This window comes from Miniopterus schreibersii, assembly GCF_964146895.1.
Source record: "Miniopterus schreibersii genome assembly, chromosome: X".
Lineage (NCBI taxonomy): Eukaryota > Metazoa > Chordata > Mammalia > Chiroptera > Miniopteridae > Miniopterus > Miniopterus schreibersii.
The window spans coordinates 19,428,292-19,667,361 of NC_138104.1; the positions used below are offsets into that span (position 1 = coordinate 19,428,292).

The 239,070-nt window shown below is 36.8% G+C and overlaps 2 protein-coding genes and 2 pseudogenes across 6 annotated transcripts; 2 read left to right on the forward strand and 2 right to left on the reverse strand.

The window, feature by feature from the left end:
- The first annotated feature begins 19,858 nt into the window (after window positions 1-19,858).
- Window positions 19,859-21,158, forward strand: LOC308551217 (heterogeneous nuclear ribonucleoprotein A3 pseudogene; annotated as a pseudogene). The gene has a single exon. The product of its transcript is annotated as a heterogeneous nuclear ribonucleoprotein A3 pseudogene (transcript).
- Window positions 21,159-73,906: 52,748 nt separating this feature from the next.
- On the reverse strand, window positions 73,907-134,675 carry LUZP4 (leucine zipper protein 4). The gene is made up of 6 exons (XM_081125255.1): window positions 134,179-134,675; window positions 86,185-86,316; window positions 84,946-85,058; window positions 83,176-83,609; window positions 77,663-77,744; window positions 73,907-74,156 (listed from the first exon to the last, which is right to left on the reverse strand). The coding sequence occupies exons 1-6, from the start codon at window positions 134,225-134,227 to the stop codon at window positions 74,073-74,075; spliced, it is 894 nt and encodes a 297-aa protein (XP_080981381.1). The 5' UTR covers window positions 134,228-134,675; the 3' UTR covers window positions 73,907-74,072.
- Window positions 124,563-124,699, reverse strand: LOC308551206 (small EDRK-rich factor 2 pseudogene; annotated as a pseudogene). The gene has a single exon. The product of its transcript is annotated as a small EDRK-rich factor 2 pseudogene (transcript).
- LRCH2 (leucine rich repeats and calponin homology domain containing 2) lies at window positions 134,217-221,554 on the forward strand. 3 transcript variants are annotated; one of them, XM_081125252.1, is made up of 22 exons: window positions 134,217-134,571; window positions 159,402-159,546; window positions 163,087-163,213; window positions 171,162-171,267; window positions 171,351-171,487; window positions 176,678-176,811; window positions 181,487-181,574; window positions 181,878-181,989; window positions 182,181-182,278; window positions 182,375-182,433; window positions 184,240-184,341; window positions 190,352-190,429; window positions 192,240-192,305; window positions 199,052-199,100; window positions 199,176-199,292; window positions 206,912-206,956; window positions 209,006-209,056; window positions 211,575-211,632; window positions 212,389-212,501; window positions 212,694-212,831; window positions 212,966-213,043; window positions 218,914-221,554. In XM_081125252.1, exons 1-22 carry the CDS (start codon window positions 134,226-134,228, stop codon window positions 219,031-219,033), a joined length of 2,367 nt encoding a protein of 788 aa, XP_080981378.1. In that variant the 5' UTR covers window positions 134,217-134,225; the 3' UTR covers window positions 219,034-221,554. The 3 variants fall into 3 exon arrangements, with proteins under 3 accessions (XP_080981378.1, XP_080981376.1, XP_080981377.1); XM_081125250.1 differs by lacking the exon at window positions 190,352-190,429; XM_081125251.1 differs by lacking the exons at window positions 190,352-190,429; window positions 212,389-212,501; window positions 212,694-212,831; window positions 212,966-213,043; window positions 218,914-221,554 and adding an exon at window positions 211,824-211,971.
- Window positions 221,555-239,070: the final 17,516 nt, after the last annotated feature.

The window sequence follows — 239,070 nt, forward strand, 5'->3', positions numbered from 1 at the left end:
GCTTTTCCTTCAGCAGCCACTGATTAAGGAGAAGAGGAATTTTTTTAAAAAGCTAAAAGAATGCTGCTGTTGCTGTTTCTGACATGGCTGTCACACATAATGATGATTTTCAAAATGAACACTGAGATTTACATTCTTTTCATAAACAAGACCCATTCCCCAAACATTCTTGTTAAAGAACTGGAAGAGACTTCAGAGATTTTTAATGGAAGGAGATAGCTACTATGGGACTAAGAGACTAGAGTTAACAACAGCTCCCAATTCCCTTCACTGTCTGCACTATTTCCTCAGCTTCCCAAGGGAAGGAGAACTTGTGGTATCAAGAGAAGTCCCAGCTGTGCAAATGGAGTTAGTCAGACTCCATAGACTGCAATTATTTTTTTACCCCTACTTACTAGAGTAAACAAATATCTACTCAATAGGAGACATAGAAAGTATTTAAAACTGTTCAAATGAAGGGATAAAGCCATTGGCACTTCATCAGCTTGCTGAGTAGAATTTGATGTATTTTAGAGCTGGGAGAGGCACAGGCACTAGGGATCATGTCCAACCCTCATCTTTTTACAGATAAGGCCGGGGGGAATTTACTTGCCCAAGTTTACACAGTGAATGAATAGATAACTCTTGCTTACCTAAACTGTGCCATCATGGGGGTAAGGTGAGCAACCTATTGTCCATGTCCACATTTCCTCCTCTTCTTCAAACAGGCTCTCAAATTTCTCATCAATTACACATTCTCCTCCGCTATGGTTGCCCACACCACTCTCCCATCCACTATCCAGTCTTTGCTTAATATCTCTAGTTCCAACTCTGCTAGTCTTTCCACTACCATACTCACTGTCAATTTTTCTAAGAGGAAAGAGTCTTTTGCCCACTGGTGTTGCAGGTGTTTTGTTAGGCTCCCAAAGGCAAATTAAGAAACCTTATAGTTTGGAGTTTTGTCAAGCATGGAACCTGGGAGAACTTTCCTGAGACTGGGCCAGAAAGGAAGTGTCAGCAAACTACAACTTGCAGGCTGAGTCTTGCCTGCTGTCTGTTTCTGTATGGCACGTAATCTAAAATATTTTCGTTAATTTTTAATTGTGGTCAAAACACGTGACATAACATTTACCATCTTAATCATTTTTAAGTGCACAGTAGTGTTAAATATATTCACATTGTTGTGCCACAGATCCCCAGAAGTTACTCATCTCAAAAAAATGAATTATTTTTAAATGTTTTTATTGATTTTTAGAGAGAGAGGAAGAGAGATAGAGAGATAGAAACATCAATGAGAAAGAAACATCATCAATCAGCTGCCACCTGCTTGCCCCCTGAGCCCACAACTGGGGCATGTGCCCTGACTGGGAATCGAACTGATGACCTCTTGGTTCATAGGTCAATGCTCATCCACTAAGCCACACCAGCCGGGCATGAATTCTTTACTCATTAAACAACAACTCTCCATTTTCTAGCCCCTGGTAACCACCGTTCTACTTTCTGTTTGACTACTTTTCATACTTCATATAAATGGAATCATACATTATTTTTCTTTTTGTGACTGGCTTATTTCACTTAACATACTGTTCTCAAGATTCATCCATGTTGCAGCATGTGACAGGATTTCCTTCCTTTTTAAAGCTGAATAATAGTCTACTGTAGGTGTATACCACATTTCATTTATCCATTCATTTATCCATGGAGATTTGGGTTGCTTCCATTACTTGGCTATTGTGAATAATGCTGCTATGAACATGGGTGTGCAAATATCTCTTTGAGACTCTTCTGCTTTTAATTCTTTTGGGAATATACCCAGAAGTGGAATTACTAGATTATATGGTAGGTCTATTTTTAAAAAAACATGTTTTTATTGATTTTAGAGGACTGGAGAAGGAGAGAGAGATAGAAACATCGATGATGAGACAGTCGTTGATTGGCTGCCTCCAGCACACCCCCTACTGGGGATTGAACCCAAAACCCAGGCATGTGCCATGACCTCCTGTTTCATGGGTCAACACTCAACCACTGAGTCACACTGGCCTAGTGGTAGTTCTATTTTAAAATTTTTGAGGAACCACCATACTGTTTTCCATAGTAGCTGCACCATTTTACAATCTCGCCAACAGTGCACAAGGTTTCCAATTTCCCCACGTCCTCATCAACATTTGTTACTTATGTGGTTGTTGTTATTTTATAATAGCCATACTAGATGGTGTGAAGTAACATCTCAGTGTCGTTTTGATTTGCGTTTAACTAATGGTTAGTGATGTGCATGTTTTTATATGGTTGTTGGCCATTTGTATATCATCTTCAGAGAAATATCTACTCAAGTCTTTTGCCCATTTTTCAATTGGGTTGGTTTTTTGTTGTTGAGTTGTTGGAGTTATTTGCATATTAACCCCTTATCAAATGATTTGCAAATATTTTCTCCCATTCCATAGGCTTCCTTTTTACTCTGTTGTGTCCTTTGATACGCAGAATGGTTTTAGTTTGATATAGTCCCATTTGTTTATTTTTTCTTTTGCTCCCTCTGCTTTTGGTGTCACACCCAAGTAATCACTGTCAACTACAATATCATGAAGCTTTCCCATTGTTTTTTTCTAGTAAGGTTTTTAATATTTTTAAATGGGGGGGGGAATCAAAAGACAAACATAGAGTATTTCCTGCCATGTGAAAATCATGTGAAATTCAAACTTCAATGGCCATAAATTAAGTTTTATTAGAACATAGCTGCATTCATTTGTTCAGGTATCATCTCCAATTGCTTTTGAGCTATGATGGCAGAGTAGTTGAAACAGAGACTGAATGTGGTACTCTCATTTTCACATTGCTGTTTAGTGCACTATAAAATGCAGTGATGCATCTACAGCATATCCTCCATACCACAACCATTTAAAAAATTATTAGTGCATGCCTATCATGTCAAAACAAGAAAAAGAAAGTAGCCTTTGCATGCTATGCTTTTTAGGCTCACTAGAGTGTAGATTATTTGGTTATCTAATTAGATGGTGTATCAGTCACCTTAACCAAACATCATATACTGTGTGGCCTGAACAACAGAAATTAATGTCTCACAGTTCTGGAGGCTGGAAAGTCCAAAATCAAGGTGCCAGCAGGGTCAGTGTCTAGTGTGCACTCTCTTCTTAGGTTACAAATAGCCGCCTTCTTGCTATGTCCTCACATGGCCTTTCCTCTGTGCGTGCATGTGGGGAGAGAGAGAACTTGCTCTCTCTTCCTCTTCTTATAAGTCTATCAATCCTATAGAATTAAGACCTCACCTTTGTGAACTTTTTAAACCTTAATTGCCTCCTAAAAGTCCTATCTCTAAATACAATCTCATTAGGGGTTAGAGCTTTCAATATATGAATTTTGGGTCAACATAGTACAGTCCATAGCAGATAGCAAAATATTGTGTTTATTATGCATTGACAGTATAGCTGTGCTAATAGAATACAATACAAACCAACATTATCAGACTAAGCACTCATCACAATATTCCCAACTCAAAGGAAAGCAATGGTCAGAAAAATTGGAACATTTAAAGTGGAATATCTCATTACAACAGGTTTCCTTCACAAAAATAAAAAATAAAAATGAGGTTGCCACCAAATTAAGTTTCCAAGTGGTTCATTTCTTAGCCAAGCAAAGAGTCATTTACTGATGGTGGGTTAATTAAATCATGCTTGATTGTAACAACTTAAAAAATGTGTTTAAAGAAAATAAACTTGTTTAAAACTATTAGCCTTTTGGTGAGAACAGTTGCTCAAAGAATTGAGGACAGCGGGAACAACATTAATAGTCAATTTAAAAATAAGCAGACAATCTTAAGTGGTTTGCCTTGGGTCTTGATGAGTTGACAGTTGTTATCAATACTACTTGTTCATTTGAGGAGGCAATGCTAAGTTTGACGTGACTGAAGAATTAGCTTCTATGAATAGGCAGTCTGGGACAGCTATAGGAGAGATCTTTTCAAAGTTGAGAAAATCCTAACTCAGTATAATTTGAAGTAGAACATGCTAGATGTGTTACAACTGACGCTGAAAATATGTGTAGAACAGAAAAAGACTTAGTCAAACAAACATACAAAACTTTTTAACATGTAAAGTGTTTATTGCCTATGGCTGTTCATTGCATTATTCATCAGAAGATATTTTGAGGAAAATATTTATAACAAATATATGTTATTGAACCAGTAGTTTCAATAGTGAACTTCATATACCCTCCTGGACTTAGCCAATGACAGTTTTGTACATTTTTTTTTTCAAAAATAGAAACTGAATATCCCGACTTGTCCTATGATGTTGCAGTTTGATGGCTTAGCAGTGGTAGAGTTTTATCGAGATATGTTGAGGTCTAGGTCAAGATTTGAATTTTTCGGAATGAGAAGTTCCACCCTCGGTCACTATTATTGAATACTGTATGTGTGGAAATTTATTCTTGCACTTTTTAAAAAATATGTCTTTATTGACTTCAGAGAGAGGAAGGGAGAGCGAGAGAGAGAAACATCAATGATGAGAGAGTCATTGATCAGCTGCTTCCTGCATGCCCCCTACTGGGGATCAAGCCCACAACCCGGGCATGTGCCCTGACCGGAAATCTAACTGAGATCTCCTGGATCCTAGGTCGATGCTCAACACCTGAGCCTCCCCTGCCAGACTGTTCTCACTCTTGTTATCTAAACACCTGAATAATATCATCAATTTTACATCTTGGTACACAAAGCGTTAAATATTTATTATTTGTCCATTTAAAGAAAAAAAGCTGGCCAACCCCTACCATAAGCATTGGACAGATAGCCGCCTGGATCTTACTGGAAAACATTTACCCCTGCAGGCAAAACCCAATGTCTGTGACAAGGCTCCCCAATTCTATTCCGCTTTGGGGCTCCCTGATCATTCTCAGCACTACTCTTCATGTTCCCTTAGGTGAGAGTAACTATTGTCCCATTCCTTTATTTAAGAGTCTTAATCTCTGTCACAGGAGCCTACTGAAGGTCAAAAAGTCATTTTTTGTTTTATCCCCAAGAGTCCTGATGGGTACTAATTTAAATAAGCCAGAGAGCTTGCTACTACCTTCTACTGTCACTTTTTTATTCCTTTATCAAGTTGCATGATGTAAACAATCTCCATAAAGATCACGAAGAGATGAACTGGAATAGACAACTGTCTAGAGAGCTATTAGATTGTAGCCTCCAGTTATCTCTGTCTTTGTTTATAAGAGCAGTAATTTAGAAATTGCAGATGTGCTGAGCTACTAAATACTTTTGGGGGGAGTATAAACTTACTACTTCAGCAATATCTATTTCAGTAACTATGTTACTCTAAGACCGCTTTGGTGAAAGTGATTTTTAGTGGAACTAGAAAGGGCAAAGAACTTGCTTTTCTAAGCTTTAGTGGCTTGAAATGCCTTAAGCATTTGGCTGCATATGTAGCAAATTGCTTTACATCTTTACTGCTTATATAATGTTTATATAGGGTGTCCCCAAAAATGTATACACACACTTTGAATAATTATAAAGGCAGTGTTTATTAAAATACATTTCATTTTCAAAATTGAGCTCTCAGCTGTTAAAGTGTGTGTACATTTTTGGGGGATACCCTATATCCTTATTCTAATATTTGTATTCATGGCTAAAAGACATAAATAAGTGCTACAAAATCGATATTAGGATAAAGATGAAGCTTGGAATTAATTTGTAATTAGGAAATGAAAGGCAGATAATTAGTCTCCAGAATGTATATTATTGTTGTTGGAAAAACAAAAATCTTCCGAAATAAAAATTCACAGATACTTTTCCTCTTTTTGCAGAACATAGACTCACTGAGAATTTATGGCTTGGTACTTGCAGGAATAGTTGTTTATTTTTATTAGCCTTCTATAGTGGCCATGAAATTGACCCTTAATGGGGTCAGTCATTTTTGAATTACCCAAGGTTTTGAAAAATAAAAAGTTTCACTCCTCAGCCCAACCCCCACAACCCTAACCAAGGGAACACCTGTTTCATTAAAAGATGTTTTATTTTTGTCTTCTTAATTTGGACTCCCCCTTTTTTAATTACAGATAACCCACCGACATTCATGTTGACTGCTTGATAAACTGAGTTTATCTTCCAGAAAATTTAAGTGAAGCTGAATATGTGGCCAGTGCGTCATCCTGTCATTATCAGGACTTGAGCGCACTCTTATCTATCCAGATAGCACCTTTTGTGGGAAAAACCCCCAAATTCTTAATGGAATGGTTAATCTGATAATATTCTGAGTCATTGAAGTGTTGATAACCTATCTGATCTGTAAACATTTATAAGCACAGAACTGTTAGAAGATAAAATGAGGCATATTAACAATTTTAGGAGTTTATTTGAACAAACATTGATTCGAATCGAGTAGTGTCAAGCTGGAAGTGGGTAGAGCGTTCCACAGACAGGAGCCAGGGGAAAGACTTCTATAGAGAAAAGACGAAGCAAAGGAAGGAAGTGATTTGATTGGCTGTAGCTTAAGAGTTTGTCTTATTTGGAAAAGCCTATGTGGCTGTTAGTTGTCCTTAGGTTTTGATTGCTTAACCTTGAGGCATTTCCAGGCTTAGGTTTTGGTTGCTTACACTGACTACTAAGGTGTTAGAAATACCTCAATATAATGGACTTCTTGGATAATTAATTTAACACAACTGATAATCCATATATCATTTATTCCTTTCTAATTTTTTTATAAAGAGTTTCAAGTCAAAATTTAACTAGCATGTAAGGATTTTAGTCAGCTTTTCCAAAACATCCTTTAGAAAAAGAACACTTCCTGATGTAAACCACACAGATGGGATTGGTTTGGCACATCTCAGGCTGGGTGGACATTATCCAAAAATAGAGCCAAATTTCTTCAAAGGCTGTTCAATTAAAGTGGTTTTTACATTAGCAATAAGCTCAGTTTTCCATTGCATGCTGCATCAATTTAAAAACAAAGCAATAGGTTTGGTCAATATTTCCTTGGTTTTAAAGCGTGTGTCTATTTTTTAAGTGTAGTAATGGTCTATACCTAAAATCATGACCTTCATTTTTGTTGACAACGTCGAAGTGGTGAACAGGCCCATATTAATTTCCTTTTGGCAGCTGTAACAAATTATCACAAACTTGGTGACTTAAAACAACGCACATTTATTCTCTTACAGTTTTAGAAGCCAGAAGTCCAAAATCAGTTCCACTGGGCTGAAATTAAGGCATCAGCAGAGCCCCACTCCCTGGAAGCACTAGGAGGAAAATCAATGTTTTTGTTTTGTTTTGTTTTTTTACTTTTCCAGCTTCTAGAGCTGCATTCTTTGGCTCATGTCCCCTTCCTCTATCTACAATGACTGTAGCATAGCATAGCATCTTCATCTCTCTCTCTCTCTCTCTCTCTCTCTTCCTCCCTCTCTCCCTCCCTCCCTCTTTTCCTTCTTCCCTTTCTTCCTCTTTCCTCACCCTGCTAAGGTTGTCACATTGTCTTTTTTTTTCTGTCTGAAATCTCACTTTGCCTCCCTTTTATAAGGATACTTGTGATTGCATCTAGGGCTCAACTGCATAATCCAGGCTAATCTCCCCATTTCAAGATTCTTAATTTAATCACACTCACAGTCTCTTGTAGATAACATTCACAGGTTCCAAAGATTAGGACCTGGATATTTTAACGGCCATTATTCAGCCTATGACAGACTCCAAATTTACAGTTCAACGTTTAGTTTACAACCTGTAGGTCTCAGAATACTAACCAACTATGTTAGTGTTTCTAGGACACTAATTTTATTTAAATAAATAATAACTTATACGTATAACTACTTCCATTTACGAATTCATGTGCATGCCATTGTTATTAATAAAATATAAATTCATTTCATAAAGAGATCTAAGGGGTCTACTTCATACAAGTTATTTCTAAATAAAACACTTTTAGTACAACATTCATTCCTTTTCAACAAAAAGTATCCTTATAGAATGATAATTGATAAAGATACAAAGTATATGTTATGAATAATGTATATAAAGCAGAACATCTGCTATTTAATAAGAGTTTAATAAATGTCAGCAATTATTATTGTGTTGGGTGTTCTGCAAACTGAATGGAAGTATTCCAACACTAAAAATCTAATAGCAGTATACTTTTCTCACTTTGCAGGAAAAAGGAAGCAAAAAGATGGAATTCAATCATCTTTTCTTGGCTCATAATTTTTATTTAAAACTTTGAGACCAGTTACTGCCAGACTGTTAGTGAATGCTAACAGATGACAGAATAAGAAGCCAAAAAATATTAGGGGGAAATTGGGAATCAGTCAATCATGCTTAGTTCAAAAGCTTGTTTTGGTTACATGTACTCAGGGCTGTGCTTTTATATTTTATACTCAAATCACAGTAGTTTCTTTGGCACTGAAATTGTTCTTCATTTATATGAATCAATCAATATTTTATAGTGTCATTATTTTGGTCCACTCTCTTTTTTTCTTGATGAATCTGGTTAAAGATTTGTCAATCTTGTTTATCTTTTCAAAGAAGCAGTTGTTGGTTTCACTGATCTTTTGTATTTTTTTTTTTTTTAGACTTTTTCATTTATTTCTGCTCTGATCTTTATTATTTCCTTCTTTCTTCTCACTCTGGGCTTTTTTCCCCCCAATTTTTTATTTTTATTTTTTTTAGGGAGAGAGAGGAAGGAAGAGGGATAGAGAGATAGAAACATTGATGAGAAACATCACTGATCGGCTGCCTCCTGCATGCCCCTTACTGGGGATCGAGCCTGCAACCCAGGCATGTGCCCTGACTGGGAATCGAACCATGACCCCTTGGTTCCTGGGTAGATGCTCAACCACTGAGCCACACCGGCCAGCTCTGGGCTTTGTTGTTCTCTTTCTGGTTCCTTTAGGTGTTAGTTTAGATTGTTTATTTGAGATTTTTCTTTTTCCTTGAGGTAGGCCTGCATTGCTATAAATTTCCCTCATAGAACTGCTTTTGTTGTGTTGCATAGATTTTAGGTTATTTTTATTCATTTTCATTTGGCCCCATGAATCTTTTGGTTTCTTCCTTGATCTCATTGTTAACCCATTCATTGTTTAGTAACATGTTATTTAACCTTCATGTCTTTGTGTGTTATTTAGTTTTTTTCTCATAATTCATTTCTGGTTTCATACCATTATGGTCAGAGAAGATGCTTGATATGATTTCAATCTTCTTAAATTTATTGAGACATGTTTTGTGTCCTAATATGTGGCCTATTCTGGAAAGTGTTCTAGGTGCACTTGAAAAAAATGTATATTCTGCTGCTTTGGGGTAAAATGCTCTAAAAGAATAAATTACATCTATCTAGTCTATTGTGTCATTTAAGGCCACTACTTTATTGTTGACTTTCTCTCTGGAAATCTATCCATTGATGTCAATGGGCTGTTAAAGTCCTCAACTATGACTGTATTTTTCAAACCTCTTTGTTTATGTTCATCAAGATTTTTTTTATATATTTAGGTGCTCCTATGTTGGGTGCATAAATGTTTATAGGGATTATATCCTCTTGTTGGATTGATCCATTTATCATTATGTAGTGTCCTTTTATGTCTTTTACTATAGCCTTTGATTTAAAGTTTATTTTGTCTGATATAAGTATTGCTGCCCGAGCTTTTTTTTTTTTCCTGTTCCATTTGCATGAAATGTCTTTTTCCAATCCTTTTACATTTAGTTCATGTTTCTTTCAACCTGAAGTGGGTCTCTTGTAGACAGTATATATATGGGCCTTGTGTTCTTTTTTTTAAATCTTCACCCAAAGATATGTTTATTGATTTTAGAGAGAGAGGAAGGGGGGGAAAGAGAGAGAGAGAGATGTGAGAAACATTGATTTGTTGTGGTTGCCTCCTGCATGAGCCCCAACCGGGGATTGAACCCCAAACCCAGGCATGTGCCCTAACTGGGAATCAAACCCTCAACCTTTTTTGTATGTGCACGGGACAGTGCTCCAACCAACTGACTCACCTCGCCAGGGTAGGTCTTGTGTTTTATCCATTCAGCTATCCAATGTCTTTTGATTGGAACATTTAATCCATTTACATTTGAATTGATTATTGATAGGTACATAGTTGTTGACATTTTATTATTCATTTTTATGGTTTTTCCCTTCTGTTTTTTTTTGTTTGTTTGTTTGTTTGTTTTCCTTAAAGAAGTCCCTTTAACATTTTTTGTAATGCTAGTTTGGTGGTGATAATATTTTTTCCCTCTTTCTTGTCTGGAAAGCTCTTTATTTCTCCTTCAATTTTAAATTATAGTCTTTCTAGGTACAGTAGTATTGGTTGTAGGTCCTTGCTTTTCATCACTTTGAATATTTCGTGCCAATTTCTTCTGGCCTAAAATGTTTCTATTGAGAAATCAGCTGACAGATTTATGGGAGCCCCCTTGTAGGTAACTAACTGTCTTTCTCTTGCTGCTTTTAAGATTCTCCCTTTCTCCTTAACCTTTACTATTTAATTATCATTTACCTTGATGTGGGCTTCTTTCTGTTATCTTGTTTGGAATTCTGCACTTCCTAGTCTTGTATGTCTTTTTCCTTCACCAGGTTAGGGAATTTTTCAGTTATTATTTCTTTTTTAAAAATATGTCTTTATTGATTTCAGAGATAGGAAGACAGAGGGAGAGAGATAGAAATATCAATGATGAGAGAGTCATTGATCACCTGCCTCCTGCACACTCCTACTGGGGATGTAGCCTGCAACCTGGGCATGTGTCCTGACTGGGAATTGAACCTCAATCTCCTGGATCATAGGTTAATGCTCAACTGCTGAGCCACACTGGCTTAACATCAGTTATTATTTCTTTAAATAAATTCTCAATCACTTCCTCTCTCTCTCCTTCTTCTGGTACCCCTATGATGCAAATGTTGTTTCACTTGATATTTTCCCATATGTCTCTTAAATTATTCTTATTTTTTAAATCTTATTTTATTTTTGCTGTTCTGAATGTGTGTTTTCTGCTACCTTGTTTTTAAAATTGCTGACTCAATCCTCTGCTTCATTAGTGTGGTGTTAATTCCTTCTAGTGTATTCTTCATTTTAGTTATTGTATTTTTCTTTCCTGGCTGGTTCTCTTTTATTGTTTCTATGTCCTTTTTTATGTTTACTATCTCTTGGTTGAAGTTTTCGCTGAGTTCATTCATTCTTTCCCTAAGTTTCTTGAGCATCCGTATAACCATTGTTTTGAACTATGTGTCTATTAGATTGCTTGCCTCCATTTCATTTAGCTCTTTTTCTGGAGATTTTTCCTGTTCTTTCATTTGGAACATGTTTCTTTTTCCTCCCATTTTGGTGTCCTTGCTGTGTTTGTTTCTATATATTAGGTATATCTGCTACATCTCCCAGTCTTGGCAGGGTGGCCTTATGTAGTAGATGTCTGTTGGGGCTCAGTGGTATAGTCTCTCTGATCCCTTTAGCTGAGTTCTCCAGGAGTGTCCCTTGTGTGTGTTGTGTGTGCCCTCCTGCTGTAATTGAGCCTTGATTGCTGTTGGCATATCAATGGGAGGGCTTGACCCTCAAGCTAGCTGGCTGAAAATTTGTCAGGACCACAGGTTATGAGCTGCTGTTCAGGAGCTGACCCTTTGGGGCAAAGTTTGCTCCAGTGGAGTCTGGACCCTTTGGGGGAACGTTTGCTCCAGTGGGGTCTGGTACCTACCAAGACTTCCCTTTGGGCATGCTGCTTGTGGAACTAATTGAGTGGTGCTCTGTTGTGGTCTGAAGCTGAGGCCTCTTGGGAGGGACTCTGGTGAAGGTCAATGTCAGACACCGCCTCCAACCAACACAAGACTTTCTGTTAGGAGCTACAAAACAATTCATAGTTAGTAGCTGCCTGTGCTGTACCTGGATGCATGTGGGAAGGGCCACTTCTTGATCCAAGGCCAGCTGCCACCAGTACCTGACCTAGGGCCAGTCAGCAAAAGCCCCAAGGCCCATAAACCTGTCACCACTTGCTAGCTGACTTTAAGGCTCAAACCCTAAAAGCTCATCTGGCAGTATATGACTTGGATGATGCATGGTATCAGGGAGTCAGCAGGGTCGGGTAGGTGGTGTTCACCTTGTTAATACAGATTCAGAGTTGTCACTGGTGCTGAGCCTGAGACCACTCAACAAAAAGTCTCAGGATATACCTAGGCCAGCTACCACTCACCTGGAGCTGTGGAGCTTTTTGGTGGGGTAGGGTCTCAGGGAGTTGCCATGGTGAAGGCTTTTGTAGATTCAGATTTGGTCTTATGGGAAGATGACTCAACAGAGGGACAATAGTGGCTGTCCCTTTATTCATCACCTGACGCCACACAACTCAGTTTCTCCCTGGATGTCTCTGGTGCCACCCAAACTTGACTGGACTTTGTCAAGAGTTTTGTTTTTTTTTTAAAAAGATTACAATGCCATTCCAGACTGGTTGCTGCCAACAGAGCCTCAGGCTATGCACAAGTTGGCTGGAGAGGCTGTCTTAGGGAGTCACAGAGTAGAGCTAGTGGAGCTCAGCATGCTAATGTAGATTCAGATTTGGCCCTGTGGATAGATGGCTCAACAAGAAAAGATGATGCCAGTTGGCAGCAAGGGAAGAGGGTTCAATACAAGGACAATGGTGGCTGTCCCTTTGGACATAGCCCTGAAGCCACACAACTCAGTTTCTCCCAGTGTGTCTCTGACACTCCCTGAGGTTGACCAAAATTCCTCAAGAGTTTTTAAAAAAAGACTGCAATGCAAGCCCAGGCTGGTTGTCCCTGACAGAGCCTCAAGCCATGCACAAATTGGGTAGAGCAGGATCTCAAGGAGTCATTAGCATGGAGCCAGTGGAGCTCACCAGACTAATGGAGATTCATATTTCAACCTGTGGTTGGAGGGCTCCACCCAAGGAAGATGGCTATCTGCTGCATGGGAGGATGGCTCGACACAGGGACAATGGTGGTCATCCCTGCAGCCCATGCCTCGAAACCAAACAACTCAGTTCCTCCCTCCATGTCTCTGGCACCCCAAGCCACTGACCCTCCACCAGAGCTCAAGTTTAGTGCCTGTGAGTGAGAGTTTGTGTGTTGGCCCTTTAAGAGGATGCCTGGGTTTCCAGCAGCCTTACATCTCACCTGAACAGACAGAATCCCTTCTGATTTTCACAGCCAGATGTATGTGGGTTCCTCTCCCTGGCACCAGTGTTCTGGGCTGAGAAGCCCAGCCTGGGGCTGAGACTCCTCGCTCCTCATGGAGGACTTCTGTAGCTGAGATATCCCTCTGGATTCTCAACCTGGGTGTAAGGCTAATCCATTTTCAGTCTCTATCTTTCCTACCAGTCTCAATGTGGCTTCTTCTTTATATCCTTAGTTATAGGATTTCTGTTCAGCTAGTCTTCTGATGGTTATCCAGGGTGATTGTTTTATAATTTAGTTATAATTTTCATATAGTCATGGGACAAAATGAGTGCAGTGTCTACTTGCTCCACCATATTGACCAACTAGGAGTCATCTTTATTTAGAACTTCATCATTCTCAGGGTCAAAATGATGAATTCACAATGTTCAGTTTTGTTGAGAGATGGAATCTTTTTCAGTTTTTCAGATGTACCTTAAAAACATAAAATAGCTTGCCTGAGATAAATGGTAAAGCCAAGACTGGAGGTAATGAGGTGGCAGTAGAATTTTTTTTTTAATCACCTACCTAGATTGAATCCATACTCAGATTATAGCTGTGTGACCTTGGACAAGTACCCTAAGCTTCAAGCCCCAATGCCTCCATAGGTAAAATAGGGATAACACTACTACTGTACCAAATTCATAGGGTTATTAACAGAACTGAATGAGGTAAAGCATGTAAAAGCACTTTAGTATATTGCCTGGCTCATGGTAACAAAACAATAAGTGTTAGTAGTTCAGCATCATCACCCATAGCTTTTGTCCTTCCATTACATCTTATTGCACTAAGCAATGAGGGAAACATGAGGTCTTCAAAGAGCTTAGAATATTCTTCGTGACATAAGACAAATGATGTGAAAATCGTTACAAAAATACTTTTGTTAACAGTTTCATGTACGAAGTAAGTGCTGAATAAATGTTAGCTATTATTATTTGTATTGCTTTTCCACAAGCTTTCCCTGGATGAACGTGGATGGTATTTTGTGACAATTTTGGGGGAGTAGTATATCTTTATGAACCACCCATTTACACAAAACTTATGCCAGCAACAGTTCCCTAATTACTTCATCCTCCCTACGTAGGTTAATGGGACAACTAGAAGACCTAATTTAGAGGACCAATGCAGTGTGATTTCCAAAGATCCTGATGGGGCCTGAGTCTCCCAAATTCTTTTGCCACTTTGCCTCCTGGCTGGGGTATGAAATGACTCCTCACAACGTTTATGCTTTTTGAGTAAGTCTAAAGTGTGTTTAAAATATAAATTCAGCCTGGGATGGTACTAACACAACTTATGTCTTATTGAACACTCTCTGATTGCCAGACATTTTTAATATATAATCCCATTTATCTATATCTCACAAGAAATCTCCCAGAAGAAGGTATTTTAAACCCCATTTTCAAGTAAGAAAATGCAGAGTAAGAACTTGGGTATCGCCCGGCCGGGCGTGGCTCAGCAGTTGAGTGTCAACCTAGGATCCAGGCGATCGGGCTTCGATTCCCGGTCAGGGCACATGCCCAGGTTGCGGGCTTGATCCCCAGTCGGGGGCATGCAGGAGGCAGCAGATCAATGATTCTCTCATCATTGATGTTTCTATCTCTCTCCCCCTCTCCTTTTCTCTCTCTGAAATCAATAAAGATATATTAAAAAAAAAAGAACTTGGGTATCTTGTCTAAATTTAGGTTTTGTGATATTAAAGTCCTTTCTCTTTGTGCTATAATAGTTTCCTCCCACTTTCTGGGTGTTTTAAAAAAATATTTATTTCTAGTGGGAGTAAATCTGAACTGTAGACCATGTGAGAGCTAAGCTATAGATTAACGACAAGAATGCTTAATATGTCAACGTTATCAAAGTTCAATAGGCAGGTTGATCGCAAGTTTCTCATTGTTCAGGGAGAAATCCTCAGCTTTGGAGATCCAGGAACTCAGTTTATTTGGTACATACAAAGTAGTCAGATTCTGGTGGACTGCTTTACACTAACTACACTTGCAAAAGACTGACATATAAACAACGGAGCCACTTATTAATTTACAGCTGGATCTAGTGGAATAACACACATTTTTCATTTGCTCAGGGAATTGCCTCTGGATGGGCATGCCACTTAGAGGACCAACTTATACACAGGAAGATTTCTTTGTGAGCACGTTTGGACAAAGGACTGAGGTATTATTGAATTCTATAGTTTTATCTTCATCAAATAAACATAGCTAGATGAATATCTTTCTCAACTTGAGGCTGTTTTTACTCAGTAGCTAACTCATAGAAAGGGCCAGAGCTCACTTCTCTATGAAAGCTAACAAATTATTCCCATATTTTTATTCCCACTCCCCTCTTTTTTCATTCCCAGTTTTTTAATTACCATTCCCCTGTTATATTTTTTACTACAACCTCATGTCATGCCAGGGAAGTCCTAATGAAGTTGAATGGATTACAATTTCTCCACAGTTGTCACATTCCAGTCACTCTTGTTCCTTGACTGACCTCGAGGAAGGCTCAAGTCTTTTTGACAAGATTCCATTTATCTATGACACATTTATAAACCTTCTCCCAAAGAAAACCCCTTCCAAGGAGGCCAGGGTCACCTACTATGAATCAATTTTACTGAACTTCAATTTTCAAGGCTTATCTTTTTTTTATTGCCCCATCCATCCAACTTAGCAGAGAAGTGTGTTGATGTTGTTCTTTATGCACCAAAGGGAGAGGGAGTAAGTTTAAGACTAACACTGGACAATCAAGGGAAGTAAAGCAAGTTTCACCTATTTCTTAATCTGGCCTGAGCTCTAACAGTTTTTTTCACTTCAAAACCCTGATTAGCAGTTGTATTTATTTCTAAGAATGAATCCTGATTCTTTCCAAGCCCCTCCGATGCTAACCAAGAAAATGAAGACATTTAAAAATCATGTCTTTTTGACTGGTAAAATTAACGAATAGTTGGATTCAGACAATTCAGCACTTACTTTTGAGACACCGTGACAGACAAGAGGACACTGTACAAGGCATCCAATAAACACTTGTTGAATTATCCTGTACTATAAGTTTCCCCTAGGGATGAGAAAGGGAACTATAATTCTGATTCACTTGTCTTAGGTAATCAATAGCTTTAAAAAAAAAAAGTGCTATGTAGTTATCCCTATTCATCCTATAAAGAGAATGTTTATAGGATGAATAAATTAACTGTTCCCTATATTTATATCTCTTTTATTTCTATTTGAAGTCAAACCAAGTCTTAGCAAATTAAACCCAACAGGTCCAAGGAAATGTAGATGAAAGTCTGGATCTAATAAGGGCCAAGTATTTGGCTTTTTAACTGATGGAATTTCTTAGGGAAATAAAGGGTTTATAGGTCTGAGCAAATGGCTACATTGAAGTCAGCAGAGTTATGGGCATGCACAGACTTTTACCTTAAGATGGAAACACTGTTGGCACTCAGTCATTTCTCCTGGATGAGAGGAACTGGTCTTGGTTCCATTGCCCCCTGGGCTGCTTTTAGGGCTTATCTTAGAGTCCCTCAAAAGGTCTTCAACAGCCCAGCTGATGTCGCTCAGTGGTTGAGCATTGACCCATGAACCAGGAGCTCATGGTTGGATTCCTGGTCAGGGCACATGCTGGGGTTGCAAGCTCAATCCCCAGTGGGGGATGTGCAGGAGGCAGCTGATCAATTACTCTCTCATCATTGATGTTTCTATCTCTTTTTCCCTCTCCCTTCGTCTCTGAAATTAATAAAAAAAAAAAATTAAAAAACAAAAGGTCTTCAACAATCTTCTAGTTAGGAATTCCTCCATTTTCTTACTTTCAAAAAACTTAGTTCTGCATTCTTGTGTGTACATATGCGTGTATGAGTGTATGTGTATGTGTACATGTGAATGTGTTGTGGGGGGCGGCTGGTAGTGGTATGGAGGAGGCAAAGGAAGAGACTGAATTTATTGGAAGAGTTTTATTTGCTTTTTATTTCAAAATGAGAGAAATCCTCTAATTTCTCTAAGCCTATACTAATTTCCCACCTCCAGTGCTTGATTCTTTTCCTGTGATATCTGTTTGCCTCTACCTTGCCCTTTGTTCACCATCTACAGGCTTGAATCAGACTTCAATATATCCCAAATCAGAGGCCAAAAGGCTAACCCAAAGCATACCCACAAATACTTAGGCACTTGATAAAATCTTAATCTAGTCAGAGGTGACAAGCTTTCCTCAAAACCAGATGGAGACAGGGAGGGCCCCTCATCACCATAAAAACTCCTGCAGTCCAAGGGCTATGGAATTGCAACAGTGACATCTTGCTTGTCCCAGGTGCTGACAAAATCATTTGCTCTTGCTTGAGAGACTGAAAGGACAAGAACATGCCTGACTAGAGACATACACATGTATAGATAAATAATTCAGAATGATTTTATTTTTAAAGCTTTCATGCTGATGACGTATAGAGTATTATGATTTTAAAGTATCCTTTTTTAAATTGAAATTTGGTAAACTACTCTAAATTTTATTTGGAAGTGTAAATGGCCAAGAATATTTAGAATTTTTTTTCTTTCCCTCACTCCAGGTTTATTGAGATATAATTGACATATAAGATTGTGTAAGTTTAAGATGTTGATTTGATATACTTATTTGTGGCAAAATGATTACCACCACAGTGTTAGCTAACACATCCGTCATGTCACAAAATTACCATTTTTTTTTTTGGTGGTGAAGACGTTTATGATCTATTCTCTCAGCAACTCTCAAGTAAATAATACAGTACAGTATTAATAACTATAATCACTATGCTATATACTAGATCCCCAGAACTTACTCATTTTATAACTGAAAGTTTGTACCCTTTGACCAGCATCTCCCCATTTCCCCCAAACTTCATCCCTTGGTAATCAACACTCTACTCTGTTTCTAGGAGTTTGGCTTGTTTTATTCTAAAATTGCACTGGTTTTAACAAAACACTTAGGGGTGATGGCCTAGTGAAGTGACTGAGTAAAATAACTTAAATATTTCTTGAACTTATTTTCTGCAAAGCCTTCTGCCAGGTGTTCCCAACATCTTTGGCCCTGGCCTTCTGTTCTTTATATACAGGGTGGGGCAAAAGTAGGTTTACAGTTGTGAGTACACAAAACACAAAGTTTATTCTTGTATTATCATTTATTTATTATTGTATTATTTTCCATATGAACAACTGTAAACCTACTTTTGGCCCACCTGTATCTTTTCTTGAAATGTCATCCAGCTTTTTTTTTTTTTTAACTGATTTTTAGAGAGAGAGAGGGAGGGAGAGAGACATTGATTTGTTGTTCCACTTGTTTATGCATTCATTGGTTCATTCTTGTATGTGCCCTGATTGGAGGTCAAACCCACAACCTTGGTGTATCAGGTCGATGCACTAACCAACTGAACTATTTAGCCAGGGCTCCCAGCATTTTTTAAAATTAATCACCTAAAAAAAAAAAAAAAAGAATTAGGAGTTACATATATACTCTTTTGGATCCAGAAAACTTGCATTCTAATCCCAGGTCCACTATTTAATTAGTTGTTTGACCTTGGGAAAAATCACCTATGGTAGGCAAAATTTTAAAGTTGTTTCCCCAAGATTCCTGTCCCCTGGTTATTTAACCAAACATTAAAGCTGTGTAGGGACTTTGCAGATGTAACTAAGTTGCTAATCAGCTCACCTTAAAATAGGGAGATCTGGAGGAAACTTTGGGAGGTGGTTGATATATCTATGGCTTTGATGGTTTCACGAGTATATACTTACCCCCAAACTCATTGAATTGTATACATTAACTATGTACAGCTTTTTATGTGTTAATCATAGTACAGTAAAGTGGTTTAAAAAAGAAGAAAGCAGAGAAGAGATAAGGCAGAGGGGAGGTCAGAGAGATTCACAGTATGAGAATGACTCCACCCACCATTGCTGCCTTTAAATATGGAGGAAGGGCAGCCTTTAGAAGCTGAGAACAACCCTCAGCTGACAGCCAGCAAAGAAAATGGGACCTCAGTCCTACAACCAGAAGGAACGGAATTCTGCCAACATTCTGAATGAGCTTGGAAGCATATTCACTCCCATAGCCTCCAGAAATGAATACAGCCCAATTGACACCTTGATTTCAACCTTGTGGACTCTTAAGCAGATACCTAGGTGAGCCAACTGTCCCTGGTCTTCCAACCTACAGAACTGTGAGTTAATAAATTCATGATATTTTAAGCTACTAAATTTTTGCTAATATTTTATGGCAGCATTAGGAAAATAATACGTTACCTATTTCTTTCTGAATTTCACTTTCCTCATTTGCAAAATAGAGATAATACAGATTCAAAAGTTTTTTATGAAGATTACAGAGAATATATGTGATGTTACTTTAGCACACCACCTGACATATAGTAAGCTGTCAGTAAATGATAAATAGTTTTGCTTCCTACTGTCTCTGTACCACCTTGGCTGATGACTCCCAAATTGATATCTCCAGCTTAGCTCTTTCATTTGCAGTCTTTTTCTTAGGATTCCAAAGGGATTTTGTGTCAGGGAGACTATAGATAAGAGTCCTGGCAGGAGAAAAGTTACTTGGACCTTGGGTTTGACAGTGTACTGATCCTGCTGTGCTATGCAATATATCCATAGGAAGTGTCTGGAAGGATATATACTGAGACATAATAGTGATTATCTCTGGGAGGTAGAACTTCTGTTTTCTTTCTCATTTTAAAAATATTTCACTATTTTATATTTGATTTTTTATATTGAACTCGAGTTGGAAGAGGCGAGTCCGATCTCAAAATGGAAGTAAAACTGCTGCCTGGTCACCCCCAGCCCTACTACAGCCGTCGCCGCCACGGTGGGTGGGGGGCATGATCCTAAGGAACCAGAACAGTTGAGAAAAATGTTTATTGGTGGTCTGAGCTCTGAAACTACAGATGACAGTTTAAGAGAACATTTTGAGAAATAGGGCACACTCACAGATTGTGTAGTGATGAGAGACCCCCAAACAAAGCATTCCGCGCGTTTTGGTTTTGTGACTTATTCTTGTGTTGAAGAGGTGGATGCAGCAATGTGTGCCCCATAGCACAAGGTTGATGGGCATGTAGTAGAACTAAAGAGAGCTGTTTCTAGAGAGGATTCTGTAAAGCCTGGTGCCCATCTAACAGTGAAGAAAACTTTTGTTGGTGGTATTAAAGATACAGAAGAATATAATTTGAGGGACTACTTTGAAAAGTGTGGAAAGATTGAAACCATATAAGTCATGGAAGACCAGCAGAGTGGAAAAGAAAGAAGATTTGCTTTTATAACTTTTGATGATCATGATACAGTTGATAAAATTGTTGTTCAGAAATACCACACTGTTAATGGACATAATTGTGAAGTGAAAAAGGCCCTTTCTAAACAAGAAATGCAGTCTGCTAGATTGCAAGGAGGCCGTGGAGGTGGATCTGGTAACTTCATGGGATGTGGAGGAAACTTTGGAGGTGGCGGAGGTAACTGGCTGTGGTGGAAACTTTGGTGGAAGAGGAGGTTATGGTGGTGGAGGTGGCAGCAGAGGTGGTTATGGAGGAGGTGATGGTGGATATAATGGATTTGGAGGTGATGGCAACTATGGCAGTGGTCCTGGTTATAGTAGTAGAGGAGGCTATGATGGTGGTGGAGGATCAGGAAATGGAAACCAAGGTGGTGGATATGGTGGTGGTGGAGGATATTATGGTTACAATGAAGGGGGAAATTTTGGTAACTGTGGTGGTGGGAACTATAATGATTTTGGAAATTACAGCGGACAGCAGCAATCAAATTATGGACCCATGAAGGGGACAGTTTTGATGTAAGAAGCTCAAGCAGCCCCTATGGTGGTGGTTATGGATCTGGTGGTGGAAGTGGTGGATATGGTAGCAGAAGGTTCTAAAAACTTAGCAGAAAAGAGCTACAGTTCTTAGCAGGGGAGAGAGCAAGGAGTTGTCAGGAAAGCTGCAGGTTACTTTGAGACAGTGGTCTCAAATGCATTAGAGGAACTGTAAAAATCTGCCACAGAAGGAACGATAATCCATAGTCAGAAAAGTTACTGCAGCTTAAACAGGAAACCCTTCTTGTTCAGGACTGTCACAGCCACAGTTTGCAAAAAGTGCAGCTATTGATTAATGCAATGTAGTGTCAATAAGATGTACATTCTTGAGGTCTTTTATCTGTTGTAGCTTTTTCTTTTTCTTTTTCTTTTCATTACATCAGGTATATTGCCCTGTAAATTGTGGTAGTGGTATTAGGAATAAAAAATTAATGAATTTTTAACTTAAAAATAAATAAATAAATAAAACATTTCACTGATTTTTAATGGGAAAATGTGTTTTATATTAAAAATAAATTATTCTTAAATTTTAAAAAATACCATATGTAGCCTGAGAACTAACCTTATCCAGGATTTAAACAGACAGATCATGGCCCTGGAACTTTCCATTGCATCCTGGGGCAGCTAGTAATATTCTTATTACAAATCTAAGCTTACCTGAGACTAAAACCAGAAATCATTTTTGGATGAGCAATGGTGACTGTAAGAATTTTATTAAATTATTGAAGAGTGATGCCATGAAGTCAACTATTCCCCACTTGACCTACTGCTAGATTATAAAACAATTGCCAAGAGAAGAAACCCACTCCTAGTGAACCTCAGAACCTAAGCCTCAACATGCTATGGAACTTACCCAAATTGTCTCTTCTTTTCTTGGGAACCCACAGGTATTCTCTCTGAACTCTTTACTTGTAGCTGTTGAAGCGGTCCTCTTTCTGTCCTGAGGCCCTGAAGTACTGCAAAACTACTACTGTTACATATCCCCAGGGTCAATCTGCAGAATTTAGAAGTGCAACAAAGTTGGGGACCAGTAAATTCCAGATTCCATGTGTGATTTCCCTTGCTAGAACCCTCATTGACTGATCTAGCTTGCTGATCTAGCTCACTGACTGAACCTCTAGAATGCGGGAAACTGACTTCCCTTGGCCGGTGGGGAACTGGGTGTGTTGCCTTCTGAAAACTTACAGAACAACCTCATTGTCTACCTCAGAAGCCCAAGAGATGCTGTGAATTGAAGCAAAAGCTTTCTTAGCTGGTTCCCACTGAGAACCCTCCAAGACTGAGCAAGACAAAAGTTTCCTGCCTCATTGTGCTTACAGTCTTGCAAAAGAGATTGTCATGAAATAAATGTGCCTAGTAATGAATCGTGCAGTCAGTTGCATTTTCCTCTGATGCTTCATGAGAGCAGGGCCCTGTCTGTTGAGTTCACTATTATACCCATGCCTAGCACAGTGCATGGCTCAGAGTAGATGATCAATAAATATGTGCCAAATGAATGAATGTATGGGCTAATACAATAATTACACAAATACTTATTTAAATACAATTTTGATAGGTGCTTTGAATGAAACTTTAGGATGCAATGAGAACATGTAAGAGGGGACCTAAGCCTTTTTTGAGTGGTGAGGCAGTCATAGAAAATTGCCTTAAAGTGAACATGGGCCTCAGTAAAGGGAAGATATTTCAGTTTATATACTCCCTTGAAACTTGGAGCTGATAGAGGGGAGAGCTCACAGTAGTAGGAAGCGAACTGCCAAGAAATAAGTATGATATATTGGGAGGGGGGACAGAGGCAGCATTCTAAATGTAATTATCACACTGAGTGTTACTCGGTGATGCCCTGGGGCTGTTGAGGACTAACCAGCTGCTGTTCCTCTCCATAGTTACCTACTTGGATCCTGGATATATGCACATTTTCCTCTTCAACCATCAGCGTTCACTTTCATGCCTTCATGTATCCTTTCTAATCTTCAATTTTAGTCTAGAGTATTAAATATGAGCTTGGTCAGGATAAACCTGAAATGCCTGAGTGTCAAGCTGGGGCCTATGAAAGTAAGATGGTATGTGGTCTCTTAGGTTTGGAGACAGAAGGTACAGGCAAGGAGAGAGAGTGAGAATGATGCCTATATGTGTGTTTATATACTTTCCACATCGGGGGTTGTTCATATTTCCCAGAAATGAACAGACCTCTATTGACCAGGCTCCCACTGGAGTCCAATGTAAGTACATCTCCTTTCTTCTATATGTAGAGACTTTTTCTTCAGAGAACAAAGTGTGCACACAGCCTTATGGTAAAAGAGAAAGTTTATACCCACTTTCTTGTCTGGACAATTACTAAGCACCACATCCGCTTGAATCAATAACCAATCAAAAGCATTCTAAATTAGCCTTTCCCAATGCCCAGTGCTTTGGTTTTCATTCAATCTGCATTTGATGTTTTACAAAACATGAAAGATCAGACTTCGTAGAACTTTGAAGAAAAGGGCAATTGCATGAAAAGCTTTTCATTTCCCCTTCAATTAGGCTGCCATGTCCACCTAGGAGAGGCTTTTGTATTTCATTTTTGTGTGTGCTGCTTTCTGAATTTGCACAAAATTTTTTTATTGTTAAAGCCAGTCCAAGTTGAAATAAGAGTCTCCCAGGGTATTAACTATGGCTCTTTGACTTTATAGAATTCTAATTCCAGACTGAAGGGCATTCATCAGTAAATTGCAAGTTAAAATGTTTTGCTGTATACCAATTCTAACTAACTTTTCTTCATTTTCTGATTTTAAGTAACTTCCTTCCTCCTCTGCTTTCTCTTGCTTAGTTGCAGTGATGATTATACCTTTGTGCAACTCATTTCTTTATTAGATTCTTGGCCCTGTCTGTCTCCCGCCATCTCTATTTTCCTTTCTTTTAGCCCCAAATGGCAAACTGGCTCAGAAATGGAGTTCCAAGATGAAGGGTAGCAATGAATGGAAGTGAACTGCTGAACCTTTACTTCGTTCACTCTTGATTTATATGTTGTTTTTTTAAAAAAATCTTTGGGTTTTCAAAGAAGCAAATCTGGAAAGGCTGTTGAGGATAGTCTTTGGCACCAGCACAGTCTTCTAAGGCGGCGTTTGTGATGACTTCACCCCTTTAAAATGCGGCTCTTATGATAGCACTCACACATGCCTTAGGTCACTTGAAGGAAACGTCCTCTGATATTCAATAAACAATACAAGCTTTCTCCATCCTCCCATCTCCAGACACTTTTTGGTCAAAAGAGTATTTACAAAAATGAGCTCCAAGAAGAAGGGCTAAGTAGCTGGATTGTTGGAAGGAATAAGACAATTAGTATGTGTGTGGTTCTTTTTTTAATTTTTATTTTAGGAACACGCATTAGCAAACTAGACAGCTTCGTGAAAGCACATAGACTTGCTCCTTTAACTGCAGTATTATCGCAGTGTGTGAAGGTTCATTTGCCAGTTTTAAAGTCCGCCAAGCAATTCTGGATGTCTGCTTGGATAACTTACTTACTTTTCCATGTATTTCTAGTTTTCTAAGTGCCATTTAGGCAATTTTGCCAAGCAGTATGAAAAGAAAAAAAAAGAGTAAACATGTTAAAATGCAACAATAATTTTGTGCAAATCTTACTAAGTCAGCCACAAAGTGATCCATTTTGTGTGAGTCAGTTTCTGCATATGCTATTAAGAAGCACAGAATCTGGGCTAGCTTCAACTGCCTAACGAAGTAGAAATGGTAAAATAACATGAAACTACTACTAATAAATACATGTAAAAGTGTTTATTTTTCAGATCATAAAAAGTCCTTGCGGATGGAGATTAACTTATTTTATTTTCAATTACAGTTTACATTCAACATTACTTTGTATTAGTCTCAGGTATACAGCATAGTGGCTAGACAATCATATGCTTTACAAAGTGTTCCTCCTGATATTTCCAGTACCCAACTGGCACCATACATATTTATTACAATATTATTGGCTATATTCCCTATTCTGTACTTTACATCCTCAGGACTATGTTGTGACTGCCAATTTGTACTTTTTTTAAAAAAGATTTTTTAAATTGATTTTTAGAGAGAGGAAGGGAGAGGCAGAGAAAGAAACGTTGTGAGAGCAAAATATTGATTAGCTGCCTTCTGCACGCCCCCTACTGAGGACTGAGCCCACAACCAGTCATGTACCCTGACCGGAATTGGAACAGCGGCAACCTTTCAGTTCATGGGGAGATGCCCAACCCACTAAGCAATACTAACCAGGGCCAATTTGTACTTCTTAATCCCCTCACATTTTCCACACAGCCCCATAACCCACCTCCCCTCTATAAACCATCAGTCTGTTCTCTGTATCTATGAATCTGTTTCTATTTTGTTTGCTCATTTATTTTGCTCTTTAGATCCCACATAAGTGAAATCATATGATATTTGTCTTTCTCTGCCTGACTTATTTCACTTAGCATAATACCCTCTAGGTCTCTCCATGCTTGTTGCAAATGGTAAGACTTCATTCTTTTTTGTGGATGAGTAATATTCCATTGTATATATGTACTACCACTTTTTTATCCGCTCATCTATTGATGGGCATTTGGGTTGCTTCCATATCTTAGCTATTGTAAATAATGTTTCAATAAACATAAGGGTACACACATTCTTTCAAAAATGAGTGTTTTGAGATTCTCAGGATATATCCCCAGAAGTGGAATCACTGGGTCAAAAAGCAGTTTCATTTGTTCCATTTTTAATTTTTTGAAGGACCTCCTATATGGAGATTAATTTTAAGTAATAATTCTTAAGGAAAAGGAAAAGGGTACTGATATATATTGAGTTACTGCTATGTGCCAAATGCAGGACTAGGTGCTTTGCATATTTAAACTCATTAGAGGCCCCACGACAACCCTGTGAGAGGTATGGCTAGCTTCATTTTAAAGACAAGTAGACTAAGGCTCAGAGAGTTCAAGTATCTTAACCAGATTTACACAGCTGGGAAGCAGGAGAGTTGGGATCCCAACTGATACCTCTCTGTCTGTTTATACTTTTATCTTTTATATATTTTGACAACATAGCTCATGTGTCATTACACAGTAATTCATTGCATCACTATTTTAATTTTTTCATGTATAGAATTTCAAAAACAAGTACAAAATAAAAGATTGTATATGTCAGGACTCAAGTTCATGAACTGTCTAATGTGATCTCAGTCAACAAATTACCAAACTCTGCCCCAGTTGAACACTTCTGTTCTTAACCTTACTGATTTATTTAATGGCTTCTGTCTTCACTAAGGGCTTCTTAGCATATCAGAAGTGCTCCACTCCCCTCCCCACAACTGGCCAATAACCTTGAGAACAAAAAATAATGTTTCTCATGGGCCTTGAGTTTTTGATATGTGATTTTCTGTATATACATGCCAACTGAAATTATTGTTGCAAAGTGATTCTTCACTCCTTTTTCTTTTTAAAAAAAATATATCTTTATTGATTTCAGAGAGAGGAAGGGAGAGGGAGAGAGAGATAAAAACATTAATGATAAGAGAGTCATTGATCAGCTGACTCCTGAACGCTCCCTACTGGGGATCGAGCCTGCAACCCGGGCATGTGCCCTGACCGGGAATTGAACCACGATCTCCTGGATCCTAGACTGATGCTCAACCACTGAGCCACACTCCGCCAAGCTCTTTACTCCTTTTTCACATTCATAGGCTGTGCTGTCTAAATGGCACACAGAAAATAAGAGATGTATAATAATTACTCTGGTTCTTTCCCTTATTAGCTGTGTGACTTAGATTACTTAACATTGCTAGTCTCAGTTTCCTCATTTTATACAACGAGAATAATATTAGTAACTACTTCATAGGTTTTAACAATTAATGCAATAAGGAAGGCAAAGTCATTAGCACAGTAGTCGGTAGATAATAAACATTCAAGATAAGCTAGTAGTGGGTGGTTGTTTTTTTCTTTAGCTTCAGTTATTAGAAAGCAGTGTGCTCAGTTGTTAATAACCTGGACTTTGGAGTAAGGCTATACCAATTTGAGTCATAGTTTCACCATTTGATATCTGTGGAACCTTGGTGATTTTTTTAAAACATCTTTAAGATCAATTTCTTAAATGTGAAGTGGAACAGTATGATATTTTCCCTTTTTTTTTGGTATTGAGAGCATTAAGTGAGATAATGCCCATAAAGTATCCAGCATGTAGTCAATATTCAATTAGTGTTATTTTCCCCCAATCACATTTACAAACTCATTAAAGATTATTGCTAGTCTAACTTTTAGTGAGGACAACAACCATATCTTGAATTTTCACAATTAGATTCGAGAAATTCCAGCACAGATATAATATACTAATAATGCTCTGACATACAGTAATTTCCCATGAATATCAAGGAACAAGGACATTGTTAGCAGCATGATCCTTAAGACCAAAGGAGGATAATAAAATTGTTAGATATTTCATAATGATTTAGAAATTGTAAACATAATATCCATCAGTATAAAGCAATCCAATGTGCGTAGAATAAGATAAAAAGATTCCTAGGTCTTGTCTTTTTCATCATTTCACCATATATCTTTGAGTGGTCCTCTTAAACTCTCTTTGAGTTTTCTTTCTTACTAAATTAGGAAAATAAAATAAGTATTGCCTGCTTCACAGGGTTGTTGTTACATCCAATTAAAATAAAGCATGGGAGAGCCCTTGATGAAGTATGAATATGAGACAGAAGCATGAGTTCCTTGTCACACGTGATTCTGGTTACTTATTCATAGGGCAGCCTTACCCCCTTGTGCTGTTTCCTCACAGCCCAGCAACCCAGCTTTTTAAAAGGCAGTATTCAGAGGAGGATGCTCTTAACAGGAAAACTTATCCTTAAGCCATTTTAGCATAACTTTAAATGGATGGACTGAGATTTTGCCTCGCTGGGCGGAGAGTTTGTATGAAATTTCCTTATTCTTTGGATCAGAGTGGGGTTTTATTTCCTGTCAAACCAGCTGTCCAGGGGAACAGGCTATTATTTTCCCTTTAAACATATCACCTGCTCCAAATGCCCTATAGGATAACCAAAGTTCAGGGAAGCATTTATCTTGCTCTTGGGTGAAACCAAAATATCTTTGTGTGAAGAAATAGAAGCAAGAAATATTTCTGCTTTGGCTCAGATGTGGGTTTATAAACTAAGAAGGGGTCTAGGGGAAAGATTATGAAACGAATGCCCTCACTAGCCAGGCAACTGGGGACAAATCTGGGAGATAACTATTTTCTACAGTAACTGTCTTCTTTTGGAAATAATAGGCTAGTATGGGCTGGGAAAGGCTTATTTCTCAGTTCCAGTATTAGTCTGTCACTGAATAGGTATATGACTTTGAGCAAACTATTCCAATGTTTCTAAAGGCACAGTTTCCTCATCTGTAGAATGAAGGATAATATAAGACCCATAGGAGTAATGTGATTATATAATTTACATGAATAACTTAGCTCCATGGCCAGACACATAGCAATGTTTCAGAAAAATCTTAACTGATTTTAGCTGCTCTTAATTATCTTCATATCATTATTATTATATAATCACTAGGTTCTCAGTTTTGAATTTGGTTTTATACCTGATTAATTTACAGAGAAACAAAGATGTTATTAAATAAGACTTTTTCCTACATCCTACCTTTCAGCACACCCATCTCTTTAGAGTCCTTTTGGAGGTGTTCCATCTTTGGCACTCACAAATCACCCTTTTCATTTCACTATTAGTTATTTGGGGCATGAAGTAATTCACCATGCCTAGGCACTGCCTGGAGTCAACTAGTAAGGGGTTGGATTAGACGACCTCTCGGCTTCCTTCCATCCCTGAGAATCTATGATTCTATGAGTCAGTGTTCAGGAAAAAAATGAAGGGCTGTTTAGGGATGAGTGACAGTTCTGTCCTAAAAGAACAAAGAAGTTACTCACTATGCCAGAAGCCATGTTGAAGATCACAGGATCATGAATTATAACTCTACTACCCTCTGGCAGGCCAGGAAAGGAATCTCAGACAAATTGCACTGGAGAGATTATGGATTAAAGGCTCCAATATTTATGACTTCCAACCAGTCAGTACATAAGACCATAACAAGTGCCAAAGGCCACCCCTGTACATTTGAAAAAAAATAATGGAAATATTCCCAAAGAGAAGCAGAATGAAATTCTAGCCAAAACAGTGTTTCTGGATCTTTTTCTCTGGCTACAGCCATGATAAAGAACTTGAGAGACAACAGAAGCCATCATCTGTAAACTTGTGGCTTTCAAGAAAAAAGCATAATGATGGAATTTAAATGCTACCCTGCCTTATTACATTTACCATCAACTGGGGGTTGCCCAGCAGGAGAAATGAGATCATTTCCCTCTGAGTGGCTAGTCGAGCTTGCCCACATTCATTCTTCTTCCCACACCATGTTCCGCAGGCATCAGCATGCCAGCAGCTTCTGAAATGTGCCAGATCTAGGGAAGTGGGCATTGTCACCACTGCGCTAAAGAGCTCCCACCTCTGCAGTGGACTCACACCAGTCACATTTTCTCCTGTTTTCTTGTCAAATGGTGGGGGGAGGTTAAAGAGGCTCCTCTGGTTTACTGCCTGACACACTGCTTGGCTAACCTTTGAGAACTGTAGCTTACCAGCCAGTCTTCCTGAGGCCATTTGAAACACTCCATTTTTCCTTTGCATTCTTTGGAAATACCCTTCATCTTGATTCTGTTTCTTAGGTGGGTGTGAGCCTAGAGAACTTTTTAAGATTGGCTCCATTCCAGGCACTCTCCTGGTTGTCTTCCTGTGTTAACTCATTTATTCTCCTAACTCTGTGGTTCACGACACTTTTATGCCCATTTTACAGTTGGCTCTACTTTCGTGATTAAATGCATGGGCTCTAGAGTAAGGCTTCAGCTGGCATCTTGGCTCTGTCGCTTACTGGATGAATGATTTTGCAAAGGATGTATAACCTCTTCTGACCTCTGTCTCCTCATCTACACAATAGAGGGAATAATAGTACCCACTTCACTGTGATGTTGTGAAGATTATATTGTAAGATAACATACGTAAAGCACTGTTTGACACAGAAAATACTCAACAGTCACTATTAATCTTGTCTCTATTAGATATATTCTTTGCAGAAAGTGGCTACATTTCTTCTCTATCCCTCATCTCAACTAGCTCAGATGGGCCATATATAGTAAGTCTTCATGCAATATGTACTTATGGCCAACGATGTGGTGAGTACTCCCCAAAGCTGTTCCAAACACTTACACCTTTTTTCATCACTATCAGTGTACTCCTATTGACCATCTTTCTCAGTCAACCCAAGTTCAGCCTTCTCCCCCATCTTCCTTCTGTGAACTCTACTTTCATTGCTTTCTCTGACACAGGAAGTAGCTGATTATGATTAAATGGTCAATGTTTTTCTGCCTACTATTTTGAAGGTACAGAGATGCTTGTGCTTCTTTTCTCTAACCCCGGTCACTGATGAGAACATCTTCCCTGGCAACCTCAAGCTGCGAACCAGATTCTGTTATACAGATATCCTGCCACACTGCATACCTCTTGCATACTGAATCTCTGGTCACAGCTTATCGATCTCAAAGCATTTCCTCAGCTCACTGTTCACTTTGTCTGAGAAAGTTGCATGAAATAACCTAGCAAAGAGATAACTGTCTGTTGGAAAGCTTTTTAAGAGCCCTTTGATATCATTATCATTTTGGTTTATAAGCTTTACATGAAAGGAGTGGGGAGGGGGAGACTTTCCTTTTCAGCAAGAATAAATTGGTAGCTGTCCTAGAGAGCACGCTTCTGAAGCCAGGTGCCGCCACTTAGCTTAATGTATCATGATGTGTCACCCAGCATATTATGAGCTGTTTGAATTGATTTCCTCCAAACAGCTGAGCTACATCTTTTGTTCTATTGATGTTTGCCTCAATTCCTGAATGTGTGTTGCTTCCCGACAGAAAAAAAAATCACATTTTATAAAGAAATGTCATTAACTCACAGAGCCTTGTCTATAATTAGAATGTTTGAGGGTATGCTCATCCAGTGGAGCTACTGTTAATGGTTTAAATTCTTTTGCCAGTTCTTAACTCTTTTTCTACCTCCTTTGAATATAATGTAATATGCCATACCATTATCCTCATATCTGTAAAATCAGGTTATATAGCATTTAAAAAATAAGGATTTGTTTTTACATTTAAACATACAAATATTGACTGAGCACTTACTACGTGTCTCAGTCAAGCCCTTTAGGAAACAGAAGCAGCATGGATATTGGCCTGGCTTTCAACATAAACATTTATAAAACAATTAGATACCATCATATATTTTAATGTATGTATTACATTGAATATAATCAAATGTTTCCCATAATGTTGGCCTCTAGTGGCTGCTCACTCTGCTAGTGAATAGAGTAATGGAGTGAAGTGGGCTCTTTACATTCCATAAGTGCATAGGGACTGCTCTGAGCAAGCTGCGCCATCTCTCTTTCTTACAATTGTCAGTTCAGTTGCACGTGGCTAGGTAAGAGGAGCTACAAGGCATTCTCTTCTAGGAATTGTACACCAACCTCAACCCCCCACCATAAACACACACACACACACACACACACACTCCTATCTAGGCACTGGAGCTTATGAGTATGGGTTTTTCTATTATTTCATTGGCATGTTTGACTTTTTCTCAAATGGAGTGTTAAGATTTGGAATGGGTTATGGGATAGAAAGAGAAGTAAAATGGCCTTTTAACCCAGACTCCTTTTTTGATTTGTTTTCTCATAGAAAGGCAAGCTTTACTTCAAAGCAGCCTCAAAATGTAGCAGTCATTAGCACCACAACTACAAACCAGTAGAAGAGAACAAACACTTAGACATACATATTTGATAAGATACCAGCCGGAGTCACATCAATTCCTGTTATTCCTCCCACTCCCTGCTCAGCTTCCTTTCTGTTTGAAGACGAAAAGGTAGATTTGAAATTGCTCATGTCTTTTTTACTCAAACATGCACCAATTTCAAGAAAGGGGACATCTGCTGGTTACTGTTTTAGGGATCAGCTAAATTATTTAAACAAATTTCATCACTATGACAGTTAATTTAGTAGCATTCTTGATTCTTTTTTCACATTTAAAAACAGGCTACAGAAATTTCTAGTGTTGAAAATAATAGAGTTGAGAAAAACCCTCCTTCCATTACTTAGGACACATACTGTTAATAACTATTCACAAGAGCCACGTGGAGGGATCAATCCCCTGCTTTTGGAAGTACTGGCTGGGTGGGCATTTGTACTACAGACTAAGAAAGTAGAAATTCTGGGCAGCACATGCTAGTATTGGGAGCGCTGGGCAGCATGGACTTATTTTCTTACTTTAAGTCTCTTCCTACTCCACATAGAGATTAGCTAGATAGTCTCTGGATTGATTTCCACCTTGCCCTGAAACCACTCCTGCAGGAGTGCAGTTGTCATCTCCATTCGGCCTGGTGATTTAAGCATTACTGGATCCTCTTGCCAAATGCCATTTAACATCATATTAATCAATGCCAAATCCTCAACAGACAATGAGTCTTAGGGGATGTAAGGAAGAAATATCAATAAGGATTGGAATGAGTCAGCAAAGACTGCTTGGAAGAGAAGATGAGGCCATAAAACATCAGTAAGATTTGGCTAGAGAGAAGAGGTGGGCAGGGTAGTGTACAGATGTGCCAGAATGGGTCCATGTGTTTGGTTACATAAAAGCCCATGCTTATTGCTAGGATACTGCAGGAACTTGGAGCTCCTGTCCTTGTTCATATTGATGTTGAGCCAAGGAAACTCAAGACTGTATGTTTTCCACAGCTGAATTTTAACTTATTACTAAAGAAAAAGATGTGGATGGAAGTGACAGTGTTTGGAATAAAGATAGTAATGCCCAGGGTCTCTGCTTCAAGTTGTGCAGGCTGCACCCTGCACAAAGGTGTTGGGTGGATAGGCAGGAGATGAGGAAATCCTGCTAGCACAGGTGCTTCCGGAAGCTATGCTGTTTTGTAATTGATCCCCTAAAAGGAGACTGTTTTTTTCTCTCAATCTGCCTGCCTGCAGGAAGTACCATTTTGTAACTTGCCAGAAGCACTGTATGTGCCAGTAGTGGCCCTGGTAATGCTATAAACTTGTAGAAGATTGCTTTAGAAAAGATTCATCTGGCCTGCTGTCTTTAGGCAGGAAAATAAACCATCAGTAATTTTCTTCCCTATTAAAACTTTTCTGTAGAAGATTCTGTGGCTTTATTGGGCAACATATTTCAGCCTCTTAATATTTTTCTCCTTTCATTCTGTTTGGACTAATAATAACAATCATAATAATTAATAATTTATGCCATACTGGTAGAAAAATTAAAACCAAAGTGAAAACTAAGGAGCATCCAACTAGAGTCAATTATGTTCTCAGTAACTGGTTTCCTGCTTAGTAGTTAGACCCCTCTTACACAAAGAAGGAAAATTCAAATGGTACTACTTCTAGAAACTTGTCAGGTTATACAATGTCAAATCAAAGCAATGGAATATTTACTGCTGTAATGAGATTCAGAAGATTTGATTTCTAGTCTCAATATTCACTGAGTGTTGATTTGGGCAACTCACTTTCTTTTTCTTTGCCTCATTTTACATGCCTATAAAGTGACTGGGGCCCAGCCCGGCATGGCTCAGCCGTTGAGCTTCGACCTAGGATCCAGGCGATTGGGGTTCGATTCCCGGTCAGGGCACATGCCCGGTTGCGGGCTGCAACCGATCAATGACTATCTCAACATTGATGTTTCTATCTCTCTCTCTTTCTTTCTCTCTCTCTCTCTCTCTCTCTCTCTCTCTCTCTCTCTCTCTCTCTCTCTCTCTCTCCCCCTCTCCTTTCCTCTCTCTGAAATCAATAAAGATATATTAAAAAAAATAAAGTGACTGGGTTATTTCTCATGCTCCTTCCAGCTCCAGAACTCACCGATTCTATTTTATTACTACACTCAATTCACTTAATCCCATAAAATAGAACAGAAATAATAGTCATCTGATCTAAATATCCTTCAATGTACAAAATAAATATACCCTTGGATTTTTTTCTGGTGTGTGTGTGTGTGGAGGGGGAATAGAGCAACTTTGAAAGATCAAACAATTGTGCTTTACTACTGTCTTACATAATATAATTGAAGATGTATTTCTGGGACATGACTTTTTAACTTTTTAAAAAATTTATTTTTTATTGTTGACTCTATTACAGCTGTCCCCCATTCCACCCCACCCCCCTTTGCATCCCTCTTCCCTGCCCCCACCCCTCCTAGGCCTTCACCACATTATTGTCTTTGTCTGTGGGCCATGCATATATGCATATATATTCTTTGGTCGATCTCTTCTCAGTCCTCTTCCAATAAAATCAAGAAAGGAAGAAATAGAAGAAAGAATGAACGGAGGGAGAATATTTGCAAATATTTGTCCTGGGTTTCTCCTCTTTTTCCCCATAACTGCCCCCTCAGATCTCACCTGAGGACATATGAGCCATGTATTTCATGGCTATTCTGGAGCTTTTTAGCTATACTTTTGATGGTACCATTAGGCAGTGGGGCTTTGAAGTATTTTGAATGAGCAATTCTTCAATCAATGCATTTTACTTTTATTACTTACTTTATAAATTATGCTATGGAAAAAGTGGTACTGGAGTTTTCTTATAATGAGGCCTAATTGCACCATTTGGGGTAGAGTGATAGTACATGACTTGCTCAAGGTTGAGGAAGGTATGATTTATCCAAAGAGAAGCCAGAAATAGAACTGAGGTCTGCTAACTTTCAGTTTAGTTCAGCATCCAATAAACCACATTTTCTTTCCTCTGCACATTTTATCTTCAGTGGCTTTCCATGGGCACAGATATTAGACAGCCTACAAACCTAATCAGTCATAAAATCATCAGAGGTAGTAAAATAGGCTCCATGGGGAACAAAATGTATGTCTCATTATCAGTAACAGAACACAACTATCAAGATCACATTAGCAGTAGAGGCAGTCTACCTTCATCCTTCCTTGGGTGCCCTATTCTAACAGGGAGCATGATATTTTGTTTGTTTCAGTCAAAAACATATTTTGAATGAAAAAGTCATGTTGCCTTTATGTTTGTGCCTGCAATTGAGGTAATGAAGTATGGAGTTCATTTGTGAATGTTTTGAATGGCACCCTCTCCTTGAAATTATTTTTGCTGGGAACTCAAGTGGACATTCTTTCAATATAGTCACACTATTGTAATTGGCAAACCTCTGAGATGGTATCTCAGGAGAGAAACAACATGCAGCTGGAAAGGAATATAAAATTTATAGACTTGCAACCTGAATGATCCATTTCATCTATCATATTTTCATGTTAAAACCTTTTCATCTACAGATGAAAAGACAAGATCTTAAAATCTTTAACTGTGAGAATTTTCTACTAATGTTAGACACTGAGAGGACATTGAAATTTTATTACATCTTTTGTGTGTCTGTATCTTATTACCTGTTTATTCAAAGCATGTCTCATTATTTTTATCATAAGGCATACTTGACTATTTCTAAAGTTTCTTTAAAAGTCCTTTTGAGGAAATAATGGGTTTTGTCCTCCACAGGATCATGACATACCTCTTAGTTGTGGTGCAGATCTCAAGTCTACTTAGAGATGCTTGCAGTACTAAACTCTAAAACTGCTGCCTAACTCCTGATCAACTGTGGAAATTTTAAATAATTGATTTCAGGAACTAGTCTTATGCCTTATCTACTAATAACAAATGCAACCATCTGAGGACAATCTCTACTGATGATAGAGGGAAGCCTTTCTATTATGAGGGGTAGGGAAGGTGAGGTTTACTTCTCAGATGCACTGGCTATATACAGAAAGGTGAACTCTGAAAAGAAATTCATTATAAAGTGTTCAGTTTTTGCAAATGCTTTTATTAGTTCTCCCTCCCCCTTTTACAAAATGCCATCAATTCCTCATAAAGTGGCTTTCATCTAACCTCTTGAACTATGCCTTGCTGGGATGAATCCCAGGGGTGATTCACTGGGTCAGGCTAAGACAACTACAGGCCAAATGCTTCTGTGAGTTTTTCTAACCATGCAGAGCCATAGGAAGAGAGCATGATAACCTCCACTCAAAGTCAAGTAAGAGGGACACACAAAGCAAGTCCAATTTCATTGGAAAGTTAGAGAGAGTTTTTTTTTTCCAAATTAATTTTCCTCACACAGAGTACATGAATCAAAGTGGGATGTGATATTCCCACAATAACTAGTGTGTCAAAGGCCATGAGACTATTGTTTGCTCATGCTTCAGAGAAAACAGTATGTCTGTATTAAACTCAGAAAATAACATTCTCAGTAATGTGCTCGATTTTCTTCCTTGAAAACTGAATTCAGTAGATAAGCTTCTCTCTTTCAAATTTTATTTTTGATGGCTTGTATCTTCTTTTTCTAATAGTACACATTCATCCCAAAGCATCAAAATGTTTTCAGCCCTGCTGGCGTGGCTCAGTGGTTGAGCATGGACCCATGAACCAGAAGGTGAAGGTTCAATTCCCGGTCAGGGCACATGCCTGGGTTTCAGGCTTGACCCCCAGTAGGGGGCGTGCAGGAGGCAGCCGATCGATGATTCTCTCTCATCATTGATGTTTCTATCTCTCTCTCTCCCTCTCCCTTCCTCTCTCTGAAATCAATAAAACATATTTTTTAAAAAAATATTTTCAATCTGCGAGTCATCATAATGTTAACTATGTAAAGTAAGAAAAAGTACCAGGCTGATCAAATACTTTGTCCTGTTTCAATAACTTAAGAAAGGTTGATATAAGAAAAAGGTATACTACTTGGAAATATTTCTCAAAATTGTACTCATTTGGGACTGCTAGCAGATCAAAAGAAAATTTGTTGAACTTAGCAAATAATAATTGTGCTTAAGTTTACTCTCATTACCATGAACCAAATTTCAGTAGGGCTATCATATTTAAAGTTTCACTGATGAAAGAGCTTAATGACCAAGTTAAAGAGAGATGTGCCAACCAAACTAATACCAGACTGTTGATTGTCACTAGCTATTAGCTGATGGTTGCTGATGTTAGTTTTTTGCTATATATAATGGAATTGTATAACATATGTATTCTTCCCTTTTGATTTTTTCCTTATGTGTCACAATTACAACTCGATTTCATTATATATTTTCCTACTCTCTGTTCTCTGCCATTTTTTTTTTCTCTTTACTTTTTAAGAAAGTGAATCCTCATCTAAGGATGTTTTATCCATTGATTTTTTTTTTTTTTTTTTTTTTTTTTTTTAGAGAGAGTGGGAGGGAAGGAGAGAGACAGATAAAAAAAAAAAGAGAAAGAAACATTGATGTGAGAGAGACACATCGATTGGTTGCCTTCCGCATGCACCTGACTGGGGCCAAGGATTGAACCTGTAACCCAGGTACATGCCCTGGACCAGAAATAGAACCCATGACCCTTTGGTGTGCAGGCCGACTACACTCTAACCACTGGCCAGGCAAGTTTTGTTTTATTTTTATGTTTTTTTGTTCTTTTTTTGTTGTTGTTTAATAATATTTATTTTTCTATTACAGTTGATATACAATATTATATTAACTTCAGTTTTACAACATAGTGATTGACATTTATATAACTTACAAAGTGATGACCCCAATAAAACTAGTACCCATCTGACACCATACATATTTATTACAATATTATTGACAATATTCCCTATGGTGTACTTTACAACCCATGACTGTTCTGTAACTAACAATCTGTACTTCTTAATCCATTCTCCTTTCTACCCAGTCCCACAACCCCCTCTGCTCTGGCAACCATCAAAATGTTCTCTGTATCTATGAGTCTGTTTCTGTTCTGCTTATATTGTTTATAGATTCTACATATAAGTGAAATCATCTGGCATTTGTCTTTCTCTGTCTGACTTATTTCACTCAACCTAATACCCTCTAGGTCCATTCATGTTGCTGCAGATGGCAAGACTTCATTCTTTTTAATAGCTGAGTCATAGAGCCATAGTCCCTTGTATATATGTACCACTTTTTTATCCATTTATTTTTTTAATCCTCACCTGAGGATATGTTTATTGATTTAGAGAGAGATAGAGAGAAAGAGAGAGAGAGAGAGGGGAGAAACATGATCAATTGCCTCCTGCACATGCCCCGACCAGGGATTGAACCTGCAACCTAGGTATGTGCCCTGACCAGAAATTGAACCCACACCCTTTTGGTGTATGGGACGACACTCCGTCCAACTGAGCCACCCAGCCAGGGCTATCCATTTCTCCCTCCCTCCCTCCCTCCCTCCCTCCCTCCCTCCCTCCCTCCCTCCCTCCCTCCCTCCCTTCCCTCCCTCCCTCCCTCCCTCCCTCCCTCCCTCCCTCCCTCCCTCCCTCCCTCCCTCCCTCCCTCCTTCTTTCGTTTTGTTAAACCTCACATAAGAATATTTTTTCCATTGATTTCCAGAGAGAGTGGAAGGGAGGGAGAAGGGGGAAAGAGAAAGAGAATCATTGATGTGAGGGAGATACATTGATGTGAGAGAGACACATTGATTGTTTGCCTCCTGCACATGCTGGATGAGTTCTGGAATTGAACCTGCAACCCAGGTATATGCCCTTGACCCAGAATTGAACCTGTGACCCTTTGGTTCGAAGGCCGATGCTCTAACCACTGAGCCAAACAGGCCAGGAAAGCTTCTTGATGGACACTTAGGTTGCTCCCATATCTTGGCTATTGTAAATAATGCTAAAATGAATATGTGGGTTCATGTGTCTTTTCAATTTAGTGTTTTGGGTTTCTTCAGATAAATACTCAGAAGCGAAATTGCTGGGTCCTTCTTCATCTCTTGTTATAGACTTTGTTTTAAAATCTCTTTTGTCTGATATAAGGATTGCTATCACAACTTTTTTTGTTTCTATTTTCATAAAATATCTTTTACCATCCCTTTTCTTTCAGTCTGTGTGTATCTTTTGATTTGAAGTGGGTCTCTTGTAAACATCATACAAGGGTCTTGTATTGTTATCCATTCAGTCACCATATGTCTTAGATTGGGGCATTTAATCCCTTTGAAGGTAAAATAATTGATAGATATGTATTTATTGACATTTTATTCTTTTAACTATGTTTCTCTGGTTCTCCTCCTCCTCTTCCTCCTCCTCCTCCTCCTTCTTCTTAAAGAAGACCCTTTAACATTTCATGTAATTCTGGTTTGGTGGTGGTGAACTCCTTCAGCTTTTTCTTATCTGTGAAGCTCTTTATCTGACCTTCAGTTCTAAATGATAGCTTTGCTGGACAGAATAATCTTGGTTGTAGGGCCTGGCTTTTCATCACTTTAAATATTTCATGCCACTCCCTTCTGGCCTGAAGTGTTTCTGTTGAGAAATCAGCTTACAGTCATATGGGGGCTTCCCTGCAGGTAACTAACTGCTTTTCTCTTGCTGCTTTTAAAGTTCTCTCTTTGTCTTTAACCTTTGGCATTTTAATTATGATGTGTCTTGGTGTGGGCCTCTTTGGGTTTATCTTGTTTGGGACTCTGTGTGCTTCCCAGACTTGTATGTCTATTTTGCTAGGTTAGAAAAGTTTTCTGTCATTATTTTTTCAAATAGGTATTCAAATCTTTGCTCTCTCTCTTCTCCTTTCAGTACTCCCGTGATGTGAATGTTGGTTCACTTGAAATAGTTCAAGAGGCTCCTTAAATATCCTCATTTTTTGGATTCTATATTCTTTTTGCTGTTTTGATTGGGAGTTTTCTTCTTCCTTCTCTTCCAAATTGCTGATTTGATTGTCTGCTTCATCTACTCTGCTGTTGATTCCCTGTAATGTATTCTTCATTTCAGTTAATGTATCCTTCATTTCTGATTGGTTCTTTTTTATGTTTTCTATCTCCATTTTTATGTTTCCTATTTTTTTTTTTTTTAAAGTTTGGGAACCACTGATTTAGGCCCATAGACTTTATTTTTTATTTTTATTTTTTAAAAATATATCTTTATTGATTTCAGAGAGAGGAAAGGAGAGGGAGAGAGAGAGATAGAAACATCAATGATGAGAGAGTCATTGATCGGCTGCAGCCCACAACCCTGGCATGTGCTCTGACCGGGAATCGAAGCCCAATCGCCTGGATCCTAGGTCGATGCTCAACCGCTAAGCCACGCCCGGCCGGGCTATGTTTCCTATCTTTTTATTGAAGTTCTCACTGAGTTCATTCAACATCCTTATAACCACTGTTTTGAACTGTGCATTTGGTAGATTGCTTATCTCCAATTTGTTTAGCTCTTTTTCTAGTGTTTTGTTCAGTTCTTTCATTTAAGACATGTTTCGTTGTCTCCTTATTCTGGCTGCTTCCATGTGTTTGATTTTATGAATTAAGTAGAGCTGCTATATCTTTTGTTCTTGGTAGAGAGGCCTTATGTAGTGGGTGTCACAGTGACACAGCCTCCCCAGTACCTGATCTAGGTGCTTCAGGTATGACCCTTGTGGGCTGTATGCACCTTCCTGTTGTAGCAAGCCTCGATTGCTGTTGGTATGTCAATGGGAAGAATTTACCTTCAGGCTGATTTTCTTCTTTATTGAATTTATTGGGGTGACATTGGTTAATAAAATTATATAGGTTTCAGGTGTACAGTTGTGTAATATATCATCTGTATATTGCATTGTGTGTTTACTAACCCAAGTCAAGTCTCCTTTAATCACCTTTTATACCCCCTTTACCATCTTCTACCTCCCCCACCTCCTTTCCCTCTGGTAATCACCACACTGTTGTCTGTTTCTATGAGGGCTTTTTTTTCTTTTCTTAATTCTTTCACCTTTTTCACCCAGTCCTTCCAAGCTCTCTCCTCTCTTACAGCTGTCAGTCTGTCCACTGTATCTATGAGTCTTATTTGTTTATTTTGTTCATTAGATTCCACATATAAGTGAAATCACATGATACTTGTCTTTCTCTGTCTGGCTTATTTCACTTAGCATAATACTCTCTAGGTCCATTCATATTGTTGTAAAAGGTAACATTTCCTTCTTTTTCGTGCCCAAGTAGTATTCCATTGTGTAAATATACCAAAGCTTTTTTATCCACTAATCTACTAATGGGCATTTGGGCTGCTTCCATATCTTGACTACTGTAAATGAACATAGGGGTGCACATATTCTTTCCAATTAGTGTTTTAGGTTTCTTTGGATATATTCCCAGAAGTAGAATTGCTGGGTCATGAAGCAATTCCATTTTTAATTTTTTGAAGTAATTCCATATTGCTTTCCACAGTGCCATCCCCAATTTGCATTCTCACCAACAGTGCATGAGGGTTACCTTTTCTCAGTATCCTCATCAACAGTTGTTTATTGATTTATTGATGATAGCCATTCTGACAAGTGTGAGGTGATATTTCATTGTAGATTTAATTTGCATTTCTCTGAAGATTACTGACATTGAGCATCTTTTTATATGTCTATTAGCCTTCTGTATGTCCTATTTGAAGAATTGTATTTTCAGGTTCTTTGCCCATTTTTTAATTGAATTGTTTGCTTTTTTGGTGTTGAGTTTTATAGGTTCTTTATAAATTTTGGATATTAACCCCTTATCAGATGTATCATTGATACATCTGCAAAAGCAAAAGCTTTTCAGTTTCAAGTAGTCCCATTCATTTATTTTTTCTTATGCTTCCATTGCCCTAGGAGAGAGATCAGGAAAAAAAATATTGCTAAGAGAAATGATCAAGATTTTACTGCCTATGTTTTCTTCTCAGAGTTTCATGATTTTGTGTCTTACATGTATGTCTTTAATCCATTTTGAGTTTATTCTTGTATAAGGTGTAAGAAGATGTTCTAATTTCATTTTTTGCATGCATCTGTCCAATTTTCCCAGCAACATTTTTTGAATAGGCTGTTTTTACCCCATTGTATATTCTTGCCTCCTTTGTCAACTATTAATTGACTATGTAAGTATGGGTTTATTTCTCGGCTTTCTGTTCTGTTCCTTTGATCTATGTGTCTGTTTTCTATGCCAGTACCATGCTGTTTTGATTACTATGGCCTTATAGTATTGCTTGATATCAGGTAGCATGATTTGTTTGACCATGTTCTTCTTTCTCAAGACTGCTGTGTCTTTTCAGGGTCCTTTGTGGTACCATATAAATTTTGAGATTATTTGTTCTAGTTCTGTGAAATACATCATTGGTATTTTGAAAGTAATTGCACTGAATCTATAGATTGCTTTGGGTAGTATGGATATTTTAAAACTGTTAATTCTTTTTATCCATAACCATGATATATGCTTCCATTTATTTGTATCTTTTCAATTTTTTTCTTCAGTGTGTTATAATTTTTGGGATACCAGACTTTTACCTCCTTGATTAAATTTATTCTTAGGTATTTTTTTATGCATTGTAAATGGGATTGTTTTCTTAGTTTTCCTTTCCAATATTTCATTATTGGTTTATAAATATGCAACTGATTTCTGGATACATATTTTATATCCTGCTACTTTAGTGAATTTATCCATTTTATTAAATTTTTGGTGGAAATTTTGAGTTCTCCATATACAGTATCATGTCATCTGCAAATAATGACAATTTTATTTCTTCCTTTCCAATTTCTATGCTTTTATTTCTTGTCTGATGGCTATGGCTAAGACTTCCAGTACTATGTTGAATAAGAATGTTGAAAGCAAACATCCCCATCTTGTTCTTAACCTTAAGGAAAACACTTTTAGTATTTGCCTGTTGAGTATGATGTTGGCTGTGGTTTTGTCACATATGGCCTTTATTATGTTGAGGTATGTTCCCTTTGTTTCCATTTTGCTGAGAGTTTTTTATCATAAATGGGGGCTGGATTTTTTCAAATGCTTTTTTCCATGTATTGATATGATCATGTAGTTTTTATCCTTCATTTTGTTTATGTGGTGTGTCACGTTTATTGACTTGTGAATATTGTACCAACCTTGCATCCCCAGAATAAGTACCACTTGATCATGGTGTATTATCTCCTTAATGTATTCCTGGATTCAGTTTTCTAATACTTTGTTGAGAATTTTAGCATATATCAGGGATATTGGACTATAGTTGTGTTTCTTTGTAGTGTCTTTATCTGGTTTTGGAAACAGGATAATGCTGGCTTCCTTAAATGAGCTTTGGAGTCTTCCTTCCTCTTGGATTTTTTTGGAATATTCTAAATATAGGTGTTAGTTGTTTTTTGAATGTTTGGTAAAATTCACTTGTAAAGCCATCTGGTCCAAGACTTTTGTATGTTAAAAGTTTGTTGATTGCTGCTTCAATTTTATTAGTTGTAATTAATCTGTATAAATCCTCCATTTCTTTTTTATTCAGTTTTGGAAAACTATATGACTCTAGAAATTTATCTATGTCATCTGGGTTGTCCAATTTGTTAACATATAGTTGTTTGTGATATTTTCTTACAATCCTTTGTATTTCTTTGGTGTCAGTTGTTACTTCTCCTCTTTTATTTCTGATTTTATTTGAGTCCTCTTTCTTTTTTTCTTGATGTGTCTGGTTAAAGGTTGTTTAGTCTTGTTTATCTTTTCCAAGAACCAGCTCTTGGTTTCATTGATCCTTTGTATTGTTTTTCTAGCCTCTATTTTGTTTATTTCTGCTTTGATCTTTATTATTTTCTTTCTTCTATTCACTTTGGGCTTTGTTTGTTGTTCTTTTCTAGTACCTTCAAGTGTGAAGTTAGATTGTTTATTTGAGATTTTTCTTGTCTATTGAGGAAGGACTGTAATGCTCTGAATTTCCCTCTTAGGACTGCTTTCTCTGTGTCCCAGATTTTTGGGTTGTTGTGTTGTCATTTTCATTTGTTTCAAGGTATCTTTTGATTTCTTCCTTGATGTCATTGTTAACCCATTCATTGTTTAGTAACATGTTATTTAGCCTCCATGTGTTTGTGTGGTTTTCAACTTTTTTTCTTGTGGTTGATTTCTAGTTTCATACCATTATGGTCAGAGAATATGTGTCCTAACATGTGGTTTATCCTAGGAAATGTTCCATGTGCACTTGAAAAGAATGTATATTCAGCTGCTTTGGGTTGACATGCTCTGAAGATATCAATTAAATCCATCTGCTCCAGTGTATCATTTAAAGCTGCTGTTGCCTTTTTGATTTTCTGTCTGGAAGATCTATCCATTGATGTCAATGTGGTGTTAAAATCCCCTACTATGACTCTATTACTGTCGAACTCTCCCTTTATATCTGTGAAGATTTTCTTTATATGTTTAGTTGCTCCTATGTTGGGTGCATAAAGGTTTACAAGCATTTTATCCTCTTATTGGATTGATACCTTTATCATTATGTAGTGTCCTTTTATGTCTCTTATTATGACCTTTGTTTTAAAGTTTATTTTATCTGACATAACTATTGATACTCCAACTTTTTTTAAATTGCCATTTGTATGAAATATCTTTTTCTATCCCTTTACTGTTAGTCTGTGTGTGTCTTCCATTCTGAGATGGGTCTCTTGTAGATAGCATATATACGGGTCTTGTTTTCTTATCTATTAAGCTACCCTAGGTGTTTTGATTGGACCATTTAAGCCATTTACTTTTTAAATGATTATTAAAAGTATGTACTTATTATGATTTATTTTATTATATGTGTTACCCCAGTTGGTTTGAATCTGCTATAAGGCAGAGACTTCCACTTACTGTCTTAAAATTCCATTGTCCCAGCACAAACTTGGCAGTATTGCTCGTGTATTTTCATGTTCACAATAGGAAGTCCTTATTACATAGAATTGAAAATGGAAGACTTCATGAAGGTAAAAGATCATAAATGGGACTTGAACTTCCAGCACTGTAAAGTCCAGTACTGAGTGTAGAACAATCATTTGAACTGAATTTAATTATTGGTTTGGTAAAAAGATTAAAGTTCTGTTGGTTTTATTTCTAGCTCTACCTAGAAACAGTCATATGCCCTTGGGAAAATCATTTAACTTTTCTATATCTCCACATCCTATTGGCATTAAGGATATGTAATAATCCTTCTAACTCTCGCAGTCTATGAGTTTATTCTAAATTTTATTTAGTCACTCACCAAATCCTTTTCTGCACCTATGCTTCACTTCTAGCCCTTACATCACCCAGGACCAGGATCTGCAGTGATCTATCCAGACTGAATTTCCCTTCTATTGTTCCATATTCCAACATACTCTCTCCTCTCTCTTAATTTGGCATCATCTCTCATCCCTCCACCTCTTTAATCAAAACTCTTTTTTCCTCAGTGCTGATCTCAGGTAGGTGTTAAAAGCACAACAACTTGATCCAACAACTTTATACTAGGAAATTGAAAGACTGATCACCTAGAAGTTCCTCAAGGATTCTCAAACTTTACAAAAGAGATCTCATAATCCTGGGATTTCAGGCAAAATGACAGAATAAATAATGAAGTTTAGAAGACAGAGATTTATCAGGACAGGTCTGGATCATATTATACAAACCTGGCCCTGTCGTACAGATGGACTCAGATTCAAGAGTACAGATTTTCCCCATTTCTTTAATTGAGGTAACATAAGTTAATAACATATAAGTTTCAAGTGTACATTATAATTCAATATTTTTAGACATTATGGCATGCTCACCACAAAAATCTAGATTTCACCCATTACCATGTAACTGACCCCCTTTACCATTTCGCCCTCTCCTTACCCCCTTCTCTTTTGGTAACCACCAATTTGTATCTATGAGGGTTTTGTTTTGTTTTGTATGTTTATTTGTTTCTTTTTTTGTTTTATATCCCACATATGACTGAAATTATATGGTTCTTGTCCTTTTCCATCTGACTTATTTCACTTAGCATAATGCCCTCAAGATCCATCCTTGTTGTCGCAAATGGCAATATTTTTTTTTTACACAAATCATGGAAAGCAAAGTACAAAGTAGACCATATTTTTACTCTTCATTTTAGACCACTCCCCTGCTCAGTCTACATTTGTCCTACTCCCTGACTTTCATCAAACATATACCAAATATTTATTTAACACCTATTCTTTATCATTAAGCATGTTAGTGGTGTTTTAAATATGGGTAGAATATGGTCTCTGCCATCAAGGACCTTACAGTGCACTATGAATAACAGACATCTAAACAAATAAGTACTTAGAAGTAAATAAACACATAAGTACTTAGTAATATATCAGTGGACTTTTCACCCAACTTGGGGGAGGGTTCAGAGAAGGCTTTCCAGGGCTCAAGCCTCACCAACTTAAAAAAAAACTGTAAACCAGTGCCAGTGTGTATCTTCATAACTGGCCTAAAGTATGCAATCAGGATTTCTGAAATGTGCATCCTGGACACAAAACATAGATGATTTACTTTTTCAAACCATACTTGTACCTGTAACTTGCTGAAGATTGTCTGAACAAGGTATATATCACCAAAACCAATTACTTAATTAGTCTTACAATGAAGTGTGAAAGGATGTGCTTTTATTCTCTGTTTCATTGGGTATTTTTAAGATCCTGGCTCTGGATAAATAATTCTGTCCTATTCAGTTTGTCTCCAAAAGGCAAAACCATTAATTTCCATTACTTCTAGCTTTCTTTCCAACCTTCTATAAATCCTGGCTTTAGTTTACTCAAACTGTACATCCATCGAAGAATTAAGAGATTTTATAGTCTAGCAAGAAAAAAATCCTGAAAACCTTTTAATTTTGTGGTTGTCTTACAGTGAGGTGCAAAGTAATCAGAATGAAAACATATTTCATGATGTCCTCCTGTTTAAGTGATTAAAATAAACTTTGTCTGTATAAAAGCTTGTCAAAGTTCAACTGAACTGTGATTATAAGAAAAGCCTTGGGTGTTTTTGGAGACAGCAAAATTCATGGAAAAAAATCTTTCAAGTTCAATGTACTCTGCAAGGGACTATCCAATTCCAAGGGCAAAATGTGGGAGTTATATGTGCACAAAAGTTCAGTAGCCAACCTGCTCTTGTAGCCGCCATTGCCCTGTAGCCCAGCAGGCCTTGGGTCCAGGCCAAACAGACACTCATGAGGAAATAAATGGTCTGATCTGTGAACAGTTTGCACTATGTAACTGAATCTGTTGAAAGAGAAAGCCAGCAGTGGACTTATTCTTCTTATATCATTTTCATAAGAATCACCAGTTACTGAAAGATTTCTATGTGCAAGTGTGTTCTTTAGATGCACATATGCACATAATCAAAGACACAAGCCTTTGTACCTCTATATTGATATCCCTGCTCCTAGCCTCTTGAATTTTTTAAGTGCTAACTGGCTGTAATTGGTACCAGATACTCATGAATATAAGTATTTTATATTTGTCAGTGTTTCCTTTGCACTTCAACCTAGGCTACTTGCTGGTACTCTGACGCCTCGCTGGCTGGCTGGTGGTCACATGAGCAGCAAATGCACAGATGAATATACCATAAAATGGGTTGGGAACACTGAAGCAGATGTGCCTATGAGCATGAGTGACAGCACAGCCAGCAGGGAGCAAAGCTGCTCGTAGGTGGGCTGACTCAGACTGGAATAAAACTCTGCTTCCCCTTTGAGACATGATGTGCTCCAGAAGCTTCTCGGAGATTCTGGACACAGTGCTAGACCACTCCCTGTCTCCTACCACCCCTTTTCAAAAATTCTTTTCTCTTGTTTTTTACCCTTAATTCTCACTCTCACCCAACATGCATTCACATAATTGTTCTCTGCCTCTGTCTCTATCAACTTCTCTTTTTCTTTCTCTCTCCTCCAACTTCTCTCTCTCTCCATTTCTCCTCCCCCTCCCACCCACACATCTATATACTAGGTTCTGTAGACACCTAATATGTTTCCCATAAATCTACCAACAAAACCCTCCCCAAATCCCAAAATACTATCCATCAACGAATTTTGGGAAGCCAGTCCTTGGGTATAATTTCTATTACTTTCCACTATGTTATATGCCATAGTGTGCAAATGACTGAGGCCTGTGTCCCCATAGGCCTTTCTAATACTCTTAGAGGAGCCTTAGTGCCCTGGTATTTTCATTATTATCGTCGTCATCATCATCATCATCATCCTCTGTCATGTATGGAGCAGTCTTGAGCTGGAAAAGTTAAAGAGGAATAATAGCATTGCACCAGTGCTTTGAATGTGTACTTTGCTATTTAGTAACACTGACAATATTTTTGTTAAATTCCACTGAATAATTTTTTAAAGGATTTTTAATTGATTTTTAGAGAAAGAGGAAGGGAGAGGGAGAGAGAGAAACATCGATGTGCAAGCAAAACATCAATTGGCTGCCTCCTGCATGCCCCTCACTGGGGATTGAGCCTAAAATCTGGGCATGTGCCCTGACTGGGAATCTAACAGGCAACTTTTTGGTGCATGGGACCATGCCCAACCAACTGAGCCACACCTGCCAGGGCCCACTCAATATTTTTTAGGAGGAGTTAAATAGCACTGTGTTTGGTGGTCAATTGTCTCTTTGTCTTATGGTGCTGCCACAGAAAACACTTGAAGCCCCATATCTTGTTGGGATTTTTCTTTTAGTCTGGAAAAGAGACTTAGCAGACTGCCACAGCAGTGCCATCTATGGCTCTTCAGAGCACCTTTGTTTCATAGTTTACTGAATCAAAGGCATGCAAATCATTAAAATGACTGATTCTAGGCTTAAGCCATCCTTTATTGATTGCCACTCAGCAATGACTTGGAATTGTAACTAATAATAACACCATTACTGTTTACTAGATGCTAGCACTGTTCTAAATGGTGTATGTGCATTCTTTCATTTAATCCTTACAACAATCCTATGAAATATAGAGTAATTTTATTCCCATGTACGGTTGAGGAAACTGAGACATGGAAGGGTTAAGTGACTTGCCTAAGTTTACACAGCTAATAATTGGCAGAGGGAGGATTCAAATCCAGGCAATTTGGCTCCAGAGTAAAAAGACCCTACCAATTATTCTGAAAAAGACCTGAGGTTCAAGTATATTTACCTTACTAAACTAGAGCTGCCCACATGCCATGTTTGCAAAGTTCCTTTTTTTGGCTATTGACCATGTGTTCAGGAGCCAGTTTGCAAGACATCCTCATCTTCAGGGCTTCCTTTCATGTTCATTTGACTCCATCTTCATGTGAAAAAGAGATTTTGAAGGGAGGGAGTTGGGGAAGCAAGTGTCCTTTGTCAAAGACAACATCTATTCTCCTCTACTCCCTCATCTCATGGTTCTTTTAAGAATAAATAGCCCACTTAGTTTTCTTCCATTCCTGTGTGAACTTTTAATTTAAAGGATTATAGAGATTTACATAAAATCTCTGAACAGCTCAGGGCTTATGGATTTAGTTTCATTTGCTGTATGGTCCAAAGACCACTTGCATTAGAAGAATTTGGGGACCTTGTTTAACATGCAGATTCCATACACCTATTCTAGACCGACTTTATTTCTGAAGATACTGTCTGTAAGCCTACATTTGTAAAATGCTTCCCAGGTAATTCTGATGTAGCTGAAAATTTGAGAACTGGCCCTGCAATCAGCATGGTTTGGTGTAAAAGGAATAATGGCATCAGGAACTAATGACCTAGCAGACCTAGCTCTACAGTTAATTTCCCTTGTGACTTTGGGAAAATCAATGAATATCTCTGGACCTCAGTGTTCTCATCTGTAAAAAGGGAAAAATCTCGTTTCTATCCTTTCAAAGTTGTATAGATCAGATATAAAAGTGTGTAAAAGTTCTTTAGAGTTTTATAAAAATAGCACACATTATTATTATTATGGGTGGGGTCAGGGAGAACAGACTGGAGGAATGCTGTTGGCAAGGACTGAAAGGAGGAGAATCCAGTTTCTTTCACTTTCCCGTCAGAGTCCAGACAATGGATTATAGGATTGTGGAATTTCAAGGTTCTTTCCAAGTCACAACCTCCCCCCTCCTTCATGCATTCACAGTTTACTGTTAACAGTGAAAGAAGGCTCCACAGTATTCCTTTGGTTGAAAAATCTATCTGAACAGGTTGAGGTCAGCTCTAGATTCTGATCTGTGCCCATCAGGACACTGTCAGTCTATAAGACATTTCATCTTTCCCCTTACTTTTTAGGGCCAAATGTAATTAAACAATAGTTATCTGCATATTAGCAGAGATGGAGAAACAAAACAGATATTTTTGTTCTTGTTCATAATTAGGCTTAGGAATGGTACGTGTAGTCACAGGTAGTCAACTTAAAAGACACAGAAAATATTGTTCATTCTTCATGCTTGATGAGTCCAAACATTTGTTTCTGATATAAATGAGGGATCTCTTTATTTTCAAGACTCATTACCCTACTTAGGCCCTCTTCCTTACCCTCCACTCTCCGAAGTTTTAGTCAAAGGATTTCATGATGCATTTTAACATAAATAAGATTTAAACTGACTCTAGGGTTTTGTCCAGACATCTGGCTTTCAGCCTCTGAATACCTAGGTCATTTCTACCTTTCAGAAATGAATGTCTACCCATTCTTGTTGATTTCCTGAGCACTCCATCTCAGTGACCTTCTCCTCTGCTATTTTGACTTTCTGACCAGGAAATAGATTCCATTAGCTTTAGCTTGCAGAGCAGAGGCTGTACCTGAGGTGACCCCAAAATTTATTCAAATATTCCATCCAAAAGCAGACAAATGCTATATGGGAAATCACAAAGAGGAGGAAAAAAGAGAGAGAAGAGATGAAATCAAGCTTTGATGAGCAGTTCAGCCCAGCCAGCCCCTTGGAAGGGAGCCAGCGTTGGTAAAGCAGCAGCAGCTCTGGGTTTCACAGTCAGTCTGGAATGCACTTCAATACAGCCCAGCCTCCATCTCGTTAAAGGCCCAGCGTTTGATGATTCAGCTGCTTCCAGGCTGCCAGGAGAAATTTGGCCAACTGTTTGAAAAACACTGTCTGCCCCAGACCACACTTGTTTTTATTCTCTGCCTGTTGTCAGGGGCCTCTTCTGAAATGGAACACCTCAGGAAATCAGACCCAAACTCTGAGGAGTTTTGCTGCCTCTTGTGCCCCCTTTTCAAAGGCAATTATACCAAAATAGGGATTGTTTGCAGGAAAGTGGTTGGCCTAGGGATGTTGAAAGCAGACAATGTGTTATCAGGAAATGATCTCTCATTAGATCTCCTTTAGATCAGATGAAAAACATAGTGTACTAGCAGGCTCACCAGACATTAAAGGCACAGCTGAGATCTGCCGTTGCTGAATTCCCCATATATCAGTTTGTTCAAAGATGCAGGTTAAAGGGTAATGGAGATACACATTTTGGGAAGGAATTGAGCAAGAGCCTCGACCGTAGGCTGGACTCTTGAACTCTACTGTTTGCTTCTGAGAAGTCCCTTCGAGCTGCAGGCCCAAATTTCTAACAAAGAAAGCAGATCCTCAAAATGGACTGGGCTGCCTCATACAGAAATGAACATATTACCTTCAACATTGCTTAAGAGGTTAGGAAGATGGTCTTCGGAGTCAGACTGCCTGAATGTGTGGTCCAGCTACACCACTTATTTGTTCTGTGCACATAAGAAATTTAGTTCTCTGTGCCTCACTTTTCTTATCTTTAAAATCATTGTACCTTTTTTATAGCATTGTGAGATTTAGAGTATTATGAGTTAATACATGGAGAATGTTTAGAATAGGGCCTAGCATAGGATAAGCTCTCAATAATAGTGTTAATTATTAATATTAAGGCCCTGAGGTATTCTAGCCAACACCTCTTCTGTACTGTGTGGCACAGTGACTGAGAACACAACTATTTTAATAAGACAGTCTTGGGGTTGAATCCTACTTCCACCACTTATTTGCTCTTTGGACTTGAGTAAGTTATCTAACCTCCATAATCCTCAGTTTCTCCATCTGTAAAATGGGGAAAATGAAATATAGTAGGAAATGAAAAAAGGAACTTCTCTCTCCTTAACCCTTAGATGGTTTAATGGTCTCAATAGTCACTTGGGCCAGTCAGCTGAAAAGGGAACCAGCTGGCAGCAAAACCAGGGTAAATTGGCAATTACCAAATGAACTTCATTTTATGAAAATGTGGGTTATTTGTCAGACTTTTGGCCCACTCAGTGTCTCTCAATCTATCATTTATTCCTCTCGAATGGTGAAAACCTGGGTGGGAAGGATCATAAGGGAGAGAAACAAATCCCTGACCTCGAAAACCTCACCTGTGACCTGGCCTGGAAAGTGGGCTTCCCTTGCTGAGAAACAAAGCCAGTCCAAACAGTTGCAATGATTCTTTACATCTCTCATGCTCCAGCATGTTCCTTAGCTGGCAAACATCATGCTTTAGAATAAAAAAACACAATGCCTCCTTCTTTTTCCTGCACTTGCTCTGTGAGCATGCAGAAAAAAACATATTCTCCCCTGTTCTTCAAGCAATAAATATAGAGTTTGAGGAGGATGTCATTGGTTTAGCTCCATCTTGGTGCATGAAAAGAAACTAGATCCAAGTTGACAGATTTTCAAAGAATGATTTAATATATCACTGGAGAACTTGTCTCCACAGTATTGTGACCTGACTTTTTGTTTGAATCTACAGAATTACACATGTAAGTCCTGGGAAGAAACACCCTGGGATGTGACTGTGATTCTGCAAAGTCCAAACTAATTCTCTCCTTTCTCTTTCTTAATTTTTAGTGTGGTTTCAAAGCAGCTTCAAGAGCATTCCTGATGTCTGATTAACTTTGCTTTCCTCAGGCTATTCTCAACTCTCTTGTCCCTATCCCCTTCAGCTTTAGCATTTTCACCGGGTCTGAGAAGATAGAGACACAGTTAACGCCTTTTGGAAGCTCTGCCTTGTTTCCTATAGACATAGTCATTAAAAACCACTATATTTTAATTTTCAAGAAAGAAATAAATAAAAATATGTGTAGGATCCATTTTCTATTACTGCATAACAGTAAACTACTATAAAGTGGGTTCTCATCATTTTAACAGTTAAAATCTGAACAATACGTTAATTGTCACTGTAAATTAATGGACTATAATTCTTAATAGTTATTTATAGGGCACAACAGAATACAGAATAGACTATTCTGGTAGAGAGATTTCTATGAGTCAATTTCCAAAACCAACCTGGGGTGCAAAGTAAAGCTTGCTTGGCTGTGCTGGAAATAACAAAAGCAGGCCTGTTGGCACTGGTTTAAAGAAGAGCAAGGCATATCTGGACAGGGGCTTTAAGGATGGTCACATTTGTCCACATGCAGTGGAAGAAGAGGAGATTTATTCTTAGAAATAAAGTGTTTACCCTTTCATATCCGTGGGTCCAAAACCTTGAGAGTCAAGTTACTTAAGGATGATTGAGCTGCAAATAACTCTTATACCATCCAAATCTGAACTGGACCAAAATCCAAGCCTGAACTGCTGTTTTCTGCATAGGGTATCTCCTTGGTCAGAAAATTCAGAGAAACAACTTACTGTCTAGATTAAATATCACTGTATAATTTAATGATATAAAAATAGAAATGAAGAAACTAAGGTAACTCTAAGAGGTCTTTTCACCTCCTAATTGAATAACTTATACCACCTAAATATTTCTTGCCAGAGCTGTGTCCTTTCATCTAAAGTCAGAACATCCTCTCCCTGGCAAGTGCTAAAGATACTTAATATAAATAGACATAATAGTAACTGAGCAAAGAGGGGTCCCTTTTTGAAATTATACCTGAACTTGAGAAGTAGGCAAAGATGAAAGGACTAGTAAGACTTCTAAGAGAGCAGCAACTTTATAAGAGGAGCTGGAAGTGTCCAGCTCATCCAGTGCTGGGTAGGCAACAGGTCTTTCTTGGACTTTGGATGGACCGATCAATCAGTTGACTTACTAATTCCTTTTCTAACCACACATTATTCATCACTTCTTCTCACCCTCACTTCCTTCCTAAGGTATTTATTGGCAATAGTATTAGGTACTGTTACTTACTAATTTGTGAATCCAGAGGTCTGTAAACATCTTTTATTCATACTCTTTCCAACTCTGTTTATAGCTTTTTAAGCCCTTGCACACCCTAGGCTTGGACTGAGCTCTTTTCCAAGAGACATCATCAGTATTTTCACATCACAGAGGGATCTTTTCTTCAAAGATGATTTAAATAAACTCGCTTGTGCTATATTGCAGCTTCTCAAGATGTTTAACTTATTCTCCCAATGTTCCTCAGAATAGTTAGTATAGCTACTTCAATATTATGGAAATCTGAATGTCAAACCATTGGAGTATAAAGTTTATTACATGGAAACATCAAGACTTTAAAATATTATTATCAAATAAGGAGCCCAAATAAAATGATTAAATCAGGAAGACAAACATAATTTATGCAATTCACATGAGGGAGGAGCTAGGTTCTTCCTTTTAAGTAGCCAGATATGATGGAAGGAGGAGTAAAAGTAGAAAGCGGGAAAGAAAAGATACTTAAATATATAATTCATTATAAATCCATGTCATTTAATTTGATTTCCACATGAAGTCTGATATTTGGCTGTGTAGCAATTATGCATCAGTATAGCCAAGTCAATTGTTTTCAGCAGGTGTTGCTCTGATTGGTTGGTGCCTGTGATCTACCAGTTGTTAAATACTTGAAATATCACTTAAAACCACACCAAGCCTACAAAATAGATATTAATCCTACAAAGTGGCTAGTTTTGTCTACATTTCAAAGAAAGTCTCAGAGAAATTAAGTGCATCTAGAGCAAGCAGTGGAGCTTTATGTGAATTATCTCACTTACCCCTTTTTGAATGCTCCTTATGAGGTATTACCCCAATTTTACAGATAAGGGTATCAAATTAGATAATGATATCAAAGTAATATTTACATTATTTCCCTTTAAAAATACCTTACATTCAATATTTGACTCTTTAGAGAATTCCTTTAAAACCATAGAATTGTAGCATGGAAATGGGTCTTAGATATCTACTTCAGTGGTTAGAAAAATATTTTATAAATAAAACCCTTAGTTCAAGAGAAATCTTATTAGAAATAGCAATAAATAAAAGCTGGGAGCAAGATTTAGCTGAAACAAAGGCGGGTTCTCAATTTCCTGACAATTCTGCTCTTCTTTACCCTCATAAAGTCCCGTGTGCCCCCTGCTCAGAACCGTAAGTTCCCACAGAAACTCCATTTGAAAATCACTTATATAATCTACATCTTCATGTTCAGATGGGCCTGAGATCCACAGAAGGAAAGGGACTTGCCTAATGTCATCCACTTCATAGAGGGAGAGCTGGGACTAGAAAGTATGTACCACACATACAATACGGCAATGTATTTTTCTTATGTACTACTAATTTCAATCAGGAGACAGGTAATGATGTTGTCTTGGACATAAAATTTCTGAATTAGGATAAATATACTTTAAGTAGGTTGTTTTGATTCAGATATTTTGATGCAAAAATATCTTGGACATAAGAACAAATGAACAACAACAAAAACACCCTTTCAGCTTAAATAAAATATTGTCAAACAGACAATATCTTTTGCCCAATATGTTTTCCCATACTACGTTTCTCTTTCCAAGGCTTACCTCCCCTAAACTCTAGTTTTATCGAATGGTTGGTCAAAATGGAAATAGAAAGTGATAGGTTCTCATTTTCTGAAGTCAGTTTCATATTTTAATAACTCTTCTATAAACTTTCTCAAATAACAAATCAAGGCATGCAGAATAATTTGTGATGAAAAGCAACTTTCCCTTCTCATTCCCCAGTGCCACTTCTGCATGAAGCCAAGGCCAGTGTCAAATTACCTTGGATCACAACATTCATTATGCGCTGGAATAGAAGGACTTATAAACAACAGTTACCAGCTGTAGTTACTATAGTGTTCTTTCTGTTTACACTTGTCTGTAGTCCCCCAAGATTGAGATCCTTGAGGATAAAGCTAAGGTCCTCTATAATACCCAAAGAAGAGTCCCACCAGTTGAACTAGGACCTAAACTGCATTATTTATTCTTAGATTCTGAGGATTTAGCACATAGTAATCAATGTTTGTTCAGGAATTAATTAATTAGTTAACAAGCAAAAGTCTTCAGCCAGTACAGTACCACTTCACTAAATCATATGCCTCAGTTTTATGCCTGCAGCACTGTTGGCTATCACTAGGAGTGACTAAGACAACCTACTTAAATAATATTCCTATGACCCTAAGCAAGTACCCTGCAAGGAAAGACATAGAAACCCATGCATGGAGGTAGGTCCTGACACTGACCTTGGCTCAATGCAGGACTTCACCACACTATTGTCTATTACCATGGGTTACCATATATGCATATAAATTCTTTGATTAATCTCTCCTCCACCCCCACCTTCCCTCGGAAATTTGTCAGTCTGTTTCATGCTTCTATGTCTCTGGATCTATTTTGCTCATCGATTTATTTTGTTCATTAGATTCCACATATGAGTGAGATCATGATACTTGTCTTTCTCTGACTGGCTTATTTCGCTTAGCATAATACTCTCCAGGTCCATCCTTCTTATCTCAAAGAGTAAGAGGAGGTCCAGGCAGATTCTTGGACAAACTGGGTTATGTGGATCTAGGATGGGGGACATTTTTCCCTCGCAAAGCCCTCCCTTCATGTAACCAAATCTTGGTCTTTTGGGGCCTGATAACTACTGGCCTAGCCCTGAGATTCAGCTGTACCACAAAGATCTGAGAACACCTGGCCAGTGACAGCTGGCCTTGGTATACTCTGGAACTTTTGCTGAGTGGCCTCAGACCCAGAACTGGCACTGAGTTTGAACCTGTGTCAATCTGGTGAACACTACTTGCCCCTATCTGGTGACTCACTGAGAACCTACCTCATGCGACTCAAGTACCACTCAAGGTTCTTTCAGTAACTAAGCCTAACAGGCAGCTGACAGGCGAAGCAAGTAGAAACAGGTAGAAGCATATTTCAGAGTGCTTTGTACCTTTTGCTGACTTGCCCCTGGGCTTGGTGCTGGTGGAAGCCAGCCTTGGTGTGCATCTTGGTCCTGCCCATGCACACCAAGGCCCAGCAGAGGCAGCCACAAACTAGGGATCACTTTGTAACTCCAAACAGGTTACTCAGAGCCAGTCACAGGAAGCGTCTGACATTGACCTGTACAGAGTCCCTCCCAAGAGACCCCAGAGCCAACACACCCAGAAGAGAGCTTGAGAAAACATCAGAGCAGATGCAATTGACCCCAAAAGCAGAATATCCAAAGAATAATCTTGGCACGCACCAGACCCTGCTAAGGCAAATTCTGCTTTGTGTGGTCAGCACCTGCACAGCAGCTCATACACTGTGGTTGAGATTGATCCTTACAATCACCCAGGCTGATGGTTGACCCTGTGCAAAAATGAGTGGGCAACACCAATCAAGACTCAGTTACAAAAGGAGGTCCCACAGAACCCACACGAGAGACAAACCTGAAAAACCCAGCTCATGTGATCAGGGAGACTGTGCCACTGGGTCCCACAGGATACCTATTATAGAAGCCACCCTACCAAGACTGGGAGATGTAGAAGATCTACCTAATACATAAAAACAAACACAAAAATGCAGCCCAAATAGAGAGACAAAGAAACATGCCCCAAATGAAAGAACAAGAGAAATATCTAGAAAAAGGACTAAAAGGAATGGAGGCAAGCAATTTACCAGATACAGAGTTCAAAAAAAATAGTCATAGGATGCTCAAGAAACTTAGTGAGAACTTCAACAATATGAAAAATAACATAAAAACCATGAAAAAGAACCAGTCAGAAATAAAGAATACAATGTCTGAAATAAAGAATGCATGAAAAGGAATAAACAGTATATAGAATGAAACAGAGAATTGAATCAGCAATTTGGAAGACAAGGGAGCAGAAAACACCCAATTAGAGCAGCTAAAGGGAAAAAAGAATTTTTTAAAATGAGGATAGATTAATAGACCTTTGGGACAATATGAAGCACAGCATCCACATCGTAGGGGTACCACAAGGAGAAGAGAGAGTGCAAGAGATTGAGAATTTATTTAAAAAGATAATGGCTGAAAAATTTCCTAACCTGGGAAGGAAAAAGACACACAAGTCCAGGAAGTGCACAGAATCCCAAACAAGATGAACTCAAAAGAGGCCCACAACAAGACACAACACAATAAAAATGGCAAAGAATAAAGGCAAAGAGAGAAAATGGGCAAAGGACCTGAACAGACATTTCTCCAAAGAAGACATACAGATGGTCAACAGACATATTGAAAAGATGCTCAATGTCACTAATCATCAAAGAAATGCAAATTAAAACCACAGTGAGATGTCAGCTCACACCTGTCAGAATGGCGATCATCAATAAATCAACAAGTAACATGTTTTGGCGAGAATGTGGAGAAAATGGAACCCTCATTCACTGTTGGTGGGAATGCAGATTCGTGGAGCAACTGTGGAAAGCAGTATGGAGTAACCTGAAAAAGTTAAAAATGGGACTGCCTCATGACCCTGTGATTCCACTTCTGGGAATATATACAAAGAAACCCGAAACACTAATTCAAAAGAATATATGTACCCCTATTGCAGCATTATTTACAATAACCAAGATTATGAAGCTGCCAAATTCCCATCAGTAGATGAGTGGATAAAAAAGCTGTGATACATTTACACCATGGAATACTACTTGGCTGTAAAAAGAGGACATCTTACCTTTTACAACATCATGGATGGACCTGGAGAGTATTATGCTAAGTGAAATAAGCCAGTCAGAGAAAAACAAGTACCATATGATTTCACTTATGTGTGGAATCTAATGAACAAAATAATCTATCGAACATAATAGAAACAGACTCATAGATACAGAGAACACACTGACAGCTGTCAGAGGGAGGGATGTTGGAGGGGAGGGTGAAAAAGGTGAAGGGATTAAGCCAAAAAAAAAAAAAAAAGAAAGAAACTCATAGACACAGACAATAATATGGTGATTACTAGAGGGAATGGGGGTTGCTGGGAGGTAGAAGAAGGTGAAAGGGGGATAAATGGTGATGGGAGTAGACCTGACTTTGGGAGGTAAAAATGCTTGAAACCTATATAATTTTATTAACCAATGTGGATATTTAATAAAAATTTAAAAACCTGTAATAGCTGTCATATCAACACTCAGTTATTATAACACATATAAATCTGGGATAGGCACTTTACATGTGTTATTGTGTTTTATACACAACTCTATGAGATAAGTACTATTATTATCCTCATCATTGTTGAGGAAACTAGATGCAGTGAGAGAATGCATCCTGACCAAGGTAATACAGTTAGTATAAAGTGATGGAGGGTAAGGAGTGGTTAAAGTCTAGACAGTCTGACTCCAGAGCCTATGTTTTTTATGTTTTAAAAGAACATACATATTTTAAATGCACATATGATAGTGTATTTCACATAGTAGATGTAATATATGTTAATTATCTTCTGGTCTTACTGGAGACAGGAAATATTTGGAGAACCATAAGTCAGGGAGGTAAAGAAAGGAGAGGAACTCAAATACTTAAACACAGAATCAAATCATATTGAGGGCAAATGCAACATTAATATTACTAGTCTTAATCACCTTCCCTATTTCCCGCTCTCCTTGGCATGCCCCCTTCACCCTTGATCTTCAAGTCAATACCCTAGAGTTGGCTGTCTTCCTGCCTTAGGACTTTACCCAAAGCTACACCCACACAAGCCATGTGTCTACTCCCTCCTGTATTTTATTAAAGGCCATGTTGATGATCCAAACAGAATGGGAAAATTATGTTTGGAAAGAAGACTGTATGCCTGGATGCACTTGGCTAAGGCAGAACTTGCCTGTCTGTAGAAGTTTTCTGAGACTCCCTCTAGTTCAAGAGTGAATTCTGTTTCCTAGCCTCTCAGGATATGGTCTGTAATAAAATTGCATTTTGTTGCATTTTATACTCTCCAAAGAACTTTTTCAGGTATTATCTCATGTGATACTCAAGAAACTTGTGAGCAAGGCAGGACATTCATTCAGTAAGTATTTAATGCGTCCTACCATGTGCCAGGCCTTGTGTTAGGCCTTGGCTTAACCATATGAATATAATTAACTCCTTCTCATCCTCCCAATCTCAACACAAATGTCATTTTTTCCAGAAAGAACTTTGCTTCCCCCCCCCCATCATATCCTGCTTCTATTCATCATCATAGGGCTTATCACAATTTAATTACAGATTTATTTGTTTATTGTTTGGCTTCCCTACTTGTACTGTAAGCTTCAAGAAGGCTGAGACTGTGATGTTCCCCACTGAATCCCCACACATAGCACAGTGGAGAAGAGTTCACAGTCTGGTAAAGAGAAAGAGACAAGTACATACATAAACATAATAAATATTTGTTGGTGCCTTGAAAAATGTCTGTTTAGAGTAAAGGGCCCAAGAACAGGAGGAACAAATTCTATTTCTACATGTCAGAAAAAGATTCCCTGATGGGGCTACACTTCAGCTGAATGTTGAAAGATGATAAGGGAACAAAGATGGGAAATACTCCCCAAAAGAGAATGCAACATAGACAATAGCTTGGAGGCACAAAGCAGCACTCCACATTCTAGGAAATGTTAAATATTTTGGTCATTCCTGGAGCATGTAAGAATGAAGGGAAGGGTGTGAGCTGGTGAGAGATGAGCTTGAAAAACTAAGCAGGAGCTGGTTAGCAAGAGGCCCTTTAATGCTGTACCACTCAATTAGAACTCAACTCCATTCACAATAACAACAACTACTGTTTGTTGACTACTTCCATTTACAATAATAATGGCTCCTATTTACTGACTACTAATTTTTATCTGAGTACTATTATAAAGTACTCAGACAAAAATTAGGTGTTTTTTTGTGTGTTTTTTTAAAAAAAGTATAGAAAATTTTAGACATATATAAAAATAGACAGAATAATATAATAAACTTCCATGTACCTATTACCCAGCTGCAACAATGATCAACTCATGCCAATTGTTCCAGTTATATATTGCTGCATAAAAAACTACCCTCCAAACTTAGTGGTATAAAAAAACAACCATTTAATTATATCCCATAATTTGGGGAGGAGGTCAGGAATTTGGGCAGGGCAATTCTGTTCCTTGTAGTGGCAACTGAGTTCACTCAGTAATACTCACCTCGTGGATGTACTGGTATCAAGGATCCAAGGCAGCTTCATTCCCATGTTTGGTGGCTTAATGGGAATGGCTAGATGGCTAAAATAAGCTTGAACATGGACTGGAGTACAAAAATGTAGGGTCTCTGACATGGCAGTCTCAGGGTAGTTAGACTTCTTGCTGGTTTCTCCCTGCACAAGTGTCCCAAAAGAATGAGGTAGAAGCTTCATGACCTTTTCTCACCTTACCTTAAAAGTCACACAGCATAACTCCTGCCACATTGGTTATAAGTGAGTTATAAGGCTTACTAAGATTTAAAGGAAGCAGAATTAGATTCAATGGCTCAAAAGTTGCCTCTGGCAACCACCAATCTGCTTACTGTTTCTTTGGTTTTACCTATTCTAGATATTTCATGTAAATGGAATCATGTGGCCCTTTGCATTTGGCTTCTTTCACTTAGTATAGTGTTTTCAAGATTCATCCATCTTGTAGTGTATATCAGACCTCCATTCTTTTTTAGAGGTGAATAATATTCCATTGCATGGATATACCACATATCACATTTTGTTTATACATTCATCAGTTGATGGAAATTTGTGGAGATTTTTTTTCACTTTTTGGTTATTATGAATAATTCTTCTGTGAACATCCCTGTATGTTTTTTGTGACCTCTTGTGTCTGGCTTCTTTCACTTAGCATAATGTTTTCAATATTCAACAAGTATTTCTTCAGGCCCTCATTCCCCCCCCAATTCTATTTTGTATTTGTTTCAAGTGTACAGCTTAGAGGTTAGAGAATCATATATTTTACATGTTGTTGCCCCCAATGTTTCTAGTACCCACCTGGCACTATGCATAGTTACCGCAATATTATTGATTATATTCCATATGCTTTACTTTACAACCCTGTGACTATTCTGTAACTACCAATCTGTATTTCTCAATCCCTTCACCTCTTTCATCCAGTCCTCCAACACCCTTCCCTCTGATAACCATCAGTCCACATTCTGTGTAGATGCAGGCTCTCATCTTAAAGTGGGAGGGTGGCAGGGTCACACTGTAGAAGAGCATGTGACCAGAACCCAAACTTGCTGATTTCTTATCCTACTTACTTGACCACTCAAGGAAAGTCACATAACACAGCTACAAAACATTAGTGTTCCAAGTAAAATCAAGCTATCAAAATCTTTTACCTTGCATTACACACAAAATTTAGTTCACACTTGTTCCATCTTAAATTTATCTCTCTTTAAGTGATGTATTTAACTATATTAAGTTAAAATACAGAAGCATTGTATGGTATTTAGTTAAGAGTACTATGACATCAGGAGTTATGCTACTGAGTTACAGGGCACCTGTATCCTGAGTTTGATTGAGGAAAGACTTTACAGAGGGGGTGAGATTTGACCTGGATCTCACAGGATGGGAAAGATCTAGACAAGATGAAAGAATGTTCATGGTAGCTTAAATCATAATAGCCTAAAAGTGTAAAAAACCATTCAAATGTCCATTAACTGATGAATGGATAAACAAAATATGGTATGTGGTATATTCACACAAGGGAATATTATTCAGCCATGAAAAGGAATGAACTGCATATCACTGCCTGAACACTTAGTCCCTCCAAAGTCAGGAAGATCCTACTGTTTATGTCTTATGGTAGCCACATGCCACCACTTGAAGAAACGAGTACAGAAATGACTAACAACTCCAATGGGAAGAAGGTGAACCCCTAGAGGGCAAAAAATCAATAATATCTCAACTGTATTATTCCATCGCCTCTATGTCTACCTTCCTACTCACATTTATTATTATCTTACTTAATTCTCTCAACAATTTCATATCTGGGGAAATTGAGGACTAAAAGTAACCTAACCAAGGTCACATACAGCTAAGAAGTGTCAGAGATGGGATTTAAACTTAGGTCTACCAGAGTCTGTGCTCTAACATTCAAATGGAAGCCTACAGTTGCCGTGGGAGTAGCACATAGCCATGTTCCTTGGGTACCCCCAGGCCATGCGGAGACCTCTCCAGTGAGTATGGCTGCCTGCCAAATACTCTAGTCCCATTCAAGAACTGGTGGCCACTGGGCCTTCTCAGGAACTGTGGGGCCCGTAGGGCTACATAACTGTAAGAAATTATCTGGTCAAGACCATGGCATGGCACTTGCTCTGAGGCTTCCTTTGGCATCTTTTCAGAAAATTCAAAGAGGAATTTAAATATTTGGGGGCATTGCTGGTAGCTGAAATATGTATTGCTTGCAGGGACCTAAAAGACGATCTTTTCTAAAGACCTCACCGGGTGAAGCAACTGAAGTTTATAGAAGAAAAATGACTTGCCTAAGATCACACAGCTGGTTCAGTCAAGAATCAAGACTAGATTAGGAAGTAACTGGAAGAAATTTGTCCTTATCCCAAACTCTCCATTTTCCATTCTTCCTTTTCTTATGTTCTTTACTCAGTTCTCTGATCTGGATATGCTTTAATAAAAGAGTCTAGTACGCTTATTCAAAACAAGGTATAATAAGGTGTACTTTAAAAAACCTTTATTATAGAATTTGCATTTATATTACTTAGTTATTATAGTTATGTTTACTTATGTGTTTATTTATTGTTAGAACACTTTTAGGCAAATTTAGATAGCAAGGTATATATATATATTTTTAAATATGCTTTATTTTTAAGAACATTTTTAGATTTACAAAAAAACTGAGCAAATAGTACAGAGTTTCCAAAAACTTTATACCTAGTTTCTACTATTATTAGGGTATATATTCTTTTTTTTTTCTTTTAAAGTCTTAACATTCATGTTTGGTTTTTAAAAAATATATCTTTATTGATCTCAAAGAGAGGAAAGGAGAGGGAGAGAGAGAGATAGAAACATCAATGATGAGAGTTATTGATCAGCTGCAGCCCACAACCCGGGCATGTGCCCTGACGGGGAATCGAACCCCGATTGCCTGGATCTTAGGTCGACACTCAACCGCTGAGCCACACCCGGCTGGGCAGGGTATATATTCTTAAAGAAAACAATATGATAGAGCAAAACACAAACATAAAGCTTACACTGGGCTGAATGTAGGGAGTCTAGGCCTTGTTTCCTTAGCTCTGTCACTAACTAGATATATATGATCATGAGAACGTTGTTTAAACCTTTAGTCATAGATCTCTTTCCTTTAGAAAGAAAAAAAATAGATTTTATGACTTTATAACATTAAAATTCTGTGACTACTTAAATTTCTCTAAGGATAACTGAAATTTAAAAGGGGACAAGTGTTTAATGTGCCTCACTTATCTGGCAAATAAAAGTGGTTTGGGGGAACACTAAGAGCTGTGGGGATGGGAGAGTTATTGTTCAGAAGTCTTCAAGTTACTCTTTGAAGGCAGTTTCCACAAAAGACTGGTCTTGACTACAACTATTAAGTGTGGCTCTGGGAAACACAAAATTATGCCATCATTCCTCTTTACTACTGAAATTTTGGGATTAGTTGTTTAAATGGCCTGAAGATCCATCTGTCTGAATTAAACCGGGAAACTGCTGTCAGGATAAAATGTTTCCCAGCTTCAAACAAAGGTCCATTTCCTGAACTATCCAAACACTTCATAACGTGTTTAAGCATAAGGCTTTCTTCTTCCCTCCCTTTCTCACTTCCTCCAATTCTTCCCTTTCCTTCCCTTCTCTTCCTTCCTTCCCTCCCTTCCTCTCCTACTTCCTCCCTCCCTCCCTCCCTTCCTTCCTATGGGGTTTGCAGGGGTAGCAAAAGGTTTATTTTTTAGAAGTTGAATGCTGCCATCTGCTGGTTGACAAGCAGCAGTGACCTGAAGCAAGGAAATTTTTCTGTCAGGCCTGAAGGCAGAAAAACAAACACACAGAAAAAAACAAAAACCACAGAATTAAAGGCACTAGATGTACAAACCAAAAAACAATTTAAATCCTTTTTTTAAAAAACCTTTCAAACTGGAGAGAAACTGCCTCTCCAGGGCTAGCTAATTCTTTTTTTTAAAAAAATATGTTTTTATTGAGTTCAGAGAGAGAGGAAGGGAGAAGGAGAGAAAGAGAAAACCAATTAATTGTCTCCTGCACGCACCCTAACCAGGTGACCAAACCCGAAACCTGGGCATGTGCCCTGACCCAGAATTGAACCCGTTACCTTTCAGTGCAAAGAATGACGCTTGACCAACTGAGCCACACTGACCAGGGTGCAACTTACATACTTTTAGGAAATTATCTTGCTCACAACTTTATTTCTTCTGCTATAAGTCAAAAGTATTACTTCAGAAAATTTGTAAAATCTGAAAAATGGATGTGGAGAAACACCAATTTCCTGTAGTTCCCAAATTCTAACACATGATAATACATTGATGCCAATGTTTGTTTAATGCATTTTTTTGCGTGTCATACTTTGATTTTTATTTAAAATGCAATTTTTTTCATAACAAACACTGACTTTCAGTGAACAACTATTTCCATCTTCTGTTTAACAGGTATTTTGTTAGGCACTGGAGATAAAACAGAGAAAAAAGAATTAAGAAAGGCACAGCCCAGTCCCTTGTGCTTACATTCAGGGGTAGAGGTGACAATAAACAAATGCAGATATAATTAAATGTTAGATAATGATAAAAACTGTGAAGAAAAAAAAAGCATGATACGAGACAGAGTGATTGCAGTGCTATTTTAGATAAGGTGGTCATTGCAGGTCCCTCCCAGGTGGTGGAAGAAGTAACATTTGAGCAGAATCCTAAGTGACCAGAGGGAGGAAGCCAAGCAAATGTCTGGGCTGAGGCTTGAGAACGTACAAGTTCCCTGGTGATGCTGATATGATGGTTTGAGGACCTCGCTTCAAAAATTAATCTTATGATTTCTGCCGAATGAGGCAAAATGAAATATTCAATCATTTTGTTCCTTTGTTTATGTACTGACAAGTGGCTAGAGTGTTCACCTCTTGGCGTTGACCAAACTGGTTGTTTGTGCTCCTGTGCTTCTAATGTTATTCAAGGTAGAGAGGGAAAGAGTTGTGAGTTATGGCTGGTGTTTAATATAGAAAAGAGATCGTTGGGAGCTTGGAAAACATTGCTAGGTTCATTGACTTATGCTTTTTCTCTTTACTCATTATTATCCATCAGCAAACAAGACATTGAAAACAGCATTATCTATCCCATATTCTTTGCCAGTGAGGGTATGAGAAAAAAGCCTTTCATTTTCTGTACAGCAATCTATCAACATTTGTAACATTCTACATAGAATCCAACTTTTCCTATATTTCTAGAAGCAATTCTACTTCTGGAAAATGATCATATGGAATGAGCTGGAGAGGCCCTGCAAAGATATAGGTACATGGATGCTCATCTTGAAGCTGCAGCTTAACAAAAAGATTAAACTTTAAGTTAAAGATAGAAATGTAGAAGCATGAATATTAACTGTAGTTAAGCTTTATGGTTCCTAGAAATGAAATCTTAGTCAACAATCTGCTTTAGTAAGCAATAGCCAGGTCCCGAAAATGTAAGGCTAGATAACAAAGCTAAACTAGAGTGATTTAAAACTAGTGATTTTACTAAAGATAGAGTTATAGAGTCATAAGATTTTGATTTAGTTGTTCTGTGGGAATCAGGAGACTGACTGAATCTAGAGATAACACAGGGAAAAGACTGCTGACTCCAAGAAGTCTACAATAACAGGAGAAGGCTCCTTAGATACCATGGCAACACAGAATTGACGCAAGAGTCCTGCAAAAAAAACTGCCTTCCACCCCAAATCAATAACCCCCTTTATGAAGATTTAGAGTCACTTAGTTCCTCTCCTTTTGCATGTAAAGGTCTCTTTCTTTTTTAAAATATTTTTTTTTTATTGATTTCAGAGAGAGGGAAAGACAGGAACATCAATGATGAGAGAGAGTCATTGATCAGCTGCCTCGTGCATACCCTACACTGGTGATCGAGCCCACAACCCGGGCATTCCCAGGAATAGAACCCCGATCTCCTGGATCCTAGGTCGATGCTCAACCGCTGAGCCATGCCTGGCTGGGGTAGAGTATTTATTCTAATGAGGAAAGCTTTAACCCCACATTTCACGTATCTGTCAATTATGAACAATATTTAATAAAAATATATTTGACAGCCACTAATTAAATGAGCAGCAGTGGACGATTCAATTTAATTTCTCAAGATCTCATTACCACTAGCTATAAAGTGAAGAAGGTATATTCAAGAATCTTCAAGGTTCCTTTTAATATTAAGACCAAGTACTGAATCTGGACATGTCTGCATAGCATTCAAGAGGATCACATGCATGCATTAATCTAGCCTTTTTTTATATAGTCACTTCAAAACTACTAGATGAGCTGTTCTAGTGTTTAAATGCCAAAGCAGTTTTACTATTAGTTCAGTATGATCACACCTATAGGCACTTTGATACAAAAGTAGCCAGAGCCTCCATTTATAAGGAAAATGGATTTGGTAGTTAGTTGCCTTGGGCTGGGGTTTGGGGGGAAGAAAGGGAGTCAATGGGGAGTGACTGTTAATGGGTACCAGGAGTTTCTTTTGGGGATAATGAAAATGTTCTAAAATTAGATTATGGTGATGGTGACACAGCTCTGTTAGCATACTAAAAGCCATTGAATGGTATACTTTAGATGGGTGAACTTTATAATATAAATATTATATCTCAATAAAGTTGTTACCAAAAAAGTAGCTAGAAAACATGGATATGTTGGTGATGGCAGATTGGCACCAGGTGTTAGACCGGTGGGGCCACACTGGACCTGGGTTCAGCAGCCTCAGTACTTAAGTTCTGGCTAGGAAACAATTCAGAGCCAAGACTCAAATTATAAACAAATGTTTATTTTGAAAATCACAGAGGTGAAAGAAGTGAGTGGAAAAAGAAATGGTTTTAGGAAACAAGTTACAGAGACAAAAGAAGGGCCGTAGGAGCTTAGAAGTGAGGAAGGTAAAGGTGAGGTACCTGGGGGGGGGGGGGGGGGGAAGGCACAGGCATGTTCCAGGAAAGTAGAGTGTTCTGGGTCCTCCCTTCTAAGGGTTTTTTGTTTATAATCCACACAGTCTATGGTATTTTCTTATAGTTTCTCTTTGCTGATATTCTCATTTTGGTCACACATCATTTTCCTGATTTCATTTAGTTGTGTATCTGTGCTCTCTTTTAGCCCATTGAGCATTTTCATGACTATTATTTTAAATTCTTTGTCAGGCAGTTCTGCATTTTTTTGAGGTTTGTTTCTGTAGTTTTGATTAGACTAAGTTTCTGTTTCTCTGTATATCTTGTAAATTTTTGCTGAGATTTGGACATTTGTAAAAAACAACACCTTTCTCAATTTCTGCATTGTGGCTTCATGAAAGGGAAGATCACCAAATCTGCCCATCTAAGAAGTTCAAGTTCAAGGACCTCTCAAACCTTTTATGAACTCTTACTCCCCTTGGTGTCTGCCTGCAGAATTGCAGCTCTAATGTGCTGTTTGCCTCTGTGTTCAGTGGCTTCCAAACTCTGGCACCAGTCTCATCAATGCCTAGAATCTGAGAGACAGAAACCAGCCCTTCAGGCAGCACCCCCCCCCCCCCCCCCCCGCCCCGAGAAGATTTTAGGGGAGGTCCCAGGGTAAGATCTCAATAGAATATTCAACAGCTTTCCTGGTGTGTCCTTTCAGGGTCAGGATCTCCACTGATTGATTGGCCGGTGTCAGGGCTGGGGATCATTATTCAATGCAGCTGGGGTCAGCTGTGGCGTCACTTGTCTGGTTTTGCTGCTTTTCTGGGCCTGGAGCTGAAATACAACTGAGGCCTAGATGTTATCTTTAGGGAGGAAAAGTCAGGGGGTCTAAACTGCATGACCAGCGTAATGCTAGGGGAGGAAAGGTCAGCCTGGGGCTACCCTACAATTGTCTATTGCTAGGCACCCGGGCTTTCCACATTGGTGACCTTCTATACCTGGCCCATCGTCCTTGCTCTGTTCATGTCTGTCTAACTGCCTACCACAGGTACATAGGAAATAATACAAAAAGCAGCCTGGCTATCAAAAATTTTATCTGCTACATTGCAAGGGTATCCTCTGTATAAGGCCTCCTGAATGGCTGCTAGTGGATCTGGTTCTTGCTTTGCCTTAATGTAACAGCTCTTCATGTAAATAAACAGTACAAATTTTTAAAAATGGATAGCTAAATAGTTCAAGTGAAAATGTTTACCACACATACTGTCTTAGTCCATTTGGGGTATTCTATAACAAAATATGATAGACTGGATGGCTTATAAACAACAGAAACTTGTTTTTCAAAGTTCTGGAGGCTGGGAAGTCCAAGATCAAGGTGCTAGCATGGTCAGGTTTTGAAGGATGCCTGTCATCCCAGAAAGGGGTCAGTCACATGTTTGTGTCTTTCCACAATGCCAGGTTTATCAGGGGAGACCTCCCCAATAAGCCAAGTCACATGCAGGTTACACACAGAGAAGGGGCGCTTACACGATAGAAATGAGAAGAGCGAGTAACTGGCTTGAACCCCTGGTCACTGGAGGTGTCCAGAGGCGAGCGTGAGTCTCAAGCCAGGTGGCTGCAGTGGTAGAGTGGAAGTCTAGTACGGCTCTGAGTGTGCCCCGTGTTACAGCCAAGCTCAAGCATTCAGTGGTCGCATCTCTTAGTTCTTATAGCCCACAAGGGGTGAATGTCCCACTCATATCATTGTCCAGATGAGGTCCTTATCCAACTGGCCACAGTTGTGGTTTTTCCCCTTCTGAGCCTCTCCTAAGGGCATTCCCATTACACCCATTACCTCAGTCTTGACATAGCACTTGACATAACTGTCATGGCTGACAGTGACTCCATATTGGATTGTCAGAGGTGTCCAAAAAGTCTGCTTCACTCTTGCTCTATACAAGGCCCTCTTCCTAATTACAGACTTCCAGCTTCTGGCTGTGTCCTCTTATGGTGGAAGGGGTGAGGGAGCCTTTTTATAAAAGCTCTTATCTCATTGCTCCACCCTTATAACCTAGTCACCTCCCAAAGTCCTACCTCCTAACACCATCACATTGGGCACTAGGATTTCAACTATGAATTTGGGGGACACACAAACATTCAGGCCACAGCATGTGGTGACACTCCATCAGAGACAGAGAACAACAAAAGCCCAAATACTGTGTGGTTATCTTGATATTGTCAGTAAAGTTGTTGTAGTCAGTGGTTTTAAGTAAGTCAGGTATTATTTCAGGGTGTTTTTTTCTGGTTGATTTGAAAGAGAGAGAGACAGTGCACTGAGTGATTAAATAAATGTTGGTTTCCAAATTAACTTTTATTCATAATTTCTCTTTCCTTTATTTTCTTTGACAACATACCATAGAATATGTACAAGCTTTTGTATTTATTGAACGCATATATTATATTCTGATTTTAAAAGCAGATAAGTGTAACATTCTATATGTGGTAGGCAGAATTCTAAAAATGCCCCACAAAGAGTTCCCTCAGGACATGATGTTGCTCGTTTGAAGATGGAGGGGGCCACATGAAAGGGAATTCAGACCGCCTCTAGAAGGCAGCAAGGAAACAGGAACCTCATTCCCACACTCAAGGAACTGAATTTTCCCAATAACTAGAATGAGTTTAGAGGCTTCTTCTAGAGCATCCAGATAAAAGAGCAGCCCAGGGCCAGCACCTTGATTTCAACTCCATAAGACCCTAGGTAAAAAACCAGTCAAGCAAGCCTGGACATCTGAACTACCAATGGCAGCCCTAGTAATCTAATATGCCTAATTGAAATAGAGGTGGCATTTTCCACAGGGGGTACACCAAGGAGAAAAGGTCAAGACAAGTGAGCTGGGACCCCCTCCCATTTGGCAGTGCTGACCTCAGCTGGGAGCACAGCTGTGGGCAACCAAGGGCCATTACTCTCAGAAATCTCCTTGCTGTTTCATCAGCTCTGTTCCTCTAGGTACATGTAAACCCCAACACACTTTCCTTTGCTCTCTGCTTCTGGAGGCAGGTGGGTCTGGAGCTAGTCAGAAATGTTTCCTGTAGGACCACCTGCCCTAGGGTTGTTCCCAGCTCAATATAAGAAAGAACATTTAAAAACAGTTGGTAAAGGGAATTCTGACACATGGACCAACAAGGATGAACCTTGAGGACATTATGCTAAGGGCAATAAGCCAGACACAAAAGGACTAAGACTGTGTGATTCCACTTATAAGAGGTACCCAGAGTAGAAAGTAGAATGGTGGTTACCAGGCGCTGGGGGTGAGGGAAATGGGGAGGAGTTGTTTAACAGATACAGAGTTTCAGTTTGGGCAAATGAAAGGAGTTCTGGAGATAAATGGTGGTGATGGTTGCACAATAATGTAAATGTACTTAATGTAACTGAATTGCATGCCTAAAAGTGGTTAAAATGGTAAAATTTATTTTATGTATATTTTACTACAATTAAAAACAAAAACAAAACAAGTAGTGAGCTCACAGTCATTGGAAGGATATAAGCAGCAAAGAGACACTAGCACTCAACACTGCTATAGCAGGGGATTTCTGTACCAAGAGGGAAGGTAACCACTAAGGAATCTTCCTTCTGGCTCCCTGTGATTCTCATCATTAGCATGGCCTTGGATGCAAGATCCCAGACCCAAGGGTATGAATGTGTACACCATCCAAGAGATGCCACTAAATAGTTGCAAGAGGTGAGGCCCAGATGACTAGAATAATAGGGAAATAACTGAAAGAATCAAGCAATAGAATCTAATCCATCGATAAAGCCACCTGGATGGGGGAGGAGGATGACTTTGGGGTTGGAGGGGAATTGACTGGAGAAGAGGAAATGTAGCCTGTACCAGAGGATGTGGGCTGAGACCACCCATTAGAGGTGGCATTTGGAGTTCAGGACTCAAACAACCATATCCCTGGGTTCACTGGCTCTGAAGAGTAAAACTGCTTCCTTGGTGACAGTGTCCTTAACCCAGAAAGGGTTGAATTAAACCAGGATATATATATATATTTTAATATATCTTTATTGATTTCAGAGAGAGGAAAGCGGGGGGAGAGAGAGATAGAAACATCAATGATGAGAGTCTGATCGAGCCCACAACCCAGGCATGAGCCCTGACCGGGAATCGAACCCCAATCGCCTGGATCCTAGGTTGATGCTCAACCGCTGAGCCACGCCTGGCAGGGCTAAACCAGTAGATATTGAAGTAAATCAAACTCAGATAAATTCAGGAATGTATAAATCTGGTATCTCACACATCTGTAACATTTAAGAGAATTAGGTATATCAGAGTACCTACAGATTAGCCTTACAATTCCAATTTAAAGTGGGTAATTAAGTAATTGACTTTAGGCTTATGATTTTAAGCAGAATGTTGAAAGAGGATTTGGCTGAGTTTGTGACAGTTTTTTTAAAAAAAAAATATATCTTTATTGATTTCAGAGAGAGGAAGGGAGAGGGAGAGGGGGAGAGAGAGATTGAAACATCAATGATGAGTCATCATTGATTGGCTGCCTCCTGCACATACCCCCACTGGGGATCGAGGCCTCAACCCAGGCATGTGCCCTGACCAGGACTCGAACCGCGATCTCCTGCATCCTAGGTCGATGCTCAACAGCTAAGCCATGCTGGCCTGGCTGTGACAGTTTTGAAATGTTTAAGAGATCTTAATATTCACCCTGTTTATACGCTTAATTTGTTATATTTTAAGAACTGTTTAGGAACTTGGAATTTTAGGATGGCTATTTATAAACTTAAGAAAGCAGGATACATTAAATTTGTAAAAATCACTAGGATATTTAAGAAATGTAGTTAAAGAAGTTTTAAGCTGCCCATCCTTAAACACAATCATTTAAATCTACTATTCATAAACAGAATAATGAAATTTGTAGGTTAAACTTAAAATCTTAGGAAAACACTAGACTTCAAAATTCTACTTCATACCAACTATACTTAAAAAAATTCCACTTCAATAATAAGTGAGTGCTGTTTTAAGTTGCTCTTTGTGGTAATTTGTTTAAGCAGCAATAGAAAACTAATACAGCAGACTTTTAAAGAATTTAACCCCATCATTACTTGTATTTGTGAAGGGATAATTTAGTAGAGTAGAAAGCCCACAGGTTTTGTGGCCACACCAACCAAATTTGAATATATTATTCAAAATTTGAATTATACAGGATGGAGCAAAATAGGTTTACAGTTGTTCATATGAGAAATAACACAATAATTAATAAATAATACAAAAATAAACTCTTTCACATACTCACAAATGTAAACCCACTTTTGCCATACCCTATATTATTTGTTGTATGAATTTGAGGAAGTTACTATACTGTATTGAGTTTATGTTATTCATCTATAATATGGAAATGTTCATACCTACTTCACAGGATTGCTGGGAATTAAATTAAATTTTTTATTGATTTGAGAGAGAGGAAGGGAGAGAGAGAAACACTGATTTGCTGTTTCACCCATTCATGTCATTCATCGGTTGCCTCCTGTATGTGCCCTGACCAAGGACTGAACCTGCAATCTTGGCATATTGGGACGACGCTCCAACCAACTGAGCTACCCAGCCAGGACCTGCTGGGGATTAAATTAAATCACAAATGTCAAAGTGCTTAGCACAGGGCCTAGCACATAGTAGGCACTCAGTAAATGCTATTATTATTAATCTGCTTCTGTGTTCACAGCTCTTTTAACCCTTCCACAGATGCCTTTGTTTAAGCCCATTTTAAAGGGAGTGTAACAGCATTCTTCCCTTTCCAGCTGTAGTACTGAAAAGAATACACAGATGCTCCTGATAATCATCACTAGGCAAAGACCTCCATGATTGAAGCGAAAGGTCATTTAAAACACTGAAATTTACTTAGTATGTCCAGTACACATTATTATTAAAAAGCTGAGGTTTTAATCTTAAAGATTGAAAATGAGGAAAATCTTCATGGCCCCGAATTCTTCAGGGTGACAATTCCTGCATGCTTTAAGTAGAAAGGATATGACATCAAGACATGTATACTCACACCATAAGAAAATGATGCACAGAAAATGCAAACATAAGCAGAAAAGCAAACTAGGCAGTTTTATTTATGAATTTTCTAGTTTTACATTAAGATTGTTTACAGAAATTGTTATGGATTGCTCAGAATCAGATTCTAGAGGCCCCCTGCTGGAAGTTACATTTATTCATTTTTGTTTCATTTTCCCACTAATAACAATAAAATCTATATGTACAGACGTCTGTGATGAAAGTACCCTTCACCTCCTTCATAATCTTCATAGCCGTTGTGATTCTTTTCCAGTGACACCTACATGAGAAATGTTGAAACAAATCATGCAATAGCCTTTCTTACTCAGCACAAGGTGCTCATTTTCTGTATTTTAAACTGATTAACATTTTCAGTGACAATATTCTCTTTGCTTGATCCTCAGTCTAACATTCAATTTTGGGTTGTTCTCCCCTTTTCATAGATGCAAGAACGTCAAAGCCAGTGGACCCTTAGAGATCAAGCAGTCCAACCTCCTCACCTAACAAATAAGGAAATGGGGATTCAGAAAACTCAGATCACTTCCCCAGAGCCTTGTAGCTAGTAATGACTCAGAAGATCACTCTCAAGATCTAGATTGTGGCCCGGATCCACACACAACTTGCCTGAATCAAGGGGAAGATAATAACTGTAGAAAAAAAATCCACAAATGGTATCCCTATAATCTTTACATAACAGACTGGTGACCTTGAGTGTATTTTGAGACAGCTGAGATAAAGAGCTCTATTACCTTAATACAATGGTACCTCCGTTTTCGAATGTCTCCGTTGATGAAAATTTTGGTTTACAAATGCCGTAAACCCAGAAGTAAATGCTTCGGTTTTCGAACATGCCTCGGAAGTTGAACATGCCACACAGCTTCTGCTGAGTGCAAGATCCTGAGGCTCAGCTGTCGATCCCTCGGTTTTTGAACATTTCAGAACTTGAATGGTCTTCTGGAATGGATTACATTCGAAAACTGAGGTACCACTGTAACTTAATTTCAGAAAGTCTCACTTCTACCCCAATCAGACATTCATGTGAAGTTAGGATATTTTTCAATAATTAACTTAAATACCTTATTCCTGTAATTATTTTATAAGTGACAGCATAGGTTACACCTACATGTAGTCATTGAAACAAACCAAAGCATAAGCAAAACATTCCACTCCCCAAATGTTAATTGGCTCAGAGCACTGCAAAACTGAACTGGTTTCAGTGGATCCAGTTGTAAGTACAGTCAAACCTTGGTTCTCGAATGTCTCCCATCTCGAACAATTCGCTTCTCAACCTGACAACCCTTTCATGTTGATACCTGTATGATCAGTCATGAGTCTCTCAGGCAAGAAATAAAGAAAAGAATGCATGAATATGAGTCAGTGTACCACTAAACGTCACGTTGTTAACATCTCAGGAAGTTGTGCTGTGAATATTTTTGTGGGTTTTTTTTTTGCTTCTGTTGCTGCTTATTATTGTTAAATTATCATTTTTTACTTTACATTTCATTTCCTTTTTATTAAATTTTCATTTACATTTCATGTCCTTTTGTTTTTAAAGTGTTTATTTATAGATTAAACAATACATTAGACATGTACTGAATATAAGAAAGGTTAAAACAAGGAATCATTTGGCGGTCTGGAATGGATTGATTCAATTTACATTATTTCTAATGGGAAAAAATGATTTGGCTTTCAAACAGCCTTCCAGAATGAATTAAGTTCAAGAACTGAGGTTCCACTTGTAGCTGGTGTTTCCTGGTTCAGCTATTTTTATATAAAGTCCTAACCACAGTTATAGTTTGCAGGTGGATTTGGTATTAAGATTTACAAATAATATAATAGCAGCCAAGATGTCTGTAGAGTCAGTAGATTATAAAGCACAATAACACATGGAGGTATTCTCCAAAGTTAATGTTTACATATCAAATATTCTCTTATTGGAAAGTTCATGTTTAGGTTGGAAGTACATATTAGTGTTTACAAGTAAAGATGCTACTGAGGGAGCCTTCAATTCAAGATGAATGCATTTCTAATGGCAATGGCTTGATGAGTTGAACCAAGCCTCATTTACCCTCCTCACACTCTACTGGCAACACTAGTTAACAGGGTCCTCACCAAGAACTAAAGAAAAATAAGAATCCCACTAGAATGGAGGAATAGTTTATATGGAAACCAGTGGCAATCATGGCAGAAATACCAGGAGCTTAACTACATGGTAGAGAAGCTAAGTAGGAGAGATGAGAATAGGAGCAGTGGAAATAAGGGAACAAGGGCAGGAATTTGAACTGGACACTATCAGAAGAAAAGGATTTGAGCTAGCGTGATTATTTCTAAAATAAATTGGTCAATGTAATTTCTTTCCTTAAAGTCAATAGTTCTGTAATGTCCTCAATATAGAATCCATACTCTAGCATGGCACACAGGCCCTTTATGATTTGGCTCCTGACTTTCTACTTCTCCACAATCACCTATCAACACTTTTGCCCACATACTTTACACTTGAGTTCAGTGATTTTCAAACTATTATTAAAGTGGAATATTCTATTCCCTAGTTCTAATAAAATCTTAATTGGTATCCCAATATGAAAAAGATTGAAAAGAAAACTGCCTTCATTGGCTCCTGAGACACCTCTTCATAATGTCTAGAACTCTGCAGTACACAGCTGGAAAACCACCATAGTAGGACCAAACTAAGCTAATTGCAGTTTACCAAATATGCCATGTTTTTTTTTTTCATTTCTACACCTTTACATATGATGTTTTCCTGTAACTGGAAAGCCTTCTCCACCTTTCTGCTTTGCTTACTCCTTCTCAGCCTCTGGGACTCAACTCAAACACTATCTCCTCTAGGATGCCTTCCCTGCCCTTCTTAGCTGCCATGCTTACCATAGGCATACCTCTATCAAAGTATTTATGCTATGCTTCTTTCTCCCTCCCATCACTTTCCCTCCCCTCCCTTCCTCTACTCTTCCCTTCTGTTTCCTTTTCTTCCTTTTAAGGAGTAAAAATTCTTTCTCAAGTAGATAGCACATTTCTGGCATATAAGAGCTAAGTAAGTACTTAGTGAATAAATGAAATACTACAAAGAAGTAGGAGAAGAAGAAGGGGACTAAAAAAGGCCATTGAATTCCAGTGGGTGTGGCTCAGTTGGTTGAGCATCAGCCCATTCACCAGGAGGTGGCTGGTTCAATTCCCTGTCAGGGCAAATGCCTGGGTTTTGGTCCCTAGTAGGGAGCATGCAAGAGGCAATTGATAGATGTTTCTCTATCATAGATGTTTACTGCTCTCTCTCTTCTTCCTCTCTGAAATCAATAAAAACATATGTTGGGTTTTTATTTTTCCAAAAAAAGGACATTGAATTTGACAATAAGGAAGTAATAAAAAACTTTTGCTAGTAAAATTTAGTAGGATGGTAGGAAATGAAGTTGGAGTTAAAAAATGAATGGGCAAATAGAAACACCTATGAGGTTTTAACTGTATCTGGAATCTATTAGAGATTTTGTTCCTATTTTAAAAATATTCATATTTGCCCCTATATTCCCATGGGAATTTCTCAATTCACTTTGAAAATCCTTTGAACAATGAGTGTATATATATACACTAATATATATATATATATATATATATACTAATATATATATATATATATATATATATATATATATATATATACACACACACACTAATAATCTGAAAAAACTTGTCTGCAAAAAGAAAGTCTATTCAAATGAAATGATACATAAAACTACACAGATTCTGTGATATAAAGTTGAAAGTGCTAATACTTACATTTTGACTCATGTTCGTTTGGTCATTTCTTTGCTGCAGCTGCTCCTGGAGATAGTCATCCCTAGTTTTTATTATAAGAGACCTGACATGAATCACAAAAAGGCAATATTTTAAAAAACTATCTTTTATTTTGAAAGAAATTATTATTTAGAATATATGTCTTCAAGCAGTATTATTTCATTATACATATTGAAGCATCTGCTTTAAGACTGGACACTAGATGCAATTAAAATCCAGAGTAGTGTTCTGATAAGTAAGTTTCAGCTTAGGTGTGAATTATTACTTTCTGCATGCATAACAAAGATCAGAAGTTAATCAGGCATATGGTTGAATATTTTTGTTTAAATTTTTTTTCAGGAGTGATGTCAACAAGATGATTGTTGTGGACTGAATGTTTTTGTTCCCCACAAGTTCATATGTTGAAACCCCAACACCCAATGTAATGGTATCTGAAGGTGGGGCCTTAAAAATCCATGAGAGTGGCGCCCTTTGATGAGAGTAGTGTCCTTATAAGAAGAGGAAGAGACCAGAACTTGAGCTCTCTCTACTATGTGAAAATAGACAATAGGTGGCCCTCTACAAGCCAGGAAGAAAGCTTTCACCAGAACCCAACCATGCTGACACCCTGATCTCAGACTTCCAGCCTACAGAACTGTAAAAAAATTAAATACCTGTTATTTAAGCCACCCAGTCTGTCGTATTGTCTTATGGATGCCCAAGCCGACTAAGTCAAGACAATGACAGACTAGAAAGCTACAGGCTCTTCTTCCTTGATAGAGATACAGAGTTAGCAGCAATATATAGGGTGAGGCAAAAGTAGGTTTACAGTTGTGAGTACACAAAACAGAGTTTATTCTTATATCATTATTATTAATTATTGTATTATTCTTCATATGAACAACTGTAAACCTTCTTTTGCCCCACCCTGTGCAGACTACAATATCTCTGTAAGCACTCTAGAGACCAGCTGAGAAGCCACAGCATCCAGTCCATTGTAAAACCAAAAAGGTATTCCAATGAATGAGGTAGGAATATTCATGGCATTTAGTGCACCCATTTGTGTATCTCTCTCTAAACATCACAGCACAGAGCAACCAGAAGGAAACCCTTATATCAGGGCTCCTCCCTTGGAATGGAAAGTAAAGATTGGACCATGCAGTGAATGTTCTGGTTTCTCTGGGAGCTGTCTGAAGGGCTGGTTTCTGTCTCTCAGATTCTGGGCATTGATGAGACTGGTGCCAGAGTTTGGAAGCCACTGAACACAGAGACAAACAGCACATTAGAGCTGCAATTCTGCAGGTAGATACCAAGGGGAGTAAGAGTTCATAAAAGGTTTGAGAGGTCCTTGAACTTGAACTTCTTAGATGGGCAGATTTGGTGATCTCCCTTTTCATGAAGCCACAATGCAGAAATTGAGAAAGGTGTTGTTTTTTACAAATGTCCAAATCTCAGCAAAAATTTATAAGATATACAGAGAAACAGAAACTTAGTCTAATCAAAACTACAGAAACAAACCTCAAAAAAATGCAGAACTGCCTGACAAAGAATTTAAAATAATAGTCATGTTTGGCCGGGCGTGGCTCAGCGGTTGAGCATCGGCCTGGGATCCAGGAGATGGAGGTTCGATTCTTGGTCAGAGCACATACCCGGGTTGCAGGCTTGATGCCCAGTCAGGGACATGTAGGAGGCAGCCAATCAATGACAACTCTCTCATCATTGATGTTTCTCTCTCCCTCCCTTCCTCTCTCTGAAATCAATAAAGATATATTTTAAAAATAAAATAATAAAATAAAATAAAAAATGAAAGAATGCTTTTAAAAAATAAAATAATAAAATAATAGTCATGAAGATGCTCAATGGGCTAAAAGAGAGCACAGACATGCAATTAAATGAAATCAGGAAAATGATGTGTGACCAAAATGAGAATATCAGCAAACAGATAGAAACTATAAGAAAGTACCATAGACTGGGTGGATTATAAACAACAAAAACTTTTTTCTCACAGTGCTGGAGACTGGAAACTCCAAGTTCAAGGTGCCAACATGGTCAGGTTCTGATAGACAGCCTCTACATTTGATAACTTTAAATTTAACTGAGCTAATACTACTTATTTGTGTTGAGGATACAAAAAAATTATAATTGAAGATAAAGGAGAAAAAAACTGAACAAAATTGTTCATTATGTTTTAAATGTACTTGTAAAATGACAAAATATGTCATTGGAACATACAATGGGGTAAATACAGTCTATTTAATAAATGGTGCTGGGGAAATTGGATAGACACATGCAAAAAAATGAAACTAGACCACCTTCTTACACCATATACAAGAATAAGCTCAAAATAGATTAAAGGCTTAAATAAAAGACCTGAAACCATAAAAATCCTAAAAGAAAACACAGGTAGTAAAATCTGACATTTCCTTTAGCAATACTTTTTCCTGATATATCTCTTCAGGCAAGAGAAACAAAATAATAAACAAATGGGACTACATCAAACTAAAAAGTTTTTGCATAGCAAAGGAAACCACCAAGAAAACAAAGAGACAACCTACTAAATGGGAGAGCATATTCACCAATGACACATCCAAAATTTATAAAGAGTTCATACTATTCAACAGCAAAAAACCCACAAAAAATCCAATAAAAAAATGTGCAGAAGACCTGAATAGACACTTCTCCAAAGAGGATATACAGATGGCCAACAGAAATATTAAAATATGCCCAACATCACTAATTGTCAGAGAAATGAAAATTAAAATCACAATGAGGTATCACCTCACACCTGTCAGAATGGCTATCAATAAATCCACAAAAGACAAGTGTTGGCGAGGATGTGGAGAAAAGGGAATCCTGGTGCACTGTTGGTGGGAATGCAAATTGGTGCAACCACTATGGAAAACAGTATGGAGGTTTCTCAAAATATAAAAAATGGAACTGCCTTATGACTCACTAATTCCACTTCTGGGAATATATCCAAAGAAACTCAAAACACTAATTTGAAAAAATATATGTGCCCCTGTGTTCGCTGCATCATTAATTACAATAGCCAAGCTATAGAAGCAACCCAAGTGCCCATCAATAGATGAGTGGATAAAAAAGTGATGGTGGTGCATATATTCAATGGAATATTATTTGGCCATAAAAAAGAATAAAATCTTAACCATTTGCAACAACATGGAAGGACCTAGAGGGTATTGTGCTAAGTGAAATAAGTCAGACAGAGAAAGACAAATACCATATGATTTTACTTATATATAGAATCTAAAGAACAAAACAAACAAAACAAACAGACTCATAGATACAAAAAATAAACTGATGGTTGCCAGATGGTAGGGTGGTTTGAGGGACTGGGTGAAAAAGGTGAAGGTACCAAGAAGTACAAATTGGTAGCTACAAAATATTCAAGGGATATAAAGTACTGAATAGGGAATATAGTCAACAATACTGTAATATCTACATATGGGGCCTGGTGGGTACTAGAGTTATCAAGGGGAATCACCGTAAATTATATAAATGTCTGACCACTATGCTTTACACCTGAAACTAACATAAAATAATATTGAATGTCAATTGTAACTGGGGAAAAAACCTTACCCTGAACTCTGGGTGGGGGAGACAGATTTAAGCCTTGCCTTCTGTCTCCTGGCCAGTTGACTTCCCAATAAAAGCCTTTTCTGAATAGCCAATGTGATAGTATTAGATTCTATGCATTTTGGGCAGCAAGACATAGCTCAGTGTCAAATGCTTTAGTGGAAGTATTATACCACTTTACAAACAAAAACTAGGTGTAAAATGAAGTAAGACATGACAATCCCTGATAAATGTAGAAATGTGAATTTCTGTCATTAAACATTTTAATTTTTTATAACAAATTATTTGTATACTGCTGATATAAATAGTGTGGGACCTTTAGCATTAAAATGGTACCTACATCAGATATTGTCCATATGCACAATAACTCATGCGTACATTTTGGAAATAATTTTTTAGCTGAAATCAGTAATTCTGTGCAGTTGTTAATATAAGCTAAAATATTTCACTAGGTGTTTATAGGCAATGAGAACTGAGGACAATCACTGAGATTTTCAAGCTAAAAATAAATTTTTACTCAACTGCATAACCAATCACAATAAAAGTGTTCTGTGGTTTTTAAAACTTGAATAATCTGCAATACTATTAAATTTCTCTGGTTCTTTTGCTAGGGCAGACAGGGCTAGCCTAACAGTTTTATAAGGCAACAGTGTATATATACAAATACAATGTATATATATACAAATATATATATATTCAAAATATATTTAGGAGGTTAAGATTGCATGTATGCATAGAATAGCATCCTCTCCTATGGGCTGATTTGAGGAAAGCAGGAAAGTTCAGTTGCCCAAAGATGCACCTATCATTTGTCTGATGAGGACTCTCTGAAGATGCTTTTAGAAAGAAGATAGAGGAGAGAAATACAGACATTCATTATTAAAAATTATATACTATCAATCTATCATAGTTGATTTTTAGATTAGCTAACTTAGTAAGTTGGAAGGTTCAAAGGGAATGGGACCCCGAGTCCAAATATTTGTATTGTGGAGAAGGATCAGTAGGAAAGGGTGAGTACATGGGACTCTGCCTGGGAAAGCTGATCTAGATGGAACAACTTAATTAGGGTACATTAAGAAAATGGATGATAGCTACAGAACACCAGCAAGTTGAAAGAATATTGATCCTATGTATACAGGGTGTCCCAAAATAATATATATACACTATAACAGCTGATAGCTTAATTCTGAAAATGAAATGTATTTTAATAAACACTGCCTTTATAATTATTCAAAGTGTGTGTATACATTTTTTGGGATACCCTGTATATTATCTCTATCCTATTAATATCTTTGTCCCAATAAAAGCCTGTTATAACAAATACACACTTAGTGGTTAAAATATAGCTATATAAATTTGGTTTTGGAAAAAGGCTTTTAAGGCCATTTATATATATATATAACTTTCAGCAATGTTATATTTATTCTATTATTGATTGACTTTTAATTAATTTTTTCTATTTTTCAATTACAGTTGATATACAATATTATTTTATATTAGTTCCAGGTATATAGTGACTTTATAGTTTAAAAGTGTAAATTATTTTATTTTATTTTCTATTTTTAATTTTATTATTTTGAAATCAAGTCATTTTATTTAGTATTAACAGTAGTACTGTAGTAAATGCTACTACAGTAGCCGTTAACATTAACTGAGCTATAACTCAGACAAGCACTACACATGCTAAGCACTACACATACATTATCTCATTTAATTCCCCAAATAACCTAAGGATGGAGGTATAACTTACCCAACATTAAAGGACTCAAATGCAGATTAGTCTAGTAACATAATTAAGCTGATCAAGAAAATAAATTTAAAAATATACAGATATATAAAGTATGCCTTTACATTTCTACATCACTTAACCCATTGTACTAATGATTAATTATTCATTATGATTTTACCTGTCAAATTCATACCTAATTTTGGGTGAAGTTCTGAATCTTTCTACGGGTGAGTATCTTCTATATTTCCCTGATTGGTCATGAGAACTTCCTGATTGGCCATGAGATCTCTCTGATTGGCCATGAGATCTCTCTGATTGGCCATGAGATCTCTCAGAGTGGCCACGAGATCTCTCTGAGTGGCCACGAGATCTTTCTGAATGGCCACGAGATCTCTCAGAGTGGCCACGAGATCTCTTTGAGTGGCCATGAGATCTTTCTGAGGGGCTACGAGATCTCTCTAATTGGCCTCTAGATCTCTCTTGTTGACGACGATGGCCTCTAGATTTCTCTGAATAGTGTCGATGTTCTTCCAGTTGGCCTTGAGATCTTTCCAAATGATGTTTGTTCTCTTTCGATTGGCCTGGATCCCTCTTTGCTTGGGTCTTAGAATTATCACTGCACTTGTCCTGCAATGAACCATAATTTTACAAAATTAATATTTCATAAAGACCATTTCTATGGGCAACTTTTTATATGTAGAATTCCCCCCCACCACACACCTTTATAGACTAAACAATTTTCAGAATTAATTTGCAGAAAGCTCTGATGTCTCATGTCATTAGAAGAATATTATGCAAATAATACTTTAATGAAATGTTTATATATGGAAAATTAGTTGCTTTACAAATTTGAATATATTCCAAGGTCATGTTCTACCTACTGTTTGCTGGATCTGTTTTTTTTTTTTACCTAAAGAAACAACAGATTTTGTGACTTTATAGTTAAGGAGAGACAGAATATAATAGCACAAACCCTTAGAAACAAAGGAAAGTGTTCAAAATCATACTATTTATTGTTCACTGTTCAGGATCATTAAAAAGTTATATATCTCTTCAGTATAAATGAATATTTAATTCTAGTCAGAAAGACAAATAACTAAGGGGAAAGGTGGCTATAAAGAAAGCAAAAGTTTGGCCTAATACTGTTCAGGTAAACTGGCCTGGTAACAACTCAGCCTTTACCTTTTCATTTTTTAAACCAAAAGAGCAGTAGAGTGAACCAGCCAAGTGGAAATAATGAAAGCTTTGACAAAGTTCTACGATGCTACATAAATGTAAGAGGATAAAGTCATATGGACTGTATGGAGAAATCAAGCTTTCCACTAGTAAATATTGCCTAGCAAACAAATATGCCCTAGATCTGGCATTGTAACTTTCTAGTATAACACTACCAGAAGCTGGAAGCAATTGTTAAGAGGTACAAAAAATATTGTTCACATAAAACTTTAGTAAAATAAAAAATGACAAATTTGTTGCTTTGCTAAAGCATAAAGCCATAGCCCTTCTTCAACTTTTCTACTGCAAAGCATAAATAAGATTGGGTGAAATGCACTTGCACCTCCTATCTTTTTTAAGTGACTAGTGTTGGGAGCACAGTGGGTCAGCAGGCAGAACTGAGACCCATCTCCTAAAGATCCATATGCACTCAAGTACCCTTCCAAAGGGCTTGTAATATTTTTGAAAATGTTTAAATAAGAAATATTTTTATCAAATTGGATGTTACCAATTTCTACCTTTACAAAACAAATGCACGTTAGTTTTCTTTTGTTATAACAGAAACTCTATAAAAAAGAATTGTGTTGAATAAATACAACTGTATTCTAATAACATGAGGATTAAATCTTGTAAAGTACAAAACTAACTTATTAGAATTTTTGAAGCATGATTAGAAACTGTAATTTTTATTAAATTTATTGATGAAGTAATTATGCTTAAATTTTAATATTTCTTGGCATTTATTTACCTGCTTAGTTAAAGACTTCCTGTTTAACGGGCTTTGTCCAGACTTGAACCCAGATCCTTGGTGTGATTTTTTATCATTTCTTTCCTCAACGTTGTTTCTGGATACTGAGGATCCTTTGAAAAATAATTATTTTCTATATTTTCAGTCAGTAAATTCAAGATGTCTTTTAAAAGTATCATCTTTGATCTCATTGTTTTAAAGCTATGCACAGGGTTTTATAAAACTTCGCTATTTCATTAGTCTGATATCATTGGAGAGTCTCACTGAATTCTAGAACAGTCTTTGCCATACTATTTCTATTTGCATACCTTAATATGGTAGTCTTCTCTGTATATATAATATCTCAAATTTGGTTTCATATGCCACCAAAGTTGGTACATATTATCTGAAATTAATTGAAAAATACCCTGATAGGAAAAGGAGAGATGTGGAGAAACTGTGCTTTGTATTAATCATGTGAATGTTTGCTTCATCTGCTTTGCTTTGGGTGTAAAGAAAGCTTAAGAAATGATCAAAGGATATGGATCTCCAAAAAGCTCATAAAGATCAATTTTATGTTTAGTTAGAAAGATGAGAATGGGCTGCCTCACCATTCTTAGCAGCTTTACAACTATAATAACCACCATCCCTTACTTTTCTCAGAACCCACTAAGCCACTGAAGGAGTCAAATAAGGATTCTAATGAAGCTGGGCAGGCAACTGGCAGGGGCTTAGAGTATGCACAATATCAAGATGGTTCTTACCTGTTGACTACACCATGGAGATCCTTAATTGTTGAAAAGACTTCTCTACTATGGCAATCTATATCTCATTCATATTAAAATATGCCCACTGCACTGACTAATGTGATTAGGGATATGACTAACTTTCTTCATGTTCTTCTGCACTCTTCTTTGCCCTACATCATTCATTTTTTCAAAATGTGGATGCCATGGTGCCCAGATTATTAACTATTGCCTCCTAAAAGTGGAATTGGACCAACCAGCCAGGCAAGTGAACAAGTACAAAACATTTCTCATTCTATCCAGATCTCCTTTAAGGAAATAACTTATTAAAAATTTTGTTCATTTGTCATGGCATAAATTCTTACCAACACCGTATGCCTACATTTATAAGAAAAATGAAACTAGCAACGTAATGCAACTTTAGAACACATTCCAAATTTGTAAATTTGCTTATGTAGCTATTCACAAATATTTCAGACTCTTTATACCACATGTGATTATTAGTATATTTTACCTCTCTGCTGGCGATGCTCACCACCATTTGATTGCTGTACTGAAACTGAGTTCCTCTCTCTCTCCTTCTGTATCTCATTCTCATCTTCTTTAAAGCTTGGATATTCTATCTTTCTAAGGATTATAATGTCATCTGTATGAGAAAACACATAAAAATAAAGACAATGAAAATGCAAATTACAATGTGTCTCAAGCGAATAATCTATATTCTACCCTCACTGTATGTTAAAATATTATTTATTTATTTATTTATTTATTTATTTATTTATTTATTTATTTATTTATTTAAATATATCTTTATTGATTTCAGAGAGAGGAAAGGAGAGGGATAGAGAGATAGAAACATCAATGATAAGAGTCATTGATTGGCTGCAGCCTGCAACCCGGGCATGTGCTCTGACCGGGAATCGAACCCCGATCGCCTGGATCCTAGGTCAACACTCAATTGCTGAGCCACGCCCGGCTGGGCTAGAACATTTTTTAAAAATTAGTAGCCCTATAAAATAAAAAATGATAACAATATAATAATAATGAACTTGTGAAACCACAACAAAGATCAAACAATGCAGACGTTTTAAGATTAGTTTCATGGAACAAGAAAAAGAAAAATTCCTGTTAACAGATTCATAGTAACTTCATTCATGCAAAAATATAATACGTTCAGAGTAAACTAGCTTAAAGGGGAAATCAAATAAATAATTTTACCAAACATTATTTTAGTTTCAGAGAAACAGAGTGATGGTACCAATCCTGATTAAATGTAAGTGCTATAAAATTAGTTGTACTTATTTTCTTGAAAAGAAAGGAAACAATGGTTATGGATATTCACAGGAAATACCAAATAAGGTGAAGAACCAAGACTAGTGTAGTAGTAGGAAGCAATTAGACTACTCTGTAGTCAGGCATGTTCTTATGCACTCACGCAGAGATAGCACTTACATGGCATGATTTGAGGGATGAGAGGCAGGTACAACCTGCTCTAAAATAGTTTTCCTAACATCTGGGATGAAAAGCTCTAAAAGTAGGATGTTCTGTCAATAGATGGAAACTTACCTGGGTCAAGGTATCTTTAGAAATAAGCACAAACTAGGCATTTGGAAGGAGCTAGAGATACTAGAAAAAAGAAGGGAAGTTGAGAAGAGTGCAAAAGAGGAGGCAGTTGGATACTAAAGATTAACCACTCCTTTATTATTTTGCTTAGTATTAGTCCTGCCTCAAGTCTCTAAAACTCCAATTCTGATTTTCCTTGAAAAGGCTGTCAACTCCAAGGTAAAAGTCAACATAAAGCTCAATAATCAATTGAGTATCATTCCTTGGCAACTCCATTTTAAGCCTTTGTTCTGTCTGCCTCTCAGCAGTCATTGATTGTAACCTCTCCTATAGACATAGTCTTTCATTTTCTATTCCTTGTATTCCTTATGCATTCCTTTTTCTTCTCAATTTTCCCCTCTGTTGTTTCTCCTGCTTCTACATTTAAAGTATGTACAAATCTCTGTACAGGTTGTGTGTTTTTTTCATTAAAGTATAAGGGAGTATACTAACAGAACATCTTAGAAGACATCACAGAAATATTTTTAAATCTCTAATCCCTCCCCCTCATTGGCCCTGAAACAATCACTACCCAGTTTACAGGCACCCAATGAAATGGGTGATTTCCTAATAGGAGAGCAAAACTTCAGAGAGGAGAAAGTGAAGAGCAAGCTCCTTCCTAAGTCAGTACCTTTTGCAATGGCAGGAGGGGGTGCTGTGGGACCAGTTTGTCTTGTGGCACTCATACCCAATTTGCAGTGACTTTTAATTTTTCCTGTCCTCAGATTCACCAAAAATAATGGCAAGCTCTGTCTTAGAATCTTGTAAGGTTTAAATAAAATAGAAAATTTCTCATGCAGATCTACAGCTGCAGTTGAGAAACATTTATCTAAAGTTTTATGACAGGAGTGGCTGAATGGATAAACTATGTGGATTAATAAAACAGCTTTAAATTGATAGTACTTTAAAGTTCATAAAGCATTTCCACATAAAAGCTCTTGGCACAGTATCTGACATACATGAGATACTCGATAAGTGAGATAATAAATGAACAAACATTTATTGAGTGACTTATATATGCCAGGTACTGTGGCCCCACACTAAAAGGTCAGCAGATATTATCCTCACTTTATAGAGAAGGAAACAGATTCAGGAAGATTATATGACTTACTTGATGGCACAAAATTAATGTTACCAAGCTAAGACAGATTCTAAGTCCAAGATTCTTGCCACTACATTACACTTTCTCCTTCAAAAGTATAGTTATCCTACAAATTAAGACAGCAGCATCCAGGTTACCTACCATTCATTTGAATGTGACATTCCTATTAAAATAGCATTTTCCTTTCAACTGTGTTTGAAATTAATTGCACAAAGTCAAGTTTAACATTCAGGTAATATAACAGCAACCTCTACTCCAGTACTGCCCTGTCCCCTGGATTTCTTCAGCCTAAGATTTGGTATACAATCATTATCAGGCTTGTGCCAAACCATATAGTGCCATATAGGAAAGCTATGGCATGGCTTTAAATCCTGTCAGTAACCTCTTTTGCCCAAAAGGACTTAGGTCATTTGAACTTCCAATCAAACCACCCTGCAACTCACATGATCTTTTTAAACTCATGAGTAAAATATATAAAATGGCTGCAGAAATACCTAAAGTCCTCTTCCTGTATAATCAAATCCTTTTCAGTTTACATTTTTAGCTTATGCATAATGTTATAAAGACTTTGGTCTTAGTGTCATCCTGAAAGTACACCACATTAATCCCACAGGATTTTCTCAACCCTTTCTTCTGAATATATTACTGTATGGAAGCATTTTCCCCTATCAGTCTAACCCAATCCAAATATCATATAACTCCCTAGTACTATGAATGAACATTACAGAAGAGTAACAAATCGCAATAGTATTACAAAAAGCAAAACGTTGAACTTTTTATACAAGATGGACTTTTTATAAAAATTATATTCCCAGACAGGCTTTACAAAGATTGACTGTCATAGTTCACATTCAACAAATGGGTATAGCCTGGCCGTGTGTGACTCAGAGGTTGAGCATCAACCTAGGATCCAGGCAATCGGGGTTCGATTCCCAGTCAGGGCACATGCCCGGGTTGCGGGTTCGATCCCCAGTCGAGGGAGTGCAAGAGGCAGCCGATCAATGACTCTCTCATCATTGATGTTTCTCTCTCTCTCTCTCTCTCTCCCTCTCTCTCCTTTCCTTCCTCTGAAATCAATAAAGATATATTTTTAAAAAACCCCAAAAAACAAATGGGTATAATTTTCATATCTGCTACTTGGCCAACAGCACCAAGATATTTTGACTCAGTAATTGTTCTAGAAGAGAAAAGGTAGAAATATACTCTGGTATCCATACAAATCTACAATAACGAGATTCTCCGGGTCAATAATACATTATTTTCCCACTTATTTTGCCTTACTCGAAGGCTGTTCATCACCCTAGGCTACAAAGGATTTTGTTATGGTGTTGACATTTAAATTTTCTTAAAAATGGTCATTGTTTTCACCCAATTTAGACTCATAAGTGTTAAATAGAAACAGCCCTATAATATGGGTTCAAGTTGAATGACTACACCATAGCTGCTACATAAAATTCATTTAACTAATAGGAAATTCAATTTTCTCTTCAGATTTTTCATTTTTTTCTTATATTTATCCCATTATTGAATTTCACACCAAAGAAGTTCACTTGTGCAAGGGAAGATAAGCACACCAAAGCAGAGTACAAAAAAGCAGGCTACACAATAGACAGAAGGAATTTGTCCTGACAATCTGTAACACAGGCCTAGAATCACTCTAAATCTGGAATGGGAACATTAACCAAGAAAACACCTATCCTTCATTTTGCAAATGAGAAAACTGGGGCCTAGAGAGGATAAGTGATAGGCCAAAGGTTAGTGAATGGCAGAACTGGGCTTAGAACATAAATCTCCTAATGGAAGGTTTAGAAAGTCATACTAAGGTTTTTAAATGTTATCCTATAGGTTAATAGTTCTCTACTCTGCCTGTGCCTCAGAATCATCTGGATAAATTTATTTTAAAATAGAGAGGCCCTGCCCGGCTGGGCGTGGCTCAGCGGTTGAGCATCGACCTAGGATCCAGGAGATCAAGGTTAAATTCCCGGTCAGGGCACATGCCCAGGTTGCGGGCTCCCAGCCTATCAATGATGGCTCTCTCATCATTGATGTTTCAACTCTCTCTCTCCCTCTCCCTTCCTCTCTCTGAAATCAATAAAGATATATTTAAAAATAAAAAATATATAGAGAGAGCCCCTATCCAAGATTATGAGTTAGTAGGACTGAAGTGGGACTCAAGTATTTGTATTTTTTAAAGTCCTCCAAGTACTGTAACTTTGATGTTTAGCCAAGACTGCAAACAACTGCTGTGAGCAATGGAGAACCTTCAAAGAGCACAGAAGTGAAATTATGAAATTGATGGTTTGTAGAGTATCAATTTGTGATTGGCATTAAATTACAGAATAGAGACTACACAAAGGAAGACTAGTTACTTTGGGGTAGGCAGAGGGGTTGCAATAGTCCAAGCCTGAAGAGATCGTAGTTTATACTAAGATGGTATCAGGGAAAAAGAAAAAGAAAAACAAGAAGCCTTCTCCCTATCCACCTCAGATCCAATGGGAACATTGACTGCAGCGGCCTGCACAGCCTCACCCTCCTTCTACCCATCCCCTTGCAAGCACAAAGATTTTCCCTGAAAAAGAAAGGGTGTTTTAACTGCTTTAACTAAAAATCAGTAACCAAGAGAATACAGAGCCTTTCAAATTCCTTACCAGGCACATTCCGTGGGAATACTCACATATACTTTTCAACAGTTTCAACATTAAAGATAAATTATACAAAGCAGTGCCTGTTCTTTCTACATCCTGATAAAAAGTTTGCCTTGAAGAATAAGTGTTTCCAAACTCTATCCTCAGGCTCCCTGATGCCAAGGGGGCAAGATGACCCAAACTTATCTGTACATTCTCTCCATTTGATAGAAAACTCTTAATTATTGAAATGTATGTACCCTAATTGAAACTTCTAAAACACCAGATATATATTTGTCTCTCACTCTTCTACCTACATAAGCAGCTCTCACTCTTCTAAATCAGAGCACTGTTTCAGGGCTTCTTAGAGCTCTGCTCTTGAGCATTTCCTCAGTTTGGCCCAAGTGAAAAATGTCTTTCCTTAAATTTACAGAGATTCAGGTCTTCTTTTCATTGACACCAGAGTTCACAGCATTCTCACTGAACTACTAGTTATTCAAGACCTCCCCAGGTCACCAAGAAAATGAGGCTGAATTGGTAAGGAGGAAGAACCCATAGAAAGATGTTAGAATTATGGCATGAGAGATACCTTCCTAGAATTCTGTTTTACTCTGTACCACAGTATTGCATAAAATATTATTATAAATGATTGCTGTAATCCAAACATCAGTGCACCAAATAGACATTTGTGCATTGCCCTAAAAAACTGTTCACCCTTTATAATATTGTTTTAATGAGGGAAATTCTTTATGCACCCAACAGCTGGCATACGAATGAAGTATCAGAACATAACAACACATTTGCCAGCTGGGGATTGCCTGTATATGACTAAGTACCAACTGAGTAACATAGAACTAAATTATATGCCAGGACAGCAGAGAAAAGCCAAACTATTATGTATAGGAACAACGGCAAAATCCTTGTGGCGGAGGTAGATAAAATGAATAGAATTTGAATGAACGGAAAGATTCAGGTGCTCCAGGAAAGAAAAACAACACACACACAAAAAGGCTTGGAACCAGGAATTAATAAAGTATATTCATGGAAAAGATCAGCTTGGCTAGAATGGAGGATTAGTGCTGGAGAGTTCTAGTAGGAAAGGTTAAATAAGGTAGATGATGAAAAGCCTTGAGTGTCTCAATATATAGTAAGGCATAGGAACTAGGGCATAAGTAGTAAGGATTATGGACAGAGAGTGAGGGGAGAATCCCCTACAACATCTGGCACAATGCCATATCAACCTACCAAATAACAAGCACTTACTGAGAGCATTTCTATGTGCTTGGCAGTATGCTAGGTATCACATGAAATCAGGAAATTAATTTTTAAAAAATTTTCAATTACAGTTGACATGCAATATGATATTAATTTCAGGTGTATAGCATAGTGGTTAGACATTTATATAACTTATGAAAAAATTATGAAATTAATCAATGCTTTTAAAATAGAGAGATAAAATAGAGAGATAATTTATATTATCACTGCACAGTGATATTTGAAAGGAAACCATCATCTTTTCTGTTATCTAATAATTTCTCATTTGACTATCTTTAGAAAGTAAGTCCACGCACACCCAAATCAGAGCTAATAAACAAGTTCAGAAAGATTATAAAAGATCCATACACAAAAATAAATTCTATTTCTCTACACTAGCAATGAACTATCTAGAAATAAAGTTAAGAAAGCAATTCTGACAAGAAGACCATTCATTAGAGGAAAGAACAGTCTTTTTAAACAAATGATTTTGGAACAACTGAATATCCACATGCAAAAGAATGAAGTTGGATCTCACACTATACTCAAAAAATTAACTAAAAATAGATCAAGGTTGTAAATGTAAAAGCTAAAACTAAAAAACTCTTAGGAGGAAATATAGGGGTAAATCTTCATAATTTCTTAGATATGATACTAAAGCATGAACAAAAGAACAAAATAAATTGTACTTCATAAAAAATTTAAAAATTACTGCTTAAAGGACAATATTAAGAAAGTGAAAACACAACTCACAGAAGAAAATATTTGTAAATTGTATATCTGAGATGAATCTAGTATCCACAAAGATAAAGAACTTTTTTAAACTGTTATTTCTAATTGAAAAAGATAAGTGTTTCCGACATTAATTTGAAAATAAAGTATTGACCTTTGAGTAGGAGAGAAAAAAAAGAACTCTTACAACTCAGCAATAAAAAGACAATCCCTTCATTTCAAAAGTCCACCCTCACTGCTCTTCTCCCTCACCCTCATTTCTAAGGCCTACTCTGCTGCTCCCTGTTGCTAAGGTCCTCCCTGGCTGCAATGCTCTGCCCATTTCTGAAGTCTACCCTCCCTATTTGTTATTTCCACTTTCATTTTTAAGGTCCACTCTCCCTCTTCCTCCTCTTGCTAATTCTAATGATTGTCCTTACTGCTGCTCCCTGTCTCATATTTTAGGTCTGAACCCCTGCTCCTTCCTCCTTATTTCTATAGTCCATCCTTCCTCTCCTTCCCCATTTATAAAGTCAACCCTCCCTGCTCTGTGTCCACCCATTTCTAAGTTCTGCCCTCACTACTCCTTCCTCATTTCTAAGATCTTCCATCCCTACCCTACTCCTTCCATTTCTAAGGTCTTTCACCTTTGCTCTTATTCACACCCTTTTCTTTCCTTTAAAAAAACCACTTTTTATTTATTTGAGAGAGAGGAAGGAAGAGGGAGAGAGAGAAACATCAATGAGAGAGAAACCTCAACATTGATTGGCTGCCTCCTGCACGACTCCTGCTGGGGATCCCCAAAACCCAGGCATGTGCCGGGACCAGGAAAGGAGCCAGAAATCTCCTGGTGCATAGGTCCAGGCTCAACCACTGAACCACACCGCCTGGGCCCACCCCCTTTTCTAATGTCTGCTTTCCTCACTCCTCCCTCCTCACTACTAAGGTCCACCTTCTTTGCTCTGCTTTTCCCTCTCATTTTTTAAAAAAATCTTTACCTGAGGATATGTTTTTTACTAATTTTTAGAAAGAGAGAGAGGAAGGGAGAGAGAGAAACATTGATTGGTTGCCTCCTGAAACCTGAAACCCAGGTATGTGTCCTTGACGGGGTAGAACCCAGGACCCTCTAGCCCACGCTCTAACCACGGAGCCACACTGGCCTAGGTCCCCTCTCATTTTTAAAGTCTGCTTCCCTGCTCTCCTACTCTACCCCTTCATTTTTATTTAAGTTCTTTATTATTTTTAAATGTATCTTTATTGCTGAAAATATTACAAATGTCCCCTTTTTATCTCCCATTGATCCCTCCCACCCCACACCCACTCCCCTCCCCAGGCCTTCACCACATTATTGTCTGTGTCCATGGGTTGTGCATATATGCATGTAAATTTTTTTGTTAATCCCATCCCCCCCCCCCTTTCCCTCTGATATACGTCTGTTGCGTAGTTCAATGTCTCTGGATCTATTTTGTTCTTTAGTTTATTTTGTTTATTAGATTCCACCTGTGAGTGAGATCATGTGATACTTCTCTTTCTCTGAATGGCTTATTTCACTTAGCATAATGCTCTCCAGGTCCCTTCGTACTGTCTCTAAAGGTACTCCATTTTTAAATGCGCCTATCCCCGAGTGCTCTGCCTGTACCATTTCCAACGCCTCTATTTCCTACTCATCTCCTCCACCCTCCCAGCTCTCCCCTCTATTTCCCTTCCATTTCTAAGGTACGCCCTCCCTACCTCTCCCCACCTAATTTCTATAGCTCTCCCCCGCCACTTTCTATAGCTCCACCACTTCTAAGTTGGGCCCTCTCTGCTCAGCTCTCCCACACTCATCGCTAAGGCGAAACCTCTTTACACTTCTAATTTCCAAGTTCGGCCCTCCGAGCTCCTTCCCTCCATATCGAAGGTCTGCCCTCACACCTCTCTTCCTCCCTCCCTCTCATTTCTAAAGTTGACCTTCCAGTTTGCTCCTTTACCCATTGCTAAATTTTCCACTTTTCCAGTTCTGCTGTCCACCCCCCCCCGCCCCCCCGCCCCCCCCCCCCCGCCCAGCCGGACCTCCGCCGCCGGCTCCCCTCCAGCTCCTCCCTCGTCGCCGGCGCTTCCCCCCAGGCTCCCCTGCCACTGCCAGCCCCTCCCTCGCCACTGCTCCTCTGCCGCCCTCACCCCCGGGGTTTTCCCCACACCATTTCTAAAGTGCAGGATGGCCTGTAGAGGTCTGAGGTACGAGAGACTAGAAAGCACTAATGGAGGGGAAAGGTGGTCTGGAGTAAATAAGCACCAAGGAAATAAATCACCGCTTTGCCCCAGCAGCAGGCATGCCGCCCACTACCACCCCTGCCACCCAATCATTTATGCCATTCTCTCGGACTCCGGAGAGCGAGTGGCAGCACTTGTGTGGAGGGAGGGGGTAGCTTACTGACATTCCTCAGGAAAGGAAAAAATAATGGAGGTAGCCAGCTTTTCACTATCCCCGCCCGCCCCCTCCCAGCAATCCTTACTCCCCACACCACTGTGGTGGCCAGTTTCCCGCCTAGCAGGGGAGAGCTGGACAGCCGGGAAAATGGGAGCTGAGAGGAGAGACAGGGGCTGGACTGCCATCCTCATCGGCTTTGGGGTGATGACTAGCCTCCCAGCTGAGGGGAGCGCCTCACAGCGCTCCGGCCTGGCTCCCTGACGCGAGGTCTCCTGCCCTAAGCCTGCAGCCCAGATTAGCGGGGTCTCAGGGCCGAACCTACATACCTAGAGACATATCTAGAAATGACATCTTCCCCAAATTCTTAGGGTCTGTCACCGCTTTTCCAGAAAGGGCTATCTTGGAAAGCGAAGCCATCTCCTCAGGACTGCACCGCAGGCTGACGGGGCAGGGCACCAGTGGTGCCCTCTCAAGGCTGGCTGTGGTCTTGTACTAGACTCGTCAGCCAATCAGTCTTTACCTTTGGTTGCTAGGGGCCTCAGGGGGTGGAGCTTGGCGTATTCCCCTTCCCAAGTCTCCAATCAGGAGCTCGGCTCCCACCCCCACCCCCACCCCACCCCCACAGAAAGACCCGCCCATTTCTTTCCCGCTCTTTCTAAAAGTCTCTTCTCAGATGCATCCACCACTCAGTCAGCCACAACTTTTTTTTTTTTCTGACAGTAAATCAAGTTTGTGTTCACAGAATATACAGGGCGACCCCACAACTGCCCTCTGACAGCCTCCACCCTCACCCCGCAGCCACCCGTTGGGGGGCAACTTCAAGGAGATAGAAGGCCAAACACCTTATTGCCAACTGTCCGCCGAAGCCTCACAGAGTAAACTCAGGGTTGAGATGCTGGAGGACGGAAAGTGTCACCCCTTAAACATACAATCCACCACTGTCCTTGACCCCTAGCCGGGTCACCCTCTAGACCCGTCCTCTCCATTCCTTCCCATCTCCCTCGGTTCTAGGTACCTCCACCAATCCCATCAAACTCAATAAGCGAGCACGTCTCGCCCCTTCACATACACCCCTCTATCACCTAGGGGACATATATAAATACATATAAATATTAATTAAGAGCAATGAGACACAAATGAACGCCACCCTCCTTCCTGGCCCGGCCTGGCAGGTCCGCGCAAGTTTCATCTGGGCAGTGGCCGGCGGCACCCCTGTAGTGTTGAGTGAGAGTTGCCTCATGAGTCCCAGTTTGGGATACGCTCTGGCACACCAGATACACCTGGTGTTTGTCATACTCTGTTGGAGTTGTGGGGAGTCACGGTTAGAAGGTGGCTGGGTGTTCCTGGAGAAAAGCACTGAGGTCCGGAGTGTAGTTTGAGGGCTCCACCATCAGATTAAGGGGCTCGAGGGCTGGGAGTAAGGGGATGGGCACGGGGGACACAACACTGGGGGCATCCTCTGGAGCCAGGGCACCCGCATACTTCCTTCGGCCACCAGGATCTGGCAGAAGACGATGGCGAGCAGGAGGAAGAGGAGCCTTTTGTCAGCGTTCGGATCCTGGGCAGGCAGCTGGTGCCAGACCACTCGTGTGTAGAGGGCCCTATGGCTGGGTTTGGTGTCAGCGGGGGGGAGGCGCTGGGGTATGAGGCAGGGGCTGCCACCTGCTATGGGAGGATGGAATGTGAAGATCTCAGTGCCAGTACCGAAGGGCAGTTATGATGAGGAGGGAGCTGCAAGAGTGACACATGGTAGCTGAGTGGAGAGGAAGGATGAGTGCCTTCCAAGAGTCTTTCAGAGCTCTTAGAAGAACCCATTTCTACTCTTTGCTATTGGCATTCCTGGCAAATAAAACCTTATGTTCCTGACATGATGGACAGGTTCTCTGCTTTTCTCAAATTCAAAGAGCTACCACAAATCTAGCAGTGAGGGTCCATGCACAGGCTTGCAGTACCACATAGTTTTTGATGACTTCCCTAAAGATGTGTCCATGATATTTCTTAAGAAACATATATGTAACTATTCCTCATATCACCCAAATACTGCTCAGTACATACTATTGTTAAATGTTAGAGGAATCCTATTTGTCACTTTAGAGGTTCTTCAGAGGAAATGAAAGTAAAATTAATAAAATTTGAGAGCTAAAAACTTGTCCAAGTTGTTACAGAAATCACAACATAAATGTCTGAAGAAATTTTAAAATGGAAATTATTTAACTATTTGTTGTATTTAAGTCATTGTTTAGCACCAAAGATCTAAAGATTAATAAATAAATCTTTTTCTCAAGGCATATACAGTTACCTGGAAACAATAAATAGATGCAAAATATAGGTGCTATAATTCAGTCTGTCAACAAATACTGACTGAGCTCCTTAAACCTTAGGCCCTGGTATCTACAAAATATATATGAGATGTAAAGCAGAAGACTCGTCTAAGGTATCAAGAAAAATTCATTTAAGACTTGAAAAATTAGGGAATATTTGTAAGAGTAGAAGGGTATTTCCTGGCCAAGGAAGTAGCACTACCAAAACACTCTGGAAAGATAAAGCCACTCCATGTGATGGGGCACTGAAAGATGAAACTGAAGAGATCAACAAGAGATTAAATTATGGAGGGACTTTTAAATTATGAGAATTATTTGAAGAATTTTTTTCTATCAGATTTATTGAGTTATAGAGTGAGAAGGGAAGAGGACCAAAGACAGAAACTGAAGGAAATTACAAAAGAAAATTAATAGAAAATATCGGAAAGATATGGGAAGAACCAGGAAAGTTGACCAGGTCGACTGTGTCAAGTGTTGCTGGAAGGTCAAATTAGCTAAGAACTTAAGAATTCATTAAATTTAATAAGAGGGTTTTTTGACCTTCAATAGAGTTCTATCTAATAAGCCATAAGTTGAGGATTAATTAATTTTTACATAACCAACACATATAGCATTTACTATCTGCCAAGAGCTGTTCTAAGAGCTTTACAAATATCCACTCATCTAATCCTCACAATAACCCATAAAGTAAAAACTAGTATTGCTTCCCCTTTTTATAGGTAAGGAAATGAAGGTACAGAGGCTTAAATTTTTTTCCCAAGGACACATAGCTGGCAAATAGTGGAGCTACATTCAAGCCCAGGCAGTCTGACTCTAGAGTCCATTCTTTAAACCACTACTTACGGAAGGTAGAATAGAGTGGTTGTTGTTTTTTGGGTTGTTTTTTTTTTTTAAATGGAGTAGTTAGTAAGGAAACTTAGTAGTGTAGTGTCCTAGGAGTCAAGTGAAGAAAGCATTTCAAGGAGGAAAGAGTGATCAACTGCACCAAATACTACTAGTATTCCCAAAACTTGGGAATAATGTCAACACTGAAAACTTGGAGTGTTATACACAAGTAGGGCTCTCTACGAGTTCTCAACTGGCACGATTATGTGACACAACTTTATAGCCCAAGTTTGTAATTTGGCTAGCATTTAAGATAGAGTATCTGGTGATAGAAGGAGCCAGCTATCCAAATCTACACCATCCTGGCCATTTAAGTGAGAACCCTTTATATACATTGTCACCACATAAGATAAAAAGACCAGAGTGGTTCACATACAAGGTTAGAGTGGAACCTGGGTTTGGGGCATTCCACGACTTTTGCCACTGGTAACGTTAACATCTTTACACCTCTAATTTTCACGTGCTCTCATCAATCTGTAAGAGCATTTATTGGTTCCTTCTTGTATATGACCTGGTTGGGGATAAAACCCACAACCGTGGCGTATCTGGACAATGCTCTAACCAACTAAGCTATCCAGCCAAGATTTGACAGATTTTTCTTAAAGTCATTTTTTATGTCTATATTTTTATGTTCCACTTGTCCTGATTTTTGAGGATGATATGAGGTATGAAATTTTAATGAGTACCCTAGAGTTTTTGCAAGCAAGTGGTTTATCTCTGCTGCAAAATGAGTTCCTTGGTCTGATTCAGTGCATGAAGAACACCAAAATGAGGAGTAATGTCAGTTATTATTTCTTTTCCACTGTTGTGGCATCTGCTCTTCTAGTTGAATAGCATTCAGTCCACCCACTAAACAGGCAAACAATAAACAAACAATGAGAATAGACTCAAGTTAGGGACAAGTTTATAAAATCCATTTGGAGAGCCAGAAAGGGCAGTGTGGGCCTAGGAGGACTTCCTGAAGTATATTGATTTCCTCCAGAAATTTGATGAGATTTACAAGTGGTGTACTGGGAAATAATTTGGTCAGAAATTTTGTGGACTCCAGGATGAAACCAATTGTCTTTTAGTTCCTTACTTATCCTCTGTCTGCACATATGTTCCATTTGGTGGGAGAAAAGTACAAGCCAAAGGTCAAAAGAAAAGTACTACAGGAAGTCCATTTGGCTCAATGTATAATACATCTGATAATTATTTGAACCCTTTTGTATCCACTTGTATTTTTCGGATAGTGGGGCATTTGCCTGGTCATTAATTATATCAGTCAGGGATAAAGGCAGGTTTAGAAATTGAGTGGAAAAAAGATAGAGGTGTCTGTTTTGAGTTGCATATTTAGCAGCCTTATCATTACCTAAAGACATACTATCAGTCTCTTTAGTATGGGCTGGAGACTGAACAATATCAATATTAGAACGGAGGTGAATAACTTGTAATAGGGCAACAATTATATGCCCATTAGCAATGGGAGTACCCTCAGAAGTTAAGAATCCATGGAATTTCTAAATTGTGCCAACAGCATTGCAGATTCCAAAAGCACATCTGGAGTCCATGTAAACAGTGGCAGTATTCCCTTTCACCAAGGTGCTAGCTCTAGTAAGAGCTATGAGTTCGGCAGCTTGGGCTGATTTTACAGTGGGCCAAAAATAGACTTTGAGTGTTTTATGTGGGGAAACTGGTTATTATGTTTCCCTGGAAATTTCAATTATAGGAGCCATCAAAAAATAGAAGTAAGTCTGGGTTGTACAAAGGGATGTCTAAAAGGTCCTCTTATGGCTTTGAGACCATTTTTATAGTTGGAAGGCAATAGCATAGAATGGAGTGGGGCTGTCCACCATCTGGGAGGGTTAGGAAACTAGCTGGGTTTAAAGTGTTGTAATAATGTAAGATGATGGACGGTTTGGTCAACAAAGCCTGTTCATAGATGCCGTGTAGAGAGGTGTTATATCTTGTGAACTTGTAAACTTGTATTTTGTGAACTTTTTGTGAACTTAAGAACTTGTATCTTGTGAACTTGTAAGAGAGCAGATATTTGTATCTTGTGAACTTGTTGTTTCTTGTGAACTTGTTATATCTTGTGAATGTATTAAGAGAGCAAACCCAGAATGGGGAACATAGAGGTGAATGGAGGAGCCTAATGTGGGAACACGGGCTTTATCAATCAAGGTAGCAGCTATGGCCATCACACACAAGCATGGGGGCATGCTTGATGTCACAGGGTCTAATTGACATGAGAAATATGCTGTAGGATGTATCTGAGAGGCAAAAATCTATCCTAGAATATCTGCAGCTTTCCCATTATTTTCAGGGCAATCTAGGTGAAAAAGATTGTCAAAATTAGGCAAACTGAGGGCTGAAGTGTGGACAATGTTAATTTCAAAGTTTCAGATGTGGTTAATGCCTCCGAGGACCCAAAAAAGTAGGCTCGAGGGTGGTATCTGGGAATAAGGCATACAGACATTTAGCAAGGGCCAACCTCAAAATGTCAGGGTTTGAAGTAAGGAAAAGTTTATTGATCAAGAAGGCACCAACTGAGAAGATGGGAGCCCTACTGGTACCTCGAATCCATCTTAAGAAAGTACTAAGTTCAGGCTTATATGTTACAGGAAGGGGAAATGGGAGGGGCTGTTTTGTAAAACTCAAGCTACAAACACAATTCCTCTGATGAAGATCAGGTCTATATGCAAGACTAAGCAGAAGCTATTAGCCTGAAAGCCATAGGAACAAAGCGGACTTGGACAAAATGGAGTCAAAGAGAAACAGAACAAAGAAATAAAAATGCCTTTCTCATTACATTTTACAGTGGCATAAAATTTACATAACATATCTCTACTAAAATGGTTTGCTGGTGATGAGTTGAAAACTAGGGAGGCATGATGGTGTTAAGAGGGCCTATGGATATTGAGGTTGGTTGAGATCTTGTCAGTGAAATATGTTGCCTTATAGATTCCAACAGCTTGCACAGTGTCGGAAGTGACAAGTAGGAATAAATTCTCTAATACGTTGGTAGAGAAAAAGGCTCCAGTGTCATTTAGAAATCCAGTTTCTGATGCTCTATTTTAAGTTTAATGTTGGGATCTGGGGTGTGACTGGAGATCAGCTGACCCCATCATTTGATGTGAAATTGTCCCACAGGAGGAGAAAAGTGATCCTTCTGGGTATGATGGGGTCTAGGGAGTTTGTTTCTTAAACTTTTCTTTCTCTTAAATGCAGGACAATTTTCCTTCCAATGGCCCAATCAGCAAATATCTGGAGGCAAATAGGGAAAGATCTGAAAGGACTTTAAATTATACTCACAGTCTTGTTTTTGTTTTTCTAATTCACATTCCCAAGCAAGAATTGTTGATTTTACCTCCTTTTCCTCCTGCATCCTCACAAGCTATTTTCAAAGAATTGTGTTAGCTGCTTCCATTGCAATGCTCAGAGGTTGGGTGGATCACTCAACCACACTATTTTGAATTTGCTTTTTTGTATCAGGGAGAAAATTTCCCACTAAAGTGGAAATGAAAAGACCTCTATGTTTTGGAGCTTCATGGTTTAGTGCAGTATGCCTTTGAAAAGTCTGTATAAAGCATTCAACAAAAGCCTTTGGATGCTCTCCTTCATTCTGAGTACATATTCAACCAATCTTAGACCAATTCATATTAGTCAGGATAACCTCTACTATTGCTGTTATCAAATCTTGAATATCAGCCTCCAGATGAACCATTTCCTGGTCATTTGTAAGAGGGCTTGGGAGAAATTCTGGCCATCTTTTTTTTTGGGGGGGGGGGGGTAGTGTTCCCCAGGGGCCCACCTGATTTGTCTGGTAACTATAGTATAATCATGCATGGGAAGAACACCCTTTAAAAGCCAATCTAGGTCCCTTGAGTGGGGTTGTAAATGGCCACTAGGCTTTCCAACTCCTCTCTAAATTTGGCAGGATATCCTGAAAGTGAAGGTAAAAGAGTTTTGCAATTTAGGAGATCTGCTGCTGTCCAGTGATATAAATTCTTTGGGGTGGGAGTCCAGGATACATTCACAAAGGATATTGCATAGAAAGGCCTGAAGCTGGCAGCACCTAATTACAGAGTCCTGGAGAACAGGAGGAGTTGTAAGGAACAGAAAAATGAGCCCCACTGCCCAACTTGGGTGCTTCTGCTAAATTCATTTCCTGGCTTTTAGGATTTACATAAGTAACCTGTATACCCTGGGCCTAGTGGTCAGGCTGGAGTGACCTCTGCAAATCTCGTAATTAAAGAGAGGTCAAAACAAGCAGCCAGGAGTTTAAGGGGTTTTCTGGGGAATTTGGAGGAGTTTTCAGATCTAAGGGAATTTGCTGAGGTGATGGGGTTGGATTTTGAGAGGGAAGGTTTAGACCAGGATCCCAGAGATTTAAAAGATCTGGAGGGTCAGGAACAGGCAGTTGGGGGTAAGGGGGTGAATAAAGAGGGTGGAGATGGTGAATTTACTTTAGATGTGGACATTTATTTTTGTTCTCATGCATATTTCTGTTCTTTCATCTTATTAAGGAAGTCCCCAAGGCTGGCCGTTATACTCCTTCTTGTACTCTTTTCAATTTGATCTTCTCATACATACCAATAGGACGGTTGCTTAAGATGAGAGCTCTCTAAAATTTTCAAATATAAAACTTTTCCAATTCAAAAGTTCCATCATCTGGCCATTGATGAATAGGGCCTTTAATGGTATATTTATTCCAATAGCAACTCAATTCAATAAGCCTTTTCATAGAAAGACCAGAGGTGACCTTTGAAGCTTAGAATCTTTACCAGGGATGCAAGAAGCATCCCTGAAGAGGGTGCAGAAGATGCAGGCCCCATGATGGAAAAAGTTCACTCCCAGAGTCAGCCTAAGAAAGCAAATAACTTCATTGTCACAGGCAGTAAAAAGAGTGTAGTGAAAATGATGTTTCCAGTGTCCCACGAGAACGTGAGATTCCTCCAGTCACAGATCCACTAATCTGTGACACCAGGCAGGTGCTACTGGAATGGGACTTCCAGCAGTAATAAGACATGAAGGTTGAAACAAAGGTCCCTTATGGGTCAGGACACCTTATGACGAACTCCCCTGAGAGCTGGCCCAGTTGGACAGTCAGATCCACAGCATATTCAGCTGTCCTCTCCATGCATGCTAATATGTGCATCCCCCAGTTGGTGGAGACCAGGGACAGTGTTCTCACTGGTCATAAAGCCAAGCTGTCAGTACATACAATAAGACGAGAGAAAGACCTCATGCAGTTTTTCTTTTTTACATGCACATTAACAGCTTTCGCTAAGCCTTGGGTTTCTGTGAGCCAAATTAATACCTCATTGGGAAGTGCTGCCGGGTTGCAGATTGGGTGTTGTTTTTCAGTGTACCTTGTGGCACGAACATTTTCTTGAGATTGGTGGTTCACCTAGTATCAATCTAATGTGTTCTATAACCAACTTATCCTAACACCAGGAGTCTTAGAGTACAAGCACTCTAACAGCTTTTAAGTACTCAACCTATGCCTAGCAATGTTGCAGCTTTTGGCTCCTGAGATTCCCATTAGCAATAGTTTTCATCTCATCTGCACATTAACCCACAGCAGTGTTTGTCTAAACATACACCAGTCTGGTGAGAACTGTGAACTCACCAGTCTGTGAGGCCAGATCCAATGACAGGCGTATGGTTTTCCCCTTTCTAAAAAACAACACAGAAAGACCATAACAAAGAAAACCAGTGGCCATCTCTGGGAGGAAAAGGATAAACAGAAAACAAGAGTACTCATAACAAATCTTTACCAAGGCCTCAATACCCAAGGAATTAGTTCACACAAATATTATCTCCTGCTAATCTAAATTTAGAAAAAGAAAGAGACTCTCGTCACTCTTGATTCTACCAGACCCTGCAGGCAGAGATCTGGGAGGCTCATGTGGTAAGAATCCTTACTTTCGGTCAGCTTTTGTCAGAGGTCGTTGGATCTCTCCGCTGCTGCACCCTTGGAGCAAGTAATGTCCAGCCAGTGGAGTTTATCCTGCGGACTATACCAACTGTAGGGGAGGAAACTTTTCCTTCTACCCTTCTAGGTTCTTTAATTGGTCTAATAATTAAATTAACAGAAGACAGATTAACAGGAGAAAACCAAATTTAATTACGTACACAAGGGGGCCCCACGAAGACAATGAAACCGGAGGACAACTTGGGCAGTTGAGGTTATATACTATCCTGATCTAAGAAATGGGATAAGAGCTTGGGGCTTCAAAGGGTAGGAGGGTAATTCAGAGGATAAGAAGAGCAGGTGTTTAATAATTAGATGTTTGCCCTGCCATACAGATAGGTCATTCAGATAAAAAGTTATTTCTGGTACTAGCTCTTTTCTGTTCCAGGTGTCCTATCTAAATTCTTCTAGGCGATTAAGGGAGAGGTACAAGGTTTTTGTTTGTTTGTTTGTTTTGTTTTTTAAGTCTGCTGGGTCTTGATTATTGTCAGCTCAAAACAATCCACATGCCAAAGTGGCACATTTTGGGGAAGCTCATTCTAAACCTATTCAGTGCAAAAGCAATTCTGCCGCAAATGGTGCTACCAATAAATACTACATTTGCCATCGAAGTGTTTCCTTTTTTATATGTTTTTGTTAATTTTTTAGAGAGAGAGGAAGGGAAAGGGAGAAATAGAAACATGGATCAGCTGCCTCCTGCAGGCCCCCTACTGGGGACCAAGCCCACACAACCCAGGCATGTGCCCTGAGCAGGAATCGAACCAGTGACCTCTTGGTGCATGGGACGAACCTCAATCAACTGAGCCACATCAGCTGAGCACCACTGAAGTGGGTTTTTTTTGTTTTATTTTTTAAAAATTTTCAAAAAATATATATCTTTATTGACTTCAGAGAGAGGAAAGGAGAGGGAGAGAGAGATAGAAACATCAGTGATGAGAGAGTCATTGATCAGCTGCCTCCTGCATGCCCCCGACTGGGGATCAAGCCCACAACTGGGGCATGTGCCCTGACCAAGAATCGAACCCCGATTGCCTGGATCCTAGGTCGACGCTCAACCGCGGAGCCATGCCCAGCCAGGCTAAAGTGTTTTTTAACAGTGTTTTGTACTCGTAAAAAGAGTAACTTTTTAATAAAAATTTTAAATTAATCTTCCTCAAAATGGAGGCATTGCGAATATTAATGGCATTACAAAATAATGTAATTATAGGCTACAAAGTGAAGGGAAGCTCAATAAATTATATCTCTTATGTGCATTTATGTGCATTTGGATTATTTAAGCCTACAATTTTTTTCAGACCTAAATTGTTGGTTTTTTAACTAATTTTCTTCCAGATGTCTCTTTTGTTCTATACCAAGTAGGTCCAACTTAAAAATAGAAATAATAATTTTAAAAACACAGAATTTTATAATTGAAAAAGAGCCTTGAGGATGTTCTGGTCCTACCCTGTCATTTCGGAGACAAAAAACTTAGCTATAGAAAGGTTAGCTATTTGTCCCACAATACACAGTAAGGAATTAGCAGAGCAGGACTAGGGAACTGGTTTTTCTGAGTTAGGTTATATTGCCTAGCAAGGTTACTATGGGAGAAGATGGTAGTGGGATATTTTATTTTTATTTTCTAATTGTCAAAACATACATAGAACATCTTAAAATTTGGAAACTTAGCTAAGAAATTTAAATTTGGGATGATAATTTTGCTACCACTTGAAACACCTAGCTTCAAATAAATAGGTGAACATGAATGCATCCAAACATTGAAATTGGACAAACAACCAATTCAGCTTGTTCCTTTTCTTATCTCTTGTGTTTTATTATATGGCATTAGAAATATACATTTCATAATTATATTCACTAAGTTCACAAATCTTCACAAAGACATGAAAAGGTTTTTCATGAGCAACATGCTTCACATGTTCTCATCTGTTGAAAGCTCCAGCCTTTGCTTCTTTTCTCTTTCCACTACATTGGACACGGTGCCTCTCCTCCCTTGCCGCAGGCCTTTTTCTCATTTAGGACTGCAGGTTCATGAGTTTCATTATTTAAGCTCAGACAGAGACAAGAGATGTAATTGAGGTCCTTCCTAAAGGGTAGAGCCTGGAAACCTGTGAAACTGTGCATTTTCTTTTTCTTCCTTTCTTTCTTCTTTCTGTCTCTCTCTCTCTCTCATCTTCATCTTTTCCATGCAATGAATAGGAATAGTTTGTAGTCGATCCCCTTGTGCTCACACACTCTGATACACAGCTGGTGAATTGTTTAGCACTCAGCATGAAGCCTGACCTATACCAACACCCAGAGCTGGGGCCAGGTCACATAGATTCTGTCACAGCTGCATGCAAAAAATGCACAAAGTGAATTTGGAAAGTGAGAAAAAAGATAAAAATGTTTAAGTATCAGATATTCAAATTCCTTTCTGTGGATTCACTTTCACTATATATGGGAAATCTACATTCTCATTTGACACATAACTATAACTTCTAATTCATTACTCGGGATATTTTGCTGTCTTCCACTTGGAATAAAAAGTGAAACATCACAATAAACTGGTTGTCAGAGATTTTTTTCTATTTGTTGACAACACAAGTAAACAAGCACACAAATTTATATTCTTTATCTATTCTAACCGGAGAGTGATTATTGTTCAAAATGATAATCCAAAAATGTACCACATGTTGAAGCATAAAAAAGCTTAAGTTTTGCTTTTTATTAATTCAACAGAAAAATAATATCCTTTAGAATATTTTTATTGAACAAAAATGAATCTAGTTATATTGCATCAGAAAATCAATTTGGTCAAGACATCCCTGAGTATTTTGGTTCAGATTTCATAATTTAGTATCTATCCCTGAAGCCACCTTTCAGACATGGTATTTAAAAAACTGTATTCCTATATAATTTAAAGAAACATACATTTGTTATATACAAAAATATTTTTCAGTTCTGCCATATTTTTCAACTATGATATCAAATATCTTATTTTCTTGGTAAAAGAACGCATTCACTAAGGGATCTATATCCCTCATTAACATGACTGTTTCATTTTCTGGGTTGAATCCTGTTGTTACTCTCCAGTAATCAGATATTCAGATAAATCAGTAATATATTGTCAATGTAAGAAACATCAAACCTGTAGAGAATTTTTTGTGAGTTTGAGTCAAACTGATGACAGTTGCCGGGAAGCAAAATCTCAACGAATTGAGAAAATGGCAGTTCTGCATCCTGCTTTGTATATTACAATCAAAAGAGAGGACATAAGTGGGTTACATGAAATCCATTGGTGATAGATTAGGGAGGCAGGAAAAAGCAAAGAGGGGAAACTTCTGGGATTGGATGAAAAGTAAAATGATACATACATACTTCTTTTACATAGGTGGGTACAAGATAGTTAACAGTCAACAATTAACTCCATAACAATGAGGGGATTTGTGCTCTCTGCTCTGGTGTGGTATCTGTGCTTTGAGGGTCTGAAAAAAGGAAATTACTTTGACATTCTAAAGGTATGTTATTATAGATGCAAAAAGACAATAGACAGGTTTAATTAATGTTAAGATTGACTTTTGTCAGGGGAGATTCTAGCTTAGGACGTGACTATCTACCATAAACTGCTTTTAGTTAATAAGTTTTAATTTCAGACCATCCTATGTGGTTACTTTAGGTCTCTGAGTTTGTAGGCTGCCACATAGGCCTCCCCTGAGCTTCTCAGGTTTAGTATGTGCCCCCTTTTCCTCTACCGTATTACTGTTGCGGAACCGGAGACGTTCACCTTACTGAAAGACCAAACAGCACTCGGAGGCTCTAGGTTCAGGAGGTTTATTTTATGCCGGCGGGCCCAGAGGAGTCCAAGTCCAAAGTCTGAGCCCCGAGCACAATTGGGAAGAGTTATATACCTTACATGCTTCCGCCTATGTGGCAGCTATACCTTGCTTAGGGTGGGGAGGGAGCCCTTTCTAGTTTGGTGCCCAGGAACATAGCAGGATGGCAATAGAGGAAGCCCCGAGGGGGAACTGTCAGCCATTTTACACCAAGTTTTCCCTTATTATTACTAGCTGTATTCTTAGGCATATTCAGAAACTATGAAATTTTCTTAAGAATATATGAGCCCTTTATTTGTTTAGAACCTTCTGCATATGAATAAGAGGTAATATTTTGTAGTTTCTCTACTATTATATAAAATACCACATAATAATCACAATTACCTTCTTTCTTCCATTAAACATTTCACTGAAAATCCATTCACGCTAAGTACTTTGTTAAGTAGCACTCAGCATTTGTTCTTATTTTTAATTCAAAAGGATTTGCCATAATTGCATCCTTATGTAGCAAACTGGTGTTTTAAAATAGGTGCAATGTCCTCTGGTTTTTATATTTCACAACACAAAAACAGGTAAAAAACAACAAAGAAACTGCAACACCTTTAAGAGATATCAAATCTATACTTTCACCTTTAGCTTATTCTTTGGTTTTGGTAAGAGCCAATGCTTGCTTTTCAGATGTTGCTATTTGTGACTCATAATTTTGCAGTAGCATGTGTCATGCTATTAGTGCACATACTTTGGTAATAGTACTACCTAGCTATATTACCAACTCCCCTCCTCTGCAAAAGCTTCTCACAGGCTTACCCTTTCCGCTAAAAACTTGTAGATGGTTTACAGCTACTGCAGGGGAGAAAAATTATTTTCCCTCTACTCTTCTGACTTCTTGGCTGAGACCCCTTGTAATAAAAGACAGATAAACCTGAGAAAAACAAACAGAACTTTATTAACATGGTTTGCTATGCAGATTTAAGTCATTGCCTACTCCACTGGTAAGAACGTCTCAGGACTTAGAGTTACCCCCCTCTTCCTAGTACAGAGAGTGAGATGTCCTTACAAATGGGGACTTCCTTTACAAATGTAAATTTCTGTTACAAAAAGGTAACTTGATTCTGTGTACATAGCTTCTCCTGTGTCTGCTCTTTCTAAAAATAATCAGCTCTCAAAATAATTTTTATGCCAAAGAGGCATATTTTGGGGTGGCGTATTCTGCTACACTTAACTGCCTTAGTTCAGTTTGTGTGGTGGAATGTGGACTACATTGAACTCTACATGAGTTTGACTACTTTATGGGAACTGTATTTTCAAATTTAAATGTGTAACTATAAGTATTCATTTGGACATGTTGTGTTCAAATGAAAAGCCTGTGCACACATATATAATCACTGTATGTATACCAGTTTTTTAAGCAAAATGGTGAGTGACAGAACTGTACCCCATGAACAGGGGTCTCAGAAGTCTCCATTGCTCTGCATCCAGAGGTAATAGCAGGTTATCTCGGTGTGTACACTTCAGAATGTGAAGAAATCACTGGCACATTCCCTTAAAGATGGCACAGTTGTAAAGCTACAATTGCACATTTTATTTAATTTGTTATTATTAATATAGAAAAGCAAAATACAGGACCACTTAGTACTATAGTGAAACTGAGGGTCCTGATTTGATGTATGATTTTGGTCTAATATTTAGCCCCAGCACTCAATTCAGTTTCTTCACTCAATTTAGTTTCTTCACAGCATGCCCCATACACCTTGGCCCTTACCCTTACATTTATTAACTCCGAGGCATCAAGAAACGATGGCCCGGCCCTGGATAATGGTCACAAGGTATGGGTTTCCTTAAGCTGAAGATAACATGATGCCCTAAGTTGTGTTTCAGCTCCTAAGCACTAAAGTGGAACAACCCCTGGCCATGTCCCCATGAAACCACTGTGAGGGATGCTGAAGCTGACCTCAGGACCTGAAATAATTTACTGGCTTTACCTCACTCTTCACCAATCAGTTTCACCCACCACCTCTAAATCCCTTATGCATAATGACTTAAAATTTTTGCTCTATAAAGCCTCTTGTCTCTAAACCCTCAGAGAGTTCAGGTTTTTCCAGCACAAGCTGACTGTTTTCTATTGTGTAGCATTCACTATACAATAAATGCTACTTTAATTCAATGCACCCCATGTCAGTGTAATTGGTTATCTGCAGTGACAGGTGGATGAACACTGCTTGGTTACAATAGAGACAGAAGTCAGTACCTTGAATTGCCATCAGAAGTAAATATGAGAACTGGGTACATTATAGTCCACAGTTGTTAGATGTTCCACATGGTTGATGCCTAAAGCAATCAAGCTGCTATGTTTGGTATTAGTAAACTTTTGAATGACTTTCAGAAATAGGCTTAAGAATAATGCCTAGTATGCTCATTTTTAGCAATAGAAGCTAACGTTTAAAAAGAAATTTTTGGCCCTAGCCAGTTTGGCTCAGTGGTTAGAGTGTCAGTCTGAGGAATGAAGGGTCTCAGGTACAATTCTGATCAAGGACATGTGCCTCAGCTGTAAGCTCAATCCCTGGCTCCAGTCGGGGCATGTGTGGGAGGTAGCCAATCAATGTGTCTCTCTCACATTGATGTTTCTCTCTCTGTGTCCCTTCCACAATCTCTGAAAAGCAATGGAAAAAATATCCTCAGATGAGGATTAAAAAATAATAATAAATAAAAAGCAATTTTTGTAATGGCTGGGATTTGCTTAAAAATAATTCAGATAAAAAAGTGGTGGGCCTGGCTGGTGTGGCTCAGTGGTTGAGCGTCAACCCATGAACCTAGAGGTCACTGGTTTGATTCCTGATCAGAGCACATGCTCGGGTTATGGGCTTGACCCCCAGTAGGGGGCGTGCAGGAGGCAGCTGATCAATGATTCTATCTCATCATTGATGTTTCTATCTTTCTATCCCTCTCACTTCCTCTCTCTCTAAAAAAGAAAAAAGAAAACATATTTTTAAAAAAAGTGGTGGGAGGTAAATGGGATGATAGTGTTAGAGTGTCGATTACTATGAAAGTTAGCGATGGGTAGATGGAGCTGCATTATTCTTTTTGCTTTTGTATTTATTTGAAACTTTCTAAACTAAGATATAAACAATATAATAAAAAACACCAGAAACAACTAAAAAAAGAACAATGTCTAATATGAACATGGATGCAAAAATCCTCAATAAAGTATTAGCAAACCAAATTCAGCAATACATTAAGAAGAACATACACCATAAATAAATTCAGTAAAGTATCAGGATTAAGTGGGATTTATTCCTGGGATGCAAGGTTTGTACAATATCTGCAACTCAATTAATGTGATAAACCACATAAACAAAATAAAAATCATATGATCATATTGATAGATCCAGCACCCATTTATGATAAAAACTATCAGCAAAGTGGTCATAGAATGAACATACCTCAACATAATAAAGGCCATATATGACAAACCCACAGCCAACATCATACTCAATGGGCAAAAACTAAAACTGTTTCCCTTTAAGATAAAGAACAAGACAGGGATGTCTGCTTTCACCACTCTTACTCAACAATAGTACTGGAAGTCTTAGCCGCAGCAATCAGGAAATAAGAAGAAATAAAAGGCCTCTAAATAGAAAAGGAAGAAATAAAACTGTCATTATTTGCAGGTGACATGATACTGTATACAGAGAACCCTAAAGATTCCACCAAAAAACTACTAGAACTTACAAATGAATTCAGTAAAGTAGCAGGATACAAAATAAATATCTAGGAATCAGTTGCATTTTTATACATCAATAAGGAACTCTCAGAAAGGGAAACTAAGGAAACAATCCCATTCACAATTGCATCAAAAAATTTAAAATACCTAAGAATAAATTTAACCAAGTAGGTAAAAGATCTGTACTTGGAAAATTATAGAACACTGAAGAAAGAAATTGAAAAAGATACAAATAAATGGAAGCATATACCATGCTCATGGATTTGAAGAATTAACATTGTTAAAATCTCCATACTTTCCAAAGCAATCTGTGTATTCAACGCAATTCCTATGAAAATACCAATGGCATTTTTCATAGAACTAGAACAAATAATCTTAAAGTTTATATGGGACTACAAAAGACCCCGAATAGCAGTCTTGAGAAAGAAGAACAAAGATGGAATAATCACACTGCCTGATATAAAACTGTACTACAAGGCTATAGTAATCAAAACAGCATGGTACTGTCATAAATACAGACATATAGAACATCAGAACAGAGTAGAGAGTCCAGAAATTAACCCACATCTATAAGGTCGATTAGTATTTGACAAAGGAGGCAAAAATATACCATGGCGTAAAGACAGTCTATTCAATAAATGGTGTTAGGGAAATTGGACAGATACATGCAAAAAAAAATTAAACTAGACCACCTTCTAATATCATATACAAGAATAAACTCAAAATGGATTAAAGACTTAAATGTAAGACTCAAAACCATAAAAATCCTAGAAGAAAATGTAGGCAGTAAAATCTCTGACATCTCTCTTAGCAACATTTTTTCCTGCTATATCTTTTGGGGCAAGAGAAACAAAAGAAAAAATAAACAAATGGGACTACAGCAAACTAAAAAGTTCTTGCACAGCAAAGAAAACCAACAAAAACAACTAACTGAATGGGAGAACATGTTCACCAATGACACATCTGATAAGGGGTTAATATCCAAAATTTATAAAGAATTCACGCAACTCAACACTAACAAAATAAACAATCCAATTACAAAATGGACAGAGGACCTGAATAGACACTTCTCCAAAAAGGATATATAGATGGCCAACAGACATATGAAAAGATGATGCTCAGCATCACCAATTATCAGGGAAATGCAAGTTGAAACCACAATGAGGTATCACCTCACATCTGTCAGAATGGCTATCATCAATAAATCAACAAACAACAAGTGTTGGTGAGAATGTGGAGAAAAGGGAACCCTAGTGCACTGTTGGTGGGATTGCAAATTGGTGTAGCCACTATGGAAAACAGAATAGAGGTTCCTCTAAAAATTAAAAATGGAACTGTTTTATGATCCAGTGATTCCACGTCTGGGTATATATCTGAAGAAATCCAAAATACTAGTTTGAAAGAATATATGCACCCCTAATGTTCATTGCAATATTATTTACAATAGCCAAGACATAGAAGTAACTCAAGTGCCCATTTACTATAGACAAGTGGATAAAAAGTTATGGTACATATATACAATGGAATATTACTCAGCCCTAAAAAAGAATGAAATATTACTATTTGCAACAGCATGGTGGACCCAGAGGATATTATCCTAAGTGAAGTCAGTCAGAGAAAGACAAATACCATATGATTTCACTTATATGTGGAATCTAAAGAACAATATAAATGAATAAACAAAGTAGAAACAGACTCATGGACACAGAGAACAGACTGATGGTTGCCAGATGAAAGGGGGTTGGGGGGATGGTGAAGAAGGTGAAGGGATAAAGTACAGATTGGTAGTTACAGAATAATCATGAAGATATAAAGTACAACATAGGAAATATAGTCAATAATATTGTAATAACTATGTATGGTGCCAGGTGGGTACCTGAAATACAGAGGGGAACACTTTGTAAAGTATATGATTGTCTAACCACTATGCTGTACACCTGAAACTAACACAAAATAATATTGACTATAAACTGTAATTGAGAAATAAAATAAAATTTAAAAGCTAACATTAAAGAAAAAGAATAATGCCTAGTGGTAAAGGGAAAGAAGAACCCAGAGAATGTTACTTCCATATTAACATATTGTATATAGAAATGAATGGTCTTAGCCAGAAGCATAATTTCATATGTTTAATTAATTAACTAATTCATTCATTTAACAAATCCATATTGAGCCAAATACTGTTCTGGGCTGTGCTGATACAGCAGTGAATAAAGAACACATGGAGCTTACATTTTAGTGAGGGCAGACGTACCAAAAACAATACAAGTGAGTAAAATAAACATTGTAAGTGATAAGTGCTGTTGCAATCAAATATATAACGAGGGAGGATAGGAAGTTGTGTGGGGTGGGAGGTTGTAGCTTTGAATAAGATAGTTAGAAAACACCTTGATGAGAAGTGACATTTGAATAAAGGCCTGATGGAGAAAAAGGCATCAACTGTGGAGAAATCTTGTGGAACAATGCCACAAGGAGAAGAAATAATGAAAGACAAAGGCTTGGAGATTGGGGAAGTAAGTAGCTGGTGCATTAGAGAAACAGGTTACACTACACTTAGTTGAGAGAGAGAGGAAGAGGGAAGGAGGGGGAGGGGGGAAGGAGAGAGAAGTAGAGGTACATGAGGTCAGAGTAGAAGATCGGACAGAGAAAATTTTGTGTGGGTATGAAGGATCCATCATACAATTTTTTTTGTTTGTTTTTTTTTTAGAGAGGGAGGAAGAGAGAGGGAGAGAGAAACATCAATGTGAGAATGGAACATGGATCGGCTGCACTCTCCACATCCTCCACAAGCCCCCTACTGGGGATTGAAACCAACCCCCCCCCCATATGTGCTCTGAACGGGAATCAAACCACCACCTCCTGGTGCACTGGACGATACTCCAACCAACTGAGCCACACTGGCCAGGGCTTGACTTATGTTTTAAATATGAATCACTCTGGCCACTGTGTTGAGAAAGGACTGTAGGTGGAAAAACTGGGAACAGGAAATAGGGATAGCAGTTCTGTGCTACTGCAATAATCTAGGTGACAGATGATGTTAGTTTGGAACAGGATAGTGAAAAGTGGTTGGATTTGGACTATATTTTGAAGGAATATAATTGGATGTAGAGTAAGAGAAATGGAAATTTCAAGATTATCAAATATTCTACATACTTTAAGTTATTCCTCACTCCAAGTATTAGAAACATTTCTAAAAAGTTGTGTATATAACTGATTCACATTTGAAATCTGTCAGAGTAATTTATTATTTTGGAGAAACATACAATAAATCTACAAGTAATAGACTTTTTAAATAGTTTATTCATTATTCCCTAATTTCAGTTTTTGGTTCATTGTTTATATATATTAGAATTTTCTAAAAACAAGATATACCAGATTTTACATAAAATGTAAGATTCTTTTATTTATTTTCTTTTTTTTTAGCTTTATTGAGGTATGATTGTGAAATAAAAATTGTCTATATTTAGTTTGCACAATATGATTTTATATATCTATAGTGTATATGTATATATTGTGAAATGATTACCATAATGAAGTTAATTAACACATTCAACACTTCACATAGTTTCCTGGTTTTTTGTGTGGGTTGTTTCATTTTTTTGTTGAGGACACTTAAGATTTACTCTCTTAGCAAATTTCCAGTATACAATATAGTATGGTTAACTATAGTTAACGTACTGTACATTAGGTCTCCAGAAATTAGTCACCTTAACTGGAAGTTTGTACCTTTCACCAACGTCTCCCCATATCTCCCAGCCCCCAGCCCCTGACACTGTTCTACTTTCTGGTTCTATGAGTTCAACTTTTTAAGATTCTACATATGATTAAGATCATAAAGTATGTTTTTTTTGTCTGGTTTATTTCACTTAGCAATGTCTTCCAGGTTCATCCATGTTGTCACAAATGGCAGTATTTTTCTCTCTTTGTGGCTGAATAATATTCCATTGTATATATATCACATTTTCTTTATTCATTCATCCATTGACAGACATTTAGGTTATTTCCATATCTTAGCTATTCTGAATAATGCCTCAGTGAACATGCGAGTGCAGATAGCTCTTTGAGATAGTAATTTTATTTCCTTTGGATGTATGCCCAGAAGGGAGATTGCTGGATCATATGGTAGTTCTATTTTTAATTTTTTGAGGACCTTCCATGTTGTTTTCATACTGGCTATGCCAATGTAATATATCTTTAATTTTGTCAATACCTTTTAAAGATAAGGAATATTTTTCTTGAATGGAGTTAAAGAAGTCTATCCTCAATGGCACAGTATCAATTCAAGTATATCCACGTTTTACATCAAATGGCACGAGGGAGTCTAGCTGGCTGCTTGGGTTATACCTTACAAGATGTCTCTAAGTTTCCCCTCCTTTCTGAAAGTAGAGTGTTCCTATGAAACCTTTTATAAGCCAAAATGACATAAAGTGAAGAAGCAATTACCATTAATGAATTAACTTGTGAGCACAGATGCTCACAGACACAGTTGAAATCTAAGGCGGCTGAGTGTAGTTCCCAGGGAAGGAGCTTGGTCGTGCCACACTAGCTGCTCAGGGTGTGCGCTCCCTCTTTAAAAGTTTGCTGCAAAACAAACACTGAAAGCTATTTGCACTTTTAAAGTGAAAATCCTTTTTGGATTTCTTTAGGATAGCAAAATCCAGGTATTAATGTAGGTCTTTCATAAAAGCTGGAGTGGCGTAAGGCAAACTTTTCTAAAAGCAGGGGATACCTGTACATGGCGGGGAAGGGGGGGAAGTATGTCACAATGCATATGTCTACTTATCAGGAATTTGATAGGAAAAGTTCACAATGAAAATCTTTCTAGATGAAAGTCTCCTTTGGTATGAAGAAAGCAAGAAGGAATAAATTATCTTAAAGGGCTAGTGTAATCTGATTATAATAATCAGATGCATCCATTGCTTCCATAGGGATGGAGCTGTCAAGAAGAATGGAATCCTCCAGTCCTCTCAATTGCATGGCACTGGAGAAACTGACAAACTGCTATACTCTGAGCCCCTTACTTTTTATAAGGTATCAAAACTTTTTCCATTTCAGTTTTTTCTTATGAAATACATGTTTAAATGTCCTTGATTATAGTACATTGTTTTATTTAAAATTTACACCTTCTTTTAAAGGGGTTGCTTCTGACTTAGGGAGCCCCTACTCCAATTGTCAATGTGCTCAGAATTCATCTTTTACATGGGCTATTTTCCTGAAAATGTTTTCCCAGGTGATTCATTTTATTCATTTGGTTTTCTTTTAATTTTCCCATTTAGACAGTAATAGTTCTGACCTCACCTAAAAATTTAGGGGGTGTACTGTATTTGGAACCTATAATTCTGTTTACTGAGTACTATTCACATGGAGACATATATTTTTAAAAATTTATATAATGCATTTCAAAACACTAAAAGATTAAGACTCTCATATTCTTAATTTTAGCTAAGTACATCCCGAGTTTCTGCCAGGTCTTACCCACGCTAAGGTATATTAAACAAACCTGTTCCTCTGGGATTAGTCACATCTCACTGACTTCACTCACTGATTAACAGGGCCGAGTAAAGGTCAGTTGCCTTCAAGCAGACCAATGAAGTATTTTCATGCATTTAACCAATTTCTCAAATTGTAATATGAAACCTGCCAAGAAAGAATTATAAGTGGGAACCAAAACAGATTTCTTTAGTTTCAACCCACTACATTAAATCTTGTCTTGCCTGACTTTAGTTAGCTTCTTAATGCTGAAAAGATAACCAAAAAATATTAGTTTTGAAGTTAAAAATACAACTACTTTACATTCCTCTAAATAAAGAACACAAAACAAAGTGGCCACTTGGAAACATCAATAGAAGTTCTTTCCCAAATTCTTTTATTGATATTTCTATGATTACAACTATATAAACTACTTATATTTTGTGAGAATTTTAGGTTTACAAGTGTTACTATTTTTACCTTTTCTATACTATAGCCACTAGTTATATTTTATAATATTTGAAAAATTATTTTGCTGCAAATTTTAAGAAATTGGTTAGTTTTTAAGACATCGTTTTCTCCAATAATATGTTCCTAAAGGTGTAGAATGCTTCAAATTTGTTTTGAAGTTCAGAAACGGAACATTGCTTTAAGTACTGTGGCTGACCCATTATGTTTTAATGTGCAAGCCTTTTAATGATGAATTTCTGAACCACTCTGTGGGAGTTACCATGGACACTAAGAGGCACTCCACTGCCAAATCACATGGATAGAAAAACAGTTCTTTTAATATATATTTCAGGTATCTGCGGACCTCCAGAACTGGCGGTATCACACATAAATCGGACTTAGCCTTCATTTATCAGAGATTTTCTGACAGCATTTCAGTTACACAGTTTTGTTTCATTCTCTTCTGCACTCTCCATCAGTCCATATTTTATCTTTATAAAAGACCTTACAATGAGGACACATGATAATTTCCTAAATGTTAGCTAGCCCTGACAATAGGCTTATATTCAGGATTGGACTAGCAGATAAGGAGAGATTTGCTTCGTGTGTCTCCTCCACAAAGAGCCCTATTAAATCTGGTGGAGAAAGACTTCTCTGCCTACAACCTTTCATTTGGTAAGTGTAACCCTGCATGCATTCTTGTTGTATTTTTGTGGTTTTTGCTATACATACTCTAAGATAATGAATTTAAAATCTATTGATGTTCTTGGGAGGATCTTCTTTGATAGGGATTCATTATGTCATCCAGTTATTAGACTTATCAAGCCCATTCATTTATGAAAAGGTGTGATATATTGAGGGAATATCATTATGCTATTATTGCTATAACATATATTTTCTCAAATCTCTTTTAATTAAATGTTATGGAATGAGTTTGGGACAAACTAGGGTTGGCTCTTTACTTATTACACAATAATTACTCATTTTCATTTTCATCAAATATTTCTCAAATATTTAAGTAAATTTATAATCCTGTATTACAATTTTGCTTCTGTAATAGTGTTCTAATGCTGATCTATGATGTCAAACTAACCAAGGTCCTATTAAAAATTTATGTCCTAAAAAAAAAAAAAAAATTATGTCTTTTCCTCATTCTAGCCATTCAATTATTTTTACCTTTGGAAAAAACTAAAATTTTATTACTATTAGGCCTACACAATTTAAATTCCATTTCTATGAACTACTCTATGTCTCTCTGTAGAGATTAAGCCATTAAATATACATAATTCAGCAGTGTTATATAAGATTATTCTTTGTCTTACCATATCAATTACCTTTATTTAGACTACTAGCTAAGAATTTCACCTATATTGGCAAGACTTTTGTTTGTTTTCATCTCTATAGCAAATGCCCAACAGATGCATTAGGAAAATAGGCAGACAGCTGGTAAACAGACTCATTCCCTGCCTCAGGGCTGAAAAAGCAGTCCAGCAAGTCCATCTTTCCCTAGATCTTTTCACATCACCACTACTTCCAAATCTTCTGCTTTTGCCCTCTAAGGATTTGAGCACATCTAATATATAAAAGAAGCTGAAACCAAAGTTGTACTTTATCAGTTTTTATATTAATTGAATGGGTGGGTTTTCTTTTACTGAATTATGTAGCATGCTTCCTTGTTTTTTATTGGTTCATCTTCCTTTTATTTTTAATTATAACAGACAACTCTAATTTCAAAGACTATTGTTATGAAGGTTGTAAAAAATGCATTTCTCTTTAAAAACATTTTTTTAATTCTCACCAGAGGACAGGCTTAGAAAGAGGAAGGGAGAGAGAGAGAGAGAGATGTGAGACAGAAACATCGATCGGTTGCCTTCCGTACGTGACCCAGACTGGGGATTGAACCCACAACCCAGGTATGTGCCCTGACCAGGAATTGAACCAGCAATCTTTTGGTGCACAGGACAATGTTCAACCAACTGAGCAACTCTGGCTGGGCTGTAACCAATATATTTCCTAAACATAGATACATATTCAGCATTAACTTCAATACAATATTAGACTTTTAAATAACATTTTTATTAATCTTTTTGGTTTGGATGAAATCAGAATCACAGTTAGAGAAACACAAAGAATATTGAAATCATTACCATGTGTTGAGGCAACTGGCAATCTCATGGAAAGGAGAAAAGCCAGGGTCAGTGGTGTCCAGCCACAAGTGTAAATTATGTTAGAGTAGGAAGATAAAGTGATGCTCCAGAGCCAAGAGCAACAAGGCATCACGATAATAATGATAGACACTATTTGTGGACACTCACTATGTTCCAGGCATTATATTTATTATATATGTATACCTTTTAATATTAACAGTGGGGTAGGTATATGCCAGAGTCCCCATTTTATGGATTCAGTATTCAGTCAACACATATTAACTGAGTAATAATGATGTGCCAGGCTCTAGGAATATCACAGTAAATAGGATCCTTGTCCTCATGGAGGTTCTGATCTAGTGGTGATGAGCCACTTACTGAGTCTTAGAAAGGTTGTATAAGTAGCTCAAGATCAGTCTGCGTGGCTCCACATCCACATATTTACCTTCTACTTTATATTACAGGTGGCTGTGAGGTAGTAATCAGAAAGCAGGTGGTAGTCCTAGGAAACTTTGAGCCAGAGGTCAAAGCCAGTTGGATACTAGATAAGCAAGTAGGGTTCCGGAACATTGCTGCTGAAAGCCAGAGCAAGAGACTGTTTTGTTTACTAAGGAAATTATTAGAAAACCAAGTAATCAAATAGGGTGAGTGCATTTTAATGTATGCCATATCATTATTAGAGTTCAGTGGCTCACAAAAAGAGATATAAAACAATACAAACAAATGAATAAAAAATCTGTACATTCTTAGTGTTCTTTGCAGGCCCTTCTTTCTCCTCTGGTAGCTTAATTGTTACTTTTCATAAGGATTTGTCCTAGATTCTCTTCTCACTTAATATATAGCTGGCCCTCTGTATTCGTGGGTTTCACATCCATGTATTCAACCAACTGCGGATCAAAAATATTTGGGGGAAAAATCTCAGAAAGTTCCAAAAAGCAAAACTTGAATTTGCCACCTGCTGAGCACTACACTGAATCCATGCAAATGAAGTGATGTGTAGGCATACTTTGCTGTAGCTTATATACAAATACAGGTTATATGCAAATATTGTGCCATTTCATATAAGGGACTTAGGCATCCATGGGGGCCCTGGAATCAATCTCCCACAGATACTGAGGGACCACTGTACTCTCCTTGGGTGATTTTATCAACTCATGTAGTTTCAAAAGCTGATGACTCAAATTTATCTCTCTGGCTCAGATACCTCTCCTGCTTCCCATAGCCAGCTGCTTATTGCCTATCTCCATCTGGATGCCTTGTAGGCTGCTCAAATTCTCCATGTTGAAAATCAAACTCATCATGTCCTTCTTCTCTGCATAAAGCCTACTGCCCCTGTTTGCCTCTCTCACTGAGTGGTGCTACCACCTATTCAGCTGCTCAAGCTATAAATCTGAGAGTCAACCTTAACTCCTGCCTCTCCTTAACACTTACACCCAATCTATTACCAAGTAGTATCAATGTTATCTTGTAATTATCTCTCAAATAACTTACTTCTCTTCATCTCCAATACCCTCTCACTAGTCTAAGCAATATTGTCTTTCTTCTGGGCTATTAATAAAAGCCTTTCGTAACTGGTCTCTGGGCCTCTAGTCTTGCCTCTTCTCTAATACTTTCTCTGCACTGAAGAATAGTTTTTGTATACTGAAAATTTGATCATGTTTTTTTTCTTAAAACCCTTCAATGGTTCCACATTGCCTTTGGGATAAAATCCAAACTCTTTATTATAATCTATGTGGCAGAGAGAGAGTTGGACCCTGTATATCATCTCAGTCTCATTTTTTGTCTCCTGGCACTTCTGCTCTAACCATTCTGAACTACCCTCATTTCCCTGAATGAGAATGCTATCTTTTACATCCTACCCTTTGCACAAGCTCTTCCCCCTTTTTGCCTTGCTAACTCCTGCTGATCATTGAGCTCTCAGTATATATATTATCTCCTCCAGAAAGCTTTCCCTGACTCCCCAGTCCTGTTCCTCTACAATTGCACTTTTACCCTTCTCCCTCACAACACTATAAGTTCCAGGAAGGCAAGAACATTGCTGCCTGTTGACCACTGCATCTCTACAGCCTAACGGTGTCCAGCACATAGTAACTTACAGACAGATGCTTAAAAAAAGGGAGAGATTAACAAGATCATGATTATCAACTTTGGAGGACTTGGCATCATCTTAATGGTTTGAAGCTGATTGTAATTTATCAAATGTACTAGCTAGAAGAGACTCAAGAAATCACTTGATGTTCAATTTCCCACTCAATGTAAGAATCCCCACTATATTATCCTTTAAAGAGAGCCCTCTATTCTATCTAGGGGTGGAGAATTCACTATTTTATAAGATAGCTACTCCTGTTGATGGCTATCTTATTGTTTTACAAAAATCTTCCTCATATCTCATCTTTGAATGCTCTCTTGCTATAGCTTTCATCCATAGATCAAGTTCCTTCTTCTCAAGCAACTCAAAATTAATCTTTTCCTTTTTTCATTTAAGAACCGTTTCAAATAGTTTAAGGCTATTACTATGTACTTTCTAAGTCATAAGTTCTCAAGCTTTAATTGTAATAGAATTGTCTAGGGAGCATGTTAAAAATGTAGATCTCCTGGTCCCATACCCTAAGACTCTGATTCAGTACGTCAGGAATGGTACTCAGGAATCTGAAATTTTAACAAGCAACCCAGATAATTCTGATGCGGATAGCCCATGAATTACATGTCAAGAAACAATGCTCAGGGGGAAAAAAATTTTAATTTTCCCAATAAATGGTGTTCAAAAGAATTGATCTTCAAAGTCATTGGATATTTGTGTTTATTTTCTTCAAGGGTAGCCCCTGTGCTGGATCCAAATAGCCAGATGTGTTTGGACTAATAAAAAATTAGAGTGAAGATATTATCTTCTTTAACATGATTTAGGTACGTCTATTGAAATTGTACATAGTTGTGATACCAAATTTTAGTAGATGTGTCACATTATTGAGTGTGATTTTTGTTGTTAACTAAAACCTGTTATGGAAGGAATGAATTACAGGGAATGGGTGAGCCAAAGGTCACAGATAAGAAAGAAAGAGGGAATGGGATGAGATGACCCCAGATGATGGCATATCCTGAAGAGGGGTAACAGTATATAATATTCCCATCAAAGGTGGCGCACAGACTTTTCAATAATTTCAGTTCCCCTCTTCCACAGCCCATGAGATTTCCCACTGCTAGCCATTTGCAAGAGCTGCCGCTCACTGTTACCTACTGATCATCTCTCTGAAGTCAGCTGATTAACAATCTGTTTTGTCCCTTATTAGAAAGCTGGTAGATCTGCTGTCCATCTTCTTAATCCACAATAAGAATCAGCATTCTGTAATCAGCCCTGCCACATTAGAAGGAGTTGGAACCTTGGCCCACTTCTTTGGAAACATTTTTGATGTCTAACAGACTACTGAGGGTACCTTGGCGTATTTGTGTAAGATGTTCTAAAACTCTAAAAATGGCTATGAGCACAATTCCCCCACATGCATATAATTTGAATAGGTTTGGCAAGATGCTTTTAAGCTATCAAAGTGTCATAGAATGTTATGAATTGGCTTTACATGCTTCAATGTACCCGGTGTACAGATTAGCACTTTCTGTTATGACACCCAGGCTCTGTACCCTCTACTCTAAACAGCAGGAAAACTTTATGAGACAGAAAATCTTTCTTGGATTTGGCCTTAGGGCGGTAAGCAGTGAAATTTAGTTGCTTACAAGGCTGGAGTCTGTGGCTCCCAGAAATCAGGTGAGTGGGAGTGGGTAGTCATATTGAATGAAATTAGTTGTTAGTGTCTTCAGATGGAACTGTAAGTCTGAGAAAGGATCCAGGGTTGCAAATAACAAAAGTTTGGAACATGGCAACTTTGTACTGAATGCAAGGATGGGAAAACAATCCCAACTATGATGTGCAGAGAATTGAGTTTAGAATGTGATTCTGAAAAGAAAGAAAAAAAAAGGATCTTTATATTGAGATGTTAGGATTAAATGATTTTAATTCTCACACACATGTATGTGTGCCTCAAAGGGGTTGGGACCAGACTCTAAGTGGGACTCAGGAGCCAAATATAAGGTGGTGATTCTGAGGCTTTATATGGTATTCACCTTTGCATTCCTTTATTCATGGAACAAAATATTTTTTCAAGGAATTACACAGCTACTTTTAATACTGTGGGGTGAGCCACACAGGAAGAAAAAAACACTGGGAAAGGGTAACCCCCGCACCCCAAAGAGTGGCCCGGGGGGAGAGAGGCTCCCTGAGGGGAAAGAAGCACAAAAGGGGCCTGCCACAGACTCAGGACAAAGGTAGTACTCTCAGTGCTGGGACCTTTAAGCACTACAGGAGGAAACTCGAGTATGGTGGGACTGGCTCCAGGCATACAGGCGAAAGGCAAGAGGGTTGGACATGAAGCCACAAAGCTACTTGGGTTCTTCCTTCTTCTCCTTTGCCTTTTTCTGCTTCTGCTGCAGGACCTCCAAGTCCCTCTGCTTGCAGGTAGCAGCAGAAAGCTTGACACCCCAACGCTTTCCTTAACCAAGTTGCTCTGCTTTTTCATATTCTTCTGCTGGGTGACCTTGTGCCGGTTATTGAGGTAATGGCTACAGCAGTGGCTCAGAATCACAATATTTTTTAGTATCTACTGTGTACCAGAGCACTGATATCAATTTGACACAGTCCCTGCCTTTTAGAAGTTCATATCTTAGTGAGAGGAAACAAGACAAAAAGGTGATAATATATTGTACTAACTAATATAGTAGTGATGAGCACAGAGGGTTTTGAGAAGACAGTGAACTGGAGGGAAGCCAGCTGAACATAAGTTAAAGGAAGGCATTTTGAAAAAGTGTGCCTAGCCCAGCCGGTGTGACTCAACAGTTGAACATCGACCTATGATCCAGGAGATCGAGGCTCAATTCCTGGTCAGGGCACATGCCCGGGTTGTGGGCTTGATCCCCAGCTGGGGGCATGCAGGAAGCAGCCGATCAATGACTCTCTCATCATTGATGTTTCTATCTCTCCCTCTCACTCTCCCTTCCTCTCTCTGAAATCAATAAAGATATATATATTTAAAAAAACAAAAGAAAAAGTGATGCTTAAACTGAATCCTGAAGGATGAAGAGAAGTTACCCAGAAGACACTGTTTGAGGAGGTCAATTTTGTCAAAAGGAACAGCATGGTATATTGCAGGAAATGTAAATAATTCAGTATGGCTAGACAAGAGCATGAAGTACAAAGCAAGTGAGTGGTGACACATGAGACCGGAGAAATAGGCAGGAGCCAAATCATGAAAAGAGGTGTATGCCATGCTAAGGCAGCTGAACTTTCTTCTGTATGCAATAGGGAAGTTGGTAAGTGATCATTTTTGATGTCACTCTGGCAGCAGCATAGAGAATAGAAAGTACCAGATGCAAGACCAGAAGCACAAAGACTAGTCAGGAGGCTGTAACAGTCCCAAGAAAGAGATGGGGTCTGCGCAAAGGGGATACATTGGAGATGGCAGGAAGGGGATGAGTTTGAGTTTGTGATGGTTGAAGAAGAGTTTCCTTGTTGTTCTTGTTTTGATCCAAAACTGACTTTGACCTTGAGGTCAAAGGGGTTGGCAGTAAAAAGAGGGTAATGGGATGGTGTGATGAAGCATCATAAAGCTGATTTCAGATAAGACATTTGTAGAAAACGATCTTTTCAAAGACTACTCTTTTCCCCTCAGCTTGCAGAAGTAACCATTTGCTGGAGATTGGTTGCTTAGCTTGTTAAGAGTTAATAACCCATGTGGTTTAGCCTGCTGTAGGCAATTGTGCAGTGGGAATAAAGTAAGTTAGGGTCAGAGTGAGGGAGAAAGGCTCTGCTAGCTGTTTCCTTTTCCTCTCTCCAAAAACACAAATACCCTCTAAGCAATCCCACCAAAAAAGAAGCTTTTTGTGCCAAAAATCTGTTTATTTTGCAAAGGAAGAGTCCAGAAGACCATATGAAATGTAATTAATAATATTTAGTTCAGTATGTACAAGAACAGTAAAAAGAAATATCTAGAATAAATGTTAAATTATTAGGGCCTAATACAGAGAATTAAGAAAGTTTTTAAAATTACAGATTGATCCATTTAAAAATGAATCTTGTGTAAAAAGAAAATCAGAATAAATGGTATATCAGATTATGAAATAAGGTTATGATAGAACATAATTATACAAAGCACATTAATGAAACTGAACTCAGAATTCTTATTACTGAATAAATTAATCAGGAAGAAGTAGATGATATATTATGCTTGAATAAGAATAGAGAAGAGATCCCAGGCTCAGATTACATAAATGTAACTATGTAATTATTCTTAAATATGGATGTGAAAGGAGACTTAAATGCTAAATTAGCACTAGATGTCAATCAAATGTCAAGGAAACAAGGAATCAAGGAATAAAACTAGCAATGTGAGGAAAATAAATGTCTAAATCCTGTTGAGGCCTCCTATAAAATCTTTCTTAAATTTGCCCGGCCGGCGTGGCTCAGTGGTTAAGCATAGACCTATACACCAGGAAGTCACAGTTCGATTCCCGGTTGGAGCACATACCTGGTTGGAGCACATGTCCAGGTTCCGGGCTCAATCCCCGCCCAGTGGGGGGCGTGCAGGAGGCAGCCAATCAATGACTCTCTCTCTCTCATTATTGATGTTTCTATCTCTGTCTCCTTCTCCCTTCCTCTTTCTGAAATCAATAAAAACATATATATATACATATATATATAATCTTTCTTAAATTTGTCTCTTAAACATTTCTAATACCACCATTTTAGTCTACCTTAGAATTATCTACTCCATTATTTAATGACTATCTTTAGTTATTTTAATAAAGAGACTTTTAAAACTACAAAAGAGTGGGAAAGTATGTGAGTTTCTTACATTAACTACATCTGTTAGAGCCTGGAAGCGTGAAATATGAGGTCATCACAACCAGATATTTTCTCCTGCTTTGTGGAATCATACCAGAGTTGTATGAAAAATCTTAAGCAAAAATAATAAATATCTTGTTTTTTAAAAAATATATATGTTTTTATTGATCCTAGAAAGAGAGGAAGGGAGAGGGTTAGAGAGAAATATTGATGAGAGAGAAACACTGATCAGCTGCCTCCTACATGCCCCCCCCCCCCATTGGGGATCCAGCCCGAAACCTAGGCATGTGCCCTGGAAGAAAATCAAACCAGCAACCTCTCTGAATGGGATGACGCTCAACCAACTGAGCCACACGGGCCAGGGCAATAAACATTTTGAGGGTTAGCATGGCCAACCTAAACCTATAATGTAAGTGAAAGTTGAAATTTCTGACTATCTCACCAAAACAAAACACATATAAAATAGCCTGCAATATTTGACCACACACTCACTTGTTTAGGGAATAGAACTCTGACCCTTCCTTTTGACAACCTACAAATAGGCTAACTGGGGAGATGATCGTGACTATGGTCAAGAAGAAACAGTCTTGCTGCCACGCAGGGAGAAAAAATGGATTTTAGGGTCATGTGTGACCCAGTTATCACTTTAGAGTTTTAGGTTTAAAGAGTCAGCCTTTAAAAGAAATTTCATCATCCAATGGCGGGGAGAGGGACTGGGGAGAGGGATGGGACGGGGTGGAATGGGTCACTGGGGAGAAAAAAGGACATCTGTAATATTTTAAACAAAAATAAAATTTAAAAAAAAGAAGAAGAAAAAAAGAAATTTCATCATCAACCAACCCTTCTCAACGTTGTAATTTGGGTACACTGCCACCAGGTCCACAGAATTACTTTAGTCACAGTCCCTCAGAGATTTATGTAGTAGTATGTTTATTTGATTGAGAGAGAGAAACCAAAAAACATAAACCTGTAAATCAGCCACACTTTACATGAAATAAATGATATAAAATGATGAAGATTTGAGGCAAAATTTAAGGTAAATAAATACAATTGGACTTTGGTAGCTGTCCAAGTTGGTTCTTTATCATTTCATTCCAACCTTCATTTTATATACAGATTTTGGTCCAAATGTTTTTTTGTCTCATTCTGTTTAAGGAAATACAGAATCAAAACCCTTTTGGGACTTCAATTTTCTCCTGGAGTTTTAATCAACCTTAATTGTCATAATTCCTTTAATATGCTTTACTGAAATGCTGTTAAAGAATGTTTTCCTTTCTCATAGGTATAGTCTGCTTAAGGTAGCATGATAGTGGCCTAGGTTTTCCTTTTAGAAATTTGGATTTTGCTTGAAAAGGCCCTAATTTATCATTCTCTCTCACATACTGCAAGAAGAGGAAGATAATTATATAAGACAATCTTGCCCAAAAGGCATATGGCATGTTTCCATGTTTATATATAAATAGGAGACTTTCCTAAAGAAGACTAAAAAATGTTCAATTTTATGTTTTCAAGTTGGACATAACAGGTTTAATAATTTTATGTGATGTTTTATTTACCTTTTTTTGGCCAAGCTAAACTAGCAAAATTCAGCAATCTGTATCTTTTATGTACTATGTCCTCCAATAAGAAAGCTCTTCAGGATTTTTAACAGACCTGTGCCACTTACACAAAGCAAAACATTTAAGATATATATATATTTAATCTTCACCAGAGGATATTTTTTCCATTGATTTTTAGAGAGAGTGGAAGGAAGGGAGGGAGGGGGAAGAGAGAGAGAAATATCGATGTGAGAGAGACACATCGAATGGTTGCTTCCAGCATGCACCTCGACCAGGGCCAGGGGGTGAACTGGAAATCCTCTCTAGGCATGGGGAATGTTGGGCCCTTGGGCCAGATATGGCCCCGGAAATCATTTGGCTTGGCCCAGCAAAGCCTCACCAAAGAGAAGCAGTTCCAGCCATCACATTAGGGATGAGTTAATTAAATGTTTAACCAAATATAGCAGGCTAATTGTTAAGTAGATAATTATGTATGTCCCTCAGATGATGTTATAAATAGCCAAAAGGCCCTTGGCAGAAAAAAGGTTCCCCACCCTGAGCAACACTGGCCAGGGAAAGATATATTTTTAAGGAGGATTTGGAACAGATATTTAAATGGTTTCATGGTATCAGGTAAACATACTAGAAACAAAGTCTAGGATGGCATTAGAGGCAGTAAGCAGGAAATGGAATCAGGTCACCAGATCATAGTAGAAACACAAAAGTTAGGAGAGGCAGAAACTTAGGGTGAGTAAATAAGGATGTAACTTCAACAACAGCAGCACAGAGGAAAACGTCTGTTAGCACTGGTAGCACAATAGTGCAGAGGAATTTCAGAATCCTCATGCTGAAAATTCATGGTCCACTCAGCACAGTGTTCTGTTGGCAAAGTGAACTTAGAAAAAAGATAATAATAACCATTATAATATGGTAAGTGTTCTACATAGTTATCTCATGTAATCCTCACTACATTAGCTATGATATAGCTAATAATGTTATGATCTCAGTTTTATAAATGAGAAACCTGAGACATTTAGAAGTTCAATGACTTGTCCATTTTATATCTTGTAAGTGTCATAGCAGGGACTGTAACCAAGATAGAACTTAATAGTGCTTGTTGACATCAACATTGAAGATTAGGTATGTAACAGCTTCTTTTAAGTAGTAGCAATCATTCATACATTTGTCCATTTGCCCTTTTGCGTTAATAAATATTAACTTTGGGATTAGTGAGCTTGTTAGTATTAGTCAAAGCAGCGCATAGGGTTATCTACAAAGGTAGAACCAAGGACAAACAAGGAGGATCAGGGATGTCGCATACAGCCTGCTATAAATTATGCTAAAATAACTTAATATACAGTCCTCTGAAGGTCCCATGCCAGAACATGGGTTTTGGAAGGGACTGAAGATCAAGTTACTGGAGAGATGAAGACCAAGTCAGTTTCCCCTTTTTACATTTCTCTAATCATTTCAGTTGAACTTCTCAGGGCTTTGTCTAATTAAGAACTTGTGCTGAGATTGGGTAAATAGAACTGTAGATTTCATTCCAGTGGCAGCTGTGGAATAGTTCAGCATGGTGTAAATTAATATTTTTTAGGGTTTCTGATATATGTCTTGATGATGCCCAACAGTTCATTGCCCTCCCCCCACACCCCTGAATTTAGAATTTAATTGAGCTGATGCTTTCAGGGAACAAAATGCAGAGACTCTCATGGCTCTTTCTTGAATCCTGATCAGGATTTAAAAAAAAAATTCATTATTAGTTTGATCTATTTAATCCTCAAGGTCATCACCTTGTTCTAGAACTTGAGATATTTTGTAGCTCACTTTTGATCTATTTACAGACTGGTAAGAACATCCAGTAGTCTGTCCCAATAGCCTTGATCTCTAATAGAAGAACTTGGAACTCTGAACTGTGCCCTTCCTCCTCTATATTACTTACAAATATTGGGTAACTACCAAATGGATTGGAATCATGGTGACTATAAACTGGCTGGGAATTTCAGAAGTCCCCTCTAGAGTTCTTTGCAATACAAATCACATTTGTAGCCTGCCAGTGCTTTATTTAATAGAGGCTGCATGTTTTGTTTAAAACCCCTTATTTTCCTTCTATAATCTTTAATATACATCATCTAGTCCTGGTGATTTACCAACATTCATTTTGTAAGCTTGGCTTGTAATTCTGAGTATTGACTATAATTTAACCAATTACCAGCATGTCCATATCAGGAATAACGTTGAAGTGGTAATCATTGTAAAATATCCTCTAGTATAGACTGAAACAAAAAATCAGGCAATATGTGAGATATCTCTTTGCCTACAATTATCAAGGAATTAACCAATTTCTCCCTTGGCTTCTTCCATTTTGTATATTTTTTATTATTTTCTTTTCTTTTTGGAAGGGGGGCAGGGGTGTAGTAAAGGGATTAACATTTGTTGAGCTCTTAATGCTATACTATTACTTGCACAGAGAATAGTCCCTGGCACAGAATAATCACACAATAAATATTTATTAAATGAATGAATGTCAGGTGTTGTGGTGTCACTTGAGATTTGTGATCTTATTTATTCTTGTAACAATCCTATGTGAGGTATATACTACTTTTCCTCATCCATAAAATGGAAGAATAATAGTACTTATTTTACAGGATTTTTGTGAGGATTGAATAACTTAACATACAGGGGTAGGCAAAAGTAGGTAAGAACTCTGTGCCAAACTGTGCTTGAATATAGAAAGTAGACTACAAAAATGTGTAAATAATGAAGGCTGGCAATTTGAGCACTTCTAAGATTGTACCTAAGTGCACTGTGCCACTGTGCCATTTTTTTTTTTTTTAAGATGACCCATCACTCATTGCTTTGAGGTAGTTTCTAATTTATTCCTCATTAAAAAAAAATGATTTTAGAGAGAGAGGAAGGAAGAAAGAGAGAAAGAAAGAGAAAGAGAGAAAGAGAGAGAGATTTGTTGTTCTACTTATGCATTCATTGGTTGATTCTTGTATGTGCCCTGACCAAGGATCAAACCTGCAACCTTGCCCGGCCGAGCGTGGCTCAGCGGTTAAGTGTCCACCTAGGATCCAGGCGATCAGGGTTCGATTCCCGGTCAGGGCACATGCCCAGGTTGCGGGCTGCAGCCGATCAATGACTCTCTCATCATTGATGTTTCTATCTCTCTCTCCCTCTCTTCTCCTCTCTCTGAAATCAATAAAGATACATTTAAAAAAAAACAAAACAAAACAGAACAAAAAAAACCCTGCAACCTTGACATATCAGGACCATGTTCTAACCCACTGAGCTACCAAGCAAAGGCCACTATGGCATTCTTTTGAGTTAAAGCTATTATAATAATCATAACCTGCATGTATTTTCCCATATGAACAACTGTAAACCTACTTTTGCCACCCTGTATGCAAAGCAATTACAACAGTTCCTAGTAAGTAGTGAGCACTATTTACATATTATTATTATTATTGTTATTGTTATCCAGTGTTACCTATGAAGAAACTGAGAATTAAAGTCACTTTTCCAAGTATTACAAAGGCAATTAAGGGGTTGGTACAAATTTCTAAATGTCATGCTCTTTCAAGCCTTTTTACCTCCTGTCAAATTGATTAAACAAGGAGACCATTAGACTGAGGTGGCTCTAATGCCATGATGGCCTACATATGCAAACCAAAACCCAAGTCCATAGTAAATGCCTCAAGGTTATGAAATCAAAATACTAAAGTCAACCAATCATAAACAGCCAACTAGGCTTTAAGCTATATCCAATCAACTAATTTCCTTTCTTTGCTTCCTAACTTTCTCTACGTGTCTTTCCCCTTGTTCCTGGTTGCTGTCGGCAGAGTGCTCATAATCACTTCTGGTTTAGCACTGCCCAATTCCAATAGATAAATGCTCAAATAAACTCCTAAAAAAGTTTTAATATGCTTCAGGTTATCTTTTAACACTCCTTATGGCCTTGGTGTTCTTGTCAAATGTGTTATTGTGCCTGATTTTCATGTATACCTCGTTTATTTTGTAGGTTTCTTGTTTTTTCTTACTTAGATTATCTTTTAATTATTTGAAAGTTCACTTTACTTCTTAGATTTGGCTGTACATGACCTTTTTCACTTCATATGCACCCTGATTCTGAGGGCATATATTTTCCCTGGAATCTAATACATTGTTTTAAGTGATTGCAAAAAATTCTTATAGGCTAATTATTAAAATAGTTCCTTTCCTAATATTTTCTCTAATGAATTTAGTTTCCCTTCTCACCCCTCTTGATTCCGGAAGTTCTCAATTAATACTTGATTTGATTTTTGATATAAGAAAGATATAAGGTACAACATTCCTTTCTCACACCAGTGGGTTTAAATAATTTGATTTTACTTGCTAATTCATTGAAGAGTCTTGATTCTCAGTTTTGTTCCTTCTGTGGGTCATGCACATGGCAAATGTAATTTCTTGTAACATAATCATTTCAATTAACCTGTATGGCCACGAAACAATTTAACAAGTTGTAATTGTTTCCTATATATTCCCCCCCCCCCCCACCCGAAGTAGAGTTTATGGTAGATAAACTTTTGTGGAGATTTCGCTAAGAGAATTAGATTGTTGACAGATTGTTCGAATTGAAGTGAATGTAAAACAGATGCATAGGATATTCAAATTAGTGATAGCTGAATATGTTCAAGCATTCTGATAGTTTTACTGAGTAATTTTACTGACGATTAGTGAAAAGATTTCAATAACTCTGATGGGGGGCTGGTGCGGTGGCAGTGGCTTCAATAGTTGGCTTCAGGTTCTGAGAATGAAATCCTAAAATCCAAGATTGATTAGCTTCACATGCCCAGTGTTAAACCTTCAAAATTCCACCTAAAACCAAAACCTGCATTTCAAAAATAAACTTTAAGGTTGTTTCATGATCAAAGAGTTTTCCATCGGCCATACTGACACGATGAGAAGAAACTCAAGATATTTTGGCGATCTTGGCACAACTTCAAAGAATGATAGAACAGAATGCAGAGAAGTTTTCCAAGTTTTGGAAGGCAGCAGGTTGGCTGAGACTCTCACACACTGAAACGAGAGGCTTCCTTGAAAACATATGAAAAGCCTTTTCTTATTTTGGAATTCTAACTTATGGAAAATTCATATGTGCTTAAAACTCGATGCACTTCTTTTGCACCAATATTCCTCCCCAAATGGTCCCCAACGTTTTTCTCCGTATTAACACTGATAAGGATTTCAATAAGGTGACTGACTGATGGTCCTACGTGCTGTTTCAGTATACTCTAAAACGAGTCCCTTTCATCCCATCTAATATATTTGCCTTTGTTTCGCAGAACGAAAAAGGTGAAGCAACTTAGAGATTTGGAGACATATCTCCAAATGACCTATTGTTACGCTGGCGTCGCTTCCCAAGATTTTGGTACCCAAAGCAACGGAACCGGGATTTAGCATCCTTCTCCCGGATCACACATTTCTTAAAGCAGGCGTTCTTTCTGCACGTTTCGACGTCGTCAGTTCTCTACCCAACACCTCCTCCGAGCCCGCCCCCCGGTTCCTTCCCACTCTACCTCGCCCCCCCACCCCGCCCCCAGCATGCGCATGCGTTCTAAGAACCCCCTACACTCACGGCAGAAGCTGAGAGTATTGTCGGGGGCTATTCTCTCTCCCAGGAACATGGCGGCGAGTCAGGGAGGTGGTGGTAACAGTGGGGGCGGCGGTTGTGGTGGAGGTGGAAGTAGCGGTGGCGGTGGCGCGGCCGGAGGAGGTACTGGTGCTGGAGCGGGAGGCGGCGGCGGCGGCGGGACCCTGGTGCTGCCCATCTCGGTACCGACTCTTTTCGGTCAGCCTTTCCCCAACGGGCCGCAGTGGAACCCGGGGAGCTTGCAGCCTCAGCACACCGCGAGGAGCCTGGACCGGGCCCTGGAGGAGGCGGGCAACTCCGGCATCCTGAGCCTCAGTGGTAGGAAACTCCGAGACTTCCCGGGCTGCGGCTACGACCTGACCGACACCACCCAAGCAGGTGACAGGACGGGGCTGTGGGGTGGTGAGAGAAAGCTGGGTGAAGAACGGGGAGGTGGGGAGAGTGGGTGGCTGCGTGGCTGCGTTGTTGGACTCTGCTGGTCTGGGCGGGTGCACCCGGCGGCGATACTGACAAAGTCGGAGCAGCTTGTGAATGTGGGGGGCAGAGAACGGGCTAGGGGAGGGGGGGGGAAAGAATGCTGATTAAAGGGTGTATGAAAACCGGGTGGGATGTGAGGGATGAAAGAGCATTATTGTTAAAGCGAGTTTCCCCAGTAAGGGGTGGGGAGGGAGGTATTGACACCTTCCTTAATGCACTTCTTCCAACTCTCCTGGATGTTCCCCTCTTCCTCGGAGGCGGGGTGGGGGGGTGGGGGGGGTGGGGAGACAATACATAAAATCATAATCTATACATATTCCTTAAAGGCATACGTGCCTGCAAGAATGGTATATCCCATTTCATAGTACAGCAGCAGTATTGCCACGGTTTTTGTGTTCTTATTTTGTGTGTTTTAATCGTCTTACAATATTCTTGCCTTCTTGTCACGTATGTCTTAAAGACCGAGATTTTTCATTTTCCTGGTGTTGGGAAGGTAGTGGTGCTTAAATTTGTATTTGCTGCAAATTAAATCATCAATCACACGTCTGGTTACCAGGGGCAAGAATCCTTGTTTCATGTTAGTCTTAATTTTTATAGCAGAAATAGCCCAAAATTTTAAGGGCATTTTTTAGAAACGTAATTAACTCTATTCTTTATGGAGTTGTGGGTTAATGGTTTATCATTTTGGATGAGAAATTGGCTATTGTAATGTTCTTAATATACTTACTCTCTGGTACTCTTTGTTGTGGATGGCATTTTTTGTTATGAACGCACTCTCTTTCCCCTGTGCCTTATAAACCAATGCTGACTATTTTAGGTGTCTTTCGGTGTAATGAAATGGTTTTTTTGCTTTTTGTAATCATTAAATTTGTTATTTATATGTATTTTTTCATCCACTTTGCTGAAAGAAATCATGGCAAAATTACTTTAATAGATGTAGTAATTTTGAAACAATGTTATAAGTAAATTCACTCATGAGAGGTAATAAATGGCTTCTTATTTTCATAATAACACAATTTCAGTGTATTCAGTTTCTAGCTGTTAAATCAAGGTATGTGTTTGGAGAAGGGTGGGGAGAGGAGGACAACCTAAAACTGAAGCCTTACATCCTAAAATAATTCTTTTAGGAATTATCCTAAGAACTATAAATGTTTATTGATCGCTTATTTTGTATTTTGGAAAGCACATTTGAGTACTTTCTCCTTCACTCTGAACAGATTTCCTAAACAGTATGTTCACATATTCATGAATATATTGGCAAGATATTATACTACTTGGTAGGTTCTTCAAAGGCTTCAAGATAAATGGTTTCAGACTGTGTCATTATTGGTATATATTGTTTTGCTTATTGTTCTTTATAACCTATGAAGGATCTCACTATCTGTAGGACAAAGTTTAAGCATCTTAGCTTGGCGTTCAGTGCTTTCACTGTCTGGCTCCAATTTACTGTTGCAACTTTACCTCCCCCAAAGCTCCTACATAGAACCCTCTGTTCCAACTAGGTTAACTCCCTGTCCCTCAAATATATTTCATGAATTTCTGCCTCATCTTTGTACAAGGTCATCCACATGCTTGGGATTTACTTCCTTTCTCCACCTATTTAATTTTGTTCAAGGCCCAGCTTTTCCAAGAAACTGTCTCCAACTCCCTTAGTACATAGCAGTCTCCTGTTTCTTTGAGTTCCCATGGTATTTATTGTCTTTACCATTTGCGTGCTAGAGCTGGCTTTATTTTCTTTTTATGTTTGTGTCTTGCTGTCCCAGAGGAGATGGAGAGCTCCTTAAAGGCAGGGAATAAGTCATACACTGTCTTCTCATTATATATTGCTTATGTTGTACTTGATAACATTTTTCATAAATACGAATATCATGTGGTTATAATTGTTTGCTTTTAAGCCTTCAGTTGGTTTTCTGAGGCAGGCATTAACAGAAACCAGAACCATGTTTGTTCTTGGTAAAGCGTTCATTTGTCATGAACTTTATCAGGGTCTAGAGTAACACAGGACTTTCTGAGATAATTCTACTTCATTTCACTTTTTTCCCCCACTTGAATGTATATTCCTTGTGGGAACTGTTCAGAAGTTAGATGAGAAATCTATAAGTGGCTCATTTGCCATTTTTTTGACAAAATTCAGCCATGAACTATTTAGGGGCAGTATTTTAGTGTGTAAGGAGATTAGTATTTGTTATGTATAAATGAAAGTAGGTACACTGGAACTGAAGAAAAATAGAGCATGTTTGACATTTTACATACATACACATATACACACATACATATACATATATGCATTGTGTATCCTTTGTTTGATGAGCTCAGTTGTTTCTTGTAATTGCTATACTTAAAATGACTCTCAGTGGGATAATGGTTTAGAACAAAACTGATTAGATTACCTTATAATGGTTTATTGGATTGAGAAGAGACTGGAAAAAGGAAAAATAGATAGGAAGCTATTCTGTTAATCTAGGTGTGAGGTGGTAAGAATCTAGGTTAAAACAAAATTGGATAAGAAGGGGAAATTGATAAATTTCAAAGGAAGCGGGGAGGGCTTTTTGCATTATTTTGCTGTTCCTTACATATACAAAAGATGAAATAGGCCGGTGGTTCTCCACCTTGGCTGCACATTAAAATCACAAGGGAGTGTTTTTCTTAAACAAAACAAAGTAAAACTATCCCTGGGCCCCACCCCAGATCAATTAAATTGGAATCTCAGGGGCCAAGAGACTTTTTTTTAAAAGTCTTCCCAGGTGCTTCTAATGTGCAGTCAGGTTTGCGAAACTCTAAACAGCTAATTTTTTTTAAGGCACTCAAGAAATATTTATTGTTTGAGTGACTGAGAACTGATACAAGTTTACTGACAAACCTAAAGCCACTTGTTAAGAGGGTCAAAACCCAAACTAGGAACTAAGTGTTTAAGTTCTAGTTGAATATTCTTTTTAGTAGACTTGTGTGATCCAGAGACCCTTTTTTTTTTTTTCATCATATGATGTCTACAGACTTTCCAGGAAGCTGTAGTTTCCTCAGTTCCTAGGTATTACTGTGGGTTACATTTAATACTGTTCGATAAATCTGCATTAAGAAAATAGTGCTCCCAAAATGTGTAGCAGCAAACTCTTGTTTTCTTTATTAATAGTCTTGCTATGAGGGAAAATGGATAGTAGGTAGCAGTTGGCAAAGTTTATCTTCAGTGTCTTTTTACCTCTCTGCATTTCTGGTGCTTGTTTTCCTTCACCTGCCCTCTCCCTCCTGCTGCCTTTCTTGTTTCTTTTTCCCTCTTCAGCCTCACTCCCCCTGAGTGCAAAGCTAACTAATTATGGCAGCCTTTCCAGGAGATTAACCTTTAATAAGAGAGTTTGGTAATTTACTTGAGTCTCCCAATTGATGGTTTGTGCTTGTGACCCTTTTGAATAGATCTGCCTGCCAGATATTTTTTGATTACAATCATCACTCACATAAAGAAATAAAAACAAGGATCAGTAAGTTGATAACCCATTTTAGGAAAGTAGCTGACTCTTGTAATGTCCCGTCTTTGATGATCTATAGGTAGGCTTGGCAAGGCAAAGGGAAATTGTCTAGAACGTTTTAGTCTATCTGGATACTGTGATAATGTGTTGACCTTAAGAGGGCTTCAAAATGATTTTAATGGCTACCCTAACAAATTCTGAAACTTTTCATATTTGGCTTTGTCACCAGTGCTACAAATCAGTGTGAGCCTACTTGCAGCTGCTCCCTCTGCTTTTTTATACCTCTTTATATCCATAAACAATAGGTCTGTGAAACAGATTTATGAATTCTTACATACATCTGATTGTGCTGTGTCCTGATTAATCACATGTTTTCCTGTAAACCAAGAGTCAACTCTAGTATTTCCTACATGTGCTGGTTCACCTCTTCAACTGTGGGGCATGGTTCATTGTATCAGGTTGTAAAATGGAGCCAGATAAACTTTGCAGCATCTGATTTTTTAAAAAATTGACTTACTTTTTTAAAGAGAAATTTTAGGTTCACAGCAAGATTGAGCAGCAAGTACAGTGAGTTTCTACACATGTATAGCCTTCCCCATTATCAACATCCCTCACCACAGTGACACATTTGTTACAATTTATGAACCTCCGTTGACATATCATTATCACCCAAAGTCCCTGGTTTACATTAGGGCTGATTCTTGGTGTTGTACATTTTGTGGGTTTGAAAAAATATATAATAACATGTATTAACCATTAAATGTTGTATGGAAGAGTTTTACTGCCCCCAGAATCCTCTGTGCTTCTCGTATTCATCCCTTCTCCACCCCCACCCCCACCCCCACCCCCACCCCCACCCCCTGGCAACCACTCATCTTTTTATTGTTGCAACATCTGATTTTGTTACATAGGTGAAGGCCCTCTCAGTGTATTCAGTGGAATGAGGTTGTAATTGTGATTTTGTGGCCTGATTCAAATGTCTGCCTTGTTTTCTGTAATAAATATCTTCTTGAAAAATTGAATGTGAAGCACATTTTGACAGTTGACTTACATTTTAATTGCTCTAGATTGAATTTGAATTGCCGGACCTTGTAGTGATTTATTTTATTCAGTGATGACTTCTATAGCATAAATAGTTGCCTTTTTATTTCTTTCTTTTGCAAGTTAACATTTTAAAATAAAATGTTATCTTAAATTGGAGGGTACGTCTTTCATTAAAATAATACCAGTTATATGGCTCTTTATAAATTTTGAAGCACTTTCGTATATATTATCCGATTGCAGTCTAATAATAACCCTGTGAGCTTGGCAGAGTACATAGTAATTACTCCTTCTTGTTGAGAGAGGTTAAGTGATTTGCCCAAACTTAAATGGCTAGTGTATGACAGAGTGTGGGTCAGAGGCCAGGTTTTCCAACTCTAGCTAGCACTCACTATTCAAGGTGTTATTTCCATTGTAACACATTCTCTCCTTAAAACAAAACTATTATTAAAATAAACACTATGCTCATAAATAGGTTATTTATTCTGAAAAAATAAATGCTTGTGTAACTTGATAGGTTATATAGTTTTGTGTGCAGTATGTTTTGTTTTGTGTGTGGTATTTGCATAACTTGTCTTCATGTCTCTTTCTGATGATTTTAAAATAGATTCATTAAGCAAGCATTTATTGAACTCCAACTTTGGAAACATGATTATGGCCAATAGAAAAGAAAGACATGTTTTTTGTCCTTGGGTTTATAAAATAGTTGAATGTGTTAAGTTATATGTGTAACAATTAGCAAAGAATTATATAACAATATTTAAGATTGTACACTTCTATAAAATATACAGTAAGTAACATGGAACTCTGGCATAAAGCTTAATTTTATTGGGGGTTAAATTAGTTTGAGAAAGCTTCCTGTAAAGTTAGGTATTTCCTGACTCTTGAGTAAACAATCATTATGGGATCAAGTTTTGATTAGGCAGAAGGGACAGTTGCAGAATTTCAGGAGAGAAGTCGCATGGATACAGAGTTGAGAATGACCTTGTGTGTTGCGGGAAGATGTTAACTAAGGTTTGCTCTGTGTTTTTTCAAACACACTTAGAGGCTCAGAGGTGGGAACTGGTGGGGAGTTCAGTGTTAGAATGCAAGAGGAGGAGGGAGGACCTTCATTTGAAGACAAGGGAAGAAAGGACAGGATGGGGAACTGTTAGCCATGGAAGAGAGGAGTAACCTGACTTTTGCTAACTTGAAGGTGAAGGGAAATGTCTGGGGATACTAATGCCTTAAGTTTTAATCTTAAAGAAGTGAGGCAATGTCACCAGGGAAAACAAGCTTGATGAGCATAAGAAAGGTCCGCAGTAAAGCAAAATGCTTTAAGGAATCCGTTTGGAGAACAAGTCACAATTTAGAATTAGGACTGTGTGGTAAGCAGCTAAATTAGTTGCTTTGGGAATATATGAGCTTATCATGTTTTCTGAAAAAAAATTATATTTACTGTATTATAGGCAAAAGAACCTAAGTGGTTGGTTGGGATACTTCAGAACTGGGATTATAGGGACACTTTTCTTAAAGTTTAAAATTTAAAATTTTGATTTGGATTATTTGTAATATGAACAAGTATTTGCATATTTGTTATCAGAAGCATAAAGGTGGGCAAAATCCAGAACCTTATTGGCAATGTAAGAGATGATGCTGGGGACACTTTTCACAAATACAAGTAATTGTGAACTTACAAGCATACTGCATTTCTGGAAGGTAATATTTGTTTAAGTTTCAAGACACAGTGAAATTTTGCCAAAAGGCATAGCATTCTCCAAGCCCATCCCAGTAGCCCACTGTTAGGGATGCTTAAACTGTGTGATGCCCACGCTCATTCTACTGAGGCCGTTTATCATCATGACCTAGAAAGGGAAATCTTTTAGTTTTCTCTACACTTTGGGTATATTTGGATACTTCTTGAAGCATTGTGATAATCTTAATCAGTTCTTGAAAAGTTTCAGAAAGTTTTGTCTGCTTCCCTTTTGTAGATAAAAATACCTTATACTCCAGGAAACTATTTAATATAATTAAAGGAAACTGTACAAGTCAGTTTTATAACAATAATTTAAGTTGTGTTTAGTCTTACCTTAAACTAGTGTACTCAGTCTGCTAAAGGTTTAACTTTTAATCTTTATATTTCCCTGTTTAAAATAAAATGTAAATTGATAGCATTCCACCTAGAGAATACCAGTCAATGGACTATAATGGATAACTTAAAAATGGATATTTTCTAATGTATTTTTAAAAGAAAAGTTGTTTTTTCTAAATAGGGAAGTAAGTCCTTTCCTGTTTGCGGAAATTGTTGATTCTGTGTGCTCCTATAATCTGTGACAGAGATTGTTGTCACTTTATCTTTAAATAAATTACTTCAGTCTCTTTCAGTAGAATTTTATGTATAATATTTGGGATTCAAGGTGACAAGAGACAGAAATAAAGTAACTGTGGCATAAACTTTTATTTGAACTCTGTGGAGATCAACCAATTCTGGAACATTTGTGAATTTGGATTTCACTTAAAAAATGGCTTCATAAAATGATTATGCCCCTAAGAGATTCTAAAATGTGCAGCGTAGAATTTTTCCCCTCTTAAAAAAGTAATTACAGTATGTAAATCTTTAATACTTTGAGCTAATTGGCTGGGGATGTCTGGGTCAATGGGAAATCAATTACTTTTAAAGATATTTATAAACTAAAAATGGTAAATTGAACATAGATAATTGTCTCCTTAAACTACTTTAATGAGTTTGTAAGAATGGGTTTATCGTATCTTTTATATATATGGACAAGGTTGTAAAGTTGCTGCCTTTAAGGAACTTATGATTTCATAGTGGTATAAAACATATCTATTATATAGGCTAAATTGATGGTTCATGACCAGGGGAAGACTTGCCTCCAGGGGATGATATTTGGTAAAATCTGGAGACACTTTTGATTGTCACAACTTGAGGTTGCTACTGACATCTAGTGGGTAGAGGCCAGGAATGCTGCTAAGCCTCCTATAGTGAACAGGACTGCCCCGTACCACAAAGACTTACCTTGTCCAAAATATCAATAATACCAAGATTGAGAAATGCAGTGCCAGAGTAAGATAAGTGTCATAAGCGAAAACAAAGTGCCGTGCAAGTTCAAAGAGGGAGAGATGACATCTTATTGTATTGGTAGAACATCAGAGAGGGATTTGTAAAGGAGACCGAGGATGGGCCTTGGAGGATCAGATTTTATAGTTATTTATAAAGGGAGCAAACTAAATGATAATTGACATCCCAGAGTGTCTTCAAACTCAAAATATCAATAAAGCAAAACAACTCTTGTTATTGAGCCCAGACCCCCTGGTCATCCAAACCAGAAACTTGGGAATGATTCTGAACCCTTCCCCTCTCTTACTCTCTATATCTAGTTAGGAACTAAGGCCTGTTGGTCATAGCTCTTTGAATAGCTTTCAGATCTGTTTCCTTCCTGACTGTTCTCACTGCCATTGTTGTTCAGGTCTTTCTTTCCTCACCTTTAACTGGACTCATCAACAGTTATCCTGCATAATCTCTCTGCATCATTTATGCTTCAAATCCAGTTGTCCTTCACATTGTGGCCACAGTACTCTTTCTAATGTGCAAATCTGGAGTCAGTAAGCCAGCTCCTTAACAATATGTTGCTTATTCCTTGTTTTGAACATTTAAAAATGTGAAAACAGCCCTGCCAGGCATGGCTCAGTGGTTGAGCATTGACCTATGATCCAGGAGATCACGGTTCGATTCCTGGTCAAGGCAGATGCCCAGGTTTTGCGGGCTTGATCCCTAGTAGAGGACGTGTAGGAGGCAGCCGATCAGTGACTCTCCCATCATTGATGTTTCTGTCTCTATCTCCCTCTTCCTCCCTCTCTCTGAAATCAATACAGATATATTTTAATTAAAAATGTAAAAACAAGCTAATACATACACTATGCTTTATATAACTGGTAATTTTTATTTTATTTTCCAATTACAGTTTACATTCAATATTATTTTGTATTAGTTTCAGGTGAACTGCATAGTGGTTAAACAATCATACGCTTTACAAAATGGTCCCCCCATTATTTCCAGTACCCACTCAACAACATACATAGTTATTACAATATTACTGACTATATCCCCTATGCTGTATTTTATGTCTCCATGACCATTTTGTAACTACCAATTTGTACTTTTTAATTTCTTCACCTTTTTTACCCAGTCCCCCAACCACCTCCCATCTGGCAACCATCAATCTGTTTCAGTTTTGTTTGTTTGTTTGTTTTGTTCTTTAGATTCCACATATCAATGAAATCATATGTTCTTTGTCTTTATCTGACTGACTTATTTCACTTAGCATAATACCCTCTAGGTCCATCCATGCTGTCACAAATGGTAAGATTGTATTTAGCCTTTCATCACTAAATATGATGTTAACTTTGGTTTTTTCATAGATGCCTTTTATCAAGTTGAAGAAGTTCCCTTTTATTCCTCATTTTTTGTAATGTTTTTTATTTTTATTTTTTTTTATCAAAAAGGGTATTGGATTTTCTCAATGCTTTTCCTGTGTCTATTGAGATAACATATGGATTTTGTCCTTTATTTCATTAATATGGTATAATTACATCAGTTGGTTTTTAGATATTATAACCATCTTGCATTCCTGGCCTACTTGTTCTTCAGTTTAGTTGCATACTGCCCCAAACTCTACATTCCAGCCTACTAAACTACATGGTGTTCCTTGAAAGTACCCTTGCTATTCCATGTCTCCATTCTACCCCCCATCCTCGCTCCATTGTTAATGTCCTTCTCTCTGTTTTCTACCTTGTGAACGCCTATTAATCTTTTATATCCCACATCAGTCTTTTCTTTATTTTTCCCCTTTCCTCTCATCTTCCACATATAGTGATTACTCTATACCTCTATTATAGCAGCTGTGATCCTTTGCTGCAATGAATGTATTTCCTCTGTTATAGCATTCATCATCAATTTAGTAACTTTTCTGGAAAAAAATAAGCACTACCCCACAATAAGCACATACATGGATTTCAGAAATGTTAACAGAAGAAAATGTGCATTGTAAAATCAAAGAAATGTGACATTTATTTACATTTCTTATTTATTTTGAAGTTCTTTGAATGTAGTTACTTTGTTGTCACTCCAGCACACTTAGTATAGTGTATGGTGCATAGTAGGTGTTGAACGGATTTGTTCAGTTAAGCCTGGGTGCCTTTTCAGGTCTGTCCACAATTTGTCTCTTTCCTTTTCCTCTGTGTTTTCCACTACTTCTTATATATGTACCCTCTTCTCCAGTCAAATTGGACTCTTCATTGTCTCCCTGACTTTTGTTTTTACTGCTTTGTTATATTATCTTAAAAATGGGAAAACTATTAGAAACAAAAAGAAAAAAATAACAGCTTATTATTGTTTCATAAGGAGAGATGATTATTAAACTAACTGTTGCAAATTAGCTATGTCTTTTATTGTCATATTACATTCTTGGATATGTTTTTATTTTAGAATAGTTGGTTGCTTTTAAATATTTAGGGTAATAAAATTGATTTTAAGAAATGTTTATGACATTAAATAACATGTTTGGTTTTGAAAATACAAAATTATAAATGCTTTGAGGATTAATATGTTGTTTTAAATAAATTCTATCTTTAAAAATCATATTTGTAGATGAAGTTTAGGAAAAAATGGGAGATAAATGCACATTTTGTTCTTAGGTTTAGCAGTTTTCCTAGTAATATAGCTGTAAATTGTTTAAAATTGTGTTTTCGCATGTCTTGGTCTAGTTTTATCTTCCATTTGCCCTCTGCAAAGCTAAGGTCATGAATCTGCTGCCTTCAAGTTGCAGTTTATCATCTTCAGTAGGATCAGAGCTTAAAGGCCCTCATAAACAACTGTTCTATATGTTCACCGCTTCTTGTTTTGTAAAAAGCTTCATCCCCCCATGACTGAATTTTCTCAACATTTATCTATGGAATGTTGTTGCCTTAAAAGTCTTTCTATTGCCTTGCCAGGCCAGGCTCGGCGGTTGAGCATCAACCTAGGATCCAGGCGATCGGGGTTCAATTCCCGATCAGGGCACATGCCTGGGTTGTGGGCTCGATCCCCAGTAGGGAGCGTGCAAGAAGCAGCTGATCAATGACAAATCTCTCATCATTGATGTTTCTCTCTCTCTCCCTCTCCCTTCCTCTCTCTGAGATCAATAAAGATATATTTTTTAAAAAAAGGTCTTTCCATTATAGTCTATTATATATTCTCTTTCCAAGTTGTTCTTTCAGCATTTTCCTTATGCTACTGTTCCACTTAAGAAAAATATTTTATATAATGATTTTTTGAGACTGCCTAATAGTCGGTTGTATGGATGTGCCGTATTTAATTTAACCATTCTTCTATTGTTAGATGTTCAAGTTACTATTTAATATGAGCATACAGCCAGGTGCAGTTGCAATGAATGTATTTCCTCTATTCTAGCATTCACCATCAATTTAATAACTTTTCTGGAAAAAAATAAACACTAAAAAAGCTTACATTCCTTTCCCAAAGAGTAATTTAAACTTGAGAGTAGATAATGCATTCTATAGCAAAGTTCCCTGTAGTGTTTGGTTCAATGCTGTGCCTCTCTGCAACAGTTGATAGTAAGTGCTTGTCAAATTTCTAAACTTAAAATTATGGGAAAGAGCATGACAATTTTATATACTGACTTCTTGTTTTATGTGTGTAACATAAACTAGTGGAATAGCTCTGCCATGGTACCTTGGTGATATTGCACATCTCCACGAAGTCCACATCGGCAGGGCTCAGCCATAGCCTGACTCAAATCTTGGGGGAAGAGTCTGTGATACTCTGTGGTACATGGCAAGATAAATAGATGACATAAGGCCATTTCTTAATCACTTTCCTATCTGCGGGAGGCTGCCCCAAGGTAATTTGTCTCCTTCCCTCATTCTGGCAAGGAATGGGACATTCTCTGTTCCAGCTGTAAGTATAAAATTGCAAAGTTGCAATCTAGAGTTGACTCCTCAGTAACAGAGCAGCCCACTGTGCGTGTTGTCTGTCACTTGGTCCCTCTCTCCAGCTTTGTTTTGTGGGACTGGGGACATAGGGGACTGACACCATACTGATCATGCTTTCTCTGTTTGTGTTAGTAATAAACTAAACCCATTTGGTCTTACTAATAGCTGCCAGTGTGCTGCTGTTTAGGGGCCCCTTGATCACTTAACATAAACTAATGGGTTTTTCTTTGGCATGGTTGGTGGAATTTGTCATTACTTTGTAATTAGTCAGTTTACTTTGACTTGCTTTTAATTTCGGCATCCAGTATTTGTGCTTTGCTGTTGAATAGCTCAAGTAAGGATGATCCATGCTCTCTAAAGACAGTATTTTTCTTAAGGAGCACCGTGTAGTAGATTGGCTGTAAAATCTGTCTTAATCTGGACACATAAAAAATGAAGCATTGAGTTTTATTTAGCATTGGTAGCTTGCACTTGTTTTTTTGTTTTGTTTTGTATTGTGTGGGGTTTTTTACTCTTTCAAGGACTACAGTACTTTTGTTTTGGAATCCAAAGTCTCCTAGAGTTATCCTGGGGAGTCAGTTTGATGCATAGTGCTCTCATATTATATTAGACTTCCCTTTCTCATGTAGTAGAAAAGTACTTAGGTGTCTTAATTAAGGCAATAAAAAGTATACTGTATAAGCAGACCCATTTGATTTTCAGTGACTAGTTGACCTTGACCTAGGCAGAAAGAACATTAATGTCAGCTTAATGTCATGTGTCAATTGAGATGTCTTGGAGATAGTCAAGATGACATGTCTAGCCATTGCTTACTTCATTAATCAGATTAATTGTAACAATACAGATTTTATAGTTTTTGGGTTTTTGATTTAAAAAATAATTTACATTAAAGCATGATTTTGACATTATAGATTGTGTATTTTCATAGTAATGTCCATTCTAAAAATTATGACATAGTAGTATGGCAGCATAACATGACTCAACATAGTGATAGAAGTTTGGTAGCAGAACAAGTTGTGCGCCATAATGATTATATATAATACCAACTTATTATTAGCTTGTAATTGTATAACATTAATTGTGTTTTTCTTATAACAGAAACAATGCCTGCTTATTGTAGAAAATTTGGAGAATAAAAGCATAGAAAAGAAAGCACAAATCACTTGTCATTCCACCAACCTTGAATAAATATTAACACTTTGGTATATTTTCTTCATACCCCCACACTCATCACCTTGTACATACCTGTAGGTCTTTATATGTATACGTAGGAGTGTATAAAATGTACGTTTTTAAAGGAAACAGTTGATTCATACTATTTATATAGTTTTATGTTTTATTTTGTTGAATTTATTGAGGTGACATTGGTCAATGAAACCATGCAGGTTTCAAGTGTATCATTTTATATTTTAAATGTTCCAGTTATTACCCTGTGAGTATTCTTATATACATATTAAGGAATTAAGTCTATAATGTCATTTTTAAAGGCTGCAAGATATTCAATTTTAAGGATATACCATACATTATTTAGCCTTTACCTATTGTTGGACATTTAAGTTGTTTCTAATTTTCTATTATTTTAAATAATCCTAAAATGTACATAATTTTTATGCACAGTTATTTGGTTTAAAACTGCTAGCGACTTAATTCTTGGATCAGTGGGTATGAACATTTTTTTTAAAGGATCTTGATTCATACTGCCAAAATTGCTTTTAAGACAGGTTACCTTGTTTTGAATCCCCACCAGTGATGTATGGAAGTATTCAGTTCAAAGGAGCGTTGCCAACACAGAGTAATATTGTTAAAAACCTTTAAAGCTGTTGGGTGAATTATGGTACCTTATTCATTATGTTTCTTTTGCTTAGCAGTGAGATTGAACATTTTCATGTGTCTTTGATAATTTTCACTTTTAATCTGTTTATGTCCTTGGCTCAGGTTTTATCTATGAGTTGTTGATAACATTTTGCTTTTGATAGACTGAAGTTTTCCTTTCTTTTTAATGGAGCTAAATCTAGAAATCTTTTCATTTGTGAATTATTCCTTTATTTGATGCTTGGAAAGTCTTTCCCTATTATAATAATAAATGACTATTCACTAAAATATTTTTCTAGTTTTTTTATGGTTCATTTTCAAGTTTATCTTTTCCTCCCATCTGGAATTATTTTAGTAAAAGTTATGTGATGAGGTTATACATTTGTCTTTTGAAAATAAGTTTTTCAAGAACCATTTAATAAATAATACTGCATTGATTCGAAATGCCAAATTGACAGTATAATAATAAATTTTATAAGCATTAAGCATCACTTTGATGTTTGAATGTCATTACCCTGTTCATTAGTCAATGTTTCTTGGTGAAACTGAAACACATTGTAGAATTTCCTACAGATAACTGTGTGTAGAGCTGCCCTCTTCCTTTTATTCAAATAAAGTCTTGTCCTTCCACGTCGCTTAATAGTTGTATGACTCACAGTCCTTTTCTCACTGAGCATGCAAGTAATCTGCCCTCTGGTTAGCAGCTGTGGTTTCTCTTTGCAGCATCTGTTTTTGTTTGCACCCTGGCTTCTCAAAGTGCCTGTGCTCAAGTGAAGCCTTCTATGATTGGTTGCTGCAGGTCAATGAGGTCTGCTTATTATTGTTTCTCATAATTGTTTGCTTTAACCTTTTTTCTTCATTTTTCTAATGTCTACACTTTTTTTTCCTCTCCACTGTACTTATGGTTAATATTTTAAGCTCATTATGGGGTAGCTTAGAAATTCTGTGACCTGTACGTCTTACTCATTCAGCAAGGCGTCAGTGTTATAGACCGACTTTTCATTATCTTGTCCTGAATGACAGGACAACACCCTTGTCGGGAATACTGTATCAAGAAATCACCTGTTTTTGCAGGGAGCATCTGTTGAAAGCACATGCCAGAGCCATGGGGTTGTCATTTCCCATCAGGCTCCAACATCAGAGTCTCCAATACTTCAAAGACACTCTCCATTCTTGCATGACAGACAGCTGCGGTGCCTCCTGTTTCGTTGTTGCTTTTGTTTCTAGTCCTGACATTTCTTTTGATGAAAAAACAGATAAGGAAGCATTAATATTTAAGACCATATTAATCAGACTTTAGCTCACATTTGAGTAATATCAGTTACTGAAGAGCACAGAAAAAATTTTTTTATCTTCATGTTAGGAAATAACTTAGTTGGTTGATTTTATACACTTTCCTAAAGACATATAATTCTGGTATATATTTTCCATGTCATGGGAACTGAATATAATAGTTTTCATCACTTTGTTTTGTATCTTTATGAACATTATATATCATTATTTACAAATTGATATTTTCCCTCTCATTTCTGTTGCTTCCTCTAGGGATTTTAGATTGTTACAGAATATTTACTGATTTTCAATAGTTCTGAGATAGTGAGAAATAGTAATTAAGTGATTTTGACAGTGTTTTATAGGTAATAGTAGAATCTGAATACAGCTCAGATCCAATTTAGTGCTAATCTGCTAAGTAACAGTTACCTATTCTTTTTCAGTCCGTAAGTTATGTAAACACTGAGATATACCCCAAAATGATGCAGTACTGGTACCACCACAACAGCTTTGTAAAAAGTACAATTTCAGTAGAACTAAGTGGGGGGTGATTCCTTTTGCATAATTCCTTTCACTGATGTGATATTACCTAAACAGTTTTTGGTGTTAGAATGGAACTGTGATTGGGACTGCTTAGGGTTGGTGTCTGGGCTTTTTGCCTGTCTTAACACCTAGTACCTAATTCATAGGGCTTAATGGAATTTTGTTTGAATGAATTACGTAGAGTATGAGTCAAGCCAGGATGCTGCATGGGAAATAAGGGTGATAAGGCTTGGAAGGTGAGGATCGGGATTTGCCTTCCTCTATCTCAGACTCTTAAGTGTAGGACCACAGAGAATTTGATACTTAAGATATTTAATTACTTTACCTTATATATTCTCTGAGGCTGCAACTTCTAATCTCTGCTCAATAAGGAATGGTATTATTGGGAAATAATTTTTCATGGTTCTTATGTTTCTGCATATCTTGTGAGTGAGTTACTAACTAACCTTTGTTCAGGACTGTCTTTTGGAAGAATGAGATAGTTTCTCTCTCCAGAGCAAAGGAAAATCATGCTTACTGTCCAATAAAATAAAGATAATGCCTCCCTTCCAACAAAGTGCAGGAATGCTTACTGCCTATTATAAAATATTTGGGTTCCCTCAGCTCAGAGTTCCTGTCCTATAATTTGATGTGCTGCATGTGTAGGTATCCTTGGTACTAATCTGTGTTGCCCCTGTGAGAGTTGGGGGGCAAGGGGAACTGATACAAACAATGTTGCTCATGCCACTTGCTGTGCTGCAATAAGGTCCTTTGGAGTCTCATGCCATCTGCCAGCATCTATACAACTGTGTTAGACTAACTTGTTGGCATGCAAATAGGGTAAAGTCTTAGATCCTTCAGAGTTCCTTTTTTTTTTTTTTTAAATGAAATTTATTGGCGTAGCATTGGTTCACAAAACCATACGGGTTTTAAGTGTACAATTCAATAAAACATCATCTGCATACTGCATTGTGCACTTATCGTCCCAAGCAAAGTCTCTTTCTGTCCCACTTTTCCCCCTCCTTTGCCCACCTCCACCTACACTACCACCACCCTTTTCCTCTGGCTGGCACCACCCTGTTGTCTGTGTCTTTGTGTTTTATATATGTGCATAATCTCTTCACCTTCTTTCATCTGGCACTCCCAATCCCTTCCCCTCTGACAGCTGTCAGTCTGTTCCATGTATCCATGCCTCTGTTTTTATTTTGTTCATCAGTTTATTTTGTTCATTAGATTCCACATATAAGTAAGATCATATGGTATTTGTCTTTCTCTGACTGGCTTATTTCACTTAGCATAATAATCTCCAGGTCCATCCATGTTGTCACAAAAGGAAAGATTTCTTTTTTTCTTTTATGGCCAAGTAGTAGTCCACTGTGTAAATGTACCACAGCCTTTTTTTTTTTTTTTTAATCCACTTATCTACTGATGGGCACATCAGAACTTGGCTATTGTAAATAATGCTGTGATGAACAAAGGAGTGCATATATTCTTTTGAATTAGTGTTTTGGGTTTCTTAGGATATATTCCAGAAGTGGAATCACTGAGTGAAAAGTAAGTTCCATTTTTAATTTTTTGAGGAAACTCCATATTGTTTTCTACAGTGGCTGTACTAGTCTGCATTCCCACCAACAGTGCATGAGGGTTCCCTTTTCTCTGCATCCTTGCCAGCACTTGCCATTTGTTGATTTATTGATGACGGCCATTCTGACAGGTGTGAGGTGGTATCTCATTGTGGTTTTAATTTGCATCTCTCTAATGATAGTCATGTTGAGCAGTTTTTGATATGTCCCTTGGCCACCTGTATGTCCTCTTTGGAGAAGTGTCTATTCAGGTCTTTTGCCCATTTTTAAATTGGGTTGTCTTCTTGGTGTTGAGTTGTGTAAGTTCTTTCTATATTTTGAAAATTAACCCTTTATCAGATGTATCATTGGTGAATATGTTCTCCTATTCAATTTGTTGCCTTTATATTTTGTTGATGTTTTCTATTGCTGTGCAAGAGATTTTTAGCTTGATGTAGTCCCATTTGCTTATTCTTTTCTTTGTTTCCCTTGCCTGAGGTGATATATCGGCCAAAATATTGCTACAAGAGATGTCTGTGACTTCACTGCCTATATTTTCTTCTATGGTTTTTATGGTTTTGCGACTTACATTCAAGTCTTTTATCCATTCTGAGGTTATTCTTGTGTATGGTGTAAGTTGGAAGTCTAGTTTCATTTTTTGCATGTACCTGTCCAATTTTTCCAACACCATTTATTCAAGAGACTGTCTTTACTCCATTGTATGCTCATGCTTGCTTTGTCAAATATTAATTGACCATAAAGGCATGGGTTTATTTCTGGGCTCTCTGATCTGTTCCATTGATCTATATGCCTATTCTTATGCCATTACCGGGCTGTTTTAATTACAATGGCCTTTAGTATAGTTTGATACCAGGTATTGTGATCCCTCCAACTTCTTCTTTCTCAAGATTGCTGAGGCTATTTGGGCTTTTTTTGGGTTCCATATGAATCTTTGGAATATTTATTCTAGATCTGTGAAATATGCCATTGGTATTTTAATAGGAATTGCATTGAATATAGATTGCTTTGGGTAGTATAGACATTTTAATGATGTTAATTCTTCCAATACATGAACACAGTATATGCTTCCACTTATTTGTATCTTCCTCAATTTCTTTTTCCAGTGTCCTGTACTTTTCCAAGTACAGGTCTTTTTCCTTGGTTAAATTTATTCCAAGGTACCTTTTTTTGGTTGTTGCAATAGTTAATGGGATTGTTTTCTTAATATCTCTTTCTGAGAGTTCATTATTCATGTATAAAAATGCCACCAATTTCTTAATATTAATTTTGTATCCTGCTACTTTGCTGAATTTGTTAATTAGATCTGGTAGATTTTTGGTGGAGTTTTTAGGGTTTTCTATGTACAATATCATGTTATCTGTGAATGATGACAGTTTTACTTCTTCCTTTCCCATTTGGATGCCTTTTATTTCTTCTTTGTGTCTGATTGCTTTGGCTAAGACTTTCAGTACCATGTTGAAAAAGAATGGTGACAGTGGACATTCCTGTCTTGTTCCTGATCTTAAGGGTAACTCTTTTAGTTTTTGTCCATTGAGTATGATGTTTGCTGTGGGTTTGTCATATATGGCCTTTATTATGTTGAGATATGTTCCCTTTATTCCCACTTTGCTTAGAGTTTTTATCATAAATGGGTGCTGGATTTTATCAAATGCTTTCTCTCCATCTATGAAATCATGTGATTTTTATCCTTCATTTTATCTGATGTATCATGTTTATTGATTTGCATATATTGTACCAACCTTGCATCTGTGGAATAAATCCCACTTGATCATGGTGTATGATCTTTTTAATGTATTGCTGGTTCCAGTTTGCTAATATTTTGTTGAGGATTTTGTCATAGGTTCATCAGGGATATTAGCCTATAACTTTCATTCTTTGTAGTGTCTTTGTCTGGTTTTGGAATTATGATAATGCTGGCATTATAAAGAGAACTTGGAAGTCTTACCTCCTCTTGAATATTTGAAATAGTTTGAGAAAGATAAGTGTTCATTCTTCTTTGCCTTCAAAATTTTTTTACAGGTACTGTGCACAATGGTTTTGCCTATAGGATGTTACTACTCTTTTAAAGAAGCTGTTTAATGAATTTTCTTTAATCTTTGTGTACTGAATTGGTTGAAAATACTGAAAAATTAATAATAAGGGTCCACTTCAGGGAGCCAAGAAAGCTGTGTTGGCTCAGATTAATCAGTTCTGAATTGGTAAATTAAGAACAGCTGAGAGCTTTGTAATAGTGTTCATTATTTTTGTAAGTAAAAACTGGAACTTGAAGTAAGATTTATGTTCTGTTTCCTATTGCAAGAAGCAACCTAGGATATGAATGTGGTTAGGAGATTTACAGTTTCTCTGACTCTGCTTTGTGGTTCCAGTTGAACAGGATATTTTTAGTCTGGGACAGGAAGTCACAATCATGTGTTGAAGAAGTGGAAAAGTGCACATAGAATATGGGTTTTGAAGTCATATCTGAGTTTGAATTGCTAATGCTGTCAGTTATTACTAGTTTTTTTAGATTGGTCATACCATATAATTTGTCTTTGCTTCATACACATAATGAGGAATATTAGCTACCTCACAAGATTTTTATGAGGATTAGAAATAATTGTGCAAAGCCTATAGCATTTTGATCTAGTATACATGGGATGTGTGAGTGTATGTGTGTGATAATTGTGCCAGTTCCACGTAGGTTATTGTTGATGTGAATTTAGAGTTCTGATTTCAAATTATTTCTCCACTTAATACTCATGCTTTTTTAAGCAGAAAATTCTATGATGATATCTTTGTTAATGACGAGGATGTGTGCTAACAACACACTTCATTAGGAGTTATTCCAGAGGTAAAAAGTGTCAGATTTTCAAACGTTATCCACGCTTTTTTTTAAAAAAAAAAATAAGAGAGACTATAGCAATCTATATTATTAAATACCCCCTGAAGAAGATTCATGCATCTTAGTTTAAGTTTTAACAATTTGTGACCAAAAACTACACCCTTTTGTACACTGATTAAGATAAAACTATAATCAGTATAAGTAGTATAGTAAAATACAGTGATTTTCAAACAGTGTGCCTCAAGAATTTTTAAAACATGCAATACCTTTCTTTTTATTTAGTCAAGGGCACTGACCTCTTTTCTCTTAGATTGTCAAATAAAAAGTTGACAACAGCCAACATAACACACAACAATAATTGTTCAGTGTGAGTGAATCAGAATTATAGCTTTTTTTTTTTTTTTTTGGAAGATTGACAAAAAATTCATTTTTGGTGTGCTGCAGAATTTCAGTTACTCGTTTATGTGTGCCATGGGATGAAAACGGTTGAAAATCGCTGGGATAATAGTATAATTTCTGAAAGTCACTTTTTATGCCTTGGCAGAAATGCTAGCCAGTGGGCTAGGAATTGCACTGCAATGCAGGTGGACCCATTTGTGGCTCCTGTGGCTGCAACTTAGGAGGCAGCAAACAGATTTCAATTCCATCTGACTCCTTTCCTCCCTTCCCAAGCTTCCCTGACCTCTGAAGCTCAAGAGTGTTATAGAACATAATTTAGATCAGATTATTTAAAATGATCTATTAATTTCTCTAACAGGCTCCCAGCAATTCTACAAGGAGCCTTTTGAAGAGAGGCAGGAAACAGTAGTCTGTCTACTGTTGAGTTACTGCCAATACTGTTTGATATGATTTATGATTAAAACCAAGAGAAAAGAAAAATAGGTCAGTGTTTATAAAGGTGCTTATTCCCAAGGATACTAATGAACTGAGATACTCCCATAATGCTTAAGAAAAATACACAGCTATTTAATTTTAAAGAATTTTTGCAGACATTCTCTCATTAATTCTGATAAACAGTTTTTGAGAAGTGTATTAGTTTCCTGTGGCTGCTGGTACAAATTCTCACAAACTTGGTGGTTTAAAACAATAGAAATTTATTTTCTTATAGTTCTGGGGACCGGAAGTTTGAAATGAGTCTTATGGGGCTAACATCAAGATTTCAACAAGGGCGTATGCCCTCCATTCCCTGCCTTGTCCAGCTTCTGATGACTGCTGGCATTCCTTAGCTGCATCATTCTGATATCTGCCTTCATCTGCACATGGCCTTTTCCTCAATGTGCCTGTCTAATCTCCCTCTGCCTTCCTCTTATAAGGGTACATGTAATGGTTTTCAGGGCCCATCTGGATGATCCATGATAATCTCATTGTAAGATTCTTAATTACATCTGCAATAATTTTACCTAACAAACCAACATTCACAGGTTTCAAGAATTAGGACCTGATATCTTTAGGGGCCGCCATTCAGCTCACTACAGGAGGATAAGGAACAGATTTTCATTTCCTTTTTTTTTTTTTTTTTTTGGTGGAAAAGGTGAAACATCTTTATAATGGTCATTCTCCAAGTTCTACTTGTCCCCTTAGAAGGCAGTCTTTAAAGTTGTGAAATGAATCTCCCCATAAGGAATAAATTAACAGTTTGTCTTCCCATCTTTAGATGGAACCATATTAAATAAAATACCAATTTTGCATATATTTCTTGAGCATAGTATGTTCATTATTAGTCAAATTATTCTAGTTGCTTTAGTGTACATGTTAATTAAATGTTTTTTAATGTTATAAAAACTCGCTTAATTGTACTCACAAGATAAAACCATTAAATCAGTTTAAATTTTATCCATTATATCTATATGTAAATGTTAATTTTCATTTTTTAAAGGAAAATATGATGATACCTGTAAGTAACATGATCATGAAGGTGGTTTTCCCAGGGAGAGGCTTACCCATTAAACTCTGGATGTGCTGGCCCCTGCAACTTCCCCAAATGTGGGAAACTCAACTGCATAATTTGTGGTAGTGGGTGCCTGTGTTCGAGCTTTACCCTATTAAAAAAAATAAAGGAAAATATGAGATGCTGTTAGTGTGAGATAATTGAAGAAATTAAGATACAAAGTGTTTTGTATAATTTCCCATCTTTCCTTCCATGGTTGTATTTTCCTTTTGGCACTGTTATTCTCTTTACCCAGTTCTTAGGATGTTTTTACAGATTCAAAATCTGAAAAGCCCTAGAACAAAATTTCCTTAATTAGAGGTTTTATAATAGCTTGAGTTTTAATTTTGACTTTATTATGCTTTATTTATTTGACTCAATTAAGTTAGAATAATAATTGTAATTTTAAGTGATATTTACTAAATAAGTATGTTAGTCACTCTAGAAAATAGCTTATGAGTGTAAGTTTAATTAAATTCCCTAAGGGAATTCATAATATGTTTTTGGTAATTTAATTTTTTTTTGGAGGGGAAATAACATAAAGCATCACACAATAATATGTAAATTATTAAAATAATACCTTAATATTTAAATGATTTTATTTTTTTAAAAGATTTTTTATTGATTTTTAGAGAGAGGGAAAGGGAGAGGGAGAGAGAAATATCAATCAGCTGCCTCCTGCACACCCCTTACTGGAGATTGAGCCCACAACCTGAGCATCTGCCCTGACTGGAAATCCAACTGGCAACCTTTCTGTGCACTGGATGATGCCCAACCAACTGAGCCACACTGGCTAGGGCTATTTAAATTATTTTATTAAAATCACTCATTATTAATACTGATATTTGGGCTTTTTTCCCTATTACTTCTTTGAATACTTTTGTGTTTTCTCTTGACCATTATTTTCAGTCTTTTCTGCTTGCTGTTTTTTTCTCTATCCAGCTTATAAATGTTGCCCTTCCTAATGGCGCATTCTTGAACTCTTTTTCTAACTCAGTTACTCTGAGGTTAGGTGATGGCTTCCGTTTCTGAGATTTTATAGTACCATCCGTATTCCCACAACTCTCAATTTTGTATATCAATCCTAGACCTCACTTCTGATATCCAGAATCATCTGACTAACCGACCATTTCACAGCTCCCCATTGGATCTCTTTCAGATGTCTTAGTTTATACAAATAGAAAACGGAACCCTTGATTCTAACCTCTGCTTCAAAAAATAAACAAAACCCCCAACAGCAATGACAGCAACAAAAATCTTGTTCCACCTCCTACTCTTCTATCAAATAATTTCAGTGCCTAAGCCAAAATCCTGGGTGCCATCCTGGATTCTTAACTCTTGTTTATCCCATATAGACAATCACTTGCTCAATTCCTGTAAGTACCAATATCAAAATATAATCAAATTCTGTCTACTTTTCTTATCCCAAATCTTGCTATCTTAATTCAAGCTACCATCATGCATCTCTAGGACCCCTGTGTTATTTATGGATACTTAATACTAGGTATTATACAGAATAGTAAATTGGGCATACTTTTGTTTTAGAATTTCAGATTAATTGTAAGCAGTAATTTTTAAGGATTTTGAAGTTATAAGAATAAGAGGCACAACCCTAAATGTGAAAGAAACATTATAAAATTAAAAAAAACAATGACTTAATTTTTCTTCCTTAATAAAACTGCATGATGCTTGGGTGTCTAAAGGAGGTAAGCTAAGATATTGAGAAACTTCTATTTCAAGTTCAGATTTTGGTTTCACATACTTCTGACTATCCTTTTATATAATTATTCAGAATCATATGGTGGAAGGAAGAAGAATCCAAATTAATTTTCATATTATATAATCATAACTAATGTTTCCTTTTGCCAAGGATAAAATTTTGCATTAAGTGAGTATGTGTGTCTGTGTATAATATATATAAAATTTATTAATATATGTATATTAATCTTCTGAGTAGAGAATTTACTATATTGCTAAGTAAATAGGACTACATCCCTCAGAGAGAGAAAGTTGAGCATTGGTATGAGGTTGTTCTTATGAGGGCAGACCCGAAACTAAATGAGGTACAGTGGGCTAAGCTACAGTGTGGATGTTCTTTCTGACAGAGGTAAATAATAACGTTATGTTTTTAACCAAATAAGTATAATAAACTAGTGTAAGCAAAGTATATACTATGATAAGGTAGCTAGCTAGTTTGGTAATTGTTTAGGCAGTGGTTTTCAACAGGGGTAGGGGAGTTTTCACCCGAGGGGATATTTTTTGACTGCCAAGATTAAAAGGTATTACTGGTGTCTTGTAGGTAGATGCCAGGGATGCTGCTAAATATCCTTCAATGCACAGGATAGCCCCCCAGCACAAATAGTGTTGCAGCTCAAAAGGTCAACAGTGCTTTGGCTGAAAAATTCCTTTAGGGCATTTTTTTTACCTGCCACATGATAGCCTAAATATTTTTCAAAATTTCATTTAACAAATAAACCTTTAATAGAGGTGTAATGGTTATAATAATTTCATGATTTTATTTTTGTGAAAACTTCAGTGAATGGAAATACATTTGTGTGGACTGGGGATAATTTATGAGAGAAAAGAATCAAGGATGAGTGCCATGTTTCTGGCATGAGCAACTCACCAGGAGGATGTTGGTGACATCATTTGAAATAAGAGAAACAGATGTGTGGAATAAAATCTTCAGGTTTTACACTTGTAGAATTCGAAGTACCTGAAAGAGATCAAGAGGAAGTCCTAAAGATCAGAACTTAGGTGTTCAGACATATCTTTAAATTGAAATTTGTCAGTATATGAATATAAGTTAGCCTTGAGGTTGAATGAAATCACCCACCAGAGTGTATATCTTAAGAAGGAAAGAGTACCTTATAGCATGGCCCTTAGGAACAACAACATTCACAATATGGGTAGGAGAATCTAGCAAGAGACTAAGAAGTAGCCAGAGATAGAATAGGAAGTGATCCAGAAGTGTTACTTTCCAAGCCAAGGGAAGGGAAATGTTTTCAGGTGGATGAGTGGTTATTGATACGGAGGCTGTCACTGACTTTGATCATACCCATGAGAGTGATGAAAAATGAAATTACAGTGAGTTGAGAAGTCCATGGTAAGTAAGAAATTTAGTGTTGTAGGTTTATGTAAATTTGGCTGTGAATGCCTTCAAGGTCATGGTGAATAATGTTTTATAATACATTAAATAGTTTCTTGGATTCTAAGTGATTCAGCAGGTATGAAAATAGTTCTGTTTATCACCACAGATAAAGATGTATGTTTGACACTAAAACATTACTTTTGTTTTTCAGATCTTTCAAGAAATCGTTTTGCAGAAATCCCTTCTGATGTTTGGTTATTTGCACCTCTTGAAACATTAAATTTATATCATAATTGCATTAAAACCATTCCTGAAGCCATTAAAAACCTGCAGATGTTAACATACCTTAACATTAGGTAAGGAAGAAATTTTGGGGGTAAATTTTGTTTTTTATTATAGTTCTAATCCTTTTTACTAGCAAAGGAATGTGTTTGGTTTGGCTGTGTAGCCTATGCTTATCTCAGTAGTATCTTATTTGTATTTTTTATATGTCCACACTACTGTATAGGCCTTTCATCTTATTCTTGAGAGCAGTGCTTCTCAAACTACTGTGTACAGGAATCAGCTGGGGATTAAAATGGGATTCTGATTTTATAGGTCTCCAGTGGGGCCTGCATTTCTAACAAGTCCCTTGGTAATACCCATGCCTGCTGGTCCTTAAATCACTTTGAATAGCAGGGCCTTACATCAGAAATATTTTACTAAAATCATAATACCACAATGCCGATTTATTTATATGCATCCTCAGTTGAAGGGAAACATTATAAAGAAACAGTTCTTGTGATATTTTTCACACTCTTGTGACTTTCTGTTGCTACTTCAAGGATGGATAGATTGGGATGGGAATGGTGGAACAGTAGGAGGTGGATGACAGCTGATGTTAATACCGACTAAGTGCTTACTATTTGCCAGGCGTATTGCAAATACTTCACATATATTACCTCATTTTCACAGCAGCATTCTGAGATATGTACTTCTATTATCCCTGCATTACAGATGAGGAAACTGAAGCACAGAGAAGTTAACTATTTGCCCAAAGTTTTATATATATATGTGGTAGAGCCAAGATTATAATCAGAGTAGTACGGCTGTAGAAATCTCATTCTTAAGCTATTACCCTGTACTTAGAACAGAGTGAACATTTAATAAGAATAAGAAAAAAATTGTCCTGTCAAATGAGTGACATTGAATGGAAACTGGTATATCGTGACAATTTTAGAATCATTTTCTTATTTTTCTTTTTTCTTTTATTGGGTTGTAAGGGATAATTTCTTTCCCTTCCTTAATGAAGTAAATTGTTTACATTCCCATATAGGGAAGTAGTAAATATAATTAATATACATGAATAATAATGCTTCCTTCTTGCTGTGATATATTCATTATTATGTATGTCTCCCCCAGTGATGTCACATACTATTTTAACTGAAACCACTTTACATCTTAAAATGTGTGAGAGGAATTTCCTTCCATAGATGTCGATCATTTGGGTTGCTCCTTTCTTTAATTGGAGAGGTTTGAGGAAAGTGAGGTATTTTTAAGTTTGTCTTTGTTTCATTTTGTTCTTTTATGGGAAAAAGTGATTTGTCCAAAATTGAATTCCATTTCTATATTAACACATATGGTGTATCTTAGAATACAGACATACCTCAGAGATATTGTGGGTTTGGTTTCAGACCACCATAATAAAGTAGCTATTGCAGTAAATTGAGCCGTAATCTTTTTGCTGGTGGAGGGTCTTGCCTTCGTTTGTAGAAAACACAACACCTGTGAAGTACAGTAAAGCGAAGCACAACCAAGCGAGGTATGCCTGTAGTTTTATTAAAACTTTCTCTGATTCTTTCTTGTTTTGATCTCGAAAAGTTAACTTCTGATTTTTGTTTACAGTCACAAAAATTTTGAACAAATTCAATTGAAATAACATTTGTTCTAGTGATTGACTTTTAAATTTATTTTATTTTTTGTTTTGGTGAAGATATCATGAGAAACTTACAAGATGCTTTTTTAGCTCTTTTTCCCTTCCTGTATACTACCCCACTTTTAAATAGAATCATATGGAAAGATCCATAAGTGCTTCATCCTGCTTGATCCTAAGTGTCAAGAGTTGTGACAGGCCCCTAGCATATTTGACATTCCAACAGCCTGGCCAGGATTCCTGTTCCAGTGACATTGTCTTTGTGTGTGTTTTTTTGTGTTGGTTTTTTTTTTAAGTCTATGCCAGGTCTAAAGCCAGTCTAGTGTTTCTGGATGTCCTCTGCAGGCAAAAAATGGAGTGAAAGGTTTTGAAATCCTCTCTTGAGGTAACATGGGGCTTTTGTTATGCACGATACACAGAATGGTAGGCACATGCAGGTCTATAAATGTCACTTTGAAAAACAGGAAAAATAATAACTCATTGCTTATGAATGCTTGGTATAGTATGTAAGTATAATGGTATACTTTGTATAGTTTGGCAATAGGATCGTCTTAGTCCATTTGGGCTGCTATAACAGGATACCATACACTGGGCGGTTTATAAAACAACAGACATTTTTCACAGTTCTGGAGGCTGAGAAGTCCAAGATCAAGGCACTGGCAAATTTAGTGTCTGGTGAGGGCTATATTCTGGTTCATAGATGGCTGTCTTCTAGCTGTGTCCTCACATAGTAGAAGGGGCAAGGGAGCTATCTGGAGCCTCTTTTATAAGGGCACTAAAATCATTCATGAGGGCTCTGCCCTCATGACCTGATCACCTCCCAAAGACCCCACTAATATCATCACCTTGGGGATTAGTTTTCAACACTGTCACTGGGGGGGCACAAACATTCAGTCTGCATTGGTGTATAAATTTGACTACAGTAGCTTCAGGGTAAGGAACCAAGAGCGAGATTGCCTAGATTTGAATGCTGGTTCTTCCACTTACCAGCTTTGTGACTTTGAGGAGTTTACTTAATCTCTTTTTCACCCTTTCTTCATCTGTAAAATGGGCATCATGATAGTATCTATCTTCCTAAAGTAGGTTGTTGTGAGAGTTAGTCGAGTTAATTCATGTGAGATGTTCTGAACATTGCCTGGCACATAGTAAACACTCAATAAATGTTAGTTGTTATATTTAAATGTATCTGCAGCAATAAGGATGTTGTGTCAACTTTGAGCTGAGATAAGGTGCTAGTAGGCTGTTCTACCATAAACTTGTAACAAAAAGAAATGGGTTAGGGTAATTGTATAATCCTGTTCTTTTCATAAATTTAAAAATAGTGCATGCAAATTCATCCTTGGAGCCTTCCCCTAGTTAAAGGCATAGAGCTATTGAATATAGTGAAATTATAGTAGAGAGCCAGGTTCTGACATTCTCTGGCTCAGAAGAATGATTCTGGGTTTTGAACACTGGTGATGTGTAGGACAGTATCATAGGTAACTGCACAGGCTTTGCAGTCTGCTGTGCCTGGGCAAATCACTTAACCAGTTTTTACCTTTGTTATTATTTAAAGTATGTTTCTATTGATTTTAGAGAGAGAGAAAGGGAGAGGGGGAGAGAGATAGAAACATTGATCAGCTGCCTCCTGCACACCGCCTGCTGGGGTTTGAGCCCACAACCCAGGCATGTGCCCTGACCGAGAATCGCCATGGGAGGATGCTCAACCAGCTGAGCCACGCTGGCAGGGCACCCATTTTTACCCTTGTTTCCTTATTTGTATAATGGAACTAATAATACTATCTACCTTGTGGGGTTAATGTGAGGATTAAATGAGATAGTGCATATAAAGATTTTAGCCTGCTACCAAGTAAGCATTTGTTAAATGATAGTTATTATTTAGTCAAAGCTTCTTATTTACTTTTGAAGTGATTTGTTCTTTTTCAGCATAACATTTCAGGTTTCAGACATATTTCTCCTAATGAGACTTTCTTATTCTTTTCAGTCGAAATCTTTTATCAGCATTGCCAAAATACTTATTTGATCTTCCTCTTAAAGTTTTGGTCATCAGTAATAATAAATTGGTATCCATTCCAGAAGAAATTGGGAAGTTAAAAGATTTAATGGAATTGGTGAGTAAAACAATTATATTGATTATAAATAATATGCATAATACATACCTTTATATTTTGGAATATTACTTATTCCTTTATGTAATTTCACTGTAATTTTTAGTAAAGAATAACTTAGTATATGCCTAAGTTCACTTGAGGAAAATTTTGAGATACCATTGCTTGTCTGATTTTAGCTTACAGCCAATAAAAGCCTGGTTGTTCCTCAGCCCTAGTCAGTGGCTTGTTTATAAGTCTTAAGAAATGCTTTACAAACAAATAAGCATTTGTCCATCTATTTTGTGGAAAGTAAAGGTCTTACCAGTAAAAAATACATGTGTTCTTTTACAGAGCTGCTATGAGAACATCAGAGAAAGGGGACAAACAGTAGAATGAACAATACTCATGTGATTTTATAACATTTTGGGGACCAAGATAAATGGAAAGAGTCCATTATATACAATTGATTGTAGAAATATAAGAATGATTTAAAGTAATTACTTTGAACGTAACATTTCACATATTAAAGGACATTGAACTCTGAGAGAAACAATCAGATCTTCATGGCATTGAGCTATTTTCATATGTTGCTGTTACTCCCCCTTACACAGTATACCATGCTGTTTATTTTGTTTCATCTGAGTAATGCTTTCCTAATACATAGATATTTTAAAAATATTCTTAAGTACAACTTTATTATATGTGGAGAGCCAAAAGTTTTCTTGAGGAACTTATTTACAATTTTATAATAGGAAATTGATATGCTAATATAATGTAATGAACAGAAATTTCAGGAATGTCTTTTTTTCATTAAGGAATACATACATGTGCAATAATTGCACAAGGAAACTTCCTTGAACTTAGTCTTATTATGTTTTAGAACCATAGAATTTTAAGGTTGTAAGAGATCTTGTAAGTGATCGGATATAAGTACTTCCTAACACAGAAATCCCTGACACTCCAGCTAGATACTTTCAATGGTGGATAAATGTGTGTGTGTGTTTGAGTGCGTGTGTGTCTGAGGCAATTTTAATTCTTTTCTGCAAAACTATTTGTTATCCTTTTTATTTTGAACTAAAATCATGCTTCTATCACATTTATCTACTGGCCCTGGGACTACCATGTGAAGAAATATAAATAATGACAACTTCCCTACAGATGTTTGTAATCTATCGTGTGTCTACTCTACATCTTTCCAAACTTTATGTTGTCTGTAGCTTAAACATCTTTATTACTTTTATTCCGTTCTATATTTCTACTCTGTATTACTTTTTATTTTTAACTATTTCTGTCTCAAAAATGTTCTCTTCTGTTAAGGCTTCTTTTAATGTTACACTCACCAGTGAACAGAAGATTTCAGATGTTGATCTAACAAATTTATAATAAAAGAGAACCATTACTTTCTTCAGCCTGGACACTTAATATTTTTAAAGATTTCATACATGTTATACTTTTAGATTATATGGCTCTGTAATTTCTTTTTCTTTTTTTCATTCAGTTTTTGGACCGATGTTGATGTTCTAAATTATATTACATGAGATAGCTTTTGGATAAGTGAAGTTTCAAAAATATTTGGGATTTTTAGATTTATTCTAGTGTTTTTATTAAAATAGGATATTTGTTACCAGAACCCCAATGTTTTTTGAGTCCACTTTCCTGTGGGCAATGGCTCAAAGAAATACACAAACAGGAGTTTGCAGTATAGAAAGAGAAAATAGTTTAATATTGAATTAGCCAATACAGAGACAGAGAGCTTTAGTTCTAAATAAAACAACTCCCCGATGGCACATATATTACAGATTATATAGGGCAGAATCACAAGACACTGTAGGTTAAGGGTTTGGGGTCATGCTAGGAGCTAGTTGGTCAGAGGTGAGGTAAGGGTAATCATTTCTTTAAGCCTTAAAGACAGCTCTGAGGTCTTTTCAGGCATTCCTCTGTCTAGCCTCATGGAAAAGTAGCCAGGGGGCCATTCTGCCTTAGGGCTCAGGAACTGAAACATAGCTTAGGTCAAGATGTTATCTTTAGCCTGCCAAAGGTTCAGACCTTGTGACCGTTAGTCAGGCCCAGACTGCTGTCTTCTTCAGCTTCAGAGGTTGAATATTATCTGGGGGAAAGGCTCGGTTTCTGGTGGGGTATATATAGAGAGGTATATGATTTCTAGGGCTAGGATTTAAAACTAGATTTAATCAAAGTCATAAGGACCCTTAGTTTCATATTTTAAAATACTAAATATTATTTTACTAAGCACTATAAAATTACTGTGCTTTAAATTCTTGAAATCAGTAACAGTGGACATATAGGGTTAGGATGGCTAATTGACAATTGAAAATCACATAGTGAATTTGTGGGTATTACCTGTCATTGGAATATTTTCCTGTGACACTATTCCACAAGAATTTGGTAGCCCACTACAGTGAAATTCTGTCATTAGAAGCCCAAGAAATACTCTCAGACCACCAGTCCCCAGCAGAGTATTTTGCAGAGTGTCTAGTGGTTGAGAGGGTCAGTTTCCTGTGCCTGGGTTTATTTGTTCTGAGAAATGGTAGCTATCTATCAAATTGTTCTAGGTTTTCTATAAGGAAATCTTTAGTATTAGACACCTTTGGGAGGAAGCAATAGTATTTACTTTAAACGACATTTTCCCAAACTTTTATTATTTGTCACTTGGATAATAGCCTATTCTCAACACAGCCACTAAGTTGATCCTGTCAAAGTATAAGTCAGATCAAGTTATACCTCTGTTTTAAAGTTTCTGAAGCCAAAGTTTTGCCCCTCCCCCCATCCCAGACTTTCCCTTGTGCACGTCCTTCTAGTTACACTGGATTCCTTGCTGTTCTTATTACATGTCAGGCATACTTTGCCTAAGAGCCTTTCCATTTATTGTTCCTTCTGTCTGGAATATTTTTTCCTTTTAATTTTATTTTGTATTGGTTTCAGGTGTACAGTTTGGTGGTTAGACTATATTTTCAATACCCCAACTGTCACCATACATAGTTTTCACAAAACGTATTATTGACTAGAAATAGTATTTTCTTATATATTTGCATGGATCACACTCTTAGCTCTGATAACTCTGCTCAAATAACAGCTTCTCCCAGAGATGATCTAAATTGCTAATACCCATCCTTATTACCACTAGCACTGCCATTTGCTTCTACCCTGCTGTGTGTTTTTTTTTAATAGCACTTAACATCTTCTAGAATATTGTATAATCTACCCCTTGCTAGAATGTAAGCTCTATAAAAAGCTGCAAGGGCAACAATTTTTGTTTGTTTTATTCCTTGATGTATCCTATGGGGTAGGAAGAAACTTTCCTCTACCCACAAGGTTCTTTTGGCTGGTCTAATAATCAAATAGACATGAGAAGATTACCAGGAGAAAACAATCAAATTTAATACACACAAATATATTGGAACCCTATATACATGAGAGAGTCAGAGACCCATATGCAGGAGAGGTTCAGAAACAGAAAAGGAACATGGATATATATGACATTCTGAGCTAAGGATGAGGTGATGCACCTTAGGGCTTCAGAAAGTCACTGCAGGGAGAGTACATGCTCAGTAATTAGTAGTTTGCCTTGCCATATAGATTGGTAAAAAGATTTCTTTTTAAAAAAATATATCTTTATTGATTTCAGAGAGAGGACAGAAGGGAGAGGGAGAGAGAGAGTTGAAACGTCAATGATGAGAGAGTCGTCATTGATTGGCTGTGAGCCCACAACTCAGGCATGTGCCCTGACCGGGAATCAAACTGTGGTCTCCTGGATCCTAGGTTGATGCTCAACGGCTGAGCCATGCCTGGCCGGGCAAAAAGACATTTCTGATGATAACTCTTACTGTGGGCCAGGCTTCTAATTTAAATTCTTCTAGATATTTAAAGAGAAGGAGAGGGGGCAGAAGATTCTCTTTAGCCATCAGGGTCTCAGTTGCCTTTAGCTCAAAATAATCCACATACCACTGAGACACATCTTGGGGTGGCTCCTTCTGAATCCCCACAGTCCCTAGCAACTAGAACGGTGCCTAGCAAATAACTGGTATTTGATAAATATTTTTGTCTTATCGAGATGCCTTAGATATAGTTTGAAAGAAGTATGTAGGATACATAGATGATTAGATATTCTTTAATATTCTTTTGAATTTGCCTTCCTGCCCTTTTTACTTTTGATAAGACTGAGTATATGTGCCACTCCTCTCCCTCCAAGCTAATATAATTTCCAGCAAAAGTTAGAAATTGGGGCCAGTTGTGGTGGAATATGAATTTCATTTGCAGTGTGTCTCAGAGAGTGCTGAGATCTTGTTGCAGATGTTTTTTCCCTTTTTGTTGATGTGGTAATCAGAAAAAGGAGGGAGAGGAGAGCATAATTAACTTAAGCTGTTATTTATCCTCTTTTTATGGAAATGTGGTATTGTTTATCTTTAAATCAGGGTTTGCATTTTAATTTAACCCTGAGACATTTCTTATTCAGATTTCCTAGATTGTCTTTGGGTTGTGAGCTACAAAACTTGTGTTTGTAATCCCTCATATTTTTCATCCTTTTGAGAAAGAAGCTTAGTTAAATCAATCCTGGCCATAGTCTTTAGTTCTTCAGCTCACATGTGTAAATCCTTGAGTTTCTCAGCTTCTGCCCAACCAAGCATCTCAAAACAGCTATAATTGACAGATTATCATAATGGTTGATAGTTGCCTTTTATTTACCTTTGAATAAAGAGCACTTGGATCACCCTTACTTCTGGTTTTGGTTGATTAGAGTGGTCTTTAGTTGAGATTTTCAAATGGCAGACTTACGTAGTATTAAATTATAACCATAAATTTTTGCACAAAAATATTTGTGTTAACTGTACTAGGTTGACTTCATGATATAATATAAATAGAAATCTGCCAGACAATCCATCTTTAGAAAAACAACAAAGGTAACTTTTGCAAAAGTAGAGTAGAGGATGCAGAGGTTCAAATGAGCTGTTTGGAAGATAAGGAATCAGAAAACACCGAATCAGAACAGCAAAAAGAAAAAAAAATCCAAGGAAATGAAGATAGTGTAAGGAGCGTCTGGGAAAACTTCAAGCATACCAACATTCACATCATGGCCATGCTGGAAGGAGAAGAGAGAGAACAAGGAACTGAAAGCCTATTTGAAAAAATAATAATGCAAAACTTTTCTAATCTGGAAAGGAAGTAGACAGATAAGTCCAGGAAGTGCAGAGAGTACCAAACAAGATGAACCTGTTCTCAGTGGAAGTGGGGCTCTTGGGGTACCACTGGAATAAGCATTTCTGGACGCCCCCACAAGAGGATGAGATACAGTAAAAAGCTTTATTTCTGTGGAATTACATCCCTTCAGTAAAGCTAAAATCAGAGCAGTGGTCAAAGTTTCCTTTCCATGTTGCAGCTGGGTCCAGTACAGCATCAGGCTAGTTGCAATCCATTAGTAGATTGTGTGTGGGGCCCACATGGCCATGGGCAAGTGCAGGAGAGCCCCACAAGCAGCAGGAGTCCAGGAGTCCTAATGGTCCCGAAAATACAGGAGCACAGAGCACAAGAGAGCAAATTCCTTTGTTCAGGGGATTAAATATCACACTCTTGCTGTGGCCACACCCATTCATGCCAATGACCTTTGTTCTCAGGTGTGACTGACAGCAAGCACTTTCACTAGTCCCCCCCAACTTTACTGGTCATGCATCTGTCTTCCTTTTATTGGACCCTTGGGAAGTGTAAAGTTGTAGCTTCCTGGTAAAGCTGCCTAAATGACGTGTCTAAAATATTTGGTCATCCCTTTGCTCCTTTCCTATTATTAATAACTAGGTTAATTACAATGTTACCAAACCCAAAGAAGCCCACTGCAAGACACATTATAATTAAAATGCTAAAGGTTAAAGACGAAGAGAGAATCTTAAAAGAAGCAAGAGAAAAGCAGGTAGTTATTTCCAAGGGAGCACCCATAAGAATGTCAGCTGATTTTTCAACAGAAACTTTGCAGGTCAGAAGGGATTGGCAATAAATATTCAAAGTGATGAAAAGCAAGGACCTACGACCTAGATAACTCTACCCAGCAAAGCTATCATTTAAAATTGAAGGACAAAATGACATGTGCTGGTGAGGGTGTGGAGAAAGGGGAACCCTAGTACACTGCTGGTGGGAATGCAGACTGGTGCAACCACTATGGAAAACAGTATGTAGGGTACTCAAAAAATTAGAAATCTGCCTTTTGACCCAGTGATCCAACTCTGAGGAATGTATCCTAAGAATCCTGAAACATTAATCAGAAAGAATATATGAACCCCAGTGTTCATAGCAGCACAGTTTACAATAGCTAAGATCTGGAAACAGCCCAAGTGTCCATCAGTAGATGAGTGGATTAAAAAGCTGTGGGACATTTACACCATGGAATACTATGCAGCTGTAAAGAAGAAGAATCTCATACCCTTTGGGACAGTATGGATGGACCTGGAGAATATTATGCTAAGTGAAATAAGCCAGGCAGAGAAAGACAAATATCACATGATCTCACTTATACGTGGAATCTAAAGAACTTAATAAAGTGATGAACAGAATAGATTCAATGACATGGAAGCATAGATGAGACTGATGAATGTCAGAGGGATGGAGGAGGGTGGGTGGGTGGAGAGCGAGAGAGTAACCAAAGAATTTATATGCATATATACACAACCCAAGGACATGGACATGGTGGGGAGAGGGACTAGGGAGGGGGAAGGGACGGGGTGGAACGGGTCATTGGGGAGAAAAAGGGACATTTGTAATATTTTAAACAAAAATTAAAATTAAAAAAAGATAAAAATAAATAAAATAAAATTGAAGGACAGATAAAGAGCTTCCGAGATAAGCAAAAGCTAAAAGAGTTCATCACCACCAAACCAGTATTACAAGGTTCTTCTTTAAGAAGATGAGAAAAAGATAAAAAATATGAATAAAATGGCAATAAATACATATCTATCAACAATTGCTTTAAATGCAAATGCATTAAATGTTCTAATCAAAAGACATGGTGGCTGAATGGGTAATAAAACAAGACCCTTATATATGGTGTCTATAAGAGACTCACTTCAGATCAAGGGCACAGACAGACTGAAAATAAAGGGATGGAAAAAAATATTTCATGAAAATGGAAACAACAAAAAATGCTGGGGTAGCAATACTTATACCAGACAAAATAAACTTTAAAACAAAGGCTATAATAAGAGACAAAGAAGGACCCAGCAATTCCACTCTGGGTATTTATCCAAAGAAACCCAAAACACTAATTCAAAAGACATATATATCCATATGTTTATTGCAGCATTATTTAAAATAGCCAAAATATGGAAGCAACCTAAGTGTCCATCAATAGATGAATGAATAAAGAAGTGGTTCATATATACAATGGAACATGATTTAGCCATAAAAAAGAATGAAATCTTGCCATTTGCAACAACATAGGTGGACCTAGAGGGTACTGTGCTGAGTGGAATAAGTCAGACAGAGAAAGATAAATGCAAGATGATTTCACTTATATGTGGAATCTAAAAAACAAAATAAATGAACAAGCAGAACCAAAATAGACTCATAGATACAGAGAACATTTTGACAGTTGCCAGGTGGGAGGGGGTTTCGGGGGATGGGTGAAAAGGGTGAAGGGATTTAGAAGTACAAATTGGTAGTTACAGAATTGTCATGGGGATGTAAAGTACAGCATAGGGAATATAGTCAGTAATATTATAATGACTGTATATGGTGTTAAATGGGTACTAGATTTATCGGGGTGATCACTTCACAAGTTACATAAATATCTAATCACGGGGTTGTACACCTGAAACTAATTTAATATTGTATGTCAAGTGTAATTTAAAATAAAAAATATTTTAAAAGATAACTTTTGCTAGCTTTTAGTCTTCCACTTTAATTTAAAAATTGAAATATATCTGTATTTCTCAGTTAGTTTGTTATAATTTTATTTTCTTGTTTTCCTTAGGATATTAGCTGCAATGAGATTCAGGTTCTTCCCCAACAAATGGGAAAATTACATTCACTTAGAGAGCTCAATATCAGAAGAAATAATCTTCATGCATTGCCAGATGGTAAGATGCTCACTGTTTTTACTGACGTTAATAAAAGAGTAAGTATGTAAAATCTAATTTAATTATTTTTCATTTCTGAACAGAATTAGGAGATCTTCCCTTAGTCAAGCTGGATTTCTCTTGTAATAAAGTGACCGAAATTCCAGTTTGTTACAGGAAGCTGCATCATTTACAAGTAATGATTCTGGATAACAACCCATTGCAAGTACCACCAGCGCAGGTTTGTAATAAAAATATGTTACTTCTTTCTTCTCTTTTTATTCAGAATTATATCTGTTACTGGTAAATCAAAAAAGCATCAGAAGTAGAAATTAGTTTGTTGTTGAGGTATTATTATCTAAAAGAGTTTTTCTGAGAAGTGGCCCTTTTACTTTGATAGGAGTTTTATCTTAGCTTCTGGAGAATAGGATTTAGAAAACCCAGCTATAAACATTTTGCTTGTGAACTGATAATTCTGGTTGTCAGTGTTATTTTAAAAGGATAGAGTATACAGTCCTACTTCTGTCCCGTGGGTGTATGTCTACTTGAGACTTGTGTGAGTGATTGAAGTACTTTCTTAACACTGATAGATGGAATCATAAGAGAAAGAACAATATACAAGTGTAAAAGTATTAATAATTTGGACTTTTAGTTTGAAGGTTAAATCCATGTGTAATCCACTAAAATTGTGGTAAAAGAATACACCAAGATATAAACCTACAAGGACAAAGAATGAAAGAGAGAGGACAGCATGGGAGAGATGGCAACAGAATTTTGGAAAATGGAAAATATATGGAATAGTAGTGACTAAGGTTTCTACTTATACTGCACAAGAGTATCTGGCTGAGGAGGCACATGACAGTGAAATTTCAGCCTGCCCCTCTATTTCTAAGCTATGTGCCCTGGCACAGGGTTTGCACACATCCAGAAGAAGGGTTGCCTTTTTCCTCCTACAAAGGTACATTCCACTCATTCCAAAGGAGGTACCTTTTCTAATTAAGATAAAGTCTGGCAGGAGTCCTGGTAGTAGTTGCCTTAGCACAATGAGGAAAGCAGAAACCTTGTGTCTGCTGTGGGAGAAGGCAACAAGAAACAAATTGATTTACTGTGTTAAACCTGGGAGTGACTAGGTTATTTTGTTGTTGTTGTTGATTATTGGAGGAAACATGTGGCTCTGAATGTAAGTATGAAATACTAAAAGCATAAAGGTCTGTAGAATGTCTAAGGCACTGCTGTTCAGCTGAAGTTTCTGAATGATGGTGTGGAGGAGGAAAAATGATTTTCCTTCTACCCTTCTAATTTCTTCTGTCTGGTCTAATAAGCAAATCGATATGAGACAGGAGAAAATAGCCAAATTTATTATACGTGTACTTATGTGGGTAAGAATATGAGATCCCAGGACAGATCATACAGTTGAGGTTTATATGTCCTCTTAGGGAGAAAGGGGGGTAGTAGTTTGGACTTCAAAGGAAAAGTAGGCAATTCACAGGTAGATAAGAAGGAGCAAAGATTTGGTGAGCAAATTCTCGCCAGGCTACCCAGACACAGACGGGGTGTCTAACAAACAGATGTTGCAGGTTTCTGTCTGCCACATTCAGTTCATACTGTGCTAAGGTGATCTTCCTTCCTGGAGCAGGTTTTTCTATCTGAATGATTTTAGACAGGTAATGAGGAGGTAAAAGGCCCTCTTTGAGTCTTTTGTTTCTTAAAAATACTAGCCTAAAATAATCAATATCCCCAAAAGGCATATTTTGGGGTAGCAAACTCTGCTCCCCCTCAGTAGGAATGTTTTATAAACTGTGCTGTCCAATACCATAGTCACTGTCCACCTATGGCTACTGAGTACTTGAAATATGTACTTGACTAAGGAACCAAATTTCTAATTGAATTTTATTTTTATTTTTTTATTTTTTAAAAACTAATTCAAAATGAATCATGAACTTTGTTTTATATTTATTTATTTATTTATCCTCACCCGAGGATATTTTTTCCATTTATTTTTAGAGAGAGTGGAAGGGAAGGAGGGAAGGGGAGAGAGAGAGAGAAAGGGAAGGAGGGAAACATCGATGTGAGAGAGACACATCCTGCATGCGCCCCGTCTGGGCCGAACCTGCAACCCAGGTACGTGCCCTTGACCACAAATCGAACCCAAGCAATTGAATTTTATTTTGATTAATTGAACTTTAAATAGTTTCATGTGATTAGTGGCTACCATTGGACACTACAGGTCTAAGATTTACACCCTCAGATTCTTGCCCCTAGCTCCACAGCCATATGGTAGTCTCTTATTTGCATTAGCAGAAGCCTGGAGTTTACTCTGAGGAGTAGGTAGATTCTCTCAGACTACCCCCCTCAGCTCAGCAGCCAAATTACTATTGCTTCTTGCCTCAGCATAAGCCTGGAACTTACTCTTTAGAGCAGTACTGTCCATTAGAACTTTTTGTGGTGACGGAAATGTTCTATGTCTGCACTGTCCGATGTAGTAGCCACAGGTGACTGCTGAACACTTGTAAGTATATAATGTGACTGAAGATCTGAACTTTTAGTTTTAGTTAGATGTAATTAATTCAAATAGCCACATGTGTCTAGTGGCTACCATATTGGACCTTTCTGTGCTCAAATTATCAGTGAAGTATGAGGTAGAAAAAATTTCAAACATGCATGGTCTCAGAAATTTTAACTCATGTAGCCTTTATTAGAAAGCTAGCAGTTTGTGCTATATCAAAATGTGGGAGCAAATTAAGAAAGAGAAATTCCTCATGTCCAAGATTTACAGATATACAATAGGCCTAGAGAGCAACCAGTCAGTTTGGAGTAGGGCGGTTGTCTCCAAAAATAAAAAGAAGTAAATTGATAAGTGACTTGGTGTGTTTGTCAGTATGGTGAGAGTTTTACAGTTTTGTTACAGAGTCAGGGATTAATTAGTAACTGGCATACAAAAAATTATGCAAAGGAAAAAATGAGGTAATTAGTCATGTTAGAAAAAACAAAAACTTATAAGAGAAAGGAAATGTAATCTAACTAACTTATGTGGTTCATCTGTGAATATTTTCTTAGTCATAATAGTGTAAATATTGGATTTTGACTTAATGAAAAATTGTGACAGTGTTATAATAATAGAAAAGATTTATATAGCACTTACTGTGCTCCAGGCACTGTTGAAAATGCTTTATAGCCTCGCCAGCATGGCTCAGTGGTTGAGTATCAACCTAGGATCCAGGAGATCCCGGTTCAATTTCTGGTCAGGGTATGTGCCAGGGTTGCGGGCTCCTTCCCCAGCAGGGGGAGTGCAGGAGGCAGCCGATCAATGACTCTCATCGTTGATGTTTCTATCTCTCTCCCCCTCTCCCTTCCTCTCTCTGAAATCAATAAAGATATATTTTTTTAAAAAAGGAAAATGCTTTATATGCATTAACTCATTTTTTATAGCAGCTCTATAAAACAGGCACTGTCATTATATCTCATTTTGTATATGAGGAAACAGGGGCATAGAAGTTAAGTGACTTACCTAAGGTTACATGGCTAGCAGGTGGTAAAGCCCAGTTTCAAACCAAGGCTGTCTGACTCTAAAGTTTATGCTCTAACCACTATGCATGCTTCTGAAGAGGGAGGAAGTATGTTTATGTGCGTTCTGGTTATTGGAGATGGGAAGATGGTAGTGGTGGTATTGATGATATGTGAAAGTGGTGGTAGTCATAAAATAAGAAATCTAAATCCTCTTTTTCCTTAGTAAGACTTTAACAAAGTCTATACTTGAAAAATTAAAAAAGCAACAAAACCCTGAAGATTAATAGCAGAAAACCAACTAAAGGAGTTCAGCGAGAGGGCCTGGACCTTGGAGATTGGAAGGGATAGAATGGAGAATTAATTTTTAAAAATATGTTTTTATGTATTTTAGAGAGAAAAGAAGAAGGGAAGAAAGAGAGAGAAACATTGATTGGTTGCCTCCCGTACACACCCTGACTGGGGATGAAACCTGCAACCTGGGCATGTGCCCTGACTGGGAATCAAACTGGTGACCTTTTAGTATATAAGATAACACTCAAACAATTGAGTCACCCCGGCCAGGGCTAGAATTCATTTTTTATTCTCATTTTTCTAATTCTCTGTGACTTTTAAAACTATGTACATGAATTACTATGATAACAATTGAATTTACAAAAGAAAATAATTCATCATTTAATTTGGTAATAAAATAATTTTTTTTTAGTTTGGACAGATAATAGGATACATCTTAATTAGTAATGTATTTATATTCCAATAGTTCAAATGCTTTAATTTTTCTTTCCAATGAAATTTTTCAGTGGTCAAGCCAGATTTTGTAACTATTAGATTTATCTAAGAAATGTTCCTCCTTTATAACTGGAATGATAATTACTTTTTTAAATATATCTTTATTGATTTCAGAGAGAGGAAGAGAGAGGGAGAGAGAGATAGAAACATCAGTGATGAGTTGTCATTGATCGGCTGCCCCCTGCACCCCCCCAACTGGGGATCGAGCCTGCATCCCAGGCATGTGCCCAGACCGGGAATCAAACTGTAATCTCCCAGGTCCTAGGTCCATGCTCAACCGCTGAGCCACAACCGGCCAGGCGATAATTACTTCTTAATGTACTTTTCTTACTATTTTCTTTGTTGATTATTTTTGCATGTGTTGGTAGGTTATGTGAACTCATAAAACAAAATATTTTTATTATAATTTTTGAGAGATACTTATTTGATATAACTCATGGTGACTGCAGTAAACCTTTGTAAATCTGATTTACTACTTCCTTACCACTCATCTATCTTTTTTATATAGCATACTTTCTTCCACATAGTATTTCACCCCTTATTATTCTCTCCCTCTCTATCAGCGATGAAAATAACTTTTCAGGATATTCTCTTAGTTGAATTGACTATTTTAAAAAATTATTTTATTCTAATTGGCCTACCATCATCATACCTTTCAACAAATTAATTTTTCCTATATTTAAATTCTTATTAGCTTTCCTCCAGTGTTTAGACCAACTAACTTAGTGGTTCTGATGAGATTACTTTAAAGAATTACACGGATTATGTTTTTTCTTTTCTCACCACTACAATGAATATATTTCTTTTTGCTTTTTTTCTAATAAAGACAATTTTCATGAATTATAAATTTTATATTGTTTAGTGGTTTGTACATTGTATTGTTAACAAGAAAACTTTAGTGAAATACAGGAAAATTAACTTAGTTTTTCTAATAAGAACAGAGACAGCAATAGAGTTTTAGTTAGATTTTTTTTTCTCCCTAGTGTCAGAAGTACAAACTAATGAAATATGCAAAGTGTCTATCATGCTCATGATGTCTCAGCATAATTTGAGGTTATTGAAATGTATAAATAAATTGGTAGATGGCATTTATATTTGGACCTATATAATTAAGCCTTTCTCCATTGTTTATTGACAGATATGTTTAAAGGGTAAAGTACACATTTTTAAGTACTTAAGTATCCAAGCATGTTGCAGAATGGATAAGAAACCAGATTCTCTGGATCTTCCATCATTGAGTAAAAGAATGCCCTCGCAGCCTCTCACAGACAGGTAATGTAATATTTTTACAGTCTCGTTTCATCATTAGCATCTTCTCTGTACACAAAAGATATTTATTAATCTTGAGTGTAGTGAATATGTTTAGGCTGACTGGCTCAGTGTTAAATTCAATAATTGAAGTGAAATATTACCATCATAGAATGAACTTCTGGGATACTAGAATCAATTTGGAATTTTCTCAAAAAATTAATTATTATTAAAGCTTTAGTAGTAAAATGTAAACGTTCAACATCATAGTGCAAAAATACTAATTTCTCAGCACTTGGCAACTATTACTCCTATGATCACTCTATTGTACATTTTTTGTGTGTTTTAAAAAATTTATTGTTGAAAGTGTTACAGATGTCCCTTTTTCCCCACCCATTGACCCTTTCTACCCCACCCCAGGCCTTCACCACCCTATTTATTGTCTGTGTCCATGGGTTATGCATATGTGCATATACGTTCTTTGGTTAATCTCTTCCTACCCACCCACCCCTGCCTTCTCTTGGATATTCATCAGTCTATTGCATACTTCTATGTCTCTGGATCTACTTTGTTCATCAGTTCTATTGTACATTTGTAATAACAAGTGGAATTTGACTTTGACCTGAATTTTGTGGAAGAGCAAGGCATTTTGGAGTACTTTCTTCATATTCTTTATATTTTTTATATCTAGATCAAAGACGATTTATCATTGATGTCATGTATATTGATGTTTTTATCCTCATGAGATTTTGAAATGGTAGATTTGATGTTCTGTTTTTAAATCATCTTTTCAAGACATAGATTGGTCTGATTTTATGAAAACATAATTCCATCCAGTAGTGTGGAAAATAATTGGGATGGGGTGAGGGTGAGACTACAGAAAGGGAGATATGACCCTGCCTAAAATGTTTAAAGGTTTGAAATTGTATTTATGACAAAGTTTATACTACTTGGAATGGCAGTATAGTAAGCACTGTTGTTAACAGTGCAAGTTCTGGAATTCCCAAATAGGACTTTTTCTTGAATTTTTCTGCTGCCTAAATAGAATGGCAATATAGTAAGTACTGCTGTTAACAGTACAAGTTCTGGAATTCCCAAATAGGACTTTTTCTTGTGGTAATCTTTAGTTCCTAAAGATTCTTTTGTTTAATATTATGAATGATAGTAAACCAAATGATTCTATAAAAATTGGACTTAATTCATATTCTAATCTCTATTAGTCTGTTTTATATTTATTTCAAAATGAATTTACTTTAGTAATGGCATTTATTATATCAGTCATTTATTTATTTTACAAATATCAGTAGCATGCCTACTGGTATATTCAGGGTATGTTTTGTTGAATGACATACACATTGGTGTCAGCCTTCATGTAGCTCACAGTCTAATGGAGGAGTCAGTTAATAAAGCACAATACACATAATTTCAAATTTCCTTGCTATAAAGGAAAGGAACATGTTTCAGGAGTAAAGATAGGAAATGTCTCCTTGGTAAGGTGAGGTTTTAAGTCAAGACCTGAAAAGAAGAAAACGTAGCTGTGTAAAGAGCGAGGGGAAGAGCATTTCAGGCAGAAGTAATGACATGTGCAAAGGCCTTAAGTTAGGAAGAGACTTGGTATGTTAAAATAACTGAATGGAGGCCAGCATGGTTGAAGCAGCATGGCTAAAGGGTAGAATGGTATGAGTTGTTTTTGGTTAGTCAGAACTCAAGTCATGTGGGGGCTTTGGAGGCTGTGGTAAGGAGTTTGAATTGTATTTGAAGTACAGTGGGAACTCATTGGACAGCAGGGGAATAACATGATCTGATTTATGTTAAAAAAACAACAAACATCTTAGCTATTACAGGGAGAATAGAATGGAAGTAAACAAAAATAGAAGCAGAGTGACTTGTTAGGTTGGTGCAGTACTGCCAAAAGACACTGCATGCAAAGTGTCTATCAAGGGGTCTTCAATAGCATGATTACAGTAGAAATGAAAAGGAGTGGACAGATTGAGATATATTTTGGAAATGGTCTCTAGCAGTGTCACCCAATAAAAACGTAATGTGAGTCACATATGGAATTTTAAATTTTCTTGTAACCTATTTTAAGAAAAGTAAAAAAGAAACAGGTGAAATTAATTTTAGCAATTCACATTAACTCAGTAAATCCAAAATATTCCAACATCTAATTTAAATACAAATAATTAGTGAGTTATGTCACATTCTTTTTTTTCCTATTAAATCTTTGAAACCTGATGAGTATTTTATTTACATTTACAGCATGCCTCAATTTGGACTAGCTACATTTAAAGTGCACAATAGCCATATACTTCAGTGGCTGCTGTATTGGACAATGCGGATCAAGAGTTTACTTATGAGTTGGCTCTTGGGTGTGCTAGTCTCCCATTCACAGCCTGTATTGAAGTACCTAGAAAATTCTTGTATGCACATTTCACTTTCGCACTCACACCCTTGCCTATATTGTTCTTACTACTTGTAATTCCCTTCCATGCCTTGACTAGTTTTTAAACTCTTCATTCTACAAAGATAGGCATTATAGTAGTTAAGTATATCAGCATTTGGAGTCAGACGTAAAGTGCCTCTGAAACCCTGTTCTGACTCTTAAAAACTATGTTCTTATGTCATAATGTCTCTGGTCCTCCGCTTTCTTTTTCTTTTTCTGCTCCTCAGTTTTCTTATATGTAAACACAAAAATAATCATATGGATGATGTCAGGATTAAGTGAAATAATGTATGTATAGTACTTAACACAATGCCTTACCCATAATAATCCCTCAACGAGTAGCTTATTATTATCATTGTCATCTTTTAGAAATTCACAGATATATTTTAGTATAGTACATAGTATTATTGTGCGCTAGAGTCAGATGGATTTCAGCTCTAATCACGGTTTAACCTCTTAATTCCTCTGTGGACTGTGTAAGTTGTTTAATCTCTCTGAGCTTGTTTCTTTTTTTAATATGTTAACAATACCCACTTCATAAACTTGTGAGAATTAAATGTGTGCTTGGCAATTGGTAGTTACAAAATAGTCACGGAGATGTAAAGTACAGCATCGGGAATATAGTCAATAGTATTGTAATAACTATGTATGGTGCCAGGTGGGTACTGGAAGTATTGGAGAGACCACATTGTAAAGTATATGATATCTAACCACTATGCTATATACCTGAAACTAATACAAAACAATATTAAATGTAAATTGTAATTGAAAAATAAAATTTAAATATAAAAAAGAATGAAAATAATAGATTTTTAAAAATAATTTTGAAGCCCATACTTGAAAGTACAATGTAGGGCTCCATTCTATGTAAATCTGAAGTATTTAATAATAATAAAAATAACAATGCTAATAGTAATACAAAAAAATAAATGTTTGCTTGTCAACTAGTTCAGTAAATGATATTCAGTAAATGTTATAATTTTTCCCCTTGGAAAGTTAACTTTTATAAGCTTTATTATCTTCATTTGTAAAAAGATATAGTGCATAAATTACAGAATGTAAGGATTATAAGTAAAATATGAAGTACCTAGCACAATGTAGATGCTCAACAAATATTAACAATTACTGAGTCTTTTCATCCTTCAAGACTAAGCTCAAATGCCATTTTCTTGGGTAAGGCCTTTCCTAAACTTACCAAGGAGAATAGTTAATCTCCTTTCTCACAGCACTTTATATTTACCTTTGTCACAGTCTTCAAAACATATAAACATACATACTTTTTCCTCTCTGGTCTGCTAGCCCTTTGAGGTCAAACATTTTTTAATTCACCTCATCTCAGGTATTCAGCATAGTGCCTCACAGTTGGTAATTGCTTCCCTAAGTTTATTAATAAACTCCAGAATAGTATAAAAATCAGTATTTGGGGAGGAAATATAGCATAGTGATTAAGATCAGCGACATTAGTATTAGATAATCTTGGGATCAAATTTAGACTGCCATTTCCTAGTTGCATGTCATTGAGTAAATTGTTCAACCTCTCCTGGTCTCAGTTTCCTCATCTGTAAAATGAGAAAACACCAACAACCTGCTAGAGTTTTTATAAGGAATATATGAGGTATTGTCTTTAAAGTACTTAGCCCAGTTCCTGATAAGTGGTCAATGTAGAATGTTTGGTGAATTTACAGATTAAAGTGAAAAATACTTTGCTACCTGGGTGGCATACTGTGTATTCAGAAATTTGCAAAGACAGCTCTGACCTCACACCAAAACAATTGTTTATTCAATACTTTTCAAACTTTGTTTTGTATTTTATCTTTTCTCAATTAGTAAATGGACATTATTTATAAAGATAAAGCATATTTTTTAGAGCTAATGAAGAAGAAACTATGAATTAAAGTTTAAAAATATTTCATCCTTCTATGGTGAAATTTGTCAAAACTGACAAGAACAGAATGGTCTTTTATCAAGATGATTTTGTAGCAGGGCTATCTGATTTTCTGAATCTCTCAGGAGAAATAATAGGCCATTACTAACAATTGACACTTTATAACAGAGCATATGAAGGAAAAATATTTCATGAGGGACACGAATAAAGTGTTTTGTAGGAAGATTTCTGACATTCCCCCCCTCATGTCCTTATGGATTTTAGGCATCAAAAGTGTATATTCTGTATTATATAGGAAAATTTTAGGCAAAGTCTGTATTATCTATTTAAGAAGAAAACCCTAACTGTTCTTACAATTTCTATTTCCATAGTATGGAAGATTTTTATCCAAATAAAAATCCTGGCCCTGACTCTGGAATTGGAAGTGATAATGGAGAGAAACGATTATCTGCAACAGAAGTGAGTATTTTTTATTGCTGATCTATTTTGTTTTAAAATTTTATTAGAGGTTTGAAATAGACACTTGCATATACTTGATTTATTTTGCTTAAAAGTATAATCATCGTTACATTTGATGACTTCAAATGAAAATAGACATGCACATTTTTAAAAGCACAACAGTAAACCTTAACATACTGATTTTTGATTTGGAAACTGGAGATGTAAAGTAGATATTCTACACTTCATATGTGAAATTAAAGTAACTTAATTCTTAATCATATTTTAAAATTCCTCATTGGTACTTGGGCTTATTTCTTTCAGCCATCAGATGATGACACAATCAGCCTTCACTCTCAAGTCTCAGAATCAAATAGAGACCAGACATCAAAAAATGACAGTCATTCAATTGGAAGTAAACCTGATTCTCAGAAAGGTAATCCATATGGTGTTTGCTATATTTATTTTATGTACATAGCCCTCATTAAGAATGGATCTTCTATTAAAAATAGGCTTTGAAAACTATTATCTTTGGCCAACTCTTTCATTGAGAAAATACACTTTTATTCTAAGCACTTCAGTATCAGAGCACATATTCATATATTCTAATAAATATTCTATACTTAGACCAGGAGGTGTATGATTTTCTTGACTCCAACACAGAAGATGCAGGAGTTCCTGAACAAGGAGATGCACATATTGGATCCTTTGTCTCTTTCCTTAAGGTAAAGAAAACTTTGAACAAATATTAATAACATATTCTCCTTGATCTCACAAAAAAATGGGACCATACAATTTAAAATAACTTTCTTTTCTATAAGGGAAAAGAAAAAGGTCCTGAAAAATCTGAGAAAAATGAAGAATTAGAAGATGAAAAAAGGTAAGCACCACAAATTCTCAAATTGAAATATTACTTATAAATGAAATATTTTTAGATATTCCTCCTTAAAGAATACAATTTTTTTTGTTGATTTACCCATTATATTTAGATAATTTGTAAATATTTTATCTGCTTGCATTATTCAGTTAAATTGAAAATTATAGTAAGCATTTGAGTGTCGTATGTACATTGTCCCTCCCTCCTAGAAGTGTACCATTAATGTCTCCCATGATTATTATTAAGGAGGACGGTACCTTCACATTGCCTCATGTGAGCTATTTAACAAGTCCTTAAAGTAGATGGTATTGGCATCATTTGAGGAATAAGGAAGCTGAGACCCAGCATTTCCAGTGTGTGCAACTTAGGTGTTCTGACTCTTAGTCTAACTCTTTCATTTAGAAAATATACTTTTCATCAGACTGGTTATAGTAATTTTAAGGGTATTTTCATATTTTATTAAAATAATTGTGCTTTGGACCTTTTCTGTATCATTTATCTTATGAAATGATGGAATATGACCTATCACATTTCCCCCTTTAAGTTCTTCCACAGCTGCAGGAAGGAAGGGAGGAGCAGTTTTTGAATACCTACCACGCCTACCAGGATCTGTGCTATGTACTTTCCCATGTTTCTTATATAATCTTCCCTAAATCCTGCAGGGTAGATATTGTCCCCATTTCTACAGATGAGGAAGGGGAAGCTTGGAGACTGAAGTTTCTTGCCTGATATTGCTTAGCTAGTGTCCAGTAGAACCTAGGGGGTATACTGAGCCCCCTCTGATCCCTAAGCTCTTCTCTTTTCATTGTGCTTCTTCTCACTGACCTCATTGGTAACTTTTTAAATGTCCTTAATTAATCATCTCTGGTAACATCATAAGGAGATACATAGCTTTGTCTTATACTCTTTATATTTAATTATTTTACTTTCTCACTTGATCTCATGAGGACAGTTGCCTAAACTTGACAGTCACCAGTGGCATGCAAGTTACGGTAAAGATATAAAGTCTTAGGATTTTATACTGTGTGTGTTTTTTTAATTAAATACCTCTGGGATAAAATTAGTATAGTTTGGAGACAATTTATTTGAAAATTTCTTTGTTCTCTTTGAATGATAAAAATTACATATTTTAATTAATATTTTTTGGCAAATTTGCCAATCTTATTCGAACCTATTTTGCTTTTCCTCTACTTAAACATTTTGCAGAGATTTTCAAGATCAATATAAATAAACTGATATAAACAAGGTGGTTTAATAGAATGAAATTTTCATAACATTTTATATTTATTTATAAAGACTGGCCATATAGAACTCTGCAGTTCTTATTACACTCACGACTGGGGAGTATGCATTATTAAATTACTATGGCCATTACACATTTTGGAAATTACAAAAAAGTAATACTACAGTTCACTTTGTTAGTCATTAATTATATTAATATAACCAGTATGCCACATTTTCTGTTTAGTAGAGAAGATAGGTATGTTTTTATGTTTTTTAAATATTCCTTATTTCTTATTTTAATGTTTTAAATACAAAGACATTAAGATTTTAGCTTTCACATGGTATTAAAAACAAAATGGCTTCTAATTCTGGAAGCAGGCATAAAATAAAGAGAGACTTGACTTGGGGTGGTGAACACACAATACAGCATACAGTTGATGTAGTATAGAATTGTACACCTGAAAACTATGTAATTTTATTAACCATTGTCACCCCAATAAATTCAATAAATAAAAACAAAAATAAAATAAATGAAAAAATCTTCTGTCTTACTTTTTGGATAACTACGTTTGTGTCACCTTTCAGACTTGGGAAAGAACTTGCAGAGAAAGAGGATGACGATTTGAAGGAAGTAACTGATTTGAAGAAAGTAGCCGCTCAGTTATTGCACCAAGAGCAAAAGAACAGGTATTTTTTAGTAATGATATTTAAATAGGCAAATTTTATAATCATTAAATCTGATTATTTAAAGATTATCAAAGTATATGAAGTTTTCAGTAAACAAAAGGGCCATTTTAAGCATTATTTGAAGGGAGTAACTGCTAAAAGACAATAGGTAATACTTAGGAGAGAAATGTAAAGTTACATATACAATTAAGAGAATATACTTACATTGTCACTATATGTAATTATTGCTTAGGTACCTCTTTTTTATTCCTGTGTGCTAAATAATAATTGATTTCTTTGTTGATAGTCATTTTAGCTTACAGTAACATTAAATATGTTGTAAACATTTTTTCCATGATGTGTCATAAGCATATAGTGTGCTTTTTATCAGACTCCAAGTTACTTGGGATATGTGTAAACTCCTTAGAAATAAATTTAATTATATAATTAAACGATGATGTGAGGATCACAGGTTCACGTTGATCTGATTCTTAGTCAGTGAGCATTTCTCTCTCTGGTAGGCTGTCTCCAAATGCTTGTCTTTGGCAGTGAGAAAGACATCATGTGAATGAGTATAAAATCAGTGGAAGCCCTTTTATATTTTTCAATTACAAATTACATTTAATATTATTTATAGTTTCAGGTGTACAGGATAGATACATAATGTTATACAAAGTGTTCCCACCACCCCTAATATTGTCAGTTCCCATCTGGCACCATACATAGTTATTACAATATTATTGACTATATTTCCTATGCTGTACTTTAAATTCCCATGACTGTTTTGTAACTACCAATATGTACTTCTCAGTCCCCCAGACCCCCTACCATCAGTCTGTTCTCTGTATCTGAGTCTGTTTTTGTTTTGTTTGTTCTTTTATGTTGTATAGATTCCACATATAAATGAAATCATATGGTCTTTACCTTTCTATGACTGACTTAACGTCACTTAGCATAAATACTCTAGGTCCATCCATGCTGTCACAAATACTATGATTTCAATATTTTTTATGGCTGAGTAATATTCCATTGTGTATATGTGCCACTTTTTCTTAATCTACTCATCTGTTGATGGACAGTGGGGTTGCTTCTATATCTTAACTGTTGTAAATAACGCTTCAGTGAACATAGGGGTGCATTTATCCTTTTGAATTAGTGTTTCAGGTTTCATTAGATATATATCCATAAGTGGAATCTCTGGGTCATAAGGCAGTTCCATTTTTAATTTTTTTAGAAATCTCCATACTGTTTTCCCTAGTGGTTGCACTAACCTGCATTTCCACCAGAAGTGCATGAGGGTTCCTTTTTGTCCGCATCCTTGCCAACAATTGTTTGTGGATTTAATAATGATAGCCATTCTGACAGATGTGAGTTGATATGTCTCATTGTGGTTTTAATTTGCATTTCTCTGAAGATTAGTGACATCAAACATCTTTTCCTATGTCTATTGGCCATCTGTATGTCCTCTTTGGAGAGGTGTCTGTTCAGGTCTTCTATCCATTTTTTAATTGGAATGTTTGTTCTTTTGGTGTTGACTTGTCTGAGTTCATTATAAATTCTGGATATTAACCCCTTATCAGATATATCATTAGTAAATATGTTCTCCCATTCAGTGGGTTGTCTTTTCATTTTGTTGATGCTTTCCTTTGTTGTGCAAAAACTTTTTATTTTGATGTAGTCCCATCTGTTCATTTTCTCTTTTGTTTCCCTTCCTGAGGAGGTATATCAGAAAAAGATATTGCTAAAAGAAATGTCCTAGAGTTTACTGCCTATATTTTCTCCTAGGAATTTTATGATTTTGAGTTTTACATTTAACTCTTTAATCCATTTTGAGTTTATTCTTCTATATAGTATAAGAAGGTGGTCTAATTTCATTTTTTTGCATGTATCTGTCCAGTTTTCCCAACACCATTTATTGAATTGACTCTCTCTACCCCATTGTATCTTCTTGCTTCATTTCTCAAGTATTAATTGACCATATTGGCATGGTTTTAATTCTGCGCTCTCTGTTCTGTTCTATGGATCTGTGTCTCTGTTTTTATCCCAGTACCATGGTGTTTTGATTAGTATAGCCTTGTAGTATACTTTGATAATAAGGTTGTGTGATACCTCCAATTTTGTTTTTTTGTCACAATAGCTGTGGCTGTTCAGTGTCTTTTGCAATTCCATATAAATTTTTGGGTTATTTGTTCTAGTTCTGTGAAATACGCCATTGGGATTTTGATGAGAATTGTGTTGAATATTGTTTTGAGTAGTGTGGACATTTTAACAATGTTAATTCTTGCTGTCTATGAGGATGGTATATGCTTCCATTTATTTGTATCTTCAGTTTTTTTCTTGTCATATAATTTTTCAAGTATAGGTCTTTAGCTCCTTGTTTAAATTTATTCCTAAGTATTTTATTTTTCTGAGACAATTGTAAATGGGACTTTCTTATTTCCCCTTTCCGATAGTTCATTATTGGTGTATAAAAATGCAACTCACTTCTGATTATTGATGTTGTATCCCACTACTTTACTGAATTTACCTATCAGTTCTAGTAGGTCTTTGTGTGGACTCTTTAGGTTTCTCTATATTCACTATCATGTCATCTGATAATGACAAATAATGACAGTTTTACTTCTTCCTTTCCAACTTGGGTACCTTTAATTTCTTCTTCTTGTCTGATTGCTGTGGCTGGTACTTCCATTACTATGTTGATTAAGGGTGGTGAAAGTGGACATTTCTATCTTTTTCCTGATCTTAAGGGACACACTTTTTAGCTTTTCCCCATTGAGTATGATGTTAGCTGTGGGTTTACCATATATGGCCTTTATTATGTTGGGATATGTTCCTTCTATTCCCACTTTGCTAAGAGGTGTTTTTTTTCATTCCTCACCTGAGGATATATTTTTTATTGATTTTTAGAGGGAGGGAGGGGGGGAAGAGAGAGAGAGAGAGAGACATTGATTGGTTGCCACCCATATGTGCCCTGATCAGGGATTGAACCCTCAACCTAGGTACATGCCCTGACTTGGAATTGAACCCATAAACTTTTGGTGTACAGGACAAGGCTCCAACCAACTGAGCCACACAGCAAGGTTAACGTTCAAAATTGAAAGTGAAATAAATAGCTTCCCAGACAAGAAAAAAGAATAAAAAGTTCATTACCACCAAACCAGAATTACAAGAAATATTAAGGTGTCTTTAAAAAGAGATAGAAAAAAAACCATAGTTATAATGAATAAAATGTCCATTGCCGGTGTGGCTTAGTTGGTTGAGTATTGTCCCATGCACCATCATTGGTTCAATTCCTGGTAAGGGCAAATGCCCAGGTTGCAGTCTCGATTCCTTGTGGGGGGCATGCAGGAGGCAGCTGATCGATGTTTCTCTGTCTCATCAGTGTCTCTCTCCTTCTCCCTCTCTCTGAAATCAATAAAAACATTTTTAAATGAATAAAATGGCAATAAATACATACCTATCAATAATCACCTTAAATGTTAACAGAGTAAATGCTCCAATCAAAAGACATAGGGTACCTAAATGGATAAGAAAACAAGACACATGTATATGTTGCCTACAAGAGACTCACCTCAGAATGAAAGATACACACAGACTGAAAGAAAAGGGATAAAAAAAGATATATCATGCAAATGCAAATGCAAATGAAAAAAGGCTGTGGTAGCATTACTCATGCCAGACAAAATAGACTTTAAAACAAAGGCTATAATATAAGACAAAGAAGGACACTACATAATGATGAAAGGATCCATTGAACAAGAGGATATAACCCTTGTAAACATTTATGGACCCAATATAGGAGCACCTCAATATATAAAACAAATCTGGATGGGCGTAAAGGGAGAGATTGACAATAAAACAGTAATAGTAGGGGATTTTAAAACCCCATTGATATCAGTGGATAGATCTTCCAAACAGAAAATAAAAAAGGAAACAGCAGTGTTAAAAACACACTAGATCAGCCCTGGCTGGTGTGGCTCAGTTGGCTGGGCATTGTCCCATGCACCAAAAGGTTGCCAGTTCGATTCCCAGTCATGGCACATGCATGAGGATGGCTGGGGGGCATGAATGAGGTGGCTGATCGATGTTTTGATCTCACATCAGTGTTTTTCTCTTCCTCTCCCTACCTATCTCTCTCTCTTTAAAAATATCAATAAGAAAATCTTTAAAAAAACAACACTAGACCAGACATATTTAATTTATATCTTCAGAGCATTTTACCCTAAAACAGCAGAATATACATTCTTTCCAAGTGCACAGGGAACATTTTCTAGGATAGACCACATGTTAAAACACAAAACAAGTCTCAGTAAATTTAAGAAGACTGAAATCATAGCAAGCATTTTTTCCAACCACAATGATATGAAACTAGAAATCAGTTATACAAAAAAAGTGAAAAACACACAAACACATGGTGACTAAAAAACATGTTACTAAACAACGAATGAGTTAACAATGAGATCAAGAAGGAAATCAAAAGTTATCTTGAGACAAATGAAAATGAACACACAACAACCCAAAACCTATAGTATACAGTGAAAGCAGTCCTAGGAGGAAATTTCATAGCATTACAGGCCTACCGCAAGAAGTGAGAAAAATATCAATCTGACTACACATTAAGGAACTAGAAAGAGAACAATAAACAAAAAACAAACTGAATAGACAGAAGGAAATAAAAAGATTAGAGTGAAAATAAATGACATAGAGACTAAATAAAAATATCAACACAAAAGATCAATAAAACCAGGAGCTGGTTCTTTGAGAAGATAAACAAGATTGACAGATTGACAAACTTTTACCCAGTCATAAAGAAAAAATGAAAGAGACCCAAATAAATAAAATCAGAAATGAAAGAGAAGTGACAACTGACACCACAGAAATATAAAAGATTGTAAGAAAATAGTACAAACAACTATATGCCAACAAATTGAACAACCTGGAAAAAAATGGATAAATTCCTAGAAACATACAATCTTTCAAAACTGAATCAAGAAGAACAGAAAATCTGAACAGACAGATTATAGCAAATGAAATCAAAGCAATAATAAAAAACCTCCCAGCAAGCAGATGTCCTGCACTGTAAGTCTTCAAAGGCAAATTTTGCCAAACATTCAAAGAACTAATACCTATCTTTCTCAAACTATTCCAAAAAGTTAAGAGAAGGGAAGACTCTGAAGTTTATTTTATGAAGCCAGCATTATCTTAATTCCAAAACCAGATAAAGACACTACAAAGAAAGAAAGTTATAGGCCAGTATCCCTGATGAACATAAATGTAAAAATCCTCAACAAAATATTAGCAAACCAGATCCAGCAATACATTAAAAAGATTATACACTGTGATCAAGGTGGATTTATTCCGAGGATGCAAGGGTGGTTACAAGATCAGCAAATCAGTTAACGTGGTACATCACATAAATAAAATAAAGGATAGCAATCATATAATAATATTAATAGATGCAGCACCCATTTATGATTAAAAAACTCTCAGGCTCTGGCTCCCTGGGCTTTTGCAATGAATGGCTTGAGTTGACTGGTTCCCATTGCATGTTCATTCCTGCTAACTTATTCTGTTCTGTAGTAGTTTCTATTATGTCTTTCTTTTTAATAATTATTTTATTTCCTTTTAGGTGTATCCTGAGAATTTTTACTTATTGTGGAAAGATGTGCTTCTGAGTATTATGTAATGTGGATAAATAAAAAAGTAATTATGAAAAGTTATATTGAAGTATAATTAACAATTATGGAAAGCAAAATGAGATTTTGAGTTTATTATTTTGGTTTAGAATTACAGAAATCATGTACATTACCTGTTTCATGTGAATTTTTTTCTGATTATATGAACATTCCAGTTTGAGAAGCATCATGTTAACCTCTAAGACATTATAACTAATTAGGTAGTCCTCTCAACCCTTGAAATCTGTCCATTCTTTCTTTCTGCTTGCTTTACTAATGACTTCCCTGTCCTCTCCCAAAACATCTTTCTTCTCCCATCTTTTGGTTTGGTTGATGTACGTGAAATGTGAATACAGACGGAGGCCTTTATGTTATAGAGCATCATTCAGTGAAAGACTCTTCCAGAGGGCCAGAACAGCAGGACGTGCATCAAGGTATCTAGAGTTTGTGGAAGCCTTAAGTATTAAAGGGCCAGGTTGATGCAACTGAATTGTATAATCTTTTACTTAAAGTACAGTATCAGTAACTGGATTAGGGAAATGTGTTAATCTAGAATAAGTAAAATAGATGTTTATTTTTACTTTGAGTATCACAGAATAAAAGATTAAATATCAATGTACACAGCAAAATTTTACATAGGAGAATTCTCAGGTGCGTAAAATATGTTTTGTAGGTAAGTGGATTTCAACTTTTTTCCCCTTTCTGCTCCAATATAACTCATACACATCAATAATCACAATACTAGTGAGTGTGATGTGGGAGAGAATTCAGAATTTACTGTTGTGAAGGGCACTGTAGTTTGAACCACCCCCTGGAATATTTCTGACATTCCCACCCCTCATAGTACATACAAACTGCTACATCTTTTTTATTTTTTTTTATTTTTAAATTTTATTTTATTTTTTAAAATATATCTTTATTGATTTCAGAGAGAGGAAAGGAGAGGGAGAGAGAGAGATAGAAACATCAATGATGAGAGAGTCATTGATCAGCTGTCTAGCCCACAACCCGGGCATGTGCCCTGACCGGGAATCGGACCCCAGTCAGCTGGATCCTAGGTCGATGCTCAACCGCTGAGCCACACCCGGCCGGGCTACATCTCTTTTTTAAAAGTCACTCTTTAAAGATGTATTTTTTCCTAATGTTTTCCTAGATATTTTATTACCTCAATTCTTCTGCATTTTGGGATTCAGCATAATTTTAGTGTATGTCCATACAAAGAAGAATGTATATCATTAAACCTCGAAATTGTTTGGTGCAAAGCTACACTGCTTTGCTTATGATGCATGTCCTTTGTGCCTCACTGTGACTCTTCCTAGTGAGGCTCTACTAGATCCAAGCTAGTGAGGAAACTGGGGTAATGGAAATTGGTTTCTTTATGTGAACCATCTTTCGGTAACTACCTATTTATATTTATTTCAGTATGCATTTTAGTAGTCAATATGTAACTTTAATTTGAAGTTCTTTTATCATCTATAATACTTTTACAGTTGAAATATGAAGATTTTACTTTGAATAAAAGGCAGATTTTACTCCTTATAAAACTAAACTTTAAGTTAAGTTACATTTATATCTATTATAAATAAATATTAAGAACTCTTAAATACGTTTATGTTAAAGATAATAATTCATTACTTTTGACTTTGAAATTAATACTTAGAATTATATAAAATTATGAACATAGTTTCCTGCAATGGTTTTATCATTCTTTATTTTTCTTCTTTTTTGGTTTTCTTTGAATACTGTTTCATTTGATTATTAAAAATTTGATAAACTTGTGGGGTTTTTTTCTCCAAAGAGTTGAACTTTATTACTGGCTTTGCATTTAGAATTAAGGTTTTTTGGGTTTGGCAAAATGATTATGTATTACATCAACATAACCCTATCATTTGTTGTGCTGGGAAAACTAGATCAGTCATAATGATACCTAAACAATCTGCATCTCTTTATCGTCTGTCTTAGCCAAAAGTTAGATATGCACAGGGCACTAGTAGAATGACTAGAAGATATCTAAGCATTGAAAATGGGTTTGTAAAAGAAGATGCATGGAAGAGTTGGTGAGCTTCATTCCTTCATAAAAGCCAGTGCGCATATGGACACCTGATCGAAATAATATTTAAATATTGTTTTCTAGCAAAAATTTTCATGGACCATATGCAGTTTATTATGGAGATCTTTTAGATCATGTGTATACACTATTCTCTTTAATACGTTTTGGAATTAATGTGTTAATTTTACTTTTAGGATTCTTAATCATTCAACTTCTGTTATAAGAAACAAGCCAAAAGAAAATGTGGAATGTGAAAAGAGGTATAAAATTATTTTAGTCCTCATATTTAATATTTTATATTGAGACTTGATCCTCTGACAGTGATGTTCCCATGTGTGGGTTTTAATTGAATAAATGATATTGATTTAATATAACTAGATAATTTAAAGAGGAAATGAAATGTGTTACAGCATGAGTTAAATTTACTCTTGATACAAATTGTAAAATGCTGATTTGATCTCTCTTTGCGCTCATACAAGCATTTTGTTTTAATGATAGCATCATTTATTCATTTATTAATTCAGCAAACATTTATTGTATGACTGTTACTGCCAGGAAGAATGTGTTTCTTTGTTATTGATTGTGTTTACTCTCAGTGTTATTGTTTACTTTTTTATTTCGATTGGGTTTTACTAAGTTCTTCTATATGAATATATGTTCCAAGTCCACACATATTACTTCCAGAGCACTACACACCTTCAAAGTTTCTATTTATTCTTTTCTTTTTTCTTTCTGTGGTTTGAAAATTTGTGTTAGACTCAACTCCTGAGTCATTCCTATGGGACTGTAAAGGTCGGAGGCTAGGGGGGTGTGGGGGGAGGTTATAGATGTACACACTGAAAAAATTAACATTTGTTGAATGCTTGTTATATGCGTAACTCTTTTGAGTGCTTTAAATGTATCATTTCATTTAATCCTCATAATAACTCTATGACATTGTTATTATTGTCCTCCCCCATTTTATAAGACTGAGACTCAGAAATTATCATAACTTGTTCAAGGTCACACAGCTAGTAAATGATACAGTGAGGTTTCAAACCCAGTTTTCTGGCTCCAGAATCCCAAGTATGGTTTAAACCATACTCTTGTTAACATGGTAGTAAGAACACTTTGCTTCCTCCAGATCTACTCATCTCACTGATGTCTTTTCCTAGGTACCTCGCAGTCCAAATTTAATTTATTTTCCCCAAACTTATTTTTTCTCCCATATATTGTGCCTGAATGAATATGCCACTATAGTCACCCAAGTCAGCAACTTTGGAATCATCACATACTGCTCTCATGTTGCACCGTTCCTTGTCTAATCAGTCACAAAAAATTATAGCTTCTTAATAGTACTTGCCTCTATTATAACCTCTCCATTCCTATTGCAACTGTGTTGGGTCAGGCCCTACCTTTTCCCACCCAGATTACTGCAACAGTCCCCAACATACCTCCTTTCTTCAGTTTTGCCTACCTTTAAATCTATATTCTGCACTGATGTAAGAGTGATGGTTCTAAGATACAAATCTGACTCTGCGACTCCCATTTATTATTTTCTAATGGTTCTTTCTAGCTTTTAGGATAAAGCTAAAATGTTTGACTTAACCCGTAAGCTTGAAGTGAGTTTCTTCTTACCTTCAGAGATTCATCTCATGAACTCTTCCACTGGCACCTTTTGCAGTTAGGAACAATATTCTTTTCTTTATTTAAGCACGCTTTCACATCTCTGTTTTGTATCCTGGTCTCTCTGCTAGGATTGCCCTTCCCTTTTTCACTTAGGCTTTCAGAATTCAGTTCAAAAGTAAGATGACTTTTCATACCCAAGTCTAGAAACATTCATCTATCTTAACTTTCATTTAAGTGGATTTAACCCACTCTCCCTTTTTGAATACTAATTCTGTTATCTTACTTATTTGTTCTCCTTAAAGTTTCTGTTACTACCTTTCCTCTCAGTTCCTTTCATTCCCATTTTAAGCTTCCTTCCCAGGTTCCTAACATTATCTTGAGAAATCCCCAACTGCTTCAACCTCAAAACTGTAATATCCAATCCTAGCCTTTTCTTTACAGGATTATTACTTCTACTCATTTTCAAAACATTCACCCAATTCCTTATTTAAAAACAAAACAAAAAATTCTTTAATTTTTCCTGATTGTAAGAGTAATGTAGCTTTATTATTGAGAAATTGGAAAATTTAACAAAGAAAAAATAAACACCACCCATTATCCTCTCCCCAGAAATGACAATTCATAGTATTTTGGTATTTTTCTTCTTAGACCTTTAATCTATATGTGTCCATGAATATTTGCATGTGTAATGTGTGTATGTTTGTGTGTATATGTGTATATAGTACAGAGCTATATTACCTGTTGCTTACTCAACACCTCCGCTGGGATATACAGTAGCCCCACCCCAATTGTGGTTTTGCTTTCAGTTGTTCGCAGTTACCAACAGTCTTCAGAAACAAATGATTTAAAAATTTTAAATTGTGTACTGTTCCTAGTAGCGAGATGAAATATTTTTTATTTTATTTTTCAATTACAGTTTATATTCAATATTATTTTGTATTAGTTTTAGGTGTACAGCATAGCGGCCAGACAATCATAAACTTTAAAAAGTGATACCCCCTATATTTCAGGCATCTACCTGGCACCATACATAGTTATTATAATATTATTGACTGTATTCCCTATGCTGTACTTTACATCCCATTTTGTAACTACTATCTTGTAACAACTATTTTGTAACTACCAATCTGTACTTCTTAATCCCTTCACCTCTTACTCCCAGTCCTCCAACCCTGTCCCCTCTGGCAACTATCAGTCTGTTCTCTGTGTCTATGAATCTATTTGGTTTGTTTGTTCTTTTATCATGTTCTTTAGATTCCTCATAGAAGTGAAATCATGTGGTATTTGTCTTTCTCTGACTGACTTATATCACTGAGTATAATACCCTCTAGGTTGTGTTGTTTCCCATGAGAACTCTGTTGTCAATACTTGTTTCATTGAACCTAATGTGTCTTTTTTCTCTGGCTGCTTTTTACATTTTCTCCATCATTTGTTTTTAAGTAATTTGATTATTATGTATCTGGGTGTAGTTCTCTTCATGTTTCTTTTGTTTGGAGTTCATTGAACCTTTCTAATTTGTGGGTTTATTGTTTCCATGAAATTTGAAAATTTAGGGCCCTTATTTATTCAAGTATCTTTTCTGTCACCTGACCTATTCTTCTGGAACCCTAACTACATCTGTATTGGGCCACTTGAAGTTTGTGTTTGATTTTTGCTAGTTCTTTTGTAATGTCATATTCACTAATCATTTCTTATGAAATGCCTAATCTGCATTTAATCCCATCCAGTTTATTTTTAATTTCAGATGTACTTTTTTACCTTTTAAACTTTGATTCGTATCTGTTTTATATCTATCATGCCTGTACTTAGCATGTTCAGTGTTTTCCTCTAGCTTCCTGAACATTGCCTGGTTGAATTTTTGATTGAATATCAGACATTGTGAACTTTACCTACTTGGGTGCTGGATATTGTAGTATTGCTATAAATAATTCTTTTACTTTGTTCTGGGATGTTGTTAAATTATTGGACAACAATTTGATATTTTGGGGACTTGGTTTTATGACTTGTTATGTATGTGATTACAATGAGGCATTTTGTCTAGGACCAAATTTGCTGCATTAATGAGGTAAAACCTTGCATAGTACTCTACCTGATATCCTATGAACTATAAGGTTTGCCAGTCTGGCTGGTGGAAACTGGTACTATTTCTAGTCCTCTGTGAGTCCAAGAATTACTCTCTTTAATGTTTTTGGTGATTCTTTTGCCTAGGGTAGTTTCCTCACATATATGATCAGTGATCAGTCAGTACTCAGCTGAAAATTTGAAGGATGCCTCTAGAGAGCTCTTAAATTCTTTTTCTGTGCATTTTCTTTGTTACTTTGTCCTGTTAATTCTATCCAGCTTTTTCTCCCTGGCTCCCAGCTTTGTTTCCTTAATTCAGGGAGCCCCATGGGCCCCACCTTGGTTCCCCCTCTCTGGCTTGTGACCTGGGAATTCTCTTCCTGCAGCAATCTGACTTAATTGTGGGGCTTGCCTTGTTTGTTACCCATGTCTCACTCTCAGGGATAGATGTCTGGGTTTGTTTGTTTTTTGCCTAATATTTAATGACTTGGAAAGTATAATTTTATATATTTTGTCTGTTCTTTCGTTGTTTTCAGTCAGGGTATAAATCTGGTCACTGTTAATTCTATCTTGGCCAGATGCAAAATCTAATTTTTACATTTTATGTAATTTGTCAGTATTTAGTTTTGATGGTTTTCCCCTTACACCCTCTCCACCCCAACATTCAAAAAATTACTGCAATATTTTTCAGATATTTATGTGATTTTTGTCCTTATTTATATTTAAATCTTTCTGTCCATTAATTTTGGTATTTGATCTGTTGTAAGAAATCTAGTTTTTTTTCCCCTTTCTCACTCCCTTCCTCTCTCCTTTTTCTCACTTCCTCTCCTCCTTTCCCTTTTTCTTTTTTCTTTCTATATTTTACAGTTGGTTAACCAGTGGTCTCAACACTATTTGTTACATAATCTATCATTTCCACAATATTTTTAAATTTCATTTTTGTCATAAGTTTTTCTAGTTGTGGTCCTTTATGCCTGTTCCACTGAAAAATCTAAAAATTCTGGAGCTAGTACTAATTGACTTATTTAATTTAATAAAATATATGTAATTTCCTACTAATTAAGTCCCATTTATTATATAACTTTTCTCTTCTTGGTCATCCATTCTTCCAAATTAACTTTGTAATTTTTTTATCAAATTTCCAAAACAAGCCCCCCAAATACTTTTTTTAATATATTTTTTCATTGATTTCAGACAGAGGAAGGGAGAGGGAGAGAGAGAGAAATATCAATGATGAGGGAGTAATTGATCAGCTGCCTCCTGCACGCCCCCTACCTGGGGTCAAGCCTGAAACCCAGGCATGTGCCCTGACCAGGAATCGAACTGTGACCTCCTGGTTCATGGGTCAACGCTCAGCCACTGAGCCATGCCGGCTGACCTTCTTTGTTTAAAAAAAATTACTGTTATAGTTCATTTCAGCTATTAGTTTGAAGGAGAAGTTATACCTGTAATATTTAGTCTTTCTAAGAACTTTGCAGTGATTCAAGTTCCTTACTAGACAGCTGTAACTTTTTCATGTGGGTCTTGTTCATGTCTAGTTAATTTTTTCCCCCTAGGTATCTTTCCCTTTTCCTTCTTTTATAAATAAGATTTTTTTTCTAATATATTTTATAACTGATTGTAATTGATATATAGGAAAGCTATTAACTTTTATATATTTTTCTTTAACTGCTAACCATACTTCTCTTAATAATAGACTTTTTGTGTGTGTTTTTCCCTTGGGCAATTATGTTTTCTGTAAATTTTGGAAATTTGTTTCTAATTTTTAAATCTTTTTTTCTTGTTTTAAAATTTATCTTTATTGTTGAAAGTATTACAGGTGTCCCATTCCCCCCCCCCCCAATTGACCGACTCTACTTTGCTTCCACCCCCTCCCCAGGCCTTCACCCCATTATTGACTGGGCTCAGAGGGAGCGCGTCCGAGTGAGTTCATGCTGGGCCCTTTAAGAGGAGCTGCTGGGAGTCCCGCAGCCTCCGCAACCCTCAGAGACAGTCCCCGCTGGTTTTACAGCCCCAAGTTGTGGGGACATCTCTTTCCAGCCCTGGAGCCCTGGGCTGGGGGCCTGCTACCCCTCACTCCTGGAAAACCCCCACCGCCGAGATTCCCTTCCGGGTTTAAACCTCGGCACCGGGTGTGGATCCGCATTGAGTCTCTGATTCAGCCCCAATCCGCCCACGTCTCCACCCCTCCTCCCGGTCTTGGTGCTTCTCCAGCTCCCTGGTTGCGGGGCTTCTGTGCAGCCAGATTTTAGGAGGCTCTGAGTGCTGGTTGTTCTGTATTTTAGTTGTAATTTTGATGTGGTTGTGGGAGGCGGCGGGTGCAGCTGTTACCTACGCCGCCATCTTGTTTCCCTAAATGTTTTTTTCTTACTGTACTTTACAGAAGTTTCATAACAATGTTTAATAATACCATTTCTAGTGCTCATTTTGTTTGTATATTTTTTGTAAAGGAGCTACTTGTTCAAATCTGCTGCCTAACAATTGCATGCAGTTTATCTAGCTCCACAAAAAATCTAGATAAAAAGAATTTCGGTCCTGGCCGGTGTGACTCAGCGATTATAGTGTCGGCCCTTGTACCAAAGCGTCCCGGGTTCTATTCTGGGTCAAGGGCATAAACCTGGGTTGCAGGTTCAGTCCCCAGCTGGGTTGGGGCAAGTGTGGGAGGCAACCAATCAATGTGTCTCTCTCACATAGATGTCTCTATCTCTCTCCCTCTCTCCTTCTCCCTCTCCCTCCCTGTCTCTTCCCCCTCCTTCCATCCCCCGCTTCCACTCTCTCTAAAAATAATGGAAAAAATATCCTTGGGTTAGGATTAACCAAAAAAAAAAAAAAAAAAGAATCTCTACCATAGCCCCTATGTGTCAGAACGAAATATTACAGGCTCATAATCAGTAATTCAATAAACAAAAAATAATGACTTGGGTATTTTTGGTTTGTTTGTTTAGTTTTGGGTAATGATTTTAATGTAATAAATATTATCTGTTCTTTTTATGTGTCTAGATATTATATTTCTTTTGGCCTCTAAAAAGTCCTTAGAGTAGTACTATGCATAGGGTGATATTAAATAGGCCCGTTTTGATGTTTTTTTGAAGGATTATAATTAATTGGGGACTTAAATATTTTTTTGTCAACTTTAAGTTTTATGTTATTAGTTCAAAGTATAGACATGAGTAAATTCTTCAGGTTTCTGGTAAAAAAAAACAACGAGAGACAATTTTATAATTTGTTCGTTCCTTCTCGGCTTTTTGGCTAAGATCATGTGTATAATATGTTCATAATGTATACATAAGGATAATTCTAAATATTTTAACATATTAAGGCATCTTTAATTTTTTAGTGTCTCAGCAGATGAAGTTAATTCACCATTATCACCACTCACATGGCAGGTAAGAGGAAATTAAATTATTATACCTAATATCTTGTTCTCATTTATTTAGTTAAAAGAAATTTTCTCATTACAGCCCTTAGAAAATCAGAAGGATCAAACAGATGAACAACCATGGCCAGAATCTCAGCCTATAATCTGGCAGAGTGAAGAAAGGAGGCGGAGCAAACAGATTAGGAAAGAATATTTCAAGGTACTTTATTAAAATTGTGAAATTTACATTGTAATTAGTTTCGACTTTATTAGTTTTGTTTTATGTTACCAAGGTATACTATAACTCTAGTTACATATAGTAAATGCGTTATTTTATCTTAATTTCCTACATGTACATGGTACAGGTAACGATCCAGTTAAATCCATACTATTTCAGTAATTCAGAATAATTAAGAGTGAGTAGATCAGTCTGAACTGTGGTTTACCAAATTCTTTACAAGAAAGATGTAATGTTTGTTATACTGCTGGTTGTAGCAATATGTAGTAATGTTTCAAAAAAATTGCCTCACCTGGCCGGGTGTGGCTTACACTTAAGCATCCATCTAGGATCCAGGAGATCGAGGTTCGATTCCAGGTCAGGGCACATGCCTGGGTTGTGGGCTTGATCCCCAGTTGAGGGCATGCAGGAGGCAGCCAATCAATGACTCTCTCATCATTGGTGCTTCTATCTCTCCTTCCCTCTCCTTTCCTCTCTCTGAAATCAATAAAGATATATTAAAAAAAAAAAAAAAAAAGAATTGCTTCAAGAAGATCTTCATTGGATTTGTTTCAATAAATAGTTGACATGTATTTACAATTAGCGTTTAATTGTTTCTATGTAAATAAATGCTATTTATGTGGTTCTAAAAATGATTAAAAGTGCTTTCCCTGCCATTTTCTTTTCTTATTGCATTAGTAGATTTCTTTTTTTAATTAAATTTTTAAAATATATTTTTATTGATTTTTTAAAAGAAAGGGAGAGGGAGAGAGAGAAAGAGAAACATCGATGTGAGAGTGAAACATCGATTGGCTGTCTTGATGCCTCCTACATTCCCCCTACCTTGGATGGAGCCCCCAACCTGGGCATGTGTCCTGACCAGGAATTGAACCGGCAGCCTTTCAGTGCACGGGATGATGCCCAACCAACTGACCCACACTGGCCAGGGAATTAAAATGATCTTTTAACTAAATTAAAAGCTCAGAACATCTGAATTATCCCAGATTTCTAGTTAGCATAGTTTAATGAAATTTCACTGTGTAGACCTTGTAAATATTATAATATTATCTATTTGTGTTTTAGATCTGCTAGTTTGCAGATGCCAGTCATTAGAATTGGAATAATCTTTAGTACGAGCCAGAATCCCTTATTGGAATTTCTGACTCGAGTGAACAGTACAAACAACTTCCTCACCAATGAATAGCAAATTCTGTTGTCTTTGTGCACCTTTTGTTTCCCAAATCCTAATTTTTATTTAATAATAATAATTTTATCAGAATACATAGTTCTAAGCTAAATTATAGGTAATTTGAAGTTTATATCATTAATAAATAGGAATATATTTCACGTTTTCTCTGTTTGCTAGCAGTGGGTCTTTATACACATTGATCTGTTTCTTTATAAGGGATTATAACTTATGTTTGGGAGTAGTATCATATGACCAAAATGAAAATGTTATATGTCTTAGGAAGCCTGTGATAAGTTTCATCCTTCAACGAATAACTACTAAATCTTTTTAATGAGCTTTATGTTACCTGGTCAATATGAGAGATAATGAAGAAATAATATACATAGGGAAAAGGGAAAGACGTTCTAAGCAAAATCCTGGTCAGTAACGGTGAAAGTCTGTTTATCCCAACATTTTAGAGAACAGTAATTATATTTACATATTGACATTTATTTTAAAGTGCCCTCTTTTAGTTTATGGGGCTTTTAAACAGAGGCACTCAATAAAATTTGTTAATAGGTAAAACTTAATGACTGACTGATGATGTAGGGGAAATTTTAGTATTGCTAACTAATAAATGAGATTTTAATATTTATTTAATCTACCGGTATAATAAAAACTTACAAAGTCTATTTATCAAAACACTTGCATAGCACCTACTAAGTGCCAGGCACTATGTACTTTAAAAATATCAACTCAGGTAATCTTTGTAACAACTGTACTAAATAAGTACAATTATTATCAATTTTATTTTACAGAAGGAGAAATTAAGGTACAGAGAGGCGAAGTAATATGCTTCAGGTCACTTAGCTAATAAGCATCTGAGTCATGATGTGAACCCAGAGTGTATGCTTTGCAGCCTGTTTACTTAATGTAGATCACCTAATAGCAAATGAACAAACACCTTCAAATCAATGCAATTGTATTGTTTTTAAAATATTTTACAGTAATGCAGGTGAACTTCTCAATAAAGTCTTAATAGAGACCTCTGTGACCCTTTAGGAAATAGTTTAATCCCACCATTTGTTGATAAGTATTTTATTTTTTATGGGCTAAACATAACTTCCTATAATATTGCTATTTCATAAATTGCTAAGAGATCAGATGCAGTAATCTTTGAAGTGTCCATTACATAATCATTATTCAACAACTGTTAATTTCTTCCATACTTAATAAATAGGTATGTAGATAAGCTTCAGTCACTGGGAAATGTTTTAAGGAGATATGTAGTTCTCCTCAGTAGTCAGAAGATGTCAGTGTTAGGACACTTGAAAAAAATTGAATGCCAACAATTTTTTCCTAAAATGAAAAAATAAAATTATAAAGTTGAGATACTACTGTCTGAGTTAAGTACAAACCATTACTCAGAATTTCCAGTATTTTCATGATTAAAATATCATAGATTTCTATGAAGTGTCTTTCAAAGAGAAAATTTCTCTTACCTATCTTTTGACAATCCAAAGGGTTATTCATAAGATAAATTACTGAAATTAAGCTGGATTTATAGTTCATTAAATATTAAAATATACTACTCTAGAGACTTATATCAAATTATCACTGAGTTCGCTCAGGGATAGCTTCTTGTGCTTTGCTGTGTTATGAAACACACAGAGCTTTTGTGCAACTTTATCCTAATGCATATAGATAACTGAGCCGTGGGGTTTCGTTGTATTACATGATTAATTTTGGTGCTCTTATTCGTTATACTTATTGAAAGTGTGTGTGTGTGTGTGTGTGTGTGTGTGTGTGTGTGTGTGTCGCTCTATTATCACTTCTTAGTTGCCAAGATTAATTTTGGGTAGTATGTTTTTCAGGGAAGTCCTTGAAACTAAGTGAAAAATGTTTCAACATATTGGTCAGATTATGTGAGCAAGAAATTAAATTGGGTCAGATTATATGAGTAAGTAAATCACTATAGGAGAGTTATATTAACTCTTTCAGACTCCCTGGCCACTGTCATGTACTATTCTAGTAAATAGAATTTAATGTCCTTGTTACCAAGATAAAATCACTGCATTTCTCAAAGTAAAGTTATTCTAAGAAATACATTACTTTATTTAAAATCTTTTACAGAAATGTATTCATATTATTTTAATAAGAGACACAATAAAATATGAAAATCTACCCATCCAGCATGGCTCAGCGGTTGAGCATCGACCTAGAATCCAAGAGATCACAGTTCAATTCCTAGTCAGGGCTCATGCCCGGGTTTCGGGCTCCATCCCCAGCAGGGGGCGTGCAGGAGGCAGCTGATCAATGACTCTCATCATTGATGTTTCTATCTCTTCCTCTCCCTCTCCCTTCCTCTCTCTGAAATCAGTAAAGACATACTTGAAAATAAATAAAATAAAACTCTAACCTTTCATTGATAAATTATTTTTAATGTAAATTAGTAGCTTTAATTTCTTGTAAGAATAATAATACATGAATTTTAAATGCATTTGATGATTGAATTCTAAACCAAAAAATGTTAAAGAACGTTAGAATAACTACCAAGTTACTTTTAAGGATTATTTGATTTACTGAAATGCTATATATATTTGCCCTCAAATGTATCTCATTACTGTTGTGATAAAACATTATAACGACTCATAAAATACATGTCTAATTTCATAAATATAGTATAATATTTTAATTTAAATGCTAACCGCCAAGATAAATATTTATTTATATATATTTTTAATGATCATAGTTAATTATATACTGGAATAAGGAAGCCAGCTGGGCTTGTGAAATAACCTGATTTGTTCTGAATCAGAGTTTGTGCACAGTTACTGTGTTTCCTGTGAAATTAATGTAAGCTTCAGAGATGAACTGACCTGTTTCTTAACAGGCCTTTCTTGTGGTATTTAAATTTAGATATAATAAAACTTCAGTTATTCAGACTAATATTAACTAAGGAGTGCTGAGTTGAATTAATAAAAAGTTGGACTTACAGAATATTTTCAAATCTACCTATATATTAGGTTTTGGGTTTTAGGACCTTTAAATATATACAGTGCAAACTAAGTATCTCTCTCAGTTTTCATGTATAATGGATAGTTTTAATTAGAATAGTAGTTGAGTAACAATAATACAAGTCTCATTTTTTAAGTTCTTGACTGCATTACCCTCTGTTTCTTTCCTTTATCAGTTATCCGCTCACTCTTGTATGTCCTTTTAATCTCTTTACCTTCCATCTTATAAGTAAGCTCAGATCTGTATCATTATTCCTGATTCCCCATTCAGCTGTTGCTGTATCTTTGTTTTCTTTTAGGGCCTAACTTGCCATTTCTAGGTCTCCACTTTCTCAGCATTTCTAACCCACTGTAGTCTGGCTTTCACCTCCTCCTCCCCATTGAAACAGCCCCCCACTGGAGCTGCACCGAAACTTACTGACGGCAAAGCCCAGTGTAGCATTCGGCAGTGGCGGCCACATCTTTCTTCCTGAAATTCCTTTCTTGATTTATACCTCCCATTTTTCTTCCCTCAAATGTCTCTTACATTTCTGATATTCTTGTCTAACTTTTCTCCTGACTTTTCTTCTGCTTGCTCTTTAGGGTCTCATCCTCTTTTTATTGTTCCAAAAAGTCTCTCTGAAGCTTTTATGACTCCAGGTGTCTCTTATATTCACTTGGGTCTGAATTTACATCCCATGAACCTTTTCTATATTCTACAGACCTATGTTTCTAATTGTCTGGATGCCCTACATATATTTCACGTTCAACATGTCTCACTTTCCTGGCCCTTCACCCTGGAACATGCTCCTCCTTTCTATTTTTTATTTTTGTTAATGGTAGATGGTGTCTGCACTATTGTCTAAGCTTTATGTCTCAGTCCCTTTCATCTTTCCCTCTCTGGTTCCCCTCACCTGCTTGGTCAGTGGGATTTTAATTAAACATCCTTTTTCCAATTCTTCACCTCTTCTCCATCTCAGCTACCCTGGCTTTTGTTGAAATCCTCATTTTTCTTGTCTGGGCAATTGCAATAACTTCTTTTTTTAAAAAAAAATTAAAGTATCATTGGCTATAATAACTTCTTAATGGTCCCCTTTTCTCTTGCTTCACAACTTTTGAGAGACCCCTGACTTAAATTTCTTTATTGGCTCCCCATGATTAATAATGTAGAGTTTGGGCAGCTTAAAAACTTCACGGGCCATACTTACCTACTTCTTTAAGTTTTATTTCCTGTCACAATTCACTCCCCTCACTAGCCCCATTACTCTTTTCTGCAGAGGCAGAGCCTTTTCTATTCCTTTGTGCCTTTTTTTTTTTTTCTGGGAGTCCCATTAGCCCTTTCCTTTCTGGCAAATTCCTACTAGTTATTTAGGATTTAGAGATGGGAGTATAGCATAATGGTTGAGAACCTGAGCTTCTAGACTCAAACCAGTTGAGTTCCAATCCTTACTTGGGATATCTACTAACTGTGTGACTTTGGTGAATTACCTAACCTTGCTGAGCTCATTTTTTTTTTTAAAATCAGTAAATGACTCTAATAGTATCTTTTTTTACAGGATTGTTATTACTATTGAATGATTTAATCTAAAGTGCTTAGAATAGCACTTGCCACAGAGTATGCACTTAAGAAATATTAGCTTATCATTCACTTAAATGTAATTTTGTTTTGTTTGGGGGTTTTTTTGGTACCAATCATCTATTATTGGGTGTTAATTCTCAATTAGAATATGAAAGCATTTAGCAAAGATCAGGGGTGCCTGGCAAAGAAGGTCATGGTCATGACCGCAGACTGTGCCCTCAACACTGGGCTCTCTTCAGTGATACTTGAGTAGATGCTCACTGTTGAGTTCTTTGTAAGAAAGGCAGTAGTGGAAAAGTACCTAAGCTGCCAGCATGATAGAAACTCCATGATGCTCCCTTTCTTCATACTGACATACTTCTTGTAAATATCAATAGGTAGTAATCTCTTAGAAATACTCCAACAGTGCCTGTAGGGGTAAAATCCCGAGTCAGCTCCCTTATTTTGACATCCATGAGTTTCTTCTTCTTTGTTGGTATGACTGATGCCATCTTGGAATACTGTGGTCTGCTGTTCAAATGTCACTCTTTTGTTAAGTAGAATAAAACCAAGAATAAGTGCCATAAGCAGGGATCATGCCTAGTGATAGCAAATAGTTTTATTCACACATGCAAACTCCATTCATTGGCAGTCCGGAACATTGGATTGAAAGCATATTGAAACTGTGTCTGGGATCAGCTGGAAAGAGCAAGCACCCTGATAGATTAGTGATACTTCTCTTAAATCACAGGAGAGACAGTGGAGGAACTTAAGTTTTGGATTTGTAACCCCTAATATTGCTCAGCCCCCAGTTTGTGGTTGAGCTACCAGGTAGGTTATGTGTTTTTCAAAGAATTATGGAAGATGAAGCTACATAAGTAAACAAGGCCACTAAATACAACCTTGAATGCCAGGCAAAGTAATTTGGACATAATCCAAAAGTTAAAGAAGTTAGTAGGTTTTTCACCAGGAGAGCCATGAGTTGCAGGTAGAGTTTGGAGGTTAATCTACCACTGATTTGCAAGATTATTTGTAGTGAGGAGGAATCAGAAGTAAGAACACTAATGGTGTATATCCTTGAGTCTGAGGAGCACTTTTTCACAAACTAGCATTTTTTGATATTGAGCATATTACCTCTGTGCCTAAGTATAAAATGGAGATAATAGTATTTACCTTAGAGTTGTTACAAAAATTAAATGGGTTAATAAATGTAACACACATCAATCAGTGCCTGACATGTAAGACATTTCAGTCAGTGCCTGGTGTGTGTATGTGTGTATGTATATATATATATATATATATATATATATATATATATATATACACACACACACATATATATATGGTAAGTGCTAACATAGAGTTAGCTATTTTCACTATTACTATTATTGTATAGTCAATATATACATTTAATATAGTGGGGTGTTTATTTTACCTGAAATCAGTAGGTTCTTAATAGATGACATTTTTGATTGGTGAGATTACAGACTAAGTATGAGATAATGGGGCCCTAGATAGGGTGATAGTTGTGAGAATTCAGAGGTAAGTCTGGGGTAACAAAAACAAGTGACTTGATGACATTGGATAGAGCAGAATAAGAAAAAGGAAGACTTAAGACAACCCTCAGATTGCAAAACTGAATGAATGGAAAATGGGTTGGTTTAGGGAAGAATCGTTACTTGATATATGTAAAGTACTTAAAACAGTGCCTTGCGCATAGAAAGTACTGTATGTGTTAGCTATTGGTAAATAATAGGACTATTTAAACTGGTTATGTAATTAAACTTAGTATTGGATACTTTAATAAAATAGCAAAATATGGACAAACCTCACGTAATTTACTAGTAGAGAACTTCTGTGTTCAAGGAAAAATAAAGTACATGTTTTAACTCTTTTTCAGTATAAAGCGTCAAGGAAGAGTTCCAGCGGCAACGAAAATGATGAGGTGAGAAAAGAGGGTAATATCATCAATTACTTAAAATATTTCCTTTTCCTATGTAATTGGCTCAATCAGAGTAAAATGCAACCCATCTTTCAGTGTCTTCATTATTGATTTAATGCCTAGGTTTTCTCCAATAATAAAAACTGAGCATCATCATATAATAATTAATTTCATCATGTAATTTCTGTATGCTTTTATTGGTAACAGAATTTCCAATAGTTCAAATTTTAGAATTTTAACATTCTTCTTGAATCTGTAATTCACGAATTTAAAATTTTTACACTTTCACATCTTTCCTCTTCCTAAAACAGCCTGGTAGTCAATTGAGATTTGTTTGGAATTTATTAATCTCTTTCCACAAATTCTGTGTACTATTTTACATTTAAAATTAGATTTCTACAGTTGGTGCATTACTGTAAATTTTTTACATCACCATTTTAAGCTATGCAGCAGCCTAGAATTTTTCAAATGATCATCTCATCACCTTAAATACTTAAGCTTTGTGTATTTTGTTTGGAGGTATTGGTAGTTAATTTGATGTTGGTTCTTGGCAGGGCTTCTGAAACCTCCTTTAATTTTATGAAATGGAATCACACAGAAAACATTTGCTGAACCCTGAGTTGTAGTTCAGCTTGGCTTTTCTCCTTGTCCCTTTATATTTTATATCCACTTTGGTCCTGCCTGCCTCAATATCTAATCAGTTACCAAGACCTACTTTTTTTTTTTTGATACTGAAATATTTTGAATACATCCCCACCTGCATATATATGCTCTTCTTGTCCTGGCACAGGCCCTCATTGTTTCTTGCCTGTACTCCTGCAGTAGCATCCTTGCTCATCCCTCCCTTATTCCAATCCATTCTTCCTGCAGCCACAATGATTGTTTCAAAGAACATAAATATGATCAGGCCATTCCCTTGCTTAGAAAGCTTCAATGTCTCCCCATCACTTAGAGGGTAAATTCTAAGTCCTTAATCAAACCCCTGCTTACCTTATCAGCCTCAAATCCCGATTTGCCCTCCTTTCACCTTCCTCTCCAGCAATAGGGAACTGCTCAAAAGTTTTCTGCACTCTTCATTCATTGCTTCTGTGCCTTTGTTTTGTCCTCTTATCTTGGAATGCTGTTCCCTTCTTTTTCTGGTAAACACTTCAGTTTTTTTTTAGTTTCTCAGGAAATTTGCTTTTCTCAACCATTTCTCCAAGTGCCTTATCTGTGCCTCATAATATGCCATTTAAAGCCCTATCATTTTTCTGAGAAGGTTGTATTGCCTGTATAAATGAATCTCTTTCCCCTCTAGACCGAGAGATCCTTGAGTGGAAGATATTTTACTAAATTTTAGTATTTCTAATGTATAGCACAGTATCTGACACATAGTAGGTAGTCAGTAATCATTTGTTGAATGGTGAATAAATGTCCTGTGTGGTATGCACATTCAAGATTAAATGGTAAGATTTTTGTATTTGGTTGATAGTAGTCGTTTAAAAAACATGGACTACTTGATATTATTTTATGCAATTAAATTCTTTGTAATTATTTCTAAGCCTATATTAGCTGCACATGTTTTCCAGGTAAATGTTTTTATTTGAGGTGATGGAATTTTTGCATGCCTCCAGGTACCTGCCTTAGATTGTAACATATTATTGCAGTTTCCCATCAGAAATTAATCTTAACATGGATCTTTTCTAAGAAATATGAAAAGGTTTTTCTTTTGTGATATTTAAAGGAAATAAATTTATAGGAAAATATTTGATGTGAGTAGATAGTACTTCTAAAGCTTTTAAGTGCTTATGAGTCACCTGGAGATCTTATTGAAATACAGATTCTAATTAAGTAGGTCTAGGGGAGGCCTGAGATTCTGCCTTTCTCACAAGTTCTCAGAGGATGCTGATGCTGCTGGTTCACAGACCACACTTTGAGTAGGAGGTGGTAGATGGTATTTTCCAGATTCTTTCCTTAGCAGTTGATCAAAACAATTTTCAGTTTTCTTTTTATATGTCTGAATCATCATTCATGTTTTAATTTCATTTTCATCTTTTTATTTTTATATTTTAGCAAGACAGTGATAATGCTAATATGTCACCACAATCTCCAGTATCATCTGAGGTACAAGTTCTGTTTTTATATGTTTACATAAATTTCTTTCTTTCTCTTCTCTCTAACCTCATCTTTTTTTTACAAATGTAATTTATTCATCCATATTTAGAAAGCCACATAGGTTGATTTGTACAAACTTAGCCTATAAAGAATTCTAAGAACACCACCATATTTTTGTACAAATGTTCATAATAAATATAACAAATTACCCATTGGGAAATGCCTATGGATCACAGAAAAGCATTCGATTTATATAATTTTTATGTTGTATAATTAATCCATATTTTAAAATAAATAATAGAAACAGCTTTAAAATTTTAAATTTGCAAACAGAGTACTTCAGCATTGTACAGTGTCCTTTGGTTTTTCTCATAACCAATTGGGTCTGAAAGCAATGCAAGAGAAACTTCCTTTTTCCACGAGAAACATCCCTGCAGTGGGTTGTTCCTATCGACAGGAGGATACACATTTCCTAGCATCTTAAACTGGAGAGGAGGGTACTGTGGAGAAGGGGTAATTGAGAGTTTGTGAGATCTCAATGAAATAATCTGGTGGTTTGAATGATTGGTTTTTCTAATTTAGTTAAGCCTATTGCTTTACAAGAGATAAGTTTCAAAAATTCCAAACAGTATCTCTTGTACTTCAGATTACCTTATTTAGTATTCTCAAAGTGTATTGGCATTAGTAAGTAAGTGATTATGCATTCATTTGGTGAATTCAAGACTTTGTCTAAATATTTGGATGATCCAAATTCACCATATAACTTTGGTTAATTAGATAGTATTTCATTTTATATAGTTAGTGTTAAATATTTTTAAAAGCTAGGGTTGTTTGTTGTTTTAGATGAGTTGCATTGTAGAACTTTTAAATAGAGTTGGACATTAGTCTTACATTAGTCTTATAAACATGTTTCTAAATGATATGGCAAGAAAAATGATTTACACTCTTTTGGAAAATAATTTAAATTAGGATATCCTAAAATTAGTCTTTGTCATATGCTTTTGTAAGTCCTTTACTTTCAGTTATAACAAATGTAAGCATATTAAGTGACTAATTATTTGCCTAATTGCTTTGTGATTTTATGACCAGTGCTCACAGGGAGAGTATTAGTGCCAGTTTTCTCAAGTAAATTACGTTATTTATATAATACATTTTGCTTGCTTTTGGATAAGTAAAATTTTTGTCTGGGAATTCATAACATTTTACCAAAAGAATGAAGACAAACTGAGGCTTGTGGATGCATAGGTTGGTGAGCATGTGGCGTTTTTTTTGTTTTTGTTTTTTAAATATATCTTTACTGATTTCAGAGAGAGGGGGGAGGGAGGGAGAAATAGAAACATCGGTGATGAGAGAGTCATTGATCGGCTGCCTCCTGTAAGCCCCTGACTGGGGATCGAGCCCACAACCTGGGCATGTGCCCTGACTGGGAATCGAACCTCCATCTCCTGGATCCTAGGTCGATGCTCAGTGGCTTGAGCCACGCCCGGCCTGGCGGTGAGCATGTGTTTTGATAGTTCAACTGACGTTCAGCTTGAACTCTATATCACATGTTAATCAGCAGAAAATTCAGAGAATCAACAGAACTCTGATTGCTTCAGTTTCATCTGTGAGAGGAAAATGATTTAAAAAATTGGTATAGTACTTTACTCCTAGCAAAGACTTGCCTGTACATTTGAACCTAAGAGCAGTCCTGTGAGCTGGATATTAGCCTCATCATTTCACAGCTGAAGAGACTGATAACTTCAACCAAAGACTCCAGTCGATAAATGGTGGAGAAGTGACTGAAACCCATACTCTATATACTTCACAGTTGCTGCACAGATTAATTAAGATGCTGCTAAAATTACATTATCTTACCACCTGACATTTACAAACTACTTTCTTTTAGTTATCTCAGTTAATCTTCACAACACCCCATTTTAAAGATGAAGAAAGTCACAGAGAAATTAAATGTCTTGCTTAAGATTTAGCCTAAGCTTTCTGACTCCAAGCTCAGATTTTAAAAAATATGCCAGAAATCTTTCCACAGCATATACCTGTGTGAAAGCACTTTGAAGCAACGTGCATTCAAGTAGAAGACATAATAATTTATCATTCTGCAGCTCCTATTAGTATGAATGTGTGGCTTTGCCTCATATTATCCACTAAGTGTCAAGTCCGTGGTAGATACTGAGTAAATGTTGCTAATTTCACTTATCTTTTCATTGAACTTTACTTCATTTTGGGGGAGACTTTTATTTGTTATTTACTCAAAAGTAATATCTACTTATTTTATTCACTTCAATGATTTTCTTTTTAATTTTACTTACACTGTGAGAGAAGTATTTAAAGGCTTATGTAATCAGGTCTAGCAAATATTTCTACACCTTTTTTAAAAGTGAAATTATCAATTTGGATTGAAATGCAGTTTACCTTTCTCTACTTCACTAATCATTGGAAAAAAATATTTCTCAAAATTGGAATGGATATGAATAACTACCTTAATTATTTTGAAAGAAAAGAGGTTTTATTTGTTTTCTGTTTTTAGGAATATGATAGAACTGATGGTTTTTCACATGGCCCTTTTGGCTTGAAGCCAAGATCAGGTAAATATATATTCTGCAAATAAAATTTATTGGTTATATATGAAACTAGAGTTTCTAAGCTTAATGGGATTTGAGTCCATAGTCTTAAGTACACATAGATTCTTTCCCCTCTCCTAAAAGTAATTTTCTCTTAACCTTATTTGTCTTTTCAATTCCCATTCCCCATTTCTTTCTTCCTCTTTACCTTCAAGCTCCTGAAACCTCAGCTTTTTGCCTTAGATATACTGCAGTCTTATTTCTACTCTACTGTGACTGCTATTAGAATGACCACTCTACCAGCAGACCAAACATTGTTTGAAATTATAGCACTCCATTATATTGTGGTTTTAAAAAGGGATCTTTTCGCATTTGGCAAGCCCAAAAGAAAATGGATCCATGTTACTTGGCAAGGTATTGAATTATAGTTTCTATTCCTGAATAACTGTATTGACCTTCAAGAATAATTTCCTTTTTTTTTAAAGATAATAAAGGCTGATTTATGTTTAATAATTTTTAACCTGGATCATAAGTTTTTGAAAATGTATGTTTAAATAAGAACACATATAGGTGGTAGAAATCATTACATTTGTCTTCCCTGTTGCTTTCAATTATGCAGATAAGTAGATTTTAATCATGTTCTGTAAAAACTATTTAGAATATATTACTAAGTAATAGCGTTTTCTGTAGTTCTGTATTGATTCTCTTTATCATGCCTCTTTTCCTACCAGTGGTTGGAAATTAGCTTTGTAATAAGCTAGGAAATTTCTGTTTTTATAGCCTTTAGCCGCTCATCTCGCCAGGAATATGGGGCAGCAGATCCTGGATTTACAATGAGAAGAAAGATGGAACATTTACGGGAAGAACGTGAGCAAATACGACAACTTCGCAGTGTAAGCCAGACTGACCTTTCAGATCTGCTTGGTAGAAATGGGTTGACCTTGGAAAATTAACAGTGTATATGGGTTTTATTTTCAGTGCTCTTTAAATTTTTGGATGATATCATGATTTGTAATGTAAGTATAAATATAAATATGTAACATATTTAGGTAGAATATCTATGATTTATACCTATTTCTTTATAGAATCTCGAATCCAAGTTAAAAGTAATTTTGCCTGATGACATTGGAGCTGCGCTGATGGATGGGGTTGTTCTTTGCCATCTAGCCAATCATATAAGGCCACGCTCCGTAGCTAGTATTCATGTGCCATCACCAGCGGTGGTAAGTTTTGTCTACAGTTTGTAAGATCTCTAAAGGAAAATAGAGCCTATTGAAACTGTCTTTAAATAATATTAATTTTGATTAATTTCTGTATAAATATGCCTGAAGATATACCTGTTTTTCTTACTTTACAGCCTAAACTGAGCATGGCAAAATGCCGAAGAAATGTTGAAAATTTTCTTGATGCTTGTAAAAAGTTGGGGGTCTCACAGGTAATTGTCATTTTTCTAACAAAATAATTATTTTGATATTAATTTGCTACATGTATACCAGAACTCTTATTCTTCGCAACATGAATGAAGGATGCTTTTTGAACACGAAAATGATTACCTTCCATTGGTACCTTCTACTGAGTTCCAGCTTTAACTATAGCAGCTCTCTAATGAATGTTTTTAAGCTGCTTTGAAAGTCATTTAGAAAACAGCCACATATATGGGAAAATTGAGTCATCGTACACCTCATTGAATAAACATAACTTAGAAGCCATATTACAACTTGGTTTTGATCATCACTGCTATCATTTTTCCTGCTGGAGGACATTTGGAATCCTTAATTGCACAATAAATCCATGGACAGACAGACCCTGATTAGATTTACATTCAAGGTGAACAGTGTTTTAAACTTTACTTAAAATGCCTAGTTGGAAATCTTAGTAACATACTATGAAAATTTCTCACTGGACAGACTTTGTCTGAAATTTGTAGGAATTGGCTTATGTTTCACGTAATAGTTGCAGTACTGTAAAGCTAACAAAGCTATATCGTAAATATATAATGAAAATGAATAATCAAAATACTGTTGTGTGGAAAACCTGATAAACCTGATGTCAGCATGACTGACTTTTGAGAGGAAATGACATTGTTAGCCGATCACAACCTAGTTGTGTTTTTTGAAATTTAAATTTTTTAAAATTATTTTTTATTGAGACATAATTGACATATAACATTGCATAAGTTTAAGATGTATGTGTTGATTTGATATGCTTATATAGTGAGTTGGGCTTGTTAAGCTATCTTTTCACCAGTGTGTCATTCATAATAGTCTGGTCTTCAGATTCCATTTTAACCTCTTTTCTCAAGCGAATAAATATAATTTATATAGAGAGAACCAGTTGACTTGCTGTGTAATTTGGAAACTGTATGCTGTTCTCTTCTAATATCTTTTCTCTATGGCTGACATGATGATATAAATTTTTAATTCTTAACCATTTTAATTTTAGCTCTTTTTTTTGTACTCTTAATTTCTTAGTGAGAAAATAGAAAAATTAGGAAGGTTTTTCCCCCCTAATAATATTGTATTATATACATTTTTCTGTTTTTCCATTTTGAGGGAGGAGTTATCTATGAACATCTGTTGAATGAATGCGTTTTACTAAGGAAGAAACTGAGGCACAGAGAGGTTAGGGAACTTGTCCAAGGTCACCCCTTTAATAAATATTGGAGCCATGCTATGAACCCAGGTAGTCTAACTCCAGAACCCACCCTCTTAACTTGGATACTCTATTCTTTTACATGAAAGAAAAGACAGTCCACCATACCACAGACACCCTTGTGATACATTTGGCAAGGAGGGTCAATGGGAAGGCCTTACAAAAACTGTTCTCCTTAGCGTACTCTTGTCTTCTCTCTCCAGCGTGTTCTAGGGCAGTGTTTGTGCCCTACCCATCCTCAACATAAGGAGGGTGGGCTATGGAGGAGTCAGTCAAAACTCCCATTTTCTAAACTCTGTAGCTACTGGCAGTGAGGAAAGAGTTCTATTTTTAGCTTCCATTTGTTTCCTGACTTATAAATGGTAATACTTAGTCAGTTCTTTAATTTGTGTGTGTTTTAGAATATTTTTGTATTTTTAACAGCTTTGTTAGGTACAATTGACAGACAATAAAATGCACATAAACAAAATGTACAATTTGATAAGTTTTGACATATGCATATACCATGAGAACTTTACCAAAGTCAAGATAATGAACATGTACATTATCCCCAAAAGTTACCTTGTGGCCCTTTGCAATCCTTCCTTGCCCCAGGCAACCACTAATCTGCTGTTGTTACAGTTTAGTTTGCCTTTTCTATCTAGGGTTGTCCATAAATGGAATGATACAATATGTATGGATTTTTCTGGCTTCTTCCACTCAGTGTAATTATTTTAAGACTCCACACTGTTGCATGTATAAATAAGCCGTTCCTTTTTATTGCTGCGTAGTATTTCATTGTATGAATACACCAGTTTGTTGGTCCATTGACTTGTTGATGGCCATTTCAATTATTTCCAGTTTTAGGAATTACTACAAATAAGGCATCTATGAACATTTATGTTCTTTGGATATATGCTTTTTCCCCCCTTTTTATTGAATTTATTGGGCATTCTTTAATTTTGGGTAAATATCTAGGAACCTAGGATTGGAATGACTGGAACATATGGTAGGTGTAATCTTAACATAAGAAAGTACAATATATAAAGAACTCATACCACTCAACACCAAGCAAATAAAAAATCCAGTTAAAAAATGGTCAAATGGTCAGAAGACCTGGACAGACACTTCTCCCAAGAAGACATACAAATGGCCAACAGATACATGAAATATGCTCAACTTCACTAGCTATTAGGGAAATGCACATAAAACTACAATGAGATACCACCTCACACCTGTTAGAATGGCTATAATCAACAAGACAGGTTAATATCAAGTGTTGGAGAGGTTGTGGAGAAAAAGGCACCCTCATTCACTGCTGATGGGAATGTAAACTGGTACAGCCACTATGGAAAACAGTATGGAGTTTCCTCAAAATATTAAGAATAGAGTTGCCAGCCTGGCAGGTGTGAGTCAGTGGTTGAGCGTTGACCCATGAACCAATCGGTCATGGTTTGATTCCCGTCAGGGCACATGCCCAGGTTTTGGGCTTGATCCTCAGTAGGGAGCATGCAGGAGGCAGCTGATCATTGATGTTTCTCTCTCTCTATTCCTCTTCCTTCCTCTCTCCCTAAAAATCAATAAAAATATATTTTAAAAAAAGAAAAGAATTGCCATATGACCCAGCAACCCCTCTTCTGGGTATCTACCTGAAATATTTGAAGACATTTATTCGCAGATGTATGCACCCCTGTGTTCATTGCAGCATTATTCACAGTGGCCAAGACATGGAAACAACCAAAGTGTCTTTCAATAGATGATTAAAGAAGATGTGGTGCATATACACAATGGAATACTACTCGGCCATAAGAAGAGATGAACTACTGCCATTTGCGACAACTTGGATGGATCTTGAGAATGTCATGCTAAGTGAAATAAGTCAGACAGGAAAAGTCAAGAACCATATGGTTTCAGTCATATGTGGGATATGAAACTGAAATCAACTAGTGAACAAACAAGAAAAACAAACAAAAATTTATAAACACAGACAACAGTATGGGGGTAACCAGGAGGAAGGGAGGTGGTGGGCAGTGAAGGGTAAAGGGGGTCAAATAAATGGTGATGGAAGAAGATTTTACTTTGGTTGGTGGGTACACAATGCAATATACAGATGATGTATCATAGAAATGTATACTTGAAACCTATAAAGTATTCTTAACCAGTGTCACCCCAAAATAAACAAAAAAGAAAGTACAAAACTATTTTCTGAAGTGGCTGTACAATTTAACATTTCTGTCAGGAGTGTATGAGTTCTAGTTCCTTCATATCCTCAGCAACATTCAATATGGTCAGTGGTTTTTTTGTTTTTTGTCTTTTCAATTTTAGCCATTGTAATAGGAATGTACTGGTTTGCCAATATGGTTTTACTTTGCATTTGCCTAAAGACTAATGATGTTAATCAAATTTTCAAGGGCTTATTTGCCATTTGCATGGATTCTTTTATGAAATGTCTATTATAATCTTTTGTCAGTTTTTTAATTGGGTTTTCTTATCATTGAGTTTGAGATTTCTTTATAAATCATGTAGAAAGGCTTTATCAGATATATGATTTACAAACATTGTCTCCCAGTCTTTGGCTTGTCTTTTAATTCTTATTGTAGTATCTTTCAAAGAACGGTTTTACATATTTTTGACTTAAAGTTTATCATGGTGTCAAACCAAAGAAATCTTTGCATAAATCAAAGTCACAAATATTTTCTCCTGCATTTGTTTTTAGAAGTTTTATAATCTTAGGTTTTACATTTAGGCCCATGATCAAATTTATTTCTTTTTGCATGAGCTTTGGTATACTCTGTCTTTCAAGGATTTTGTCCATTTCATCTAGTTTGCCAAACTTATTATAAAGTTATTTATCATTTTAGTATTTATAGAATCTCTTCTGGTGTTATTTTTCTTATTTCTGATATTGGTAACATATATATTTTCTTATTTTCCTGATTAACCTAGCTAAAGGCTTATTGATTTTTTTAAAAAAATCTGAATGAACTAACATTTGGTTTCATTGACTTTTTTCCTGTTATTTTCTGTTTATTTTAATGTTTTCCTCCCTATTATTTCTGTCTTTCTTCTTGCCATTGGTTTAATGTGCTCTTTTCTACTTTCTAAGGTGAGAGTTAAAATCATTGATTTGAAACCTGTTTTCTAATATATACTTCAGTGGTTATTTTAATAAATAAGCAAAGTGTTAGGAGGGCAACTAATGTTGCAGTGAAAATGGAGATAAAAAAGCTTTGAGAACTCTTGATAAATGGAATATTACAGTAGTATTTGGTGAATGGGTTATTGGAGGAAGGAAGGAAGAAAGAAGACTATTATGATTCCCAGGTTTATGTTGAGAGAGATTAAACAGTATATTACTGACTTGGGTATAGAATACAGAAGAACAAGTTAATTTAGTGAGGAAGTAGTTCTGTTATGGACACATTGATTTCGATATGTCTGTTGGGCATCCATTTGACTGTATCAAGTTGACATTTGTATCTGGAGCTCAACAGAGAGACCTTGGAAGAAAGTATATTTTTGAAAGTAATCAGGGTCGAGGATATAGTTATTTTTCGGGACTAAGGGTCCAATCTTGCCAAGGCTTTCAATGTTTCCAGAAACACTAGATTTAAAAAACACACACAACTTAATGTTTACACATTTGTAAAACACTGTGCTAGCCAACTAAAACACAGTTATGGACTAGATGGGGCCTGTAGCTGCTCTGTTTGCCGCCCACTCCATCCATTACTAGCTTACTCTCCTGAGGCGAGGGATGTCCCAACTGAAGCAGTAGACAGCACTGTTCCTTCAAAAGTAGCTACCAAATGTATTTGATGATGTACACATGCACGCAGTTTTTCGTTAACCCTTGCCGTTTTGGTAAGGCTTTGGAAATACCAAAGAGAGGATATAGTGTAAAATGAGAAGAGAGTGAAAGCAGAACCCTTTAAAAACCTTAGGATATTAGAAGAGGATCAGTGAGGGCTAATGAAACCTAATGCAAAGTTTTCTCTAAACCTCTTTCTCCTACAGTTGTGAAGATCAAATGACACACGATGTGCTTAGAAGAGGAGGCCATAGTCATTTTTCAAATTTTAGACTATTAGAGCTAAGAAGCAACACATCATCACTAGAAGCTGGAGGGAAGTACCCTTAAGACAAGAAAAGTACTGAAGTGCTTCGTATATCAGAGACCATGGAACGTCAGATGTGGTAGAAAGAACCAGAGTGGCCAATTTTGTACAGCACTGAACAGTTTACAAAGTGTTCCCACATACAGACTGCTCTGTTTCTTTCTCACGCAGTTCCATCTTCGGGATGAAGAAACTTGAGTCTCAGGAAATTGTAATACTTCAGATTACGTAGCCCTTAGATCTCCTGGCTGGAGATACAGTGTTCTTTCTACTCCAGCACGAGAGCTTAGGAAACATTTAGCATGATAGGCTCATTTTAAAACATTTGTTTGGGTGAAACAAATGGACCTCAGATCAAATACAGCCCATAAAATAGAATCCCATACCATTAAAGTCTAGCTTTAAAAGCAGACATTTTAGATTAGAATGAATTAGAATTGTGTGCTCTTTACTTGAAGTTTTATAGAAAGTATGTTTTAAAAATCCAATTTTGATTAATTAAGGCTTTACTTCACTATTTAAAAACAAATGTTCACATATCTCTTTTGTTTTTCAGGAAAGACTCTGTTTGCCTCATCATATTTTGGAAGAAAGAGGTCTTGTGAAAGTTGGTGTCACAGTTCAGGCTCTTCTTGAATTACCTACAACCAAGGCATCTCAGCTTTCTATGGCTTAATATACCACGTAAAAGTCATAAGTGTATAGTTTCATTTATTTGAAGTGATTTCAGATATCTCAAATTCATGAATAAGACTAATCAAAAATAATTTTAATAGATCAAGCCTTAGTTTTTAAGAAAAGTGTGTTAAATTAAAAAATCAAATTGATACTAAGTTTAAAATATGATTTCAATTTTATAACTACATTGGGTTTAATTTTTTAATATAGCACACATACCGGTTAATGTCTGGATAAGGTAATCTTTTTTTACCGGTTTAAACAAGTCTATGCTTGAGTTATTTAATACACTTCTAATCCTAGTTTATACACAGTTTCTTTAATCTTTGGTCTTAGTTTTCTAGAAAATAAATGAGTAGAAAAATACAGAGTTATGACTTTATATTAAATTCTTTTAGTATTATAGGTTGTTGCCAAAATATTTTCAGTTGTACTGTAGATTGTTTACATGTGAAGTGCCTGTGTAATTGATGACTTTTTTATAGTCTTAAACATTTTTGCAATTTCTTTTTATGTACTAATGGAATCCGTGAAACTTTAAAATATTTTAGTAGATTTTGTAAGGTCAGTAATATGTGAGGATTTAAATGTGCCTCACATTGTGATATTTGTGGTTTTTTTGTTTAGTCCATTGCAATTTTCCTTAAATTGGTTATTTCATGTTGTCAAAAAACAATATTAATATGCTTAATTTATGCTATTTAATTTTGCAGACTTAATCATCTTTTAAAATGTATTGTTTGAAGAGTATTTTATTTCTGTGTTGAAAATGTTACACAAAGCAGTAAAGTTTTTGAGAACTAGCAAAGTACTAATTATCAAGGACATTTTGAAAAAACTGCCAAAGTTTTTGTTTATATCTTGACTTTCAGGAACATTACATCACTGTGCTGCTTTTGGTTATATTCAGAGTCAAAGAACAACAATTGAGGAATAGGTTTTTATTAGAAATTTGGCCATTTGTGGATCCTGTAAATCTTAGGATCCTCAACTAACATGATATTGAATTAAACACAGACCATTCTAGAAATTTTTTCATAAGTATATTGTTACATAAAGTCCTTGTTTAATTTAGAGGTGGATAAATTTCCATTGGTAGTAGTGCAGGAATTTTTCAAAAACATTACTGTAATGAATAACTTTGTTTCCTATAGAAGAACCTTAGTATAATTACTTTTGTAGTAGTCAAGCAAGTATCATATCTTATGTATGTGATTATTTGCACTTGTTACCTCTTACAATGGATGCAACTTATTAAAAACGTTGGCCTGGGTGTTTCAAAGGGTATATAGAAAAGACAAAAAGTATTGTGCCAAATGGTTTAATAAGGGCTGATTTAGAAACAACTAATATTTTGAATCAGTTGGCATGAAGCCATATAATTAAATTTTAGCTTTAGAATACAGATGTGTTTTCTACATTCCCCAAGGGTCAAATTGGAGCTTTTAAAGAATTAAAGGTTCTTTTGACTATATGGTTTAAAAATTAAATTATTAGTAATTTATTACTTTAAATATTTGAGCTAATTAGTAACTGTTTTTCAGTTGGATCTAAAAAAGTAAAAAACAACTTCATTGACATAATCTCCCTAGTGAAAACTTGGGTAATAAAGGTAAAAAATGGCAAATAAATGCTTTAGTTGTTAGTTTTTATTGTAGAAATTTGATAATGTTACAAATAAAGTGACCATTAAAAGCTAAAGCAATCATTCATACTGCTTTCATAGTTATCATGCTATAGGATTCCTCTTAATAATCACTCTAGATGTTAATTATTTTATAAATATTTTTCTGTTTCATGTCATTGAAATATTAGTGAAATTATAGGCCATTTTCTTACTGCATTTCACTTGTCAATTAATTATTACTTTAAAGAGAAAGTATACCAGAACCTCACAGTAGCATTTTTTTACTATAAAGCAAAATTCCATTTAGGATGGGTCCATCTGAAGTCCATACCATGGCCGTTTATTTACTTTAGTGCCAAAAGGCAACACCACCTCTAAGGCATTTTCACAGCCCAGTACCCAAGGACACATTATATCAAGGCTCTGATGTATTTTTTTTTTAGTGGTTTTCAAATAACTGTAAAATTTTTATGGTTATTATATATTTACTTTATCAGTTGTGAATGAAGAATGATTATCATTATTTGAATTGGATATGTGATTTGAAGAGGGTTACATAATCAAACTAAAATATTTTATTAGGCCCTAAAAATGCAATAGATGAATACTTCTGCTAAATTTTATTCCGGTAGGGTACAAGAAAGAAGTGATGTTGGATAAGTTAGAATTGAAATAAAGAGTGAAAATGCATTACCATTTGTTTAATAATTATCTTTATAGAATACTAGTTTATTGACTTTTCTAACAGAATTTTTTGAAGAATTCAGAAATGTTTGTATTGGCCACAGATCTATCATGATTGATTTTTCTGATGCATTTAAAAATAAATGAAACCCTAAATGTATAATACCGATGCAAACTATGGATAAATAAAATTGAATGAAAAACTTAATCTGATATTTCTTTTCTGTCTCTCTACTTTTCTCAACATAACAGCATCAATTTTTTGTAGGTATTTGATAGCTTGTGTCTATGTTCTGTGGTATGGAAAAATAGACTTCCACAGGATATTCAAAGTAAGTTTTTTAAGCATCTAGATTCTTTTATATCATGTTATTTTCAGTAGGTAATGTTTTCTTTCAAAGGCAGTAGTTCCCTAGGATAACTTTTCAAAATAATGTCACCTTTATTTAAGATAGATTCTTTATATAACATAAACAGTTTAATAAAAGTAGGATAGGTCAAATTGTGATTATTTTTATTACAGATTTTAATGTGAGGTATATGATTGAATTACCCTTAAGTTATTTGATTAAAAAATTAATCTTTTATTTTTAAGTTATTCTAATTTTTGAATCTACATATTTTATAAAATGATTTATTTATTTAAAATTGTTATTCATCCTAAAAGTAGAAGGTTATTCAGGTAAATATTATTAAAGATAATATTGCCCCTGTTTTATAGTTACTCTAAAGTCTCAGATTTAAAGGATTACTTGTGTAAGCAAATATTTGGCATTAAATTTGTTTGAAAACTATTCTAAGTTCATCACAGAATTTTGAATTATCTTTAGATGCTGATCCTGCTGGTCCAGTGACCAACTTGAGTAATAAGACTTTGTGGTAGTTCAAGCTTCATGTTAATATCAGTTTACTGTATTAAAATAGTTCATTATTTTAAGTGATGCTTCAAGGTCTTTACAAAAGGTACTTAACATTTTTTAATAGGTCTCTGCTATGAAATATGTTCTAGGTTTGTTATTTTCTTTACTAAATTTTGATGTTCTACATGGAATGGTTTTAAGGTTCTCAGGAGCCTATCCCAGTGTCCAGACCACTTCAAGGGACTGGGTTCCACTTAATATGTTACTGTATATTAGATTAATCTGAAAATGCCCAGATATCTTTTGTACCTTAAGGTGTGATCATTTCTACTCCTGCATTTTAAAACATTTTTTAAAAGTTCATGTGCTTATGGTGTTTAAATAGCTTAGATTTTCCACAAGTAGGGGTGTGTGTGTGTGTGTGTGTGTATAAAATGCAAGGTTCCAGCTGTTTTAGCAAAGGAGAATCTTACTACATTGGAAAACCAGAGTTTAGGAGTTACAAGAATTCTGGCATCAGTAGTTTAAGATGGAAAGTTGTTGATCGAATCCTTTAATAGTTACCAAAATTGGTTAGAAGTTTCTTTAACATGTGATCTTTTAAAAATTCTAAGGAAATTATTGCATACTATTTTCTTAGATTATAAAATACATAATTTTGATTACACAGCTATTTAAGATTAGGAAAAAAATTCATTTTTTACTGTTTTCCATTAATATGCATCAAGTACCTACATAAATAAGTGAGAAATAGATTTGGTATGTACATATGTAAATACATAGATTTTTCAAATAGCAAATTGAATTTTCTTAAACTGTTCAAATATCTCAGTCACCTCTAAAACAAAAAAATATGAAGTAATGCTATATAGCTTAGAAGTAGTAATTAAAATTATACCCTAGGACAGTGATTCATTAATATGTGTATGGCTCGCCAGGGGACCTTATTAGCCAAATATCAGTTGATTAAATAGTTTAAGGATGAGGTTTGAGAAGGATAGATGTTGTTTGAATGTTTGGTAAAATTCACCTGTCAAGTCATCCAGTCCAAAACCTGTTTGCTTGAAATTTTTCATAACTGCTTCATTTTCTTTTTTTAAAAATTTATCTTTATTGTTGAAAGTATTACAGTTGCCCCCTTTTTCCTCCACTGATCCCCCTCCCCCCTGCACCCCTTCCCCCAGGCCTTCACTACACTATTGTCTGTGTCCATAGGTTATGCTATGTATGCATATAAGTTCTTAGGTTAACCTCTCCCCACTCACCCACCCATGCCTGCTGTCCCTCTGAGATTCATCAGTCTGTTCCATGCTTCTGTGTATCTGGATCTATTTTGTTCATCAGTTTATTTTATTCATTAGATTCCACATGAGTAAGATTGTGTGATACTTGTCTTTCTCTGACTGGTTTATTTCACCCAGCATAATAGTCTCCAGGTCCCACCATGCTGTCTCATACGGTAAGGGATCCTTCTTTTTTATACCTGCATAGTATTCCATGGTGTAAATGTTTGAGAAGATGCTTGATATGATTTCAATCTTCTTGAATTTGTAAAGAATTGTTTTTTGTCCTATCATGTGGTCTATCTTTGAGAATGTCCCATGTGCACTTGAGAATGCCTATTCTGCAGCTTTGGGATGAAATGTTCCGTAAATGTCAATTAGATCCATTTGATCTAGTGTGTCATTTAGAATCACTGTTTCCTTGTTGATTTTTTGTCTGGAAGGTCTATCCAGTGAAGTCAGTGGGGTGTTAAAATCCCTACTATATATTGCTGTTGATCTCTCCTTTAAAGTCCTCCAGAAGTTTTTCTTTTTCTTTTTTTTCCAGCCTGTGTGAGTCTTTTGTTCTGAGCCAGGTCTCTTGAAGACGGCATCTATTTGGGTCTTGTTTTCTTATCCATTGTCCTTTGATTGGAGCATTTAATCCATTTATATTTAAGGTTATTATTGATAAGTACTTATCTATTGCCATTTTATTTCTTTATGCCTATGTTTCTCATTCTCTCTATTTCAACTTATTACAGCAGTCCCTTTAACATTTCTTGCAATGCTGGTTTGGTGGTAATAAATTCCTTTAGCCTTTTTTTTTGTCTAGGAAGCTCTATATTTCACCATCTATTTTGAATGATAGCCTTGCTGGATAGAGTAGTCTTGGTTTCAGATCCTTGTTTTGCATTACCTTGAATACGTCATGCCATTTCCTTCTGGCCTGTAGAGCTTCTGATGAGAAATCAGCTGACAGCCTTATTGGATCTCCTTTGTAGGTAACAGATTGCTTTTCTCTTGCTGCCTTTAAGATTTTCTCTTTGTCTTAGATTTTTGGCATTTTAATTATGATGTGTCCGGATGTGGGCCTCTTTGGGTTCTTCTTGTTTAGGACTCTCTGACCATCTTGTACTTGTGTGACTTTTTCATTGACCAGGTTAGGGATGTTTTCTGCCATTATTTCTTCAAACAGGTTCTCTAACCCTTGCTTACTTTCTAGATCTCCTGGAACTCCTATGATCCAAATATTGTTATGTTTCTTGTTTTCCCACAGCTCCCTTAAACTGTGTTGTTTTTCAATTGTTTTTTCTTTTTGGTTCTCTGATTGAGTGCTTTTTTTCTTCTCTGATTTCTCATTTGCGCATCTGATCCTCAGCTTCCCCTAATCTGCTGTTTATTCCTTCCAATTTTTTTTTCCTACTACATCATTCTTAATTTCCTTCATAGTTTCCATTTCTTTTCTCATGCTGTTGAGCATCCTTATGATCAATATTCTGAACTCTATATCTGATAGATTTCTTATCTCTATTTCATTTATCTCTTCTTTTGGATAATTCTTTGGTTTTTCATTTGGGGCTTGTTTCTTTGTCTCCCCATTTTGGCTGCCTGTTTGGATTTGTTTCTATGTATTAGGTAGTTCTACTAGGATTCCCAGTCTTTTGAATGGTCTCTGGTGTAGGCCAATGTCAGATGCTGTTTGTGACTGACCTTGAGTACCCTGTTTGAAATTTTCCGCACTCCACAGCTTGTGGTTCCCTCTGCTGGGGCTGGGTGTGTTTAGACAGGCCCAAGATGTGCACCAAGGTCTGCTTTTCCAAGCCCTGGGTCCAGAAGCATATCAGGAAAAGACTCAGAGCACCTAGGGACTGATTGTTATCAGTTTTTGATGAGCCTCAGGCTGTAGAAACTCTACAGGGTGGAGTGAGAGGTTTTCCAGCAGGGTGGGGCAATTGTTTCCCCCTCAGGCAGAAGCTGCTTGGAAGGTAAATGTCTTCCTGAGAAAGATGTCCTGTGCCATACAGGGGGAATGACTCAGCACAGGAATCCAGATGGCTGGCCTTTGAGCTCTATTCCCCTGGCCAGTATCTATGGACTCTCCTCACACAGCTCTAATCCACTCTGCCCTCCCTCCCCTGAAGCCCAAGGTGAGTGGCTGCACACAAAACTTTGTGCATGGGTCCTTTAAGAGGGTGCCTGCCTTTCCAGTTGTCTCTGGCAGAGAGAAACCTCTCTGCTTTTCACAGCCAGCTGTTATGTGGGCACCTTTCTCAGTTCTGGTGCTCTGGGCTAGGAAGCCCATGTTGGGGTTTAGGCCCCAGAGTCCTCTGTGGGAACCACCTACAGCTGAGATATCCCTCTGGACCTTCAGCTACTGCCTGCGGGAGCCCATTCAGCCCTCGCTCCTCCACACTTCCTATGAGTCTTTGTGCAGTCTCCACTTTTTGTCCTTGGTTATGAGGGTTCTCTCCAGCTAGTCTTCAGTTGCAGTTGATTTTTCAGGATATTTTAGTTGTAATTCCAGTTTGGTCCTAGGAGAGTGTCATTGTAGCTTCCACTCAATCTGCTGCCATCTTGGATCTCCTGCTTCGTTTTCATTCATTGTAATAAGTCTGCACAGATTTTCTGTTTCTTCTTGATTTAGTTTTGCAAGATTATATGTTTCTAGGAATCTATTCATTTCTTCCAGATTGTCCAGTTCATAATATTTTCTTATAATCCTTTGTATTTCTATGGTGTCAGCTGCTACTTTTCTTCTTTCATTTCTGATTGTGTTTATTTCCTTCATCTCTATTTTTCTTTTTTTCTTTCTTATTGTTGACAGTATTACAGATGTCCCCCATTTACTCCCCTCTACCTAATGCATGCCCTACTACAGGCCTTCACTGCACTGTTGTCTGTATCCATGAGCTATGCATGTATGTTCTTTGCTTAATCTCTTCTTGTGACTCCCACCCTCCTCCCCTCTGAGATCTGTCAGTCTGTTCTATGCATCCATGTCTCTGGACCTATTTTGTTTGTCAGTTTATTTTGATCATTAGATTCCACATATAAGTTAGATCATGTGATATTTGTATTGCTCTGACTGGCTTATTTTGCTTAGCATAATACTCTCCAGTCCCCTCCGTGCTGCCACAAAGGGTAACAGATCCTTCTTTTTTGCAGTTGCATAGTATTCCATTGTGTAAATGTCCTACAGTTTTTTTATCCACTTATCTACTGGTGGGCAATTGAGCTGTTTCCAGATCTTAGCTATTGTAAATAATGCTGCTATGAACATTGGGGTGCATATATTCTTTCTGATTGGTGTTTTGGGATTCTCAGGATATATTCACAGAAGTGAGATTGCTGGATCAAATGGCAGTTCCATTTTTAATTTCTACACCAGTCTGCAGTCCCACCAGCAGTACACAAAGTTTCCCTTTTCTCCATGTCCTAGCCAGCACTTGTTGTTTATTGATTTATTGATGGTAGCCATTTTGGCAGGTGTGAGGTGATACCTCATTGTAGTTGTAATTTGCACCTCTGATGATTAATGACTTTGAGAATTTTTTTCATGTTTGTTGGCCATCTGTATGTCCATTTGGAGAAGTGTTTATTCAGGTCCTTTGCCCATTTTTGAATTGGATTGTTTGTCTTCCTGGTGTTGAGTTGTATGAGTTCTTTGTATATTTTGGAAATTAACCACGTATCCAATGTATCATGGGTGAATATGTTCTCCCATACAGTGGGTTCCTTTTTCACTTTGTTGATGGTTTCTTTTGCTCTGCAGAGGCTTTTTAGTTTGATATAGTCCAATTTGTTTATTTTTACCTTTGTTTCTCTTGCCCTAGGTCATGCATCGATGGGCAAATTACTGCTATGTGAGATGTCTGAGGTTTTACTGCCTATGTTTTCTTTTAAGATTTTTATGGTTTCACAACTTACATTCAAGTGTTTTATCCATTTTAGGTTTATTCTTGTGTATGGTGTAAGTTGGCCGTCTCATTTTATTTCTTTTCATATACCTGTCCAGATTTCCCAGCACCGTTTGTTGAAGAGACTGTCTTTACTCCATTGTATGCTCTTGCCTCCTTTGTCAAATACTAATTGATCATAATGGTTGGGTTGATTTCTGGGGTCTAAGTTCTTTTCCATTGATCTATATGCCTGTTCTTGTCCCAGTACCAGACTGTTTTGATTATAGTGGCTTTTTAGTATAACTTGATATCTGGTATTGTGATCCCCACAACTTTGTTCTTCTTTCTCAAGATTGCTGCAGCTACTTGGGGTATTTTTTTAGTTCCATATAACTCTTTGGAATATTTATTGTAGATCTATGAAATATGCCACTGGTATTTTAATAGGAATTGTGTTGACTCTATAGATTGCTTTGGGTAGTATTAAAATTATTAACATAATTTTAATCATGTTAATTCTTCCTATCCATGAATGCAGTATATGCTTCCACTTGTTTGTATGTTCCTCTGTTTCTTTTTTCAATGTCCTGCAGTTTTCTAAGTACAGTTCTTTTTCCTCTTTGGTTAAGTTTATTCTTAGGTATCTCTTTTTTTTTGTTACAATGGTAAATGGGATTGTTTTGTATGTTTTTTTTGTTTCTCTTTCTGAGAGTTCATTATTAGTATATAAAAATGCCATTGATTTCTGGATGTTAATTTTGTATCCTACTTTGCTGAATTCATATATTAAATCTAGTAGGTTTTTGGTGGAGTCTTTAGGATTTTCTATGTACAATATCATGTAATCTATGAATAATCACACGTTTACTTCCTCCTTTCCAATATGAATGCCTTTTATTTTTTTCTGTGGCTGGGACTTCTGGTACTATATTGAATAAGAGTGGTGAAAGAAGACATCCATGTCTTGTTCCTTATCTTAAGGGAAACACTTTTAGTCTTTGCCCATTGAGTATTATGTTGGGTACTGGATTTTTTCAAATGTTTTTTCTGTGCCTTTTTATATGATCATGTGATTTTTGTGTTTCAATTTGTTTATGTGATGTATCACACTTATTGATTTGCAAACATTGTGCCAGCCTTGCATCCCCAGAATAAACTCCACTTGATTGTGGTGTATGATCTTTATAATGTATTGATGGATCCAATTTCCTAATATTTTGTTGAAGATTTTACTATCTATGCTCATCAGTCATGTTGGCCTATAATTCTCTTTCTATGTAGTGTCTTTATCTGATTTTGGAATTAGAATAATGCTGGCTTTATAAAAATAGCTTAGAAGTGTTCCTTCCTCTTTATTTTTTGAGAATAGTAGTTTGAGGTGGATTGGTGTTAATCCTTCTTTGAATATCTGGTAAAAATTTCCTGGGAAGCCATCCAGTCCAGGACTTTTGTTTGATGCGAGTATTTTGATTATGGCTTCTTTTTCATTAGTTGTTATTGGGCTATTCAGGTTTTTTGACTCTTCCTGACTGAGTTTGGAAGGTTGTATGTTTTAGGAATTGATCCATTTCTCCCAGGTTGTCCAGTTTGTTGTTATATAGTTGTTCATAGTGTTTTCCTGCAATCCTTTGTATTTCTGTGATGTCAGTTGTTACTTCACCTCTTTCATTTCTAATTTTATTTATTTGGGTCCTCACTCTTTGTTTATTGATAAAGTCTGGCTAAAGGTTCATTGATCTTGTTTATCATTTCAAATAACCAGCCTTGGTTTCATTGATCTTCTGCATTGTTTTTTTAGTTTCTATGTCATTTATTTCTGCTCTGATCTTTACTATTTCCTTTCTTCTTCTTACTCTGGGCTGTTCTTGATATTCTCTTTCTAATCCTTTTAGTTGTAGGGCTGGATTTTTTATTTGAGCTTTTTCTTGTTTCTTGAGGTAGTGCTGTAATGTTATGAACTTCCCACTCAGGACTCCTTTTGCTGTGTCCCATAGGTTTTGGATTGTGTGTTCATTTTCATTTGTTTCCAGGAAGTTTCTGATTTCTCCCTTGATCTCTTTGGTAACCCATTCATTGTTTCACAACATGCTTTTTAGCCTCCATGTGTTTGAAATTTTTAAGTGTTTTTATTGTAGTTGATTTCTAGTTTCTTGCCCTTGTGATTTGAGAGGGTGCTTGATATGATTTCAGTCTTCTTGAACTTGTTAATACTCATTTTATGTTCTAACATGTGGTCTGTGAGAATGTTTCATGTGCACTTGAGAAGAATGCATGTTGTGCTGCTTTGGGATGAAATGTTCTGTAAATTTCAATTAAATCCATCTGATCTAGTGTGTCATCTAAGGTCCCTGTTTCCTTTTTTATTTTTTTGTCTGGAAGATCTATCCAGTGATGTCAATTGGGTGTTAATATCCCCTACTATTACTATAGTGTTATTAATCTCTCTCCCTCAAAGTCCTCCAAGAGTTTCTTTGTTTGCTTGCTTTTGTTTTTTATGTATTTTGGTACTCCTATATTGAGCGCATGTTATATCCTCTTGTTCAGTCGATCCGTTTATTATGTAATGACCTTCTTTGTCTCTTTTATGGCCTTTCTTTTGAAGTCTATTATGTCAGATTTAAGTATTGCTACCCCAGCTTTTTTTTGTTTCCATTTGCGTTGAAAATTTTTTCCATCTCTTCACTTTCATCCTGTGTGAGTCTTTTGTTCTGAGGTGGGTCTCTTATAGACAGCAAATATATGGGTCATGGTTTTTTAATCCATTCAACTACCCTATGTCATTTTTTTTTTTAATATATCCTTATTGATTTCAGAGAGAGGAAAGGAGAGGGAGAGATAGAAACATCAATGATGAGAGAGTCATTGATTGGCTCCAGCCCACAACTCAGGAATGTGCCCTGACCGGGAATTGAACCACGATCGCCTAGATCCTAGGTCGATGCTCAACCGCTGAGCCACACCCGGCTGGGCCCTATGTCATCTTTTGATTGGAGAATTTAATCTATTTACATTTAAGGTTTTCATTGATAGGTACTTATTTATTGCCATTTTATTTTTTTATGCCTATGTACCTCTCTTTCTCTATTTCTTCTAGTTATAGCAGTCCCTTTAACATTTCTTGCATTGCTGGTTTGGTGGTAATAAACTCCTTTAGCCTTTCTTTTTGGTCTGGAAAGCTCTTTATTTCACCTTCAGTTTTGAATGATAGCCTTCCTGGATAGAATAGTATTGGCCTTAGATCCTTGCTTTTCATTACTTTGACTACTTCATGCCGTTCCCTTCTGGCCTGTAGTGCTTCTGTTGGAAAATCAGCTGACAGCCTTATGGGAGCTTTTTTGTAGGTAACTCACTGTCCCTCTCTTGCTGCCCTTAAGATTTTCTCTTTGTCTTTAACAGTTTCCATTTTAATTATGATGTGTCTTGGTGTAGGTCACGTTGGGTTCATTTTGATTGGGATTTTCTGGTTCCTGAACTTGTGTGACTTTTTCCTTCACCAGGTTAGGGAAATTTTCTGTCATTATTTCTTCAAACAAGTTCTCTAGCCTCTTGCTCACTTTCTTCTCATTCCAGTACCTCAGTGAAGTGTATGTTGTTACATTTCATGTTGTCATGATTTTTAACTTTTTTCTTTTTGTTTCTCTGATTGATTTTTTTCTGCCTTGTCTTCTAATTCACTGATTTGGTCCTCCACTTCCTTTAACCTACTGCTTATTCTATCCAGTGTATTCTTTATTTCAGCTATGTCATTCTTCATTTCCAACTGGTTGTTTTTCATGGTTTCTATGTCATTTTTCATGCTGTTGAGCATTCTTAAACCATTACTTTATACTCTGTTAATGATAAAGTTTTTGCTTCCATTTCATTTAGCCCCTTTTTTGGTATTTCTCCTGTTCTTTTGGGGGGGGCTTTTTCTTTTGTTCCCCAATTTTTGCTGTTTCTTTGTGTTTGTTCCCATGTATTGGATAGACTGCTATGACTCTCAGCCTTGGTGGGGTGACCTTATGCAGTGGGTGTCTTGTGGGACCCAGTGATGTAGTTTCCTTAATCCACTGAGCGGGGTCCTCTTGGAATGTCCACTGTATAAGTTATGTGGGCCTTCCTGTTATATGTGGGTCTTGATTGCCATTGACCTTTTCATGGGTAGCCTCAGTCCTTGGGCTGGCTAAATGTGAAGCTCAACCCTGGCCATGTCATGCCACCTGTTATACAGGTGCTGGCAGAATAAAACAAGACAAAACAAGACCAAACCAAAAAACAATATGAACAAAAACAACAAGAAGGAAGAATTTTTAAAAAGAATACTAAAAGACAAGAGACCAAAAGAATTAGAGATGAAAATAAGAAAGGAAATAGAAAAGAAGGGAGAGAAGCAAAAAAGAATAAGAAAGGAAACAAAATAATAAATGAAATAATAATTCTAAAAAATAATGAATAAAATAAAATGTAGAATTGGAAAAGAAAAGTGGAAAGAAAAAAGTTAAAAAAGAAAAAGAATAGAATAAAAGGAAAGAGAAAATAAAAGACATGAAATAAAGAGAACAAAAAACCCTTAAAAAATTAAATACCAAAAAAAAATTTTTAAAGATAAGTTAATAAAAATAAGTGGAATTTGCCTCTGCGGATTTTGATGCCTGATCTGCTATTTGTGGAGCTCGCTGGATTTTGCTCCAATGCTATCCCAATCTGGCCTCTTGGTATGCAGTCTTGGGCCCCCCAGGAGATTCTTTTGTGCCAGCCAATGTCCGTCACTTTCCCTGCCTGTCCTTTAGCAACCTGATTGAATCATGGCAGGGCAGAGCCTCAAGTTGTCTATCAGGCAGGGCCTCCGTAGCCCAGAGGCTGGATCTGCCTTGGGTCTCCCACCTTGAATGTCCCTGCTCTTAGTTGCTCTCCCTTCCATCATGGAACTGAGCTCTGCAGGGATATCCAGGACCTGGCCAGGGTGGTTTAAAGAGACTTGCATTCGGGGTGGTGCCATAGCTTGCAGAAGGGCGAGGCATGCACTTCCTTTCCTTTCCAGGACTGCACTCGCTGAACTCACTGGGGAGGTCAGATCTGTTTTCCTGTAATCTAGCCAAAGGGCCCACAACATGTCCATCTCTCTCCCACACCAAAGCCTAACTGGAGACACAGTTGCAATTCCTTAGCTCTGCTTGTCTCCCTGGCACCCCCTAGCCACCACACCAAGTAGGAAGGATAAAAAAAATTAATCCCAATTGGCTGGCACTCCAGTCTCAGCTCATCCAGCCCTGACTGGGCGGGGCCTCCATCCAGGCTCCTACTGGACCAAATGCCCCAGTTCTGTGTCATTAGACCTAACCATGTGGGTGCAAATTTCCAGCCCATAGCCGTTTTCCTTTGTCTCGGGTTGCAGCAGGATGGGGAATACCCAGCCATTCTGCATGTAGGGGGAGGGTCGCCACCTGTGCACTTGAGTTGGGCAAGACTGATCCTCTTTCCCAAGCCACACTGTCCAGCCCCCTTCTGGGCTGTCTAACCAAAGTTCTTCCAGAGAATAAAGGACTCCTCATATTCACTGCTGGGTATACCGATGAAACCCCTCCACTGGCCCAGAGCTTTACTGCATGCCCCTTTCTGCAGGCCCAGATTGGAACAAACCAGGCTGCTGTAATTACATGGTTCAGCTGGGAGAAAAATAACATAATAAAAAATAAATAAGTCCTGAGTACTAGCATATAAGATGCATGGAAATGAGTGACTGGAGATGAGGTTGGAAAGGTAGGCTAGTATAAGATGAAAAACCCTGAACTCCATGCTAAAGAATTTAGTCCTAATTCTTTAAGTAAATGAATGCTAATGAAAGTTTCTAAGCAAAGGAATATTCAGTTTGGGCTTTTCGAGAAATGTGCAGATGGCGAGAAGTCTGAGAGGCAGGTTTTTATGAGAAATGATGAGGTAACAGACGAGGTCAGTACCAGTGGGATAGGAGAGGAAGAGACTGATATGAGAAATTTTTTAGAGGTGAAATCAACTTGATTAGTGGCTACATGTGGGAATTGGTGTAGAAGTCATGAATATCTTAGACTTTCTGACTTGAATCATATTGATGGTGATGCTATTACCAATATAAGGATGGAAGTAGGAGAAGCAGATTTGGAAAAGGGAAAATAGATTCTACATATATTGAACTTGAGTTACCTAAAGCGTGTAATTTTCTATTGCAATTTCAATTGATTTTTTCCTCTTTTTTATGAAGCTTTTCCCCTCCATTTAGAAGTATAAGTATACTGGAGTGATATGAACAACAAAAGTTCTAAGTAGGCATGACTCAGAACAAAATATGTACTTTGATTTGAAAATAACTAAGAAGCCCGGCCAACAGGCATAGCTCAGTGGTTGAGCGTTGACCTATGAACCAGGAAGTCATGGTTCGATTCCTGGTCAGGACACATGCCCAGGTTTCACACTTCATCCCCAGCAGGGGGCATGCAGGAGGCAGCTGATCAATGACTCATCACTGATGTTTCTCTCTCTCTCCCTCTCCCTTCCTCTCTCTAAAATCAATAAAAACATTAAAAAAAAAATAGGAATCCAACCAGTCATTCCCTGGGCTATATACTGATAAGGAACAAAGGAGGCAAGAACACACAATGTGATATCTGAACAAACTTGGATTAAAACTCCAGGGCAGACTTTTCTCAATGGATGCATATACCTATACGTTGATATGCTTTATGAAGTGACTTGAGCCATTTACCTTCTCAGTCAAATGCAAAAAAATCAATCCTCAGATTTAACTTAATTTTTAAAGATTTGCAAGAGTTAATTCGATAAAATGTTTGTCTTTCTTTAGGAGCCAAGGATTTGTTATACTAGTCCCAACAGACAATTTATTTTCCTTTTCTTGGATTTTCTGTTTTCCTGACAAAGCTGTTTTTATTCATTATACTCATTTCCACCGAACTCTCTAATTTAAATAGATGCTAAAAATTGCATCCTCCTTCTGTAGAGGAGAAAAATAATGAACAAGGGAGAAAATAAGCCAATAATAGGACATGGAGCTGCATGCGCAGCTGGCTACGGAATAATAAACAACATTCGAGAAGACTGGGTTCTAAAGATTTCTTTAATCATGGTCATGATCTGTGCCTTCCAAGAATAATAGAGTATTGCAATATTTTAACAACAGTGGAGAATACACTGGTAACAAGATGTTTGTTTTATTAGAGTTTTTCAGGTCATGACATGTAAACAAAGATGTCTAATATATTCCTAGGAAAGCAAGATAAGAAATCTTTAGGCTATAGAAGATTGGTAATCTTAAAAATATTTTTATGTTTTTTATTTATTGTCATGGGATTTTTTCTTTTTTTGTCGGCACTATTACAGATGTCCCCGTTTTACCCCCCTTTGCCTGCCTCCACCCAGCCCTTGCCTTCCTGAAAATATTTTTAAATGAAATGGTCGATTTATGAAACTTGAAACAAATCCTCAATATTTCTAGGATGCTCAGGAATTTCAAGACATGCCTCCCCCCACCCCCCTTCAAATCCAAAGCGAGTTTCTTTTGTAAAACCTGCCAATTTCCTCTTCCCTTAATTTAGGTTACATTATCTAATGGTCAGAGTTTATGACTCAATATTCCAAGTTTTAAATGTCTCTCTCTGGACTACCACCTATTTTTTTTTCTAGTCTAAAGATTGTCTAATGTAATTTTGATTCTGAATGCTAGTTGGGGTAAAGAAACAAACTGAGATGGAAGTACTCTAAGGGGAAAAAGAGAAAGAACCATTATGCCTATTTGCCTATACTTTATATTTTCTTGCTTATAACTTGGCTTTCTGCTCTTGTATACCTCCTCTATTTGTGCCCAGAGATTTCACACTGATTCTTTATTTTCCAATCTGCTAGAGTAACCCTGTCTGTATTAGGAATTACAGAGCAACGATTGGGAAATAAAGTATAATATAGAATGCGGAATCTGCAGGAAAAGAAAAACAAAGGGAGAATCAGATCTAAAGCTGGACATAATCAAATTTATGAGACAGACAAATACTTTTCTTTGGTACTTTCTGTTCTCCTTGCTCAGCCTCTATCCTCGCCTCCACCATCCTACTTTTGCTCTTTGAGCCCCTCTTGCCCAGTCTGATTTTCCTTTCTGTGGGGCCTTGCCACTTGCTAGCTTCTTAGTTATTTCTTCTAAGATATTAGTGGTCACACCTAAAAGTATTATCTTTTCCATAGGTTTTTGCATTTTACTAAAAGTCTATTACAAACTAGAATGCTTTCTAGGCCCAAGAATGAAATCCTAATGGTTTATTGGGCTTTGCTTCACCATTTGTGTAAAGGTGTTCTTTGTGCCCCTACTAACGTCTCACTTTCATGCCCGCTTCCCACCTGAACCTCATTTTTCCAGCTACCCTGGTCTGACCAGGCTTTGTACATATTCGATTCCCAGAAGATATTAGTACCTAAGCAGGATAGTAAAAGTGAAGTGTGGTAGATACGTGCATGATACAGACACACACACACGTAGGGACATATACATGTGTGTGTATATATCACATATATATATATCTCTTGCAGTCACTCCAAACAACAGCATAAGAACCTCTCTCACAGGAGGAATGTGCTTGACCACTGCATTCAGCAAAAGAGGATTTTATGCATTTCAGGAAGCTTCTTATATCTATGATTGCTTAGTTCCTAGCTTATTCTTGGATTGTTTGCCAGTGAAGTATGATTTATCAGATCTGCGATACAGGCTTGAAATAAACTTTTAATTTTTGTTACTCAGATGCTATTTAGCAAATCTCTCTCCCTCTCTGTGTGTGTATTTGAGTGTATGGTATATTCCCTTTGAATTGGTTTGTCTCCTGTTTTCCAGGGGAACAGTATGTATTTGCAAGGGTAGATACTTGTGTCCTATTGCTCTAGGGAACTCCAGAAGGCAGCCAAGAAAGTCTTGGGGAATGTGAGAGGAAAAAGAGAACACATAGAGGCTTAATTCTTTTTAAGGCCACCCTTATCTTAAAGATGGACTGGAGGAAGAAAACAGAAAATATAAACCTTGCCAACCCATGAGAAAACCATCTGCTTTAGTATAACGCTCTCCTTTGATCCTTTTGGAAAAGAACAGTTTGAATGAATAAAGGTACAGATGGGACTATAATAAATTGGAAGGTATATAAACACAGTAATCTGATTGTGAACATTTTCTCCAATAGCAAGAGTGTCAATGCATTCCCCAAAACTTTCTATATGTTGATTTCCTATGTGTACAGACCTTGTCTTATGTCTTTTCAAAAATCAACTGCAGGCTGATAACTGTCTACCAATCTCTATTCTCCCGTTCTTCCTGTACTTATAGCTGGACTACATTTCCCAGCTTCTCTTGCAGTTGTTAGACCATCTGACTAAGTTCTCTCTAATGGAGTGGGAGCAGAGTTCCATATGTCAATTCCAGAACTTGCCCATAGAACATCCACACATGCACTTTTAAGCTTCATTTGTCTCCCCATGGGAAGGAATAGTAGCAACCAAAGCGACATTAGAAACCACATATTGAATGTAGAAAGGCTACCTGGTGACCTGAATTCCCACTCTGGATTGTTATATGAAGAATTAAGACTTTGTTGCATTTGAACATGAGATGTCTGTGTTTATTTGTTAATAGCAGTTTAATCTACCTTACTACGCTGTAGTAGGAGAGCACAGTATCTCCTCCAAAATGTGGCACAATGGTAAGCATAGTGTAGGTACTCGATAAATAATTGTTGAATGAATGAGCCACTACACTAACCCATTCATGAAAGATCTCCCAGAAGTAATAATTACTATGGAACACTAAGCTGCAAAATTCCCACATTTACTCAGAATTTCATTCATTTTAAGTGATAATTGATATTTGGATTTTGAGCACTTATTGAATGCCATGCTTTACTTGCAAAAAAATCCCGATGAAGGAGGTGATATTACCTCCATTTAACACATGAGGAAACTGAGATTCAAATGATTAAGCCACTTCCCTAAGGCCACACAGCTCCTAAATTGCCGAACCAGGATTCAAATTCAAGCCTGCCTGACTTCAAAATTCTTTCCATTACACCATGCTTCCTTGGCTTCATACACTATGTTTGTTGCTTAGATATATAATCCTGAGAGTACAATATGATTCAGAACAAGGTGTAATCAGTTCTTTATTGAGTAAATCTCTCAATAAAATAATAGATGAGATATGTAATTAGCCAATTAATAGAACCATTTAGTAAGGTTATCAGCTTATTACCGCCTCTTACACTCTTTCTTCATAAGTGATCTCTGAAATTATAGAGCAAATATAGTAAAAGCTCAGCTAGAAGACATGGGATTGAATTTGAGATACCACGGCTGGATGATTTTCGGGTTAGGGATCAGAAAGCAACAGAAAACATTTCTAATTTTAGTCCTTTTTGGAAAGTCTTTCAAATCAAGAAATTCATTTTCTGACCATTGAACAGACTGTTGCAGTGGTATTCCTAAGTAGAGAAATGTAGGGTGTTTTAAAAAAAAAAAAAAAGTTTATTTTTTTCAATTGTTCAGCAAATATTTATTGAGCATCTGTTATGTGCAAGAACGTACTTCAAGAACTGGAAATCCAGCACTGAGCAACAAAAAAAAATCCCTAATAAAGCTTACATTTTGGTGGATAGAGAAAAATGATAAACAGATAAAATTACATAGTCTGCCAGGTGGTAAATATTTGGAGAAAATAAGGCAGGCTAAGAGAGAAAGGGTGTTTACAGAGAGCAGGAGAAATTATGAATTATTGAATGACTCAAGAAAGCCTCTAATCAGACAGATGAATGCAAGACCTGAGGAGTGAGGGAGTCAGTTATGCAGGTGTCTGGAGTGTTCTACTCAAAGGAAATAGCATGTGCAAAGTTTCTGAGTGGGAGAATGTGCTTGGAATGTTAAAGGAACAGATGGAGGAAGAGAGGCTAGGAAATGAATTCCCTCTCAGATGTGATCATTAAAACATAAATATATTTATTCTAGAATAGTTGCTGCTAACATCAGTGGGTGATGTTTACAGTTTTATTCTATCTTAGGGCTACCATGGGGGAGATTAGGAAAAGATGCCTGGATATTTATATTTCTGTGAACTTGGCTTTTTTTCTCTGGGTGTTGTTAAGATTAAATGTGACTCCTGCACACCCCAACTGGAGATGGAGCCCACAACCTGGGCATGTGCCCTGACCGGGAATTGAATCACGATCTCCTGGTTCATAGGTTAATGCTCAACCACTGAGCCACACCGGCCTGGCGAGGCCAACATTTTAGATGGACATTGGAGTTGAATATTCATAAGAGAATGTATGTCATATTTATCTTAATAAAAATAATGAATCTCCTTTATATTTAATAAAATAATATATATAATTACACTAACATACACACTTGTTTATAAAATAAATGTTATCATCACTTAGCCTGTTTGACAACAAAGGGTCACATGTGATATCATTTTATATTTATGAAGTATCCTGGAGCAAAAGTGTAGAGGAATAGACAGAAACACTCATTTATTAGTTTAATTTCACCATATTGCAAGATACTGCAGTTTACATGTTCCCAGTTGGATATCTTTTTTTTTTTTTTTTTTAATATATCTTTATTGATTTCAGAGAGAGGAAAAGAGAGGGAGAGAGAGATAGAAACATCAAGGACGAGAGAGTCATTGATCGGCTGCCTCCTGCA

What these genes read in the sequence shown, in the direction of transcription:
- LRCH2 (XM_081125252.1), top strand. Translation starts at nt 134,226, where the DNA reads ATGGCGGCGAGTCAGGGAGGTGGTGGTAACAGTGGGGGCGGCGGTTGT. An exon ending in CACCAAGAGCAAAAGAACAG is followed by an intron (nt 184,342 to 190,351) that starts GTATTTTTTAGT and finishes ATGTGAATACAG; the next exon opens with ACGGAGGCCTTTATGTTATA. An exon ending in ATGTGCCATCACCAGCGGTG is followed by an intron (nt 212,832 to 212,965) that starts GTAAGTTTTGTC and finishes CTTACTTTACAG; the next exon opens with CCTAAACTGAGCATGGCAAA.
- LUZP4 (XM_081125255.1), bottom strand. Translation starts at nt 134,227, where the DNA reads ATGTTCCTGGGAGAGAGAATAGCCCCCGACAATACTCTCAGCTTCTGC. An exon ending in CAATACTCTCAGCTTCTGCC is followed by an intron (nt 86,317 to 134,178) that starts GTGAGTGTAGGG and finishes TTTCTCATACAG; the next exon opens with ATGACATTATAATCCTTAGA. An exon ending in AAACGAACATGAGTCAAAAT is followed by an intron (nt 74,157 to 77,662) that starts GTAAGTATTAGC and finishes TTTCTCATGTAG; the next exon opens with GTGTCACTGGAAAAGAATCA.